This window comes from Rhinoderma darwinii, chromosome 4 (genome assembly GCF_050947455.1).
Source record: "Rhinoderma darwinii isolate aRhiDar2 chromosome 4, aRhiDar2.hap1, whole genome shotgun sequence".
In the NCBI taxonomy this organism is placed as follows: domain Eukaryota; kingdom Metazoa; phylum Chordata; class Amphibia; order Anura; family Rhinodermatidae; genus Rhinoderma; species Rhinoderma darwinii.
Window position 1 is genome coordinate 353,396,548 of NC_134690.1, and position 220,655 is coordinate 353,617,202.

A 220,655-nucleotide genomic window follows, 5' to 3' on the forward strand; every position below is an offset into this window, starting at 1 on the left:
TTATGTCTATAAGAGATACTGGTGGGAGATGGATGATGCTCCATTCAGATGGAGATGGTAGAAGATCATCAGTACAGAGTCTGTTGTAACAATTCTGCTCCAGGAACATTCAGGCATTGCAGACAGCTGACTATCTACACAACACTGGGGATGTTTTCCATATTTATTTATTTTTCTTTCAATTAATTTTCTAATTTAAATATCCAAATGAAACAAAAAGTATAATAACATATGTTTGTGTTTGTCACACACACACACACACACACACACACACACACACACACACACACACACACACACACACGCACACATATATTTGTATATATATATGAATATATATATATATATATATATATATATATATATATATATATATATATATATATATACATAGACACATTATATTATGCTAACATATTCTACATTGGACATAGTTCACTCTTTTAAGGGAATGTACAGCAATTTGATCATAAGCCCGAGGTTAATTTAACAAATTGCGAATGTTTTAAGTGAGATTACATTATTGTATAACACCTTCATAAACACTGAGCATACATGGTTCCCAGCATAAAAGTGTGATCCAAGGACCATGTTTTTGTGTGCCTGGGCTTTTGTGAATTATTAACAAATGTTTGTGCCTGTACAATATATACATTATGTGGACAATAGTATTGGGACACCCACACATTACATCTACAGGAGCTTTTATGTCATCCCATTCTAAATCCGTAGGCATTCATATGGAGTTGGTCCCCGTTCCCCCCCCCCTCCCCTTTGAAGCTAATACAGCTTCCACTTTTCTGGGAAGACTTTCTACAAGATTTTGGAGTGTGTCTGTAGCAATTTTTGACCAATCATCCAGAAGAGCATTTGTGAGGTCAGACACCGATGTTGGATGAGAGGACCTGGCTCGCAATCTAGTTCATCCCAATGGTGTTTAATGGGGTTGAAGTTAGGATTCTGTGCGGCCAGTGAAGTTCTTCCACACCAAACTCACCCAATCATGCCTTTATGGACCTTGCTTTGTGCACTGAGGCACAGTCATGCTAGAACAGCAAATGGCCTTCCCCAAACTGTTCCCACACAGTTGGACGCATACAATTGCTTACAATTTCTTGGTATGCTGAAGCATTAAGAGTTCCCTGAAACTAAGGGGCCTAGGCCAACCTCTGACAAATAACCCCACAGCATTAGCCCTCCTTTTACAAACTTTACAGTTGACACAATGCAGCCAGGCAGGTAACGTTTTCCTGGCATTCACCAAACCCAGATTTGTCCATCAGACTGCCAGATAAAGAAGGGTGATTTGTTACTCTCCAGAACACGTTTCCACTGCTCCGGAGTACAGTGGCAGCGTGCTTGACACCACTCCATCCGACGTTTGTCATTGTGCTTGGTGACATAAGGTTTGTTTGCAGTTGCTCGTCCATGGAAACACATGCCATAAAGCTCCGGCTCACAGTTTTTGTGCGGATGTTAATGCCGGAGGAGGTTTAGAACTCAGCAGAGTGTTGACGACTTTTATGTACTATTCGCCTCAGCACTCGGTGGCCCCACTCTGCAATTTTACGTGATCTGCAACTTCGTGGCTGAGTTGCTGTGGTTCCTGAACGCTTCCACTTTGAAATAATACCATTCACAGTTGATCGGGGAATATATAGGAGGGAAGACGTTTCACAACCTAAATTGTTGCAACAGTAGCGTCCTATTACAGTACCACGCTGGAATTCAGTGAGCTCTTCAGAACGACCCATTCTTTCACAAATGTTTGTAAAGGCAGACTGCATGGCTAGGTGCTGGATTTTATACACCTGTAGCAATGGGACTGAATGAAACATTCAATGATTAAAAGGTGTGTCCCAATACTTGTGTCCATATAGTGTGTGTGTGTGTGTGTGTGTGTGTGTGTGTGTGTGTGTGTGTGTGTATATATATATATATATATGTACATACACATATTTTTATGATGCTGTATGCTTTACAGCAATAAACATTGGCCCTATTTGATATCGTTATAATTAATCTCAGTAATTTGCCCTATATGTGACATGTTAATTGCAAAACTGTAAAGAAACTATTACAAATAAAAAAAATCTGGATAAATCATTTTTCTACAGTTTTATTATAATCCAGTCAATAGTCTGATTTGTAATATGATTTATTATTTTTTTTTTAATCTCAACATGCAGGTCAAGTAGTGTTTCTTGCCTTGAGATGGGAGATCGGATAGTTAACCACTTTCCAGGCTGATTAATGTCAAGCTGTATGAAGCATGTTCTAAATATGCCTATACTGAAGTGCTTCCTTTTTCCAACCTAATCACCTGTCTCTGTCAATGCAATAAAATATCCTTTTGGGTTGTACGTGCATATAAACAACTATGGTGTTGCCATTTTTTGTAATAAAATTATGATACTCAAACTACTTATTTACGCTGAATCTATTGTTAAAGCGTACTTAACTTTTTAGGTGACTTTTCAGTATAATCTGCAATATGTGTGTACATGAGGAATAACACTACCACTGGCCATTATATGACATACAGTATATGGCATTTTGAGCAGTTTTCCCCACTGCAGGCTGTATCTCTAATTCTCAGTTTTCCAAGCTAGTGGGTAAAAACTAACTGCTATCATGTATTTTATACACAGCACACATAGAAGAGGAGACTCCTGCTCTCCTATCTCTATCTGTCACATATATATATATATATATATATATATATATATATATATATATATATATATATATATATATATACATATATATATATATATGAGCTGCAGCAGCTTGGAGGAGATTATACAGCAGTAATGAGCAGTGTAGCTGAGAATCCAGCACTGTTGTGCTTACCAAAGCTGCTGCACATCTGTGTATCTCTCATTCTGCCGCTCCTGCTCCCCCCTCTTCTCCCCATAGACTTGTTGGGGCAGCGTATTTGTGTCTTTCACTCTGGTTCCTCCTACTGCTCCCCCTCCTCTCTCCATAGACTTCTATTGGCAGGCAGTGAAGAGACACCCCCCTGCAGTCCGTCTCCTTTGCTCTGTAACTAGGGCTGGATTTTGCATGACAACAAGGGGTGGAAAGCAGATTACAAAAGACACTTAGTGGCATTAAATTCACACAGAATTTGCACGGGTAAAGCAACAGCATTTTAACAGTAAGTAAACAACAAAGTTTATATATATCAGGTATACTATTAAATTAACATAAGTTGCATGAAAAGTTAGTGTACATTTAAGTACAATATTATAATCATGTTGTATTCAAGACCTGGATCCAAGTAATGCTGGGTTCACATTTATCAATTGCGTCCGGCAAGTGACTTTAGCATGAGCCGTCACAACTGATGACATCTTTGTGCAGTTGTCCAGCGTCCACAGCCGGCCTATAACCGGACAAGAAAATGCTGCATGCAATGATTTTCTTCTGGCGAAGGTAGACATCCGGTGATAAAACGGATGCAACTGATGCCAGAACTGCTCCCATAGGAAAGCATAGAATCAGTTCTGGCATCAGTTTCTCTCTGGCGTGTTACAGAAGCTACGGATATATGGGAACAGGGCCTAAAGTTGACCATAGACATTGTATTCTTCTGTCAAATTAGCCCCCCCCCCCCATTATTACTGAAATGATCTTTCTAAAAGGTGCATACTTGAAAATCCCTGTGGATACAATAGAAACACCGTAATGTAAAATCACATTATCAGTTGCACGAATTGCTACACTTACCACAAACGAGAACCTGAACGCTGATTGTTACATACTGTAAATGCCATGACAGTAGCATTGCCATGAGAGAAAATTGAAAGTATGTCTGATAAATGTCTTTCAGCCATTGATTGGAGGATTTACTGGTATATTTAGGGCTGGGAGCTTGTGTTTAGGGTTCCGGTTGCGAGCTTGTATATTTTGTCTAGAATATCAAATAATACCTCATGTTCAGGGGTGCACCTAGCCTTTCTGCTGCCTGGGGCAAACAGTAAAACAGCGCCCCCAGACTCCCTATAGGGTGATAGAGGACGGATAGCAAATAAAAAAAACAATATAATTCTTGTGTTCACATGTTATGGAAATCTGTTTAACCCCTTAAGGACGCAGCCTAGTTTTGGCCTTAAGGCTCAGAGCCCATTTTTCAAATCTGACATTTCACTTTATGTGGTAATAACATCGGAATGCTTAAACCTACCCAAGCGATTCTGAGATTGTTTTCTCGTGACACATTGGGCTTCATGTACGTGGTAAAATTTGGTCGATATATTCAGTGTTTATTGGTGAAAAATTGCACAATTTAGAGAAAATTTGGAAAAAATAGCATTTTTCGGAATTTCAATGCATCGGCTTGTAAAACAGACGGTTATACCACCCAAAATAGTTACTAGTTCACATTTCCCATATGTCTACTTTGGATTGGCATCGTTTTTTGAACATTCTTTTATTTTTCTTGGATGTTACAAGGCTTAGAACATAAACAGCAATTTCTCATATTTTTAAGAAAATTTCAAAAGCCTTTTTTTTTTTAAGGTACCTCTTGAGGTCTGAAGTGGCTTTGAGGGGCCTATGTATTAGAAACCCTGATAAAACACCCCATTTTAAAAACTAGACCCCTCAAAGTATTCAAAACAGCATTTAGAAAGTTTTTTAACCCTTCAGGCATTTCACAGGAATTAAAGCAAAGTGGAGGTGAAATTTGCAAATTTCATTTTTCTTGCTGAATTTCAATTTTATTCATTTTTTTTTCTGTAACACAGAAGGTTTTACCAGAGAAACACTACTAAATATGTATTGTCCAGATTCTGCAGTTTTTAGAAATGTCCCACATGTGGCCCTACTGCGCTCGTGGAATAAAACACAAGCCCTAGAAGCAAAGAAGCACCTAGTGCATTTTGAGTCCTCTTTTTTATTAGAATATATTTTAGGCAGCATGCCAGGTTTGAAGAGGTTTTGAGGTGCCAAAACAGTAGGAATCCCCCAATAGTGACCCCATTTTAGAAACTACACCCCTCAAGGAATTCATTTATGGTTGTTGTTACCATTTTGACCGCACAGTTTTTTCACAGCACGTATTTGAATTGGGCTGTGAAATGAAAAAAATGTCATTTTTTCCAATAAAATGTCATTTGTGATCAAAATTTCTTATTTTCACAGGGAACAAAATACTCAATTTTGTTGTCCAATTTCTCCTGAGTGCGGCAATACCCCATTTGTGGTGATAAACTGCCGTTTGGGCTCATGGGAGGCCTCAGAAGGGAAGGAGCGCTGTGTGTTCTTTGGAGTGCAGATTTTGCTGGTTTGGTTTTCGGGTGCCATGTCACATTTGCAGAGCCCCAGAGGTATCAAAGCAATGGAAACCCACCAGAAGTGACCCCATTTTGGAAACTACACCCCTCAAGGAATTCATTTATGGGTAATGTGACCATTTAGACCCCATAGTTTCTTCACAGAACTTATTTGAATTGGGCTGGGAATGAAAAAAATATATATTTTTTCCAATAATATGTAATTTTAGCTCAAAAATTCTTATTTTCACAAGAAATAAAATACTCCATTTTGTTGCCCAATTTGTCCTGAGTGCAGCAATACCCCATTTGTGGTGATAAACTGCTGTTTGGGCCCATGGGAGGCGTCAGAAGGGAGGGAGCGCTGTGTGTTCTTTGTAGTGCAGATTTTGCTGGATTGGTTTTCGGGTGCCATGTCGCATTTGCAGAGCCCCAGAGGTATCAAAGCAATGGAAACCCACCAGAAGTGACCCCTTTTTGGAAACTAAACCCCTCAAGGAATTCATTTATGGGTAATGTGACCATTTAGACCCCATAGTTTCTTCACAGAACTTATTTGAATTAGGCTGGGAATGAAAAAAATATATATTTTTTCCAATAATATGTAATTTTAGCTCAAAAATTCTTATTTTCACAAGAAATAAAATACCCCATTTTGTTGCCCAATTTGTCCTGAGTGCGGCAATACCCCATTTGTGGTGATAAACTGCTGTTTGGGCCCATGGGAGGGCTCGGAAGCAAAGGAGCGCTATTTGTTCTTTGGAGTCCAGATTTTGCTGGATTGGTTTTCGGGTGCCATGTCGCATTTGCAGAGCCCCAGAGGTATCAAAGCAATGGAAACCCACCAGAAGTGACCCCATTTTGGAAACTACACCCCTCAAGGAATTCATTTATGGGTGTTGTGACCATTTTGACCCCATAGTTTTTTCACAGAACTTATTTGAATTGGGCTGGGAATGAAAACAAAATTATTTTTTTCAAATAATATGTAGTTTTGGCTGAAAATTTCTTATTTTCACAAGAAACAAAATACCCCATTCTGTTGTGAAATTTGTTCTGAGTGCCGCAACACCCCATTTGTGGTGAAAAACTGCCGTTTGGGCCCATGGGAAGGCTCAGAAGGAAAGGACCACCATTTGGCCTACTGGGGATTTTCTAGTGCGAAGTCATGTATGCAGAAGCCCCTGACAGTGGCGGATTAAGTAAACCATGGGCCCTGGGCTGTTCCACAAGCTTGGGCCCCCTTGTCCACCACCGCCCTGCCACGTCATGTCTATATTAAACACCACCTTTCTGTGTGAGCATTGACAAATGAGTGCTACGATTCCCCTTGTCAAACACACTGACAGTCTCCAACCATCGCTGACAGTATCACACTGTGTAGGGACACATCCTCCTGACAAGGGGAATGGTAACACGCATTTGTCTATTAGTTCTGGGTACACAAAGACTTTATGTGGAATACAAGGATTTCCGATAACAGACATGTCAGGAGAGGTGACAGATAAATGCAATGACTCACAGGAGATGTCTTCACTGATGGGTCGTTCTCTTTTCTTCTCCATCTGACACAGACCGTTATGGCGACTTCTCCTGATGACTGCAGAGTTTCCTGATGAGAAATCTTTTCCCCTTGATTCTGTAGCCATTTTCAGCGTCTATAGCAACATAAAAATTCAGAAATAAACACCATAAATTGTCTTATACCCCAGACCCCTAAGCAAATTAAGACCCAGGCCCATACATTAACTCAAACCAATAAATTCAGTCCCCAAGAGGTAACTAAACTTTTAAAAAACATTTGGCGTGTCATAGTGAGAGTGATATGTCAGAAGTTTTGATCGATGGGGGTCCCAGCATTGAGACCACCACCGATCACTAAAAGAAAGAGGCAGGAGCGCTCGGGTGAGCGCTGTTCCACTTCATTTCTGATTGTCTTTCCTCGGCGCGGTGTACGGACTCATAGACTTTCTGTTGTGCCCATACACCGCATGCTCGGCTATCAGAGGAAAGACGATCAGAAACAAAGTGGCAAAGCACTCACCTGAGCGCTTCTGCCACTTTGTTTCAGCGATTGGTGGGGTCTCAGTGCCCGGACCCCCACCGATTAGAACATTTGACATGTCACTATGACATGTAATTTTTTTTAAAAAGTTTCGTTAGTTACCCTTTAAGCAGTCAGACACCCCTCCCCAGTGCATCTGACTGACTGCTGAGTGCCCTATGGGAGGGTCTAAGTGTCTGACACTTAGGGCGGATTTACACGAGCGTGTGCGCTTTGCGCACGCAAAAAATGCAGCGTTTTGCGCGCGCAAAAGGCACTTAACAGCTCCGTGTGTCATCACCATATGATGCGCGGCTGCGTGCCATTCGCGCACCCGCCATCATTATGACACTCTGTTTGTATGTTTGTAGCACCTGGTGCTTTTCTGTTTGCAATCATAGTTATACTGCTGTTGAGCAAATCACGCACGTCCCACGGAGGTGCCTCCGTGTGGCATGCGTGATTTTCACGCACCCATTGACTTCAATGGGTGCGTGATGCGCAAAAAACGCAGAAATATAGGACATGTCGTCAGTTTTACGCAGCGGACTCACGCTGCGCAAAAATCACTGACAGTCTGCACTGCCCCATATACTTGCATAGGTCCGTGCGACGCGCGTGAAAAGCACGCGCGTTGCACGGACGTATTACACGTTCGTGTAAATCCGCCCTTATGGCTCTTGGGGGGGGGGAAGGAGTTATTCCCCTATAGAACCCTGAACAGTCAATCAAACGCTCTGACCCCCCCCCCCCCCCTGCAGTATAATAACTACTGAGGGCTCCATGGGAGAGATTATACTGCAGGGGGGGGTTCTGAGCATCTGACTTACTGCAGAGGGCTCTATGGGTGGGAAATTATTTTGCACACAAAAAATGTGAGATTAAACACCCTATATACAATTCACACTAACACCACACACTATATAGACTTACATTATAGACACTATAAACACAGCACACACACTATATACACAGCACACACTATATACACAGCACACACTATATAGACTTACATTATCACACACACACACAAACACACACACACTACATAGACTTACATTATAGACACTATATACACAGCACACACTATATAGACTTACATTAACTAACACACACACACACACACACACTTACCAGTCTCTTCCTCTGCGGTGCTTGTCTCTGACAGCCTCCAGGACCTTAATCATGTGACTGTGACGTCACCACAGGTCCTTCACCCTCTAGTTTCAGTTTTGCCGTTATCAGGCAGCTGCTGGAGGTTTAGACAGGAGGGAGAGTGTACAGCTACACAGAGGAGCAGACTGTCAGGGAGACTCCAGCACCTGCCCATCACAATCTCTGACAGTCTGCTCTCTACAGCTGATGTGCTGTGCCCCTGTTCCCTGGCCGCAATTGACTCCCCCTGCACATTCCCCCTGCCTCTTCATCAGCACGTGGGACCGATGATCACTAGAATGCGGCCGGCAGCAGCAGCCCTGGAGAGTTTTGTTTCACTTGTGTGCGGTGTGGGAAGCTATGGGCCCCCTGCAAGCCTTGGGCCCCGGGCGACCGCCCGAAACGCCCATATGGGGACCCACCACTGGCCCCTGAGGTACCAGTACAGTTGAAACCCGCAAGAAGTGACCCCGTTTTAAAAACTACACCCTTAAGGCATTCATCTAGAGGTGTAGTGAGCATTTTGACCGGAGACCTACACCCCATAAACTGTAATGTGGGTTCTCCCGGGTATGGCAATACCCTACATGTGGCTGTTATCAGCTGCCTGGGCACACAGCAGGGCTCAGAGGGGAAAGACGAGGGGGGATAAGCTGTGCGGAGTGCATCAGGGTAAGTAAAATTGGGGTAAATTATAAACCAAGGGATGTATGATAAATTTTAAAACACTCTTTCATACAGAGCTCTGGTTATTCGGGACACGTGTCACATTGATATATTGTGTCATCCCTTATCGCCCTCTTATAGCAGACTTTGCACCTCTTTTGACTTTTTCCCTTCTTGCCAGTTTGGGGAACTTCCCCTGGAAAGTGTTGCCGCCCTGGTACGATGCGTGTGGCCCCGCATCCAGAAGTACTGGGTGCCCCCCCTTCTTGGTCCCTAAAGATTAGGTTCTTGATAATCACATCTTGAAATTCCAGGAAAGTTCCCGTCTGGCCTGCACATCGACGTAGCACGTACGCATTGTACAAAGCCATCGGTATGATGTGCCTGGCCAGCTTCTTATACCACACCGCATGGCGCTGTAGGGCTTCAGGATTTGATCTGACAAGTCCATCCCTCCCATGTACCTATTGTAGTCCAGGATGCAGTCTGGTTTGGGGGTGGCCTTTCCTTCATATATCCTAAACCTGTAGGTATACCCTGATGCACTCTCGCACAGCTTAGACATCTTCACGCCATACCTTGCCCTCTTACCCGGCAGGTACTCGCGGAATTGAACCCTCCCTTTAAAATGTACCAGGGACTCATCAATAGAAATACACTTCTTGGGGGTGAATGCTTGGGTAAACCGGGCACTGAAACGGTCTAATAGGGGTCTCCGTTTATACAAACGGTCAAAACTGGGGTCATCTCGGGGTGGGCACGGCTCATTATCAGTATAATGTAAGAAGCGAAGTATTGCCTCATTTAGTAATTTTTTTAGGTTACAGTTCAGTTCTGAAGTTGCTTTGAGGGGCCCATATATTAGAAACCCCTATCAAACACCCCATTTTAGAAACTAGACCCCTCAAAGTATTCACAACAGCATTAGAAAGTTTATGAACCCTTTAGGTGTTTCACAGAAATTTAGAGCAAAGTAGAGGTGAAGTTTACATTTTTTTTTTTTTGTCAGAAAATCCTCTTTATTCCATTTTTTTTACAACACAATTGGATTTATCAGAGAAACGCAACTTAATACGTATTGCCCAGATTCTGCAGTTTAGAGAAATATCCCACATGTGGCCCTAGTGCGGTAATGGACTGAAGCATCGGCCTCCGAAGCAAAGGAGCACCTAGTGGATTTTGAGCCCTCTTTTTTTATTAGGCACCATGTCCGGTTTGAAGAGGTCTTGTGGTGCCAAAACATTGGAAACACCCCAATTTGGAAACTAGACCCATTGAGGAATCCATTGTAGTTTTCTTGGGGTGCATGCAGCTTTTTGATCAGTTTTTATTCTATTGTTAGGTGGCGTGGTGACTAAAAAACAGCAATTCTACTATTGTTTTTTTATTCTATTTTTTTTACAGCGTGCACCGTGCGCTATAAATGACATATTCACTTTATTCTGTGGGACGTACTATTAGGTCTTGGAGCGCGAACGATATAGTTACCATGACCTAATAGTACGTCCAGGAGCGGGAAGGGGTTAAAGGGTAACTAAACTTTCAAAAAACTTCTGACATGTCATAGTGACATGTCAGAAGGTTTGATCGGTAGGGGTCCAAGCACCGAAACCCCCACCAATCCATAAAATGAAGCAGCAGAAGCGCTCGGGTGAGCTCACCGCTTTGTTTCTGATCGTCCTTTCTCGGAAAGTCGAGCAATTGGTGTATGGGCTCAATAGAAAGTCTATGAGCCCGTATACCAATTGCTCGGCTTTCCGAGAAAAGCCAATCAGAAACTAAGAGGCTCAGCGCTTCTGCCACTTAGTTGAAGCGATTGGCGGGGGTCTCAGTGCGCGGACCCCCATTGATCAAAACTTCTGACATCTCATAATGACATGTCAGAAGTTTTTTTGAAAGATTAGTTACCCTTTAACACAAGTATGTAGGCTTTATAAAACGCCTTATCACATGCTGCATTGTATACAATCTGCAGTGTATACATGCATATAAATTACATACCTATCTACCTGCACTCACTATATTACACTTATTCATTATAGACCTATTTGTGCACATTCAGCATCACAGGCATGAATACTCACTTTGTGCACTGGAAGAAGCACAGTAATAAATATGGCACCAGAACCAAGCTCAGTACATAAATACAGCACCAGAACCAATCTCAGTACATAAATACAGCATCAGAACAAAGATCAGTACATATATATATATATATATATATATATATACAGCACCAGAACCAAGCGCAATACATATATACAGTACCAGAATCAAGCTCAGTACATAAATACTGCACCATAACCAAGCTAAGTACATAAATACAGGACCAGAACCAAGATCAGTACATACATATAGCACCACAACCAAGCCCAGTACATATACACGGCACCACAACCAAGCTCAGTGCATACATACAACACCAGAACCAACTCAGTACATATATACAGCACCAGAACAAAGCTCAATACATATATACAGCACCAGAACCATGCTCAGTGCATAAATACAGCACTAGAACAAAGCTCAATAAATACAGCACAAGAACCAAGCTCATTACATTTATACTGCACCAGAACAAAGCTCAGTACATATATACAGCACTAGAACCAAGCTCAGTACAGAAATACAGCACCAGAACAAAACTCAGTACATATATACAGCACCAGAACAAAACTCTGGTGCTGTATTTCTGTATTTGGTTCTGGTGCCATATTTATGTACTGAGCTTGGTTCTGGTGCTGTATTTATGTGCTGAACTTTGTTCTGGTGCTGTATTTATGTACTAAGCTTAGTTCTGGTGCTGTATTTATGTCCAGAGCTTGGTTCTGGTGCTATATTTATGTACGGTGCTTTGTTCTGGTGCTGTATTTATGTACTGATCTTGGTTCTGGTGCCATATATATGTAGTGAGCTTTGTTCTGGTGCTGTATTTATGTACTGAGCTTGTTTCTGGTGCTGTATTTATGTACTGAGCTTGGTTCTAGTACTGTATTTATGTACTAAGCTTGGTTCTGATGCTGTGTTTATGTACTGAGCTTTGTTCCGGTACTGTATTTATATACTAAGCTTGGTTCTGGTGCCATATATATGTACTGAGCTTTGTTCTGGTGACGTATATATGTACTGAGCTTGGTTCTGGTACTGCATTTATGTATGGAGATTTGTTCTGGTGCTGTATTTATGTACGGAGCTTTGTTCTGGTGCTGCATTTATGTACAGAGCTTGGTTCTGGTTCTGTATTTATGTACAGAGCTTTTTTCTGGTGCTGTATTAATGTACAGAGCTTTATTCTGGTGCTGTATTTATGTACTGAGCATGGTTCCGTTACTGTATTTATATACTAAGCTTGGTTCTGGTGCTATATTTATGTACTAAGCTTCGTTCTAGTGCTGTATTTATGTACTAACCTTCGTTCTGGTGCTGTATTTATGTACGGAGCCTGATTCTGCTGCTGTATTTATGTACTGAGCTTGGTTCTGGTGCCATATTTATGTACTGAGCTTGTTTCTGGTGCAGTATTTATGTGCTGAGCTTCGCTCTGGTGCTGTATTTATCTACTGAGCTTGGATCTGGTACTGTATTTATGTACTGCCAGTCTAAATAAATTTCCCCCAATGACTCACAGTTAATTACTTTTCTAGTCGTTCACTTTCTCCATTCTTCTCTATCCGGCCTAGACCTCGATCCTAGCCACAACTTGCAAAGTTTGCTGCCCAGAGATCTTTGACGCTCCATTTCTCCAGGACAGTCCCCATCCCCTACACAAACTTCCCTTACTGCCGCCTTTAACAGTGCCCTACTTGTGCAGTAATAATGATACACAGATATTATTACCACAAAAATAATAGCGGCAACCAGATCACCAGATCATAATAGTGTTCCAATTAGTACTCCTCTAAGTGTCTCACAATGTAATAGTGCCCTCTTAGTATTAGTTCCCAATTTGTCCCCATACAGTAATTGTGGTCTCCCACACTAAAAGTGCCCCCTTAGTGCTCCCCACACAGTAATAATGTCTGCCTTTGTTCCACACGTAGTTTTGACACCCCCTTAGTGCCCCAAATCGTTATAGTGTCCCCCTTTATGCCCACACAGTAATTGTCAACACACAGTAATAGTGCCCCTTTTGTGCTCCCAACACAGTACTAGTGTGGTGTGTCTTTGCCTTCAAGTATTGGTCTTAGAATCCTTCACTTGAAATGAGACTGTGACACTAATAACCTAGCCAGCTAAATGTTTGGTTAAGAAACAGTGGAGAAAGTATGTCAAGAATTCTGCCAAAGATGGCAGAATCACCCAGGGTGATTTGGAGAAGGAAAAGGTTGAGATTTGCTCACCTTTGACTCATCATCATTGTCAGCTTAACATTCACCTCTATGGTGCCAAACACTTTCAACAGCAGTATTAGCACCAACAGTTGTGATAGTTGCAGCAGCACCAACATCGGCATGACGTGATAATGACGACTAATACCCCCATTAACCTGGGAAATGTAACTGCACTCTTGTGACTATAGAGACATCTTTTGTTCGGCATGCGTACTGTATGATCCTGGTATTCTGAATTAGCATTTTCCTCTGCTTCTAAAATGGATAATGATAGAACACAAATTTGTAAATAAATAAGCTTTATCATATGTCTTATTTATGTAAGAATATTATTTTTTAAGTTACTTTTATTTTTTAGAATGTTATAAGACTTATAAACTTAATAACAGTTTTTCAAATTTTCAACAAAATTGGCCAAATTTTTTTTTTTTTAGGCAACAATTCAGATCTGAAATGGCTTTTGTGTGCCTATATATTTTAGTACCCCCCTGGGAATCACCCCATTTAAAAAAAACAAAAAACTGCACCCCTCAAAGTAATACAAATAGCATTTAGTACATTTGTTAACCCTTTAGGTGATTCCCAAAAATTAAAGCAAGGTGGAGGTGAAATGTAAACATTTTTATTTGCATATATTCCATTTTAATTCATTTATATCTGTAACACAGCAGGTGTTAACAGAGAAAGACAACTCAATCTTTCATTACCCTGATTCTGCAGTTTTTACAAAACTTCCATAAGTGGCCCTAGTGTACTACTTGACTCAAACACAGGCCTTAGAAATTAAGTTGCACCTCCGGTATTTTGGAGCATTTTTTAAGGCTGGGTTCACAAAAAATCAGTTGCTATTGGCCAGTTGTTTTAACCTGAGCCAGACACAGCTCATGACATTTTTGTGCATCGGTCCAGCGTCCACAGCAGGACAGAAAAAAGATGCATACAGTTTTTTCTGTGTGGCAAAGGTAGACATCCGGCACCACAACTGATGCAACGGATAACAGGAATGACCCATAGACAACCATGGGAATAGTTCTGGCATCAGTTTTCCCCCAGCGTCTCTGTGCCACACCAGAGGGTCTATGGAAACTCGGCCGTATTAGGATCTAATATCTGTACTCCAATAGTCCCTAAAGCTCAGCTTCTTCAATAGCCCCATATGCAATACAAGGCCCATATCTGCTGCATCTACATTGGTCCACCTGCAGGTATTAGCAATTATTGGGTGTACAAACTTCAAAAAGTCAAGCTCTGACTCCTGCTGTGTCAAACTGTATTCTTGAGTTCCCAGCGAACTCAGAGATCTGGGGTACATAATTCTGTAGGGTTATCCATATGACGTCATAGGACTCAGGGGCTGCTTCAGTGGCAGTCCTGGGACGCCTTCTTGGCAGTTCTGAGTTGCTAGCGGACGAAAAGGATGATAAGAGGAAAGTTGTGTCATTCTTTCTAGTTGACTCAGCTGCAAGACAGGCGTACGTCTGCTCATCAGTAAACACTGTACAAGCCTTTATTAACTACTGGAAAATTGTTTACTAAATTTTACCTACTGGTGTACAAATTATTTACTTAAAATATTACTGACGTACACACTATTTACTAAAGAATAACTAGCGCACAAATTTTGTACCCAAAAATTGCTGGCGTACAACTTATATACTAAAATATTACTGCCATACAAATTATGTGCAAAAAAATTTACTACTAATTGCAGACTATAAAATGCATACTAAAAGTTGCTCAGGGAGAAGATGGGGGTGATGGTGTAAAGGGATCTGGGAGGTCATCACAGGGGCGTGATCACACAGAGATGATCAGAGGTAAGATCAGAATGGGGGTGATACTAGGAGGATACCAAATAATGCGTTTTTTTCTAATACAAAACGAAGCTCCTGCTCGTACTGTCGCTCTCACTCAACTGCTAGGTTAGGCCTCATGCACACAGCCGTGCCCGCAATCACGGCCCGCGATTGCGGGCACGGCCGGCGGGCCGCATTTTCGTGCCTTGCTCCCATACAAAGTATGGGAGCATGGCCCGCAAAAAAACAAAAAGTAGGGCATGCTCCATATTTGCCGGCACGGTTCTACGGCATGGACACCCTTCCAAAGCGATACGGAAAGGTGTCCGCTGGCTAATAGAACCGGGCAGGTCCGTAATTGAGGACCATATTGCGGTCCGCAATTACGGAGTTTTTTCGTGTGCATGGGGCTTTAGAGCGTGGGCTACATAGGAACTGCCTTTCCCTATTCAAACGCTGTGATTGGTCAGTCAGCATTGATTGACCAATCACAGTGTTTGATGGGGCAGGACCGCAATGTGATCACCCATCACATAGAAATGATAGGCAATTTGCGCTAACCGCTTTCTACCTATGACGTAAAGGTACCTCATGGGGCGGGAAGGGATGAATTTCACACTTGCCAACTCTCCTGGAATGTCCAGGTGACGCCTAGAAAAAAGGCAGATCTCCAAGACTTCTGAATGAGCAGACAAATCTGACCTATCCCCATTCCTGTAGTCCTTTTGATATTCCCAGGCAGCACTGCAGACAACATCCTGACGCCCGCCCCGGTGTTGTTTGCAGTGGCGCCTGGGAGTGAAGAGGAAAACACAGGCGGTTAGGGGGTCTGGCACCTGTACTTAGAGGGTCTTTATTTATTTAGGGGGTCTCTATTAGTTTAGGGCATCTGGTCTGGGGTCGGCATTTTATTTAGGTGGTCTGGTGTCTGTATTTATTTAAGAGATCTGTATTTTTGTATTTATTTAGGGGGTCTGGTGTATTTACTTAGGGGTTTTGTGTCTATTTTAGTTTAGGGCTCTAGTCTGGAGTCTGTATTTATTTAGGGGGTCTGTATTTGTTTAGGGAATCTGGTAGTCTGTAGTAGTTTAGAGGATCTGGCCTGGGGTCTATTTATTTTGGGAGTCTATTTAGGGCGTCTGTATTTATTTAGGGAGTCTGGGGTCTGTGCTAGTTTATGGGGTCTGTATTATTTTTCATGCAACATTTTTCAGAATCTCCCTGGTGTCCCTTCTCGAAAGTTTGAGTTATTTACTTTATATTTTTAACCCTTTAAAACCCCAGACATTTGTCGTTTTTGTCTTCTACTCGCCACCTTCTAGGAGCCATATCTTTTTTATTTTTCATCAATAGAGCGGTGTGAGGGCTTATTTTTTGTGGGAGGAGTTGTATTTCTATTGGTACCATTTAAAGTACCATATAATGTACTGGGAGACAGAAAACAAATTCTTTGTGGGGTGTAATTGAAAAAAACGTCAACTTAACTTTATTCTGCGGCTCAATATGATAACGGTGATACCAAATTATATATATTTTTTATATATTTGACTACTTTTACAAAGAAAAAAGTATTTGTTAAAAGAAAATAGTTTTGTTTAGCCAATTTCAGAGAGCCGTAACTTTTTTATTTTTTCGCGATTAAGCGGTGTGAGGGCTTATTTTTGCGGGACGAGCTGTAGTTTTTATTAGTACCATTTTTTTGTACATACGATTTTTAATCACTTTTAGCACTAACTAACGATTCTGGTATTTTGTAAAAATATATTTTTTTACGCCGTTCACTGTGCGAGTTAAATAAAAGTATATTGTAATAGTTTGGACTTTTACGGACACGGTGATACCAATTTTGTTGATTTGTTGATTTTTTTACATTGTGGTTGGGGAAAAATGGGAAAGGTTTTTTTTTTTTAACTTTTAATATCTTTTTTACACTCCTGAAAATTGTATTTAACTTTTTTTTGCCACTTTTTATTAGTCCCCCTAGGGGACTTGAATCGCTGGTACAATACACTGCAATACAAATGTATCGCAGTATACTGTAATTTTCATAGGCTTCTGCTAAGCCCTGCCGGAGGCGTGACTTAGCAGAGGCAGACAGAAGGCAGACCTGGGGGCCTACATTAGGCGCCTGGGCTGCCATAACAACCATTAGCGCCCCTCGATCACGTTGCAAGGGGCCTTTGGGCTGTCGGAGGGGCCCCCTCCTTCTAACAGTTTAAATGCCGTGGTCACTATTGGCCGTGGCATTAAACTAGTTAAAAGTCCAGGAACAGCACGATCGCTGCTCCTGGCCGTTAGAACAGCGCGTCAGCTGTGATACACAGCTGACACCTGCAGCGTAAGGAGTGGGCTCAGCGCGGGAGCCCGCTCCAATCTTTACCCCCCCACTCCATGATGTACTGGCAAAGGGTTAAAAATGTACCTGGTGTGGACAATTTGGAGGCACACACTTCCTTCCTGCATTATCTGTATAGCCTGTACAGCAGTATTTCATGGCAGCTGAAATAAATGGGAGTCCTTTGACAGAGAATGTCATAGATTATTAGTCTCCAGAATTGATGGAGTACAACCTCTTCCCCCAGATACCAGATACCAGGGGGCTGCATACAGAGCCTTATCTGTGTGTATAGTGTTGCTATCCGACCATATTTAGGCCTACAGCAGTACAATAAAGCTGTCATCAACATGCTCAACCTCTAATGATACTGAGATGACTCTGATAATTGTCTCTCAGTCTATACAGCAAAGTTGACAGGTAAGCTGCAGAAAACAGAAAGTGAAAACTGTTATAGTTCCAAAGTTAAAAAAATATATATGTTTATACGACAAATCTGATTTAAAATGTGATTTTCCGTTGATACATTCCATTTAAGACCAATATCTACAATAACTATTTGTTTATTGAAAGGGAACAGAAAGGAAGAAGCGAGGCAGGGGAACATGATGTATTCCATATTTATACATCCAATAGACATCAGTTGCTTACATACATCTGTGTAACGGCTAAAAAGAAAAAGATAAGGAAGCAAAAAGGGTATAGGGAAACATTCTGCATAGCTGTCATACATAAAAAATAAATGAGAAACTATTTTTAGTAGCACAGATCAGAGATGTATACAAACAATATAGGAGTCCCAAAGGGTCCAGGTTTCTGTAAATGTGTCCATAGAGTTTTGGATAACAGCCATCAAATACTCCATAGAACAAAGATCTCTAACATGAGCCTAAGGGTCCGACCTAGAAGGAGGAACTGTATGTCTCCAAGGCATTTTGCAGCAGTCAAGATGTGGAGGGGCAGCCTGGCACCCGACCTAATTAAATCTTTATGAGGTATATTGGGAAGATAAATTAATGGATCTCGGGCAATGGAACGATCAACCCCTCCAAGCAAAAGGTTGATTTTCTTTAAATTAGCAGCCACTTCCAGAATATATGATACAGGGAGCCGCCTGGGGAACTACAACGCCAACACAAATTTGGAATGCTTGATCCATGGAGCAGCTCATGAGTATGATACTAGGTCATAAGGAGCTTGATTTGATTTTCTTTACATAAGGTGCACAAAAAGCTTTTGGTTGCCCTGGACCATACCACGTGCCATAGTTTGTTCGGTAATTCCCTGCTCATCCATCCCTACGATAATTTAACCCAATAACAGCGGAGGGCATATGTAACAAACTACACCAGTCATATACCACCAGTAGTCAATCCCTGCAGACGCTATCCAGTGCAGTCTTGAAATATTTTTTGGTAATGTATTGCTACATTACTATGATCTGTCCCCCATTTGATATAGATACTTTCTTATGTGGCATTTATGCACTTTATTACATCTGCATTGCACATACTGTATGAGGGTTTTGTCTTCTATGAACTACTATCATGATTGAACATAATGAATGGATGGTGTCCCTTTCTTGTTGTGGGACTTATTTTGAATTTTTTATGTTCAAAACTTTATCAATAAAGATATACCTTGTTAAATAGCTGCTCTTGCACTTAGATTTTTTTTGTAGGTTAATATCTCTCTAATCTATACATGTAAGAATGTTTATGCAGGGAACATAATCTAAGCTGTTCAATAAGCTATAAATACTAAAGATGAGACCGTAAGAGGAGGAACCATGAATACAGATATTTTCGAATGAGGTTAGGGGAGGAACCACCAATGACCCCATCACAGTTGAAAAATAATGGGCTATCTGCCAATAGCTAAAGGCTGCTGTAGACAGAGAATGGTATTTCTGGTGAAGATCATGAACATGGGTAAACAAGGACCCTAAAAAAAAAACAGCTGTAAACCAGCGTCGTTACATCACAGAAGTCAGATTATTAGGAAGGTTTGGCGTATACGGTAAGGCTATAAGAGGGGACTGTAGAGGGGTGAGCTGATACTGCATTCTACATTTATATCTAGATCTCCCTGGAGTACACCATAGGGCCTGGGAGGGCATGGGATTGGACACCAGATGGTTGGCCTCAGTTTAAAGAACTAGGATGGATAGGAGCTAGCCATAACCTCTCCACCTCAGTCCATCTATTGTAGGGTGATAGAGTAGTCCAGGACGCCAAATGATACAAAAGGACAGCATATTTGGTAGGGCCAATCTTCCCCGCAATTTGCTTGCAGTGAGAACAGGCCTAGGAATACAAAGACGTTTGGAATTCCAAATAAAGTTAAAAAGAGGATTAGGATTGTTAGCAGGAAGTTGTATCGAAAAGGTTTCAAAAAAGATATAGACGTTTAGGTAAAATCGACATCTTAATCGCTGCTATTCAACCTCAGAATGAAATATGTAGTGGTTTCCACTTAGTAAATAGTGGGTGCATATCATTAAATAGCAGTGGGAAATTATCTTGAAATAAGGACAAATAAGGACAAATACGAGGGCATGATATGGATCCCTAAATATTTTAACAAGTTCTCCCACCACGCATATTTAAAGGGAGGTTTATGGGTGGTCAGAACCGAAGAGGAGATGTTAACCAGATGGCGCTCCATCTTGTTGGTATTCAATTTATACCTGGATAAATTCTAAAGCCGTGAGAAGATTAGGGAAAGAAATTAGGGGGGTTGTTAATGTCAGTAATATGTCATCTGCAAACAAAGATATATATATATATATATATATATATATATATATATATATATATATATATATATATATTTATTTATTTATTTATTTTTTTAAGCTTTGTTTATTGATTTTCCATTTTTTCATCCAAAACGTTTGATATCAAAATACAAGATTGAATAGACATTTACAATCATATAGAAATTATAACATAGTACTTCTACATATACGATGTAACAATCCACATGAACAAGTAGATTTTAGCTGAACAACATGTAACAACAATATACATATCTACTACAGGGTGGGCCATTTATATGGATACACCTAAATAAAATGGGAATGGTTGGTGATATTAACTTCCTGTTTGTGGCACATTAGTATATGGGTGGGGGGAAACTTTTCAAGCTGGGTGTTGACCATGGTGGCCATTTTGAAGTCGGCTATTTTGTATCCAACTTTAGTTTTTCCAATGGGAAGAGGGTCATGTGACACATCAAACTTATCGAGAATTTCACAAGAAAAACAATGGTGTGCTTGGTTTTAACGTTACTTTATTCTTTCATGAGTTATTTACAATCTTCTCTTTGTTTACAGCCATTGACATGTCGCAGAGGTTAACACGTGAGGAGTGGATAGAAATTGTGTTGATGTCTGGTGAACGCAGTACACGGGTCATTGCAGCAGATTTCAATGCAAGACACCCTACGAGACCACCCATCTCCCATGCTACAGTTTGCAAACTGCTTGCCAAGTTTCGTGAAACTGGTTCAGTGTTGGATTTGCCCAAATGTGGACGCATGAAAACTGTCACTAATGAAGAAACATCAGTGGCTGTCCTAGCTTCATTCAGCAAGAGCCCACAGCGTAGCACTCGCCGCATGTCACTGGAGAGTGGCATCAGTCGAACATCCCTTCGGCGGATATTAGCTACTCACAAATGGCACCCTTACAAACTCCAGCTGCTGCAGCATCTCAACGAGGATGACCCAGATCGGCGCACTGAATTTGCAGAATGGGCAAAACAAAAATTGGCACAGGACCCTCAGTTTACACAGAACATTTTGTTCAGTGATGAGGCAAACTTTTATGTAAATGGTAAAGTTAACAAACAAAACCACCGCTATTGGTCTGACACTAACCCACATTGGATAGATCCCTCCAAGACTGTTGGAACACAAAAATTGATGGTATGGTGTGGTATATGGGGTACAAAGATAGTGGGGGCATTCTTCATCAATGGAAACCTCAAGGCCACGGGATATCTGAAATTGCTACATGATGATGTGTTTCCCTCTTTATGCACTGAAGCTGGCACGTTCCCTGAGTTTTTCCAGCAAGATGGTGCACCACCACATTATGGGTGTCAGGTCCGAGCATTCTTAGATGAACAGTTTCCTGGAAAGTGGATTGGTCGTCGTGGGCCAGTTGAATGGCCCCCTAGGTCTCCCGATCTGACCCCCTTAGACTTTTATCTTTGGGGTCATCTGAAGGCAATTGTCTATGCTGTGAAGATACGAGATGTGCAGCAACTGAAACTACGGATACTGGAAGCCTGTGCTAGCATTTCTTCTGCGGTGTTGCTATCAGTGTGTGAAGAGTGGGAGAAGAGGGTTGCATTGACAATCCAACACAATGGGCAGCACTTTGAACACATTTTATAAGTGGTCAGAAACTTGTAAATAACTCATGAAAGAATAAAGTAACGTTAAAACCAAGCACACCATTGTTTTTCTTGTGAAATTCTTGATAAGTTTGATGTGTCACATGACCCTCTTCCCATTGAAAAAACTAAAGTTGGATACAAAATGGCCGACTTCAAAATGGCCGCTATGGTCAACACCCAGCTTGAAAAATTTCCCCCCTCCCATATACTAATGTGCCACAAACAGGAAGTTAATATCACCAACCATTCCCATTTTATTTAGGTGTATCCATATAAATGGCCCACCCTGTACATTACTGACCTTTCATCAGAGAAAGATATTGGCATGTTGGAAGATGAACGAGAAGTAACCCAAACCCTCAAATCCACTTAGCCACCAGAGGTGCAGAACATACTAGTCACCCAGGCAACTCATGAACCCACCAGCATCAGAGAGGAAATTCAGCCAGGGGAGCCATATTCTATAGTATTTACTCATGTTCCTTTGTGACAAATAGCTCAATTCTTCTAATCCGGACATCTGTGCAACTTTTTTTAACCAGTGAGCAATATATAGGGGATCCTCTTTCCGCCAATACAATGGGATCATAGCTTTCGCAGCTAAAACCAAATGTGACCATAAAACCCCTCTGGAAACAGATGATGAGGAGTCTGACAGTAAATTAAAAAACAGTAAGGAGGTAGATAATGGAGGAGCTGTCGGACAAATAATTTTCAAAATCCTTTCCACTTCTCTCCAATAAGGCTTTATTAATTCACAATCCCACCAAATATATGTGTATGAGCCAATCTGTTTATGACATCTCCAGCATAACGGAGATATAGAACATTCTATTTTGTGGAGTAACTCCGGGGTTTTTTTACCACCTGCTCACTAATTTAAAAGAGGTTTCTTGCAAGTTAATGCATCTAGAAGGGCCCCAGCTAAACCTATACATTTGTTGTATATCAGTGGTTGTAAAGTTAACATTTAATTCTTTCTCCTAGGATTTAATATATGATAGTGGAATCTCCGTATTCATAGATACAAGTTTTTTATATATCAATGAAATGGATTTGGGAATCGGTGTGGATGAAGACAACAGAGACTCAGACCACGTCAAAGGCCTAACAATAGAACCCTGCTTAATTAGGAAAGTGTAATTTGATAACAATTGCATATAATTCAGGTAGTTTCAGACTGCCAGTGTCGCTTTTGTAAGCAAATTAGTACGAGCTACCCCCGGGCAGGACTTAACAGAACGTAGCAAAATTTGAGTTAAAGACCTCCCACACATGTCTTCTTCAGCAGAGACATAAAGTTTTGAACGTGAGACACCATACCAATCCATGAGTCTACTCAACTGTATAGCCTGATAAAATGTTTTAGTGTCTATGAAATTAAGACCTCCTAGCAATTTCGGCCTAATCAGAGTACTGTGTGCCAATCTATGCCCTCCCTTGTTCCAAACAAAACTCAAAAGTTTGCCATTAAATTTGCGGAAAAAATGTTGTGGGAGAAAAATAGTCATGGTCTGTAATAAATAAGTCAATTTGGGAATGATCAACATTTTCAGAAGATTACACCTACCCATCTAGGAAATATATGGAATATTCCAGTTTTTCATCATACTTTCAATATGTGACATTAGAGGCTTATAATTAAGGAGAAACCAAGAGTCCGGGGAAGAGGATATCTGCAAACCGAAATATTTTATAGATCGCGATGACCACGTGAAATGATACGAAGACTGGGCCGCCGCTACCACCTCCCCAGATCATGATATATTAAGCGCCACAGATTTATTAGGATTAATCTTAAAATTGGAGATTTCTTCAAAACTTGCAAAAATATTGGCCAAGGCTAAAAAGGAGTCATTCGGATTTGAAGTTAGGACCAAGATCTGCCGCAAACAAAGATATTGTAAACGGTTTGACCCGTACTAAAATCCCTGGAATGCCAGGATTAGCTGTAATCTGAGCTGCCAAGGGCTCGATGCTAAAGACATATAAAAGGAGGGAGAGGGGATAGTCCTTGCGAGTGCCATTCCGCATAAAGAGAACACCAGAATGTATGCGCGGTAATCTTACAGAGGAGGAATAGAGGCCTCTCAGTGCCTGATCAAAGGGGCCTATGAGACCAAAATGATGCAGTGTCCAGAAATTGAAAGACCAATCAAGAAGGCCAAAAGCCTTTTTCGGCATCAAGGCTGAGAAGAATGGCCTTCACAGACTTCCCCTATTAGCGGCATCCACAAGATCAATCACGTGTTTCTAGTGTTATTATTTGATTGGCCAAAGTGGACAAAGCCCACCTGATCCTTATGGATCAGTTGAGGAAGCCAGCAATTAACACGATTTGCAAGTATTTTAGTGAAGAACTGTAAATCAGAATTTAGAAGACTGATTGGCCGGTAACTCAAGCACTCCAGGGGATCCTTACCAGACTTGAGTATTACCGTGATCAAACATTGTATCAGAGACCGACTCTCCGGCCATAAATGCATTAAATAGTTTAGTCATATGCTGATACAGTATATCTCCATTTTTTATAACATGTATAAAACCGGAAGCTCCTTCACAGGGTCGGCCCTAGGATAGATGGCACCCTGTGCGAAATAATCTTTCGGCGCCTCACCCCATCATTAAAAAAAAAATGCCCCATAAAAAAATTATAATACCCCTCTAGTACCCCCATACAGCATAATAATATTTAATAATATAGTATATTACAACCCCTTCAAGGACACAGTATTTTGTCCTCTAATTGTGCCCACAGTATTATGCCACCTGTAGTACCCCTACACAGTATAATGTCCGCTTAGTGGCCCCCACACAGTATAGTGCCCGCTGTAGATTTTGCCCTATAGCCTCCCCCTTGTAGACAGTGCCATAATCCCCCACCTCCTTTTCGTAGATCGTGCCAAACAGCCCCCCCACCTCCCCCTTGTAGACAGTGACATACAGTCCCCCACCTCGCCCTTGTAGACAGTGGCATCCAGTCCCCCACCTCCCCCTTGTAGACAGTGCCATACAGTCTCCCACCTCCCCCTTGTAGACAGTGCCCCCAAACAAAAACAAAAATTGTACTCACCTAGGCCCCGTTCCCATGACGAACTGAGCTGCTCCATGACGGGATCCTGTAGCCTAGTACAAAGTTTCCCAACCTTTTCGGACTCGAGGCAGCACTGGAAAAATACAATTTCCTCAGGGCCCCCCTACCAAAAATTGTTTCAAGAAAGACAGAAAACGGCTAAGAACAAGCACTACACTCGTAGGGTATGTTCACACACGTTTTTTGTAAGGCAAAAAAAAATCTGCCTCAAAATTCCTTCAGCAACTGACAGCGTTGTTTGACCTTTTTTTTGTGTTTTTTCTTGTAGGTAGCACCAGACAGACCCCTTGTAGATAGCACCACACAGCCCCCTTGTAGAAAGCGCCACACAGCCCCCTGTAAAGAGCGCCACACAGCCCCGTGTAGAGTGCACCACACAGCCCCCTGTAGGGAGTGCCACACAGCTCCCTGTAGGGAGTCCCACACAGCCACCTGGTAGGAAGTGCCGCACAGCCCCCTGCTATGGAGTGCCGCACAGCGCCCTCGTATGGGGGTGCCGCACAGACCCATGGTAGGGAGTGCCGCACAGACCCCTGGTAGTGAGTGCCACACAGCCCACAGCTCCCTGGTAGGGAGTGCCACACAGCCCCCTGGTTGGTAGTGCCCCACAGCCCCCTGGTTGGTAGTGCCACACAGCCCACAGTCCCAATTTGTAGTGCCACACAGCCCACAGCCCCCTGGTTGGTAATGCCACACAGCCCACAGCCCCCTGGTTGGTAGTGCCACACAGCCCACAGCCCCCTTGTAGGTAGTGCAAGGACTACGAAATGACCCTTGCTGGCAGGCAATAGACATTCAAAAAAGCACAACTGTGCAGGAGCACACAAGATATCCAGCTTTCCCAGCTACCAAATATATGTGTGGAAATAAACTAAGTTATAACTTTTATTTAGTCTAGCTAAAGGATTAATCCTTTTAGCTAGATTAAATAAAAGTTATATCTTAGTTTATTTCCAAAGATTTATTTGATAGCCGGGAAAGCTGGGTATTTTGTGTGCTCCTGCACAGTTGTCCTTTTTTGTAGGTAGTGCCACACAGCCTACAGCCTCCTTGTAGATAGCAACCTCCTCCTTCCAGTAAAGATAGCGCCACTGTAGCTCCCTGAAGGAGCGGAATCCCCATGTAGTCAGGGATTCCGCTCCTGGAGCGCTGCTTGATGTCTCTGTCCATATATGGACAGTGATATCAGGGGAAACTCCTGAAGCGGAATCCCCGTCCACAGCTTTGCCGACGCTGTGACCGTCGATTCACCTCCAGGAGAAGCTCCTGTCGTCTGTGTCCATGACGTCATTGGCTTCTCCTGGAGTGGAATCCCCGGTCATAGCGTCTGCAACGCTGTGACCGGGGATTCCGCTTCAGGAGTGTCCCCTGATGTCACTGTCCATATATGGACAGAGACATCAAGCAGCCACCCAGGAGAAGAATCCCCAGCCATGGGGATTCCGCTCCTTCAGGGAGCTACAGTGGCGCTAGTAGATAGCAGAGCAAGGAGATACCTCCCTGCTTTGCTATAGTGCCGTCGCTACCACTATAGCAGCCGCAGCAGCTGCTAGCGGCGCCACCGCCCTTATGCCCGGTGTCGCCGCTAGCAGCCGCTATGGCTGCTACAGCAGTAGTGACGGCCACTAAGTGAAGAAGCGCCCGGACGGAAAGGCGACTGCCGAAGGCCAGCCCTGGGTGCAGTTAGTGAGTGGCAGCTGACTCGCTGGTAGTTGCAACGGCGCAGGGATACACACACCTACTGGCGCCCCTCTTGCAGTGTGGCGGCTGGCGCCCTGTGCGACCGCACTGGTCGAACTTATCTAAGGCCGGCCATGCTCCTTCACCCCTTCCTCCAACTCTCCACAGTGATTTAATTTAAATAGCTTAAGGCATCAGACAGCAAGGTGGATAGGGTGCAGGAGGTGATATATGCATCTAAGGAATGATTCCTAGCCTCGTCTATGGGAAGGGTCGAGGGGAGAGAGAATATAGTGCTGAATAGTAGTCATGGAAAAGGTGGGCTATTTTGGAGAGATCATAGTGAGGAATCGCATAAGGAGTGGACGCAGCAGCATGGTCTCTTAACTGTCTTGCTAATATAATTAAAGCTAGGGCTTTTAATCGAGATCGCAAGTCTATGACCAGTTTAATTCTGGCCTTAGTGGGCCGTTGGGTTAATGCCTGTTCCGCCTTATGAAGGGGTCTCTTTTAAACTTAATGTAGCACACATTAGAGTTTTCTTTAAGCCTAGAAGCAACCGCTATACATTCTGCTCGGAAAACATCCTTACGAGCTTCTCCGAGGATCGAGTCCGAGAGAGCTTTAGGCGCGTTCTCCTCAAAATAGCGCAAAAGAGTGTGTCGCAGTTTATCACGTGTGAGAGAGTTAGTCAGGGGGGACTCATTAAGACACCAGTGGTTAGGGTGCATCGTAGGGGAGGAAAAGTTCACACTGAGTCTTTTGACGATTTTTTTGATGCGGAAACCGCGACGGAAAACGTGCTAAAAAACTGCCGAAAATGCCTCCCATTGATTTCAATGGGAGGCGGCGGCGCTTTTTTCCCGCGAGCGGAAAAAACGACTCGCGGGAAAAGAAGGAACATGCCCTATATTCGGGCGTTTACGCCTCTGACCTCCCATTGACATCAATTGGAGGCAGAGAAAGCGTATTTCACTGCGTTTTTTGCCCGCGGCGCTCAATGGCCGTTGGCGAGAAATGCAGAGAAAATCGGCGTGCAGGCAGAGGAAAATCTGCCTCAAACTTCCAAACGTAATTTTGAGGCAGAAATTCTGCCTTCAAAATACTCCGTGTGAACATAGTCTAATAGTGCATGGTCGCACCAAGTGATGGATCCTAAGTGGCAGAAACTAAAGACAATTCCCAATAAAGTAGTCAAAACCTGTGTGGCTATGGTGAGGATGGGAATAAAATGCGTAATGGCAAGTTGAAGGATTATCCACTCACCAAAGTCATATAAGGAATGAGTGCGTATATGTTTGCGGAAACCCGACGGGAATATATAAGCTTTTCATAAAATAATCCCCGCTCTCTACTACGCATAACAAGAACACAGGTCTCAATTTTTTTCTAGCGGGTCACCTGCCATTAGTTGCTATGTGGGATCTGTAAACGGTGCAAAGCAACTGTGCACAAACATTTTTATTGCAGGTGTAAGAGCAGATAGGGGCAGGACTTGGGAGACAAAAACAAGTGACAGTTAATTTGTGTGAATTTGGTATAACAAATATTCTGTGATATGGATGCATTATTATATAGATAGGTCCATGACATCTATGTTATATTAGTCCAGTTCACCTAGAATCCTCCCTGACAGTACTGGTGAATTGGGTTGATTATTTTTTATTTATTTTACATAATTTTTATTCATTTATTTATTATTTATGTGCGTGACTGAAGTAGCCCTATCCTAAATGACAATCGAACAATATTGATTGCTTCAGTTTTGGAATATATTAGCGAATATCAATTCCTTAAATATGGTAAAGTATTTTACCATTATTAGTATTATATACTGTAAAGCACCATTAATTCCTGGGCGATGTACATATAAAAGTAATGTTTAAGTACATAACATGAGACAATAAAAACCACAAGTACAATCTTGATGAATGACAGACTGCCTGCGAAGGCTTACAATCTACATGGTTTCATGTATCAAAATATTGATCCACTGACGAAGTTGGGTTACTGTCTTTGCTTTCTAAGAGAAAGCAATTCTTTTGTGTTTAATGGATGCCAATATAAATTCATTCCTTCATCCCCTGCTGTTTTAAGCCTCATAAATGGATTCTGAGCACTTCTTATTACAATAAACTAAAATCCTAGTAGCCTTATATTTTAGGATTACTTGGACAAAATGCTCGAGTTCTACAACCAAGAGTCTGAGGCATATTCTGTAGGGCACAGAACTGATTTTACAACCTAGAACCTCATAACTTCCCTGCTCAGCAATAGATTTATCTATTAAAGAAGCATTTTGGGCACTCTGACCTCTCAAACATCCGTTCGTTCCAGAGATCCACATCCAGGGCAGTCCTTAAGATTCAGCAATAAGTACTACAGCACCAGATTTAGGAACGTTTCTTCAATCAAATACTGTTTGATTATGGCGAAGCGCTGTATCCGCCAAACAATGGCCTTTCTCATGCCATTGCAGTCCCTACTGATTGTATCTGTTGTCTTTCAATGGAAACGGGAACAGGCCTCAAGAAAGCGCTACTCACTCAAGGTATCATTTGCAATGGTAAGTGGAGTATCGTGAATACTGGCAAAACTCAGATTATTGCCCTAAGATAATTAACCCCTTAAAGACCAATTTTAATTTTTCATTTTGGCATTTCAGAAATAAAATATTTTTTTATTTTTGCATAAACACAGCAGCGTTTCATTTTTATCAATTTAAATGGAAGTGACCAGCAAAAAATACTCCAGTCTACTTTGTTCATTGTAGTAGATGTTGTGACAATTATGGGGATACCAAATATGTGGGAGTTATATTACAGTATATGTGTTTTATACAATCAAATATATTTAATATTTTAAATGTGTTTTGTGTTTTCTTTTTCTATTTTTTTTTTTTTTTTACAATACTCACATTTTTTTTAACTTATTTTTTGCCCATTGAGAATTTTTTTTAACATATTTTTTTAAATGATAATATACTGCTTACTGCTTATGTATGCCGGTATATTGTGAAAGATGAACAGTGCCCACTCTCCACTCTGGCTAATAGGGACAGAGCCAAGAAGTGGGGTGGGTGGAGTAGGCAGTTGGATCAGAAGTAGTTGGACAGTGACACAAATTTTCAGCCGACAACCATCATCTTTCATTAACCAAGTAATATGTATATTTGGCTCTGCTGAATAGTCAGGTCCAGAAGTGTTTGGACAGTGACACAATTTTCATCACTCATCCTCTGTACACCACCACAATGGATTTGAAACAGAGCAATAAAGGTGTTATTGAAGCGTAGACATTCAACTTTAATTCAAGGATTTAACAATAGTAATGCATTAACCGTTTAGGAGTTACAGACATTTTTTACATAGTCAGTCCATTTTCACAGGCTCAAAAGTAATTGGACAAATTAACAAAATTATAAATATAAGGATCATTTTTAACCCCTTCCTGATATTTGACGTATGGCTACGTCATAGCCGGGTAGAGGAAGTATGGAGCGGGCTCACGGGCTGAGCCTGCTCGATACAATGCGGGTGTCGGCTGCATGTTACAGCCAACACTTCACAGTAACAAGTGGGATCGCGCTCGTGCGCGAACCCGCTCATTTAACCCATTAAATAGAAGCCTTGATAGAAGCCAGTCAGGCAGACAATATACTGCAATACAATCGCTTGTTCAAGTCTCCTAGGGGGACTAATAAAAAAAGTAAAAATCAGTTAAATAAAGTTTTTTTTATGTGCAAAAAAAAAATGTTACAAAAAACCTTTCCCATTTTACCCCTAAAGCATTGTAAAAAAATAAATAAATAAACATTCAAAATTAAATTAACCCGCACGGTGTGCGGCGGAAAAACCCCAAAACTAAAACCCCAGAATCACTATTTTTTTGTCACCTCATCTACCACAAAAAATGGAATAAAAAGTAATCAAAACCTCACATATACCCCAAAATGGTAGCATTAAAAACTACAGCTTATCCTTCAAAAAATAAGCCCTCATGCCGCTTATTCGCCAGAAAAAATAAAAAGCTTTGCTCTCAGAATTTGGTGAAACAAAATAAATTTTATATTTCACTGTTAGTTTTTTTCCTTGTAAAAGTAGTAAAATCCAGAAAAAACAATAAATTTGGTATCGCCGTAAAAGTATTGACCCACAGAATAAAGTTAACATGTCGTTTAAATTTCATAGTGAATTCTGTAAAAACGAAGCGCAGAAATACTATGGAGGAATTGCAGTTTTTTTCATTTTCTACCCCACAAATTGTTCCTGTTTCTTAGTACATTATATGGTACAATAAATGGTTCTACGAAAAACTACAACTCGTCTCGCAAAAATCAAGGCCTCGTAGGACTATATCAACGGAAAACAGTTATGGCTTTTGGGAGGTGGGGAGGAAAAAATGAAATTAAAAATATGAAAAATATAGTCTGGAACCCGTGTGCATCATCAAAAAAAGAGTTTCCTGCCTTGAGATGCTTTGTCTTTGCTACAACCACATTCATTTACAGCTTTGTTGGTCTTTCTTCCTTCAGTTTTATCTTCAGTAAGTGAAAAGTATGCTCAATTGGGTTGATGTCAGATGACTGACTCAGCCATTGAAGAATATCTAACTTCTTCGCCTAATCTCTTGGCCTGCTTTCGTGGTATGTTTTGGGCAGGGGCGTAGCTAAAGGCTCATGGGCTCTGGTGCAAGAATTCAGCTTGGGTCCCCCTGCTGCGCCTATGACCAGCCGCCTTGCCCAACAGCCCCTCCCCAGTATACTTCCCCCATAACCGCCCCCACACAGTATAATTCCCCCCGTAGCTGCCCCATACAGTATAATGCTCCCCGTAGCTGCCCCCATACAGTATAATGCTTCCTGTAACTGTCCCCATACAGTATAATACTCCCCTTAACAGCCCCCCCAGTATACTTCGCCCATAACCGCCCCCACACAGTATAATTCCCCCCGTAGCTGCCCCATACAGTATAATGCTGCCCCCATACAGTATAATGCTTCCTGTAACTGTCCCCATACAGTATAATACTCCCCTTAACTGCCCCTATACAGTATAATGCTCCCTGTAGCTGCCCCCCCACAGTATAATGCTCCCATAGCTACCTCCTCCCCACACAGTATAATGCCTCCATACAGTATAATGCTCCCCATAGCAGACCCCATACAGTATAATGCTACTCATAAATTCCCCCATACAGTATAATGCCTCCATAGCAGCCCCATACAGTATAATGCCCCCATAGCAGCCCAATACAGTATAATGCCCCCATAGCAGCCCCATACAGTATAATGCCCCTCATATCTGCCCCCACACAGTATAATGCCCCCATAAAGTATGATGCCCCCATAGCGGCCCCATACAGTATAATGCCTCCATAGCTGCCCCATACAGTATAATGCCCCCATAAATGCCCTCATACAGTATAATGCCCCCATAGCAGCCCCATATAGTATAATGCTCCTCATAGCTGCCCCCACACAGTATAATGCCCTCCTTAGCTGCCCCACACAGTATAATGCCCCCTTTAGCTGCCCCCACACAGTATAAAGCTCCCATAGCTGTCTCCCTACAGTGTAATGCCCCATACCGTATAATGTCCCTCATCGCTGCCACCATATCAGCCCCCCATACAGTATAATGCCCCTCATAGCTGCCACCATATCAGCCCCCCATACAGTAATGCCCCTCATAGCTGCCACCATATCAGCCCCCCTCCTTATGTAGTATAATTCCTCCATATGTGCATAATAGAAAAATAATAAAGTTACTTACCTATCCCCGTTCCCACGACGGGTGGAGGAGGTGATCCTTCTACTCCTTTGCCCTGTGTTATGAGTGAATCGGCACAGACAGGCGCGATGGCGTAACTAAATCGCGCCTGTCTGCGCCAAGCCGCTAATAGCTCACGGCAGTGAATGCTGGTGGAAGGAGCCTTCAGCTCCTTGCTCCAGGATTAAAATCAACTGGATCTGCGTCCTGAGGACGCAAATACAGTTGGAAGCAGGACCTCAGTGAGTGGTTCGCGATCCCCCGGAGGTCTTCACACGACCCCCCAGGGGAAGTGCGACCCACAGTTTGTAATGTATTGTGTCGTGCAGTTTGTGTTTGCGGTGGAGAGAGGAGCCTGTAATTTAAAGCCCCTCTCTCCACCGCAAACACAGACAGTACAATACAACAGACAATACAATACAACACACATACATTACGGGCGCCCTCTGCAGCTCACCTGCAGTCTTCCATGCTCTTCCGCATCGGCTCTTCCACAGTGGCTGAAACGCCCCCTCACGTGACGTCACGGTCACATGGTACACTGAGTGTACCATGTGACTGTGACGTCTAAACAAACCATGCCCGTAACTAGGAAGTGCCGGCATCACGGCACATACAAACTTTGTATTAGCGCACTGCGTGGCAACGGGGACCCTGCGGGCCCCCCGGGCTTATGGGCCTGGCCGCTACTGCGACCGCTGTGACCATTATAGCTACGCCACTGGTTTTGGGTCATTATCTGTCTGTACTGTAAAGCGCCGTCCTATCAGTTTTGCAGCATTTGACTAAATCTGAGCAGAAAATCTCACTCTATACACTTCAGAATTCATGCTACTACTTCTATTCGCAGTCATGTCAATAAACACCAGTGACCCAGTTCCAGTGGCAGCCATACATGCTCATGCCATAAAACTGCTTCCACCATATGTGGTATGTATTGGTCACCGCTGACCACCGTTGTATACTTACCGGTTCCTGGTGTCTTTTAGCTCCTGGCCAGAAGCCACTTTATCGTTTGTTTGGATTTACTGTTATTGACCCTGCCTGAACTCTGAACTTCCCTGTCTGCCGCCTGCCCTGACCTCTGGCTCTGCTAACCATGAGTGAATGTCTGCCGCCTGCCGTAACCTACGCTATACTGGACCTTGCATACTCTCTGATGTTGTTGCACCTAGGCTGTTCATATCGGCCGTTGCTATGGGAGACTACTCTTAGGGTGGTGACCTGGAGATACTAACAGCCAAGTCCGTAGCTCTGTACGGAGGTTAAAGAGTAAACACTTTGCTATTCCTTAGACTGTGCTCCCTCGTTTAGCCCTACTTCAGAACCCTTCACAACATGGGTGGACCACACCATCCTCTACTGGCCCCGTGAGAGTCACTACTTCTACAGGCCCCATGACATGGAATTCTTTAGATCATGAGAACTGTATTTCCTACACCATACTGTTCTCTTTCCATCATTCTGGTACAAGTTCATCTTGGTTTAATCTGTCCAAAGAATCTAGTTCCAGAACTGGGCATCTTTTTAAAAATGATTTCTAGTAAAGTCTGATCTGGCCTTTCTGTTTTTGAGTGTTACCAGTGGTTTACAGCTTGAGGCCCCATGCACACGACCATGCCCGCAATCACAGCCCGCGATTGCGGGCACGGCCGGCCGCTGACTGACAGCCGCATTTTCGGGCCGTGCTCCCATACAAAGTATGGGAGCACGGCCCGCAAAATGCGAAAGAACGGACATGTTCCATAATTCCCGGAACATTTCCATGGCACTGACACCCTTCCGTAGTGCTACGGAAAGGTGTCAGTGTTCAATGAAAATGAATAGCTCCGTTTTTGCGGACCGCAATTGCGGTCCGCAAAAACGGAGGTTTTTTGCTGTCGTGTGCATGGGGCCTGAGATAAACCCTCTGTATTTACATTAATGAAGGCGTCTCTAGATCGTAGATATGTTGATATGTCTACTTCCACGAGAATGTCCTTAAAGAGGCTCTGTCACCACATTATAAGTGCCTTATCTCCTACATAAGGAGATCAGAGCTATAATGTAGGTGACAGCAGTGCTTTGTATTTAAAAAAAACGATCTATTTTCACCACTTTATTAGCGATTTTAGATTTATGCTAATGACCAATCAGCGTCATGCACTCCTCTCCATTCATTTAGGCAGTGCATAGGGATCCTTTTGGATCGCTATGTGCTGTCTTATACGAACACATTAACAATACTGAAGTGTTTAGACAGTGAATAGACATTCCACGTTACTGTTTTTGTGGTAGTTACAGCAGAGCAAAGCGTAATGCCATGAGATTACGCTGTAAATGACAGGTTACAGCGAGATTACACTTTGCTCTGCTGTAACTACCACAGACAGAGTAACGAAGTGCACAGATTGTGAATAGACATCCCGTCGTTGATGGGGTGTGGACTGTTAGAAAACGACATGCCCCTCAACAGCCGGCGACTCTTTGGATGAGTCCTTAACACTTCAGCTGTGTCTGTGCGTGCTCCATTCCTGGATAGCCTCTCACACACAGCAACAGCTGTGACATGTTTATAGCTTATAGGATAGTCTCTTCTATCTAGCTGACGGTTTGCACATTCATGTCCCTGGTGACTGTATTATAATTACTTAATTTTCTTTACATCCTGAGGAACCCCTTGAATTAAAGTTGAATGTCTACACTTCAATCAAGTCTTCATTGCTTTGTTTTAAATCCATTGTGGTGGTGTACAGAGGCTGAATTGTGTCGCTAAGGGTATGTTCACACGGCCTATTTTCAGCCGTTTTTCAGACCGTAAATGCCCCGAAGAACAGCTAAAAGTACGAGGCTGATCACCTCCAAACATCTGCCCATTGATTTCAATGGGAAAAACGGCATTTCGTTCCGTGGGAACGCTCCGTGGGAACAGAATGACGTTTTTCCCAATGAAATAAATGGGCAGATATTTGGAAGGGATCAGCCCCCGTATTTTCAGCCATTTTTCGGGGTGTTAACGGCCCTAAAAACGGCTGAAAATAGGCTGTGTGAACATACCCTAAGTATCACGCCCCCTGCCCTTTCCAAGAAAAGAATAGCCCCATTGACAGTACGATGGTAATTCACATATTGGGAGCTAAATATAACGGCACCGATATCTAAAAAAGGAGGAGGCTAGAAAAGGTCGTTTAAAGTGACAAAAGGTCTGTGCAGAAGTGCCTATTACATGGTGCACTCAGCCGGGCTAGTGAAAGGCTATGTAAAGCTTTAAAGTGACTTTTTTTTTTTTTTAACAAAAATGTCAGTCAGTATGATTGGAGCAAATTTAAAATTAGATTTTATTGAATATTCTTTTTACTTTTTGAGCTACAGCTGCTCTGTGTTTTCTATACAGAGCAGCTGTATCTTTCGCTAAGACCTGAATCCGTCAGTCCACCCATCTCTGACACGCAGGATCCACCTGTAATCTATCACATCTAGTCATGTACTTAGATGTGATCGGCAACAGATCGATCTGCAGGACCCGCTGACACTGAACCCGTCAGTGCCGCTGACCTGACATATACAGGTTTTAGCGCTACATACAGCTGCTCTGTAAAAATAATTTTTAATAAAAACTCATTTGAAAGTTGCACCAATCACACTGACTGACATTTTTATTTAAAAAAAGACAAAACACTTTCAAAGGTTTACATAGCCTTTAAGTTTTTTGAATACACTTATCTGGCAGGATTAAAGAAGAAAAATACATATGTCAGGGATCATTACCATGTATATTGTTTGAAAAATATTATCCTTACATATATATATATATATATATATATATATATATATATATTCAGTATATTACACAAAGAGATTGGATTCATGGAGCACAAAGAGCCTGCATAACACGCCTATGGAAGACACTGCCCCCTGGAATGCAAAGAGGAGTGTGCAGAAGAATGTACAGGAGAACTTACAGCTAAGGAGCCAATGGGACTTAAGCAAGTCCCACATCTCTAGGGAGGGGCATGTGTCTTTTCTCTGTGTTCTTCTTTGTTCTGAATAAAGGGCAGTTCTCTTCTTGTCTGATCAAGGGAAAGCTGTGTACCAAACATCTCTGGCTGGTTTACTTCTTTCCAGGCATGCCTTCAGCTTTCAATTTACAGATGTGGTTATTCGGTGTGAAATAACAGGGGAAAGGAAGATACCCTGAAATACGGACCTGACACATATACCTCGACAGCATGGAAAAAACTAAAATATAGTGTTTCTGTGAGGCTGATCAGTGTTGGATTATAGGGAGGTCACATGAGGCACATGCCCTGGGGCCTCCACCAACTTGTGGACCTAGGGGTCCTCCCAAGCTGTTTAGTGATACTATGCAGCAGGAACGAGGTGGAGGAGATTTGGCTGCGCATGCGTTTCTATCTCTCCTTTGAAGAACAAAAATGTGAAAATGCCACCCAACATGGCCGCTGTACTCTGCTGTCTCCGTCGGCCTCAAAAACATTGACTGGACCGCCGCTCCATTCAAAATCCTCCTCACTGCAACCCCTTCTAGCCATTATTAATAAATCTGTCCTTTTATGTTTCCTGTGGAAGTAACATCACTGGTGTCTAGTCAACAAGAGACTCATGGGAACCTTCCTTTTTGTCTGTCTCCGTAACCCATACCCACTACTTTTGCGAAAGAAGCATGGCAGAGATTGCACCCACTCCCAGCCCTGGTATCTGAGAGGGGCTCAAAAGCGCCTTTGCCACATACCAGTACAACAATGCTATAAATAAATGTCACAATTTTGAGTTACAATTTTTATCTTGTCCCTTATTAAACCCTAAATTAGTATTTTTTAATCTCTCACCCATCACAAAAATAACTAAATCACATAAGAGAAACTTTCACCAGCGCCATATTACACAGCAGAAGACGGCATCATGTGACTAGCTGGGTCGCATCACGTGACGATTCTTAGCTTCCTTGGTTACTATGGTTTCCGGCGGCCATGACACGCTGCGTTGCATTCTGGTCTGGGGACTGCACAGGGTTCTGGCGTGTAGCGACGTTTGGTGTAGCCGGTGAGCAGTAAATCATGGAGGACGGACCAGGGATTCATGCAGGAGCCGACTTTGACAAGCGGGTTATGAAGCTGCGGAACAGCCTGAGAGACTGGTAAATGTGGGGAGGAGCTAACTGCCCGGGAGACTTGATTTACACGGTGACGTGAGAGTGCAGGACAGGCCGTATACACAGGGCTCCCCACCGGCCACTCATCACCATGACAGCCGCTGCCATACACTGTCCTCCTATAGTATCGCTACAGCAACCAGGCAGGTCACTGCAAAACGAGCTGGAATCTGGTTGATAGGAGCAACATCATAGTTTTATTTGTTATAAGTTTCATGTTTAAAAATAGTTGTCATTCATAACTACAGACATTCAGAATTACTGTGTTTAGCAAGGGTCTCTAAACAGTAGAACAATATCCCAAACTTCTGATAGGGGGCAGTAGAACAGCCTCTCTAAGCTGACTGGTGTAGAGGGATCATGTGACCTACTCCAAAGGTCCTGTAAACTCAAAGTGCGATGGAGCCCAAAGCATATTAGGCTCTATTCACACTTGCGTCGTAGTTTCCGTCTATATGGAAGCCACGACGCATAGCCTGAAGCGTCGCACGTCCGATACCAGCAGCGTCCGACTGACCCTATTGACTTTTAATGGTGAAGAGAAAAATCGGCTGCATGCAGCACTATTCTTCCCATATTTTTCGCAACGCAAATGTGAACATAGCCTAAGACTTTGTTTTTTTTGGCTCATTATGCTGTCCGCTGTCCCCCAGATCTCCACATAATATGTACACTCAGCCGACTGCATATTTATTACAACTGGAAAACGGCATCAACCTCATATTTTTTTTCCCCTTCATTTGGATCAACATAGTAGGCTTATAGGTTGAAGTAGCGTCGACCTGTCATCCACCTGCTGCCTTTACTGTAGTATACTGCTGCCATTTCAATATTATACTAAATAGGACGGGTTAGGGTACAAATACATTTTCTAAGCGGCATCATTAAAGTGAACCTATTCGTGGGTATGTACTGAAATATCTAGATGAGATACTCGCACACAATGGAAATATCGTTTGAGGAAGGGGACGCTCCCTGGCCCAGGAATAAGGCAGACCCCTTAGCTTGCTGCACACACATTTACATAGTTCTGCAGCTAGTTTTTATATAAAAAAGGCAGCATGAATTGCTTATGGATTTTCTGTATAAAAGCTGGTGCCGAACTAACAGAACCTTTTTTTTTTTCCTCATTTTCATTGGTAAATCAAAATTGAGGAGTAACTTGAAGCTCCTGGGGGCCCAATGTAAAATCTGTAACCGGCCCCCACCTACTATGTTCCAATTATAATTCTGGTGTCTTCTTATGTGGCAGAGGGGCTTGCAAGTAGATTTTATGACTTATGATTACTAGAGAAGTAGGTGCCACAGGAGGAGATGTGGCATGATGAGGGTCTGGGGCATGGCACACTTTAAGTTAGACAATTAGTTTTGTACCAATAATTTATAACTAAAATTCTGTTGTCATTTTTGTTTCCAGTGAAATGAAAAGACTAGAATTGGAAAAAAGGATGTCTCAATACAGCTCATCCGATACATATTTGTAAGTATGCTGCTTAAACAGTGTATCCTTAAACATTTATAGTCTATCCATATTATACAATAAATGTCTGATGGGTGTGGGTTCCTCCTCTGGGTCACTCACCTTTTGGGAGAATGAATGGACGTTAAAGGGATTGTTCACTGACCGCCTTTGCTCTCAAACTGTCCCTAAGTCCTAGAATTGGTCACAGGAAAGGTTAAAGGGAACCTGTCACCAGCAATTCAGCTATTAAACCAGCAATACCAGGTGGTAGTGGGTGAAAAATCATTTCTATTTCACCTATAATTGTCGGCTCTGTAGCTTTAGTATTCAGCTTTTTAGTGTTCCCGCACCGTATGCTAATGAGTATAAAAGAGTCAGATCTTCATTCCTCAAGTCTTTCCGAGTTTACCCCGCCTCTCTACTTTTGATTGACATCTCCTCGCCTTCCCCAGCATACAAAATCCCGTTCTTGTGCATTGATGTCCTCTTCTGGTGTGGGCGCACAAAGGGACACTGGATTATTATGATAAAAGGCGCAAAATGTTTGCAGACCGTTATTTACAGTTGGAGGAGGAGTTTAGGAGAGGGGATAAGTGAGGGATAAGTAAAGTTCAATAGGTGAAATGCTGGTGACAGGTTCCCTTTAAGTCTGGGAAATGTTATGCAGAGTTTCCTTTTTCTCTACATGCCCAACTCTACCTTTCTCTCCTATACCATGCCGAGATTGTGGGAGGGATCCAGAGGAAGCACATGTGATGGAACCATAGGCTGTTTACTACAAGCCCCATAATACCTTGGGTGGGCCTCCTCCTGATTGGGCTTCTCCCAGCTCTGTCATCAATGTGCAGTTTCCTTTCCTTCTTGCTGCTGTTGATAGTACATGCAATAGTCCCTGAAAGTGGTGAAGCCCAGAATCCACTTGTAATCTTACAAATGGTATATCCACACATAATCCCCCCCCCCCGCTCCTGAAGCCCTTTATTGTCTACAAGACTAAATTTCCCCTCTATGTACCCCGGGCCACGGCCGTCTTCCCTAAAGCAGCACATTCTGTGTATGGGCACAGAGTATACTTAGTGTAGGCAAGACGTCAGCAAGTGGGGCGCACAGAGGGGTGGCACAGAGTCACTGCACTGGGGGGCGCTGAAGAACTATGTTAGTGGTCAGCCTCACAACAGGAGTGGGATCAGTGCACAGAAAGTTCAAAGATAGATCCAGTGGCACCGTCTATTTTATTGCGCATGCATGTCCATGTCCTCTTCAAAGTCTCACTAGACGGACGTTCATGGACCCATACTGAACAAACAGCAGGGGCACCAATCAGAGCTTGTACGATGAATAAAGGCCTTTTTACACGGGTCAATGATCGGCAAACGAGCACGCTCGTCATTGCTCTGTGTAAACGGGCCAACGGTTGATTGGCTCGTTTGTGTGGCCAATAAAATGGTCGCTAGACGGCAGCGCATCTCCCTGTGTAAAGTGGGAGATATGCTGGGGACATGATGGAAATGTATAGGGACAAACGACTGTAGTAATCCCCATACATTAGCCATCATTACTCCTTGTGAGAGGAGCAAACAAGCGCCAGTTGAAGAGCTATTTTGTTGATCGTCATTCGTTCTCATGGCCCTGTAAAAGGCCCTTAATTTGGGATGTATACATATTTTCTAAACGTTTCCAATGGGAAAAGTATTAGCTTCATTTGAGGAGCACTTTTAGGGGCACATTCCTTTGTTGGACGACCCCTTTAATGGAACGGTGACGTTATTGAAACAAATATTTACTGGAAACAAATGTATAAATTAGATTTGAATGGTAGTTTGCTTAGAATGTTGACAGATATCCAGTAATCTCTGAGCAGTGTCAAAGGGGTTTGAGAGACTGTATGTATAGACACCTTTCATTGGTGGACCGAGATCATAAACTTTACCAATGTGATTTTCTCACATGTAACTATAACATATCAGATTGTCAAAATAGATGATAGATAATCCCTCCAACCACTCACTCCTGTTCGGACGGACAATTCTCTTCCAGTCCGGTTCCCTGAGGGCTGAGTATATCTTAATCTGTACGTTATGTCTGTATACTGGAGATAATGTAGACGCCTGGATCCGATATGTTCTATGACCTGTGCTGCTTCTCATATTATTTGTCAAACAGTTGAGAATCTTCTAACAATTTATTAGTACTGTATCATGTTAAAATACTTTCTGCCAGGTGACGTTTTACAATTTCTTCAAAGCGGGTCAACTAAGAGACGTGTGACGTATAAGGGTTGCATTTTTTAGAAATATTCTGTTGTGCATTGTATAGCTAGACTAAGCACGGCTCCTATTCGAAGAAAAAAATATATTTATATACTTATGCGACATGAAGACGTACATTTTTATATTACAAAATGGAAACCATCACCTGTCATCTTGTTCTCCCCAAAGTGAAGCTCCAGATTTGAGCCATTTTATAGATTATATTAGAGAGTTGCATAAGTAGTAATTCCTTAATAGGTTATAAAATTGCTCCCTAAAATTGGGTCAATTTGATATTGGTAGGGCTGAAAACATCCGCTCATATTTAATGCTCTCAACATCCCAGCCCATAGTTATAGAAGTAGTGACCATATATAATCTTAAAAGTGGAACAAAAGCTAATGATTACGTAATCCTTATTTCAAGGTGTCATCGGCAGTATGAAATGTTAAAAAGTTCTTTGAGAGAAATCTGTGTGGAACAGAAGAAGGCCCACCTCCGAAACCAAATATTCCTACAGGAATTCGAAAGCATTGAAGCTCGCTTGCGTTTTCACTTGTCAAATTCAAGGATATCGCAACATACAAAGGTAATAAATATATATATATATATATATGATTTGCTATGCCATTGGTCATTACTGATTTCTTTAAAGTTCACAATAGAGAATTGCAGAACCAACAAATTGTGTAGAATAGATCTCAGTCGCAATGTTCTGACAGCCATCACGACAGACACTGCTTTCTTCCATTGCCTTCTATTATCTATCGTGCAATAGATATAAACTGTATATAAGGTGAAATGGCTCTCAAAGTGCAGCTTTGCTTTAAATGATCACGTTTTCAACAAATTTTGCATAAATCAATAGTACAAGCGTATATAAGAAATTTTGTAATACATCTTATTAGAGAAAAAAAATCTTATTTCTCCACTTATCAGCCCCCCCCCCCCCCCTAACTTTTCATTCCCTCTGAATTTACTGCTACATCTGTCTCCTCAAGACAGACTATCAGCTCACTGAGGATTCAGGTTACAGCTGTTCAAATAAGTATATGGAGGGGGAAGGGGGAGGGAACAGTGAGCAGAGGCAGAGAGACATGTACACAGAGATGCTGCTGCTTCTAGTAAATGTTACATCTCACCCCAGTGCTGGATTCCCAGCTACACGCTCGTTCGTCTGGTGATTGCATCGTTTTAAATAACGAAGGCAGCACATCTCCTTTTGTTCGATGCGCTGCCGACATCATTTGTAATGTATTGGGGCGAGAGTCGGAGTACTAGTTCCTTATGAAAGGAGCAAAGGAACTGACTCGTTGATCGTCGCTCGTTTGCATGGCCCACATCGGACCATGCAATATCAGCCTAAGGCCTTATTCACACGAGTGTTGAATACGTCCGCGTGACGGACGTTGAAATAACTGTCGTCACACGGACTCATGTTTTTCAATGGGGCCGTTCACACGGCCATTGTTTCAACGGGCCATGCAAAGGGTCCGTTGAAAATTAGAACCTGTCCTATTTTGTTCCGTTTTCACGGATCCCTCCATAGGCTTGAGTGTGGGAATCCGTGAAAACGTGGGTACCTCGCACGTGAAAATCGTCACGTTTTTCATGTCAGAGTTTCCCCACGCTCGTGTGAATCTAGCCTAAGAGTGCCTTATATCACAAAACATTTCACAATTCAATAAATATAAAAAAGTTGCTTCTTACAATAAAATCTGGGTTGTGAACAAACTTCTACAATGTACAATTATACCAGAAGTCAGGTCAAGGCGTCAAGCCTTTCTGAAAATGCAAATACATTATTCATTTATTTACTCATGCACTTTGTGAGTTGTCTCTCAATAGCTTCCATTGTTTCTACCAATATCGTTCCTATGTGAATTTATACTAATGCAGAATAAAGGCAATGCATCTACTAACAACTCAACCAACTGCTTGGCAATGTTAAAATGTTAGTTTCCGGAGCTGAATGCCTGTACTTGACACACGTGCATGATCATCACAGGCGTTTGAGTGTTTATTTTTGGATCTACTATAATTTTTTGTGTAATGACATGCCGATTCCTGTTTATAACAAGTATTACATAGGTCAATTATCATTATGTATCGCTAGTCTACGAGAATCGTAACAATAATTGACCAGTGTACATGCACAAAAAGATCAGTGCTAAATGATCAAATGATCATTTATTGCCAATCTTCATCGATTGTGCCACTGTAAAATGTATCATTTTTGGTGGCACGAACGGTAAATGCGACTTGCTGCCTAGCACACAACTATCGCAACATCTGTTGCTAGGCAACAAAGTTGCCCCTCCCGCACCGAGGATTGTTATAATGGGAATATCTATCGGTAAACCAACGATGGTGATTTAAAAAGTTGTACTGAGGGGCCTCAAGGCCCTTAACCCTTTTGCTGCCAGAACAAGTTTCAGACTTTTCACATGCACAAATAACACCTGAATTATAAAATTAAAAAAATCATATTACACCCACATAGCTATATATTTTAGACACCTTGCACATTGTGAATCCAACACTTTAAACTCATGGGCACCTTCATACGATTTTGCTGTGTAGAATTCAAAAAAATGCATAAAAAGTCATGTTTGCGGCAAAAATTTTGCCCAAAGTAGAGCCTTAGATGCAGAGTACCGCCTAAAAAAAAGAAGAAAAAAAAGATTCAGATGTGCAGAGTTCATGCATGCCACTTGTACCTATCTCTACATGCACATGTGTTCACATATTCACCAGAACTGAATAGACCAAAAATATCAGTGGACCAGATGTAACATCTGCGTCACAGAGTCGACAATGGTCTGATTAGGTGCAGGGGGTGCTTAGATGTACAACTCTACTTTAGTAGAAAATTTAACTTCTATAACTACTGGCTGGAGGGGATAAAGTTGGGCTGTGACTACTAGAAGAAAGTTGAGGAGGTGCTGCTGTTTGAAAGGAGGACAGGGTACTTTTGGGGAGAGGCTCTGCTGTGACTACTGGAGGAGTTAGGTAGGACCTGCTGTGAACACTTGGGAGGAGGGGAATACTGTTGTGACTACTATGAAGGGAAGCTTTGCTGTGACTATTGTTGAAAATGGCTGCAATATCTCAAGTGATCTGTAAGGTAAGGCTTATCTTTCTTGTTTACGTCTTTACAATATTCAGATTGGGTCCAGCAGGTAAGAGATGTAAAATATTGCTTTTATGCACTTATTTGCCTTTGAACCTTTATCTGAATTCTTTTATTTTCTTGTTCTTTCTTAATTCAAGTGTGCTTCAAATGCTCCTCGTCGCCCAGGTTGTCCATGTGGTGTCTTTAGAGGGCATCATTGCTGCGACTATGAGCAGCCACATAGTTCTCTCAATGATCGAGCAGGGCACTTTATGAGTTCTAGATCTGATTATCAAAGGGGATGTCCAGGATTGGAAAAACATGGCTAATTTCTTCCAAAAACTGCACCACACCTGTCCATGGGTTGTGTGCGGTTTTGCAGCTCCGCTCGATTGAAGTGAACCAAGCTGAGCTGTAATACCACACATAACTTGAGGACATGTGTGGTGCTGTGTTTACAAGAAAGCAGCCATGTTTTTATAATCCTAGACAACCCCTTAAAGGGGTTATCTAATTTGCTGACTTTTGTTTCTGGCATCATGGTGCCCATCGCTGAGCGTTCATTTGCAGCTGTTCCCAAAAAAATTTAACAAATCGTATAGCCTAGTTTGGGCCTTAACAATGCAGGTTTTTTTATTTCCACATTCCCATAGACATAACTTTTTTATATAGCTTTTGTAGATGTAGGCTTATAAGGGCTTATTTGTTGCAGTATGAGTTGTATTTTTTAATGCCACCATTTTGGGGTACATAATATATTAAAAACAAATTTAATTTAAAAAAAATTGGAAAAAAACAGCATTTCCGCCATTGCCATTCACCATGCGCTATAAATGACATGTTAAAGAGGCGCTGTCACTAGTTTAGTAATGCCCTATCTGCTATCTAATCTAATAGGTGCTGTCACACTGATAATTTCTAGTGAAAATAATGTCCCAAAAAGTTTTTTCTAAATATGCAAATGAGCCTATACTTGACAAATGGGTGTCAACACCAGCGATTCTCCTGTGATGGAGCTACCTCACAGCCCCTGATGCTCTCCTATCAGCATGAAGCTGCTTCACACAGTGTGAGCGTAAGGGGTTATTCAGACGAGCGGATAACTCGTCCGTGTGCTGTGCGTGGCAACCACGCACAGCACATGGACTCATTGATTTCAATGGGGCCATTTACACATGCAGGAGTTTTCACGCAGTGAAAGTCCGTTGCGTGAAACTCACTTCATGTCCTATATTGGTGCGTTTTCACGCACCTACGAGCCCATTGAAGTCAATGGGTGCATGAAAACCACACACACAGCACGCGGATGCACATCTGTGTGCCGTGCGTGATTTGAACATCAATTCCATTGAAAAAAAAAATAGGCTTTGCGACTGCGTGAAAAACACATGTCACTCGCAAAGCACAGATCCAATAACGCAACACACACAGACCAGATTTACGCGCGTAAATCTGTCGTGCTCGTGTGAATTCAGCCTAAAGCTGGAGGGAAGGGGGATCACTTCGAATAGCCATATCTCGGGCTGTGGACCTAGAACAGCGGTTCTGGTGGCATATGAAAGATGAGATTCTAATATTTCATACGACTCTAGATTGTGGATCTAGCTGTGAAACAACCGGAGATATCACTAGTTGAAAACACAGAATAGAAGCTGTATACTATATGATCACACTGTCTTGCTGAGCAGGGAAGGGGGAGAAGCTGTATGCTGATAGGACAGGTTCATACAGAAAACATTACACCGCCCAGAGTGAAAAGAAAGAGTCACCTCCCATTTGGCTATTAGGCAAATTAACATATTTAGGAAAATGCACATAACTGCAAATAATAAACGTTTTTGAAAACAAATTACACTGTATTCATCAGCATCATAGCGCCTATTAGATTAGTTAGGAGATAAGGAATTAATAAACTAGTGACAGAGCCGCTTTAACTTGGTTCTGCACGTTCCGATTTCGGCGCTACCAAATTTATATTATTATTTTTTTATGCCTGCCACCATAGTCTAAGATTTATGACCAAAAAAATTAGCATGCTTGATAAATCACGCTTTCCTTTTATAGTACAGGTATAGCGGATTTGAGTGTTGCGATATAGTATATCCCAATTTTTCTAAGTCATTAATTTATAAATGCCTGAAGAAGGAGCCTCTGCGCTCTGAAAGCCGCATATAGAACTTTTATGGTTAGCCAATAAAGGTATCATACCTATTATACTTTTGTCTTTTTTGACACAAAAGTATTTAACATTTCATATTGTCTCTGGCTAACACGGTACTACACCATTTTTTACTGATATAGTATATCGCAACACTCACATTTTGGTACGTTTTTCCCATTATTATGCATTATGTAAGGGGGAAAATGTTTTGTTTACACCTTAGGCACCCCGCGATAGTATACCTCTATGTAACCACTTAAGTACCTCTATTGACCGTGGAATCAAAGGGGTTAAATGGCTAGAATTGGAGCTATCTCCAAGCTCGGGGCGTTAGAGAGGGGTGATGGCTGTATAATACAGCAGGCGCTTGCAAAAGTGATGGCGCAGACACAGCTCCTGTGCCATCAGTGCAACGTACTATTACGGCGTTTTTCGGGAACTACCTACTCACCGCAATGTAATTGTACGTCACAGGGCAGGAAGAGGTTAGGTAAGTGGTCAGGGGAGTTTGGCGCTTTTAGCAGTTTTTTAAGAGTCCTTATATTCTGGGGGGGGGGGAACGGTAAATCTGTACTATATATTCACAGAGAACCCCTTTAACTAATAAAACTGTGTAATTCATGCATGGAGAAGATGAAAATATAATAATGTTACGTAAATATATTATGTTCTATTTTACTAGAGAGAGATTAGAGAGACCTATTTAGACTGATATATTTGTACTTTCCAACTTGGATTATTAGTAAGTAGAATGTCTGATAATCCGCACCGCACATTTCTCGTCTTTAATGGTCTTGGAATAGCGGTCCCGGCTCGGTTACCATGTTTGCCATGATCCTGTGTATTTGTGTTATGAACACGCATTACAAAATATCATTATGCCAGGCCACGAAGCACGACAGAATGCAGCAATTCCATTTGTTTGTTGTGTACTTTATCATCCCCCCCTCTTTTACAAAGGAGAAGAAGCCGATTACATATCTCCAGGACTGACGGAAAAAAGTCTGACGGGAAATGCTCAGATGTATTCGGTTATGTATCTGTAGTAATGCAGGCTTCTAATCCCTCCTACTATCTCCATATAAATGATGCCGTTCAAGGCCATTGCTTCTTTCTTCACTTAAAAAAAAAAAAACAAAAAAAACAGCAAAGCCCTTTCAGATGAAATGTCTAAAAACATGGCGTAATAACTTGGAGCATGCTGGCAAGTGTAGTCACTTGTGACTGCGTGAATCCCCCTCAGCAAGTCAATATTGTAATAAGCAGAACTGGTAACATCTCTCCATTATTCAGAGGAGCCAACAGCGTGCTTGTCCCTTAGGCTGCGGCATTCATTAAGAAAAGCTTACTGGGCTGAAAGCTGGAAACAGATGATAACAGGATATGATTTTCATATTTAATGCATCCCCTTGGATGAGTCTGTGTGCTGCAGATTGATAGAAGAATCTACTGCTACTTTACGGAAAGACTTTCTAGTTTGCCCTATAGCTACCGATGGAATCATTCAGCCAAGAAATTACCTTTTCCTCTTTTTTACCTGCTTTATATATCTGCCAAGCAGGCAGCCGAGCTGCCAGTGAATGTTATTGTGCAGTTAACTGTTTGGTATTTAAGACTCTTATCAGAAAAGAAACAGAGGCCATACGTTTTTTTTTAAAGTACGAAAAAGGTTTAAGTTTTTTTCTTTTTTCTTCTTTTTTTTTTCCCTCTTTTATATTTTAGTTGGTATTAATGCGAGTTTGCAGGAAGTTGTTTCTGCCGTTGTCTATGCTCATTTTTCTTTTCTTTGTGCTATTAAAAGTTTGGGTGGATTTTGGGAGGTACGGTAGGTTTGTGAAGTATGATCGTAGATTCCCTCAAATCCAAGGAGATGGCTTTGATCTGTGCATAATGAAGGGGATGTTTCTGAAAGACGTATTGGGGGGTGGGCCAATAAACCTTTTAGGGTGATGGGAGGACATATTGGAAATATACACTACAATACCTGCATATTGCCTGTATTCTTCTCTGCCAGTGAAGATGAAAGAGGACTTGTCAATTATGAGTACGAGGAATGAGAATATTTAACAATGGAGTTGTTTTTTTTTATTGGTACCCTTTTGGTATACTTACGACTTTTTGATCACTTTTTATTCCATTTCTTTAGTGACCAAAAAAAGATCAATTCTGCCATTTTTGTCATTTTTAGTGTTTAACCCCTTAAGGACGCAGCCTAGTTTGGGCCTTAAGGCTCAGAGCCCATTTTTCAAATCTGACATATTTCACTTTATGTGGTAATAACGTCGGAATGCTTAAACCTATCCAAGCGATTCTGAGATTGTTTTCTCGTGACACTTTGGGCTTCATGTTCGTGGTAAAATTTGGTCGATATATTCAGTCTTTATTTGTGAAAAATTGCAAAATTTAGAGAAAATTTACAAAAAATAGCATTTTTCAGAATTTAAATGCATCTGCTTGTAAAACAGACGGTTATACCACCCAAAATAGTTACTAGTTCACATTTCCCATATGTCTACTTTAGATTGGCATCGTTTTTAGACCATTATTTTATTTTTCTTGGACGTTACAAGGCTTAGAACATAAACAGCAATTTCTCATATTCTTAAGAAAATTGCAAAAGCCTTTTTTTGAAGGTGCCAGTTCAGTTCTGAAGTGGATTTGAGGGGCCTATGTATTAGAAACCCCCATAAAACACCCCATTTTAAAAACTAGACTCCTCAAAGTATTCAAAACAGCATATAGAAAGTTTTTTAACCCTTCAGGCATTTCACAGGAATTAAAGCAAAGTGGAAATGAAATTTGCAAATTTCATTTTTTTCTGCTGAATTTCAATTTTATTCAATTTTTTTTTAGTAACAGAGAAGGTTTTACCAGAGAAACACTACTAAATATGTATTGTCCAGATTCTGCAGTTTTTAGAAATGTCCCACATGTGGCCCTACTGCGCTCGTGGACTAAAACACAAGCCCTAGAAGCAAAGAAGCACCTAGTGCATTTTGAGGCCTCTTTTTTTTTAGAATATATTTTAGGCAGCATGCCTGGTTTGAAGAGGCGTTGAGGTATCAAAACAATGGAAACCCACCAGAAGTGACCCCATTTTGGAAATTACACCCCTCAAGGAATTCATTTATGGTTTTTGTTATCATTTTGACCGCACAGTTTTTTCACAGCACCTATTTGAATTGGGCTGTGAAATGAAAAAAATGATATTTTTTCCAATAAAATGTCATTTTTGATCAAATTTTCTTATTTTCACAGGGAACAACATACCCCATTTTGTTGCCCAATTTGTCCTTAGTGCGGCAATACCCCATTTGTGGTGATAAACTGCCGTTTGGGCCCATGGGAGGGCTCAGAAGGAAAGGAGCGCTATGTGTTTGTTGGAGTCCAGATTTTGCTGGATTGGTTTTCGGGTGCCATGTCGCATTTGCAGAGCCCCAGAGGTATCAAAGCAATGGAAACCCACCAGAAGTGACCCCATTTTGGAAACTACACCCCTCAAGGAATTCATTTATGGTTTTTGTTATCATTTTGACCGCACAGGTTTTTCACAGCACCTATTTGAATTGGGCTGTGAAATGAAAAAAATTATATTTTTTCCAATAAGATGTCATTTTTGATCAAAATTTCTTATTTTCACAGGGAACAACATACCCCATTTTGTTGCCCAATTTGTCCTTAGTGCGGCAATACCCCATTTGTGGTGATAAACTGCCGTTTGGGCCCATGGGAGGGCTCAGACAGAAAGGAGCGCTATGTGTTTGTTGGAGTCCAGATTTTGCTGGATTGGTTTTCGGGTGCCATGTTGCATTTGCAGAGCCCCAGAGGTATCAAAGCAATGGAAACCCACCAGAAGTGACCCCATTTTGGAAACTACACCCCTCAAGGAATTCATTTATGGTTTTTGTTATCATTTTGACCGCACAGTTTTTTCACAGCACCTATTTGAATTGGGCTGTGAAATGAAAAAAATGATATTTTTTCCAATAAGATGTCATTTTTAATCAAAATTTCTTATTTTCACAAGGAACAACATACCCCATTTTGTTGCCCAATTTGTCCTTAGTGCGGCAATACCCCATTTGTGGTGATAAACTGCCCTTTGGGCCCATGGGAGGGCTCAGAAGGAAAGGACCATTTGGCCTACTGGAGCTTTTCTGGTGCTAAGTCATGTGTGCAGAAGCCCCTGAGGTACCAGTACAGTTGAAACCCCCGAGAAGTGACCCCATTTTAAAAACTACACCCCTTAAGACATTCATCTAGAGGTGTAGTGAGCATTTTGACCCCACAGGTACTGTGTAAAAGATAATGCGCAGCAGATGGTGCAGTGTGAGATTTGCAATTTTATATATGTATATGCCATTTCAGTGTCCAATATAGTGTGCCCAGCATGCGCCACCGGAGATATACACCCCTTAAATTGTAATGTGGGTTCTCCTGGGTACGACAATACCCTACATGTGGCTGTTATCAGCTGCCTGGGCATACGGCAGGGCTCAGAAGGGAAAGATGAGGGGGGTAAGCTGTGCGGAGTGCATCAGGGTAAATTAAAAATCAAGGGATGTATGATACATTTTAAAACAATCTTTTATACAGAGCCCTGGTTTTTCGGGACACGTGTCACATTGGTATATTGTGTTCTTCCTTATCCCCCTCTTATAGCAGACTCTGCACCTCTTTTGACTCTTTCCCTTTCCACCGGTTTGGGGACCTTCTCCTGGAAAGTGTTGCCCTGGTACGATGCGTGTGGCCTCGCTTCCAGAAGTACTGGGTGCCCCCCCTTCCTGGTCCCTAAAGATTAGATCTTGAAATTCCAGGAAAGTTCCCCTCTGGCCTGCACATCGACGTAGCACATACGCATTGTACAAAGCCATCTGTATGATGTGCCCGGCCAGCTTCTTATACCACACCGCATGGCGCTGTAGGGCTTCAGGACTTGATTTGACAAGTCCATCCCTCCCATGTACCTATTGTAGTCCAGGATGCAGTCTGGTTTGGGGGTGGCCTTTCCTTCATATATCCTAAACCTGTAGGTATACCCTGATGCACTCTCGCACAGCTTATACATCTTCACGCCATACCTTGCCCTCTTACCTGGCAGGTACTGGCGGAATTGAACCCTCCCTTTAAAATGTACCAGGGACTCATCAATAGAAAAACACTTCTCGGGGGTGTATGCTTGGGAAAACCGGGCACTGGAACGGTCTAATAGGGGTCTCCGTTTATACAAACGGTCAAAACTGGGGTCATCTCGGAGTGGGCACGGCTCATTATCAGTATAATGTAAGAAGCGAAGTATTGCCTCATTTATTTATTTTTTTAGGTTCCAGTTCATTTCTGAAGTTGCTTTGAGGGGCCCATATATTAGAAACCCCTATCAAACACCCCATTTTAGAAACTAGACCCCTCAAAGTATTCACAACAGCATTTAGAAAGTTTATGAACCCTTTAGGTGTTTCACAGAAATTTAGAGCAAAGTAGAGGTGAAATTTACTCTTTTTATACCATTTTTTTTATAACACAAAAGGATTTATCAGAGAAACGCAACTCAATACTTATTACCCAGATTCTGCAGTTTTGAGAAATATCCCACATGTGGCCCTAGTGCGGTAATGGACTGAAGCACCGGCCTCCGAAGCAAAGGAGCACCTAGCGGATTTTGAGCCCTCTTTTTTATTAGGCACCATGTCCGGTTTGAAGAGGTCTTGTGGTGCCAAAACTTTGGAAACCCCCCAAAAGTGACCCCAATTTGGAAACTAGACCCCTTGAGGAATCCATTGTAGTTTTCATGGGGTGCATGCGGCTTTTTGATCAGTTTTTATTCCATTTTTAGGTGGCGTGGTGACTAATAAACAGCAATTCTACTATTGTTTTTGTATACTTTTTTTTTTACAGCGTTCACCGTGCGCTATAAATGATATATTAACTTTATTCTGCGGGGCAATACGATCACGGCGATACCAGATGTTTATAGTTTTTTTTTATGTCTTATGGCGTTTGCACAATAAAATACGTTTTGTAAACAATCATTCACTTTTTGTGTTACCTTATTCTAAGAGCCAGAACGTTTTTATTTTTCAATCAATAAAGCCGTGCGAGGACTTATTTTTTGCGTAACGAACTGTTTTTTCCATCAGGACCATTTTTAGGTACATGCGACTTTTTGATCTCTTTTTATTCCATTTTTTGGGAGGTGAAGTGACCAAACAATTGTGATTGTGGTACGGTTTATTAATATTTTTTTTTACGGCGTTCACCGTGCGGGATAAATAACAAAATAATTTTGTAGTTCAGGCCGTTACGGACGCGGCGATACCAATTATGTATAGTTTATTTGTTTGTTTATATATTTTTATTAATAATAAAGGACTGATAAGGGAAAAAGTGGGACTTTTACTTTTATTACTTTTAAAACTTTTATTTTCTTATTTTTACACATCTTTTTTTAACTTTTTTTTTACTTTATTACTTTGTCCCACTAGGGGACTTGAGGGCAGGAGGCCCTGATCGCTATTCTAATACACTGCACTACATGCGTAGTGCAGTGTATTAGAACTGTCAGCTACTCACTGACAGCAAGCATAGTGGGTCCTGACGTTGTCAGGACCCACTAGGCTTCCGTCTATGGCATAGCCGGACGCCATTGTTTGGTGTCCGGTTGCCATAGTCACCATCGCCGGCCGCTATCGCGTAGCAGGCCGGCGAAGGCAGCTTAACCCCTAAAAAGCCGCGATCTCTATAGAACGCGGCTTTTAAGGGGTTAATCAGCGGGGACACAGCGATCGGTCCCCGCTGTAGGAGCTGTGACAGCTGCTGAACAAGACAGCAGCGTCACAGCTCCTGTATGTGTCGGGAGGACGGCCGAAACGGCCGTTACTCCCGTGACGTACTATTACGTCATGGAGCGCGAACGATACAGCTGCCATGACGTAATAGTACGTCAAGGAGCGGGAAGGGGTTAACATTATATTAACCCCTTCCCGTCGTAAACAATTTTCAGATTAAAATTTTTAGTTTTTTCCTCCCCACCTTCCAAAAGCCATAACTATTTTATTTTTCCGTCGATCTAGTCCTATGAGGGTTTGATTTTTGCGGGACGAGTTGTAGTTTTTCGTAGCATCATTTATTGTGCCATATAATGCACTAGGAAATGAGAAAAAAATTATTTGTGGGGTAGAAAATGAAAAAAACAGCGATTCCTCCATTGTTTTTTGCACTTTGTTTTTACGGAATTCACTCTGCAATTAAAACAACATGTTAACTTTTGTTGTGCGGGTCAATACTATTACGGCGATACCAAATATATATAGTTTTTTCTATATTTTACTACTTTTACAAGTAAAAAACTAAGTGTAAAACATTAAATTTATTTTGTGTCGCTAAATTCCGAGAGCCATAAGTTTTTTTTTGTTTTTTTTTCTGTCGATTAAGTGGTATGAGGGCTTTTTGCGGGATAAGCTGTAGTTTTTAATGATACCATTTTGGGGTTCATGCGACGTTTTCATCACTTTCTATTCCATTTTTTGTGGTAGATGAGGTGACCAAAAAATAGACATTCTGGCGTTTATAATTTATTTATTTTTTACGTGTACATCGTGCGGGTTAAATAATGATATATTGTAATAGTTCAGACTTTTACGGATTACGATACCAATTATGTTTATTTTTTTACTTTGTTCTAGGGGGAAAAGGTTTTTTTTTTTTTAACTTTCAATTTTTAATTTTTTTTTTTACATAAAAAAACAAAACTTTATTTTACAAATTTTTTACACTTTTTTTTTATTAGTCCCCCAAGGGGACTTCAACCAGTGATCGTTGGATCGCTTGCACGATATACTGCAATACCAATGTATTGCAGTATATCATCTCTCTGACAGGCTTCTATTAAGCCCTGGGATTTAAATGCCGCGGTTGCTATCGACCGCGGCATTTAATGGGTTAAACGAGCGGTATCACGCTCGAACGTGATCCTTTTCGTTACTGTGAAGTATCGGCTGTAACATACAGCCGACACCCGCATCGTATGGAGCGGGTTCACTCCGTGAGCCTGTTCCATACTTCCCCTACCCCGCTATGACGCGTGGATACGTCAAATGTCGGGAAGGACATTTATGGACGCAGCAATACCAATTATGTGTTTCCTTTTTTTTAACTTTAGTTTAGAATAAAAATGGGAAAGCTTATTTTTTTTTGTCCCCCTAGGAGAATTGAACTAGCGATCATTAGATCGCTGGTACCATACACTGCAATACTAATGTAATTCTAGTTGTAAAACTGTTCACTGAATCCCGTTAAGCTCATCAATAGGATCACCAAGATGGCGGACCTGGAGACCTTCATTAGACCCCCCCCTTCTGTCTAACGGCTTAGATGCTACAGTCGCTATTGACCGTGGCATCCAAGTAGTTAAATGGCTGCAATCCGAGTTATTTCTGAACCTGTCCTCTAATACACAAGGCCGTGAGCCCATTTCATACTTCCCCCCGCACCATGATGTACAGTGACGTCATAGTGCGGGAAGAAGTTAAAGCGGTATGTTCATCTAAGAGATTTATAGCATATCCATGTGATAGATACTGGTCTGAGCTCTGGAACCTGCACCTATTACCAGACCCCCGTCCTGCAAGGTGAGGCGGCCGGCCGTCTCACCAGGCGTTGGCTAAGCCATGTTCTTGTCAGCGATGTGGGTCCCAGAGCTGGGACCCTCATAAATCACACATTTATAAGATATTCCGTGGATATACCATAAATTTCGTAGGTGGGAATAATCTTTTAATGCTCCCTAGTCGGTTCACTTTGAATTTACTACTACCCAAAATCCATATTACTGGCTACAATGGTAGATTTATCTTATGTAACTCATCAATACAACTTTTCATTTCCTGCCAAAACTGAGCAATAAAGAGAGATCCATAACATATGCAATAGATCTCCAATACCACCCGCACACTGGACATGTTGCCTTCTATTATTATACATCCATAAGTGGAACAGTTCTATTGACAATATACAATAGTGTTCGTTTTTATATTTTTTGCTCCATTCTGATGTGAGCAATATCTGTTGGAAAATGTTGGCAGGCTTTAGTCACCACTAGGGGAGCATAACGGTATGTAACAACTCATAGTTTTACGCATTGCATAGCCGTATTCGTTTCTGTTAAAATTGTTGCTTTTTTACTTTGCAGTTAATTTGTGTTTTTAATAACTGCACATAAATGTATGCGTTTTTTCATGTTGTTTTTTTACGGTTTTTAATATGCAATTCTTTAATTTATTATTCAATGCTTATTATTCATTCATGACATTACTGCCTATGCTAATTTAGAAAAATAGTCAAAAACCGCACATTTAAACACAATGCATTTTCTGAGGCGGTTGCAGTTTTCTCCATTCATGTCAATGGGCTAAAACGGCAAATTAACCAGGTAATAAACACGTAAAAAAAGAACATGGAGCGTTCTTTTTTTAAACCGCAACAAAAAAGGCATCGTTCAAACTAATCAATGCAATTACATAGAATTATGTTCTTTGCGAAACGCAAAGGCATAAAACTGATGGAAAAACATTTTAAAACTGGTACGTGTGAATACGCCCTTATGCATACTGATATTTTATTGAGTTCAATGGGAGCTATACAGAAGTTTAGTAAGCTCCCCCAGTGGCAATTGCAGGCACACAGAATTTTTATATATATATATATATATATATATATATATATATATATACATACATATACATTCAGATTTATATCTCCCAGCCAAACCAGTCACAGAAAGTACACAGTGACGGTCAAATATGCCAGTGCTGTGGGCTCCTTCTGCATAAGACTTTGCTAGAAGATTCGGAAATAGCTTGTTCGTATGTAGCATCCTGCCAGCAGAGGGTGCCCCGCGGGAGAATGCAGGAGTTGAGTACATGGGGAGACAGGAGAACTGGCTCTGACTATTAGGAGGGTAGCAAGTCCTCTACTGTGGAGGGGCACCTGTTATTACTCGAGAAACGAGGGGGTCTGCTATGAACTCCTGGGGAAGTGGGAGGAGGGTGTTGGGGACTAGATTGAGCTGCCTGCTGTGACTACTGGGAAGTGGGGTGACTGGGGGACATCATTTTTACTACTTAGGGGAGGGCTGCTGTGATTACCATTACGTGAGCTGGGAGGAAAAACCTCATGTGATGCGGCTCACACAGGTCAGACTTCCCATTATTATTTTTTTCCTTTCCTAAGCAGATAGATATATATATATATATATATATATATATATATATATATATATATATATGTATATATATATATATATATGTATGTATGTATATATAAAAAAGCAAAGGATTGGAGCAGCACTGTGAACAAATGCCTGACTAGGCTGGTGCAAAGCTTCAAAAATAAAGGAGTGACCTCTCCTTATGTGTTGGATATCCAAAAAAGAGAACGTGAAGCAGCACTCAAATAAAGTGAATTTATTCATCCAACATGGAACCACAACGTTTCACCTCCTCTATGAAGGCATTTTCAAACTTGATAGAGGAGGTGAAACGTTGTGGTTCCATGTTGGATGAATAAATTCACTTTATTTGAGTGCTGCTTCACGTTCTCTTTTTTGTGTATATATATATATATATACATACATACATACACACACGCTACACGCCCAATAGTCAGAGCAAGGACTCCTGTCTCCCCATGTACTCAGCTCCTGCATTCTCTTGGGGCACCCTCTGCTGGCAGGAACCTACATATGAACAAGCTGTATCCAAATTGGCTAACAGCCTGATGCAGAAGGAGCCCACAGCACTGGCATTATTTTACAGTCACTGTGTGCTTTCTGTGACTGGTTCGGCTGGGAGATATAAATCTGGGTGCTGTTAGTGACTAGCAGCTGATTTTGCCGGGGGAAGTCGCAGCCAGCCAAACATGTGCCCTAATAGTGCATATAGACCGGGGTTGTCCTGGTGGCACTACCCCTACAAATCAAGCGCTATTGCTACATCTTATCTGTGGTCCTATTGTACTAAAACAACACTTCACACCATCCATTTAAACAGACAAGAATTGTTTCAGGTTGTCCTAAACACTACTGTGAGATGTCTGGTGCTACGGCATGTGTAGGATTATTTTTAAGGCTAAAAACTCTGTGTAAAGTGTAATTATATTATTGGGAGATATTTTCAGGATGGAACGGGTTTTAACTAGAATTCACAGGGGTCCCATAGCAAAGTTTGATGTTAGAGGCTTAGTCGATTTAAGGTAATGGAGCGTCAAGTGAGCCATACCATTTCCAATCTGGGACTTTTCCTCCCTATGAAAGAAATAGGCAGATTCTTTATTGAATGTTTGAGTTTCTTGCTCTATGGGGAAGTTAGGGCCCAATACCTTAGCATATAAATAAATCATGCAGGAGTCTTGGCCAGATATAATAATCTCAACATCTTAACGTGCCGTTTTTTTTATCTTGTGATGTGACGAAGAAAGCGCTCTTCTTCTATTAAGAGCAAGGGTTATTCAATTCACGCAGGGCTCCGGAGAAATTGAAACTTTCCACTATCCGCTCATCAGCAACTCAAAAACTTAAGTTTAGTTCAGCCTGTTGCATGTCAAGAGATTACATACTGCAGGCTATTGTAAAATACCCTGTATTCTGCTGACAGATCCACTGCTGCCCACAGTACTTCATGCTATTACTGGAATGCTCCGGCAGCTAAAAGTAGTTGTTTATGCAAAGGTTACCCATTGTTATCACATAAATTAGTAGTACTTGTGAATATTTTAAACTTCATAATATATATTATTAGGAAATGTGGCCTCTTCCTCATCTGACATTCAGAATATAGTTTACCTTTTCCTTGCAGACTCTGTAAATGTTTAGAAGCCACTTCACAATCAACAAATCTGTCTAGTGTGAAAAAGTAAATACTTGTGTAAGGCTAAGTTCACACTACCGTTACTATACGTTTACCTCTTACCGTCAGAGGAAGAGGGTATGGATACATTAAACGGAAAGCAGCGGTTCCGTTAGAATTACCATTCGTTTCAATGGTAATTATTTTGTGTCAGTTGCTTTCTGTTTGTGTCTGTTCGCTAGGTTTCCGTTTTTTGAACGGAAACAAAAGTTCTGCAGACTGCACTTTTGTTTCCGTTTAAAAAAACGGAAACCTAGCGAACGGAGACAAATAGAAGGCAACTGAAACAAAAGAATTAGTGTTGAAATCAATGGTAATTCTAACGGAACCGTTGCTTTCTGTTTAATGTATCCATCCCCTCTTCCTCTGACGGAAGAGAGGTAAACGTATAGTAACGGTAGTGTGAAAGAAGCCTAATATGCACTCCTCACATCAAGACCGTAGTTTTGCGGCCGTATAATATCTCCAATTGCAGAGCCGCAATTGATGATAGTATAGAACACATGCTATCCTATGAGTCAATACACACGTCTATGGTTTCCACGGTCCGTGAATTACCCGGAACGCCCCAAAAAATAGGACATGTCACTATACGGTCTGCAATTGCGGTCCGGGCTCATTGAAATTAATGCACATCTTGTGTGTGCACGGTCCATGACTGCGGGAACGGCCCACGGATGACACACGTAATCGCAGACCGTGCACATAGCTATGGCCGTGTGCAGGAAGCCTTAATTGTAAAAGATATAGATATCTACACACACGGGGGGAATTTAACTACTTTACTACGCACGAAAGTTTCAAACAACTAAATAGTCACACAATTTGATACTTTTAGGCCGTTTCTGGCGCCCTAACCACTTTTAAAAAAAAGTGGTGGGTAGAGCTTCACGGAAGGGAAGACCACCGTAGCCTGACGCATTTGCTATAATTTAAGCCAGGAACTGGTGTAATTTATAGCGGAAAGCTACGCCAGTGCCAGATTTCACTCAATGGGGCACGTACTGTTAAAATGTAAATTTATTAGTTTCCTATTAAGACTGGCGTAAACTTAAGAAATTGCCCCCACTATGTGTATTTATTTATTTATTTATTTGCATAAATGGTCAGCCCAAGTAAGCATTTTAGGCTTTGTTCACATCTAAGTTGGAGGATGTTAGGAGCCTCCGCCACAGATTCCGTCTAAAATGCCGGGAAAAGAAGCGCAGCATGCTGCGCTATTCATTACGATAAAGTGTCTGACACGCCATGACGACAACCCGATAAAACCCATTACAGTCAATAGGTTCTGTCGCACTCCGCTGGTATCCCTCATGTGTTGGATCCGGCACCTTTTTGTCTTTTTTTTTTTTAGTTCTGATTCTAATTAAGCCGTTTATTGACTCCACGACCTGGATGTTTACCAGTTCACGGTGATAAATAAGTTGCACCAAGCACTTGCACCACACACGAACATCAATAGAGTTTGTACATTTTAAACTGTCCCTATCCTGTTCTCACACAAACTTTATCGTAAAATCCACTGACCCCCGTTACATGCTACAGTCATTAATAACGATTATCACTAAAGAGGATTGTGTAATAAATTTCTGATGGATGGAAAAGTTTTACATCCGTCAGAAAAGGCATTTTAACCCACTGATAGTCCGTATATAGCACAGCACGAATCATGACTTGAGACAATCTCTTATCTTGTACTATATATATTCATTTATAGAAAAGGGTATGTCAAACAATTTTTGATCATGCGAATATGGTAGTTCAATATATCAGTTTAATTTCCCGGTTCCTCTTTTCATTGACTGATGGCTACACGTGAAGGATGGTGGATGGGTCGGCGTCTCACTACTGGTGCACCAGGCATAGTGAGACGCTGACCCATCCACCATCCTCCACGTGTAGAAACTGCCGTCAGTCCATGAAAAGAGGAACCGGGAAATTAAAGTTTGAAACCGGACCATCAGATGGGCTCTACCACATTGGGTGATATATTTCACTATCCTATTCGCATGATCAAAAATAGTTTTTGATAGCTGCCATAAATAGTTTCCAACTAGTTCCACTAAAAAAAATCAGTATTAGTTAACACAATAGATTATGTTTAGGGATTTACGATTATTTGTTAGGGTTAGACTGTGTTCACAATCGCAATCAATGTTCGTCTTTTCCAAATTTACATTTTATTTTTTATTTATTTTTTTTAAAATAAAGTGTTTTATTGGGTTTACAATTTTCCAGTAAACATATTTGAAAAACAAGTAGAAAGCAAAAAGGTCAACCCGTTCGTTTCTTGCAAATTTATATTTTGACTGTGACGTGTGAACATAGCCTCAGGCTCAATGCACACGATGCGTATCACGTGTGGCTTTGCCGTGCGTATTTGTGTGAGTCAAATACGCAGCATAATACAGTACAAGCAAAGTAAACGAGATATCAGGAAATCCCATGTACATGCTGCAGTTTTTTTCGGCACGTAAATTGACCTCCTGCGGATTTGATATGCTCCAGATTTTAATATACGCACTGCAGGTCAATTTACGTCCAGAAAAAAACTGCTGCATGTACATGGGATATCCTGAAATCTCATTTACTTTGACGGTCCTGTTTTACGCTGCGGATTTGACTCGCACAAATACGCACGGCAAAACCACACGTGATACGTATCGTGTGCATTGAGCCTGAGGCTATGTTTATACGTCACAGTGAAAATATAATTTGCGAGATTGACCGTTTTGCGGGTTGACCTTTTTGCTTGCTACTCGTTTTTCCGATTATATTTACTGGAAAATTATAAACCCAAATTTCAATTTTGAAAAATCACTGCAAAAAAACGTACATTGATTGTGAACACAGCCTAAGCCTAACCCTAACCAATAATCGTAAATCCCTAAACATAATCTAGTGCGTTAACTAATACAGATTTTTTTAGTGGAACTAGTTGGAAACTATTTATGGCGACTATCAAAAACTATTTTTTTGATCATGCGAATATGATGGTGAAATATATCACCCGATGTCCCTAGAGTCCATTTCATGGTCCGGTTTTAAACTTTAATTTCCCGGTTCCTCTTTTCATGGGCTGACGGCAGAGACTACACGCGGCGGGACCCGCATCTGTCTGACATTTATGACCTATCCTGTGGATATGTCATAAATGTCTCTGATGGGAAAACCATTTTAAATTTCCATGCAATTTCTGCTTAATATCACTGATGCAAAGTTGCATGAAGGTGGTTGTTTGTATAAAATATTATGTTGTATTTTTATACACGGTATGCGATGTGCTGTCCAAAAAATTTCGATTTTAATAGCACAGTAGCTGTTTGTTTGAAGACATTTGTGGATGATGGCCTTTGTTTCAGCGTTTGTGAGAGCACAAGCTCTGGTTGATGTAGTTGATTGTGGTATATATAGACCAAGGTGTGCAGAGTTTATTATTTTTACGTTGTGTTTGTGTGCAAACCTCTGTTTATATGTGAGTTTTAGGTGTAAATGTATGTTTTAATGTATTTTTTGTCACAAAGTTACTTGAAGGTGGACATGGCTACCAACAGCACATTAAGGGCCCATTCACACGAACGTGAATAACGTCCGTGTACTGCGCATGGAAATCACGCACCGCACACGGACCCATTGATTTCAATGGGGCCATTCATACATGTGTGAAACTCACTGCATGTCCTATATTGGTGCGTTTTCACGCACCTGGGCGCCTATTGAAGTCTATGGGTGTGTGAAAACCGCACACGGTTGCACATCCGTGTGCGCTGCGTGATTTGCGCATCAATTCGATTGAAAATAAATAAAAAATTGCCTTGCGAGTGCGTGAATAACGCATGCCACTCGCAAAGCACACTGATGCATAACGCAACACACACGGACCAGATTCACGCGTGTGATTCTGATACGCTCATGTGAATGTAGCCTTAGACATCTGCAATCTATCATCAGAAAAATGTACGGTACTCATACTTTTTTCTTTGTATACGATTATTCAAGCAAAGAAAAGTGAACAATCAGCAATAATACATTTTCACAGTCAAGTCTAATAAAACACCAGTCTGTTCCATAAAGTTCAATTCCATGCGGAGACGCTGCTAAAGGAGGAATGGGCGTAGCAGCAGCACGTCTGTGTTTTTTGGGGACCTCCCTCTTTCTCAAGGGTGTGCATTTTTCTGATGACACATGGCATTTGGAAGGAGGAAAGCGTCCTCTATTTGCAATTTTTAAAAAAACGTAGTTTCTATTATCTATGGGTTCATTTAATTTTTATTACAAAGACAACTGCAATATTGTTAGGTTGTCGGCTTTCAGGAAATGTATAGAGTTTGAGAGTGCACTCACTTTTCATCGCGTGTAATCCCCTGGAGTCGGACCCTCACTGATCAAATATCGATGGCCTATTGGAATTAGTTTGTTGCGCCATATACAAGTCTGTCACAGTCTGAAACTTTTGTCAGATGCGGTTTTCTGGCGTCTTTTGGTTGCACAGTGTAAGTCTGTAGGGAATGATGTATCAGCAATTTAGCTGCCAAAAACCTTTATGGGGCAAATTTATTAAGACTGGTGTATCATCTTTGTTGTCTGTTCCATATACTCCATCAAGGTGAATTTTCCTGCTGGGCTCAATCTGCACTTTTCTGTGGCTAAATCTGAGGCCACGCTGCATTTTACCCACACAAATGCGAATGGCGAGAGAACTTTGGAAATGCAGCTTTCATTCAATGGTATTCCACCATTAGACTGGCATAACTGCATTGACAAGTCATTCTCGGTGTGGCAAAACTTACCTTGTACCACAGTTAACCACAATTGAGAGAGAGATATTTGAAACTTTTTTTTTTCAAATGTAGAGTTATAATAAAAAAAAATATTAATTCCTTCTTCATTACTCTACATTTTTAGTGTGTATTCCATAAGTGAGAAAACAAAACAATGTACTTTATACAATAGCATGGAATCTTTATCCAGCGTCTTAAAAGCATTTTAATACTTGCTTTTGGGGAGAGAAAAAATTCAATTTTCAAGGAGAAAAGAAAACAATTTCTGAGCGTTCAATTCTCTCTTAAAGCACCACAACCTCTATTTTCCAGATGCCGCAAGTTTCACGACAGGCAGAAATTAACACAAGCGCCGACATGTCAAGAAGAATCTATCATCCAGCAACAATCTTCATGGGCCGCCAAATGTCAGCCAACTCAAGCATTGAACATTGCCTTACACAGAGGAAATCTCCCCAGCCCACAAAGAGCTTTTCTATTTCCGACCCACATTCAGTCAGACAGGCAGCAATAAACAGCAATGTGACAGACAGCTGTGTAGTACCAGCTAATAGTGATACTCAGTGCTTAAATAAGCCTGACAAAATAGATGGGGAGACATCATCCTTCCAGATTAGTCAAAAAATGCCGGTCACATCCATCGCTTCTTCTGAGGATGCGAGAACACACCGCGTAGAGATCGACAAGACTCAAAGTGGTAGGAAACATTTAGTTGAAAGCAGGCAATCTGCACAACTTAGCTCACAGTCTCTGAAAAGATTAAGTCCAGAGAACAGAACAGGGGATTTACAGAATGACAGCCCAGGCAACAAGGTGGAAGATTCATTGATGTATGAAAGGCTGGTTCCTAATGAAGAAAGATTTACACACGCAAGCCCCTCTGGATCTCCACCTGATGCCTGTGATTACATAAATAACCAAACATCAGATAACCGGAGCGCCTGTGAAAATCTGTCAGGTATGATTCTTTTACTTTTATATATAAAATCTGTCAGGTATGATTCTTTTACTTTTATATATTTATTTTTCCTTTTATCCTACACTATTTTTCCCTTTTCTTTGATATGTTCTTTATTGTCCTTGGTCTGCAGCAGGCAATCTTCTGAGTGAAAGTGGAGCAGCCGAAACATTCATTTTTATGCTTAAAATGTTTTCCTTGGATGAGTTTGCTAAAGTTTTATTATATTTAGTATACGGCTTATTAATGTGTTGTCATTACACTGACGTTTTCTTTCGAGCCCCTAGACAAAACTTTAACAGTTCTTTAGTCTATAGACTGACATTGTATCGCCTGCTTTAGGAACCAGGACTAATATATTAGAGAGTTGAATTATTTCCTATTTCCTAATATATTGTGAACAGCAAAATTGCTGATTCCTTAAGCGGCAGTAATCCAGAGCTAGTGAGAAAATCCATGGGGAAATCTAATTCCTCGCAGTATAGACTGATGTAGTTTATATTTTGGCTACGGGTGGCGGCGGGCCTGTTTGCTTTAGCTTTAGATAATTTCTGCTTGTAGCAGGAGTGAATTCTGTAGCGGTAGTACAGTATGAAATTTTGGATAATGCAATTCTCTAATATTATAAACGGTGAGTAACCACCTTGAGGATATTTGCATGCGTGCCACAGAAAATCCTTTTAGTTAAAGAGGCTCTGTCACCAGATTTTGCAACCCCTATCTGCTATTGCAGCAGATAGGCGCTGCAATGTAGATTACAGTAACGTTTTTATTTTTAAAAAACGAGCATTTTTGGCCAAGTTATGACCATTTTTGTAGTTATGCAAATGAGGCTTGCAAAAGTCCAAGTGGGTGTGTTTAAAAGTAAAAGTCCAAGTGGGCGTGTATTAGGTGCGTACATCGGGGCGTTTTTAATACTTTTACTAGCTGGGCGCTCTGAAGAGAAGTAACATCCTCTTCTCTTCAGAACGCCCAGCATCTGACAGTGCAGATCTGTGACGTCACTCACAGGTCCTGCATCGTGACGGCCACATCGGCACCAGAGGCTACAGTTGATTCTGCAGCAGCATCAGCGTTTGCAGGTAAGTCGATCTTACCTGCAAACGCTGATGCTGCTGCAGAATCAACTGTAGCCGATGTGGCCGATACGATGCAGGACCTGTGAGTGACGTCACAGATCTGCACTGCCAGAAGCTGGGCGTTCTGAAGAGAAGTGGATGATACTTCTCTTCAGAACGCCCAGCTAGTGAAAGTATTAAAAACGCCCCGATGTACGCACCTAATACACGCCCACTTGGACTTTTACTTTTAAACACACCCACTTGGACTTTTGCAAGCCTCATTTACATAACTACAAAAATGGTCATAACTTGGCCAAAAAATGCTCGTTTTTTAAAAATAAAAACGTTACTGTAATCTACATTGCAGCGCCGATCTGCTGCAATAGCAGATAGGGGTTGCAAAATCTGGTGACAGAGCCTCTTTAAGGCAGTAGCTCATGATGAAATCTTCAACTAGTTCAGAAGACATTGGGTGCTTCAAAAAAATATAGGTAACCATGGGAATACAATCTTATAGCATTTTCTCACCACAAAAGTCATGTCTGAAGTTAGTTAATTTCCATTTTTAATGTACAGTAAAAATGTGTTCCGGTTTTAAGATTTTCACTAGGTCATATAAGTTAACTGACTTGAATAGCGCTGTCTTCTTGGGCCCCACATTCCACATATATGACCCACTGTTGTGTTGGCTCCCTATATGATACTTTGCTTTAGTTAGCCAACAGGGTGTGAACTACCCTTAATCTGCCTCGCACTGATTGGTCAGCATCAGAGGCAGGGAATCTAACTCCACCCTGTTGGCTAACTACAGCAAATTAGCATATAGGGAGCCCACAAAACCGTGGGCCATATTTTTGGGATGGGGGGGTCCAAGAAAAAAAAGAAAAACAGCGCTGGAATCAGGGAGACAGTGCTATATAGGTCAGTTAACCCGGTTTAACTTATAAGACCTAGTGACAGGTTCTCTTTAACGTCTCGATTGGGCTTCTCTAATAAGTTTTACACCTTTTTAAAACTCAGCAAATCTCGCTTTCCATATGTATATTTTTGTTGTTCAGTATATTCGCTCCCTTACTTTCTTCTCTGGTTCTTGGATTTGCAGTTATGTTTTTTTCAAGTCCTTCTATTGGTCCCACCTCCTCTTCTTAAAGAGGCTCTGTCACTAGTTTATTAATTCCCTATCTCCTAAATAATCTAATAGGCGCTTTGATGCTGATAACTACAGTCTGATTTTTTTCAAAAACATTTTATTATTTGCAAAGCATTTTTCCAAATATTCTAATTTGGCTCTAATAGCCAAATGGGAGGTGACTCTTTGTTTTCACTCTGGGTGATGTAATGTTTTCTGTATGACGCTGTCCAATCAGCGTCATACAGTTCTCCTCTTCCCAGCCCAGCAACACAGCGTGATCTTATAGTATACCGCTTCCATTCCCAACTGTGTTTTAAACTGGTGTTACCTTCGGTTGTTTCACAGCTATAACTGCGATCCTGGTGGCATATAAAAGATTCTGTTCTGTTCTAGGTGGTCCACAGCCAGAGATATGGCTATTTGAAGTGATCCACCTTCCATCCAGCCTCAGTCTCTCACACTATGTGAAGCAGCTTCATGCTGATAGGACAGCATCAGAGGCTGTGAGGTAGCTACACCTTAGGAGAATTGTTGGTGTTGACACCCACTTGTGTAGTATAGCCTCATTTGCATATTAATAAGCTTCATAAAATTTATTTCCATGATCAAGTAGCTGCACACAAGCCTAAGATCAAGTGTTGGCTGGCGTGGTCTAAAGCACACCGCCACTGGACTCTGGAGCAGTGAATGGGAGCTCTATAAAGACAAGATGTGATGAGTTTGGTGTGGGGAAACTCGAGTGGCTGCACAGAGCCCTGTCCTCAACCCCATCAAATCCTTTAGGAAGAAATGCAGATTGTGGACCAGACCCTCTCATCCAACATCAGTGCCTGACCAATGCTCTTTTGTCTGAATGGGCATAAATTCCCACAGACACACTCCAAAGTCTTGTGGAAAGCCTTCCCAAAAAGATGGAGACTGTTTCAGTCACAAAGGGGGCCCAACTCCAAATCAACAGCCATGGTTTTGCAATAAGTTGTCCAGCAAGCTCATATAGGTGTAATGGTCAGGTGTCCACATACTTTTGACCTTATACTGTAGTGTATATGAGGAAGCTGCATTATCTGAAATTGCTAAATATGCTCTTACTAGACTCGTCCAACCGGAGCGATCCAAATGTTATGCTGCTTCCCTGCAGTCTGTAGCCTGTATTCTATAGGCAAACTTTGACCCCTAATAAATTGTGGTCTACTATTTGTTGATTGGCTCTAAGCGCAATAACAGGGTAAGTGGATTTCTCTGCTGGTGCCCTTCTGTTCTTTCAGTAGCGATTAAGAGTAGTAATTACCCATTCAATTTGTATTTAAATACAAACAGAAAGAAAAAACCTGTAAAAATGGGGAGAGATGGTCCATGTAAAATAAGTATTTTTTGAATTAAAAAAATATATATATATAGATATTATTTATTCATATTAGAGAAACCTAAACACATTGGCCCTCCATAAAATTGTTCTTAAAAAAAAATAAGTGCCAATGTTGCCCTTAACAACAAGATTCTAGTGTTCATTTTTCCAGAGCAGGTTTGAAAATAGATGAAGGAATCTAAATGGTTGCAATAGGCCCTAGATGTCCTCAAGTTTTTGTATATGTGAATATATTCCATTTTGTTGCATTGGCATCGTGGATAAGAATCCAGTCACTCTACTTCTTGAGTATACATAACGTGACATGTCAGCATTGTCCAACTTTTGTTTGTATTTTACAAAGTTTTTCACCCAGACTCAAAAGAAGAAGACAGTGAAGTTCTTGACAGCAGCAGTGACCTCACGGTGTCTATCACGGAGTCAGAAGACATGTGCGCTGCTGATCTGCTTGATGCCATTGATGGAAAAAAAGTCCAGGTCGGACCACAAACCAAAAATGAACATGTGGAGAAAACTTCTACATGTAATAAGAATCTCCCAAACAGCAAGTTAACAAGCTCACCAGAACATAATTCATATGAGGATACTTCATCAGTCTCTACAATTACTCAGTAAGTCTAAAATGTTGTTATTTAACTATAGTACTTGTAATAATAAAGTAAAATGACAAATAATAAAAACAATGCGACAGGAGTTGAGAGGTCCTTGATCATAAGAGTTTTCAATCTAAAGGCCCTTTTACACCGGCCAACACTCGGCCAGTGCAGCTAGCGCCGATCAAAGAGACATGGTTGATCAGCGCTCGCTTGCTCCTGTCAGGCGGAGCTATGGATGGGGATGAGCGGTCGTTACTCCGATCGCTCGTCTCCATACATTATGATCATGTCGGCATCGCGTCTCCCTGTTTACACAGGGAGATGGGCTGCCGACAACGATAATCTTTTACTTTTTTTAAACGATCTGACCAGCAGATGATCGAGCGTTTGCTCATTCATCTGCTGAACGTTCCCCTGTTTACACAGGGCAATTATCGTCAACGAGCGTTCTATGAACGCTAGTCTGCGCGATAATCGTCCTTTTTTAAAATGAATGGAAGTAGTGACACAATAGGTACAAGGTGCTATTTTTATCCAGGGGACCAGCCCGTTGCATTGGCAAGGGCAATATAAATAAAACTGCATGAAACCGTCAATCAGCTAGTATTTGAAGTATCTTGGATATAAAGTGCAGAGGGATTCAACAAGCGTAACTAGTTGAGTAAAAAGCAGAGTGTAAATATTTGTGACCACGTCAGGTTGTGTATGGGCCATAGAATATGGTTATGTGGCATAAGTCTTTGTGAAGAAGTGACTTTTCAAAGCACGATTAGAATTGGGAATGTTAGGAGCAAGTCTGATGGTGAGTTCTACAAAATAGGTGCAAACGGGAGTGAGATAATGTCACAAGGGAGGATGAGAGTTGTAGGTCATATTATTTACAATATTGAATCCAAGTAGAAATTATAGTATAGTGTTTAGCTCTATATAAAAGATCAGCAATAGTCATATATAGAATAATTGGGGAAACTACCTGTGTGCATAAAGTAAAAGTTACATCTTACCAGTAGTTAATAAATGACAGCATAGCCGTTTCAATGGAAGCTTAAAAATGTTGCCAGGTGTTCGGCAGATGGGACCGTGACAGGTCTCCTGTAAATATCCTTCCACTGCACCTATGCTATCCCTGGCAGATTACCTGCCCTGATATAGGGTAAACTGTATCTATTAAAGCATACCTTTAGTGATCCACTTAAAAAGCTGTTCGGATATGCACCTCAGTGTGTAAATTCAAATTTATTACCGAGAATGCAAAATTGAGTACGCTATGCTGTTTATTAGCTTCATTCACTTGTAGGCTGCACAAGCTATTTGTTTCAATATGTAGGAGCAAACTTGAATTACTGCAGTGATTTTATTCCTCCCTGCAGATGTGAGTTGCATGAGCAGGGAGAGAGAGAGACCAAAATAGTGGAGGAGTCGCAAGAGTAACGTAAGCTAACTTGTAGAAACAGTGACGTCCCATCTCCACAAGCAGAATAACCTACAATTTCAGATGAGATTGGTCTACAAATAGCAGAAGATATAAAGAGCGATTTAATAAAAAGGTTAAAGATCAAAGGTGTCATCATTTTCTCTTCCATAAATTATTTCTCGAATACATTATCAAAGGGGTATTTCCAGAATCAACAATTTTCACCGTTCCACAAGATAGGTGATCATTGACTGATCACGGGACCCCCACTAATTGTGAGAAAGCGGGTCCAGAGCCCCTGTTCCTCCTCGCTGCTCGAACTCTTTGAGGACATTAAATAGAGTGGCGGTCCTCGAGCACAAGCGTTGCCGCTTCATTCAAATTCTATGGGGATGACAGGAACAGCCAAGTACAGCGCTCAGGACAATAGACATTTAATGGGGTGGCGGGCGCATGCTCCAGAAGTTTCATTCTATGGGGAATACAAGCTCCAGAAGTGTATTCCCTATAAAGTAACAAGTATTTACTAAAACAGACATGTCTGGACAGCTGACAAGTACTCTTTATAGTCTTACTCTGACCTAATGGCTAATTTATTGTATCGGCAAAACTGATACAATAAATTATGCCTAATATTGGGACATGGGGGGCATTGTATGACAGAAATGTTTTCTTTAGTATTCTTTGAATTCTCGTGCTATGCACCTCTGTCTCCGAAGCTGCTCTAGGCATAACACAGTGTATCCGTTTTGCCTAGAGTTCTACTTTAATCTGTCTACAATCTAATTGTGTTGAGCACTTCGATTTTCATTTTTAACTCCGATTTATACATTTCTTTTGCAAAGACTGCATGTATATGAAGTGTGAGGGATATGCAGTGTATAGTATATTTAATATTAGAAGTTAAAAAATTATTTCAAAGCTTGTGCTGCAAAATGGAATGGCTTTTACTCGCGCGCTCCTTCAGCTGGGAGGAAGAGGACCATGCACAGATTTATTGTCTGCCTTAAAATGTAACAAATATAATTCAAGCTGTCGGCTTAATCAGACCGTTTCCAGGAAGCAACCTGTAAAAGAGAGGAACCTCTTGTTTCATGACCTCTGATCCTGAGCCTGCTGCAGATTGTCATAAATTCTGTTCTTCTTTCTGTTGCTGTCCCTTCCTTCTCCTTCTCCTTATTATCTCCGTCCCCTCAAGTGGCACCCAGAAAGACCACCCAGACGTAATCACAATGGAGAAAAATGAGCTATCTTGCAAAATAAAGGTTTGGTGAGACTAGTTGAGAAAGCAAAGAAAAGCTCGGCTTATCTGAATCGAGGTTATATTCGAGCTAAAACAAACACTCTGGTGATGGATGCCCAGCTGCCTGCAAACTCTGCCCTGGTTTTATTGTCATACTCTGCCCCGAAAGATATAGCAATCTATTCTGTAGTGTTACTGGTATCTATTGTTGAATTTTGTTGTAAAGAAAAGTCAAATGATGCTCTCAATAATTCCCATCCAAAAATGACTTGAAAGCAGGCCAGGATTCTGTGTGGCTCGACAGATATCTGATTCTTGTAGTGCCTATTTACGATAAACCCTACACAAAGCAGGCGGTCTGGAAGTGAAGCCTGAATGGCTATTTACAGCGCTGTAAAAAGGATTAACACATTTCTATTGTTACAATGTTTAAATCTTAATTTGCATTATTAAACAACTGAAGCCTTCACCAAATCCTCATTTGTCCACCACAACAAGTAGATGTGTGTGTCTGCAGGTGGTCTGTAGATCTGATCTCAAACCAAGAGATCGCTGGCAGGCTGCTCCTCTGTACTGATCAATTGTTTCTGCCTCTCAAGGCCCTGGCGGATGCAATGGCAATTGCCCTGGCACCGTCACAAGTTATTATCAGCTGGCCTTTTTATGCATTAAGGATTTATGCTTTATGATCCTTCATCATATTTTTTAGTAAACTTGGTTCACGACAGGCAAACACATTAAGATTTTCTAGCACTACCACGTTTACCTTATATTGGCCTTACAAGAGCAAATTCTACAGCCTGATGGGGGCATTGACCAGATATGAGGGAGATATTGACTGCCTCCAATTGGCATACTCAGAAAATGAGTTTTTACAGATGATTAAAAATCTCTGGTGCATATTTAACAATCTTTTTATTTTGGTGTAAATACATTAAACAAATATGGTGTTAAGGTCTTTTAAAGCTCCTGCGTCACTTTTTCCAACACCTGAATAGGTGGACGGGGATTCAGAATTGCACTCTGACATTCAAAATAAGGCCCTGGTGTTGAATGTATCACATTAACCACATGCCTGATCCTTTTTTTCCCAATTTAATATCTGCCGTCCTTCAGGAGGCCCTTATATATATTGCATTGTGGCCAATGTGACTCACATTTACTGTATCTAATGTGTATGGTCCCTTTTAGAGATGCCAGCAGTGTATAGTGGGTGCAACATTTTGTTGCTGGTATAATTATTTATTTTAAAGCGCTATTAATTCGATGGTGCTGTACATATACAAAGGGTTTAAGTACATGACATGTAACAATAAAAACAAGTACAGTAAACATGAGCTTAATAAATGAAAGATTGGTACAGAAAGATAAATGGCCCTGCCCAAGAGGGGTTAAGGGAGTGAGGAAGGAGACTACATTGGGATAGAAGCTTTTTTTCTGGTAGAGCAATGGTTGCAGGTTGTAACTTTTTCTGAAGGGTTGGGTTATCCGGTTGCTTTTGAAGGTTTAGATGGTGGAGGAGAGTCTGATGTAATGGGATAGAGAGATCCAGAGTATGGAGAATGCAAAGGAAAAATCTTGGAGATGATTATGTAAGTAACAGAAAAGTGGAGAACAAAGCAGGAGGTCATGTGAGGATCAGAGATTACGTATAGGGCATTATTGGGAGGTTAGGGCAGAGATGGAGGGGACAGGTTGTGGACAGCCTTGTTTATTATTGTTAATCCTTTGAACTGAAGTGCTGGGTGATGGGTAGCCATTAAAGGGATTGGCAGAGTGGAGAGGCAGAGGTGAAATGAGGGGAGAGGTAGATTAGCCTGGCAGAAGAGTTCATGGTAGATTGGAGGGGTGCAAGAGTGTTCGATGTGAGGCCACAGAGAGGGATGTTACTGTACTCTAAGAATATGATGAGCATATATTAGCATTTTTGTTGACAAAAGGTTCAGGAAAGAGCAGATTCGAGAAATGTTTTTGAGGTGGAGGTGGCAAGGGCTTGGACGTGCTGTTTGAAAGACAGGGCAGAATTGAAGGTTATCCCGAGGCAGCAGACATGTGAGACAGGGGAAAGTGTGTAGCCCTTAACTTTAATTTGATAGTTCTAGGAAGGGTGTGGAGTGAGATGGAGGAAAGATTATCAATTCAGTTTTCTTCATATTGAGTTTAAGGAAGTGAGGAGAAGACAGAGAAGTTAGCTGTTAGACACTCTGAAACTCTAGAAAGCAGAGAGGTAAATTTGTGTGTCGTCAGCATAGAAGTGGTATTAAAAGCCATGGGATATTATGAGCTGTCCCAGGCCAAAGGTGTAGATGGAGAAGTGCAAGGGTCCCAGGATAGAGCGTTGAGGAACACCAACAGAGAGAGGGCAAGACGAGGAGATAGTGTGTGTGAGTGGGAGACACTAAAGGAGGTTTTACACTGGACGATTATCGGACAGACGAGCGTTCATAGAACGCTCGTTGCCGATAATTGCCCTGTGTAAATAGGGGAACGATCAGCAGATGAACGAGCAAATGCTCGATCATCTGCTGGTCGTATTGTTTTAAAAAAGTGAAATATTATCGTTGTCGGCAGCACATCTCGAGCGATCGGAGTAACGACCATACATAGCTTCGTGTGACAGGAGCAAACAAGCCACTATCAACGATGTCTCGTTGATCGCGCTCGCTGCACCGGCTACTTATTGGCCGGTGTAAAAGGGCCTTTAATTTTTGGTAAAGTATGAGGAGATCCGGGAGAGGGCCAAGTCTGTGATGCCAAGGAATGAGAGAATTTGTAACAGGAGGGAGTGGTCAACGGTGTCAAAGGCAGGCGACCGGTCTAGGAAGAGGAGCACAGAGTAATGTTGTGAAGCTTTGGCAGTTAAAATCTTATTAGTGACTTTGTTTAGGGCTGTTTCAGTAGAGTGGTGGGGTCGAAAGCCAGATTGAGGATGGTCAAAAAGTTGGATGAGTGGTGGGAGGACAGTTTAAAGTAGACATGTTGATCAAGGAGTTTTAAAGCAAACAAGAGTAGTGAGATGGGGCGATAATTGGACAAAGAGTAGGGGTCTAGGGATCATTTTCTATATATATGTTCTTTAAAAAAAAAAATGCAAATATACCCCCACTATCAGTATGATTTCACTATGAATATTTGATCCAAACTTCCGGGTAGAGGTACCCCAGCATATCCTACATCCTCCCAGCATCCCTCACGACAGCATCCAAGCTCAGAATGCGAGAACTCGCTGGTTATCGCGAGAGCTCGTGTTCTGTCTCAAAACGCTAACTGCCATAAGTGCTTTATTAATACAGCAGTTAGCGCTCTTTAAAAAATCTCACACGATCTTGCAATAACCATCGAGATTGCACGTTCTGAGCTTGGATGCTGCATCGGGGAATTCCGGGAGGATGGAGGGGATGCCGGTATACCCCTACCCGGAAGTTCTTCAGGAGTCTGCTAATTTGCGTAGTGATAGTACAGTGACAGCAGGGGTATGTTTGAATTTTTTTAATAACCTATTTAGAAAATGATTCCTTTCTTAAAGGGCTGACGGGTTATTAAATAAAACAAGCCCCCTTTTCCAGTTAGAGGTACACTTTAAGGATGATGTGATGTACACTTTAAGGATGGTGGTAAATGTAGAAGAAAAGACTTCGGTGGGTAGTGATAGGTCGAAGAGTTAGTTAGGGTTGGGAAAAACATAATTATAAAGTTAGGGTTAAGGTAGAATAAAATTGGTTTGAGTGCAGATTGTGGTGAGGTGCGATTTAGAGAGTATGATGGAAAGCCTTTCATCAGTAATGGTGGAGAAGCCGGTTATGGGGGGGGGGGGAAGAGCACCGAGCAGTTGTGGGGGGGGGGGGGGAAGGACTGAAGGTTGAAGCTTTCACTAATGTTGTCAATCTTCTGTTTGAGGTGTGTGGCAAAGTCCTCAGCTGAGATGAGAGGTGAGGGAGGGTGCATCGGGGGACAGGGTAGGAAGTTAAAAGTATTGAATAATTGTTTATGGTTGAGAGACAGAGAAGATGTGACCGTAGTGAAGTAGTCCTGTTTAGCCGAAGTGCTGCTTTAAAGGTGAGAAGTGCGTCTTTGTATGTTGTAAAATCTTCCTTAAAGTGGATTTTCTTCCAACGTGACTCTACACCCCTAGAGGCTTGACTCAGTCTTTTCGTCAGATTGGTGTGACAGGGCTGTTTATGAAAATCGTCAAGTTCTGTTGTGTGTGAGAGGGGCAACTGAGTTGAGAGCTGAAGCAATTGTGGTGTACATTTGAGGCTGTATTGGATTTAGCTGGCCATTTCTAAGGATAAGAACTATATACATAAACCATCTTATTCCCTATAATGGGATTTTGTTTATTTGATTGTGGTTACATGTTGCGTTTGTAGCAATAAAGGTGATTAGAACTGAACATTTTCCGGCCAGCTACGTTTTTCTCGGAACATGTAGTAGTGGGTTTGGTTAGTTTGTAGCAACTCTATAGAATTCAGTCTTTGTATATAGACACAAATACATAGTTGTGTATACTTCCCTCCTAGTCCACACCATCTCCTCTTCGCTCCAACTATAATGTGGTTTGTTAGCCCCTGCTGATGGCACACACAGTGGTGCAAGCCGGTGACGATTTGTTGCCATGTGTGTTTGTAGGCATGCATTGTCAGAATCTACATTGGCACGTTGAAGCACCCTGTAGTTGATATGCTGTAAACCTGTCACCAGGAATACCGCTGCAGACCCGAATTGTTTGATATACGGTAAATTGCTGTTAAGATGATAATTTTTTGTGGATTTTTTTTTTTGTCCTTACAGAAATAACCTTTCTAGCAAAGGATTTATTCATTTGCTTCAGTCCATAGAAGGTAGGCTACAACAGGGTGAACCTACTGCTATCAAACTGTACCAGGATAATCGTCTCCATCATAGGAGCAGGGAACACCTCATAAGGTATCGTTTATTTTTGGAGAACAGATGTATGATATGTGTATTAAAACAGTAGTTCGTGTAGTAACGAATATAATCTTGAACACAAGGTTGAAATGTGAATATTTTTAAATTTGCCGTGACCGTTATCTCAAAAGAAGGAAAACCATCTCTCTAATTCCACCTATTGGAGGTAGCTTCCCTGTAAGTCAATGTCCAGCCCATAAAAGAGCTATGTAAACCTTTTTAATTTTTTATTTTATTTTTTAGAATCAAAATATCTGTCTGCTTGGTTCAACTTTCTAGATAAATTTTTTGACTTGTTCAGTGTCAGCAAGTCACGCAGGATGATCTGTTACCGATCACATCTAAGTCCATAACTTAGATGTGATTGATAACAAGTGGATCCTGCGTGTCCGAGACACACAGGACCCTCTGACACTGAACCCGTCAGTGCCGCTGACCTGACGGATTCAGGTCTCAGTGCAAGATACAGCTGCTCAGTATACAGGATATAAAGCAGCAGTATCTCAAAAAGTTAAAATAATTTTTAATAAAAAAGTATTTAGAAAGTTGCACCAAACACACTACACTGACCTTTTTATAAGAAAAAAAAAATATTTCGAAGATATACATAGCCTTTAAAACATGACTATGGATTTTAGCTAAGACAGAGTCCTCCTTCAAAAGGGCGAAAAACCCATCTGTAGACCGCTATTTCTGGGTTTTTGCTCCCCCGTCAGTACAGAGCATGGCGCTGGGTGAGAGGCCTTTGACGTGGCGGTTATAGAGTTCTGGTTCTCCGTGAAATGGCGCTGCTGGTATGGAGTCTTACACACAATGCTCCATGGAAAAAAATATACAAAAAGCACTTATTCAAAAGAAGGAATCATTCTGCAACAGTGTTTTGTCCATATAGACTCCTATAGGATGTGATACATTTATGATAGTTTGTGTAGTGCATCTTTATAGTAGTCTATGAAAATAATGCTCTCTGCAGTCATTGTCCTAATAGAGTCTTAATAGAGTTATTTAAAGGGAAGGTCCTACTACAAGCAACGATTACATAGTCCTATTCCCATCATCTGTCCCTTACTTTTTGCTAACCTACCAAATGCATGTAAGTAAGATGTAGGGGAAATGATTTAAGGGTGTTTGTCTGCAGGATCAGACTACACAAGGTTTGTTTGTAGTCTGTTATCATAGAGACACATAGCTTTGCATAGAAATTTTAGACACAAAACAGTATGACATTTTTCGTTTCAATAGTTTTTATTGGGGTTTTTTCACATAAAAATGAGACACAAACATACTATGCATAAAGTATATAAAGTTCAGTTACATATATCTCAATAAAGCAAAGGAAAGCGATATCAATGTGAACTTATTGAAAATATCAGCATAAAACAAATAAAAGGGAAATAACAAAAAAACACACAAACAGTGCAGCAATACTTGGTATCAACAGTATGAAATTTTTAACAGATATAAATATATTTTCTGTGTTGTTGTAGCGGGCATTTTTGCAAAGTGATAATAGGAAGTACATACATATTGGTTGTCACTTTATAATTAACTTCTTAGAAACTGATGGTAAAATTGTTAGTCTGTCATCATGTTCAATCAATACGAAAGTGACAATTTACTGATAAGCTCATTCAACAGTGACAACCAATGTGATACTTTCTGTTGTCACAGTTGAAAAATTGGTTGCCTCAACAATATTTTCGACGCCCCCATTGATATTGCTTGCTCATCCTGCTCTAAGGGCCCCTCATTCTCTGTAATTTTGTGGGTCCCAGAGGTTTCTTTTTAAAACCTGTCGGATTTAAATGGGTTTCTGGCTATTTAAATAAATCTCCTTCATTGTACAATTAAAAGTTCTTCAAATTATTGATGGCAGCTGACTGTAAATGGGTGTCTTTTATCTGTGGTATGCTGCAAAGTACTATGTTATTTGTTATGTGGGTGGCATAGTTATGACTATACGCTTACTCTCTATTTTGCCCCTTTAAACCCTTTAAAATTTCTAAATCCATAAAGTTTTTTCTGTTTCATTGCCACTCATCTCCTAACGTTGTGCAATCCTGATCTAGTAACACATTTCTTATCTTCTAGTCTGTGTAATCAGATGAAATCTTTAAAAACAGAAGACCTTGAGGCCTGTACTGCGCTTGTCAACCACCAGCTCCATATAGATGGTGGAAGAATCTTACACAAGGAAGTCAATCACAACCACAACCTTGACCAAGATGAAAAGAGGTAAATTGATTATCAGGGAACTTATGACATTTATTTCCTTCTACTCTCATTTTGGTTGGCCATAGAGGGACAGTTACCCCTCATGCACACGACCGTTCTGACACTTGGGCCATTTTTAACGGCATCCGAGTGGTACCCGATAGTCTTCATGGACCCATTCACTTTAGTGGGTGAATCGGGTCAGTGAAAACTGATCTGATTCTCCGATCCGAGGAAAGATCGGACATGTTCTATCTTTCCTCGGATCACTGACGGGACTCGGGCGACGCACATCGGTCGTGTGCATGAGGCTTTAATGTGGGTTATGCATTCCCTTTTTCATGTATGTATAAGGTTTTCAACAGTCTTTCATTTAAAAATTATCAAAATAAAATTGTCTGAAATTTGTTGAGTATGTAAACTTCTCAGCACCAAATGCAATAGATTATGACCAGCCGAAAAAATTGTGACATTTCTCTAACTGTCCCCCTCTAAAAAAGGCACTTCGGAGATATGTGTTTGCATATATGTGTAAATTGGCTAAAACTACTGAAGAACTGTAAAATAACATTTTAGCGCTTCACAATATTGTTGTGTCAGGTATATATTCCCGCATTAAATGTTTATTTACATCGCTGTGATCAGGTGGCCAACCTGCTTATGCCAGCGCGACCGTTACAAGGAATGCAGACGTCAGTCTATCGCCGCTGTTTAGTCCTTGAAAAACTGTAATCCATACTCGTCTTGGTGTAAATAAAATTCAATACCATCCTTGTGACATATTCTAATACAATATAGTTTAAAAAGATTCAAAGTAAAAATCTATAGCATACAATTAAATACATAAATAAGGTGACAAAATATTTATTTCTTTATTTTTTAATTACAAAATTAAAAGGATTGTCCTGTAGTTTAAAAAAGGAAAAGCTAGAAACTGAATATGTGATAAAATAACAAAAAAGACAATACTCTCCTTTTTAAATAACCGCCGCACCATCGGCGATGCTCTCGTGGTTTCATGGCGGTTTTTGTTTACACGGCGGCAGCAATCAATGGCCACAGCCCCTTGACAAACCTTTAAATTTTAATTTATATACCGTAGGTCACATGACAGCAAATGATAAACACATATTTTGTATAACCAAACAAACCTGTGCAATTAATGTAACAACATATTCATGATGATCAGTGTTCACTGATAATGGTGGGGGAAAAAAACAATGCGTCGTACAGAAGAGCTCAGTGATTTTATACGTGGCACGTTCATAGGATGCCTAATACGGTCTGACTCCTACGATACCCAGTAAAAAACCAATCGGGCTGTACAATTCACTGTCACGAAGGGTCTGTCGACCCACTGGACCGTACCGCCTTGGTGGTAAGGCAGCTGGCCAACAGGGAGCAGGTGAATGTCTATAGTTCTATAGGTACCTGTGGCAGCTCAGACAGCAGCGGGGCAGGCTCGGCTGGGACTAGGTAGCAGTCGGACGAAGTGAAGCAGGTCAGACGTGGATGTAGAGCAGCACGACTTTGGTACAGCTCAGTTCTAGATCAGAAATGTATGGATTGCTTGGAACAGGAACTGGAAACAGGTATAGGTACAGGGACAGGGACTGGAACAGGAAAGACTAGGAGGGTATCACATAGACAAACTATAGGGAACGCAACAACGCTCAGGCATAGACCTAGGGGACTGGACCCCTCTTATAGTCCAGGGTACTCACGGGTCAAAGTTCATCCACGAGGTCCAGTGTGCGTGCTGCCCCTTTAAGAGCGGGCACGAGCGTGCGCGCGCACCCTACGGGATCCGGCTGAGGTGAGTGGACGCCAGCGCTGGCGTCTCCTGAGGAGGAGGCTGGGGCCAGCGCTTTCCGACTCGTGGCTGTCGGGGAGGTTGGAGCTGACAGCCCGCAGCCACGGACATTACATTCACCTACAGCACACCCATTTCCCACATGATCGGTTAGGTACTCAGCTGGCCCCATGACTTAGGTGCCTCGAACTTGCCCAGCTTATTTCTTTGGATAATGTCCGTGGAAAAGGAACTAAATAATTGGAGCTCTGGGTAATAGCAGTAAAAGTCTGTAACACATAGCAGAGTCAAGCAGTTGAAGGATCAGTAATGTACAGGTCACAACTATAAAGTTGAAGTTTAGAATATAGCAAAACCAGGTTTGAGAACAAGCACTTATAACTGGCACTGAGGCCAGCGTGCAGCAGATTTAAAGAGAGTGCCCAGCGCTCTGTCTGTTCGGATAGCCGTGCGCTGTGTATGTGCCGCCTAACATAATTGCCAGCCCCACCAAGAAATTCACAGCGGCGGCAGCCAGCAGGAAGAGATGGTTCTGGAACGCGGCGAGTCGATTACATTACAATGCTACCTTTGCCACAAGTCAGTTCATGAAATGTCTGATCTGATACATTTGCCGCGGACAGCTGTAAGTGCCATTATTATTATTAACTTCATATAAACACCCAACAAACTCAAATAGGTGTGATGGTCAGCTGTCCACTTATTTTTGGCCTGATGGTGTAAATTTGTAAGTAATTTATATGTACACCAGATTAGCAATGTAAATATAAAAAAGTTACTATTGCTGGAATTCTGGTGTAAAAAAGATCACATAAAATGCTTTTTAACCTTTAAGGCCAGACCCCATACACATTGGGGCCCTGTCACATCAGTGTTCCTTTCCACTGAGCGGTTCCGTCTGAGGTTTCCGTCGGTCTAACCCCGCAACAGATAGGCAAACTGAAACCTTGGCTTCTGTTTCCCTCACCATTGAAGTCAACGGTGACGGAAACCTAGCTAATGGTTTCCGTTTGTCACCGTTGTGACAGGGTTCCGTCGTTTTTGACGGAACCAATAGCGCAGTTGACTGCATCTAGCTCACAAGGTCACAAGTGTCTTTTACCCGATGTAAAGGATACATGTTGATTGTCATATGCTGATTTCTATGTATTTTCTAGTCTACTGGATTACTTTTACAAGCCGTGCTTAAAGAAGACCAGGTTTTATAATATATACGCTATTTTTATACCGATTGCTTGCTTTAAAACAATCACATCTGAACTTTTGATCATTTACTTTTGTAGATGTGATTAGGCTTTTATTCTAAAAATGTGATCTCATTATTTTTGCAGCCAATTCTTAAGCTTAGAGGATTTGGCCCAAAACCAAATACAAACATTCCTGGACATGTCAATTATCATTTGAATGCATATATAAAATACAGTAATTTAGATGACTGACTGTTGGATTCCATGGGATTACTACAAAAACAATGGAGTCGTAACCATAGAAACACTTTATATAAGTCTGAAAGGAGATAAGAATCTTTTTGTGAATATTAATAGATGTATTTAATTGTGAGTCAGACATATAAATATTACATTGGAATACAGTAATGGTGCAAATTACTTAGATTAATCATAATATATAATGCAAATACTAGCATTGTAGCAAACCTAAAACAAAATAAATAAATCGCTATATAAAACATATATGTACTGACTGGTAACATCATAGTTCCATAGGGTGAAAAAAGACACGGGTGCATTAAGTTCAACCTTTCTCACTTAATTACACGTCTTTCTTTGCTAGATTAGTTATAACCCTTAATGCCGTTTGTCAGTAGATAAATATCTAGCCTTTTTTTAAATGCTGACATCGTATCTGCCATCACTACCTCTTGGAGTAGGGCATTCCGTAATTAGACTATACTAGCTGTAAAGAACCCTTTCCAATATAAAGGCCGGATTGTGGCTGAAACGTTACACTTTTTCTCTTATATTGTCCTAGTCATATAAATAAAATTTTTGCATATTTCAACCGAAGTAGTGCTTGAGTTTATCTTTGCAAATATCTACGGGGTGGGAACCCTACCTACAGCACCCAGACAACGTGCAGAGTGCCACAGATTTGATCTATATTTTTTTAAATTGTGACATATTATCTCCATTACTACATCTTAGGGTTGGGCATTCCATAGTTAGACTATTCTAACTGTAAAGAACCCTTTCCTATATTGATGTCTGAATTGTCTTTCTTCCACACGCAATGAATGTCCCCTGGTCCTTTATATATTCCTTGGAAAGAACAGATCTTGTGCTAGTTCTTTGTATTGACCACACATATACTTATACATATTAATAAGATCACCTCTAAGGTGTCTTATTTCCAAGCTGAACAAGCCCAATTTCTTTAGCCCTATATTGTAAGGGACACCTCCCATCCCATTTAATAATCTAGTTGTCCGTCTTTGAACCCTCTCCAATTCTCCTATATCTTTTTTTTATAGTTTGGGAGTCAAAAACTGAATTTCGTATTCAAGATGCGGATTTATAGAGGATTTATAGAGGAGATACTATTACATTTGAATCTCAGGTTTTTACCGCTCTTTATACACCCTAAAATCCTATTTGCTTTTGCAGCTGCTCATTGACATTGAGTATGGCTGCTTAGCTTAATTATAACCAGAATACTCAGGCCAAAACATGAATTAAAGTAGAAAATCTACTGGATTAACATAATGTACAATTTACCTAATATTACAAATGTAAAATCTTATATCTACCACTATAATTAATCTTGGAATCTGCTACTTTTATGTGTCCGGGTAATACCTCCTGTAGTTCAGTTCATTAAAGCCTGCCTCTAGCCAAAAATTTTGCTTTGCACCAAAACCCACTGTTATTCCCCTAGATCTGTCAATGACTGTTCGTATAAAACCGTGATGTCTGTATCAAATCTAATCTCTCATTGGACTGCAGCTTTGTCACCTGATAGATTACACCAGTATTTTCCCTGAGTTCTCCCTCCTGCTTCCTCTTCCCCAGGGCTCAATCAGTCAGAGTGAGTGTCCTCCATTACCTTGCCCCTTCTACTTTATTTTGGGTTACATGAGATATGTACAGAGAGAAAATAGATGAGCACAAAATACAAGTTATCCCTGGTGGTCTAGTCTAGTGAAGGAGTTAATTCTAGCTTTTCTAGTGGCTTAGGGTAGTAGACGAAAAGATGTCAGCTTTCCTGGGGGTTAAAGGGACTTACAGGATAAGAAAAAAAAGTCTGTTTGAATGGAGGTAAGTTGCAATATCCGGCACAGGCCATGGAAAAAAGTGGCGCTATATCTGAAAGGGAAAAAAAAAAACAGACCTTTTTTTCTAATTTCATACAACCTATTCAATGCCAGCTTCCCTGGTGGTCTAGGGTAGTGGAGGGGTGAATGAATTCCTGGTTTCCATTGGTTACTCATTTCCCCAGGCTCTAGCTATCCCTCTGCAGCTTCTGACTGAATTACTGAGCTCATCATGTTAATCTTTGTTAGTTAATTTAGAGGCATGAATTAACCATTTGATAAAGTTGAAAACTCAAAGTAATTGAGCATTGACCGATGATGAATTGTCACAATATCAGCACCTAGCAAGGGTGCATCACGGGAGCATGTGGTAGATAAATACTGCAGCGGTGGGGCTTACTGCTGGGGGGATGGGGCATACTACTGCTGGTACTATTACTACTGATAAAAGGGTGATCCTAAATATGCTACTACTACTGAGGGACTCTGCTGCTAATATTGGAGAAAAAGGGGGTGATCGTTCTCCTGCTATTACTACTATTGGGGAACCCGAATGCTCCTGCTACTACTATGGGGGAAAGGGGGAGTCTCTTCCTGCAGCTACTACTGGGGGAATGGTGGGGACCTTGCTGCTATTACTATTGAGGGTTATGGGGGCCCTGCTGCTATTACTACTACTTTAGGGAGAAGGAAGGAAGATACTCTGCTGCTACTTCTACTACACAGGAAAGAAGGGGGAACCCTGTTGCTAATTCTGCACGATTTATGGGGAAAACTGCTGAGAAATGGATGAAAGGTTCACACATTATGGTTGCAAAGTGTTTGCAATACTCAAAACATGTCCAACAGGGAGGAGATGTATAAGGGTTTCCTTTATACCCCTCTTACTCTGTAGATCTGATACAAGCTTTTTGGGGAAAAGTGCATACCATATATGCAGCAGTGGAGTTGTGTGGCTCCTAAATCTGAGTAAGATTTGTCCAGGCTCAACTGTCAATAAGTATAAATTCATATTTAGTTTGAAGGTACTATTAGGAGAAATATCTATTTAGTGATCAGGGTTGTCTGAAATATAAAGAAATGGTCTCTTTTTTAATTAAATAACAAAAGCTCCATCCATTGGCTTTGTCTGGTATTCCAACATAGCGCCATTTAGGTGAATAGGACTGAGTTGCAATACCAGGCACAATATTTACAGCAACTATATCACAAAGTATCCAACTATTTAGGCCATGTTTTTTTGTCAATGTGACCTTAAAGGGAGCCTGTCACCAGCATTTCACCTATTAAACCAGCAATATCTGGTGTTAGTGGGTGAAAAATCATTTCTATATAACCTATAATTGTCTTCTTAGTCGGCTCTGTAGCTTTAGTATTCAGCTTTTTAGTATTCCCACACCGTATGCTAATGAGCATAAGAGAGTATATCTTCATTTGAAAAGAGTCATATTTCATTCCTCAAGTCTTTCCGTGTTAACCCCGCCTCCTTACTTTTGATTGACAGCTCCTCGCCTTCCCCCAGCACACAAAATCCCACGCTTGTGCAATGATGTCCTCTTCTGGGGTGTGCGCTCAAAGGGACACCGGATTATTACGATAAAAGGCACAAAATGTTTGCAGAGCGTTATTTACAGTCGGAGGAGGAGTTTAGGAGAGGGGATTACGGCAATGACCTTTTAATAGCAGTGGCCAGTGAGGGATAAGTAAAGTTCAATAGCTGAAATACTGGTGACCGGTTCCCTTTAAAGTGTACCTTTATGTTTAGGTGACTTTTCAGAATAAGCTGTCATGTGTGTTCACAAAGAATAACACTGTTTATGGCCATTATATGACTTGTATGTGGCATTGTTAAGCAGTTTTCTCCTGTGCAGGCTTTATCTTTAATTCTCAAGTGTCTCTGAGTAAAGTCCCTTTTACACCGGCTGATAAGCGGCCGCTGCAGCCGAGCGCCGATCAACGAAACATAGTTGATCGGCGCTCATTTGCTCCTGTCACACGGAGCTATGGCTGGGGACGAGCGGTCGTTACTCCAAACGCTCGTCCCCATTCATTATTATCATGTCGGCAGCACGTCTCCCTGTTTACACAAGAAGATGTGCTGCCGACAACGATAATATTTAACTTTTTTAAAACGATACGACCTTCAGATGATCGAGCGTTTGCTCGATCATCTGCTGATCGTTCCCCTGTTTACACACGGCAATTATCGGCAACAAGCGTTATATGAACGCTCGTCTGCCCGATAATCTGCCAGTGTAAAACCCCCTTTAGTGGGCAGAGCTTTACTGCTATCATATCTGCCATACACTGCATACAGAGCAGAGGAGACTCCTGCTCTCTTATCTCTATAGATCAAATATATATAGAAGCTGCAGCAGCATGGAAGACATCATACAGCAATAATGAGCAGTGTAGCTAAGAATCCAACACTAGGTCTCTCTCACTGCTCCCTCCTCATTCTCTTCCTTTCCCCCCCATAGACTTCTATTGGCAGCGTGTCTGTGTCTCTTTCTCTATCTGCTCCCTCCTCTCATGCTCTTCCTTCCCTCTCCTTAGACTTGTATTGGCAGTGTGTCTCTTTCTCTCTCTGCTCTCTCCTCCTGCTCCCAATTCCCGCTCCACAGACTTCTAATAGCAGCGTTTCTGTGTCTCCCTCTTCTCCTTCTCCCTCCTCCTGCTCCCCCTCCCTTCTCCATAAACTTGTAATGGCAGCGTGTCTGTGTCTTTCTCTCTTAGCTACCCCCTCTTGCTCCCCCTCCTCTCTACATATACTTGTATTGGCAGGCCGTGAAGAGACAAACCCCCACCTTCTGCAGTCCCTCAATTCTGCTTTGTAACGAGGAATGGATTTTGCTTGACAACAGGGGGTGGACAGCAGATTACAGGAAGGGAGCCACCTAGTAACTGTAACTTCACACAAAATTTGCATGGCTAAAACAACTAAATTGAACCCCTTCGGGGCGAAGCCATTTTTTTATTTTCCATTTTTTATTTTTTACTCCCCGCCTTCCAAGAGCCATACATTTTTATTTTTTTTCGTCATTAGAGTGGTGGGAATTTTTATTTTTTCGGGATGAGTTGTCATTTTCTATTGGTAGCATTTAAAGTACCATATAATATACTGGGAAACTGAAAAAAAATATTCTTTGTGGGCTGAAATTTGAAAAAGACTGTGATTCCTTCATAGTTTTTTGGGTTTCATTTTTACGGCTTTTACCATGCGGTAAAAATGACAACTTAATTTTATTCTGTGGCTCAATACGATTACGGTGATACAAAATTTATATAGTTTATTTATATATATATATATATATATAATATATTTTACTACTTTTTTTAAAAGAAAAATAGTTTTGTGTCACCACATTCTGAGAGGAATTGAGCGTGGAATGAGTGGTGTGAGGGCTTATTTTTTGCGAGACGAGCTGTGGTTTTTATTGGTAGCATTTTTTGGTACATACAACTTTTTGATCACTTTTTATTAACATTTTTTTGAGAACTAAGTTCACCAAAAACAGCGATTTTGGCGTTTTTAAATGTTTTCTTTTTTACGGCATTAACAGTGTGCGGAAAATAAATCTATGTTGTAATAATTCAGGCTTTTACGGGCACAGCGATACCAGTTTTGTTTACTTTTTTAATTTTTGACATTACTTTAGGGGAAAAAGGGTGGTTAGTTTATTATTTTTTTCTCTACTAAAAACTTTATTTCACACGTTTTATTAGCCCCCCTAGGGGACTTGAACCAGTGATCGTCATTTTTAGTTAAGGCAGTCCTGGGGGCCTTCATTAGGCCCCTGGGCTGCCATGAAAATGATTGGCACGCCCCGATCACGTTGTGGGGGCCCTGATGATTTGTCTGAGGGGGCCATCCCCTCTTTTTAACGTCTCAGATGCTGCGGTCGCGATTGACCGCATCATTTGAGGGGTTAAACGGCGTGTGAGCGAAGGGGTTAACCATAAGTAAATTACAAAGTTGATATATATATATATATATATCAAGTATGCTATTAGATTAGCATAAGTTGTTTTAACGTTAGTGTTCATTTAAGGTTAAGTTCTGTCATGGCGGAAATATGACATGCGGTGTTACATATGGATTTTGCTATGGACCTTAAAAACAAAGGGTAAAATCTGCTGCAAATTTGTGACATAATAGTTCTGCTGCACATCTAAAAATCCACAGCATACCCTCAAATCTGTAACTAATTATATCACCAGGCGTTAGGCCCCATGCAGACGAACGTGCTTTTGCGGCCGCAATTCCACCGAAAATCCACGGGAGAATTGCGGCCCCATTCATTCCTATGGGGCCATGCACACGACCGTGGTTTTCAATGTGCACAGCCCGCGATTTGCGTGCGGCTCGCGGCTGTCACTCCGTGGCCGGCCGACCCGGAAATCACGGCTGTGCACATGACTACGGTCGTGTGCATGAGGCCTTAAAGGGGTTGTCCAGGGAAAAAAAAATAATCTAAAAACTGTCCGCCAGCCTTGGTTTGCCTTCCCTAATATCCCCTATTAACCTCCTGACCAGTTTCAGTTTGATCTAAATTGTCACTTCTGCTGTTTCTTTGTTTACATCCCTTGCTTCTGGTCCTGGCTGTTTCCTGTCTTGTAACCCACCATACCCATGATCCCTTGCTGAGGAGACAGCTTACATCCCCCTTCCTCCAAAGCATCTCCGCTATTTGCATACTGCCACGCCCCTCTATGTTCACAGGGTCATTCCCTGCTCTAATTACAGGCAATCACTCCCTGCACTGTCCTAAACAGTCACTAATCATCATTATCCTTTGTGCCGCCATCTATCCCTGATCTAATTACAGGCACCCATCTCCCTCCCCCACCCCTTTCACTGACTGATAAATGTAATTCTGCCCAGTCCACCTATTTCAGACATCTTGTTACACACAATCCAGTATAAACGGAGATAGGCACATCCCTTTTATTCTTACATGAATAGTTTGTGTTGAGCAAAGTATAATGTAGTGCTGTGATTTATAGAGAAATAAGTCCAACAGATAGATGAAAACAGTTTGAACACTTTATTCAATTAACAAATTTTGTTGCAGACATTAATTAGGCTAATAGATTTTTAAAAAAAAGGCCTTTAGCGATAGGAGGACAATAGAGGAGGAGGAGGGAGCGTGGAGGACAAGATAAAAGGAGGAGGGGGCGTGTTAGGGAAGAGACAAGATGGCCAGGCAGTGCGGGAACTATGAGTGTGAAGAGGGCTGAGGAGGCGTGGACGACGAGATAGAATGAGAGGGGTGTACTAAGATTGATGACGCTCCTTGTCTTTGCTCAGCCAGCACTTCCTGCTGTGTAAAGACACGGCGCGTTATCAACTACATCTACAGGCGGCGGGACCAGAGGAGGCGGAGCTCTGAAGTGCTCATGAAACATCCGCCTGGCCCACTGCCTGTAAATGTAGTTGATGACGCGCTGTGCATTTCTCAGCCGGAAGTGCTGGCTGATCAAAAACACGGTACCTCACAGGAAATGAAAAATTTACCCTGGGTGCGGTCACATGACGGCAGATCGGAACACGGTAATGCTGGCACAGGTAAGCAGACACTATATTAGAAATGTTATTAAATATGACAAATTAAGTTAAAACTGAATAAAATCAATTCCCGGACAACCCCTTTAATGTAATTTTTAAAATCTCATTTACATATATCGTACTGCCACAAACATATCTTAACGTGGACTAAATGTAAAAAATAATTTGTGTAATTAATTTTTCACTTTTTGCTTAAAGCGCAGTCAAGGGAACAGAAGACATATCTTATGTCAGAGTTTTTCTTTTAGGGTGTGTTCACATCAACGTTGGGGTTCCGTTTATGGGTACCGTCAGACCTTTCTGTCGGAGGAACCCATCATCGAAATGCAAACGGAAACCATACCTTCTATTTGCATTACCATTGATTTCAGGAAACAACAGCGTAGTTCCTTACGGAACGGACACAAACGGCAACCATTTGCAAAGGAAGCATTACCATTGAAATCAATGGTAATGCAAACGGAAGCTATGGTTTCCGTTTGCCTTTCCGTCGATGGGCTACTCTGACGGAAAGGTCAAGCGGAACCCATCAACGGAAACCGAACGCTGATGTGAATAGGTCTTAATGAATTTAAATATTGTATCAATAATGTCATTTTGTTATTCTTCCATTATTTTGTTAAGTTGTGGTATCATTATAAATATTTAAAGTACAAAATCATAATTTCTTTAACATTAAGTAATGTTACATTGCTATCGGCTTAGTTTCATGCACTCTGTACATATTTTCTTTATTTGTCATTGTCAGATAATCATATACATGAACGTTGTAGTGAGTAGATTGTAAAGGATTATACATAATTCATTAATGTCAGGCTCAGGAGTAATAATAGAATGATACAAATGAATGCAATGCAGAAACAGCGCTAAAACAATTACGGAATGAAGAAGTCTTTCCTTGCTCTTAGTTATACTGTATGTACAATTGTCATGGATATTATGCAACCTCATTCAAGGTTCCTTAGTTTTGTCTTATAACTTTTCAGATCAAATATTTATTATTTCATTGTTTTGCAGAAATAATGTATTAACCAGTTGATCCATTCCTACCTTTATGTGTCTGCATTAATCATTATGAAGTGCATTTTGGTCTGAATATAAAGTGGAAGAACACAATTTAAAAGAATACGTTATTGATGATAGAAAATATTTTCTATAACCCTACTTGCTAAGCAGTGGCCAGATGTAGGGGGTGCCGCAGCCTTCATGTGACTTTCTGTATTCATTGCCACCAGAACATTTACTCCCAGTGCCGGAGACGGGGATAGTGCCACTGGTCCACAGTTTACTATGCCAGTTTGAGGGGTCAGAGGAAAGGATCTGCTGGCATTTTTTTTTTTTTTGCCTTTTCGGTGGATATATCCCAAAACAGTAGGAAGAGATTGGGTATGGCAACACATCTATTAAAAAGTGTACATGGTAGTGTAAATATCTTGGACATTGCATTTACACCATATGTGGGTTTTTTGTTGTAACATACTCTAAAGCACAGTGGGGATGCCACACCGAATATTCAGTAAAGGTGTAATGGTATTTAGACTTTATTCTTTTTTTTTTGTTTTGTTTTTTTTTCATTTTGTAATTGTACTTCATCACTATTGTCATTTGTGTGTCATAAGGAAGTTTTAGGCTGTGTTCACACTGAGTTTTTTGCAGGAGGAAAATTCCTCCTGCAAAAACTGCTCCAGACGTTTTTTTGCACATTTGTTTGACAAAAACTCGTCAAAACACTCGTCAAGGTGTTTTTTTTACCCTTTCTGACTGATTGCAATGGGGAAACCGCCTAAAAATAGGTCATGTCACTTCTTTTTACCGCGACGCGTTTTTTTTACTCACAGTAAAAAAACTCGTCCACCTCCCATTGAAATCAATAGGAGGCGGCATTTTCGGGCGTTTTTGACGAGTTTTGCGGAGCGGTTTCCGCGCCAAAAAAACTTGTAAAAAAACTCTGTGTGAACAGGGCCTTTGAGCTGTTTAATAGCTGTAATATATCTTATCAGGGTGTTTTTGAGATGTCACTTAGTTAAGGAAGGGACTGTTGTGGCTTGCCTGGCAAAATCATCTGGCAAGTCTATTTTGATTTCCACCATTTAAAGCCATGATAAGTCACTCCTGGTGAAAACACGAGGTTAATAAAAATTACTAACAGCACAAGGGATTAAAGGGAGTGTGTGGTTTAGAAAATCCATTTTCAAATACTCTATTAGGGAATTTTGTTGGTATAATGGATGCCTCCGTTGAGGACCATAATCTATTAGCCAGAGCAGACAGTGGCTACAAAGGGTGTCTATGACTTTCGAGGACCTGGCATGTCCCTGCAATACATGGATAGCCCATGGATTTCAATGGGCACTGTGTAATCCTTAATTTATCCTGTGGAAGCGCTGTGGGGAAACTGAATACTTGATTCTAGGTTCTTACAGATTTTACAGCTGATTTATGGGGGTCCCAGCAGAGGGACCCTTGTGATCAGCTTATTGGTGTGGTAACCTTCTAACAAAAAGGGATTGTACAAAGCTGAAAACACCTTTTACCTATATATTTTTGTTTCTGACCGATGTTACGCGAATGGTGTATAAGGAGCAAATTCATTTCCCTTTATGTGACAGTAGAGCTGTTGAGGACTGTACAAGTAAATGGACTTTCTAATATTTACTTAGTATCTACCCATAATGATCTATTATCTGGTCAATGTATTGGAGATAATCTGAATTATCCTGTTATAGTTAACAATATTGATGAGTGCACGTAGAGAAAATATGGATCTATATTGGCGCTGCTGCGTGGTGAGGACAGGATAAATCCAGAAGCCGGGTGAACGTAAAAGTATTTATTGCTATGCAACGCGTTTCAACGCCGAACTGGCGTTTTCGTCAGGCATGGTGAACACAGAAAAAAAGAGACATGTATATATACACACAGACGAGGTCATCTGATTGGAGCCAGTTCAGACTGGGCAATTAGGCAAAAAAAACGCCAAAAACTCAAGCAGGTCAGAGTTCAAGCGGTACAGTCCATTGCAATGACATTTCATAGTATTTAAACAATAAAACACAATAAAAACCATAAGAAAGGTAAAAGGCGAGTTGTCACTGTAGGGAACTCTTATTTTGTTCATAAATAAAAAATGTCGGGGGATTGGATAAAAACATTGTGTGTGAGGGACGGCAATATTTTGTTATTGAATGGTAAACTGATGATATCAGAAGGGAACAAGTGGTGAACAAGTAGTGGATGATTTGTTTTTAGTTGGTTTATTTATTTCAAGCGTGGGACGTTTGTGTAACTGAGATATGAGAGGTTACGTGTGCAGGTTGGATTTGTTACTGGTTGTCAAGGAGACCACCTACGCTACGGTGGCCGACGTGGTCCAAAGCAAGATGGAACGCACGGTGAACCGCAAAACGCCAGAGGACGCCGGTCTATGCAGCAGGAACAGTGGGAGAGGAAAAGGAGAATGTGTTGCCGAGAAGGAATAGGTAGATATAAAATTGAATGTGAGTAATGGGACTAAAATTAAAATTTAATGTTTTCATTGACGCAGTGTTACATACGGTAGTTTGTTTCTATGTTTGTTTTTTATCACTATTTTTTATTTAAATTGGTTTACGTCTCTTAGAGCAAATGGAGTGTTAGGGGGGTGAAGGTGGCATCGATGAATGTTGCTGGGGCAATGCCTAATTAAAAAGGTTGGTTTATTGTCTTAGATGAAGAGTGCATAACATTTGTATTAACTCTTAGAGTTACTGCGAGGGGAAGGAGCCCTAACAGAGATAGTTGGTGCATTAGGGTTCGGACATGAAACCGCAGATGCACAAAAGGGGGGGGGGGTGGTTGTTGATGGGAAATACGGCAGCAATTGTGTCAACCGGGTACCGTGGTTACATATTTGGGCTGTTACACTGTACTGTATCTTTCGACCAAAAGAAAATTAGACATAGACCTAGAGGACGGAGAGGAGGCAGAAAACAGACCAAACCAACATCCATCACTCAACAAAAAGACGAATCTGGTCCAACAGTAAAATTGTTCAACTTATCACTACACATCTTAAACAGTTCTGAACACAGCCTTTTGAATAGGGGCCTCTCTTTCTGCCCCACGGCATCAACTGACAGTTTTGAACTTTTTATGGACTTCAACAGGTTCATAAGAAAACTCACACTCACCAGACACTTCGCTATGACCAAATACACCACCAAACCAGGCCCAACCATTGAATTACCTGTAGATTCTCCCACACCCTTGGCCATCCCAGTGGAAGTCCACCCCAAATCTAATTTTTACCCGACCCACCACCAGGGCCCAATGATTGAAACATTCTCGTCCCTGGTTAGTAACGAATTTAGAACACTAGAACTTCCATCTCATTATATTGACAACTTAACTAACCACGAAAGAAGAGCTATGAAAAATCTCCAAAAGAATCAAGAAATCATAATTCGCCCAGCTGACAAAGGGGGGGGCATAGTTATCCAGGACCGACACAAGTACTTTGATGAGACCACGAGGATCCTAAGCGACATTACGTTCTACAGAAAACTCACCACCAACCCATTATCCCTTTATACACAAGAATATAAAGACCTAATTGAGTCAGCTGCCAAATCAGGACTGATAAATAAAAAAGAGAAACGTTTTCTAACTGTCCCCTTCCCGAACATGCCCTTCATTTACCACCTGCCAAAAATCCACAAATCACTAATCGATCCGCCCGGACGCCCCATCATCTCGGGAATAGACTCCCTCACAAGCAACCTTTCACACTTCATTGACCTTCATCTCCAACCACTTGTCCTGACCTTACCATCCCACCTCAGAGATTCCACACAACTAATTAGAGATTTAAATGACCTAAATTTTGACCCTTCAACATCCCCAATCAGCTTTTTAACAGCAGACGTAACTACACTGTATAGTAACATTCCCCATAACAAAGGCATAGAAGTAGCCCATTCTTTCCTCTCATCCACCAACACAATCCCCGAATCCCAGATAGATTTTCTAACCAACTGCATCGATTTCATCCTCAAACACAACATCTTCAGCTTCAATAATAGCTTTTACCACCAGATCAAAGGATGTGCTATGGGCACCCGTTTTGCACCCTCCTACGCCAATCTCTACATGGGATCCTTCGAAAAAACACACATCCACGGTGAACACCCCTATAAAAACAACATATTGCTATACAAACGGTACATCGACGACCTGTTTATAGTATGGAAAGGCACTGAAGAGGAAGCCGCTCGCTTCATTGGAACCCTAAACAACAACAACTACGACCTATCATTTACACACACTTTTTCCCCCACCTCCATAGATTTTCTGGATCTCACCATCAATTACGACAACGATAACAACAAATTCACGACAAATACACACTTTAAATTAGTAGACGTTAATAGTTATATCGATTTTAGAAGCGCCCACTACCGCCCCTGGCTTAAGAACATCCCTTTTGGTCAATTCAGGAGAATAAGGAAGAACTGCAGCACAGATAAGGACTTCAACAAAGAATGCGCAATCTTAGAAAAAAGATTCAAAGATAAATATTTTCCAATAAACCTTATAAAAGGCGCAAGATCAAAAGCCTCTGAACTCACACAAAAGTCCTGCTTAAATCCCCCCATAGTGAAACCCAAGTCTGGCCCTAGCAACTCCAATATCAACTTCATCACCACCTACAATAGAGGCAACAAAATGATTAGGAACATTCTCTCCAAACATTGGCACATCCTAAAAAATGATCCGCACTTAAAAGACACATTATCAGACAAACCTAACATCACATTCAGACGTTCCCTAACCCTCAAAAATATACTTGCTCCCAGCAGAACAAAGAAACATTTGACAACACATACAAACTTTCTTTCTAACCTCAAAGGCTCCTTTAAATGTGGACACTCACGCTGCCTTTGCTGTAACACCATAAGCCACAAAAAATACAACTACACTTCCACTGTCACCAACGAGACATTCACAATTCAAACACTCCTTAACTGTGGCAGCTCATATGTCATTTACCTTTTAGAATGCCCGTGCCAACTACAGTACATTGGTAGAACCACCCAATGCCTAAGAACCCGAGTCAATAATCACCGTTTCAATATTAACACTGGGTATCTCAAACACAGTGTATCCCGTCATTTCTCTCAGACACACGAATGCCAATCCAATAAAATTACAATAACACCCATTGAATACATTCACCCCGACGTCCCAAACAGATTTAACAAATTAAAACAAAGAGAAAACTTCTGGATTTTTAAAATGAACACACTATACCCATTTGGTCTAAACGACATCACAGAGTCATCTCTAGACTAACTATCAAACATCCCTAGACAAACATCGGAAAACCTATGGATCCCACCAGCCCCTCTCCAAAGATACAGTACAGTGTAACAGCCCAAATATGTAACCACGGGACCCGGTTGACACAATTGCTGCCGTATTTCCCATCAACAACCACCCCCCCCCCCTTTTGTGCATCTGCGGTTTCATGTCCGAACCCTAATGCACCAACTATCTCTGTTAGGGCTCCTTCCCCTCGCAGTAACTCTTAAGAGTTAATACAAATGTTATGCACTCTTCATCTAAGACAATAAACCAACCTTTTTAATTAGGCATTGCCCCAGCAACATTCATCGATGCCACCTTCACCCCCCTAACACTCCATTTGCTCTAAGAGACGTAAACCAATTTAAATAAAAAATAGTGATAAAAAACAAACATAGAAACAAACTACCGTATGTAACACTGCGTCAATGAAAACATTAAATTTAAATTTTAGTCCCATTACTCACATTCAATTTTATATCTACCTATTCCTTCTCGGCAACACATTCTCCTTTTCCTCTCCCACTGTTCCTGCTGCATAGACCGGCGTCCTCTGGCGTTTTGCGGTTCACTGTGCGTTCCATCTTGCTTTGGACCACGTCGGCCACCGTAGCGTAGGTGGTCTCCTTGACAACCAGTAACAAATCCAACCTGCACACGTAACCTCTCATATCTCAGTTACACAAACGTCCCACGCTTGAAATAAATAAACCAACTAAAAACAAATCATCCACTACTTGTTCACCACTTGTTCCCTTCTGATATCATCAGTTAACCATTCAATAACAAAATATTGCCGTCCCTCACACACAATGTTTTTATCCAATCCCCCGACATTTTTTATTTATGAACAAAATAAGAGTTCCCTACAGTGACAACTCGCCTTTTACCTTTCTTATGGTTTTTATTGTGTTTTATTGTTTAAATACTATGAAATGTCATTGCAATGGACTGTACCGCTTGAACTCTGACCTGCTTGAGTTTTTGGCGGTTTTTTTGCCTTATTGCCCAGTCTGAACTGGCTCCAATCAGATGACCTCGTCTGTGTGTATATATACATGTCTCTTTTTTCTGTGTTCACCATGCCTGACGAAAACGCCAGTTCGGCGTTGAAACGCGTTGCATAGCAATAAATACTTTTACGTTCACCCGGCTTCTGGATTTATCCTGTCCTCACCACGCAGCAGCGCCAATATAGATCCATATTTTCTCTACGTGCACTCATCATACCCAAGCGGTCACCTCGGTAACCGGCCCGGATCTGGCAGCAGCTATTTCGTGGACTCCTTCATTCAACTTTCATAACCTCACGGTGAGCATATATTATTTTTATTTCTCACCTCCACCTTCTTTGATCCACACCAAGTGGCGCCGTGGTTTCTTGCCCTTTCTCTAGTTAACAATATTGGGACAGATATTCTTACAACTTGTTCATATGCAAAAGAACAATGTTGATGCACAAGACCCACTGTTTTCTAAGGTGATATTCTGCATCACATAATGTAAAATCAGATTGTATTGTGCTTCTTTTTTTTTTAACCGTTCATTATGTAACCTAAACGTTTGGAAGACTTGTCTTGTTTTATTCTGTTTACCAGACATGATAAAAGTGTGGTATGGATTTAAATATATGCATGACCTTTGTGTACTGCACTCTAAGGCCGGATTCACACGAGCGTGTTCAGTCCGTGATATACTGTCCGCAGGTCGGCCCCATTTCCCGGACTGAGCACACTGCAGGGAGCTGGGCTCCTAGCATCATCGTTATCTATGGCGCTAGGAGTCACAGCCTCTCTGCGGAACTACTGTCCCGTACTGAAAACATGTTTTCAGTACGTGACAGTTTTCCCGCAGCGAGGCAGCGACTTCTAGCGTCATAGATAACGATGATGCTAGGAACCCAGCTCCCTGCAGTGGAAACAATAGACCCCTAATAGGGCTATTCACACGACCGATTTTTTGAAGGCCCGGGAAAACCGGCCGTCAAAAAATGGGACATGCCCTATTTTTGGCCGTTGTCCCGGCCGCCCGGCTCCCATAGAAGTCTATGGGGCCAGGTAGTACACAGCCTTCACTTGAATGTGCTCCAAGTGACGGCCGTGTCTTTCGTCGCTTGCTCTCTCTCCTTCTCCTCCTCACAGTGCAAAGTGCATGTTAGGAGGAAGAGGAGGAGGGTATGTTTTTTGCTCCATGTAGGAGCTTCGGCAACGCTGTGGCCGGGGATTGGGGATTCCTCTCCAGCAGAAGTCCCTGACTTCAGTGTGCCCATATATGGACACAGTGACATCAGCGACTTCTGAAGCGGAATCCTCGGCGATGTGGCCGGGGATTCCGCTCCAGGAGAAGTCCCTCAGGCACTTCTGAAGTGGAATCCCAGATCCAGTGGCCGGTGTCTCTGCTCCAGGAGAAGTCCCTGACTTCACTGTCCATATATGGACATTGAAGTCAGGGACTTCTCCTGGAACGGTGGCGCTATCTACAGACAGGTAGGGGGGGTTCCATCTATGGGGGGGGTGTTGTGTAGAACTACCTGCAGGGGGCTGTGTGGCATAACCTATGGGGGGGCGGTTGTGTGGCAATACCTACAGGGGGCTGTGTGGCATTACCTACAGGGGGCTGTGTGGCATTACCTACAGGGGGCTGTGCGGCATTACCTACAGGGGGCTGTGTGGCATTACCTACAGGGGGCTGTGTACCACTACCTACAAGGGGCTGTGTGTCACTACCTACGGGGGGCTGTGTGTCACTACCTACGGGGGGCTGTGTGTCACTACCTACGGGGGGGCTGTGTGTCACTACCTACGGGGGGGCTGTGTGGCACAACCTACGGGGGGCTGTGTGGCACAACCTACGGGGGGCTGTGTGGCACAACCTACAAGGGGCTGTGTGGCACTACCTACAGGGAGCTGTGTGGCACTACCTACAGGGGGCTGTGTGGCACTACCTACAGGGGGGCTGTGACAGTATCTATAGAGGGAAGTGTGTGGCAAAAATGTACAAATGAAATTCATCCGATTTTTAAAACGGACAGGGAAAAAAAACGGATGCAAAATGGGTCAAGATCGTCCGTTAAAAACGGCAACACGGCCCGGAACGGATGCAAAACGGATACAAACCGGCCGGGAAAAACGGCCAATTTTATCGGCCGACACTTGGACCCTGTCGTGTGAATAAGGCCTAATACTATGATATAAGATTTTCAGTATGAATACAGGGGGGAGACTGTTTTTGGATCTTATCATATAGGGATGTGGTATAAAAGCAGATCTGGAGTATTAGAACTTTAGATACATTTTCTACATTGAGTATTTTCCTGACAAAAACTAGTATTTATTGTTCTATCTCATTTTCAAACCTCAGTGTAATATGGTATTTTTTTAGAAGGGTTTTTCTGGGCAAATATTTTTTTTACTTATACAATTATTTTTGTTGTGATCTACCTTCCTTGTTACGCCGACGGCCGACCCCGCATCTGACACAGAGGGGTTCCCCATGAGAAATCTCCTGTGAGGGGAGCTGTAGGCACTGTGGGCTATATGAAATGTAATCTCCCAGTACATGGCTGACGGAAGGTGTTTAGCCACAGCCACCATGGATTTTAATATGTCACGCTGTCTAAGTGTTCCACCCAATAAGATATACCTGACTTTGATAACCATACACTACAAGATTTTACGGAAGCCTCTTGATTATTCTACTTCAGTCATCTCCTATTTTTATTTGATGTAGACAGATGACAAAATAAATAATCCCAGTCTTTGTCCTGTAATTGTCTAATCACCTTATGAGCGTAGCTACAAGCCTGCAAGTAATAAAAGGGGTGATGGGGTCCCCGCCGCCAGGTCTCGTACCTCGCTTTGCGGCCTCTGACTTCTGCGGCTCACGGCTGCCGGATCCCTAGTGCACATGCACGCGCTCTGACTGCCTCTTAAAGGGCCAGTGTGCGTGAATTTCAAAGTTACCCAACCACCCCTGCTACTTCCCAGGGCTACTTAAAGAGGCTCTGTCACCAGATTTTGCAACCCCTATCTGCTATTGCAGCAGATAGGCGCTGCAATGTAGATTACAGTAACGTTTTTATTTTAAAAAAACGAGCATTTTTGGCCAAGTTATGACCATTTTTGTAGTTATGCAAATGAGGCTTGCAAAAGTCCAAGTGGGTGTGTTTAAAAGTAAAAGTCCAAGTGGGCGTGTATTATGTGCGTACATCGGGGCGTTTTTAATACTTTTACTAGCTGGGCGCTTTGAAGAGAAGTAACATCCTCTTCTCTTCAGAACGCCCAGCTTCTGACAGTGCAGATCTGTGACGTCACTCACAGGTCCTGCATCGTGACGGCCACATCGGCACCAGAGGCTACAGTTGATTCTGCAGCAGCATCAGCGTTTGCAGGTAAGATCGACTTACCTGCAAACGCTGATGCTGCTGCAGAATCAACTGTAGCCTCTGGTGCCGATGTGGCCGTCACGATGCAGGACCTGTGAGTGACGTCACAGATCTGCACTGTCACAAGCTGGGCGTTCTGAAGAGAAGAGGATGTTACTTCTCTTCAGAGCGCCCAGCTAGTAAAAGTAGTAAACACGCCCCGATGTACGCACCTAATACACGCCCACTTGGACTTTTACTTTTAAACACACCCACTTGGACTTGTGCAAGCCTCATTTGCATAACTACAAAAATGGTCATAACTTGGCCAAAAATGCTCGTTTTTTAAAAATAAAAACGTTACTGTAATCTACATTGCAGCGCCTATCTGCTGCAATAGCAGATAGGGGTTGCAAAATCTGGTGACAGAGCCTCTTTAAGGCACCTTAACCATCTCCCAAGTGCCTCAGCAATGTTGTTACTACCCAGTGTTCGCCTGCAAAGGTTCCGTATCATGTTTCCTGTGTCCGTGACTAGTATTAATATTGGACACATATGAATGAAACATTTTGTTTACTTCCTTTCCTGCACAGCAGCTAATTTCATTGTCCGTGTTTTTATAAGGGAGCAGGTTTTACAGGTAAATTTATTTGTTAGAGTATAAAATGCTTTATTCAAGTATTGGTAAAGATTTTTAGGGTCTAGGGATTGGGTTTGAGGATGGACCCATGCCGGTCAGTGAATTTAATCTTTCACATCTGCCCAAACTTTATTTATTGGTTGTTCCCACTTTTTTTGTTAAGAATATAAGTATTCTCCATAGATGCTCAACAAACCATGATGCCCCGCTGGAAGTAAGCGTTTGACATCATCCCCAATATGTCATTGTAGTACCTATCAAACTAGCAACAGCATCCTTTAGAGTAGGCTAACCTGAATGTAAAATGTATTTATTTTTCACATGAGTGCCTCGTTTGCAGAGAAAATAATTTTATTCACTATATGCATATGAGCACTTTGGAGCAACGAGGGCATCACCGTTGCTCCAAATTGCTATGTCTTCTTTCCCCAGTCCAACCCCCTCTCTCTTCTTTAATTGATTGACAGGGTCAGGCAGTGCAATAGGCGAGTTCACGCCTGACCCCGTAGTCTCCTGAACGCGCGCGCTGCTCTGCTTCATAATCAATGCATGTTCAAATTTTGAGTGTCATAAACATTTGGCCATGACTTAGGAGCTTTGAATTTAGTAGCTTAAATAGTTTTTTTTTGTTTTTTTTAAAGGTAATTTTATTAAGACCTCATAGCAAATAGCGGTACAAATACAAAAGTACAAAAAATTGTTTGCATAGAGTTAGTACAATAGTACCAAGTGTATAAGGTCACTTATTAATAAAAAAAACACATGGATACATTCTATATCTATCTATATGTATGTATATATATATATATATATATATATATATATATATATATATATATTAGAAAGCAAAAACAGAACCTTAACTAACAGCCTTTTCTTATCAAGAGAAAATGTACAATAAAATCTCATGAGGACCAGTTAATGATGGAGTTTAGTGGAGGAATGGGGGACCAGCAAATTTCAGGCTCAAGCAACCTGAGCAATGTCAAATTAAGAGCTAGTATGAGGGTTGGGTTTCCAAGAGCTCCACACTTTCAAAAATTTATTAGGGCATCCACGTGCTTCATAAGTGAGTTTAAAAAGTGGCAAATAGAATTAACCAATGCAATCCATGCTGACAACGTAGGAACCTTTGGATGCTTCCAATGCAGGAGTATACTTTTTTTTTAGCATAGAACAATGGGAGTGTAATGAGAGATCTTACAGCGATAGTAGGTATAATCTCTTCTACCAATAATAAAAGACAAGTTCTGGGTTCAAGTATACGAGGGAGTCCTACTTTAAAGGAACAGTGTCATCACAAAAAAAAATTTCATATGTTCAAGATGTTAGTTCTTTATTAAAAACGTTTATATTTATTTGTGTGTTTGTGTTTTACTTTTTCTTATTTTTACACTTTTTCTTCCCTATGGGGGCTGCCATTTTTTGTTCCATTTCTGTGTGTGTCGATTAACGACACATACAGACATGGAATACGGCAGCCACAGTCCCATAGGGACTGCGAACGGCTCCCGTCCCATTCACTTGTGTGTACGGCGTCTGTGTGGGAACTGCGCATGCGCCGCTCCCACACAGTCCAATTTGAAATTGGCGCCGTCCGCCGCCATTTTCTTGTGGACCGGAAGTCGCGGCCGGACAGTAATATTACTACTTCCGGTCGCGGCTTCCAGACTTGTGCACTTGGACCAGCGGCAGCAGACGGAGCGGACGGGCCGGAGGGAGCCGCGGCGGCAGGAGCAGGTAAGAGATTTCAATGTATGTTCGTGTTTGTGTGTGTTTACTACTGTATGTAAACCTACTACACTGTGTGTTAGCTCAAAAAATGGCGACACACAGTGTAGGAGGTTACACCGTTCAAACCCCTCGTTTATCCCGGCACTAGCCAGGATAAAGGAGGGGGGGATGCTGAGAGCTCACTAGAGCGAGGGCTTTTTACTCAATTTTGCAGCAGAAAAGCTATGTGGTTGCTTTACCACATGCTTTTGGGAATGGCTCCATCTAGTGACCAGAAATGGTAAATACTATAAATTTGAATCCAATTGAATCCAATTTATAATATTTCCTGACTCGTGAAAAAAATAAAAAAAATTTGAACAATGTTTAATCACCCACACACTAAATGTTTAATTTAAAAAAAAAAAACATGTTTTTCTGGCAACACATTGCCTTTAAGCTCAAGAAATTCCATTACCTCAGCCCAGAAACTTTTAATAATTGGATGTTCCCAGAACCGATGTAGTGTAGGAAAGAGCCCTCAGCACATTGGCAACGTGGGCAGACAGGAGTAGGTATTCTAAATAATTTAAAAGGTGTGTAGTAAATTTGGTGGAAAAATGTTAATTGAATAAGTTGATTTCTTGTAGATATCAAGGGACCAGTTAAAGTGGATAGCATTTCTTTATGATCATCTGTAGATATGGAAGAAAGAGTCTGAGACTATCGGTCCAAGGCTCTATCAAGTTTATTAGAAGATACAGTTAACAATTGTCTGTAAAGTATTGATAATGGTTTAGCCAACGTCACCTGCGTCACACAATCCTCCACCAGGGATCTACATTGTCTGTGACATCTCACAAATTGCGACCAAAGAGCGTGTCTAAGCTGGAAGTAACAGAACCTGAGATGAGTCGAGATCTGGTGTTTGGATCTAGGCTATACAAAAGTAACTACTTTATCGTCTACCACCACATCCTCCAAAGTTAATATACTCAAGGTTGCCCACTCTCACTAGGGTAAGGAAGTCTTCGTAACTGTCGCAGAAGCGGGTTATGCCAAAGCGGTGACCTCGGTGACCAGTACACCAATTCTGAGTTAAAACGTAATAATGATCTCTGACAGACCTTCAGAGTAGTCTGCACTGGGACTGTAAGTGTGTGTCCCGGGGGAGGGGCTGTCTGTAAATAGAGTTCACCATGGCTTCATTGGAGCCGAGAAGTGAAGCTTCCAGCTCAGTACATTGAAGTGTCTGTGAGTAAACCACCACAAAACGATAACCAGTTGGCTAGCAAGGAAGTAAAGCTATAGATTCGGGAGGGCCAGCCCACCCTGTTCAGTGGGTGATTGTAGTGTGCCTAGGGCGATTGTAGGAGTACCCCCTGCCCAAATAAAAGATCGAAGATCTTTGTCAATATTGGAGTATAGTGATAATGGTAGCCATACTGGAGAATTGTGAAAAAGGTACAAATATTTATGTAGGGAGTTCATTTGAAACAAATTAATTCTGCCAGTAACTGAGAGGGACGTGTTTCCATCTATCAAACTCCATCATGGCACGCTGTATCAAAGGAGTGATATTATCAGGTAAAAAAAACTACAAATGTCAGAGCTAATCACTTTGCCTAGATAGGTAATTTTGTCCGCCCATTGCAGTGGGAAAGGAAGTGCAACTTCCCTAGGCAACATGTCTGCCACCATTACTAAAGATTTGGACCGATTCACACGAAGTCCAGAGAAGGACGTAAATAAATCGACCAGAGATAACATCGCCTGTAGAGATAGACTTGGATCGTTGAGGAATAGTAGCGTATCATCCACGTAGAGAGAGACATGCTACTCCCTTCCACCCATCTCAAAACCCTTTTATAGCAGGAGAGACTCTTATAGGTGGCACAATGGCTAATGCAAAAAGGGAAGGGGATAGTGGGCAACCTTGCCTAGTCCCTCGGGCTAGCTTAAATGAGGAGATATGACAATTGGTTTTAATACTTGATATAGGTTGGGAGTATAATAACTGTACCCATCAGATAAGTCTGGGTCCAAATTAATATTTGCCTAGTACAGACCACAGATAAGTCTACTCTACCGAGTCAAATGCTTTTTCAAGGTCTAAAGAAGCAACATTTCTGGAGTTACCCGACCCTACAGTAGATGTTATTTTAGTAAATAGCCTTCGAAGGTTAATATCTGTGGCCTTCCCTGGCATGAAGCCGGACTGGCCCGGGTGAATAAGTTGAGACGCATCACCAAAATTTCGGCTAATATTTTAATATCACAATTAAGTAGTGTAATAGGCTGGTATGAGCCACATTCTTTAGGATCTTTACGGGGCTTGTGGATCAGCACTATAAAAGCCTCTTTCATAGAAGGGGAAGGGTATTATTCCCATCAAATGATTGAGAAAGATTAAGTAAATGAGGGGCAAACCGTTCAACATCCTATTCGGAAAGGAGCGAATAGCCTCTGCAATCTACTCTAAAGTCAGATCAGCGTCCAGAAAATGTAACATCCTCTCTCTCCAAGGTGGGGAACATAATAGTGTCTAAGTATGCCTCCAAGTCAGGTGGATTATTTGGAACCTTAGAGGAGTGTAAATCGGAGTAAAATTTAGCAAAGACATCATTGATGGCTAGGGGGTTCGGTGTGGTAGCCTCTCTAGGTAAGTAAGCCAACAAAAGACCATTATCTCCCTGTTCAAAAACCCTCTGCTGGGAATATAAGGTTTTCTAGTAGTCTAAATAGTTGCATTGTGAAATGTATATGGTGGACATTTAATGGTATATGTCATTTAATATTATACCTGTTTTTTTTTATTTTCTTGGCAGAACAATTTGCCCGCCCAGTATTCTCATAAGGTTTGAGATGTTTTCTGCACATATTGATAGATATCGACCAGTGTTTTCCTTTGGCAACTCTTCCTTTCTGCCGCTTTTACTGCGCTTTCCCTTTCTATTTCCTTCCTTTTGTTTTTGTCACCGTTTCCTTTTTTATTTCCTACATTTTTATTTTCCCAATGTTTTTTCTTTCTTTCCCCTGCCTCTGCCTTACTTTTGCCTCGCTTTCCCTTCCACTCACTTCACCCTTTTGTGTTTTTTCTTCCTTTTTCTGTGCCTCCCTTTTCTATTCTATCCTCTCCCTTTTTATTATTATTCTATTCTCTTTAGGCCTTATTCACACGGAAGTGTCCGTTTCGCGCGCGCAGAAAAACGCTGCGTTTTGCGCGCGCAAAAGGTCCGTGTGTCATCGGCATATGGTGCGCAGTTTTCGCGCAGCCGGCATCATGACGTGGTGCTTTTCTGTTTTCATTCATTGTTTTTACTGCTGTTGCGCGAATCACACGCGGTACCCTGAAATGCTTCCGTGTGCCGAGCGCGATTTGCACGCACCCATTGACTTCAATGGTGCGTGCAGCGCGAAACACGGGCCAATATAGGACATGTCATGAGTTTCACGCAGCGCACATACGCTGCGTGAAATTCACTGACAGTCTGAACGGCCCCATTCACTAACATAGGTCTGTGCGACGCACGTGAAAATCACGCGCATAGCACGGACGTATAAGACGTTCGTGTGAATAAGGCCTTAGTTTTGTGTTCAATTTTCACTGTGTTTTTTTTTTTAATTTCTACTATTTTCACAATAATACTATGCACTGTGTTGTTAAAATTTGCAATGATAAACTAAAATAAATAAATTTTTAATCCAGTTGCACAGCCAAATGTAACATGCTTTGGCAAAAAAAATCATAGAGCGCCAAACACCAGGTTAACGCTTACCCCACGGCTACATATAAGCCGAGTTGTAGGTACGTGTTCAGTTATTTGATATTATTAGTACAAAACTGCTGCTTTTGTTTGGTAACGTTTTACTGAGACACTCAAAGGAGTGCGTAGAGTATGTGGCTGAAAACCCTTCACTGCATTGTTCTACTAAATATATAAGTGTTTGTTGCAAAGGTGAAACTTTATAAGCAAATTTGTTAATGTGTGAATGAGTTTACTTGGCTCAGATTACCAAGTGCACAGAAGCGCTACTCTTCCGGCAAATGTAGAATATAGACTGCCTTTTACAGCCTTGCGTAGAGTACTAAACCCTGAAAACCTTTACTAACAGAAGCTACAGGAGAGGCAGTAGACAATGACGACAACACAGTTATTTCTTTTTTTTTTTTCAACACCAAAACACGGAAAAATCAGATTTTTAATTTAGATGACTATTACATTGTTATACAAATACATAAGATAAGAGATCTTATTTTTAGTAAAAATGTATTTTTCTTACAGGACAATCTCCGCATCATTGCGAGAGCATCTGCTCGGCCATATATCTTTCTTGAAAGAACGTGGGATTTTGAAAGGCGGTGTTCCAGCAGGTTTTGCTAACGTATTGATGCTGCATGATGAAATGAAATCTCAGCAGGTAGGAGATGCCTATTTTGATAATCAATGTGCCTTGTTATTTTAACAAGTTGGATGTCTGCAACACTATTTGTGTAGAGGCAAGTCTTCCAGATTTAACTATTTTTTCCTACAGCAAGCTACCGCAAACAAATTGCCCCGGTGTCCGGACGTTTAAGATGAAATAGGACCGTTTCCAAAAATATTCGGACATCTACCTTTGTATAGATAATGTCCATCTATCCCTACTCATTTACTCATGAATGTGTTTCGTACCCTGTATATTTAAAGTGAAGCTTGAGTTTGGAGCCACATTAAATATTATATTAGGAAATTATTTATTTATTATGTTTTTTATCACAGTAGCTCTTTTTACCATAATATGAATACAGGGGAAAAGGAAATGTATAATTTCTAATCAATGGCACGCAAATGCCATCTCAAAATACAGGCACCATTTACAGCAATCTTATCTTTAATTAATTTTAAAAAAAATAGCACATGGTGACCGTGCCTGAGTGGCCCATAAACATTATCCAGACTGGCAAAAATTACACCTGTACAGTATATTGTTGATGTTACCTGCCAGACAATTAGCAATTTTACTTCCCTACGGAATTGCTCCCACTTGGCCAGAGTTTCTGATAATAACGTTATTTTAATCAATTGCTCTTAAAGGCTTTATCGTATCAAGACCAACCTTTTCCTATATACCCTATTAGAGCATATGTACATCCTAGAGCAGTGTAAGCGATTCAGGGAATCATTTTGGAGGACTTGACACCTCCCTTTATTACATATTTACTCATGCGTCCACTGCAGAGGAAACGTGCAGCTTCCCCCAGCTATATCCGCTGATCGCTAGCAGATCTGCAGTTAGCAAAGGGGTGTCCTAATGGGGCAATCCCATTAATGCTATAAACAAGGACATCTATAACTTGTGCATAAAGGGTTAAACACGTGTGTGACAAGTGCTTATAGTTACACATTATATACAGAGATTGTTGAGTTGTATTCTGTGAATGGCATTCAGCTGAAAATGACATTTCAGAGGAGTGTTGGGTGGAGAGCCTTGTGTGTCAGCTGCTCCTAGCCAATCAGCATCAATGAACTCTTCCTGCAATGCTAATTGGCTGAGAAATACTCCTCCCTAATGTCCTTTTCAGCAGGATGCCAGGCACATTACTCTGCGAGCTGTATAGTCGGAGCTCTTTGCAACCAATAGTTTAACCCTTCATAAACATCATATAGTCATTGTTCAAAATGCGCATGTGTCATGACAAAGGCCCTTTAAGCGACTGCAAACCAAAGCTTCAATTTAGCAGAGAGAAAAAAAAGACATAATTTTTTGCTTGACTCAAATAGAAATCATCTGGGAATTAAATGAAGCATGTAACGGTCTTTTTATCAATTGCAAAATATAAATAGAGATATTTAGGTATGTGTCATTCAGACCGTAACTTAATAAAGGAAGGCTGAGTGGTATTCAGAACCATGAATCTGTTTATACATCCATATATTCCATGGTTTCACTTTCATTTGTATCTCTTAGTTTGACATTGTCCTCTAATAGCTTACTAAAGTGTTCTTCAATTTTTAATAGAGTAGCCTTGGAGTCTCCCTAACTAGAAGAGTAGCCTTGGAATATGCCCTTTGGAGCGAAAGCACATTAACCTTTTATTGGTGTCTTTTGTAAGGGGGGTGACAACAGTGGAATGTGTCTAGAAGTAAGCAAGTACGACCCATTCCATTCTAGCAGATGCTTGTCGTCCCAGCTTTGTGTAATGGAGGGCAGTTAGCTTCATTATCATAAGTATGGAATTCCCATCAAAACTGGAATGAAGCTCATGTGCATTTATAAAGTGCCTATTTGTTCTTGAATTATAATAATAATAATAATCCCTCTTGGTTTTTATTGTCGATCTGTTATGGCCTTCATTTAAGTACTAAAAAAGAGAATCAATGTATTCAATTTAATCTTGCTTTGAAAAAATGGGGCTGTCCAGGATTAGAATAAAAAAATTCAAAAAATAGTGCCAGTCTTGAATGGGCTGTGTCTGGTTTTGCAGCTCATCACCATGCAATTGAATAGGACTGAGTGGCAATACCAGATACATCCCATGGACAGGAGGATGCTGTTTCTGGCCAGGTGTCTTCTAATACGAGACATCATGTTAGCTTTAGATGCAGCAGATTGGAATCTTATCATTTAGTTTATGATTAATAAATATACTATATGGACAAAAGTTTTGGGACACCTCCTAATCATTGAATCATTGAATTCAGGCGTTTCATTCAGTCCATTGCCACAGCTGTATAAAGTCAAGCACCTAGCCATGCAGTCTGCCTCTACAAACATTTGTGATAGAATGGGTCAATCTAGTTGCAAAGTTACAGAGCGTGGTTACAGAGAGTGGTCAGAGCATAGTGCATAAAAGTTGCCAATGCTATGCTAACTCAATACCTGCTGAGTTCCAAACCTCTTTTAGCGTTAACATCCGCACAAGAACTGTACCCTGGGAGCTTCATGGCATGGGTTCATCCCAGAAAGCTTTGGGATGAACTAGAACAGAGATTGCGAGCCAGGACCTCTCGTCCAACATTAGTGTCTGACCATAAATGGGCAAAAATTCCCACAAATACACTTCAAAATCTTGTAGAAAGCCTTTCCAGAAGAGTGAAAGTTGTTTTGGCTGCAAAATGGGTACTGACTTCATATTAATGTTTATGGATTTAGAATAGGATGTCATAAAAGCTCCGGTAGGTGTAATGTGTAGGTGACCCACCCAGTGGTGATCTATTGGTATGCATATATTTTTTTTTGGCCTGTACATTTATCCCCATTTCACTGTAAAACTTACATGTACACACAGCACTGCAAAATATAGTTTTCACAGGCACATAAATTATGTTTTACAGTACTGCGTACAGTGATCTCCTATTACAGAACTGTGACATAACAGGCCCTTAGAAGAGAAGTCCGTCACATTGCAGTCACACACCTCTTTGTGGGGTTATAGGGTGAAGACCAGTGGATTCCTTAGACTCAATCTATCCAGCGTCAAACAGATTGCGACTTTTATATTCCATGTTCCAGGACGTTACTGTAACATGTATATAGGTAGTATTGTACTCTTATATTGTACATCTTGCCACAACTCAACCATTAACAACCGTAGGGCTTCTCTCAGTAATTCATATCTGTCATTATTTAATTTTCACTTCAGTTCCCCATTTTGATGATAAAAAGCTGCCAAAGGCCTGTAGGTTCCCAATTACTAATCTTGAGTAAGCTAGGTACTTCTTTTATAAAATCTTACTAGAAAGCTGGAATTTCTCAAAGTGTCAGTGTAATTGCTTTCTTAAGAAAGAATGTTCCTCGCTTAAATTTCTGCACAATTACTCATATTTTATTTAGAAATATTTAGGTTTATCTTCTTGACTTGGTAAGTCATTATGTTACAATTGCAGTGAAATAAATGCAAGCTACTATTGATGTATAGAAATTAGGGGATAGTTCAGTGAAACTATTTTTTATATATATTTTATAGTCATTCTCAGCCATGACTAAGGACGAGGAGATCGTCTGAAACGCGTAGGCTATACACACCTATCTTCTTTTTATACATCCACCTTTCTGCTGTGGGAGTAAGTTCTCCCTGTTTTTTACTTTTATATACAATAAAATCGGAAAAAGATTCCATTTTAATATACTTCGAATTACTCTTTCTTGCGCTGGATCACATTTATCTCCTTTTTATATATATATATATATCACCTACTACATCCAATATGTAAAACGTGTGTTCTTCAAGACTTGGACAAATACCAGCTTTTGCAGATCTACAGTCATATTGCAGAATTGAAAGTGAAACCAGAAAACTTTTCATAATAAGAAAAATAAAACTTGAAGGATTATATAACATACCAGGGTGGTTAATTATTTCATTCTGGTCTTTCAAATCCAAGTTTCCAAAGGACTCTGTTCACTTTAGGACCTTAATACCACAGAAAATAATGCTACATGTTACTGGGCTGTACAGGAAAAGTTGCCAACTCTGACATCACTTCCTGCTCTGCTTCCATTGGCTGAAGCTGTACTTCGCAGGCTTCCTTCTCTATTTCCTGTGGTGATAAGGACCTATAGTGTACAGAGCACCTTGGAAACTTGCATCTACGGACAAGAATGAAATAATTAATGACTCTAGTATGTTGTGTCCCTAGTAGCTCCATTTTACTAATTTTGAAAGTTGCCAGCGTGTCACGATCTGTTGGTGTGTAGACCCACCGGGTCGCACCGCCGTAGCGGGATAGCAGCTGGCCAAACTACAGTGTACCAAGTCAATATATATATATATATATATATATATATATATATATATATATATATATATAGTCCAAGCACAAGGGTACCTGTGATAGTCCAGACAGTAGTAACGACATGCACAGATGGTTTCCAATACAGTATACGGTTAGCAGGGCACGGGAACACGGAACAGGATACGACTACGGGACCATTTGCGAGACTAACAGAGGAATACAAACAAGGCTCAGGCAAGGAGCTGGTCTGCCAACTTTGCACTCCTGCCTCCGGCAGGGCTTCAAAGGAGACTGTCAGAATCACAATATACTGCAATACATTAGTAAAGAACAGTTAAATAAAGATTTTTATAATGTTCCAAAAAAATAAAATATTAAAAGTTAAAAAAAAAAAACCTTTTCCCATTTTTTTTCCCTAAAGCAATGTTAAAAAATTTAAAGTTAACAACATAACTGGTATCGCTGCGTCCGTAAAAGTCCGTACTATCACAATATAGCATTATTTAACCCGCTTGGTGAAAGACGTCACCTTAGCTCTACAAAAAAAAAACAATAAAAACTATCAAAAAGTCGCATGTTACCCCAAAATGGTATCGATGAAAACTATAGCTCGCCCCGCAAAATTTAAGTCCTCACACCTCTAAATTGATGGAAAAATAAAAAAGTTATGGCTCTCAGAATATGGCAATACAAAACATATTTTTTTTAGCAAATACTTTTATTTTTTAAAAAGTGGTATAACCTAAAATAAAACACATAAATTTGGTATCGCCCTAATCGTATCAACCTGTAGAATAAGGCAAATATGTAGTTTTTACCGCCTGATGGGCGCCTTAAAAACAAAACCCCCAACAAAAATGGTGTAATCGCTGTTTTTTTGCCCATTTCACACCACAAATAAAAAAAAAACAGAATCCCAGTACATTATGCGTTACAATGAATGGTGCCATGAAAAACTATAAATTGTCCCGCACAAAACAAGCCCCCCTACATGAGACTGTAGAGCGGAGTGCAAGTGGGTGCTGGCGTCTCCTAGGAAGGAGACGCAGACCGGCACTCACAGATCCATGGCCGCGGCCGTCAAGAGGTGAGTTGGAACGAGGATCCACGGCCGTGCACGCTACAAGCGGTGTCTACTGTTTGTACTCAAGTTATGCCAATCACATGGAGGAGGAGGAGGAAGCGCACCCATAGAAAACATCAAAAGGAGGTCCTCTTCTCATGCTACTACACTCGATCACCATGTCACAGTGCTTGTTCATTTCCCATGCCTTGTTGGTATGACCCTTTGGTTGCTTCTTCCTGCCTTTTTGCTAACATTTTACTACTAATAAAGATGGGAGTATATAGAGCAAGCTCATACTGCTAAAAGGGAAGGTCCTAACTTTGCACGAGAGTCATGACTGATGTAGGTGTTGCCTCTTTGGTAAAAGACAAACAGGGTATTAAAATGCTGAGGTTACATTTCCCCTCCAATTTTCTTTAAAGGGGTATTCTGATGATGGTAAGTGATGGCATATAGTTCGGAAATGCCATCACTTACTGATTGTAGGGTCTTACTGCCTACTGATTTTTAGAATGACGGAGAAGCAGCACTATATACCCCTGTATACATAGTTGATTATTAAGGTTGAAAAAAGACACAGGTCCATGGAGTCCTACCTATACTCCAATTTATATTACTAATATACCTCTTGAAGTGTTGGAAGTGAGAAAAAGTTTTGAATATTTAGGACTTTAATTTTCTCAGAATACCTTTGATGTTGAGAAATTGCATTTTGATTCCACCAGTTCACAGGATGATGGATAAAGTTAGGATATAGAAACGTCCCCTTATCCCTTTTTAGGCTAGGGTTGCTTTAGTTAAAATGTTTTTTTGTGTTTTTTTTCAATTACTTTACTATTTTCTGAATGCTGCACCCTAAATTAGTGAAAGATTTTTCAGGCTGAGAGAGAGAGAATCATTAATTACCTGATCTGGATGGAAAAATGACCCAGAATAAAGCAGAAGTTTGTTAGATATCCTAAGAATGAGGGAGGTTTGAGTACCCACGTTTTCAGGCATTGTTTTTTAGCCAGACAACTAAGGTACTTAGTCGAAGTTGAAAATTATATCTCGTTGAATCTCTTAAGAATGGGCAAAGCTTTTTGAGTTTCGCGATGTATATGAACTGTAAAAGTCGTGGCAAGTAAATACCTTCCAGTTTAAACCTTATCTGGCTTACCTATTCTTTAAGAGCAAAAGAAAAATCTGGTAAAAAAAAAATGCCATGTAAACGCCGTTTTGGAATAACAGATATATTAAGGAAGTCTATGAATCTCCACATAGTGACTGCTGGGTCAATAAGGGGGTCAGACTGGTTTCATATTTATTTCAGAATGGAGAATTAAAATCCACATCTGTTTTGCAAGAACAGCTTCATATTCAACAGAATTCTTTTAATTTTTTTTGGTCACCTGGTTATACATCTTGTTCTATCCATTAAGGACTGTTACGAGTTTAAATTGTACGATACAAAACCTATAACTATATTGATATAAAATACTTATAATATAAAAGAATGACATTTTAAAATAGACAATTTTGTATTAAGTATATATATTTAGAAATAACCTGCTGCCAGCTAGAGAGAAGTGACAGAATGATGTTGGGAATTTGGAAATAAATCAATGGGAGTTGATCCTTAGGAATATTTTGAACGTGTCTTTAATCCCAACGTCTAAAATATCTCAGTGGTTTCTTATCAACAGGCTCCATTTCTATCCAGACAGATTGTATAAGATGGGGGAGAGAAGTTCTAAACACTACCCCAAATGTTCAATGGAATATTTGATTCATCTTTATTTATCTGAAACTCCACAAAGATATTGGCAGTGGGTTATTAGTAAACTCAAACTACTACCAAGCAAAATCTTCTCTATTGAGCCCTACAGTGTGCCCAAACAGCAGTTTATATCCACAAACATGGCATTACCATAACCGGGAGAAACCGCTTAACAATTTATGGGGTAACATAAATGGGGTTGAAATGGCAAATCAGTGGAACATTTGCAATTTTCTCTTTGAATCATCCACTGCACATAAATTTTTGAAAAACACCTGCGGGGTTTAAACTCTCACTGAACCCCTTAATAAATTTATTAAGGGGGTAGTTTATAAAATGAGGTAACTTTTTTACTATTTGACCTCAGAGCCCCTGCAATTGTGGGCTAATGCTGGGTATATCACCAAATTAGGCCTCAAATGCACATGTGCTCTTTCACTCCTGAGCCCTGTCATATGTCCAGGCAAAAGATTAGGACCACATTTAGAATGTTTCTAAAACCAGGGAACACAGCATAACAATTAGAGAGCTGACTTTTCACAGTGGCACAAGCTGGGCACAACATTGTGGGCACTTAAATGGTGCATCTCTGGAAAAATGGCAACTTTCACTCTGTAAAATCCACTTCACTTTAATTTCTGGAAAACATCTGTGGTGTCAACATGCTCACTACAAACATTCATGAATGCCTTATGGGGTGTAGTTTCCAAAATTGTGTCACTTATCAGGGGTTTCCACTGTACTGGCACCTCCGGGGCTCTGCAAATGCGACATGTTATCTGAAAACCATTTCAGCAATATATGCGCTAAAAAGCCAAATTGCCTTCCATTCTGAGCTCTGCCATCTATCCAAACAGCAGTTTCTGGGGAATTTTGGGGAATTTTTGCCATACTCGGGAGAAATATCATAATAAATTGGGAGGGGGGGGGATTCTCCTGTTACCGCTTTTGAAGATTAACAATGTTAACTACAACTACGTATTATTGAAAAAAATCAATTTTCACGGCCCAATTATAATAAATTTACTAAAACACTTGCTCATTACACCCCTAATTAATTTTCTTGAGGGGTATTCTTTCCTAAATGGGGTCACTTTTTTGGGTTTCCACTGTACTGGTGCCTCAGGAGCTCTGCAAATATGACATGGTGCTCAAAAGTAATTCCAGCAAAATCTACGTTCCAAAAGCTGAGTGGTGCTCCTTCTTTTCTGAGCCCTGCTGTGTGCTTAAACAGCCGTTTATGACCACATATGGGATATTTCCATACTCTGAATAAATTGCGTAACAAATTATGGGGTGTTTTTAATTTATTTATTTTTTAACTAAATATACATATAATTGGAAAAGTTATACGTTTTTATTTTTACGGCCCAATTCTAATTAAATTAAAGAAACACCTGTGGGGAAAAATGCTCACTGCAACCCTAGATGAATGCCTTGAGGAGCGTAGTTTCCAAAATGAGGTTACTTCTCGGGGGTTTCCACTGTACTGGTACCGCAGGGCCTTCAAATGCAACGTTTCGCCAAGAAACCAATCCAGCAAAATCTGTGCTCCAAAAGCCCTGTGCTCCTGCAAAAAAACTCAGTGTGAACACAGCCTTACAGTTCTGTACAATAACAATAAAATGGCCGTGATTGCTATTTTTATGATTGATGTTGGCCAAGTGACAAATTCAAACATCTCCAAGCATAAGCGTGCATCCCGGACCTCTACGTGATCATATTGTTTTCTTTGTATGTCAATTAATACTCTTGCTGTGTTATTGAGCATGTTGTAGTCATTCCTGTGTTGTCATTGTAGGTTAACTTGAATACTGCAGGAGAGTTGAACAATCCTACCTCCGTTTCCAGCACAGACGAACAAAACGTCAACCTTCTGAAGACGGATCAAACTGTAGATGATCAGTACAAGCATACGCCAAAACATGATGCCTATAAAAAAACTAATCGAGGCAAGTTTTTATTATGGTATAACATTCATAACTGTATGTAAGCACTGTCGCTCTCCACTAATTTAACAGCTAATACCATAAACATGCTTGAAAGCACTCCTACTCAGATTAGCAGGGGAGGACAAATCCCAACAGCCAGGTAGCCCATGTGCCCAGAAAATGCTGCTGGCACTTAACTCTCCTACTGGTTTCTGAGCCTCTTTCAATTGTTTGGCTATTAAAAAGATCAAACTGGCTCCAGAATTGTAAAGTTTCCAGCAATTTGTGCACCGCTGCCTATTAGTGTTCTGCAGGTAGGTGGGGTTGCCTGTAGGACAATAAAACCCATAACAAATAAATTTCCGACTAAGTTTATTAGTGTCTCCAGATTCAGGAGACAATCCATTTTTAAAATAAAGGCGGTCCGATCAGCTGTTGTTCCATGGGAAGCCGCGTCTGACCCGGGGCATATGGAAAGGAGTCGAGTTCATGAAACAACCCAATTGATGACAGTAAAAGGAAAGCAAAATAGCTGTGTGAGGCCACACGTAACTATTCTATTGCGGTCTGTGTTTTTTTAGGTTTATTTAAACCCAGCCCCAAATCCCATTGTTTTTGCAAAGTTGCTGTGGTTTTCCTGTGACTTTGCAGAAATCCGCAACAAAACCACAACATGTGGCCTCACCCTTAATAAAGATATTGTTTTTTAAGGTTATCTTATTATATCCGATATATTTCTCAGGTATTTATTAGACTGGGTTAACACGTTGCGGTAAATTTGCATTTTCTTACAGTGATTTTGGCAAAATGGGAGAACTATTCAGCTTTTTTGGCAAAATCTTGGCAAAAACCGCTCTTTGACTGTGATGTGTGAACACAATCGTAACAGAAATTTGCGTCCTAGACAAGCTATGCATACACAGGTTTCTCTGTACACTGATCAGCTATAACATTAAAGCAACTGACATTGATTGTCTCATTACAATGGCACCTGTCAAAGCGTTGGATATATTAGGCAGCAAGTGAACACACAGTTTTTTAAGTTAATGTGTTAGATGCAGGAAAAATCTGCAAGCGTAGGGATCTGAGTATCTTTAACAAGGGCCAAATTGTAACGGATAGACGACTGGTTCATAGCATCTCCAAAACAACAGATCTTGTGGGGTGTTCCCGGTATGCAGTGGTTAGTACATGCCAAAAATAGTCCAGGGTCATGGGTGCCCCAGGCTCATTGATGCGCATGAGGATCGAAGGCTAGCCTGTCTGATCCGATCCCAAGAGCTACTGTAGCACAAGTTGCTGAAGAAGTTACTGTTGGTTATGATAGAAAGTTGGCAGAATACACAGTACATCACAGCTGCTTTTGGGGCTGCATGGCCGCAGACTGGTAAGAATGCTGACCCCTGTCTACCGCCGAAAGCACCTACAATGGGCACATAAGCATTAGAAGTGGACAGTTGAGCAATGGGGGAAGGGAATCGTGTTTTCTTTTATATCATGTGAACAGCAAGCTGCGTATGTGTCGCATACCTTGGGAAGAAAGGGTACCATGATGCACTCTGGGAAGAAGGCAAGCCGGTGGTGACTTGGGTACAGGCATGCAAATAAACCCATTCATGGCAACGGTATTCCCTACTGGCAGTGGCCTCTTTTAGCAGGATAATGCAACGTGCCACACTAAAAAAAAAAATGTTCAGGAATAGTTTGAGGAATATGACAAAGAGTTTAATTTCTCATGTCTAGGAGTCCAATCCATGAAGACCCCACCTCGCACCTGCTTCTAACGTCTTCGTGCCAGATATCATAAGACCCCTTCAGAGGTCTTGTGGAGTCCATACCTCGACGGGTCAAAGCTGTTATGGCGACACAAGGGTGATCTAAACAATATTAGGCCGGTGATATGGCTGATCGGTGTACCTTGTACATTGATGACCAGGATGCACACATTTCAGTTTCTAAATACAAAGAAAACCTCTTTAAGAAAAGCAAAAAAAAACACCTTCATAATCACTTTCATATGTTAACAACAAACATTTAGACATGCACATTTATGTATCTTACAAAACGCATATATTTTACCGAGCCGGAGATTGCTTAGTAATTAAACCCTTTTATTCTTTCGAAGTCCAAAAACTGCAAATGTTCCCTACAATATAATATCAACCAAATTAAAATGTTACATGGAGTGTTTTCCTTTTTTTTTTTTTAGAAGCCGCAAAATAACAGCAGTGATAAACACCACATGATTTGTTTTAATTATGTCAAGGCAGACCATAGAAAAGGCAATTATGTCAGCCATATACACCAAGAACCCATTTTAATAATCAAAGTTTAGTCTGGGATAATGACTGGGTAATATACACTCGCTGGGTTATCTTCCTCAGTACCCATCTCATCAAAATCTAAAGAGCTCAGCAATTAGGATGAAAAACCCTTTATATGATTAAGCTGGGCACATTGATTTAGGTCTTTTGAGTGCATGCTTGTTTTATTCTCCGTGGAAAAAGCAACTTTGATTCCAGCTAATTAAGTTTGTTTTTTTTTTTTTTGCACATGTCCTGCTATTCAGAGAGACACTGTTGGCATTTATATGCAATTTTTCTTGTTTTTTATTTCATCTATTTAAAGCATAAATAATTTGAGGAGCCTGGTTGGCTCAATCATTTTTATGGCAGCTGAAGAAGGCCGAAAAGAAACCTATTTGATAAAAAGTTCACAGTAGGCTTTTTCTTTTGAGAACCAGAAAGTAGAAGACAAGATCAATAAACGCTAGATAACAACAGTATAAGGCAAAAAATATACTCAAAGGGCAGGGTTTAACTGGAACTAAGCCAGCCTGGTCATCACGCCTTTGAAATGTTTCATTATTTTCTGTCTCAACATACAGATGACTCAAGCTCGTGTGAAGATGACAGCAAAGATGGAAAGTTTGGAGGGAAAAAACGTGTTCCAGGTAAAAGTCATTTTAGGATGAAAGATTGGGGCACAAACACCCACAAGGGGATTAAAACAAATGAGCTGATATTTACTAAGCACCATGTATGCCTGGTAAGCAAAGGTGATCGCGCTCTAACGAGTAGGAAGAGATGCTGGAAGGCGAGTTCCACTGTTGCAAAGTGAAAATCACCTGACCTTTGGGTTTTTACTTTATTTGTAGATATTTTAGAATGATTAATGCTTGTAAGCTTTCTTCAGTAATAACCCTGCAAACGGCAGATGTTACTAATTTGCTACTTGTCTTTTGTAACTGGATAATCGGTTATGAGCTAGGCAAATGTGCTGCAAGAAACGCCGTGCTTCTAAGCGGACTTTACAGAATACGTCTCAATGGGTGTGTGTATCAGATGAGTCCGATTTGGATCCCCCCCCCCCCTGATTTATACTTTTATTTTCTTATGTCGGAGAATATACATGGAATTGCAGGGCCACATTACAAATGATCACTATGTAGTTATTAACATATGATACTGCATCACGCAAGATAAAGACAGTTTTGCTCCTATTTCTTCATGAGAGGAATAGTATTACTAATATGGCATTTCTGTTGGATAAGAAGGGAACGGATTGCCGGAGGAATTCTGGTTATTCATAAATGACTAATAAATAAAATATTTGTGTTAACCGAATTTTAGTGCTTTTTTAATATGAAACTTTTATATCTTTGTTGGAGGCCCTGTTTGGATTCAGCGCTATTCTACCCATCAAAGCGACGTACACTCCATGACGGAAGCCATAATAAGTCAATAGGGTCTGTCGGGCACTGGTTGTATCTGTTATAAAAGTAAACCACAATGCAGATGTGAACACAGCCTTAGAATTTTTTACGCAGCTCACATGGGACATGGTGGGGACAGTCTGGATCTAGATATGCAAAGCGGCTTTTTTCTTGTGTAGGTGGACTAGTAGAAGTGTATATTTATTGAAATTGGATTTAAAACTAGTTTAATTTTAGAATAAATATATGTTGTATGTTTGTTTCATGTTAATTCATTAAGTGCTTGTAGCCCATATATTTGTTCCTCCCATGATTATTCTAAATGACCAAAAGTGACTTCTCTTATGTGGGTATCTTCACATCTATGTTATACGCCACATATTTTTTTATGCCTATTAGGATATTTAATAATGTGGTCTAGTGTACTGCATGAGATTCCAGAAACAGCGCCACTTTTATCCATTGGTTGTGTGAAGTATTGCAGCTCAATCCTTTTAAGGCTGCCATAGACATAAAATAATTGTCGTCTGAAAGCTCTTTAAATTGGTCATATTCCTCATGAATGTGTTAGTTGGCACAGCCAAGTGAGTGCTTCTCACTGAAAGAAACAGAAGATGAGTAGATGCCAGACGCCTCGACAACACTTACCGTATCTTGGTGGAAACTAATAGAATCCGTCAGGAAAAATCAAACCTGTCTGATTAATTTTTCAAGACTCCATAAATGAATGTCCTAATATCTACAGGCAGCTTTAAGGTCCTAAAATGATGTCTATAAATGTAGAGTCAATAAATATAAAAATTGTGAATATACCAAATTGCATTAGTTTCAAATTGTAAACATTTTCTGGATATTTAGGCAAATTATATAGTAGTTGTTAAAATGATGTATCTTCAATTTTCAGACTATACACAAATTCATGTCCCGTCGTGCTGATTAGTATTAGTAATGGCCTATGACCTTACATTCGTATGAACGTTACCTACTCTCTTCTTTGGAAAAAAAATCCGAGTTGAGCATCCAGCAACTGCTTATAATGAACGTGTAAAAAAAAAAAAAAATTGAATTTGCTATTAATAAGGTTGTGTTTTCTCCGCAACAAGGAAAGTGTTAATTAGATCTAGTAATGTGAATCTAAAACATAGACATCATTAGCAAGTAACCCTAGATCCACCCACATCTCCTCCAAATGTATATGTCCTTGTAGCACCTCTCCATTAATGACCATCATGCATGTATTATGTATGTACGTAGTGCATCGAACTGAAGAGCTACATATATGTGCCTATTATACGCAGTTCGTCTGACTCCTTTTGACTTAAAATTAAAATAATGATTTGCGGAAATCTACCCTCATTCCCTATTCCAGATATAGTCTCTCACTTTTTCCCTTGCTGTGTGTTTGAAGATGGAGCAAAGCGCAGTAGGGTGCCCCAGGGAGCCACAGCAAGAGCACCGTATTGTCAATTAGCTTTTTTATTTTTAATAAAACTGATTCTTACTTACAAAATCTCTCACTTATTAAAATTTTAATTACTGGCTACAGAGCACATTTCTCGGCACAGAATTCTTTAAAGATGTTCTTGTGAAACATACAGTGATAACAAAATAAAAAGCAAAAAAACAAAACAATGGTACCCACATGGCCGGCACAGTTTTATGGTCGTGGCCGCACCAAGCATTTTAATGTTTATTTTCTAATATTAAGCACTGGTAACTCGTATAACCCTTTGTACGGGGTTAAGATAGGAATTGGGGACGTTTTATGTGCCTTTACGTACTAGGAGTATTGATTGATATTTTGGTCTCGAGAAGAACAGATTGATTTCAGTTGGTGATAACCTTTAATGGACCAGGATAGGAGTTCTCAAAGATAAAATACTTTGATTTTAAAACTGAACAGACCTCTAAGGTTTTGAAAATCCTATTCGCTACATATGAGGCTAGCTGGGAAAAGTCCTGGAAATATAATGATAAGGCCATCGAAAGAAGTGCCTTTTAAACCTATGGGATCTAACTATGTTCCATCACCTGACTCTTTTTTTTTTTTTTTTTGGGGTGGGGGGAATTGACTGCATGTCACTCGGCTAGAACAGATGAAGCGCAGAAAATAGGGCAATATATTTGTTGTGACACAGAAGGAAAGACATTCTTCCAGCTGAATTTCCAATATCATTCTACTTACCACGTTCTTAGCACAAAGACATTTATATTGACTATCTCTTATTGATTAAGCAACGTATACATCCCCCAAATATTTCTGCGGGGTTTAGACTGGACAAGAACTAGAGTAGTGTAGAGTAAGTAAGCAAGAGTAAGGATTTGCAAAGTACATCACCTTATTATGTGGTGATAAAAAACAATGATAAAAATTCTTCGTATTTTTCTTTTGAGACCGGTAGATTGGTTTTATGCATTCTATAGAAGATGTAGTCAATACTTTACCTGAAATATCTTACCTGCTTAGTATTCCGCACGTTGCTTGTGCCATTGCTACAAGATTAGTCAGAGAAGGAAGCAGTCATTTACAAGTTAGCTAACATACGCTATATCTATGTATCCCATGTAGTCAGCCAGTGACCTTCCCTTTCAGCTGGGAGGTCCCTATACACATTAGATTATCGTCCGATCCTCACGTGTATAGAGAGCTTAAGTCATCTATTTGTGGAAAGAGATTTGTAGAACACCCAGTGGTATCTTAATCAGATCCCTACCCTGTAAGAATGGGCGGGGCTGTGACAACCTCTCATGTTTTGGAATAATTAATCGGCACCGTAATTATTTTAGGAATTCAACAGAATGGAAGCATTATGAATGCTTATTAAATAGCAAAAATTAGAATAAGTGCACAAACTAATAGATGGATTGTGCCTTTTCCATGCATGCTGCCTTTTGGTTTTTTTTGCACTCACCTTTATACAACATTGTCTGGCAGTTTTTATAATTTTACTGAAATGATCTAATGTACTGATTCACTTTTCTCTTAGAGCAGAAAACCATTTTTGCAAATGAACTATATAATTATTTTTTATGGTTTTTCCAGGCGATTCCCCTGTTTTGTTACAGGATGTAAAAGACAAATTTCACACAGAACAAGATAACGTTGAAGAGTTTAGTGAAGAATCAGATATTGAAATTCCTGGTAAGTTATTGCAATCTATACTCAAAATATTATCAATATTGTTCTTATATATTCTATTACATGTAATGGCCGTGAAGTAAGTTCTGTTGTATTTAGGAGAAGGCATTGTAGAGTGTGAAGTCTGTAGATGTGAGTCTGTATTATTTAAGAAGTCTTCTTGACTTCACATGTGATCATATGGATACAGACATATTTGGGATATAAATTAGAAAGGAGGAGTAACGCTACATGACATAACGCATTAAAAATAGCCATAACTGGAAGCTTTACTTTTAGAGCATATGATGCTGCGGCAGAGTCATGATGACCCATTATCTTTTTTTAGAAGTATTTAGTTGTGGCTTAAAAATTTTTATTTTTTTAAAAGGTTTTATTTATTAATTTTCAAAGTACAAAAGTACAAGTAAATACAACATAAGTACCAACCCGTAAACTGGTTGGAATAACAAGGCACGATGGTTACAAGACATTCAAAGTACAGATAAGGCAGTGAACAGATGAAGGAGTATCACAATACAGGATATACTTTGCTGCCAACAAGTAGCAGAAGATGTGACCACAGTAGATGCCTAAGAACAACTAAAAGAACACACATGCACACACCATTCACCCAAGCGCTCCAGTCATCTGCATTGCTCCCATTCCATCCAGAAGGGCAAACGAGGCCTCCAACCATCTAGACCAAATCTTCCCAAACTGTTTTTGGTACATATTTATTTACTAATTGGACCCAATTCTCCAGACTCGAACCTTCCTAGCACAAAATAAAACAAAGCGAAAAAATATTTTATCATAATGGCCATGTACAGTCTCATTCATTATGCCCAAAAGGCACACTCTAGGGTCGAGGAGCCGAGGAAAGTTAAAGTTATCATGAAGGAACTTGTGTCTTAAATTTTAATCCATTTCTCCTCTGAATTAAATGGGTAAAATAACAGAGCATAAGATTTAATTTGCATTGGTGCAATGTTTGTTACCGAGTGGTACTAAAATGGCCCTGTTACTGGAACGGAGAGATCAGTGTATGTCACGAGATGCTGATGATAAGGCCCACGTTTATCAAAAGTGGCGTCATTTTAGCCAACGTTTTAAGGCAAGTCATCACGGGGTGCTGATGTGTTTCTATGGCAACCGGAAGCCTAACAATTACCTCCAAGTCTGCCATGTTTGTAAGCCTAATAGGCTGCCTGTCAGTGTAGAACTGACAGTTATAACACATTGTACTACAAAAGTAGTGCAATTTATTATACCTATGATCAGAAGATCAGGCCTTCAAGTTCAAAAATTTGTTTCCCCGAAAAATAAGTAATATCACGTTATTTATCCTGTATGGTAAACGCCATAAAAAAAGGAATAGAAACCCCAAAAATGGCACAAATGCTTTTTTGGGTCACCTTGCCTACAAAAAAAATAGAATAAAAAGTGATCAAAAAGACACATGTACCAATAAAAACTGCAGCTTATCCCACAAAAAACAAGCCCTCACACAGCTCCGTTAATAGAAAAAACAAACATTTATGCGTCTTGGAACGCAATGAAGCAAAATGATGGCACAGACTAATTTACATGTCTAGCAGGTTTTTTTTTCCCAAAACCCCACGTCATTATTTGCTAGACCCCGTAGATGCAGTAGAAATTATGACGTTTTCGAGCGTTGTGTTACATATGGGGCTAGGGAAGAAGCCAAGAATTAGTCAATAATGGAGCGCGGATATTTTGTATGATATCCCAGTTTCCCAAAGCTGACTGTTCACATCGCATAAGTGGCATTGTATAACGCTCATGTGCTATCCCGATGTGCAGGCCAGATGGGAACATTCCTTCAGTTTCAAGAGCTGGTTATCAAGGCCCTAATATTAGGGAACCAGAAAACCCAAGCACATCTGCCCCAAAAGGTCATCATCTCCGCTGGAAGCGAGACCATCCATATTCTACCAGGACAAAAGTTTCCCAGCGAAGTACACTAAACTGCAAACAAAGGTAGGACCCAAAATAGGTGCAGAGCGTGTTCCAAAAAGGAAATAAGTGTAAATAACCATTTATCGGTGCGACACCAGCACTGAGAAACCTAACCCGTGCATAAGGGATTGCTTCAAACATACCAGACATCTATAGAGTATTAATTTTATTTATAGTCTTCATTATTATACCACCTTCTCATGTGCTGTATACTCCGTCCAGCTTACATATGACCCCGCATTATGAATTGAAATACCAGTAAAACCACAAACAATACTACTACCAACAAAATCTGCGCTCCAAAAGCCAAATAGCGGCGCAATTGCAATTTTCAATCTGCAACATCCATTGAGACTTAAGTTCTGGAAAAAAAACTTGTGGGGTCAACATGCTCACTACACCCCTAGATGAATTCCTAAAGGCATCTATTCTTTAAATCGGGGTCACTTCTTTGGGGTTTCTTTTATTATTTCACCTCAAAGCCTCTGAAGTAGTTAATGCTGTCACACATCACAAAATTATGCCTCAACTGTGCATGGTGCTCTTTTACTCCGGATCGTTTATGGTTGCATGTCCAGGCCAAAGATTAGGGCCACATGTAGGGTGTTTCTAAAATCAGGAAACACAGCATAATAATAAGAGAGCTGTCTTTTTATAATGGCACAAGCTGGGCGCAACATATTGGATACTGAAATGGCATTTCTATGGCAAAATTGCCATTTTCACTGTACTGGTACCACAGGGCAATGTAAAATGCACCATTCCAGTAAAATCTGCACTCCAAGAACCAAATATCCTTCCCTTTTGAGTCCTGCCATGTGTCCAAATAGCAGTTTACATTCACATAAGGGGGAGTTTCCTTACTCAGGAGAAATTGGATAACAAATGTATGGTTGCATTTTCTCCTATAGTTCTTGTGAAAATTTAAAATGTTAGCAAAATCTAAATATTGGAAACCATTTAATTTTAACCTGTGAGGGTCAAAATGCTTATAACACCCCTAGATCAGTTTGAGGTTTGTAGTTTCCTGATGAGGTCACTTTTTGGGGTTCTTCACTATATTAGTACCTCAGGGACTTTGCTAATGCGACATGGTGTCAGAAAACCATTCCCGAAAAATCTGCATTCTAAAATCCAAATGGCGCTCCTTCCCTTCTAAGCCCTGCCATGTGTCCAAACAGCAGTTTATGACCACATGTGGGGTATTGCCATGCTAGTGTCTCCTGAATTTATTGTGAAAATTATTATTTTTTAGCTAAAACTGCATATTATTGGGTTTTCGCTCTATTCTAATAAATTCTATAAAACACCTGCCTGCAGGAGTAGGTGGGCAAATTGATATTTCTTTTTGTAGCAAAAGATTTATTATAACTTGTAATTTATTAATCTAAACCTCTTCTCATTCTGGACTTTGGAGTCTAGTGGGCGGTCCAACTCAGTGCTGGACAGCCTTTCCTGTATTAGTGTGAATACAGAGAGCTGTCAGTCAGTCATTAGAACCACCCACTGAACTCCAAAGCCCAGAATGAGAAGAGGTTTAGATACACGAAATCTTTTGCTACAAAAATACATATCAATCTTCCAAGCTGCCTCTGCTCTATAACATGCTGCCCGCAGATCAAACAGCATATACAACTTGACAGGTTCCCTTTAATTGCTGTAAAACACCTAAAGGGTTAACAAACTTTCCAAATTCTGTTTTGAATACGTTGAGGGTGCAGTTTTTTTTAAATGGGGTTTCTAATTTATAGGCCCCTCAAAGCATGAGATAAGAGAATTTACAGAGTACACAGGTGCTGGGATATTTAGAAGACACAGCTCTGGTACACATACTGTAACTGTAACGAGCCGTGCACCTGTGTGACCATCACATGACCATGGACAGAATTGTATCCACTGGAAGTAAATAATAAATGTATGTACTGAATAACAGCCAGCAGAGATCTTGAAAACCTTGAGCAATTCATACAAGAAGTATATTAGAAAATTGGATAACTTTTAATTATACAAAAAAAATAACATTAATATTCTGAAGCCGGAGAACCCCTTTAAGTTACGAAGTCTAAGTTTCACCATCAGACAGGTAACCTAACTGCTCATTTTCAACTATATGGCTAGTGCTACACCTAGGCTTTGTATCGTTAACTACAAAAAACGGTCTCTGAAATTACTGTCCATACAAATGCAGTGAATAGCTTGAAAATCGTTAAAATCGCTCCAGGCGAGCGAGTTGCTAGCAATTTTTTTAATATTTATTCGTTACACGCTGGGATTTCGGAGTGATTTTTAAACAGTAGCTACTTTTTCCCTCCATAGATTAATATGAAAATCCTTTGAAAATCTCGTAGAAATTGCTCCTTAATGTTTTGATTACGCTGCAGAAAAAAAAAAATCTTACTACAAAAAGTCTGCGTGTAGCCCCAGCCTATAACTTCAATCTGGGCTCCCATAATGCACTGCACCTATTCTGTTCCTGTTTGCGATAATACTCTTCCTCTGTATTTGTTGTCCGGTTTATATGGACTACCACTGAGTCTCCTGCAGTCGTGCTCCGCACCCCTGTTACTCTGTACTAGGCTTAACACAGTGCTCCTTTAGGCCACATGCACATGATGTGTGTATCATGCAGATTTGCCACGTAGATTTTCCTGCGGCAAATCCACTGCATAATACAGTATTAGTAAAGTACATGACATTTCTAGTAATCTCATCTAAATGTTGCTGAATTTTTCTGCAGGTAAATTGACCTGTGGTGCAGATTTTAATATCAAGCAATTTATCTTGTATTTCTGTTTTAGGATTGTATCTGACAAGTTTATTAAGAAAGGCACCAAAATATGCAGAATAAAATCCACATCTGTTTCCTCCTCAAAATGTAAAAAAAACGCACGTAAAGCCGTGTGAAAAACGCAATATTAAGTGCAGGTTTTATCTGCGGAATTACCCACGGTTTTGAGGTGGATTTTCCACATCAAATTACACACGTGTGCATGTAGCCCTAAAGGGATTTTAAAATGAATGGCCTATTACAGTATTAGAAATATTAGAACGGTGTGGGACCAACTCACAGCACCCATGCCGATTAGCTGTTTGAAGGAGCTCGTGCGATGGCCGCATCCTTTTTATTGTTTACATGGATTTCATTTTTCTTCGTACTTGCATACGCCATTACTTCCGTAGCGTCTGTACAAGTTATCGCAGTACTGTACCATTCAAGTGAATAAGACCGCACTGCAATACCATGCACTGCCGCAGCCCCTTCAAACAGCTACTGAGAGTCGGACCCCAACCAATCTAATATTCATGGCCTATTCTAAGGATAGGCCATCAAGTTTAATATCCAGGGTAACCCCAGTGAATAAATTCCTTTAATGGCGAAATCTAGGTCATTAGTGAAACCACATAGAATAACAAAAAAGCTAAATAATAAAAAGGAATATTTAACAATCTACTGGAGACCCGCTGAGTTTCCCTATTTATGAAATATAGCCCTAATGCTATGACCTGTTTAGTTTCTAGAAAATTGTCCTTATAAAAGATTTTCTCTTCTGTCATCCCTTAATCCTCAGAACAATCTAAAAAATGGTGACGTTATATGGGTCCAATTCAGTGTCACTGGAGAAAGTGAAATGTCTCAGGGTGACTTTTACATTATCATCAATGGCATTTTATACATAAACGTTTTGGTTTTTTTTTCTCCCAAAATGTATCTGTAAATACACCTGTGAAATTATGAGGGCTGAGGGAGAACTGAGCCGCTACAGTCAGTATGACACTAATGACTTAATTTAGTAGCTTTGAAGTGAGAGGTCATCAATGCCAGCTTAGATTTATAGGCAGGGCAACCAAAACAGCAGGGGGAAACCTTTCATGTATTTTTGAAGACTTCAATGCAATCCTTCTTCCTTAAAAAAAAATAAAAAAAAAATGTCTCCGCCAAGGAATTGAATAGAACTTTGGCTTTTTTATTTATTTAAGAAAATTTGTTTTGTCTAAAGTTGTATAAAAAAGAAACCAATATCTGTCTAATGTCGATGGCTTTGGGTAGGATTAGTGGCCAGATTTACTATAATAATCCACTTATAGCGCGTCTGCTATTGCCAGCAGACTGGGACAGATATAAAGCTTCCCCTGTACCATTCGTCTGATCTGCGTGTCCTTGATTTCATGGTTATTACGTGTGGCCATCTTCCTTTATGCCATTCATGTGATCATAGAATTATATTGTGTCTTCCTAAACTTTAAGTGATTTAGGGATAAAGTTAAACACAGATGTCTGTTCGTATCTTATAATCATAGAATTTATAAATGATCAGGGGTTACGCTTGGCATACACACGTCATGTTGCTAGTGCAATGGTGGTCTTTCACAGCTTCTTCCTTGTGTGCTATCCGGGTGTTAGGTGGCTCTACCCTATAATAACATTTTATATTTAAAATATATGTGAACTATAAAATGTTATGTAGGCAAATCTGTCTAAAAGTCAGACCTTCATAAAATAAATGAACCCTAGATTTTCACGTTAAAATCGACATAAAATGTTATAGGGGCTATCCCACCTTGATATTTCGAGGATATAACGGAAAATTCAACCTTTCTTTTATTTATGTGATAAGTTGGGGCACATGCATTACTTTTTATGTTCCTCTCTGTGATTATTTCAAATCACTGTCGTCTCGCCTGCAGCAGCTCTTTCTAATCCCCTGCATAGACATAGAGTTAAAAGATAAAATTCTAGCTGCCTGCCGCCACCACTAGGGGGAGCTTACTGCATACTACTTTCTTATGTAGCTACAAGCTGCCAGAATCATATTTTTTAACCTCTATATTTATGTAGGGGATTTGGAGCTTTGTATCAGGGTCACTTATAGGTTGGAAGTGAAAAGTAAGCATCGTGTAACCGTAAAATCCATTCACGATAAGTAAAACAATGATCACTATTTATCAAAACTGTCCAGCATTAAGACCGGCCTTGTTGCTCATAGTAACCAATCCAAGTGCAGCTTTAATTTCTAAAGCTGCTCTGGAAAACTGAAATTTGTACTATCATTGATTGGTTTCTACGGACGACAAGTCCAGTTTTTCTTTTAGACGGTTTTGATAAATGAGACCCTTGTAGGCAATGTAAAATGATGTTTGAAACTGGAGTTTTCCTTCTTATGGGTTTTAAAGGTGATACTTTATTTTGGCAATACAGTTGTCTAATGTTGCAGTGAACCATGGGTGCACTTTGTTACATATGACAGTGTATTTTGTTCAATACAATACATTCTTTGCTGGCATTTTAGTAACACCCTCCCCCCCTATCCCCATAAACACAAATTTTACAATAAATTAAGACGTCCAAATAATATAGACCTATCTGGTACCCCATAACCGTAACAACCTGTGCACTAAATTTTGTAACATTATTTATTCTGACTGGTGGACTGTTTAAAAAAAACTATGGTGAAATTCTTTTTTTTTTTTTTTTTTTTGCATTTTCCCATAATTTGGACAAGAATATAAATTCTAACCTATATGCACTCCTAGAGTGGCATCTAAGTGAAGTTAAACTTGTCCTGCAAAAACGAGGCCTCATACAGTTTTGTTATAAAAATTAAGCTGGAAAAAAAGTTATTACGAAAACTTTGTTTGGTCCTCAAGGGATTTAGAAATGATGATGATGATGATAATAATGATAATGACAATAATAATTATATTATTAGTATTTTACATGTTTTATATTTCTCCATGCAAGAGGATTTTATTTGCAGTAGTAATAGGTGTTCTAACATCTCTTTACTTATAATTTACTTACATTTTTCTGGGGTTGTTGTTGTTTTTGGGTTAGCAAACTACTGATCGCATTATTTATTTATGTAAAGTTTCCAAAAATTTACCCTACTTCTTGACTCCAGGGTTAACACAGGACAATGCTAATTTAAGAGGCATTTCAAGGAATAAACCGACTTCAGAAGGTACCTTATCTTCAAGTGAACCAAGTCCTATACACAGGTACAAAAATAATTGAATTGTTTTTTTCAGTGCTTCAATTTTTTTTTTTATATATATATTTTTGTTATTCATTTTTGCTTTTAGTTTGGCTTCCTATAAACTAAATCTAAAATCACCAGTTTAAGTTTTGACTGGCGTAGCTACATTTTTTCACGAAGCCCAGGTATTGTTGTGCAGCTGTTGTCTTCTCATTTTAAGACTCAATTGACATTGCACTGAACCTCAAATTAACGTGTACAGCTGCTCTCCGTAGGGCTACTTAGAGACCAGACAAAGGCAGTTGTCAGGCAGAGAGCTGACATAATGCAGCAAGAGTCTTGAAGAAATAAAGTGGTGTATTTTCTCTAGTTAATATTGACAGAATGTAAACCAAGCTTCACTGAAATGCATATTTTCTGTTTTATTCAGAGCCGGCTATCTTTCTCTCTTTAATGTCCGATTTAGCAATCCTTCCGATTGTAGCGTTGACAATTTAATCAATTAAATTAACCGCCTAGGTGTTCCTGCTATTTGTAGAATAGCGTCCAAAAATAAGTATCCCTGAGTTTATTTTCTTCTGGGAAGATGTAATCGCCATAAACGAGTGAAACTATGTTATTAAATTATTTTGGAACCTCCACTAAATCCTAAACGAGCAATAGAAATATTGCAAGGTAATATGTACATGGATATCTATTCTATATGTAGAAATATGGATTCTACGTAAATACAGACACAGCGATAAAGCAATATAGATAATATAATACCAGTCCTATAAAAATGGGTTGTCCAGGTTTAGAAAAAAGGGTCTACTTTATTTTTTTTTTTCCAGAAACAGCGCCACCCTTGTCTATGGGCCATGTTTCGTCTTGCTGCTAATCCCCATTTACTTGAATTCATTTACACAGGAGTAGCGCTGTTCAAGAAAAAATCCGATCCTATATTCTATTCTTAAATAATTTTCATTCAATATGTAGGAATTTTTTTATTCTAACAGTGGTTTTAAGATGTTAAAATTTAACTCCAACCAACATTTATAATTCTATTGTTTTATGAAAATATTCTTATTTACTTGGGTAGCTGTTTTAATTTTTGATCAAAAATAGCAGCATACGGAGTCCCCTGCACCTCTGTACTATGGCGCCATGCCATGCTCACCCAGATGTATGTGGAGATAATCCCTCCTAGAAGCATAGCTCTGTAAAACAGCATGTGATGGAATATGCCACTATTTTTCTGTCGGACTATGGATGATACCTCTGTTTACCACTGTATGAAATTGGGGACATATGGAGATACTGTAAAGCTCCATGCACCCGCCATATTACGGCTCCATACAAAGAAGAGCAAAAATACGGGCGTGTGCATATGAGGCCTTTCTAGCGCTCCATCTCATATCTATTCATCTATCTTTCTGCTATATAACTACCACATATTTATGTATTTATCATCTATCAATCGAACTCCTATATCGATCACTATTTGTTTTTTGTGCAAACACCCAGTTTATTTTTTTCAATGACTTGCCTAATTTGTTGAAAAAAATATAAAAAATAAATGCATATTTAGAGAAAAGAGCATGGTTCTCAATGCAGACATAGTAATCTTGTTATTACCCGTTTAGAATACCACGGTTATTATTTCCCAAAACCAATCATTATAAATTATATACCTTTTTTTTTTTTTAGCCCGTACCTCTGGTTTTACTGAATATACTAGTGAATTGACTAAACCGCAATTCCTTAATATATTATTATAAAATGCCTGCTCGTGGGCTGGAAAAAATGTATTTGAAAGTCTAAATCTGAACCTTTTTATTCATGCAATTTTCTAAAATATTTAGGAAATTGTATTAAAGCCAGTTACTATTTAAATTCTATATTAAGAATTGAAGATAGGAAATGATTTGCATTTTTAATTTGACCAAATTCGATGATTAAATGTAATATTTCTACCACATACAATTACTGTCGGCTGTTTATAATATTGCTAAAAATTAAAAAATGAACTTACTGTATTATATCAACAGTGATGAGTACAGCTACTTGACTAGAGAAATGACTGTAAAGTGAACGTTACAATGCCTACACATTGTTAATTATTACTGATCGCTGCCACTTAATTAATGGACTTTCCAGATGAGCTACGAAAGCAACAGTACAATGTACAAGTCATAGGCACTCGGCAAAACACATGAAAATTTGATGTACAGCCACAGCCCTCCCCTATTGAGTACAGTGATATATTTATCTGGAGCAATTATTCCTCTGAAAGACTGACTATAGAGCTTCCTTTATTTTATGTATTTTTCTTCCTTTTCCTTTTGCTGATGCACATAAATCATGCGAAGTCATAAAAGACTATACCATTAGGGAGAATCCACTTACCGAAATCAATGGGTCTCATGTATGAGTAGGATCAAAAGCAAATCCAGCATTCGTCAATAAAAAAGTATGATCTGGAGACATGTAATTGCAGGAAATATCAGTAACAATTTATTGTACGTAATACATTGATCAACAGTTCATTCTATGAGGCCTTACATTTTTTAAGGATGAAATAATAGCTTGTGTGAATTTCACCAGAATTATTTTTATTTTTCCTTCCATTATTTCTCTTTAGTTCCAAAAATAAAACCCTAATGTCATGTTTAGATTTACAGGCACACTCTTAATAAATCCCTGGTTTAGGATCTTATTTAATTAAAAAAAAGTTATGTTTATAATAAAAACCTGACTTAAACACTATTTTCTTTTAGGTGACTATCAATGTACAAAAAAAACAAACACGGAAATATTGGAAATTTTTATACTAGCCACTGGGGCGCAAACCATAAGCTGACATTTCCGTTTTTTTACCAGCGCACTTTTCTGCTTTGTTGTGTAGACTGGGACAGGTACAGCAGAGGAATCTCATTATCATTAGATGTTGGGGAATTTAATGACACATGGCAGCTTTATTGTACTGCTGTAAGCCTATATAAGGACACTATACACATAGATAAATCTGAATGCATCTACCTTTTCACTATCTGGTACTCTGTCTCTTTCTGGAGATTGTATTAGTCTATAAGGAGGAAGTGTGTGTCTCCAATATGACTGCCCCCGGGAAGTTTTTAAAATAAATAGCTTCAATATTTGAAAAAATTATAAACATACATTCTATTCAACATGCTTATATTTCATCGAACTAAATTATATGATATAAAAAAAAAAAAGAAACCGGCTCACCTGGTCCAGATGCCAGTCACAGGCAATGAGAACCAAGTTTCTGGTGGGTGCACGAAATCCTTGTTGGCTCTATGGCAATAATAGTGGAAAATAAAGAAGTATCATCTAGCACTCCAGTATTAAAAGAATTTTCTTTTTATTAACATTTTCTTAAAAGATCACTTGCAAATAGTCATGGTGAGTAGACCATTCCCACAAACTCTTACGCGTTTCAAACCTTGCGACTTTTAATCTTAGCATAATTTTATTACTAGAGTGCTGCATAATACTCCTTTATTTTCCAAAATATAGGATACATTCCCTTTAAGCTTTTGTTTCGGTGTATCCTTGTATACTTTATGCTATTATAACCCCTCTTGCATTTTTGCCCCCGTACTTGACATAACTTTTCAGTAAACTAGTCTTAATAAACATCCCCATTGTTAACAATTAAGGTTGTGTTCACATCAGCTTTAGGTTCCATTGATGGGTTCTGTCAGACCATTCCGTCAGGTGAACCCATCAACGGAAAGTCAAACGAAAACCATAGCTTTCCGTTAGCATTACCATTGATTTCAATGGTAATGCTTCCGTTGCTAATGGTCTCCGTTCCGTAAGTTTTTAGTTTTTTACAGAATCGATAGTGCAGTTAAAAAAATCTGAAAACTTACGGAACGTAGACAAACGGAAACCATTAGCAACAAAAGCATTAACAAGCTATGGCTTCCGTTTGCCTTTCCGTTGATGGGTTCCCCTGACGGAAAGGTAATAAAGGAACCCATCAACGGAAACTGAACGCTGATTTGAACAGTCCTTTATGCTTAATTGAATAAAAACGAAATATCTTATGTGCAATGCTAGTGAATGTAGATTTAGAGCTGACCATTGGGGTGTATACCCGTGTGCGTGTGTAGATATATATATACAAATACACAAATTGTATTTAATTTTTTTCTGAAAAAAAGAACATGTTCTAGGATTACATTTTTACATTCCTAATCTAAAAAACTTTCACAACTACATTTTGTAGAGCGGTTTCTTTAAAAAAAAAAAAAACACCGCTCCCTCCCTCTATTGCGCTAAAAAATGTGTGACCTGACATTGTTCACATTTCAACATCCATTGAAATGTTATCGATTAGAACTTGAGATCAGGTTAGAGCACATAAAGTGAAGATTTACCATTGTCAATCCCTTCCTTTTTTGGGGGGGGGGGGATTGAATTACCTCTAGCTGCTTGACGGCACTAGGGAGAGCAGTCACAGGGAATTTGATATCCCCGGGCATGCTCCCCTCTGTTATATAGGGATTCCGACTTGAAAAAGGGAATTGAAGTAAATGTGTGTGTATATAATATAAAACTGAAGTATACGTTTATGTATATATACTCCTCTGCAGTAAATGACTTGATGCGGTCATTGTTATCTAGTATTATGACTAATAGTACCAGGCTTTTAGAAACCTTACACTGATATTTTACTTTGTCTCATGTTAAAAATAGCACTGAACTCAGAACCTATAGGAGTGCAGAACATGTTTTTATTCCTCAGTTTCACAGCTACACACTCAATTTTCACAGCACTTAAAGAGTTGTCCAGGATTAGGAAGCAAATGATTGCTTTGTTCCAAAAAGAGCACCACCCGTATCCACAGGTTGTGTGTGGTATTGCAGTTCATCTTCATTCACTGTTTTAGGAAGAAAGTAGCAAAGTTTTTCTAATCTTGGTCAAACCCTTTAAGACCCTTCTTAAAGCAATGTCCCCAACTTACAATAACAACTTCAAGTTCGTCTCTATTCACATTTTTTTAAAAATTGATGTGTGAGATGTAGATTGACCTAACTTACTGCATCACCAACGTTATCCCTGGACATGTCACATCTCTAACATTCTAATTATATGCCGAAGTACTATTTCTCCATCTCTGTAGTCTTAATTAAACCTTTCCCCCTTCCCAAACCTATTAAGGTAGTGTCCTCGATATGATAAATTATTATTTTGTTTCCTTGCCCCGCACATGTGACCAAGGACCTGCAGAGCTATAACATAAAACTACAATCCTGAGTGTCATCTGCTGACAATTAAACCCAAGTCAGTGGGGAGGGAAAGCCTGAAATCTCCTCCCACTTTTCTTTCCAGTGCTATATATCCGCTCTTTGGAAGGGTTGATGGGAAGTAACCTAAAAACAATAGAATTCTTAACTCTTTAGCCAGAAATAATAAAAATCATTAATACCATTGCATTCGGAACATTCTTTTGCACAAAGTAGGATTTTTACAAATTTTTTCCAAGTCTGAAAACTACCTTAAAGAAGTTCTCTGAAATGAGAAAAATGTAAATGTATTTACATATCCTCCAGTTATTCTGCATAATGGTCATTTATTGTCAGTTAAATATTCACAATAATTTATAGTTATATCAGTAACTTCAACAGCCAATGAGAAATTTAATATATATTTTTAATTTTATTTTTATTATCCCTATTAGACAGCTTATGTTTATATTTATGGCAATCTTTAAAAATTCAATTGTCTGTACTATGAACACACGTAAAAACCAGACGGCCTGACATTTTTTTTTTTTTAAGCCAATATTTTTTATACAATTACCTGTTCGCACCGTTTTGAATTAATTTTAGGTGGTTAGAGACTGCATAGGTAAGGACTGGTCCACTCAGCTAAACCCTTTGCTTAAAAGCCCAGTTCCAGCCACTACTATCCCAAAAACTTTGTGTTGTTTATATACCTATATCAAAAATTTGGGGTAAGTCTGGCTGAAGGGTATTGAACCTGTAAGTCTTTTATGCAAGAATAGAAATACAGTGAAATCTCAGAAAAGCCCACTTCTTTGAGACCTCCCTCCTTCTTCTAGACCAGATTTTAAATTCCCCTATTTTTGTATATTGGCCTCTTCTTCGAGAGGACCACCCCTCTAAATGACCATGTTCCACTGAAATTCTGGATAGTCGTCTCAAATAGGTGTTCCGAATAGTAACTTTTCACTATTTTGAGAAAACGCAAACAAGATAATAATTCAAGGTTGAAATATGAAATACTGTGAAAATACTTTTTTCCCCCAAGTGGTCTTGCTCCACAATCCGCCTTCCGTGCCACCGGTGTCTTTTCTCTTGGTAACGCCCGTTTCTTCAAATTTCCCCAAATTCGGACAATCCATAGATTGACAATACTGTGATCTTCTTCCCACGGGTGCGCGCCAGATACTTGGTTAACCGAGTTTATTTTGATTTTCTTTCCGTCTTTTGTAACATGGTTCGTCTTTATTTAAAGTGCCTCATCATGCCGTTCTTGTGACCATTGAAGTTTATGTTTATAGTCTGTTTTTTAAGTTTACCAGCAACACACGGTTAGGCGTACTTGACATCCGTCTTGGAAGGGGGAGATTAAGTTGGTGAAAGAGACGCTGGGTGTAGACAGAAAGCCGGGAGCTCAGGTGCTCACTTATTTCTGATTGACATGCAGCGAAATTTCTTCTAGGCTTACTTTTTAAAGATTCCACTTCTGGCAGTCACTTCTTGTGCTTTATTGCTTTTACAAGTGGTCTCAAAACCCTGATACTTGAAAATAAACATAACAGCGCCGTTACTGCTGTGGTACTTTTTAAAAAGTCTTCTTTGCTCTGTTTTTGTCAGTGAGCTGATGAGTGACATCAAAGCCGACCCCGCTGGACCGAAATTAAAAAAAAAAATGGCTTCCTCTGATGTCCTAGAGACAATAATTATGATGTGCCGGTTAAGTCCAAACTACAGCTGAGGGATTTTACTTTAAAGCAGAGGATTGGGCGCAAAAAAAAAAATGCATTTATAGCTCTTTGTCTGCCACCTCATTATGTGGGGGTCTGATTCATTAAGTAATTGGTTTGCAGTTGTTTACATGAGTATTAAGGCCTTCTATTCATAAGCCTTTGAGAGATACATTGTGCAAATGTTGCATGTTATGAATGCCGAATGAGGGGCAGGGGGCCAGTCCTATTGGCTAAACACTGTACTCTGTTGAAAAGCAAGAGAAAGGGATTGGGTGCTGCTTTGCATAGCAATGACTTTGCTTTAATAAGCTTTACAGATTAATACACGCAAGCTATAAAAGATGCAAAGAGATACTCTTAGCACATTTAAACATGCTCATTTCACTATTGTGGTACTGGAGACTGAAAGAATCGAGTTCTTTCATATGCATTTTTTTTTTCTCCGTCCTATGTCTTTAGTGGAAGAAACTTAATAGAATCCGATGTTTATTGTATTAGAAATCAAGGGACAGAGCAAGATCTGCAACAGTTTATTATTAAAGATTCATTCAATTTAAATCTTTTTCTGCCATTGTATTTGCTATAGCAAAATCATTTTGCGGTTGAATGGGGATAAAAGGCGTAATGTGCAAAGAAGTGAGTCTTAATAGGACGCTGCTCTCTGAGTAAAGACCACTTGTTCCCCTTTGTGCAGAAGAACATGCCGGCTTCCTCCTCTTCACTACGCACTGTTTGGCCTTCCACCATTAAAATGCATTCTGTTTCTTTCCCATAAAACATTCGTAAGAAACAACATAAATCCAACCAGGAGACTCTTGCACTTGGTTATCAAAAAGAACACAAGGTAAAATGATCAGTGCCCGCAAGTAAAACATAAGCAATGTTATTTAGATGGTGTGCGAACTGGTAAATCCTGTACCGGCTGCGATTTTGTATACTGGTGTGGGATTGGGTCTGTGTAATAATGAACAAGCCAGAGGAGGTCGCTAGATACTGAGCCACGCTGGGCTATGAGATCTGAAAGATAACTAATCCATGTAGAGTAAACACAGAACTATTCATGTTATGGAACATTTGACATTCTGCTAAATCCTATATAACGGTATTTAGAGGTTTATTTTTTATTTTTATTTTATTTTATTTTTTTGTGCTGCCCATCATACATCTTGGAAATATATTAGAAGTTTCCTCTAATTAAAATAAGCCAAACTGCTATTACAACCAGTTTATTTAGGACTCTCATTTTTACTATGTCCAAGGATATTTAAAACCTTTAAAATATATTTTATATATATTTTTTATATAGCATTTATAGGACAGAGGAATATAAACGTTTATATTATAGTGTGTTTGTCGTTCACTATAAGGTGCTTCATATTAGGCACCATAGCAAAAGCAATGCTTCATAATGGAACCGTATAATTTTTTTAGGCTAACCGATTGTCAAGCCTTTTCTGTAAATCCTTGTCCTGTTTGCAATTCCTAAAAATGACCATTAGATGGCAGTAGCATACATATTTTCTTCAGTTGGGATTGTTTATCAGCTAGTAGCTATGCTCTTATTAGTATTAATATATGTCCAAACACCTAATTTTACACAACTACTTATCGAATCGAAATTAGATTCGGCCCCAAAAAGAATTTTGAGAAATGTGCTTATCTTTAATAATACATTTTGTTTAGGATACCCTTCCTCTTTTTGTTTGTATGCCATCATTAATTTGATAGACGCTTCTATAATAAATATATTGTAGAAAAATATGCAATAAATAAATTTGTAACTGGTATTTTCAAAACTATCTTATCATCGACTGTATACCTTGGTTTTAACTTATTTCAAGGCACTTTTATTTTATCAGTTGTATACTTTCTATGTGTCTGTGTTTTTTAGATAATGAAACATGTGGTGATGATAATGCTTTACATGAACACTTTAAATGGTCATTAACCTTTCACCAAACTTTGCATTAATCAATCGTACAAGCGAATATAAGAAACTTTGTGATATATCTTATTAGAGAAAAATGCCTCTTTCTTCATATATTAACAGGTGCTTATCGCCCTTCCCCCAGCACTGAGCATTCACTCTCCGTTCACTTCTAAAATCTGTCGAGAGACGAGACGGATTATCAGCTCACTGAGGGATCAGGTTGCACGCTGCCCATAGAAGTCTATAAAAAGGGTAGGAGGGAGCAGAGTAAGAGAAAGGCAGAGAGACACACACACAGATACGCTGCTACAGCTTCTAGTGTTCTTTCTCACCCCAGTGCTGGGTTCTCATCTACACTGCTCATTACTGCTTTGTAATGTTCTCCATGTTGCTGCTGCTTCTGAAAGTGTGCTACAAAGAGATTGGGGAACAGGATGTTCTCTTCTCTGTTTGTTCTGTGTATGGGAGAAATTCTAGCAATCTAGTTCAGGTAAAACTCAGACTTAGAGATGGAGCCTGCAGAGGGGAAAACTGCTAAAAATTGTGATATACAAGTCATAAAATGGCCAGAAATAGTGTTATTCCTCATGTAAACGCATATGACCGCTTATTCTGAAAAGTCACCTAAGAGGTTAGGTACGCTTTAAATCTTAAATTGCAAATATCGACTCTCACAAATATCTGATTTTGCAATATAAATATATGTAAACAATGGATATTTTTATTCTGGTTGCCATGGTGATGTCCAGGGATATGTATAGTCCTCTATTGTATTTGTGCTTCTTTTATCCTTAAAAAAAATGTCTGTATACTTTAAAGGGTTGTTTAGGCAAGAGACATCTAATAGGTGCGGGTCCGAGAGGTGGGAGGGGCAACAGGGGGTTCTCATAGACTACAATAGGGAAAGTCATGCATATGTCCAGTCTGCTGTCCCCCTCTCCTCTTCTTTGCAAAAATCTAGTCAAGGATCACAGGCCCCCCCCCCCCCTTCTTCCGATAGGTGGGGACCCTCTTCTGAGACCTCTGCCTATCTGACACAGGCCTCAGCAGTGACAGGCAGGGGGAATGACAACATTGGCACGAAAATTGCGTTGATTTAAAGAGAACCTGTCACCAGCAACATGCATGTGGTTCTGTTCAGTGATTTGAATTCATGGTCCTTTTAATGTTTCTTTTTTTTTCTGCAGATATCAGGATTAGGGTAAAGCACTTAGGCCTAGTTCACACAGTTTTTTTTGTCAGGCAGAGAAAATCTGCCTCCAAATTCCCTCAGGGCTTATTTCGACATGTTTTCTGACCCTTTTTTGACACGTTTTTTTACAGGCGTTTTTTGTCATTCAGCAAATGCAAAAACGCTACAAATGAGCGTCAAAAGCCGCCTGGAAAAAAAAATGCCTCCATCTCCAATTGGAGGGAGATTTGAGGCGTTTTTGGGTGCTGATTCCGATGCGGTTTCTTCGTCAATTCAGTGCCAAGAAACTCAGTGTGAACTAGGCCTTACTGATATACTAATGAGCAGGGGCGTAGCTAAAGGCTCATGGGTCCCGATGCAAAAGTTCTTATACGATAAACTTCTCATGGCCGACGGTCCGCAGTTTTCAGCTGCATCGCTGGGTCTCCTAAGTGACCCAACAATGCGCACTAGCAGCCAGGGGTGTCACTAAGGACTTAAAATGTCAGGGGGAAAAAAATGTGTGTATAGGAGACAGCATATCTATAGCACTACGACCCTATAAACTATGGATAGGATTAGATACATTGGCTCAGCAGACAGTATCACACATGATAGGATTAGATATAAGGCCCAGCAGACAGTATCACACATGATAGGATTAGATATAGGGCCCAGCAGATAGTATCATACATGATAGTATTAGATACAGTGGCTCAGCAGACAGTATCACACATGATAGGATTAGATACAGTGGCTCAGAAGGCAGTATCACAAATGATAGGATTAGATACAGTGGCTCAGCAGACAGTATCACACATGATTGGATTAGATATAGGGCCCAGCAGACAGTATAACACATGATCGGATTAGATACACTCAGCTCGCTGACATTGCGGCTCCAGCGCTGGACCCAGGAAAGGTAAGAATAATAATTTTGCTTCTTTATGTGTTACTGATTATTTTTGTGTGTTTGTGTGCTTTTTACAGGTTCGGTTGTTGGACTTCGGATACGAGGACTTCAATGACGGCGTTTTTTTATTCTCAATAAAATGGTTAATGGGGGTTGTGTTTTTTTATTTCAATAAAATATTTTTTCTATGCGCTTGTATCTTTTTAAACTTTATTATCACCGCCTTAGTAATGGCCGCTGGCTGATTGACAACGCCAATTACTAAGGCGGGGCTTAATGTTAGCAGGTGCAGAGGCTAACACTAACCTCCATTATTACCCCGGTACCCACCGCCACCAGGGGTACTGGGAAGAGCCGGGTACGAACCAATACCCGACCATCTGTAGTGACGGTCAGGCACCGGGGCAGCCGCAGGCTGGTAGTATTAGGGTATGTGCACACACACTAATTACGTCCGTAATTGACGGACGTATTTTGGCCGCAAGTACCGGACCGAACACAGTGCAGGGAGCCGGGCTCCTAGCATCATAGTTATATACGATGCTAGGAGTCCCTGCCTCTCTGCAGGACAACTGTCCCGTACTGTAATCATGTTTTCAGTACGGGACAGTAGTTCCACGGAGAGGCAGGGACTCCTAGCATCGTACATAAGTATGATGCTAGGAGCCCGGCTCCTTGCACTGTGTTCGGTCCGGGACTTGCGGCCGAAATACGTCCGTCAATTACGGACGTAATTAGTGTGTGTGCACATACCCTTAAGCTGGGGAAGGCCAAAAACAGTGGCACCTACCACCCTGGTAATGCTGCCTGCTGCTGCTGTGTTGTATCTGGCTGGTTATGAAAATTGGGGGGGGACCCCACATCGTTCTTTCAAATTATTTTTTATTTTATTTTTTTTAAATGACGTGGGGTCCCCCCCATTTTTCATAACCAGCCAAATACAATAAAGCAGCAGAAGCCTAGCATCACCAGGGTGGGAAGAGCCACTGTTTTTGGTATTTCCCCTCCTGATAATACCAGCCTGCGGCCGCCCCAGTGGCCGACCATCACTACAGATGGTCAAGTACTGGATGGTAACCGGCTCTTCCCAGCACCCCTGGTGGCAGTGGGTACCGGGGTAATAAAGGGGGTTAGTGTTACTGACAATCAGCCGGCGGCCATTACTAAGGCGGTAGTAATATAGTTTAAAAAAAAAACACAAAGACATAGAAAAAATATTTTATTGAAACAAAAAAAAAAAACACACAACCCTCATTAACCATTTTATTGATAATAAAAAAAAAAAGCCGTCATCGAAGTAGTCCTGGAATCCAACGTAGTCCAACGACCGAACCTGTAAGAAAACACACAAAAAACGATTAGTAACACATGTGTTAGGCTTAGATACAGAGCCCATGTGTGATACTGTCTGTGGGACCCTGTATCTAAGCCTACCACAAGGTAGGCTTAGATACAGGGTCCAGCAGACAGTAATCTTATACAGTATAAGATTACTGTGTGCTGGGGCCCTGTATCTAAGCCTACAGTGTGGTAGGCTTATATACAGGGCCCATCAGACAGGATCACACATGGGCCATGTATCTAAGCCTACCATGTGATTGGCTTAGATACAGGGCCCAGCAGACAGGATCACACAATCTGTGATCCTGTCTAATGGGCCCTCTAAGCCTGCTAGATCATAGGCTTAAAGGGGTTGTGCAGTCCCTAAACATTGATGGCCTATCCTCAGGATAGGCCATCAGTAGCTGATGTGTCGGGGTCCGTCTGCAGGGACCCGCCAATCAGCTGTTTTGAAGGGGCCGCAACACTCGTACAAGAGCTGCTTCCCCTTCATTTCACTACTCGCTCACACTGTGAATCACCGACACCGATTCACAGTGTGAAGGGGAAGCAGCTCTCGTACGAGTGCTGCGGCCCCTTCAAAACAGCTGATTGGCGGGTCCCGGGAGTCGGACCCCGCCAGTCAGGGCTACTAATCTTACCTTCCTCTTCAGCCGCAGCGGAAGTTCTGTCCTCTCGATTTTGTGCGCGGCGCATAGCACTGTGACGTCAGGACCTCCGCTGCGATCCGGAACCAGGAAGGTAAGTACAGTCTTTGTCTTTAACCCCTTAAGGACGCAGCCTAGTTTGGGCCTTAAGGCTCAGAGCCCATTTTTCAAATCTGACATATTTCACTTTATGTGGTAATAACGTCGGAATGCTTAAACCTATCCAAGCGATTCTGAGATTGTTTTCTCGTGACACTTTGGGCTTCATGTTCGTGGTAAAATTTGGTCGATATATTCAGTCTTTATTTGTGAAAAATTGCAAAATTTAGAGAAAATTTACAAAAAATAGCATTTTTCAGAATTTAAATGCATCTGCTTGAAAAACAGACGGTTATACCACCCAAAATAGTTACTAGTTCACATTTCCCATATGTCTACTTTAGATTGGCATCGTTTTTTGAACATTATTTTATTTTTCTTGGACGTTACAAGGCTTAGAACATAAACAGCAATTTCTCATATTCTTAAGAAAATTTCAAAAGCCTTTTTTTTAAGGTACCTGTTCAGTTCTGAAGTGGATTTGAGGGGCCAATGTATTAGAAACCCCCATAAAACACCCCATTTTAAAAACTAGACCCCTCAAAGTATTCAAAACAGCATATAGAAAGTTTTTTAACCCTTCAGGCATTTCACAGGAATTAAAGCAAAGTGGAAATGAAATTTGCAAATTTCATTTTTTCTGCTGAATTTCAATTTTATTCAAATTTTTTTCTGTAACAGAGAAGGTTTTACCAGAGAAATACTACTAAATATGTATTGTCCAGATTCTGCAGTTTTTAGAAATGTCCCACATGTGTGTCTACTGCGCTCGTGGACTAAAACACAAGCCCTAGAAGCAAAGAAGCACCTAGTGCATTTTGTGGCCTCTTTTTTATTAGAATATATTTTAGGCAGCATGCCAGGTTTGAAGAGGTGTTGAGGTATCAAAACAATGGAAACCCACCAGAAGTGACCCCATTTTGGAAATTACACCCCTCAAGGAATTCATTTATGGTTTTTGTTATCATTTTGACCGCACAGTTTTTTCACAGCACCTATTTGAATTGGGCTGTGAAATGAAAAAAATGATATTTTTTCCAATAAGATGTCATTTTTGATCAAAATTTCTTATTTTCACAGGGAACAACATACGCCATTTTGTTGCCCAATTTGTCCTTCGTGCGGCAATACCCCATTTGTGGTGATAAACTGCCGTTTGGGCCCATGGGAGGGCTCAGAAGGAAAGGAGCGCTATGTGTTTGTTGGAGTCCAGATTTTGCTGGATTGGTTTTCAGGTGCCATGTCGCATTTGCAGAGCCCCAGGGGTATCAAAGCAATGGAAACCCACCAAAAGTGACCCCATTTTGGAAACTACACCCCTCAAGGAATTCATTTATGGTTTTTGTTATCATTTTGACCGCACAGTTTTTTCACAGCACCTATTTGAATTGGGCTGTGAAATGAAAAAAATGATATTTTTTCCAATAAGATGTCATTTTTGATCAAAATTTCTTATTTTCACAAGGAACAACATACCCCATTTTGTTGCCCAATTTGTCCTTAGTGCGGCAATACCCCATTTGTGGTGATAAACTGCTGTTTGGGCCCATGGGAGGGCTCAGAAGAAAAGGACCACCATTTGGCCTACTGGAGTTTTTCTGGTGCTAAGTCATGTATGCAGAAGCCCCTGAGGTACCAGTACAGTTGAAACCCCCGAGAAGTGACCCCATTTTAAAAACTACACCCCTTAAGACATTCATCTAGAGGTGTAGTGAGCATTCTGACCCCACAGGTACTGTGTAAAAGATAATGCGCAGCAGATGGTGCAGTGTGAGATTTGCAATTTTATATATATATATGCCATTTCAGTGTCCAATATATTGTGCCCAGCATGCGCCACCGGAGATATACACCCCTTAAATTGTAATGTGGGTTCTCCTGGGTACGGCAATACCCTACATGTGGCTGTTATCAGCTGCCTGGGCATACGGCAGGGCTCAGAAGGGAAAGATGAGGGGGTAAGCTGTGCGGAGTGCATCAGGGTAAATTAAAAATCAAGGGATGTATGATACATTTTAAAACAATCTTTTATACAGAGCTCTGGTTTTTCGGGACACGTGTCACATTGGTATATTGTGTTCTTCCTTATCCCCCTCTTATAGCAGACTCTGCACCTCTTTTGACTCTTTCCCTTTCCACCGGTTTGGGGAACTTCTCCTGGAAAGTGTTGCCCTGGTACGATGCGTGTGGCCCCGCTTCCAGAAGTACTGGGTGCCCCCCTTCCTGTTCCCTAAAGATTAGATCTTGAAATTCCAGGAAAGCTTCCCTCTGGCCTGCACATCGACGTAGCACGTACGCATTGTACAAAGCCATCTGTATGATGTGCCCGGCCAGCTTCTTATACCACACCGCATGGCGCTGTAGGGCTTCAGGACTTGATTTGACAAGTCCATCCCTCCCATGTACCTATTGTAGTCCAGGATGCAGTCTGGTTTGGGGGTGGCCTTTCCTTCATATATCCTAAATCTGTAGGTATACCCTGATGCACTCTCGCACAGCTTATACATCTTCACGCCATACCTTGCCCTCTTACCTGGCAGGTACTCGCGGAATTGAACCCTCCCTTTAAAATGTACCAGGGACTCATCAATAGAAAAACACTTCTCGGGGGTGTATGCTTGGGAAAACCGGGCACCGAAACGGTCTAATAGGGGTCTCCGTTTATACAAACGGTCAAAACTGGGGTAATCTCGGGGTGGGCACGGCTCATTATCAGTATAATGTAAGAAGCGAAGTATTGCCTCATTTATTTATTTTTTTAGGTTCCAGTTTATTTCTGAAGTTGCTTTGAGGGGCCCATATATTAGAAACCCCTATCAAACACCCCATTTTAGAAACTAGACCCCTCAAAGTATTCACAACAGCATTTAGAAAGTTTATGAACCCTTTAGGTGTTTCACAGAAATTTAGAGCAAAGTAGAGGTGAAATTTACTCTTTTTATACAATTTTTTTTATAACACAAAAGGATTTATCAGAGAAACGCAACTTAATACGTATTGCCCAGATTCTGCAGTTTAGAGAAATATCCCACATGTCGCCCATAGTTCGGTAATGGACTGAAGCCCCGGCCTCCGAAGCAAAGGAGCACCTAGCGGATTTTGAGCCCTCTTTTTTATTAGGCACCATGTCCGGTTTGAAGAGGTCTTGTGGTGCCAAAACATTGGAAACCCCCCAAAAGTGACCCCAATTTGGAAACTAGACCCCTTGAGGAATGCATTGTAGTTTTCTTGGGGTGCATGCGGCTTTTTGATCAGTTTTTATTCCATTTTTAGGTGGCGTGGTAACTAAAAAACAGCAATTCTACTATTGTTTTTGTATACTTTTTTTTTTACAGCGTTCACCGTGCGCTATAAATGATATATTCACTTTATTCTGCGTGGTGATACGATTACGGCGATACCAGATGTTTATAGTTTTTTTTTATGTCTTATGGTGTTTGCACAATAAAATACATTTTGTAAACAATCATTCACTTTTTGTGTTACCTTATTCTAAGCGCCATAACGTTTTTATTTTTCAATCAATAAAGCCGTGCGAGGACTTATTTTTTGCGTAACGAACTGTAGTTTCAATCATTACCATTTTTCGGTACATGCGACTTTTTGATCTCTTTTTATTCCATTTTTTGGGAGGTGAAGTGACCAAACAATTGTGATTCTGGTACGGTTTATTAATATTTTTTTTTACGGCGTTCACCGTGCGGGTTAAATAACAAAATAATTTTGTAGTTCAGGCCGTTACGGACGCGGCGATACCAATTATGTATAGTTTATTTGTTTGTTTATATATTTTTATTAATAATAAATGACTGATAAGGGAAAAAGGGGGATTTTTACTTTTATTACTTTTAAAACTTTTATTTTCTTATTTTTACACATCTTTTTTTAACTTTTTTTTTACTTTATTACTTTGTCCCACTAGGGGACTTGAGGGCAGGAGACCCTGATCGCTATTCTAATACACTGCACTACATGCGTAGTGCAGTGTATTAGAACTGTCAGCTACTCACTGACAGCAAGCATAGTGGGTCCTGACGTTGTCAGGACCCACTAGGCTTCCGTCTATGGCATAGCCGGACGCCATTGTTTGGTGTCCGGTTGCCATAGTCACCATCGCCGGCCGCTATCGTGTAGCAGGCCGGCGATGGCGGATTAACCCCTAAGAAGCCGCGATCGCTATTGAACGCGGCTTCTGAGGGGTTAATCGGCGGGGGAGCTCTGCGATCGGTCCCGGCACATTGAGCAGTGATAGTCTGCTGTCGGAAACAGCAGCTATCACAGCTCATGAACGCGCCCCGCGCGAACGGCGCCGTGTTTACTTCATGACCTACTATTAGGTCACTGAGCGCGAACGCTACAGTTAGCATGACCTAATAGTAGGTCATGGAGCGTTAAGGGGTTAAGATCTGCATAATTGTTAGTCCTTCTTACAAAGAAAAAATAATTTAAAAAAATTGCATCTTTATAACCGGGGCCAGATTAGGATCCCAGAAGAAGGTCGGCTCCAGCAGCTAGACCAGAGGAAAGACTAAAGCTACAATATTCTGCAAGCGCAACTCATTCCATACTTGCTATATGAATATGCGGTGTTGTACCAGGGGCGTAGCTGGGGGGGGGCAGGCGGGGCATTTGCCCCGGGCGCAACCCGGAGGATAGGGAAGGGGGGACGCTGAAGAGCAGCTGATCGCTGCTGACAGGCGCCCCGTATGTGGGACACCTGCAGCAGCTTAGGAACAGCCAGGACATTACGGCGTTCTGACTGGGGTCTGTGACGGCCAGGGAGTGGACCAGTCCAGTCACCTGACCTCACGTCAGTGACATGAGGTCAGATGACTCAGGTCAGGGGACAGGTCCACTCCCGTGCTGCAGCCTTCCAGCATCTGCCTGTGCTCTGCCGAGAAGCAGAGAGGAAGCTCTGTGTGTGTGTGTGTGTGTGTGTGTGTGTGTGTGTGTGTGTGTCTCTGCATGTGTTTGTCTCTTACATCTACTACATTATCTGTACTCAGAGAGTTATCTCTGTGTTATCTGTGGTGTTACATAGGACTGCAGGTAACACTACTATCTGTATTTAGAGAGTTATCACTGTGTTATCTGTGTTGTTACATAGGACTGCAGGTAACATCTACTACATTATCTGTGTTGTGTACATATGTGCCTGTGTGCGTATATATGGGTCTGTTTGTGAATGTGTCTTTGTGCTTGTATATTTGTGCCTTTTATGTATTTGTATATGTTCCTGTCTGTGTATTTATATGCCGGTGTGTGTATTTACCTGTTTGTATATATTCCAGTTGTGTGTATGTATATTTGCCTGTATGTCTAAATATCTGTCTTTTTGTATGTACAGTATATATGTTCCAGCGGGTCCATATATGTGGTTCATTTTTGGTTTGTGTAGGGGGCGGCAATAGAGAGTCCCGCACAGGGCGCCATCCAAGTGAACGCCGGCCCTGGCTGTCACCCTAGTCAGAAGGAACTGCGCCGCATGACCTCCTCGGCTTCTCCGGTAAGTCACACCAGGCAGAGCGGAGAGTGGTAGAGGTAGGCTACCGCTCACCGCTCTGTTCACAGTGTGGCGCTAAGTACAAGGGGGGGGGGAGTGTGGCACTATTTACAAGGGGGGCTGTGTGTGGCCTCTTTAATTTATTTTCTTTTAATTTATTTTTATGTTAATTACATTATAGAACTATAATCGCTTGTAAAATGTAGAAATGCTTTTATACTCAAGTTACATTAAAAAAATTGTGAACAAAAAATTAGATCTCATTGATTGGTAGGGAAAGAAAACATGGCGAGGGGGAAGGAGATGTCGGGAAATAAGTTGGGGGGGGGGCGCCAATCTGAATCTTTGCCCCGGGTGCAGAAGAACCTAGCTACGCCTCTGTGTTGTACTACATGACCATGGCTTCACCAGCTATGCCTTGTTATTTGGGCTTAACTCCTTAACGCCGAAGGACGGATATATCCGTCCTCAGCAGCTGCTAGTTCGCGCAGGAGGACGGATATATCCGTCCTGTGATGGCGCGGGTACTGAGACTGTACCCACGCGATCAGAGGCAGGAGCACGGCTGTTATACACAGCCTGGCTCCTGCTGCAACTGCCGGAATCGAAGCGCGCGCCGATTCCGGCAGTTTAACCCATTAAATGCCGCTGTCAATAGTGACAGCGGCATTTAATGTGTTTGACAGAGGGGGGAGCTCCCTCTGTCACCCGATCGGCGCCCCCGCAAACAAATCGCGGGTCGCCGTCGGGTTTCCATGACAGCCGGGGGTCTAACAAAGACCCCCAGGTCTGCCTTCAGCATCTGCCTGTTAGGCGATGCCGGAGGCATGACCTAACAGGTTGCCTGTCAGTTTTACACTGACAGGCAATAATGCTTTGGTATACGAAGTATACCAAAGCATTATATATGCGATCCGCACATCGCATAGTGAAGTCCCCTGGTGGGACTAAAAAAAAAAAATGTAAAACAGTTAAATAAAGTTTGTGAAAAAAATAAATAAATAATTACAGTCAAAGTCAAATAAAACTACTTTTTTGGCCCAAAAAGTGGTTTTATTTAGTAAAACGGTCAAAACAAATCACACATACACATATATGGTATCCCCGCGTTCGTAACAACTTGACCAATAAAATGAACATATTAATTAAAGCGCCGGATGAACGGCGTCCAAAGAAAACGCAAAAAACAACGTCAAAATTCTCTCTTTTCTCCCATTCCCCCCATAAAAAATAAAATAAAAGTTAACCTATGTACCCCAAAATAGTACTAATAAAAACGACACATTGTCCCGCAAAAATCAAGCCCACGTACGGCCACATAGACGGAAAAATAAAAACGTTACGCCTCTTGGAACGCGGCGATGCAAAAACAAGTAATTTTTTTCTAAAAGGGTTTTTATTGTGCAAACGTAGAAAAAACATATAAAACCTTTACATATTTGGTATCCCTGTAATCGTGCCGACCCAAAGAATAAAGTTAACATGTTATTTACGCTGCATAGTAAACGGTGTAAATTTATAACGTGAAAATTAATGCTGGAATAGCTGCTTATTTTCAATTCTCTCCTAAAATAAAGTTAATAAAAGTTAATCAATAAGTTATAAGCATCTAAAAATGGTACAATTACAAAATACAACTCGTCCCGCAAAAAACAAGCCCTTATACGGCTATGTCGACAGAATAAAAATAGAGTTACGACTCTTGGAATGCGACCGTGAAAAAACAAAAAATAATCCTTGGTCATTAACGTGCAAAATGGCCCGGTCATTAAGGGGTTAATAGATATGTTACAGCATGCTTTTGGAAAAGCAATAACAACACACATACTGGACATAAAAGATCAAAATATTTCCAATGTGACCTTGAAAAGATCCTTCCAGTGCACACAAAAGAAGACATTTGCAGACAATCTTTGTTCCCGCTCCATATGCATGATGACAGATCAAAGGCTGTAAACAGCCGGGACCCTTCTGCGCGAGATTACAATACACAGGAACTTTGCAGAGTAATTATATCTATAGAAGTGCATATAGTATTTGTCTGGCATGCAGAATGCTATAATGCAAATAAATTTAGATGCAAACTAGGAACATAAAATACAAACAACCAACTGCATTTTGGTAAAAGTATATACGCTATGCACTTATTTTAGAAAAATATTATTTTCTTGATTTTATTTTTTTTAAGGGGGAGGGGTATTAAGGGGGTCTGTATTAGTTTGAGGTCTGGGGTCTGTATTTAGGGGTCTGTTTTAGTTTATGGGATCTGTATTTAGGGGGCCTGGTCTAGGGTCTGTATTAGTTTAGGGGTCTTTATTTGTCTGTATTAAGGGAGTCAGGCTAGGGGTCATTATTAGTGTAGAGGGTCGGGTCTGGGGTTTGTATTTAGGGGTCCTGTCTGAGGTCTGTATTTATTTAGGGTGCTTGTTCTGGGGTCTGTATTTGTTTAGGGGGGTCTGGTCTGGGGACTGCAATAGTTTAGAAGGTCTGGTTCTGTATGTATTCTATGATCTAGTCTGGGGTCCAAATTTATTAGTCTAAATAAAAGGGGTTGTTCAGGCACACTGATAGGTCATCAGTATAAATAACGGTCTGTGCCCGGACAACCCCTTTAATGTATGGGCCTGGGCCTTGGTGTCTAAATTTGTGTTTTTCTATAGAAATGGAAATGGCTGCAGAAGTGATGGGCAAAGATGTCCCATCACGAGAAGTCGCCATAACGATCTGCGTCAGATGGAGAAAAAAACGACTCCCTTCAGAGAAGACATCACCTGTGAGTCAATGGATCTATAGGGGATCCTGACGTGTCTGTTGTAGGAAATACTTGTATTCCACATGAAGTCTTTGTGTACCCAGGACTAATAGACAAATGTGTGTTACCATTCCCATTGTCAAGAGGAAGTGTGATAGCCCTTTGACAAGGGGAATCGTAACACCCATTTGTCAATGCTCGCACAAAAATGTGGTGGGGAAGGGGGCCCAACTTTGGGGAACAGCCCAGGGCCTATAGTCTATTTAATCCACCACTGCTTCTTACCATATTTTAATAGCTACTTAAAAGCCCTCCAACTTTGGAAATCCTTGGCCTAATTCACACAGAGTTTTTTGCAGGCAGATTCCTGGAGGAATTTTGAGGCAGATTTTGATCTGCCAGCAGAACATTTGCCGCGTTTTTCACTGCGTTTTCCGTTCGCGGCCATTGAGCGCCGTGGGCAAAAACCGAAGCGAAAAACGCGATCTCTGCCTCCCATTGATGGCAATGGGAGGTCAGAGAGATGGAAACGCTCAAAGAAAGGGCATGTCGCTTTTTCAGAAAAAACCGCCTCCGATTGAGATCAATGGGAGGCAATTTCGGGCATTTTTTTGGCGCTGTTTTCAACGTAGTTTCCTTTCCGCGTCAAAAACAGTGCCCAAATACTCTGTGTGAATTAGCCCTAAGTGGAGTGTATGTGGGCTTCCATCTTGGTGTTCTAGATATAGGAGTGCCTTCAATTTTTGCATTAAAGAAGCACTCCAGAAATTATAATTTTTTTGCCTACATAGTGCAGCATAGGCTATTATTAAAGAATACTGTAGACACTCTTGTGTATGCCTTGTCTGTATTCATTAATGTGCAAATTTATGGGTTGTCTGCTATCTTGGTTTCTTCTTCCTTTCTGATGTGGTTCCCTTAATGCAGCCTACATTTCCCATCATGCCTCTGGCTTTGCAGAGGTAGAGGGGGCGGAGTCTCATCACACTGCTCTTGTTCTTCTCTGAGTCCTATCTAAGTGCAGCAAAGGATAGGTCAGTGACATTGAACTTCTGTCCTCTAACTGCAGAGTCTGTGTATCCCTATGTAGCTTCAGCCTGTCTCCCTGCCTCCCGCTTGTGATGTCTCTCAATTGTCACACGAGAGACACTGAGGAGCAGCATCTCATAGAAATACACTGTACTCTGCACACACAGATTTTTAAAAGACAGTCAGTGTGAGTCAGCAAAGTTTTATAACTCACTTTATTCATATGTGAAAAAATTACAGAAAGACATATACAGTAATATTGGCACACAGTTAGTTTAGGACCAGGCCATTTTTAGTTTTCTTTTTTTCTTCCCGCCTTCCAAAAGCCATAACTTTTTTTTGGGGGTCAACATAGCCGTACTGTATGTAGTTTTAGATGGCACCATTTTTAAAGTACTACATAATGTACTTGGAAATATTGGCAGGGCAGAAAGATGGCAGCCCTGGCTGCCATGATAGCCATCGGTAACTTGCATTCATGTTGCACGGGGGGGCAATGGAGTGACAAAGGGGCCCCCTCTTTCTAAAAGCTTAGATGCCATGGTCGCTATTGACCACAGCTAAGTGGTTAAATAGCCGGGATCGAAGTCCTGGTCGTTAGAATACACAGCTGATACCCACAGTGTATGGAGCGAGCTCAGCTTCTGTGGTCGCTCAATACTGATGCCCCCAGGCCATGACGAATTGGTCATTGAAATTTAATAAAGACTTTTTATTTTATGGCCTGCCTCCAAACGGCTTGGTCTTTAGAGGGTCTATATGCTATTTTAGGAATCTATTCTACTGCTATGTACTCTCTGCTGGTCAATACATTGACTTTATAGTAGACATCCCTCCAACACATATAGAGGCAAGGGTCCGTGCCACATGCAGTACAGTTATTCGGGATTTCATATTGGTATGCACATTTATTTATAAAAATATTTCTTGGTCAGCTGAATCAGTAAAAGTTATTCTTGATCAACCAAGTCGGAGTAATCCGTCAAATCTGCTACACGATGGAAGCCATGATGCTGATGCGATCCGGATCTTACTGTAATACATTCTGAAAATATTGTTTTTAGGTGTGCAAAAATGTGTTGTATTTTGTATTCATGAATATGTATTTTAATGAAATCGGAACATAATATACAGTAAACCTAATAGTGATTGCTCTCACTTAGGACTGTCCTGGACTACTTTTTATAACTTGCTTAGCTACATCTGAATACCGAAGTCCTTATAAGTCGACCTCCTCCCTACATCATATTAATGTGACTGCATGGGGCTGCAATTTGATGTCCCAGCTTTTGGTCCTGCAATTATGAAAAGTGTTAACATGTCTCTATTGCAAAACTGGAGGTACAACGTAAAGGAAAGAAAGTCCTGGTGCCTTGGGTTTTCATTGGGTGATCTTCTTACTCAAAGGGGCACCACGGTTGGTATGGAATAATTTTTTGCATAAGCTGCCACTTTTACTTAAATAGATTTATCTTCCAGGCACCCATCTCAAGAAAATGCCACTATCTGGTTAAGCCGGCCATAAACTGTCTGGCTGACCCCATCCACATTAGATTGTTGGGTTCAGCTGATATTTCTCTAAAGTTTATGGCTGGTAAGTAAACTTTTTTATTTATATGGCTCCAAAATTCCAAATGGAGCGCCGTTTTCCTGATACAGGGGTCCAAATCCCCAGTATCACTTCACTCAACCAGAGATAAATAGTAAAATTCTGACTGCAGCCGTCACAAAAGTGATCTTACTGAAGTTCAATGGGAACTTTATAAATCCAGCTTCAGTAAGCTCCCCCTAGTGGTGACTGTAGGCAACGAGAAATGTTTCATTAAAATGCTTCCTAAAGAGTGAAAGATAGCTGCTACGTGTACTAAAAGGGAGCCCTGACTCTTATAAAGATGTATTATAAAATTCATCACAACAGAAATATGGATACTTTTAGATTAAAAAACAAAACAAAAATACAGTCAGTAAATGATCAATGTGAATTAACCATTGTATTAATACTCCATAGTCTATTCTTTCTTTCAGAAAAGAAAACGCAAGTATATTGGCAGCAAGTCATGTGTTTAATAAAGGGGCAAATAATATCAAGTCTAAAGGTCAGTATTGTACCAACCGCATCATACAGGTCTCTGTCCCCCTGGGGCTTGACATCCTTTATTCTTCTGCACACGCACATATTCTCTCAAGTGAAGCCAGTTGAACTACCTATGTTTTTGGGAGGTATCCAAAGTGCCTGTTTGAAAGTGACACAAACACAGGTGATACAGACTCAATGCATGTTACCCTGGTTAAGATTGAACACTTTATAGCAAGCTGGAACAGCCACCGTGCCACCCATTATTGCTTTGGAGTTCCTAAATGGGTTGTGGAGCTTGCACGGCGGTTAATAAAAAAGAGATGTATTTTATCCCCTACGTTCATTCCTGAATGTAAATTATGTCAACAAAATGTATGGGGAAAAAGATGTTTAGGCAGTCCTGTTTGTGACTGGGAGGTAGAAGAAACCACCCCAACTGCTTTGACTGCATTTGCGATTGAGCAAAATTAAAAAGGACCACCAATCTCTTCTGCCAAGTCCGTTTCAGTGCATATTTGTATTCCCCATGTAATAATAAGCATGAGGCACCTTTTCTTATAGCTCTGCGTTGTGCTATTCCTCTGTTATTCCTCATGGAAATGTATATATATCTCTTAGCGCACGCTGCTACTAGCAGACTTAGTGCTGAGGGAAGACATCAGGACCGGATTGGTGTCGGTCCTGATGACGTGATCACCATGATAAACTAATCATGGTGTTCACAGCAAAGTTTGTTGCCGCAACAAACTTTCACCTGTTTGTTACAATATTTCTCCTCCCTCACTGTCAGATCGTCCTGAGACAGTGAGAGAGAAGAAGCACTGTGCCGAGCAGCTGCTGTGTGTCTCGTATAAAGACACACTGACTGTGAAAAACACACAAAAAACACCTCCACATAGATAGTTTAGTGTAGGCAGCTAGTTATAGTTTAGGTAGTCTGTTAGGTAGATAGTACTCAGATTAGGGCAATTAATTAATAATCAATTAGGGCTTATAATGTGTACCGTATATATATATCTATAAAATCACATAGATATATATATGTATATACTGTGTGTGTGCATATGTGTATATATATATATATACATATATATATATATATATATATATATACACACACACACACGTCTATATATATATATATATATATATATATATATACACACATACAGTGAAGGAAATAAGTATTTGATCCCTTGCTGATTTTGTACGTTTGTCCACTGACAAAGACATGAACAGTCTAGAATTTTTAGGCTAGGTTAATTTTACCAGTGAGAGATAGATTATAATAAAAGAAAAACAGAAAATCACAGTCAAAATTATATATATTTATTTGCATTGTGCACAGAGAAATAAGTATTTGATCCCTTTGGCAAACAAGACTTAATACTTGGTGGCAAAACCCTTGTTGGCAAGCACAGCAGTCAGACGTTTTTGGTAGTTGATGATGAGGTTTGCACACATGTTAGATGGAATTTTGGCCCACTCCTCTTTGCAGATCATCTGTAAATCATTAAGATTTCGAGGCTGTCGCTTGGCAACTCGGATCTTCAGATCCCTCCATAAGTTTTCAATGGGATTAAGGTCTGGAGATTGGCTAGGCCACTCCATGACCTTAATGTGCTTCTTTTTGAGCCACTCCTTTGTTGCCTTGGCTGTATGTTTCGGGTCATTGTCACGCTGGAAGACCCAGCCACGAGCCATTTTTAATGTCCTGATGGAGGGAAGGAGGTTGTCACTCAGGATTTGACGTTACATGGCTCCATCCATTCTCCCATTGATGCGGTGAAGTAGTCCTGTGCCCTTAGCAGAGAAACACCCCCAAAACATAATGTTTCCACCTCCATGCTTGACAGTGGGGACGGTGTTCTTTGGGTCATAGGCAGCATTTCTCTTCCTCCAAACACGGCGAGTTGAGTTAATGCCAAAGAGCTCAATTTTAGTCTCATCTGACCACAGCACCTTCTCCCAATCACTCTCAGAATCATCCAGATGTTCATTTGCAAACTTCAGACGGGCCTGAACATGTGCCTTCTTGAGCAGAGGGACCTTGCGAGCACTGCAGGATTTTAATCCATTACGGCGTAATGTGTTACCAATGGTTTTCTTGGTGACTGTGGTCCCAGCTGCCTTGAGATCATTAACAAGTTCCCCCCGTGTAGTTTTCGGCTGAGCTCTCACCTTCCTCAGGATCAAGGATACCCCACGAGTTGAGATTTTGCATGGAGCCCCAGATCGATGTCGATTGACAGTCATTTTGTATGTCTTCCATTTTCTTACTATTGCACCCACAGTTGTCTCCTTCTCACCCAGCGTCTTACTTATGGTTTTGTAGCCCATTCCAGCCTTGTGCAGGTCTATGATCTTGTCCCTGACGTCCTTAGAAAGCTCTTTGGTCTTGCCCATGTTTTAGAGGTTAGAGTCAGACTGGTTAATTGAGTCTGTGGACAGGAGTCTGTTATACAGGTGACCATGTAAGACAGCTGTCTTTAATGCAGGCACCAAGTTGATTTGGAGTGTGTAACTGGTCTGGAGGAGGCTGAACTCTTAATGGTTGGTAGGGGATCAAATACTTATTTCTCTGTGCACAATGCAAATAAATATATATAATTTTGACTGTGATTTTTTTTTTTTATTTTTTTTTTAATATAATCTATCTCTCACTGGTAAAATAAACCTAGCCTAAAAATTCTAGACTGTTCATGACTTTGACAGTGGGCAAACTTACAAAATCAGCAAGGGATCAAATACTTATTTGCTTCACTGTATATGATTACATTAAAATAAGTATATATAAATAAACAATTATTTGAAAAGGGAATTAAGGGCCTATTCACACCTGCGTGAGTATTTCTGTTATTCTCTTTCGTCAGAGGACCAGAACAACAAAAATACCAGAAGAGCCGGTTCCGTTCCATGACGGACACTTTTGGCGTCTGGCAGAACCCATTGACTTTAATGGGTTCCATTGGGTTTCCGTCATTGTGTACAGCATGCTGTGCTATTGTTTCTGGTATTTTTGTACGGATCTGTGATGGAAAATGAATGGAGAAAAAATGGTTTAATAAAATTGGTTTTATGAAACTTTTATGTCCTCTCCCCTTTTTTAATAAAACCGTTTAATTCTGTTTAAGCTTAATGCCCCTTTGCCCTGCAGTCGTTAGAATCTCATCTCTCTGTGTTGCCGAAACCGGGGAAAGACAAAGATTTCTTCTGATTTTAGCTCCATCTTGTTAATTAACATTGATGTGAAGGTCTATGCCAAGATTATAGACTCCCGTGGTCCCTTCCTTGGTATACGATGATCAGGTGGGCATTTTAAGGCGGCGTAAGGCAAGGCACAACACCAATACAGCCCTGATGTCCTGTGTACAAGACAGTAAAATTCCATCTCGTTTAGTATTGATTGATGCTGAAAAAGCTTTTGATAGGGTACATTGGAGCTTCCTGCAGAGCACACTAGAACAGGTTGGTATTGGCCCTCGCCGCCTCATTGAAATTATGGCTCTCTACCAGGGGATGACCGCTTGAGTTAGGCCTTATTCACACGACAGGGTCCGAGTGTCGGCCGATAAAATCGGCCGTTTTTCCCGGCCGGTTTGCATCTGTTTTGCACCCGTTCCGGGCCGGGCATATCTGGACAGTGACATCGGGGGGCAACCCCTGAAGTGGAATCCCCATGTGGCCGGTGATTCCATTTCAGGAAAAGCCCCTGTCGTCTGTGTCCATTTATGAACACTGAACGTTTTACTGGCTTCTCCTGGTGTGGAATCCCCGTTCACAGAGTGTTTCCTTTCGATGGCAAACGCACTCATTTGTATATCTGGCGGTCCAGATTCCTTTAAAGTTGATGGGTCTTTGACTTGAATTACACTCCTCTCCTCCAAAGCTCAATTACAACTTTATCGGACTATTCCAAAAAACACACATCCTGATTTGGCAGGATTATTGCCATAAAAATTAACATTCTACCTCGGTTCCTATATGTTTTTCAGACACTTCCAATACGCGTTGCTTTTCCTTTTTTAGATGGAAGGAGATTAATCGATTTGTGTGAGGGACAAGTGGCGGTACCTTTATTGGGTTAAAGGGGTATTCCCATGTTATAGACTATGAAATCACTTTATGATCGGTGGGGGTCAGAACTCTGGGATCCCTACTAATTCTGAGAATGAAGGGGCGCAGCAGTGAATTCTTGCTGTTTTCCCTTCACTATTTTCAAGTGAATGGGCCTTTAGCCGCCTGCACAGCCATTGGTCGGTAGAGCTGCTGCGCAGGGAAAACTTAAGAGGATACAGTCAGTGCTACGGCCCCATCATTTTCAGGAAAAATTGGGGGTCTTAGAGGTTGGACCTCCACCAATCATAAAGTTGCTGGGGTATTTGTGCCATCACTTTTAAGATGGGATTAACCCTTTAAATAAATAACCTATGTTTTGTATATATTTTTTTCAATCATTACAAAGCATTGTCCTATTCAGCAAAGAACTGGCTTTTAATAAAAAAAAATTATAGGTTGTAATGTGACACTGGCTCTTTGTTATTGGGGGTTCTCTGCAGCAACAATAAGTAATACTTATAAAATCTAATAGAGAAAACCATGAAAAAAATGCTCACCTATGACTCAAAGCTTTGTGTCTGTATGAGAGCCTCCCGTATATAATGTTCTATTTTATTAGCTATGAATACGATCTGTCCCTGAATTCCATTCTGCATGTGATCCTTGCATTTCTGCTCATACCCTCGCTTTCTTTGGATTTAAAATAGTTCCTCCAACACAATAAATATCAAATGCCTGTCATCAGTCTCCAAGGGTAGTAATGTTTCATGTTATCCTGCCCTAATTGTAAGGGACACGTTTCCTTTGTTACCAACTCAGTCGCATTCTATGTAATCTCAGTGGGATAATAGTACAGCTATTTGAGTGACACGCTCCCTTGTATTGTGTTCAGCAGCTTCCCGGTTATTTTCCAATTCTTACAAGTGTGACCTTACAACAACACTATCATTTTGCTTTTGGGAAGCAAGGTAATTCATAGCCTGTCTAGGTGATAAGATGCTGCAGAGAACCTATGGTACCGGCTGTTTTTTTCCAGGTTTTATTGCTGCTAGAGAAGACTTATAATTTTTTATATGATTATGCATTTATATATACAAATATTGAGCAGTGTTATGTTTGATTGTTATTCTGTTTTATATCTTTTCAACAGCTTTTTGGGGAGAATCAGATGACAACAGCTCAGATATTGAAGCCATTCTCAGACCCCAAACAAACCATGTTGAGGGCGATGACTTTGATGACTTCTTTGATTAGAGTAAAGGAAGAAATAAAGATGGCTGTTTTTACATACATAAAACAAATGTACAGTCACTGTAATACTGTGTTTTTGAATACTTGAATCACGCCCTGTTTACATCTGCGTTCAGCAAATGCCGGAAGTGCAGCCCCCGCTGAACAACGGACACAAGCAGTGCCCGACAGAACCCATTGACTTTAATGGGTTCCGTCGGGTTTCCATTGGGGTGTAAGTGGATTTACCAGAAACAGTAGCGCACGCAGCATGCTGTGCTATTATTTTTTGTATTTTTGGCAAATCTGCGACGGAGGCCCCTAACGAAGCACCCATTGCAGATGTGAACAAGGCCTTAAAGAACATTTTATGTCTGCTATACATTGTTTTTTACTTTGGCTACATTGTTTATTTGATCTGTGTACTGATAAGTTTTTATACTCTGTGATTAATATTGTGTAAAACAGGCACTGGGGTAGAATTATGCTGCAGGATTCCAAGAAGGGATCTGTTTGTTTTTTTCCAGAAACAGCGCCACATCTTTTCATAGGGATCTGTATCTTGTGTGCCTGGTATTACAGTTCAGCCTCATTTACCTAAAGACCCAGCCCATGGACATACATTTAGCTGTTTCGGAAAAGAAAGCAGAATTTTTCTGTAATACTGGCTATAGACATTAGATAGCTATAGGCAAATTTTACCATTTGACATTAATGTCTATGGTGACTGTTGGGCCATAGATATTAAATCGTTTCAACAGAACCATTATCTCCATGACTTCTTCATTAACCTGCAGACTTATTATTTCTATGGAGAATAAAAAAAATGTGTATCTGCTGTACACAATTGAAGACAGATATCAGTTTCCGATGACAGTAGAGCATGGGGACAATCAAGCTCACCGTAGAGGTGACATTGTTGGTGGATCCTACAGACATTGGTGGCTTCAACCGACAGACGTTTCATGACTATAGGCAGCTTTACCCAAGGGCTGCTGTCAGGGGCGTAACTAGGAAAGACTGGGCCCCATAGCAAACTTTTGACTGGGCCCCACTCCCCCACAACCCGCCCTTCCTACAATGAACATTTATAAGTTGTGTGCGCAATGTAAAAATACAGCTAGGACGCCAACATATAGATCATCTCCCACTCCTTCAATTAATGAGATCTCATTATCATGATCCCACACCCCCTTGTAGATAGTGCCACACACAGCCTCCCCCCCGCACTTGTAGATTGTTCCCGCATAAACAAATTAAAAAAAACTTGTACTCACTTAGCCCCGTTCCCGCGACAAACGGAGCTGCTCCACAGCCTCCTCAGCATCCTATGAGATGACGAGACGGGACACTTACGTAGGCCCACGTGATCCAGTGATGTCATCACATCGGCCTGCGCAGGGATTCGGTCCCAGCGCCTTATAGGCTGCATGCCTAACATGGCCTGTAGCTTAGTGAATGGCAGAGCAGGGAGCTAGCTCCCTTCTCTGCCATAGTATTCAATTGTATCTGCATCCTACGGATGCAGATGCAATTGAATGTGGCAGTCGCCTGGTGCTAGAGACACCACTGGGCATAAGCGATACCGTGCCGCCCTACGCGGTACATAAATGTTATGTGCCCGACCGGGAGGCATGAGTCCCCTCATGCTGCAAGCCCTGTAGAAACCGTTTCTCTAGCGGTTGTTCGCCAGTTGCTGCTGTTAGCAAAAATTGAGTTTACAGAGGATGCCCGATTCTGTCGGATTCTATTATTTAGCTACAATTTAAGCAGCATTCAACATATCTAGCAGCTGCATATTTTAAAACAACAGATGTAGATGTTAATGAAGGTATCATATCTGTGACGTTGTGTCTATGACTAACTTTCATTTTATCTATACATGAGAAACACGGTAGATATATAGAGGAGGTATTAATTTCAAAAGAAGGTGAAAATTCCACTTAGCACATAAAAAAGAGATACGTACAGCATGAGCATTTCAAGTTCAAGGGAATATTCAGCAAGAGCATATCCGTTTCATTGGAATGTACAGGAGAGCCACCACCATTTAACGCTAATGTATTGTGTCAAGGTCATACATGCAAAACAAGAGAATGGAAATTGCCAGTTTATTTCTTCAGCTGCACTATTTTTAACGTAATAAGAAAATTAGAGGAACTAGTTTTCTATACTCAAAAGATTTGGGAGAGTCTATAAGAGTGGTATCCATGCAGGAATAAAAAAAAAAATGCAATATACTCCCCTTATAAATTCTGTCAAATTTCCCACAGCCGCTCCTCGATCATGTTAGGTCTCAATCATGGTGGCTGTGTTTTGCTGGACATCCCATTAAACAATGACAAGAACATAATAATGAGGCTTTCCACAGTTATAGGTGCACAGAAGGCACTACAAATAATCTACTTTTTACGTGATTAATGTATCTTCAGTGATGACTCAATGAACAAAATAATTGCACACAAGTCAATGTATTGTGCAGTTATTTGTGCAGAATAGCACATTAGAACTTGGAAAAAAAAGTAAGACAAAAAGATTAAAGTAAAAATAAAAACAACTATAGCTATGACACATACTCAGAATGTCTTTTGTCTAGACCATTTGAAGTGTGCTTCAATCATTAACATACTTTTAGACTGAATACATCTGGCCATACAGATGAGATAGCTGTTTCTGCCAACTCCACCATAAACTTTCACGCTCGACTAATCCAAGTGTGCATGTATATTTCAATGGGAGAAAGGGGAATAAACATCTTATCACCCACAAAGCATTAGACATGTTTCCATTTTTCATTAGGGACAGTTGTTAGGCCCGTTTACACATGAGATTGTCAATATTGGTGGGTTTGACTGACGGTTCTATGTGTATGGCGAGCTTAAAGGGGCATTCCCATCTTATGAATTGATGGCATATCGCTAGGATATGCTATCACATAATCAATGAGGGTCTGACCTCTGGGAGAAAGGCTGCAGCACTGCGGCCCCTCCATTGTTTTTCTCTGCACAACGGCACTCCGTCCAGCCACTGTGCAGGGTTATCTCTGCCGGCCCCATTCAAGTGAATGGGGCCATGCTGCAAATTTCCTACGCGGTTGGGTGGCTGGGAGCGCTTCTGTTAATGGATAACTTAGAAGTGGGCACATTGCCAAATCAGTGCTGTAATCCCTTCATTCTCAAGATTGGTGGGGGGGTCTTAGAGGTTGGACCCCCATTAATCACAAAGTGATGGCATATCTTAGTAATATGCCAACACTAGATAGGAATAAACCTTTGAATGTTCACTAACTTTTTAACATACTGCATAAACCAATAGTACAAGCGAATATAGGAAATTTTGTTATATGTTTTATTAGAGAAAAATGCCTATTTCTCCACTTATCAGCCCCCCCCCCCCCCCCCCAACCTAACTGTTCACTCTGAATTTACTGCTAAATCTGCCTCCTCAAGATGAGATGGACTCATAACTAAGGTTACATGCTGCCCATAAAAGGCAATGGAGAGGGGAAGGGAGCAGTAGAAGAGTGAGAGAGAGACACACAGAGACACTGCTTCAGCTTCTAGTAAGTGTCATATCTCACCCCAGTGCTGAATTCACAGATATACTTCTCAAGACTGTTTTATGATGTCCTCCATGTTGCTACTGTGTATGAGTATGTGCTACAAAGAGATTAAGAGGCAGTATGACAGCAGTTAGACTTCACCCACTAGCTCAGAGAAAACTGAGAATTAGAGAGAGAGCCTGCATATGAGGAAAACTGCTATAAAATGCAGGTTACGTCATAAAAAGGCCAAATGTAGTGCTGTTTCTTATCTACACATATGACCGCTTATTCTGAAAAGTCACCTGAAAGGTTAGGTGCGCTTTAAGGAAGAGCTGACCACTAATGAAGCCGCTAGCACGGCAATAAGTGCGCAAATCCTTTTTTCAGATGGAGGCATAGGGTACCGAACATGTGTGTTTAGTTCTTCAAACCCTCTTTTTCGCCACATGCACTTTTAATACTGTAGTTCAGGTCTTGGGCTTCTGAAAACTTGACTCACATGGTAATATTTTGTTGTTCTTTTGTTCCTTCATTTGGTTGCCAGGCACCTTGTTATTCTACAATAACTGTTTTTTTTTTACTTGTTTGCAGTACTTTATTTATTATTGTCATTTGTCTTACATCATTTGTACATGCTATTAATATAAGTTACTCTGTGTGATATGTTTCCTAACCCCTTTGAGGGCTAGGTCAGACTCATTTTGTGCAGTTTTAAATGTTGTTTTTTTACATTGTAACCTAATAAAGATTTTATAACCTTTTGAGCTGCAGTCCAATATGCAAGTTTGTCTGGCTGATATAAATACGTTAGAGAAGAGCTATTACTCACCCTCAGGCCTTCAGGCCCTGTTCACACTGCAGCAACCGCTGCAAAAAACGTCTGAAATTGCCTCCCTTTGGTTTCAATGGGAGGCGGAAGCGTTTTTTCCCGTGAGTGTTTCTTCAGGCGTTTCCGTCTCTGACCTCCCATTATCAATGGGAGGCAGAGAAAGCGTTTTTCACTGCGTTTTTGTGCCCGCGGCGCTCAATGGCCGGGGTCGGAATACACCACAAAAAATGCAGTGAAAAATGCGGCAAAGAGAGTGCAGGCAGAAATTGAGGCAGATTTTTCTGCCTGCAAAAAAAAAACTGTGTGAACAGGGCCTTATTGTGGTCTTTGAACTAATCCTATAAAGTTATCTGATTATCTCCATCTGTAGTATAATGAAGGTCGTATAGTAATCTCCTAAATTTGGGAAAGTTATATTGACTTGGGAGCAGCACGGAAGGAGGACAAAATAATTTCCTGTGATCTGCGGAACACTGGAAACGTATTGGAGAAGCTTCTTAATGGTAAGAAGGGTTTGAAAGGGGACCTGAAATATTGTGCGAGATATTAAAGCCTGTTCCAGGATCTAAAGGTGGCCAAATCCTACAAACCAACTTAAAAAATCTTCATCCACAAATGTGCAAAAGGTTTAACGTTATAAAAAACACTTAAAGTGGCTCTGTCACCACATTATAAGTGCCCTATCTCCCACATAATCTGATCGGCGCAGTAATGTAGATAACAGTGTTTTTTCTTTAGATTTATGCTAATGACTTTCTTAATGCCCAACTGGGCGTTTTTTAACTTTTGACCAAGTGGGCGGTGTAAAGAGAAGTGTATGACGCTGACCAATCACCGTCATACATTTCCCTCCATTCATGTCCATTTGTACTCAGCACAGCGTGATCTTGCGAGATCACGCTGTGCTGTCACATACACCCACATTAACTTTACTGAAGTTTCTTGAGAGTGAATAGACATTGCCGCCAGCCAGGACGCGATGTCTATTCACACTCCCGACACTTCAGTAAAGTTTGTGCACTCGCAAGATCACGCTGTGCTGAGTACAAATGGACATGAATGGAGGGAAGTGTATGACGCTGATTGGTCACCGATTGCTCATAACTGCCTCAAAAATGATAATTTTTCAAAATAAAAAACAATATTGTTCTCTACATTACAGCACCGATCAGATTATGTAGGAGATAGAGCACTTATAATGTGGTGACAGAAAAAAGGGGAAAAGAGCCTCCTATTATATTATTTAAATTATTAATTCTTGCCCAGGTGTACACCACCTATATAATTCATAGAAATTATGGGTATGGGAAAAGAGGAGGAGGGGCAAGAATAATGAATATTGGGTCGCCTTCAATTATGATATAAATTGATACATACCAACCTTACAATAGGGAAAGGGACAATAGAGGGAGAGAATAGTGTAGTAAATTCAGGCTAAATCTTACCTGATTTATTTCCCTTAGATGCAGCGAGTACGAGCGAAGAAAAGCGCTCATATCGCTTGCTCACGCCGTCCAACTGTCGAGTACCAATGACGTCATAGCCAGCTATGGGTGATATCTTAGCCGCCAGCAGCTCAGACTAGGCTGCTGTCCCAGTCTCGCTGCTTGAGAAACTCTCACAACAGCGACGCGTTGAGACCTTACAACGGCTACATTGCTACACTCTATCTTGAGTTTGTTACTTTGTACCTACTCAGATACATTTACTCGCACGGCGGGCATTGAACATTGTGTTGCCATTTGAGGGAGAGCATAATATGTCAATACGATCTTATGGATTAAGGTCAATTAAGGCAATCTCTATGTGAAATTGTTGAAAATTACACTTTTCTAGCTCCAAGAGCACTTCCTCTTTAGTCCCGTTGATGTGGACACAACCATTCATACAGGACGGTGTCTTAACTTAATGGGAATTGTAACAAGAAAAACATGATACAGTAACATTAATTAAAAATAAATAAAAAATAAAAATATTTAAGTAAAAAATAGAAAGAAAGTTACTCTGCCAGTGCAACTTAAAGGGGACATTACAGATTTTCCTTCCTTATGACTGTCGGTATCAATCTATATAATAATTGAAGGCGACCCAATATTCATTATTCTTGCCCCCTCTTTCTCCTCTTCTCCCATACCCATAATTTCAATGTGGTGACAGAGCCTCTTTAAGGGTATGCTCACACGCAGTGGTCTCAGACGTAATTCGGGCGTTTTACGCCTCGAATTACGCCTGAAAAAACGGCCCTAATACGCCTACAAACATCTGCCCATTGCTTTCAATGGGAATTACGATGTTGTGTTCCCACGAACTTTTGGAAAGCTTGGAGCGATGGCAGAATCTCAGTTTTCACAAAGCGCAGCTGAAATTCCATGCTGCTAGGTGGAGGTTCATTACTTCCGGAACTGCCATCAAAGCAACAGTTTTGGGACAAAAAAAATATAAAGGGGTTTTCCCTTCAGGGACATTTATTTCATATCTACAGAATATGCCATAAATGTCAGATAGATGCGGGTCCCACCCATCTCTAGAAAGTGGCCCCCTAAACCCCATTCTACCATTCTCATTTTCCATTGCCACGTGCAATTAACGACCATGTAATCAGAAAATAGCGTAGCCCGCTTAGCTACACTGTTTCCGTAACTGCAGTTTACTTCTATGGGAGATACGGAAGCAGCATAGCTTGCATGAATGTGGTTTCTCTGTGTCTTCCATTTTTCTTCTCAGCAAGCACTTCCTGGTTTCAGGGGTTTTTCTGCAACTTTAATTCACAACTGATCCGTTAAAAATGGACAGCACATGGATGTCACCATGTGCTTCCAATTTTTTCGCACACATAGATTTTAATGTCCAAGACTGGTCTGCGGAAATGGACCAGAATAGGACATGCGGTGAGTTTCTTGCAACAGACACATGCTGAATAAAAATGGATATGTGTATAGCCCTATTAAATGACATGGGTCAGTGTTCTGTCCATTGTTTAAACAGACAGAACATGGATGAGAAATAAATTGTGTGAATAAGGCCTAAGGGAGGGTATAACCGTTTGCGATTCTCTTAAAGGACGGGTGTCGCGAATTATTATTTTTTTTATATAATATTGCTTTTAGTATGTTATTAAAATAAATTTTGTTTGTGTTCTAGTTTTTTCTTTTTTCTAACTTTTACTTCACTATGGGGGCTGCCATTTTGTTTTTCATCTCTGTATGTGTCGATTAACACCTCCCCCCCGACGGGCCCCTCCCCCAATGGGCCCCCCTGTAGTCGTGCAGGAGAGACTGTCCTGGGAAAGCTGGGTGATAATATGCCCGCTGTTAGTGTGGTACCCAGCTTTCCCAGACCCCTGAACGATAAATCTCTCTTGTGCTGAGACTGAGAGGTTCATTAGTCACATTCCCAAACAGTCTCAGCACAACTAGAGAGATTTACCTTCAGGGGTCTGGGAAAGATGGATGACCAACATTACCCTTCCTACTGGAGTGTGAGAGGTTCATTAGTCACATCCCCAAACACACTCCAGTAGGAGGGGTAATGGTGGTCACCCAGCTTTCCCAGACCCCTGAACGATAAATCTCTCTAGTTGTGCTGAGACTGAGAGGTTCGTTTGTCACATCCCCAAACAGTCTCAGCACAACTAGAGAGATTTACCGTTCAGGGGTCTGGGAAAGCTGGGTGACCACCATTACCCCTCCTACTGGAGTGTGAGAGGTTCATTAGTCACATCCCCAAACACTCCAGTAGGAGGGGTAATGGTGGTCACCCAGCTTTCCCAGAAGCAGATATAACCAGGAAAGGGCTGGATGGACGAGCTGAGGGTGCACAGCGTTTTTGGTGATCCCCCTCTGTCATGTGATTGATGAACCGGTAACCTAGGTCCAAACGGGGTTCATGTGACTATAAATCTGTTCATAACAAGAGACAGTGCGCTCAGGATAAGCCCTGCCCTCATGCCGTAGCGGTGTGGTTCTGTCTGCAGTGATGTCGGTGGGTGGCTCTGACACCCGCCTCCCCCATCGGGTCATCTCAGGACAGAAGGGGTGTCCGGAATGGAGACACAGAGCCGCACCTGTCCTCAGGTTGTGTCTGGTATTGCAGTTCACCTCCATTGACATGAATAGGACAGAGCTGTAATACCACACACGACCTGAGGACAGGTGCGGCGCCATGTTTTCCTGGACGACCCCTTTAAGACTTTTCCCATGTGTGTGGCAGAGCGGAGTGTGCACGGGCGCCGCTGATAATTCATAGTCGCTTATCAGCTGTTTTGAAGAATCAGCGGCGAGCGCCCCCCCACACACACAAATCCCCCCAAACACGCAAAATCAAGTGTAATCAAGCGGTTTTTTAATGTGGTTTTTTGCACGTAAAATGTGCAAAAAAAAAACTTGTCAAATACACGGCGTGTGAATCGGTCAACTGAAAAGTCATTCACTTCACTTTCATCATTCTAAGGGCTCATTTACACGAGCCTGTTATACGTCCGTGCGACATACGTGATTTTCACGCGCGTCGCAGGGACCTATATTAGTCTATGGCGCCGTGCAGACCGGTGCGTGATTTTCACGCAGCGTATGTCCGCTGCGTAAAAGTCACGACTTGTCCGTTCTTTGAGCGTTTTTCACGCATCCATTGAAGTCAATGGGTGCGTGAAAACCACGCATGTCACACGGAAGCACTTCCGTGGGACGCGCGTGATTCGCGCAACAGCAGTGAAAAGAGTGAATGAAAACAGAAAAGCACCACGTGCTACAAACATCCAAACGGAGTGTCATAATGATGGCGGCTGCTCGAAAATCACGCAGCCGCGCATCATACGGGGCTGACACACGGAGCTGTCAAGTGCCTTTTGCGCACGCAAAACGCCGCATTTTTTGCGAACGCAAACGCTCATGTAAACCCGGCCTAAGGCTGGATTCACATGAGTGTGTGCTTTTTGCGCACGCAAAAAATGCGGCGTTTTGCCTGCGCAAAAGGCACTTGACGACTTCCGGTTCTGGCGCTGGCGATGCAGGACGCAAGTGACTGAGCTCCCGCTCCCGTCCAGCCTGTTTGCTCGCAATAGTCGCTTCGGCGACGACAATCAGCGGTGAAGCCACCAGCCCTGCGCACAGAAACATACCCGGTGGTGCCTGTATGGACAGGTACCTCCTCAGAAGCGCGCAGAAGCCAGCCATGGAAGATTCAGCCGCGGCCGTGGTGAAGGGAGGTAAGATGGCGGCGCTTCCTGCCACTGCGACCCTGCTATACACACAGGAAGATGAGCTGCAACACCATCAGTCCCAGCTTTCAAGCCCGGCAGAACACATAATGTCCTCTCATCCTGCAGCCATTGATTATGTAGCCCTGGCCCGTGAAGTAGCCAAACAGATAGCGCCAGAACTGCAAAAGGCGCTGGAAAAAACGGTGCAAGATTCCCTAAACCGCGTGCAGGCGGAGCTGGCACAAGTCACTACCAGAGCTGATGAGTTAGAACAGCGTATGACGCTGCTGGAGGATGAGAATGAGCGTCTGCAATCCAAACTGAAAGGGGTGCTGTCTGTTACTACACAGTTGAGGGACAAGGTGGAAGATCTGGAGAACCGCTCCAGGAGGAGCAACTTGCGACTGGTGGGGCTGAAGGAAGCAGTGATATCTTCTGATTTACAGCGACTATGTGAGAGGACATTGCCAGCAGCTTTAGGTCTTCCCCGTCCCTGCCGGATGGAGAGGGCGCACAGAGTGGGGCCGGACCCCAGAAACCTCCCAGCAACAGATGACCACAGTTCACTTTGTCCCAGACAAGTAATCTTTAAGCTGTTGTATTACAATGACAAGGTGGCACTCATGAAAGCTTTCCGCAGCAGATCGCGTCCTTTGGAAATAATGGCCATGAAAGTGCTACTCTTTGAGGATTTCTCTGCGGAGGTTGCAAAACAAAGGCGTGTTTTGACACAACAGAAAAAAGTGAAGTCACTTACACCAGTGGGTATTAAGGGGCCGATAACCCTTGCCTTAGGTGATTTTATGGTTTTGTTAGATAAGGGCCGGATGGCCTTGACATGGAGTTTGGTTCTGGTTTATAAGCCGGGTTTTGGTTATGTTATTAATGTTTATACATGGCTCTTGGAAAAAGGCGGATCTGACTCCCCGAACCTATCACGACTTTTAGGCATTTTAGCTCATCTTATGCACGGCCCAATAACATGAAAATAGTCTCTTGGAACGTTAAAGGGCTGAGATCCCCACAGAAACGGACCAAACTTTTGCGACACATGAAACGATTGCACCCAGATGTGGCCCTATTACAGGAAACTCACCTTAAGGCAGGAGTTATAATCTTGATACATAAAAATTTTGCGTTTACGCTGGTGTCCCAGGAACGGGATGACGAGGGCCGTTGGATCCATCTAGTGATGGAGCATGCAGGGGAAACTATCAGTATTCATAATGTGTATGGCCCAAATACGATTAGCACAGGTTTTTTTTGTAATTTGGAAACCCAACTCCAGCAGGATCGCACTAGGTTTTTGATTCTGGGGGGAGACCTTAACACTGTGAGGTCTTCAAGGGAAGATAGGAGCGCAGGGACTAGTTCGCAGAGAAATAGAGATAGGATCTTGCCCGACTTTTCAAGACACACGGCCCTAATAGATGCGTGGAGGAGTCTACACCCAGATGCGCGGGAATATACACATTTCTCCCATGTTCATCAGTCATGGTCGCGTATTGATTACTTGCTAGTTAACGACGCATTATCGCAACGATTACGTGAAGCAGCGATTGAAGATCTAGTTATTTCGGACCATGCCCCGGTTACCATTACCTTGGCCGACACAGTAGCTAGAGGAACGGATTTTATCTGGAGGTTTCCCGCCTTTCTGGCAAAGGATGAGGGCTTTATACAGAAGCTTAAGGGGTGGTGGATGGAATTTGATGGGGATAATGTATCGCATCGTTCGGAACCGTCATTGTATTGGCGTACAGCCAAAGTGGTAACAAGGGGGAAAGTTATGCAATTTATGTATAATCTTAAACGCAAAACGACCGAAGGATACAAGGCAGCGAGCGACAGATTACGGTGTGCATACACAGCATTTCTACACTCTCCATTACCGCCATTGGGGGAGAAATGGAGGGAAGCTAAGCGACAGTTTGATCAGTGGTTAGACAAAAGAGAGAGTATTTACCGGTCCCAATTTGATGCCGATCTAATGCGTTTCGGCAATAAAGCGGGCAAATTATTAGCGCGATTAGCGAAGGGGAGGTATGCACCGTCACACATTTCAACACTTAACGAATCTAATGGAACTTCTACCTCAGACCCAAAAAAAATCAACACCATATTGAGTAAATACTACCAAGCCCTTTACTCAGAAACACCCATAGATCTCCAAAAAGGGAGGGAATTTTTGGAGAAGGTGAAGCTGCCAGGGTTCACTCAGGAGCAGAACGATCACTTGAGCGCAGAGATTACATTAGAGGAAGTTCGGAGCGCCATTAAGACCTTATCTAACGGAAAGGCCCCGGGTCCGGATGGATTGACAGGAGAGTTTTTTAAATCTCTGAGAGAAGAAATCAGCCCTACCTTGGTGGCATACTATAATATTTTACTAAGGACGGGTGCTTTACCAGCAGAGGCCAGAGTAGCGCATATAAAGGTGTTACCCAAGAAGGGGAAGAATCCTCTTGACCCAGGGTCGTACCGTCCCATTTCACTGATAGACCAAGATCAGAAATTGCTCACAAAAATTTTGGCCAACCGGCTGGCTATGTATCTACCCACACTGGTGGGAAAATCCCAAGTAGGATTTGTAAAGGGCAGGGCAGCAGTGACGAATCTACGCAAAGTGTTGACGGTGCTAGAGACATTCAGGCACGATCCCCAGCCAGGTACCAGGCCGGCACTATTCGCGTTAGACGCAGAGAAAGCCTTTGATAACATACAATGGGAATGGCTGGGGATGGTGCTGGACAAAATGAACGTTCAGGGAGATTTCCGGGTCTTCCTGAAGGGTGTCTACAATAACCCGCAGGCACGTGTTCACTCCTCAGGGTTCCTGTCGGATCCCTTCCAATTACATAAAGGAACACGACAGGGTTGTCCCCTGTCGCCCCTGTTATTCAATCTCGCATTGGAACCTATGGCTAGATTTCTGGAGGAATCGGATATGTTCAGAGGCATTCAAGTAGGGTCTCGGGCAGTGAAGTTAGCCCTGTTCGCTGATGACGTTATACTTTTTATGTCAAATCCTCAAGAGCATTTAAGGACGGTTTTTCAATTTTTGCAGAAATTTGGGCAATGCTCGGGATATAAAGTCAACCTAGCTAAAAGCGAACTGCTGGAGTTGGGCAGGCCATTGCCTAAGACCTTTTGGCAATCCTTGGGGTGTGGGATATCCCCGGTTGAACATTGCATTACTTATCTGGGTATCAGAATAGGGAGGGTGCCGGACACCCTGTATGGCCTAAATTATCCCCCGTTAATTAAAAAAATACAAGCGGAACTCACTAGATGGGGCCAATTGCCGTTGTCCCTCCTGGGAAGGTGCCACCTGATTCAGATGGTTAGCTTCCCCAGATTGCTATACCCCTTTCAAACAATCCCTCTCTTATTGAAGCATGTGGATGTCTCTAAACTGACGGCCTCATTCACTAAATTTATATGGGCAGGAAAAAGGCCTCGCATCGCACTTACCAAGCTCATGATGGGCAAACAAGAAGGGGGTGTGAACTTTCCGAATGTCAGGGGTTATAACATGGCCTGTCTTTTTCGCCATGTAGTAGATTGGCTTCACGAAACGAGCAATTATTCCAACTTAGATCTGGAGGGGGAGTATGCCTCACCCTGGAACCTGAAAGCTTTGTTACATTGTAGAGTTGCTTCTCTTCCGTGCCGTCTCAAAACCTCCATTGTATTGAGAGATACAGTCCTAGCTTGGAAAGTGGTACGTAAGCAGTTTGAGTTACCTCACCTGGTATCGAAATATATGCCGTTGAACGGACACCTGGAATTTTTACCGGGAGTAGGCAAGGGGGACGGATTTGCCTCATGGGGGATGGTAGGCATTGACAACGCAGGGGATCTTATGCACATAGAGGAAAGGAGGTGGTTAACTGGGGAGGAAATCACCACTAAACTCAGACCCATAGAAGGTAGGGTCAATTTTTTACAAATACTTCAGGTACGAGCATTTTGCACCTCCAGGCTCAGGGATTTGAGTAAGGAAGCTACCTCGCACACTCTAGATGAGGTCATAGGTCCAACAACTGGGCGGGCGACCATTTCAGGGTTGTATAGAGCACTGAGAGATGGTTTTGTTCGTCCGCAATCAAGGGTTAGTTTCAAAATCTGGGAATGGTGGACCCAAGATCCAGGTATAGGAGAGATCATACTGGGGGGTTGGGAGACGGTACGGAAGAGTGTTATAAATGAGAGCTGGAGGGAAACCTATTTTAAGTTGATGCATTGAGCTATATATGGCTTTAATATTTTGCCTTCACAATCCTTCCCTGACCGCATTACGTGTTGTCCCAAATGCAATACACCTCTGACGAATTTATGGCATGGAGTGTGGGGGTGCGTACATACGAAACGATTTTGGGGGATGGTACAAAAATATATTGGGGATCATTGGAAAGCGAACCTCCCAATGACGCCTCAAGCGCTACTATTCCATCAGGTGCGGCCGCCGGAGGAAGAGGGTGCTCGAGGAGTGAGATCACCTCCAGCGCTGGTGCACACGATTTTACTGGTGGCCTTGAGATGCCTGCTGAGTAAATGGTTGGAGGCAGACACGCCGGGGTTAGAACTGATTTTGTCACGGTTGAAACAGTTATTAGTTCTTGAGAGGGTGGAGGTGGAAAGGCGGAAGGAAACGGGAACCAAGAAGCTATTTGATAAGTGGCAAATATTCATAGAATCGCAATCTACAGCAGCCGAAATAGCGGAAATTGTTAAGCCTTTCCAGCACACAAAGTGGTACTGCACACAGCTCTTGGCAGGCACTTTAGGGGGTCTGCAACTTTGAACTAGTTGGGGGATAAATGATAAGTAGATACTCATTGATGACCTAAGTCGTGTCGGGGTTGGGGGAAGTCATGTTTTCGGTCCATATGAAGATCGACACTTATGCCATGTTTATATGTTTATATGTTATGTTATGTTATGTTGAATTTAATTCAAAGTTAATTCAATGACAGTTGAGTGCTGCGCACTCATGATGTAACTTTTACGTGAAATGTTTGTAAGAAAATGTGAAAACTGACAATAAAAAGGATATTTAAAAAAAAAAAAGGCACTTGACAGCTCCGTGTGTCAGCCCCGAATGATGCGCGGCTGCGTGCTTTTCGCACAGCCGAAATCTTTATGACACTCTGTTTGGATGTTTGTAAACAGAAAAGCACGTGGTGCTTTTCTGTTTTCATTCATCCTTTTCACTGCTGTTGCGCGAATCACGCTGTTCACACGGAAGTGCTTCCGTGTGACCTGCGTGGTTTTCACGCACCCATTGACTTCAATGGGTGCATGATGTACGAAAAACGCTCAAAGAACGGACATGTCGTGACTTTTACACAGCGGACATACGCTGCGTGAAAATCACGCACCTGTCTGCACAGCCCCATAGACTAATATAGGTCCGTGCAACGCGCATGAAAATCACGCGCGTTGCACGGACGAATATCCCGTTCATCTGAATAAGCCCTAAGGGTAAGGCCACACACAATGTTTACAGCTGAAAAATCGGAAGCAGAACGCCTACAAGCATCTGCCCATTGGTTTCAATGGGAAATACGGCGTTCTGTTCCGACAGGGCGTTTTTTACGTGGTCGTTTTTCAAAACCGGCACGTAAAAAGACGCCCACCAAAATGAAGTGCACATCACTTCTTGGGACGTTTTTGGAGCCGTTTTTCATTGACTTTATAGAAAACCAGCTCCAAAAATGGCCGTTAAAAAACGCGAGTTTGATTAAAAAATGGCTAAAAATCAGGAGCTGTTTTCCCTTTGTTTAGTAAGCGTGTGAACATACACTTAGCCTTTTGGTGTGTCCTATAACTTCTGCCAGCTGCAGAATCACATCCAAAATGGCTGCCGGACACTGCTTAGCAATTTGAAGACACCTTTTCCTGGCTTGTGGGAGGGGGGGGTGAGATTCCCGCCCACATTTACAGCAGCTGTGAGTCAGGTTGCTTTGCCTTATTCACCTTGCTGTAATTCTGGGAAGTGCTCCCCCCGGTGACCAACATAGGAAAACATGTCAAATTATTATTTGATTTTTAATATTTTCCACCATATGGAAGAAAAAAATAAATACAGCAAAAAAACAAAAAAATATAATCGAAATAAGTAACGACATTTAAAAAAAAAAGGTTTAATTCGCGACACATTCCCTTTAAAGAGTAGACGGAACTTTTTTGTTGTGGAGTGAAATCATTTCTCCTACAACTGACTGTTGGAGGGAGCTTTTCTAAGTTATGAAGGGAGTAAAGTTCTAACTTGTATCCTTCCTAAATCACCCCAGAGATCCGACTGCTTCATCAGGTGGTTTTATATGCTGGATAAAAAATAAGTTGGAATCCTGGAGTCTTTGTTTTGCCCCTACCCATCCAAAATTGAAGATTATAGATATTATTCAAAAAAATATCTCTGCTGCATTTTTCTTGATTTCCTGCTCCTGATTTCTTCATTGGATGAAAGGACTTTGTAGAAACAGAATTCAACAAAGTGTAAGGTGACCCAAAGATATCTCCAGCGCAATAGAAATTCTAATTCTAAGTCTTTGGCAGTCAGCTGGACTGCATCCGCCACTAAATCAACGGCTTCTAGAAGGGAGTGAAGCACGTAACTCGATGACTCAAAAGGCAAAGAAAATCCCTCTTCAGCTTGGGGACCAGCACAACTGTTTTCCTTCTAAGAAGAAAGAATTATTCCTATCAATATTCCATTTGTTTTTCTAATGCATCCCAATTAGACAATAAAGAATAGTCACATAGGGGGAGGGTGTCAACAGGTATCTTTCAATAAAATCCAATAATGGAGTCATTTCAAATAATTAATGGGATCTATTTATTCTGGATATTAGTGAGGATCGTAAATTCCTAACTGCCCATTAAAAAAATGGAAACATGTGACTGCCAATTAGCGAGAAGAAAAATTATACAATCAGAAAATCTTAACAACAACTTTTAATAGAAACATCAAGGAGCATGACCGATTATAGATGGTGCTGAACAGGGGCATAGCTAAAGGCTCATGGGCCCCGATACAAACGTTCTTATTGGGCCCACCCCTGCAAACTTCTCATGGCCGACGGCCCGCAGCTTTCAGCTGCATCGCTGGGTCTCCTAAGTGACCAAACAATGCAGCACTAGCAGCCAGGGGTCTCACTAAGGTCTTAAAATGTCAGGGGAAATATGTGTGTGTGTGTATAGGAGACAGCATATCTATAGCACTACGACCCTACAAACTATGGATAGGATTAGATACAGTGGCTCAGCACAGTATCACACATGATAGGATTAGATACAGTGGCTCAGCAGACAGTATCACACATGATAGGATTAGATACAGTGGGTCAGCAGATTGTATCACACATGATAGGATTAGATACACAGCTCAGCAGACAGTATCACACATGATAGGATTAGATATAGGGCCCAGCTCGCTGACATTGCGGCTCCAGCGCTGGACCCGGGAAAGGTAAGAATAATAATTGTTTTGCTTCTTTACGTGTTACTAATTATTTTTGTGTGTTTGTGTTATTTTACAGGTTCGTTCATTGGATTTTTTATTCTCGATAAAATGGTTAATGAGGGTTGTGTGTGTTTTTTTATTTCAACAAAAAAAAATTTCTATGTCCTTGTATTTTTTTAAACATTATTATTACCACCTTAGTAATAGCTGCCGGCTGATTGTCAGCGTCCATTACTAAGGCGGGGTTCAATGTTATGCCGATGCAGAGGTCCAGGATCAGGATGTTGTGCACGGCGCATAGCGTTGTGACGTCAGGTGCTGCGCACATCGCTGTGACGTCAGGATCTCCGCTGCACTCCGGAAGCAGGAAGGAACTGTAGTTACTATAGTAACTTTTTATTGATGTGGTGCGGGGGGCCGTGGGCCCCCTGGCTTCGGGGCCCAATCTCAATTGTGACTGCTGCAACCCTTATAGCTACGCCACTGGTGCTAAACCCCAAAGGAGTGAATAAAATTACATGAATCTCTACAACGACAAAAAAAGTGATGAAAAAGCCATGAAAAGATGTTACCAAAACACACAGAAATCTAAGATAGTGCTAGACCCTGTATTTACTGTGTTCAAAACTTTTGGACATGAAAAGAGCTGAACAGCAGTCAACGCGATCAGCAGAGACCTACATGAGTGCAGAAGTCCTGTTAATACAGGGGTCTCAAAAGTGCGGGCCGCATGCAGCCCCTGAGACTGTCATCTGCAGCCCACGGGGCTCCTTAGCTCCCTCGGGAGAGGAGAGAGCAGTCTGAAGGAGGAGCGGGCTGGCGCTCCTTCATTCTGTGGTATCCCAGAGGATGCAGATGTTATGAGAGGACCTGATGGGGGTAGTAGTCCCCCTAATGGCTGGTTTATTAGTGATGTCACGGACGCGGCAGTGGGATCCTACCCTGGGCACCTCTCTTAGGACACGCACAGAGTCAATTGTCAAAAATGGAAAGCAAAATCAGACAGTCCTCTGCTAACCAAAATCTCTTTACTGAGAACTTCCATAAAGTGCAGCAATAATTCACAGCAATGCAGTCTCTCATTACAAGTATAGTGGAGTGTGCATGTGAGGAGGACCCCTTGTTAGCTGACTTGCAGGGATATGCTTGTGAGGAGTGATGCTGACACAGTACTTTCCTCAGATTATGCAGTTTATGGTTTTGTGGGAGACACAGTCCTTATTATGGCTACAGAAGGGATCTGCACCGGTTGGCTCCCGGCGGGTGACTAACTTGAGGGAAATGTAGTTACACGTGGCTTGGAAACCACGGAGCACTGGACTTGACCGGAGGCCTACTTTAAGGTCCAGGATTGCAGAAAGGCTCCTCTTGAAACTGCTCCTTTCTGGCAGATAGATTCTCTCCTGCTCGGAGGCGGTAGAAATGTATATGTTATCCCCTCTGTATGGACTGGTGAAGGGTCCTAGGAATATCTGTGCTTTGCATGGGCCGTGAGATTCACCATGCAGCTCCTAGGCGTGGCAGGTAGGTAGTTGTAGATTCCCTGCCATCTCTTGCACAGCATGGGTTGCTGGCACCTCACACTAGACTCCCCAGATCTCGTCTGCACTGGTTTTCCTGCCCTCTGCTAAGAGGTAGGCTGGGCTACAGTCTCCACCCACAGAATACTAGAAGTTTCTGGTGGGAAAACTGGTTATGACTCAGCAGTGATTGAAATCCTACACTCACATGCACTTACAGTGGGTCAACCATAGATGGCAGCAAATGATAATATACACAGTGTATGCACAGGAAATACATGATAAAACAGAGGCAAACTGACACACAGTACTATTACATTGTGACAAACCTACTACCATACGACAACTACTCCTATTACGGAAGTAGGGAGTGTACTGGGACACTACAATTACATCACACAGCCTCCTGTAGATAGTGCACCCACCCCAGTGGACAGTGATGTTAAGAACAGAGCAGGAGTCCCAGGCAGAGTTCTACAAGCAGCTCAGCTTCGGTACCCTGGTTCTGGGGAAGCCTGTGACACCACTGTCCATATATGGACAGTGATGTCAGGTGCTTCCCTAGAGTTCCGGAGCAGAGCCTGTACTAGCGTTCTGACCTTGGACTCCGGCTGTGGGGTGGCCCCTGCCATCACATTCCGGTCCAAGAGGATCTCCTGACATCACTGTCTATGGACAGTGACGTCAGGGGCTTCTCCAGCAGAGGAATCCCCGGCAACGCTCTGGCTGGGGATTCCACTCCTAGGGGGAGCCCCAATGGCGCTATCTACTGGGGGAGTGGCACTATCTGAAGGGGGCTGTGTGTGGCACTATCTACAAGGGGGTGTGTGTGGCATTATCTACAGAGGGCACTGTGGCATCATCTACAGAGGGCACGGTGGCACTATCTGCAGAGGGCACTAAAGAGGGCACTGTTGCACTATCTAGAGGGCATTGTGGTACTATCTAAGAAGGGGCTGAACAATCTTGACATTCTTGTGGCTGCCGGACTGCGTTTAAGGACACTTAAACTGGAAAACTTGATTGTTAAAATACACGTGGAGTAAACGCGCAAATTTCTGGTAAATTTAAACCTAGCGGTATTATTATAGTAATGAAGTATTTTTATAGTAATGTAGTATTATTATAGTAATGTAGTATTGTTATAGTGATGTAGTATTGTTATAGTAATGTAGTATTATTATAGTAATGTAGCATTGTTATAGTAATGTAGTATTATTATAGCAATGTAGTATTGTTATTGTAATGTAGTATTATTATTGTAATGTATTTTTATAGTAATGTAGTATTGTTATAGTAATATAGTATTATTATTGCAATGTAGTATTGTTATAGTAATGTAGTATTGTTATAGTAATGTAATATTGTTATAGTAATGTAGTATTATAGTAATGTAGTAGTTATAGAAATGTAGTATTATTATAGTAGTTCAAATAACTAATTGATTAACAGTAATTTTGTATTGTATCAAATTTGAATGTCAACTTCACATTTTTTCTATGTGCGGCCCATTTACCCGGCCGAGTTTGTGATCCCTGTGTTAATATATATTTTTAATGGTGTTTTCCAAGATGAGGGGATCTCACATTTTACAATAAGGAATTAAAGGAAGAGTTGAAAATCTATTTAACCTCTTGGTGTTGCAGACATTTTTCATTTACATTTTTTCCTCCCCACCTTCCAAACATCTAACTTTTACATTTTTCCTTTTACATATGAGGTCTTGTCTTTTGCAGGACGAGTTGTAGGTTTTTTTTTATCATCACCATTTAAAGTACCATAAAATGAACTAGGAAACGGCAAAAAAAAATCTTTATGTGGTGGATTTGGAAAAAAGTAGGGAATCCTCCATTATTTTTTGGGTTTTGTTGTTACGGCGTTCACTGTGAGGTAAAAATGACATGCTAACTTTATTCGGTGGCTTGATACAATTATGCCGATACCTAATTGATATAGTTATGTTATGATTACTACTTTTACAAGGAAAAAACAATTTAGCAAAAGAAAAAAAAATTCTTGTGCCGCCATATTCTGAGACTTGTAACTTTATTTTATAAGTCGAAGGAGTGGTGTGGGGGCTTGTCTTCTGCGGGGTGAGCTGTAGTTCTTATTGATACTTTTTTGGGAAACATACAACTTTTTTTTTTAAACATTCTTTTATTTAGATTTTTATCAGAAACGTTACACATCACAACAGAAAATATACGCAACCATCTTACATATATAGCAATAGAAAACAAAAAGAGAACAAAATAGAGAGAAAATAAAAGTATTATGCATAGAACACTTCCGAACACAATGCACCGCGTTCTTCTGTACCAGCAGAAGAGAAGGTAATATTATAAACAAGATACATGGATATCAGGACACAGAGCATTACAAAATAAGCAATACAGACAATGCATGCAGGACAGTGGGCACCACGACACCCGGCCTCCGAACCCCTATACAGCAAAATGAACTGGTGTCCACACGCCGCATCAGAGAGAGGATAAGGTATGTAACATAGCAAGAGAACCCACAGACCATCAAACAGATCAGACCACACAGAACCCCCCCCCCCTTCCCTTCCAGCTACCTCCCCCTCCATACCGGCTACTTCCCATCCTACACCCCCAACATACAACTTTTTAACCACTTTTTGTTAAAAAAAATTCGGGGAACTGGGATGACTAAAAAAAAACTATAATTCTGGCATTGTGATTTTTTTCTGGAGCGTTCATCTGGCAGCTTAAATAGCGTGATATTTTTAGTCCTCCTTGTAATCGTTGGTACAACACATTGCAATACCTATGTATTGCAGTGTATTGTGCTATTTACCCGCTTCTTTTTAGGCGATGCCTCCTTTTAGGACCATGGCTATTGGCCTGCGGCATCAAAGTGGTTAAATGGCCGGGATTGTAATCATCTCTAATCTGATAGTCGTTGAAGTGAGCCCGCTTCATACTCCCCCTTGGCAGCTATGACTTTAACTACATTAACCCTTTCCTGACGCTAATCTGTATATTAACGTCGGGAAAGGGTTTCTAAATATGGCGCCTGCTCAGAAGCCGAGCGGGTGACAGGTCTCAATAGCAATGTACTGATTTTGCCATAGACTGCAATACTGTAATATTGAAGTCTGAATGTCAGCAAGTTAGTTTGCAGATTAATTACTTTTTTTTTCAATATATGTAGGTATATCGATTGAATAGAAACTCCTGAAAGAAACATATATGGAAACAGGATACAGACTGGTAACTGACACAGGATACGGAATCTTTTCAGGATAACACTAGGTTAGTACAATGTTGCTCAGGCACTGGGATATTGGGCAGACTTCCTTAAATAGTCCTGGATGTTCATGGACAGGCTGGGGGCACTATTTCTGGGGTGCGCTTGCCCTTTAAGAAATGCCTGAAGCACGCGCACACCCTACGGGTCCCAGGAGCAGGACGCAGTGCACACTGGCATCCCAGGGAATGGAGGAAGTATATACAGACTGTCGGCCGCAGGGATGGGGGAGATGCCAACGGTCCACGGCCGCCGACGCTACAGTATTCCCCTCTTCTTAGTCTAGAGCATAAGAGAATATTTTTTGATGAGAGTGGGAGCATCAATGTTCAGGTTCCTAGGATCTCTCCTCAGGACCAAAACCTTTCCAGTCCACAAGATAAAAGGTCCTCCCTCCAACCTTCTTGAAATCCAGGATCTCTCTGACTTCAAAAACATCAGCTGAACCTCTTGGAGCTGTAGTGGCAGATGAAACTTGGCGTGGCTGATGACACGTGGCACAGAGGATGAATTAGACTCCAACACTAGACTTCGCTCAGGAAAAAACACGATTACTGAATACTGCCGTATTCAGGAAACAGGAAACAACTAAGGGACCATTTGCTAATGAATATGAGTAGACACAGCAACGCTCCGGAAAGGAGAGGAAGGGCAGAGCCCTTTTTATAGTCCAGGATGAATTAGAGATTGGCCAGGGAACTTAAAACTGGTGCGTGCGCTGGCCCTTTAAGACTAGGAACGCGCGCGCACACCCTACAGGCTTCAGTGTGGAGGTTGCAGCCGCGTGTGCCGGCGTCTCTGGGGAGGGAGACGTCGGCATGAAGAGAGTGACCTACGGTCGCGGCTGCTGATAGGTAGGATGTGCCAGCGGTCAGCGACCGCGGGCACAACAGATCCCCAACAAGAACTGCCGGGAAACATCTGGATGGTGAAGGAGGGAGGCAGAAGTGAAGGCCCTCTTAAAGGGGTTTTCCCATCAGAGACATTTATGACATAGCCACAGGATATGTCATAAATGTCAGATAGATGCGGGTCCCACCTCTGGGACCGACACCTATCTCTAGAGCAGGGCTCCCTAATCCCTGTTCTACCGCTCTGTGTTGTGGCTGGTGCATGTGAATCCCGACAATTAATTACCATGAAATTGCTCAGCTATGCTATTTTGTAGAGGCACTAAGTGATGGCGCTATAGAATAGCGGCAGCGCCTCCATAGCGGCTAGCTGCGATTCTATAGCGCCGTCACGCAGGTTCCAGCATAATATAGTGCCTGAGGAAGGTCTAGAATTAGACCAAAACGTCCACACTGGCATGAAAAAAAATAAATTATTTGCATTTACTCCAAGTGGTGTGCATAGTACTTTTTCTACATCGCTGAGCTATGCTGTTTCCGCAAGTCCCATAGAACTGAATGGTAGTTATGGAAACAGCATTGCTTGCATGCTACGCTCCTTCCGTAACTGCCATTCACTATTATGTAAGCTACGGAAACAGCAGAGCTCAGCGAGCTATGCTGTTTCTGTAATTCATGGTCGGAAATCAAACGAATTAGCCACAACACAGAGCAGTAGAACGGGGTTTGGGAGGCCCCGTACTAGAGATAGGTGCGGTTCCCAGAGGTGGGACACGCATCTATCTGACATTTATGACATATCCGGTGGATATGTCATAAATATCTCTGATGGGAAAACCCCTTTAAGATCAGTGAATGCATATTCTGCTTCAGGGGTCCAATCTTTAGCATTCACCCCCTTTTTGGTAATGGCAGAAATGGGGGCAGTGACGAGAAGTTAGGGATGAACTGACGATAGAAATTTGCGAAGCCCAAGAAAACTTGTATAGCACGAAGACCTCATCTGAAATCCATGATCGGACACTATATACACCAGATAGGGCAATGATTCCTTTTTTGAAGACGCACTTTTCTAATTTGGTGTAGAGGTTGTTCCCCCTTAACCGCGACAGGACTTGGCGAACATGCTTCCGGTGTGTCGCAGGAACAGGTGAGTAGATCAAGATATCGTCCAGATACACCACCACACAGACATACAGGAGTAGATCCTGGAATATGTCATTCATGAATTCCTGGAACACAGCTGGAGCATTACATAATCCAAAGAGCATTACAAGATATTCGTAGTGTTGAATGCAGTTTCCCCTCGACACCTTTAGGGATACGGATTAAGTTATAAGCCCCATGTAGATCCAGCTTTGTAAAAATCTTGGCTCCATGGATTTTATCGAAGAGCTCGGAGATCAGCGCTAAGGGGGTACTTGTTCTTGACAGTAATTTTGTTCAAACCACGATAATCGATGTAGGGCTGGAGGGATTCATCCTTTTTCTCGACAAAGAAGTATCCGGCTCTGGCAGGTGAAGTAGACTCTGAAAAAGCTCTCACTGAGAGAGTGAAACTTTGCGGTCTGATGTTTTGGTGATTAAAACTTTTTTCACTTGAGTGTTGCTTCTCAAACATTTTTCTCTATACCACATGGTGAGAAGGTCACTCACTTGGTTACAGTGCTGCTCCCTCCTATATATATATATAAATATATATATATATATATATATATATATATATATATATATATATATATATATATTAATTATATATAATTATATACACACACATATATATATATATATATATATATATACACACACACACACACATATACATTGTGTATACACACACACACACATATATATATATATTTTAAAAAAAATCAGTGTAGGTAGGAAAACAGTCACAGTGGAGAACCACCACCAACAAAAAAAACATTACCAAGATAAAGGGCACAGACTAATCATGACAGGTTACTCGTCCATATTTTTTCCATTTTTTTTGAATGAGTGGACATATTAAGGTCTAACATAGAAGGGTCTAACGTGTATTTTAAGATTTCCTTGAAGTAATAAAAATCTTTCTGTTACAATTTAGCAATATCCTAATATACAGGTTTTTTAAATATGATCCTATACAGTAAAGTATATGTCTGCAATACTTACTTGAAGCAACATTTAATTATAAAAATGAAAGTCTCTGCTAAAGAATTCCAGCAAAACATTCTGGTCATAAATTATTCAACAGCTTCAGGGTATACAACACAGATTTATTACTATACATCCTATTAAGTTATTACAAATGAGTTTATAATATGTTATATGTTATCATGCGGAAAATAAAATTCCCACTCTATTTGTTTTTTCCCCCTCTGTTTTAACTATGAAAAAATGGAAAATGACACATTGTACGTTCTTACATATCAACATTGTGAGAAACTAGACATGGACCGCATATCCACAATATATACGTTGATCTGAGCCGCTAGGCATAATTTAGAAACATGAACATGAGGTTCTTTGTAAACATTTTGATCAAACTGTTTAAGCCCACTTGCCACTTCACGGCGACCTCTTTAGAGTGGGGCCCTACTCTATCGGCTGCAGCACCGCATGGCGGCCCCCGCCACCGCAGCACCGCTCCTGCAGAGGAAGCAACCCAGTGGTCCAAAAGCACCCATGCCATCAGATCGTGCCAAGCCTCCTTGGCTCTGGGCCACGTCCCCCAGCAGGTGCAGCACTACAGCAACAGGCACCAACATACAGCACCACAATATGTGAACAGATGGAATGAGCTCACCTTACCATGCGCCCCCAGTGGCCAACTGAGACCACAAGCAAGAGCAGGAACACTTATGAGGTCATTCCTAAATTAAAATGAGCTGGGTATTTTTTCAAATGCGTGGAGTGCTGGTGCAGAGTAAAACAAAAGAGCTGAGGAGGATAGACTATAGAATTTCAACATTGTGAGAAACTAGACATGGACCGCACATCCACAATATATACCCAGCTGATTTTATTCAGGAATGACCTCATAAGTGCTCCTGCTTGTGCTCTCAGTTGGCCACTGGGGGCGCATGGTAAAGTGAGCTCATTCCATCTGTTTACATGTTGTGATGCTGTGGGGTGGTGTCTGTTGCTGTAGTGCTGCACTTGTGGGGGGACGTGGCCCAGAGCCAAGGAGGCTTGGCACGGTCTCATAGCATGGGTGCTTTTGGACCACTGGGTTGCTCCCTCTGCAGGAGCGGTGCTGCAGTGACAGTGGCCACCATGCGGTGCTGCAGCCGATAGAGTAGAGGTCTCCGTGAAGTGGCAAGTGGGATTATATACAATTTGATCAAAATGTTAACAAAGAACCTCATGTTCATGTTTCTAAATGATGCCTAGCGGCTCAGATCAACGTATATATTGTGGATGTGCGGTCCATGTCTAGTTTCTCACAATGTTGATGTTCTTACATATGCTTGCAATAAGTTGTTAATAAGTAATGAGGACCAAAGGGAGATGAGGACACTCATACTGCATAAAGGAAAGAACCCTTCCCTCGATGTCCTAAATCACCGATCTGTGCTGCCTCTCGTAGAGAGGTGTTCTGGCGTAAAGTACACGCTATGGAGGAGTTTAGATTGAATTAAAATCTTTAGAACTTATCACTGTATTGAGAAATTATTCCATAGAACCTGCAACAAAAACACAGCAAGGATATTTACATTCTGTAGTTCTCCCAGTCTGTGCTGGAGGTTTTTTTGTTTTTGTTTTTTTTTACAAAATAATTACTGCTTTTGCCGTGTACATTAATTTATACATATTTATAGCTAATTGCCGTGTTCACTCAGATATATGCAAAGTTGATTGAGCAGCTCCTGAATGCATATTTCCACCACATCAAATTCCACCTGACCCCTTAAATCTTGGCAAAAATACAGATCTTTTTTGAGATAATAATCACAGATAGCGAGAGCTTCTGAGCTGCAATCAAAGAGAAACAAACTTTGATGCTTTCAAATAAAAGCCACTGTGTGTTAGCAATTTACAACTCATAAATCAGTCGGCCAAAAAAAAATTGTAATGAGATTAGAACACCTGTAAACAATTCAGAAGAAAGGCACTAAATCCTGAGCCAATGAAAGAAAAGAGTTAATCCTTGATATGTCAAGACCAAAGTGAAGTGTCTATAGAAATTGGAGTGTTTTCTGTATATGACAATCAAATCTAAGCATAAAAATACTTACAAGTCAAACACTGTTTTGTATAAAATTTGTAATGGAAATTATTCTGAAAACCAGAAATAAAGAGCATTTTTGATCATTTGCTCACATACAGTGCAATTCAACTAATCCAGCCTCCACAGGGTTAGAGGAATGTCAGGTACTTGGATGCTTCTGATTTTCAGTAAAACTTCTGCTGCTATGACTTTTCTTGGACAACTTAGGCAGTTAAAATATTTTTCATGATTCCTGAAGCCAATCCAATTCTTTTGGACAACTCAAGCTCTTAGTCCACATAAAAAGTTAGGGCATATGGAAGTTAAAGTTGGAAGTCCTCATCCAGCATTTGCAGGGAAGATGACTTGCATGTGGCTTCATACTGACGATCACAGCTCATTGCTTATGGCTAGTGAACCTAAGGGTATGTTCACACGGCCTATTTACGGACGTAATTCGGGCGTTTTTGCCCCGAATTACGTCTGAAAATAGCGCCTCAATAGCGCTGACAAACATCTGCCCATTGAAAGCAATGGGCAGACGTTTGTCTGTTCACACGAGGCGTATATTTACGCGCCGCTGTCAAATGACGGCGCGTAAATAGACGCCCGCGTCAAAGAAGTGACCTGTCACTTCTTTGGCCGTAATTGGAGCCGTTATTCATTGACTCCAATGAATAGCAGCGCTAATTACGCCCGTAATGGACGCGGCGTTCAAGCGCCTGCACATGCCGGTACGGCTGAAATTACGGGGATGTTTTCAGGCTGAAACATCCCCGTAATTTCAGCCGTAACGGACGCCCTCGTGTGAACATACCCTAAGCCTCGGGCTTCACTCTACGAAGGGATTGTCCAATTTACACCAATAGACAACAGCACACTAACTTTTAAGTAGTTTCCAGGTGCACGTCTCAAACCTCCTCTGCCGCAAGCACTTGAAAAGGTAATATTCACAACTCAAAAGAGACAGCAATCCAAATGATTTATTCCATCTGTAAGTGCACCAAGATAAATAGAATGGCAGCGTTTCTGGCCATAACATTAGTGAGCACTTTACCAAGCTGTAAGAAATATACATATATGAGTTCATATGGAAAAAATACAGAGAGCATTTGTAAAACAATGTATATATTCACATAGTAATTCTAACAATATGACATGGTGAGTTTAATGGGTAAATTTATTAGAAGATCACAGGACAATATCAATCTGTGCAATATATAATAAATATGTGCAGAATGTTGAGAATACCAAACCAACTAAATAAATAAAATGACATTTTGTAAGATCTGTATTATTACTCCATATCTTGGGGTACACTGACCAATGTCCTTCTGATAATATCAGGGGCGTTATGTGTTAAGGAGGCTCTGTCACCTTTTTAATACTTCTCAATCTCCTACCTAATCTAATAGGCGCTGTGTTGTAGATAACTACGGTTTTGTTTTTTAAAACTTATTATTCACAAAGTTCTGATAATTTTTAGATATATGCAAATTTTTCAAAATGCCCAACTGGGCGTTTTTTTTTTTTCGTTTCACCAAGTGGGCGTTGTAAAGAAAAGTGTATGACGCTGACCAATCTGCGTCATACGCTTCTCTTCATTCATGCCCAGCTTTATTCACAGACCAGCGAGATCTCCGCTAGAATCGCAAAATCACGCTGTGACATCACTTACTCCCACAGTTCCTTCACCGGAGCAACGGGAGAATGACCAGACATTGCCTCCAGCCGTGCCAGGACTGCTGCTGAGGAGGATAAAACAATTCCTTCCCTAACTACCTTTTTTTCCAAGTAGATAACGCAGCAAGTGCTGGTTATCTTTTCTAAAGGGGGGCGTGAGCGGCTCAATGTCAATCAAGCTGCTCTGCTCTGTTAGTGCGCGCTCCCGACGATGAAAGATAATCTAGTTCTAGCAGCATCGGGAATGGAGGCATTAGAACGATCATCTCAACCAGGCATGGTAAGCGTGGTTGAGACGACCCACCCTATTCCCTTTTATATAGTTTTATCACCATTGGGGCTCCCTCTATGAGTGGAGACGCTTTGGCAACACTATGGCTGTGTAACGTCCGCGGTCGCAGAACGCAGACTCCTATCATCCTGCAGACGTCTTCCTCCCCACAGATGCCAGCAGATGCGGCCGTCCTGTCCTGCAGTGACCACTAGGGTGCGCACTCGAGCTCATTCCTGGCCTTAAAGGGCCAGAGCACACACATGTTTTAGATTTGACTGAATGCTCCCAGATCACCCTGGACTATAAGAAGGGCTCTGCCCCTTCCTTCATTGCCTGAGCCTTGTTGTGTTTACCCATGTTAGTCTTTGCAAATGGTCCCTTAGTGTTTTCCAGTTCCCAGTATTCCCGTACCTGCTACCTGTATCCTGGGCTACCTTGTTCCTGTGTCGGTTAGAGTTGGAGTAGTGTGGTGTCATTTACTACGCCTGCTGTGTTACATCGTGCCTGGTGTCTGCCTGCTGCCAAGGTACCATCCAAGCCTAACCATCGCTACTGTCTGAATCACCACAGGTACCCATATTCGAACTATAGACATTGACTTGGTATCCTGTTGGCCAGCTGCTATACCGCTACGGCGGTACGGCCCAGTGGGTCCACATACTCACAGATCGTGACAGGCTGTGGATTCCACTACTAGAGGGAGTCCCACTTGACCCATCCATATTTGTTTTATGTATGCCACTTTGTATTTCACAGAACCCCGCCCTCCTCTCTGCAAACTCCCGCCACCCTTTGCTGTAACCCCCTTTCCCCCCTCACGATAAGCTACATCCACTCCCCTCGCGGCAACCCTTACCCCCATTATGTGAACACCTACCCCAACTCGAGGAAAGCTCCTTCACCCCCTCTCAGCACCACTATGGTGTACACCTGGCATTGTGCCACATACAGTGTACACTGTTAGTTCTAAATAGAGATTTCAGTGATTCCGGGCCGGCATCTAATGCGCATGCGCACTTAAGCGCGTTCATGATGACACTGACATCCTTTCCTAAGGACGGAGAGGAAAACATTGTGCATTAGATTCCGAGATGAGAGGAAAGCAGTGGTGGCCGTATCCCTAGACAAGCAATAAACAAAGAGGGAATGAACAAGACTTTCAGAAGAAATCCCAGGAAAAGTACATAATTTAGTAAAAAAAAGGTAATTACAAAAATGTATATCTTTACAAGGTTGAGCAAAATAAATAGATTTAGAAAAATGTGAATAACCCTATAAGAATCAATAAGGTGAACCTAAGGGGCTTATAGATTGTAAAATGCTATGAGCTCAGCCATTATACTGAATGTGACTATATCATATTGCTATAGTCATGACCGGCCTTAGCTACGTGCGACCTGTGTGGTCGCACAGGGTGTCGGCCGCCATGATGCAAGGGGGGCGCCAGAGGATGAATTTCTCCCGTGCTGCGGCTACTGCTAGGGGCGCCAGCGGGTCAGGTGTCACTCACTGACCTCAATACTGGCTTCGTCGCGCCGCGACTACCGCTCCCCCTCCTCGTCTTACGTCCTGAGTGATGATCAGGCGTGATGACATCCCTCAGGACGCAAGACAGGGAGGAGACGACTATCTTACCATGCATTCCTGGTCTGGCATGAACTGCTATTTCCCCAGGGCTCCGCACCAGCAGCATCAGTGGGCACAGTGCACTGTAAGAAGCCCAGCAGGTCAGTCAGACTGTGGGCTTTGGTTGTATGGGGGCACTGATGGGGGTCTAAAAATGGCAAATGGGCAGGGGATTCAGTGCCACCTTGGTGCCCATTTGCCACTTATTGCCCCCTTAGTGGCCTGTTCAGTGCTCCTTCGATGCCCATTTGTCATTTATTGCCCATTTATTGTTCTTCTGTGACAAAGGGTACTAAAGGGGCAGTAAATGGCAAATATGCATCAAGGGAGCAGTGAACATTAGGACACTAAAGGGGAAATAAGTGGAAAATAAGAACCAAGGTGGCACTGAACCACACTGTTAATAAATGGCAGATGGGCACATTGTTCAGTAGCTCCATAGTGCACATTTACCATTTGTTGCCTTTGTAGACCCTGTGCACATTACATTAAAGGGGTTAAAAACTGTTGAAGCAGTAGAGAAGTTAAAATAAAAAATAACTTTTATACTTACCTGTCCCCACCCAAACGTTCCTGAGCTGGGGGCTCCCGTCACCTCTGTTCACGGTTTGTATACAGAGCAGCTGCAGCGGTGATGTACTGTCGACGTGATGTCACCACTGCAGCCGCTCTGTATTCAAACCGAGAACAGAAGTGACGGGAGCCCCCAATGCAGGAACGTCTGGGAAGAGAGAGGTAAGTATAGGGTGCTTTATTATTTTAACTCTTTCAGGACTGAGACATTTTTTGCTTTTTCATTTACGTTTTTCATTACCCGCCTTCCTAGAGCCATAACTTTGTTTTATTTTTCCGTCAATAGGGTGGTGGTTATTTTTTGTGGCATGAGTTGTAGTTTCTATTGGCACCATTTAAAGTACCATATAATGTACTGGGAAACTGAAAAAAAATTCTTTGTGGTCTGAAATTAGAAAAAAACTGTGATTCCTCCAAAGTTTTTTGGGTTTCGATTTTACGGCTTTCACCGTGCAGTAAAAACGATAACTTAACTTTATACTGCGGCTGAATACAATTATGATGATACCAATTTTATGTAGTTTTTTATATATATATATATATATATATAGAAACAAACATATAATAGGAGCAGCACTGTGCAAAAAAACAAAAACAGCTGGTGCTAAGCTTCAAATAACAGGGAGTGACGTTCTCCCAATAAGGTATATGGAAAAAATCGAGCAAAGAAGCAGCACTCAATAGCAAAAAATGAAATTTATTCACCCAACACAGCAACGTTTCACTTCCTCCATGGAAGCATTTTCAAGCAATTAGTGAAAAGCACACACAGGTATATATAGGGAGCACAAAGCTCAATTAACAAATCATCTAAATAGCAGCAATTATACACTTCATATTGAAAAAAATACCCCGTGTAACAGTGTAACAAAATATTATATATATGTGTACAAGAGTCAAACATTGACAAATGGTATGAAGAACTTTAAAATTCCAACGAGTGTCATACGTGCCTATAAAATAGTGTAATGCATTAATTGCATATTGATTAATAATCACATTATAATACACAATAGCTGGCACTCACCAATCTGGAGAAACAAGGACGTCCTGAACAGAACATGTGTGGAATTAAAATTTCCGGCGTTACAAACACCGAACTGCACATGCCCCAACTCTATCCGTCCATTGGGTAAGGCTATCACATGTGATCTGACTCGCCGTGACGATGCACAGCGACGCAACAGCTGACATGATTACATCACTAGCAGAGGCCCATCAAATCGCACAGTCGTGTTAGGGTCAATGCAACATAATACGCCATGTTTGTTAAGGGCAAATATGCCAGAACTACAGTTTACAGGGTGGAGATACCTCTAATGAAGTCGTGAATAACACATTCCGCTAGTCAAGAAGGAGTGTATGAAAACTGTGTATAAGATGCACAGTGGTAGGTTTTGCTCAATTGGAATACCTTATGTCCCAAGAGACAAGAGAACGCCCGCTCGCATAGCGTGCAGAACTCAAGTCCCACGAAGAAATACTCAACCAATGCGATGATCTATCATCAACACAGAGGCGCGTAGTATTACTCCTATTAAGGGATCTCTGGAAAATGAGCAAAAACCTGTACCTTCGAATCAGAACTCCCCCGTTGCGGAGCTATCATTCACGGCTCAAAACGTGTATATATATATATATATAAAAAGAGTCAATAAGCAACCCAAATGATACTGAACAAACATAGATGGCAGATGTCGTGGAGCTGTGCAAAATCAACAACATTATTGCAGTTCACATAGATAAAGAAAAATCTAAATAAAAATTTAAATGAAATTTTTTTATTCAATAACACTCTCCTATGACAGAAAAAAAGAGGCCACATGTGTACAGAATTCCTTGTTCCAGTTGGCAAGTGTCTTCCAATATCAATATCGAGACTTCAATCTATAAAAAAGAAGAAAGAAGAGGTATATTAAAAATTACAGTATAATAGCTTTCCTATTCCTATACATCAGACAATATCTAGAGTAGTGAAGGGATCATGAACAGATATCATTAGGCAAAGGAATCCCCAAGGAACGCCGCAGAGGCCAAATCTAAAGGCTGTACATGAAGAGAATGACCTCTCAAAACCATCTGGACCACAATGTCCTAGATGTAATAAAATACTTATTTGAATACATTCAAGGGGTAATCAATATTGAGACCGTTAGGGTAGAGGGAATTTAGTCTATTGATCCACTGAACCTCCCGTTGTTTAAGGATCAATTCCCTATTCCCTCCCCGTTTGAGGGGGGGAACCCTATCAATGATGCAAAATCTAAGTTGTTGTACACTATGACCCATTTCCACAAAATGTCTCGCTACAGGGAGTTCTACCTTCTTTGTACGTATGCTAGACTTATGATTGTTTAATCTCAGTCTACAGGAGGAAGTGAAACGTTGCTGTGTTGGGTGAATAAATTTCATTTTTTGCTATTGAGTGCTGCTTCTTTGCTCGATTTTTTCCATATATATATATATATATATATATATATATTACTACTTTTACAAAGAAAACTATTTATTAAAAAAAAATAAAAGATGTTTTGTTTCACCACATTCTGAGAAACATAACTTTTTTTACATTTTCGTCTAAGCGGTGTGAGAGCTTATTTTTTGCGGGACGCGCTGTAGCTTTTATTGGTACAATATTTTGGTACATGCAACTTTTTGATAATGTTTTATTATATTTTTTTATAGCGAATTTGAACAAAAAACAGCGATTTTGGCTATTTACTTTTTTTTTACGGCCTTCATAGTGTGAGTTAAATAAGAAGTAATAAGAAGTACCAACATTGCCCACGCGGACAGCAGTTTTAATATTTTTTTCTCTTATACAAAAGATAGCCTTTGAGTAAACGGAGTAAGGGCCAGTTCACACGTTGTGTAAATACTGCGGACTTTCCGCAACGGAATCAGTTGCAGAAAATCCGCAGCAAATACAGTAGCAGCAAATTGGATGAGATAAAACAAATCTCCTCCACACGCTGCGTAAGTACTCAGTGGAAAAAACTGACCTGCGGTGCAGAGTTTTATTCCGCAGGATGTCAATTGTATTTGCGTAAACCAGCCTTATTTGTTGCGGGTTTTCCCCATTGTATTCATTGGGGAGGTAAATTTGGCAACAAATAGCAGTTGTTGTGTTTTTTGCGGCTGCCTGGATGATGTTAGAGGGCCGGTCTCCTGGGATGACGCATCATCCCATGTGACCGCCGCTGCAGCGGTTTACTGGGATGAGAGGTCCTCCCAGGAGGCCGGCCTGCAAGCAAGCTGGCTAAGTGTTGCAGTTTTTCACAGCAGACATTACAGGCGAGAAACTGCCCCACCGTTTGGTGCAGTATTTCACCCCAAATTCCCTGCGGCGCACAGGGTGGATACGCTGCGTTCTTTTACGCAGCGTATCCGCCCCGTGTGAACTCAGCCTAAAGGTAATTTCACATTACATCCTGCCCATCCATGTAATGTAAGAGATTTCTGAAAAAGGAGGGCCTTTAGCTGGGATTACGTGGTATGTTGTATGGGTAGGATGCAAAGTACCCAGATAACTATTCAGTGATTATGATGGATTCAATTAACCATATTTTTATGACCTGCACCCTCCTGTTTCTAGATCATAGTACAAGGGTGAAATGGCATACATTTAACAGACTTCAACATGATATGGGATCTATCCCGGCCATAATGTGCTTTTCGGCTCTCTGGTGCCCGGTACTAGACACGGTCATCTTAAAGAGGCTCTGTCACCAGATTTTGCAACCCTATCTCCTATTGCAGCAGATCGGCGCTGCAATGGAGATAAGAGTAACGTTTTTTTTTTTTTTTTAAACGAGCATTTATGGCCAAGTTATGACCATTTTTATATTTATGTAAATGAGGCTTTCTAAAGTACAACTGGGCGTGTTTAAAGTTAAAGTACAACTGGGCGTGTATTGTGTTCGTTACATCGGGGCGTGTTTACTTATTTTACTAGCTGGGCGTTCTGATGAGAAGTATCATCCACTTCTCTTCAGAATGCCCAGCTTCTGGCAGTGCACAGACACAGTGTGTTCTCGAGAGATCACGCTGTGACGTCACTCACTTCCTGCCCCAGGTCCTGCATCGTGTCGGCCACATGGGCACCAAAGGCTACAGTTGATTCTGCAGCAGCATCAGCGTTTGCAGGTAAGTAGCTACATCGACTTACCTGCAAACGCCGATGCTGCTGCAGAATCAACTGTAGCCTCTGGTGCCGATGTGTCCTCGCTCGTCCGACACGATGCAGGACCTGATGTAACGAACACAATACACGCCCAGGGAGAACAGTTGGTGGTGATATTGTTTTACATAAAGTGGTATTTCTTGTTTAAGCCCTGTGGCTGGAGCGTATCCGACTGCTTGAGCTACTCCATCTCTCTCTCTAAAAGCTTTCCTTCTCTATTACCTCCTGTCACGACCTGTGGGCATTTGGACCCACTGAGCCGTACCGCTGAAGCGGGATAGCAGCTGGCCAAACAGTGTACTAAGTCAATGTCCATATAGTCTAAGCACAAAGGTACCTGTAGCTGTTCAGACAGTAGTAACAGCTAGCTAGGCTCAGATGGTACCTTGGTAGCAGACACCAGGCGTGGTGTAACACAGCAGGTGTGACCGATGGCACAACACGACTCCAACTTTTCTAAGGCACAGGAACAACGGTAGCACGGGATACAGGATACAGGTAGCAGGTACGGGAACACTGGGAACAGGATAACTTTAAGGGACCATTTGCAAGGATAACACAACAACGCTCAGGCAATGAGTGAAAGGTTAGAGCCCTTCTTATAGTCCAGGGTGATCATGAGTTAATTGATGATTATTAACATGGGCGCGCGCACCCTGCGGGACACAGCAGAATGGAGCAGAAGTGAGCACTGGCATCTCCTGGGGAGGAGATGCGGGCCAGCGGTCACAGATCCATGGCTGCAGCCGTCGGGGCGTGAGTAATCCCAACAGGGCGCGCCCGTGGATGCTACAGTATCCCCCCTCTTATGCCCCCTATTCTTGGGACCAGAGCGAGAGAGGAACTTTTTAATGAGGGCAGGAGCATTGAGGTTCTCTTCTGGCTCCCAGGACCTCTCCTCTGGACCAAACCCCTTCCAATCCACCAAATAAAACGTTCCGCCTCCTACTTTTTTTAAGTCCAGGAACTTCTTAACCTCTAATACATCAGAAGAACCACTGGGAGCAACTGCAGGGCTAGGCGTTTTTGTGTAGCGGTTCAGGACCACAGGCTTCAGGAAGGACACATGAAAGGAGTTGGGGACCCTGAGGGTAGGAGGCAGCCGAAGCTTGTAAGAGACAGGGTTGATTTGCTGTAGGATCTCCAAGGGTCCGAGGAACCTGGGAGCAAACTTGTATGACAGCACCCTCAGCCGGATATTCCTTGAGGATAGCCAGACTTTGGTACCTAGAAGATACAGAGGTGGCTCTCTTCTCTTAGCATCTGCTTTTCGCTTCATGCGATCGACTGCCTGCAGAATAGAGGACCGGGTTTGCTGCCAGACCTGTAGAAAATCTCCAAATGCAGTGTGAGCTGCGGGTACCAGGGATGTAGCCGAAACAGGAAGAGGAATTCGGGGATGTTGGCCGTAGACAATGTAGAATGATTTGGTTAAAGGGAATGTGTCGCTAGAAAAATATATATATTTTTTTTAGTTAAACTGTTAGTCAAGAAATGATTACACATTGTTCTATTTTTTTTTCACAAGTCAGGAAATATTATAAATTAGATTCTAATTTATAACATTTCCATGTGCTGGTCACTAGGGGGAGCAATTCTCAAAATTGCAGCATTGCAATGTGGTAAAGCAACCTCATTGCTTTATGCTGCAAATTTGGTGTAGACACACACGCTCTAGTGTGTTCGCACAATCCCCCCTCCTTTATCCTGGCTAGTGCCAGGAGAAAGGAGGGGGTTGAATGTTATAACCTCCTACACTGTATGCCGCCATTTTTTGAGCGAATGCACAGTGTAGGAGGATTAGATACAGTGTAATCACACAGTATAACACGCACAAACACAAACATAACTTACCTGCTCCTGCCGCCGCCGCTGCCTCCGCTCCGTCCGCTCCTAGTCCTTGCTTCTGAACATATGGACGGAAGCCGCGGCCAGAAGTAGTCATCTTACTGTCCGGCCGCGGCTTCCGGTCCACATGAAAATGGTGCCGGATGTCGCTCGGCCGAAGACCTTCCTTTTGGACTGTGTGGGAGCGGCGAATGCGCCGTTCCCACACAGACGGCGTACGCTATAGTGAGTGGAACGGCTCCCGTTCGCATTCACTATGGGGATGTATGTGCCGTATTCCATCTCTGTATGTGCCGTTAATCGACACATACAGAGATGAAAAAAAATGGCAGCCCCCATAGAGAAGTAAAAGTTAGAATAGAGAAAAAAGTAAAACACAAAAACACAAATAAATAAAATGTATTTTATTAACATACTAAAACCAAAATCATATATAAAAAATGTTTCAACTTCACGTCTAGGAGTTTACAGAGGGCTCTCCAGAATCTCGAGGTGAACTGAACCCCCCCGATCAGACACGATACGTAGAGGCAAACCATGCAAACAGAAGATGTGCTGGATGAAGAGATTCGCAAGACCATTGCTATATGCTACCAGGGAGCATTGGGCATAGGCAGACCGGTAGGCTTGGAATGAGCAACTTTGTTGTAAGCACACACAGTGCAGGATGAGACAAAGATATCTTTGGGCAGCATGGGCCACCAGAAATGACAGGCAATCAGATCTCGGGTCTTACGAGCACCCCCGTACACAGCCAGTTTAGAGCTGTGCCCCCAGCGAAGGATTCTCTTCCTGTCTGCCAACCGCACAAAAGTGCTCCCCGGAGGGATGTCTCTCACTTGCAGAGGATTAGCAGAAATAATACAGTATGGGTCAATGATACTTTGTGGAAGCTCCACAGTTTCCTCTGTTTCAAATGACCTGGACAGGGCATCGGCCCCCACATTTTTGTCCGCGGGCCAGTAGTGGAGCATAAACTGTGTCCAGGCAAAGAACAGCAACCACCTGGCTTGACGTGGGTTCAGCCGTTGAGCCAACTGGAGATATGTAAGGTTCTTGTGGTCAGTGTATATCACAATGGCGTGGGCTGCGCCTTCTAGCAGATGTCTCCACTCCTCCAGAGCTAATTTAATGGCCAGTAACTCCCGATCCCCAATAGAGTAATTGCGCTCTGTGGAGGAAAAAAGTCTCGAGTAATAGCCAATAGCCACTGCCTTTCCTTTGAGGCCTCTATGGAACAGAAGTGCACCTGCACCAACAGAGGAAGCGTCTACCTCCAACGAGAACTGTCGAGAGATGTCAGGATGATGGAGGATTGAGGCTGAGATAAAGGCATTGTTGAGGCTATTAAATGCAGATTCTGCATCTGGAGTCCACACCTCTGCGTTCACACCCTTCTTGGTAAGGGTAGAGGTGGGAGCCGTCAAAGATTAGAAGTTTGGGATAAACGGCAGGTAGAAGTTGGCGAATCCCAAAAAACGCTGTATGGACCGCAGGTCCTGAGGATATGGCCATACCTTTACCTTCTCAGGATCCATCTTGAGACCTTGATCTGAGATGATGTAACCCAGGAAGGGCAGAGAGTTTTTTTCAAAGATGCACTTTTCCAGCTTGGCATGCAGACGATTCTCCCTTAATCGCAGTAGAACTTGACGAACATGCCTCAGATGAGTCGTCAGATCTGGAGAGAAAATCAGAATATCAGCGAGCCTTAGTGTTAGCAGGTGAAAAAGCTAACACTAACCCCCCCATTATTACCCCAGTACCCACCACCACCAGGGGTGCCGGGTATAATCCAGTATTTGAAAATCTGTAGTGATGGGCGGGCACTGCAGCGGCCGCAGGCTGGTGTTACTAGGCTAGGAGTGGCCAAAAACCATGACCCTTCCCACCCTGGTAATGCTAGTCTGCTGCTATGTTGTATCTGGCTGGTTATAAAAAAAATGGGGGGGCCCCCACATTGTTTTTTTTTTTTTTTAAACGATGTTGGGTCCCCCCTATTTTTATAACCAGCCAAATACAACATAGCAACAGCAGGCTGGCATTACCAGGGTGAGAAGGGCCTTGTTTTTTGGCCTTTCCCAGCCTAATAATGCCAGCCGCAAGCCGCCCCGATGCTCGACCATCACTGCAGATGGTTGGGTACTGGATCGTACCAGGCCCATCCCAGCATCCCTGGATAATAATGGGGGGGTTAGTGTTAGCCTCTTCACTAATTACCTCCTCAGTAATGGACACTGTCAATCAGCCAGCAGCCATTACTAATAAAGTTAAAAAAAAACAGACACATAGAATAAACTAAACCGCCGTCATCTAAGTAGTCCTTCAATCCAAAGTAGTCCAACAACTGAAACCTGTAAAAAAACACAAACAAAATCCCATTAATAACACATAAACAAGCAAAACAATTATTATACTTACAAAATAGCCACTGACTAAAAGCCTATTCAGTAGCTTTGTAGTTATATTGTTATACTTATTTTATACGGATCCTGAATTACGGCCTGATAATCGACTTTACATTCACAATTCTGCAGGCTTCAGAGCTGACACCTCCCAGCATTCCTTGCGGGCTCAATGTCCACACAATTTTCTGGTGATTTCCATTCTAGAAAATGTAGCCTTTTCATCATGAACTTTAGCTTTATAAATAATTTATCAGGCACGTGTGCCTGGGCTGTTGAATAGGCAACAATCCATCAATGCGCTGGGTAACAACTGCATATCTACTTCGCCCTGTGCATTCAGTTTTTTCACAGAATCTACTACGGATGCTTCCGGTTGATGACGTACATATAATTCTATAGGTAAAAATGATACCTAGGTCCATGTATATTGCATATTTAGTCTTATGTTAAATGCATCTGTGTGCAACTCAGTACGTTTCTTTGGACTGCAGCTATCGTGCAACAGTTATTTTTGCAACATGTATCTTCATCAGGCCCCAGCCTCAATTATTCTATGCTGGCTACTAGGCAGTGTGCACCAAAAAATTGTTACTCAGTCCTGCTAGGACCCTTCTCTTAGTAGGTCTTTAGTACAGTTTAAAAAACATCAGAGCAACATTAGACCCTATAACATACCCCAATTCTTCTTAAAATCAGGACTAGACAAAACCCACTTGCCATGGTGACTAAAATACATCAGCCCGGCAACTGTGTCTTCCCTATTGCACTACATGTATTGGGCAGCCAGATATTATCACCTGCTGCCAAATGCATGGAGCTGGTACTGTAACTTACAGAATTCAGCTCTATCTGTCTTGGCAGAGATGGTCACTGACGGCCAGCATAGCCACCAACAGAGTAATGGACAGCACTCACGTCTTGATACTACAGTATGATAACTTTTATCCGGTCGTGCAACATTTCAGCTCAGCAGCCTTTCTCAAGCAAACTGACATTGAAATCAATAGCAATATTCAAAGAAAATCTCTGAGCAGTGCTAAAAGGGATTGATTGCACTATAAAGCCTTTTGGGGAAAGACTCATCAATGTGACCAATGTGACCATCTCACATCTGTTTATAACAGTAAAGTGATTGAGTAATTTTTAGGCATGTACGATAAGGTTTTAAACCTATGGGTCGCAGCGAGTTCTACACATGTGGGGGAGGAAGAGATTTCTGTGAGGAGGGCTGCAGTGGTGGGAACCTTCAGAGCCCATCAGCCTGCAACCACAACCTGTGCAGCAGAAGGTGCTATTGAGCATTAGGTTGGTGGGATGTCAGTGAAACTGGAGCAGCTGAAATTGCCGTCTGTGTTCTTTTGTGCAGACAGCAGCCTCAATGTACTCATTTTTATTTTTTTTTGGTACATTTTTCTCTCCGGACAGAGTCTCTGCCACCCAGTGTCTCCTGCTGCCCTGCCACCAACAGAGCCCCTGCTTGACTCCTTTTGTCCCTCTTCTCACACAGAGCCCATGCCACATTGTGTCTCTCTCCCTCTTGCCGCCCCCTGTGATTTCAAAGATGAGGGTGTGGCAGGTGATTATGTCACAGTGGATGATGTGCCCTGTAAAGCACCAGTGAATGTGATGACCCAGGTATGATGACGTCTTAGAGGTGAATGTCTGTGACATTGCCTCATTTGACACCTTTGTGGCCCCAGGACAGGTGGTGAAGTCACAGGTGGTGGCATGGTGTACGGTGCCCATGCCACATTGTGTCTCTCTCTTTCTTTCTATCCCCTGCAATTTCAAAGGTGGAGGTGTGGCAAGGTGGTGATGTTGTCACAGTGGATGATGTCCCCTGTAAAGTACCAGTGCATGTGATTTAACAGGTATGATGATGTCTTAGAGGGAAAAGTCAGTGACATTGCCTAATGTGTCCCCTTTGCGGCCCCAGAACAGGTGGTGAAGTCATAAGTGGGGGCATGGTGTACGGAGAAGTAAGGAGAGCCAGCGCTATAAATTAAATGGTGGGTTCTCTTAAGGCCACTAGTACATTTGATATTACAGGTGTGAAGGATGGTTTATTTGCTTATATTCTATGTATGAAATTACATTATGAATTATCAAGCAGGATGCCGAATTACTAAGATATGTATTATGTGAAAGTGATTATAATAATGTTTCAATGATTTAATTTCGTACAGCAGCCATCTTGTCTGGAGCTCCCATCTTGGTTCTTTTGTAGTGAATAAGAAAGTCATTGTTCCTTTAACACAAGTATATTAATTTTGATTTCGTATGTTTCAGTTTCAGTTATCTTTGACCTTGGTTCCCATACGAAGCTTGCAGAGAAGGCACAGGGAGTGAGATGGGAGGGTGGCAAATATGCTTGTGGGAATGCCTCCCCCATCTTATAGGAACATTCTTGCCGAGAGAGATAAGGCCACCTGCAAACCTGATGTGTGAAGAATTATAATGATGTATCTGGAATGTATCGTATGTCTGTAGTTGGCTGAATAACAAATATTGTCACATTGTCTCTGATTGGTTAACCTCAAGCCTACACCCCTTCTGAATGATAGTATTGTAATTGAGTTTGGAAATAAACCCCCAGAGGAGTATTTTCAGCATATCAGCAGCGTCTGTGTGTTTTTTCTCCTCTCTCGATATATATCGGTATGAAATATCCTGATTAGGATGCTGGATAAAGTGCCTGGTGTGAGTGTCTGTTGGAACGCTCGTCTAAATTTCAGTCTAATATATTTTGAGCCATTGACTTCCACAACAGTAATGGTGCCGAAACCCGGGAGATTGCTCGTCTGATAGCTGTCGCTAGAGAGGTGTGGCTTTGCATCTGTGAATTACAAAAAACCGCGGTAGATAAGGAGCTTATTCTTACACCATTAACACATGTATTGCGTAAGCCTAGGAATTTAGCTGTCATGACGTCATATCTTCTGGACGTGGCACTTTATCCAGCAGAGGTATGAAAGATGGATCCAAAAAGGTATGTTTAAACTTTTTGTGTGATGAAAGATTGCAGGTGCGTATGTGATCTTGAACTGTTGATATGAAAGACATCAGAGAATTTTTGCCAGCAATTATATTGTTAACCAGAAAAAATTGTGAGAAGTGTAAGACCTTCCCCCCTTTGGAATGAAGCGATGTAGCACATGGCGGAGAGAAGTTGTAACTCACATGTGAAGTTTTTGAAATGAAAGGATTGTAGTTTGGAGTGTAAGGAAACAAAACTTGTGCTTGCTGCTCTGTTGTAGTGTGTCATTTGTTATTTAGTTGTGTAAAATCGTTGATGATTAATAGTTATTCTGTTACTCGTTTGCTCTGGGATTATAGATGGGAGGTACTGACTGTTTACAGGTGAGAGGAAAGTTGGATATTTGTGAGTAATATCCTGTAGTACCACAAGGGCTTCAATGTTTAAGTCCTGATAATGGAGAATCCAGTGCAACAGGTAAAACTTTGAATGTTGTTTTGAATAATCATTGATACACTTTTAGCACACACTGCCAGCTTGTAATACTGTGTATAAGGGTCCTTCTGTATGAACCAAAAGCTATACCCCAGCAGTGAGGGGTTTGTAGATCTTTGAAATGAATGTGACCAACTCCTGTTTGATTCAATGGAGGTTAATGAATGTCAATTGTGTTGAAGAATTTGCTCTTGCAATTGTTGATTGGCAGAATTTTGTCTTTTCTTGATGTTCAATACAGTGAGGGATCAGAGGAAAGGAGATCCTACTGCTAGAATGTCTGGAGGAACGACTTTTGATATCGTATTGGTAAGACAATCTAGGAGATAGACTGATCTGAGATATCTGTCGGCAAACGTGGCCAGTTTGCCTGGAGGTGGGGGATTTACCGGAAATTAACCTACTGCTCTCCGACCATGGGGTCAGGAGAAAGTGAGACAAAAATGCGGGACAGCATTGGGGCACGGGTCCCAGCCATCATTATAGTAGCATGAGCAAAAGGAGCTGGGGCTTTAATTTTTAAAGTATGTGAAGACAAAATAACACACTGTAAAATAAAATTGTTGAAGAGGCTGGCAGCCGTAAGATGGATGTTTGCATGTGATAAATAGAATGGTTTGTGGAAAGTTGAGAAAGGGACGGTGGATGACCAGGACAAAGCATAAGTTAAAAGGACAAAGTAAGTGATTACAGGTGGTTACAAGTAATTTGATATGAAAAAGAATAATTTGAATACAGGTGTAAATTTTGATAGGAAGAGTGAAGGAAACGGAGCAGCCGGGTACATTGCAGTGACTAATGTGGGTCAGAACGGGGGAAGTGTAATGTGAACGGGTGTGATGTGACATCTGTGTGATGTGTGAGACATGAGTATAATTTAACATGTGTGAAGTTTGAAACCAGTCACCACAATAAAGCAGATCTATATTGTATGTTCTTATTTTTAACGGCAGTAATGTCTAAAAAAATAAAATTCTTAGTGTTTTTAATATGGGGTTAAAATCAGTTCCTCTCCTCTGTGTAAAGGGATGTTTCTTATCTTTGCGCATGCGCTGTTGTCCGTAACTACACCAAGTGAGAAAAAATATTACAGCCGGCTGGATTTGTCTGCGAAAAGATAAAAGTTACGCTGCATATTTATGTGTTATGATGTGATAAGATTTAATTTTGGAATGTTTTGATGTTAATTCAAATGAATTAAAATACAGATATTGTGAGACGCGGGGTCTTGAAAATGTATGTACCCCCACTGTTCCCTATTCTTATATATAGTTTATTGATTTGCAGTAATTAATATTACCAGATATATTATTTTCTGTTTTATTGAATAACTAATTTGTAAAGGATCTGCCAGACACAGCTTCTGTGTCGACGCCCATAGGTAATAAGTCTGCACCTGCTCCTAAGTCTAAGAGAGTGACTCCATCTTCTACCAGTCAGGCTGGGAGGCTTAGGAGTGGGAGAGCCTATCACAGCCTGGCCAGGCGGAGCTAGCTCCCGCCCTCTGTGTATTTATACCTTCACTTCCTGCTCCTCCAGTGCCTGTGATTCTGCCTGTTTCCTGACTCTGCTGCTGCTGCTTGAACTATTTGTCCTTCATTTTGACCCTGGCTTACCGACTACTCTCCTGCTCTGCGTTTGGTACCTCGTACACTCCTGGTTTGACTCGGCTTGTTCACTACTCTCCTGCTCTGCGTTTGGTACCTCGTACACTCCTGGTTTGACTCAACTCGTTCACTACTTTTGTTGCTCACGGTGCTGCCGTGGGCAACTGCCCCATTTCCCTAGCCTCTGTGTACCCTTATCTGTTTGTCTGTCGTGCACTTATTGAGCGTAGGGACCGTCGCCCAGTTGTACGCCGTCGCCTAGGACGGGCCGTTGCAAGTAGGCAGGGACTGAGTGGCGGGTAGATTATGGCTCACCTGTCTGTCTCCCTAACCCGGCATTACATAATCACAGGCCCATATACCTTTTCTACCCTGGTCCCTGACACAACTATGGACCCACTTGAGACACTGGCTCAGCAAATGCAGGGCCTCTTCCTACAGGTCCAAGCCCTGGCTCAGAGGGGCAACTAGCATGATGCTGCCCTCGTAGTGCCCCCCACCTCACCTCTTGAACCCCACCTCAAGTTGCCTGACTGGTTCTCAGGGGACCGGAAGACTTTTTTCTCCTTTCGGGAGATTTGTAGGCTCTATTTCCGCTTAAAGCCCCACTCCTCAGGTTCTGAGAGCCAGCGAGTGGGTATAAGTATGTCCCGCTCCAGGACGGGCCCCAAGAATGGGCCTTCTCCTTGGCTCCTGACGCCCCTGAACTTTCCTCTGTTGATCTTTTCTTTTCTGCTCTCGGGCTCATATATGACGAGACTAATAAGACTGCCTTTGCCGAGAGTCAGCTGGTGACCTTACGTCAGGGTAAGAGACCTGTTGAGGAGTACTGTTCTGACTTTAGGAAATGGTGTGTAGCTTCTCGTGGAATGACCCTGCCTTAAGGTGCCAGTTTAGATTGGGTCCGTCGAACGCCCTGAAAGACCTGTTAGTTAGCTATCCCTCTTCTGACTCCCTAGATCAGGTTATGGCTTTAGCGGTACGTCTTGACCGACGTCTCAGGGAACGACGACTTGAACGTTTTTGTGCCTTCTCCTCTGACTCCCCCATGATGGCTCCCGAGGTTCCGTTGCTTCGTTCTTCCACGGAAGACTCGGATGAACCTATGCAACTCGGGGCCTCCGTGTCTCCCCATGTAACGTCCGTGGTCGCTGACCATGAACTCCTTCAGTCCAGTCGACGTCCTTCTCTCAAGAGATGTCTGCACATACGGCCGTCCTGCTCCACTATGACCACCAGGGTGCGCTCACGAGCTCAGTCCAGACTTAAGAAGCATGTTGGTGATTTGAGCTAATTGCTCCAGAGCACCCTGGGCTATAAGAAGGTCCCAGCCCCATCCTCCCACGCCTGAGCCTTGTTGTTGTATCCCTTGTCTGTCTTGCAAATGGCCCCCTAGTGTTTCCTGCTCCCAGTGTTTTCCTGTTCCTGTTTCCTGTTCCTGTATCCTGAATCTAGTGTCGTGCTTGCTGTAGCCGTGCTGTACTGTATTCTACGCCTGACCTGTCTCTCCACACCTGACGTCCACCTGCTGCCAAGTTCCTGCCTAGCCTGCCTCGCTACTATCTGAGCTGCCACAGGTAACCTATACGAACTATAAACATTTACCTGCGTCCTGTTGGCCAGCTGCCATACCGCCAAGACGGTGCGGCCCAGTGGGTCCATGAACCAGTCGTGACACCCCAACAACGTAGAGAGTTCCGCAGGAAGAATGGTCTCTGCTTTAATGTGGGGATGACAAGCATCAAGTGAACAACTGTCCTAGGCGTAAGAATAAGCAGCCGGAAAACTTCCGCGCCTAAGTGATCATCGGGGAGGTCACTTGGGCGCACAGGTATTTCCCGTAAATATGAAACCTAAAAAAATCTTGCTTCCCTTTCAGGTCTCTTTTGGTGGTAGGTCTGCTACCGGCAGTGCCATCGTGGATTCAGGGTCTTCTGCTAATATTATGTCTGTGGAATTTGCTATGTCTCTAGCTATGCCATTGATTGACTAAACCTAAACCTGTCCCGGTAGTGGGTATCGACTCCACTCCTCTTGCTAATGGTTATTTTACGCACCATACCCCTGTTTTTGAACTCCTTGTTGGCTCCATGCATTTGGAGCAGTGCTCTGTACTGGTGATGCAGGGATTATCGTCCGATTTGGTTTTAGACCTTCCCTGGTTGCAGATGCATAATCCCACGTTTAACTGGAATACTGGGGATCTTACCAAATGGGGTAATAAATGCATGACGTCATGTTTTTCTGTTAATTTAATTTCTCTCCCTGAGGAGGTGAACATTCTACCTGAGTTTATTCAGGACTTCGCTGATGTTTATTCTAAAAAGGCCTCCGAAGTGTTACCTGCTCATTGTAATGGCAGGAAGGAGGTGAAGGGAAAGTGAGCCCTAATCTACCCACCGCCCTGTCCCTGCCTACTTGCAACGACCCGCCCTAGGCGACGGGGTACAACTGGGCGGCGGTCCCTACGCTGTCTAAGTGCACGGGAGAACAAACAGGGAACACGCAAGGGAAGGGGCAGTAGCCCACGGAACGCCACGAGGAAACGGAGCGGTGAATGAGTTGTCAGGACCAGGATGAAGTGGAGTATACCCAAGTGAGCACGGAGGAGGAAGCAAGCCGGAGGCAAAGCAAAGCGGGTTAAGCAGAACAGCAGCAAGGCAGAAGCACGGCAGAAGCAGGCTGGAGCAAGCAGCAGTGGGGCCAGGAATCCAAAAGAATTACAAGCACTGAGGAGGAGAACACAGCAGGTAATAAAGGACAGGGGGCGGAGCTAACTCCGACTGACCAGGCCGCGATAGGCTCTCCCACTCCTGAGCCTGCCACCCTGGTTGGTGGGAGATGGTGTCAGTCGAACAGGTCTGGCCTCAGGTGTGGATTGATTAATCCCAGGAGTATACCTAGATGTAGTACCTGGCAGATCCCTAACACTCATAGAGAATACGATTGCGCAATCGATTTGGTACCAGGAGCTAAGCTCCCTAAGGGTAGGATATTTAATCTCTCTTGTCCCGAACGTGAGGCCATGAGAGAGTATATCCAGGAATGCCTGACCAAGGGTTACATTCGCCTTTCTACTTCTCCGGTAGGTGCTGGCTTCTTCTTCGTAGGGAAGAAGGATGGTGGTCTTAGGCCGTGCATTGACTACCGAAACTTGAATAAGGTAATTGTAAGGAACCAGTATCCCCTTCCTTTGATTCCTGATCTCTTCAATCAGGTTCAGGGGGCCCAATGGTTCTCTAAGTTTTATTTACGGGGGGCTTATAACCTTATCCGCATCAAAGAGGGGGATGAGTGGAAGACTGTGTTTAACACGCCCGAAGGTCATTTCGAATACCTCGTCATGCCCTTTGGGTTGTGTAATGCTTCCGCGGTCTTCCAGAATTTTATAAATGAGGTTTTAAGAGACTACCTGGGGGTATTTCTTGTAGTGTACCTTGATGACATACTTGTGTTTTCCAAGGACTGGTCCTCCCACATTGAGCATGTCAGGAAGGTGCTCCAGGCCCTTCGGGAAAACAAACAGTTTGCTAAAACCGAAAAATGTGTGTTTGGGGTGCAGGAGATACCATTTTTGGATCAAATCCTCACTCCTCATGAATTCTGCATGGACCCTGCCAAGGTTCAGGCTGTGGCTGAATGGGTCCAACCTGCCTCCCTGAAGGTGTTACAGTGCTTCCTGGGGTTTGCTAATTATTACAGGAGATTTATTGCTAACTTCTCGGTCATCGCTAAGCCTCTTACGGATCTTACTCGCAAAGGTGCTGATCTCCTCCACTGGCCTCCAGAGGCGGTCCAGGCTTTTGAGCTCCTTAAGAAGTGCTTTATCTCGGCCCCAGTGCTGATTCAGCCTAACCAAATGGAGCCATTCATCGTGGAGGTTGACACCTCCGAAGTGGGAGTGGGTGTTGTCTTGTCCCAGGGTACCAGGTCCCTCTCCCATCTCCGTCCCTGTGCCTACTTCTCCAGGAAGTTCTCGCCCACTGAGAGTAACTATGATATTGGCAACCGTGAACTCTTAGCCATTAAATGGGCATTTGAAGAGTGGCGCCACTTCCTGGAGGGGGCTAGGCACCAGGTAACGGTCCTTACCGACCACAAGAATCTGGTTTTCCTAGAATCTGCCCGGAGGCTAAACCCGAGACAAGCTCGATGGGCGTTATTTTTTACTAGATTCAACTTTTTGGTTACCTATAGGGCTGGGTCTAAAAATATTAAGGCTGATGCACTGTCGCGTAGCTTCATGGCCAGCCCTCCTTTGGAGGAAGATCCTGCTTGTGTTTTGCCTCCAGGTATAATCATTTCCTCTGTTGATTCTGACTTAGTCTCCGAAATTGCGGCTGATCAAGGTTCAGCTCCCGGGAACCTTCCTGAGAACAAGCTGTTTGTTCCCCTGCAATTCCGGCTAAGGGTACTCAGGGAAAATCATGACTCTGCACTATCTGGCCATCCAGGCATCCTGGGTACCAAGCATCTCATTGCCAGAAACTATTGGTGGCCTGGGTTGCTTAAAGACGTTAAGGCCTACGTCGCCGCTTGTGAAATTTGTGCTAGGTCCAAGACTCCCAGGTCCCGACCAGTGGGCTTACTATGTTCTTTGCCCATTCCCCAGAGACCTTGGACCCATATCTCCATGGATTTTATCACCGATTTGCCTCCATCTCAAGGCAAGTCGGTGGTGTGGGTTGTAGTAGACCGTTTCAGTAAGATGTGCCACTTTGTGCCCCTCAAGAAACTACCTAATGCTAAGACGTTAGCTACCTTGTTTGTCAAACACATCCTGCGTCACCATGGGGTTCCTGTCAATATTGTTTCTGACAGAGGGGTACAATTTGTTTCATTGTTTTGGAGAGCCTTCTGTAAAAAGTTGGAGATTGATCTGTCCTTCTCCTCGGCCTTCCATCCTGAAACTAATGGCCAAACCGAGAGGACTAATCAGTCTCTAGAACAATATTTAAGGTGTTTCATCTCTGACTGTCACTATGATTGGGTCTCCTTCATTCCCCTCGCTGAATTTTCCCTTAATAACTGGGTCAGTAACTCGTCAGGGGTCTCCCCCTTTTTCTGTAATTTTAGGTTTAATCCACGGTTCTCCCCCGTTTCACCTGGTAGTTCCAACAATCCCGAAGTAGATGTCGTTCATCGGGAACTGTGCACAGTCTGGGCCCAGGTTCAGAAGAACCTAGAGGCGTCCCAGAGCATACAAAACACTCAGGCTGATAGAAGACATTCTGCTAACCCCTTGTTTGTGGTCGGGGATCTGGTGTGGCTATCTTCTAAAAATTTGCACCTTAAAGTCCCGTCCAAAAAATTTGCTCCCCGATATATAGGGCCGTATAAGGTCATTGAAGTCCTTAACCCTGTCTCCTTCCAACTGGAGTTACCCCCGTCTTTTCGAGTACACTACGTGTTTCATGCCTCCCTCCTTAAACGCTGCTCCCCGTCCTTGGCTCCCTCGAGGAAACCTCCGGTCCCTGTTCTCACCCCTGAAGGGGTAGAATTCGAGGTGGCCAAGATTGTGGACAGCAGGATGCTCCAAGGCTCCCTCCAGTACCTGGTCTATTGTAGAGGATATGGGCCTGAGGAGAGGACTTGGGTACCCGCCCGGGATGTTCACGCTGGGGAATTGCTCAGGAGGTTCCATCTTCGCTTTCCCAATAAGCCAGGTCCACCTAGAAAGGGTCCAGTGGATCCTCTTAAAAGGGGGGGGGGGTACTGTAAAGGATCTGCCAGACACAGCTTCTGTGTCGACGCCCGTGGGTAATCAGTCTGCACCTGCTCCTAAGTCTGAGAGAGTGACTCCATCTTCTACCAGTCAGGCTTGGAGGCTTAGGAGTGGGAGAGCCTATCACAGCCTGGCCAGACGGAGCTAGCTCCCGCCCTCTTTATACCTTCACTTCCTGCTCCTCCAGTGCCTGTGATTCTGCCTGTTTCCTGGCTCTGCTGCTGCTGCTTGAACTATTTGTCCTTCATTTTGACCCTGGCTTACTGACTACTCTCCTGCTCTGCGTTTGGTACCTCGTACACTCCTGGTTTGACTCGGCTTGTTCACTACTCTCCTGCTCTGCGTTTTTTACCTCGTACACTCCTGGTTTGACTCGACTCGTTCACTACTCTCGTTGCTCACGGTGCTGCCGTGGGCAACTGCCCCATTTCCCTAGCTTCTGTGTACCCTTGTCTGTTTGTCTGTCGTGCACTTATTGAGCGTAGGGACCGTCGCCATATGATGTTTTACAGGTAAATGGTTGCAAGTCATTTTAAAGATAACATTTATTTTTGTCAGGAGAAAGTAATTTTTGTTCCAGGCTACTTTGTATTACAGGGGGCCAAACTAGTGCCCCCCAGATAGAGTGCCTGCCCTTATTATGTTGAGATATGTAGTTTTGAACCCTGCTACATTACTTTCACAGAGTCCAAATAGGAGGGAGTAGTGAGGGGACTGTCAGGTACAATTTTACAGTTTTGTTTTGTATTTTATTTTGAATTAATGAATTTGGTTCTAGGAGGTCTACAAAATGTGTATGAGGCCCCAATGAGTCCAGATTAAATGTGTATGACAGTAACCTAAATTTTGAGGTATTTCTGTATATATGTTCCAGATCCTTCCAGAATGGTAAATATGGCACTGGGTATGCTGTGCTGTAGTCTCCATCCAATATGAGGTATTGTGTAAGAGACCATCCCCGTCCAGCAAATTTATACAGGAGGCGAGGTGACGTCACCCACAGATGAGTCTTTACAGATTTAGATGGGGAGAAGGAAAAACAAGAAATTTGTCTGAACATTGTTTATTTTATGCCAGATTTCAGTAACATCATTTGTTTGTTTTTGTATTAATCAGGTATTTACAGGACCTGGTGGGGGTGGGATTTACAAGTGTCCTGGATCATCAGATGAATGTGGAAAAATAAAACTCCATCCTTTTGAAATATTCTATCTATATGTAATATGTATGTTCCAATGTAAATTTGTAATGTAGAGATACTTGATCATATACAGTATGTAAAAGACAGGATAAGAGGCACAAAGTAAATTATCCAGAAACCACTCTCACCTTCTTGTTCATCTCAAGAAGCAGAGCTGGAGGTGCTCGCTGAGACTTGTAACCTGGCAAAAGGTAAGATGGCCGACATTTACATTGACTCTAGGTATGCTTTTGTCATCGCCCACAATTATGGGCCCATTGGTAGTAGGAACTTTATTGGATCATCGGGTAAGCCAATTGAGAGAGCAAGAGGAGACAGAACTGACAACAAGGGTATGTGCAGCCAGGTGTCAGTAAATTGGCTTGTCCCTGGATACAATAATGCCACCACTAGGTTTGTAGCAGCCTGCATGATGTGCGCACGGCATGACATAGGTAAAACAGCAAAAGTACCTATGAAAAGTGCACCCAGGCCAGATTACCCGTCCCAGCGACTGCAGAACATACAACTACCCGAGGTAGGTGTGTATGAAAAGGTGCTCGTAGGTGTAGACCTGTTCTCAGGGTGGCCTGAAGCCCGGCCTGTATCTTCAGGGGAATTGTTTTTATCCCAAGTATTGAACTGGTGTTTGTACAATAAGATATCAGCAGTTGTCCAGATGTTATTCCAAAGTTAGTTTGTTTAATAACTGTATTCAAGAAGTAAAAACTGAGATTAAGTTTTATGTAAAGAAGACAAATCAGTTTGCATGTATCACTTCTAGTTACTGCTCAATGTGAATGTTTAATGTAAAGATGTTATTTGTTAATGGGTTTTTTCAATTGAATTATCTGATTAAGATCAATTAATGATTATGCGATGAAAAAGATTGTTTTCCACAGGAAGAGTCCAACTGGGAGCGGAAGGCGTGAAAACCAGATTCTAACAGAATGTGGAAGGAAAAGGAAGGTAAACCGGTAGCACCCAAGCCACTCTTGAGGGGCACTTGTATTGATGGTGCGTGACCTCACATATGCCCCCAAGACTGCAAGGATCGATTTGGTAAGATCTAATTAGTATGTCCCAGGTTTTTACAGCTGTTGCTGCTAAATTCTGTTAGAGCTGTTTGATTTGCCTACAGAACAGTCATGGCAGACCGGTGCCAACTTTATCATACCTGCCTCCCACGAAGAGAACAGACCTTGAGAAGCCTTCTGAGGCAATACAAATCAGAGTAAGAAAAATTGGTTTGCGACATTTGTCAGATAAACATGTGGAATCTGTGTATATTTTTGTGAGTTGGAGCTGTTCCAGGCAATCAGCTCAGATCGAGGTACAAATTCAGCTGAAAAGTGTAACACCAAGTGCAAATACAATGTACCCAGTAACTACACATCTTCTAGGTGCCCTGTCCATTGTAACACAGAAGTTTTTCTTATATAAATGTGTGTGTTTGAGTTAGTTTAAGGGCCTGACATTGTTATTGTATGTACTTAGAACAATTTTTATATTATGTAGATGATATGATTAGCATTTATTTTAACAATTGACAAGGGTTGGGGGTCCCCAGCAAGTGCCAGTAAACATGAACTAAAAGACTTTTAACATGATGATCTCCATCACTGAGATGCGGCAGGCGTAGCCGGAGCCAATACAACGCGCTTGTCCTGAACTGACGGCAATGTCACAATTCTAAGCAGCCGTGCAGACAAGTAACTTACTGGAGGAAGAGGACAGATGTAGAGGGTTTGTGGTAGTCACAATAAAACTCCACTAATCCATCTACGTGGGAACTCACCCCAGGCTCACAGTACAGCCCGGTGATGTATACTAAAAAATACGGTGTCTGACAGATGAGAAGGACCAAGCCAAGTCCTGATGACATCAGCAAAGGTCACAGTAAAGCAAAGACCAAAAAACCTAAGTGAACCCGTTAGCAGCATCCAAGTTTTTTGGTTTTTTTTCATATTCAAAATTTTTATTGAGTTTCAGTACACAAAATTACAAGACATAGTGGAGGGAAGGCCTCCACACAGTAAAAGAAAGAACAACGAACAAGGTCAAGGACAGCATCCAAGTTTTTTTTAATAAGTAAGTGACCAGGAGGGGGTAATAATAAATCCCCCACTAGACACCACCATACAGTCTGACACCATAATTGTGTGGGTTACCCTAAGGGCAACAGTCAGTGAAGAGCAGCAGATAGAAGAGGATGATGATGATGTCAATGCACTAGTGGGACCCTATACCCAAACTGGACATTGGTGATGGCATCATATTAGTTGTGGCCCTATTGATATATTGTTTGAGTTTTATAACCATAATATATAATTTCTGTAATTTAATATGAGGAAAAAGGGGGGTTTGTGAAGGATGGTTTATTTGCTTATATTCGCTGTATGAAATTACATTATGAATTATCCAGCAGGATGCCGAATTAATAAGATATGTATTATGTGAAAGTGATTATAATAATGTTTAAATTATTTAATTTTGTGCAGCAGCCATCTTGTCTGGAGTTCCCATCTTGGTTCTTTTGTAGTGAATAAGAAAGTCATTGTTCCTTTAACACAAGTATATTAATGTTGATTTCGTATGTTTCTTAGTCAGTTATCTTTGACCTTGGTTCCCATATGAAGCTTGCAGAGAAGGCACAGGGAGTGAGATAGGAGGGTGGCAAATATGCTTGTGGGAATGCCTCCCCCATTTTACAGGAACATTCTTGCCAAGAGAGATAAGGCCACCTGCAAACCTGATGTGTGAAGAATTATGATGTATCTGGAATGTATCGTATGTCTGTAATTGGCTGAATAACAAATATTGTCACATTGTCTCTGATTGGTTAACCTCAAGCCTACACCCCTTCTGAATGATAGTATTGTAATTGAGTTTGGAAATAAACCCCCAGAGGAGTATTTTGAGCATATCAGCAGCGTCTGTGTGTTTTTTCTCCTCTCTCAATATATCGGTATGAAATATCCTGATTAGGATGCTGGATAAAGTGCCTGGCATGAGTGTCTGTTGGAACACTTGTCTAAATTTCAGTCTAATATATTTTGAGCCATTGACTTCCACGACACCGGGGTGTTGACATCCTAATGGGCAGAGTCAGTGACATTGATGTGCCCACAGAATTGTTGACAAAAAAAAGTAAGTGTCTGTGCCCGCAGCTGTCAGACGTTTGCATCTTAAAGAGGCTCTGTCACCAGATTTTGCAACCCCTATCTGCTATTGCAGCAGATAGGCGCTGCAATGTAGATTACAGTAACGTTTTTATTTTTAAAAAACGAGCATTTTTGGCCAAGTTATGACCATTTTTGTAGTTATGCAAATGAGGCTTGCAAAAGTCCAAGTGGGTGTGTTTAAAAGTAAAAGTCCAAGTGGGCGTGTATTATGTGCGTACATCGGGGCGTGTTTACTACTTTTACTAGCTGGGCGTTGTGTATAGAAGTATCATCCACTTCTCTTCACAACGCCCAGCTTCTGACAGTGCAGATCTGTGACGTCACTCACAGGTCCTGCATCGTGTCGGCCACATCGGCACCAGAGGCTACAGTTGATTCTGCAGCAGCATCAGCGTTTGCAGGTAAGTAGCTACATCGATTTACCTGCAAACGCCGATGCTGCTGCAGAATCATCTGTAGCCTCTGGTGCCGGCTCGTCTGACACGATGCAGGACCTGTGAGTGACGTCACAGATCTGCACTGTCAGAAGCTGGGCGTTGTGAAGAGAAGTGGATGATACTTCTATACACAACGCCCAGCTAGTAAAAGTAGTAAACACGCCCCGATGTACGCACATAATACACACCCACTTGGACTTTTAAACACACCCACTTGGACTTTTGCAAGCCTCATTTGCATAACTACAAAAATGGTCATAACTTGGCCAAAAATGCTCGTTTTTTAAAAATAAAAACGTTACTGTAATCTCCATTGCAGCGCCGATCTGCTGCAATAGCAGATAGGGGTTGCAAAATCTGGTGACAGAGCCTCTTTAAGGACCACTGATGATGTCATCAAAGGTGTTGTCAGAAACATGATATGGTGGATTCTCCTTATAGTACCGTCTGTGATGACGTTAAAGGAGTGAGTGGTGCCATCATAGGGGTAATGTCAAAATGGGCATAGGCAGTAACATTGTCCCCTCTAATGGGTGATGACGTTACAGGTCTGGTACTGTCGTCACAAGGGGTATTGGCTCTATAAATTGAGCGCCATGACCCACGTGCCAGAAAGTGAAGCTGATACAATCAGCAGTAGGGTGACCTATGCTGGAGAAGTGGTGGAACCCCTTTAAGGCTCCATACTGTGTGATTTGACTGGGGCCATAGTTACTTCCTAGGCACTAGTACATGTAATGATGTCACAAGGTGGTGATGTCAAAGTAAAGATGTTAAAAGGAGCGATGTAAATGAAGTTGCCTGTCATGACAAAGTCCTGATGCTTCTTTAATGCTCCACAGCTGGTTACAGACATTGTGTCAATATTAGGACGCTAACATCTGTATCTATATTCCCGCTTTGCAAGAAATCTGCCAGCCAATACCCCCATGAGGGACGTTTTGAGGTGAAGATCAAACATGCTTTAGACTCCACCCCATGGTTCAGCTATATATATATATATATATATATATATATATAGAGAGAGAGAGTAAAAATATCCTGTAGCATGTCAAGCTCAATATTGGAAACCTATATCCATACTAAGGCCTTAGAGGGAACACACTACACCTCCAACATGGTCCACCCTTGTTCCAGGATGCAGCCGACATGGCCATCTGGCAGCTGCAGGTTCTGGCGCTCAATTTAAAGGCCCAGCACTTCTTGTGATGTCTGTCCAGGTATTGACATCCTGAACAGAAGTGCTTCACTATAGATACCCAGTAGTGGCAATGGACGGTTGCACATTATGTTACTAACCAGGTGACACTACTGGCTCAATGACATCACCACCCCTATATCGTCGCTAGAAACCCGACATTGGCTAAGCAGAGAGCAGGACATCGGCCACAAAGGTATGTGCAGCGCCTGGTGTCCCATTATAGTACCTTCCCCCTTACGCCCCACAACTTTGGCTCATTAGGAAAGCGCTGAGAAGAAATCTGTCTATGACTTTCTAAATAAAACAATTTACCACTGATTCTTATGGCATCAAGTATTTATTTTTCCTTGCATTCTTAGTCGGAGATTACAGGCTCTAACTGCTTGGTGTTACAAAAGTAAAAACACGTGGAATAAAATTGGAATGCGCAGGAAGGCAGGAATAAGCAACATGCAAGTAACTGGGTTCATCTGTCATAGGACAGAAAAGGGACCTAGGAAACGAGGAGCAAACTTTCATGCTTAAAGGGAAACTGTCACCAGCATTTCACCTATTAAACCAGCAATACCTGGAGGAAGTGGGTGAAAAACAATTTTTATGTAGAGTTCAATAGGTGAAATGCTTGTGACGGGTTCCCTTTAAGCATAAAACACAGAAAAAGTTGGTCCGCTCACCATGCACCTCAGGTATTTCTGACACCACGTTAAAAGTTTCACTCGGTGCTTGTAGACATGAGGAGTTCTGCACAGGCAGCTGAAGGAAAAGTAATTTGAAAAAGTAAGTCCAGAACTCGATCCAATAACATCCATAGCTTTAATTGATCACTTTAAAAAAAAACAACACATTCCCAGGAAGGACACTTACGCGTTTCGAACCAGAGGGACAGGGAAACAGCTGTAATACACAGCCACAAACCCATTTTAACAGCTATAACACACAGCCACAGCTCCCTTTTAATGGCAGAGGTCATAGAAACCTCAGATCGCCGCCGTTTAACCCTTTGAATGCAGCGATTGACGCTAATTACGGCATTCAAAGGGTTAGAATGAGGGGCCTTTGATTGAGGCCCATACCTAGTATGGGCATAGGGCCCACGGTACGTTGAAGGACCCTAGGACTGTCTGATCATAATTCCTGTTGTTAGGACTTACTTAGGTACACACTGCCTGTGTAATACTAAAATAAAAAACGCAAAATATGAAATATGAGAAGTTATATTATTACAGTATGAGGAATCAGAAAAATAATACAGTGGGGGGAAAATGGGATTGAAGGAGATTAAACTAGGGTGGTCTTAGAGGGTGGGTTTAAAAAATAATTTATTGCTTGCTGATTATGTATACAACTGGAATCGGTGATAAACTAAATAAAAACATTTTAAAATAAGAACGGCAACGGAATTGCTTTTTTTCTACATTTTTCTACATTTTCATACATAAAAAAAACTACAGCTACATAAAGTACAACTCGTCCCACAAAAAAAACAAAGCCTCATACAGCTACATTGAACAAAAAACGAAAAAGTTATGACCGCCAGAATGCAAAGAGGAAAAATAAAAAAATTGTACTGGTCCTCAAGTTGGATGATGGCCACACTCTGTCTCCAGGCCGGTACTCCAGAAAAGACCTACCTTTCCCATCGGCAAATTTCTCAAAATGAGTGTAGGCTTGAACAAGCTGTTGTCGTGTCTTTTTCCAGCTCTCCGAGAACTGTTGGCCACATGCACTTCAGTAGCAGGACGAAGAGGCAATGGAATGGTGTATGATGAAAAAGGGAGAATTTCAAGATGACTCACTGACATGATTGTTGTATGAAAATTAAGCCACGGAAAGCAGATCTTTAGAAGATCCACCCAGATGTCCTGTTGAGAAGATAAAAAATTCCGCCAAAAACATTCAAGTACCTGACTTACTAATTTTATCTGGCCATCCATTTGTGGTTGATATGCAGAAGAGAAATTCAGCTGGATATCAAGTTTATAGTGGGAACATCAAGAACTGGAAGTAAACTCTATACCTTCATAAGACACAATGGGGAAGATGTGTCTAAACGGGTGCAAAGGAAAATAATAGTTGTTGCCAATAATAATCCACCTCTCATTTTTCAGAGGCCCTTTGGAAAATTAAAGCAGCAACTACTCCACTTTCCTTTGCACCCGTTTTGATACATGTCCCCCAATGTGGTCTGGAAATAAAGGAAATATATGTGAATTTGCCAGCAGAAGAAAGGCCTCTGAGTGGTATGAAATGTGACATTTTGGAAAATCTGTCCACTAAACAGATAACAGAACAATCAGATAATTTAGGAAAGTCTATAATAAAGTCCCTGGAAATATGGTACCAAGGACGACTGGGCATTGGAAGTGGAAGAAGACAACTTACAGGTCTACCCGGCAGGGCAGGCTTTGACAGTCTTTCCCAGCCTCTGACAATGTGGGCAACCAATACACCATGGTACTGAGTTCCATAAACTTGCAAATGCCAGGGTTATCTATTCACAGTCCACATAGATGTCAATGGAAAGATGGCTACCTCCGTTAAAGTCTATGGCTGTTGTGGAAAGCACTGAGAACAGCCACCTCTCCATTTAAAGAGGCTCTGTCACCAGATTTTGCAACCCCTATCTGCTATTGCAGCAGATCGGCGCTGCAATGTAGATAAGAGTAACGTTTTTATTTTTAAAAAACGAGCATTTTTGGCCAAGTTATGACCATTTTTGTAGTTATGCAAATGAGGCTTGCAAAAGTCCAAGTGGGTGTGTTTAAAAGTAAAAGTCCAAGTGGGCGTGTATTATGTGCGTACATCGGGGCGTTTTTAATACATTTACTAGCTGGGCGTTCTGATGAGAAGTATCATCCACTTCTCTTCAGAACGCCCAGCTTCTGCCAGATCACGCTGTGACGTCACTCACAGGTCCTGCATCGTGTTAGACGAGCGAGGACACATCGGCACCAGAGGCTACAGTTGATTCTGCAGCAGCATCGGCCGTTAGCAGGTAAGTCGATGTAGCTACTTACCTGCAAACGCTGATGCTGCGTGATCTGGCAGAAGCTGGGCGTTCTGAAGAGAAGTGGATGATACTTCTCGTCAGATCGCCCAGCTAGTAAAAGTATTAAAAACGCCCCGATGTACGCACATAATACACGCCCACTTGGACTTTTACTTTTAAACACACCCACTTGGACTTTTGCAAGCCTCATTTGCATAACTACAAAAATGGTCATAACTTGGCCAAAAATGCTCGTTTTTTTTAAATAAAAACGTTACTGTAATCTACATTGCAGCGCCTATCTGCTGCAATAGCAGATAGGGGTTGCAAAATCTGGTGACAGAGCCTCTTTAAGTCTAAACAGACAGTGGGTGCACTGAAAGAGCGAACATAGACATAAAATGCTTCATCTATCACATCCTCTGGATATGCCGATATGCCTTTTTGCAGCAGTCATTAACCTCTTCCCGCGCTACGCCGCAATAGTACGTCCTGCAGAGGGGTTAGTTCCCGCATCCAGACGTACTATTGCGGAGTAGTTCCCGGCGCACACTGTCCTAACGGACAGTGTCCGGGAACCGGGAGGTCAGCTGTCCCTGACAGCTGACACTCCAGCCTTGCCGGTCAGCGGACCATCGCCGCTGATTTCGGCAACTAACCCCATAAATGCGGCGACGGATTGCCGTCGCCGCATTTAAGGGGTTTGAAGCACATCGGCAGACCCACGAAGTGATCGTGGGGGCTACCGATGCTTGTCACGGCAATCGGAGGTCAGACAATGACCTCCGGGTTGCCATGTACGGAAGCCTCGGAGGAGCAGCCTCCTGCCGGTCCTCCGAGGCTTCCTGTCAGTGTGACTGTCACATCACAATGACAGTTAGAGTACATTACACTACGTGTGTAGTGTAATGTACTCTAGCAGCGATCAAAGGTGCAAGTCTAAGTGTCCCCTAGTGGCACAAGTGAAAAAAGTAAAAAAAAGAATAAAAATGTTTTAAAAAAAGTGTAAAAATAAAAGTTATAAGTTCTATAAACAAGCACTGCATTTTTTTCCTATAATAAGACTTTCATTATAGGAAAAAAATGAACACGTTAAAAAAAGTACACATATTTGGTATCCCCGCGTTCGTAACGACCCCAACTATAAAACTATAATGTTATTTTTCCCGCACGATGAACACCCCAAAAAAAATCAATAAAAAACTACACCAGAATCACTATTTTTTGGTCACCACCCCTCCCAAAATAGAGAATAAAAAGTGATCAAAAAGTCGCATGTACCCGAAAATAATACCGATAAAAACTACAACCTGTCCCGCAAAAAACAAGCTCTTACACAGCTTTTTTGACTGAAAAATAAAAAAGTTACGGCTCTCAGAATATGGTGACACAGAAAATAAATT

At 41.6% G+C, this 220,655-nt stretch overlaps 1 protein-coding gene across 2 annotated transcripts; it reads left to right on the forward strand.

Moving 5' to 3' along the window:
• Positions 1-37,489: 37,489 nt before the first annotated feature.
• On the forward strand, positions 37,490-164,262 carry KIZ (kizuna centrosomal protein). 2 transcript variants are annotated; one of them, XM_075862978.1, is made up of 15 exons: positions 37,490-37,691; positions 39,124-39,186; positions 41,844-42,006; positions 63,687-64,332; positions 68,235-68,502; positions 75,936-76,070; positions 78,165-78,308; positions 104,824-104,853; positions 106,282-106,417; positions 115,342-115,492; positions 118,359-118,424; positions 122,230-122,328; positions 130,188-130,284; positions 154,644-154,714; positions 159,905-164,262. In XM_075862978.1, the coding sequence occupies exons 1-15, from the start codon at positions 37,612-37,614 to the stop codon at positions 160,006-160,008; spliced, it is 2,253 nt and encodes a 750-aa protein (XP_075719093.1). In that variant the 5' UTR covers positions 37,490-37,611; the 3' UTR covers positions 160,009-164,262. The 2 variants fall into 2 exon arrangements, with proteins under 2 accessions (XP_075719093.1, XP_075719094.1); XM_075862979.1 differs by lacking the exon at positions 104,824-104,853.
• Positions 164,263-220,655: the final 56,393 nt, after the last annotated feature.

Excerpts from the sequence above, each read along its gene's own strand:
- KIZ (XM_075862978.1), top strand. The coding sequence starts at position 37,612 with ATGGAGGACGGACCAGGGATTCATGCAGGAGCCGACTTTGACAAGCGG. Across the intron at positions 37,692-39,123 it reads CGGAACAGCCTGAGAGACTG|TGAAATGAAAAGACTAGAAT; the intron begins GTAAATGTGGGG and ends TTTTGTTTCCAG. Across the intron at positions 122,329-130,187 it reads ATCAGATATTGAAATTCCTG|GGTTAACACAGGACAATGCT; the intron begins GTAAGTTATTGC and ends TCTTGACTCCAG.